This window comes from Vulpes vulpes, chromosome 7 (genome assembly GCF_048418805.1).
Source record: "Vulpes vulpes isolate BD-2025 chromosome 7, VulVul3, whole genome shotgun sequence".
In the NCBI taxonomy this organism is placed as follows: Eukaryota; Metazoa; Chordata; class Mammalia; order Carnivora; family Canidae; genus Vulpes; species Vulpes vulpes.
In genome coordinates this window covers 39,896,839-40,185,196 of record NC_132786.1, presented here as the reverse complement: position 1 = coordinate 40,185,196, position 288,358 = coordinate 39,896,839, and the positions used below count along the sequence as shown (strand labels likewise).

At 42.9% G+C, this 288,358-nt stretch overlaps 3 protein-coding genes, 1 long non-coding RNA gene and 1 pseudogene across 11 annotated transcripts; 2 read left to right on the top strand and 3 right to left on the bottom strand.

Annotated features, from left to right (window-relative positions):
* Window positions 1–23,718: 23,718 nt before the first annotated feature.
* On the bottom strand, window positions 23,719–24,201 carry LOC112916297 (acyl-CoA-binding protein pseudogene; annotated as a pseudogene).
* Window positions 24,202–34,999: 10,798 nt separating this feature from the next.
* CLDN23 (claudin 23) lies at window positions 35,000–36,340 on the top strand. The gene is made up of 2 exons (XM_072763579.1): window positions 35,000–35,073; window positions 35,104–36,340. Exon 2 carries the CDS (start codon window positions 35,121–35,123, stop codon window positions 35,898–35,900), a length of 780 nt encoding a protein of 259 aa, XP_072619680.1. The 5' UTR covers window positions 35,000–35,073; window positions 35,104–35,120; the 3' UTR covers window positions 35,901–36,340.
* An 8,567-nt stretch (window positions 36,341–44,907) lies between these two features.
* On the bottom strand, window positions 44,908–90,338 carry LOC112916091 (low-density lipoprotein receptor-related protein 2-like). 3 transcript variants are annotated; one of them, XM_025993530.2, is made up of 33 exons: window positions 88,700–88,834; window positions 85,702–85,815; window positions 84,089–84,208; window positions 83,233–83,472; window positions 82,354–82,467; window positions 81,166–81,285; window positions 79,946–80,071; window positions 78,840–79,043; window positions 77,724–77,892; window positions 77,238–77,406; window positions 75,838–76,063; window positions 75,186–75,311; window positions 72,519–72,743; window positions 66,573–66,884; window positions 65,715–65,927; window positions 63,364–63,558; window positions 62,693–62,908; window positions 60,886–61,124; window positions 59,675–59,804; window positions 59,264–59,454; window positions 58,311–58,497; window positions 57,525–57,743; window positions 56,489–56,672; window positions 55,363–55,564; window positions 55,112–55,276; window positions 54,734–54,934; window positions 53,176–53,725; window positions 52,634–52,762; window positions 51,413–51,523; window positions 49,548–49,784; window positions 47,177–47,654; window positions 45,697–45,805; window positions 44,908–44,990 (listed from the first exon to the last, which is right to left on the bottom strand). In XM_025993530.2, exons 1-33 carry the CDS (start codon window positions 88,779–88,781, stop codon window positions 44,961–44,963), a joined length of 6,333 nt encoding a protein of 2,110 aa, XP_025849315.2. In that variant the 5' UTR covers window positions 88,782–88,834; the 3' UTR covers window positions 44,908–44,960. The 3 variants fall into 3 exon arrangements, with proteins under 3 accessions (XP_025849315.2, XP_072619682.1, XP_072619681.1); XM_072763581.1 differs by lacking the exons at window positions 44,908–44,990; window positions 88,700–88,834 and adding an exon at window positions 90,232–90,338 and having other exon boundaries at window positions 45,518–45,805; XM_072763580.1 differs by lacking the exon at window positions 44,908–44,990 and having other exon boundaries at window positions 45,518–45,805; window positions 88,700–88,815.
* A 57,924-nt stretch (window positions 90,339–148,262) lies between these two features.
* On the bottom strand, window positions 148,263–244,748 carry MFHAS1 (multifunctional ROCO family signaling regulator 1). 4 transcript variants are annotated; one of them, XM_072763577.1, is made up of 5 exons: window positions 241,652–244,748; window positions 161,435–161,561; window positions 158,292–158,349; window positions 155,496–155,607; window positions 149,535–151,041 (listed from the first exon to the last, which is right to left on the bottom strand). In XM_072763577.1, the coding sequence occupies exons 1-3, from the start codon at window positions 244,647–244,649 to the stop codon at window positions 158,331–158,333; spliced, it is 3,144 nt and encodes a 1,047-aa protein (XP_072619678.1). In that variant the 5' UTR covers window positions 244,650–244,748; the 3' UTR covers window positions 149,535–151,041; window positions 155,496–155,607; window positions 158,292–158,330. The 4 variants fall into 4 exon arrangements, with proteins under 4 accessions (XP_072619677.1, XP_025849688.2, XP_072619678.1 ...); XM_072763576.1 differs by lacking the exon at window positions 158,292–158,349 and having other exon boundaries at window positions 148,263–151,041; XM_025993903.2 differs by lacking the exons at window positions 155,496–155,607; window positions 158,292–158,349 and having other exon boundaries at window positions 148,263–151,041.
* LOC140599665 (uncharacterized) lies at window positions 243,873–272,122 on the top strand. Of its 3 annotated transcripts, XR_012002572.1 has the most exons (6): window positions 243,873–244,068; window positions 250,527–251,528; window positions 251,610–251,793; window positions 263,628–263,784; window positions 266,508–266,665; window positions 269,567–272,122. It is a non-coding gene; the product is annotated as an uncharacterized lncRNA (long non-coding RNA). The 3 variants fall into 3 exon arrangements; XR_012002570.1 differs by lacking the exon at window positions 263,628–263,784; XR_012002571.1 differs by lacking the exon at window positions 263,628–263,784 and having other exon boundaries at window positions 266,238–266,665.
* Window positions 272,123–288,358: the final 16,236 nt, after the last annotated feature.

Sequence of the window (288,358 nt, the reverse complement as noted above, 5' to 3'; positions counted from 1 at the left end):
ACTACATGTGCTGGGTTTAATTGCCATGTAAAATGTCTTCAGAAAGATTACACCATGATTCAGTACTGAAAGGAAAACTTACGTGTATTCAAAAAGGCAAGAGGACAAAGCAGTGGGGCAGAAATTTGTTATTTGCAAAGTGAATATTCATAAGAGGAGAAATGCTTGCAATTCCATTATTTCTTGCAAAACAAACCAAGCGCTTACACATGCTACCCACCCACCCCCACCCCCACCCCCCTGTGGCCTGCGGACTGAGCAGCATCACCTGGGAGACTGTTGGAAATACCGAATCTCAGGCTCTACCTTAAACCTACTGAATCCGGACCTGCATTTTAGCAAAATCCCCAGGTGACTGCCCATGAAAGTTGGAGAGCATTGCATCCAAGGACATACTGTGAAGCTCAGTTTCACTGTACTACTGAGATACACGCAAAGGAATGCTCATCAGAAGCCAAGCAGCGCAGCTGAAGGTGGGGAGATTGTCAAGTCCTTGGGATCGATGAAAGAAATTTCAACACAAGGAGAGGCATGTGTGACCATTTCATTCACAGGCAGGGCTGTCATTAAGACACCATGTCACGGCCTCGTTGGCAGGTTTTTTTCTCTCTTTGTGGTACATAGGAGAGTGGTATGACTTCAAATGGGGGGCATTTTAAGTTCGATTAAATGTGGCAAGTAATGCTTCTTCAGGGGCATGTAAGAAATTACAATAAAGGCATTTCTTTCGGGGAGGGGGACCTGGCAGGCCCCAGAACAAGGATAATGGAAATAGAAACCCAAGAGAGAAATCTGAACCTGGCAGGGGAAGTGAGAGACTGAGGTCTGAGCCGTGTTGCTGGGTGTGAGCCATCCCACCTGCGCACTGCCGTGGCTGTGCCTTCCAGGCTGTGTACGATCCTCCAACTAATGACAAAATGACATTTGACTCCTTATCCTGTCAAGTAATATTTATATCCATTATTTTGTGCTTTTTCTTTTATGACTCTTATTATATGTTAGCCCCTTATCTCCTTGAGTCTGACAGCAATCCCTGGGGAGCGGCCGCATGAGCTGGAAGTGTGAAGTTTGGGTGACATTGTCTTTTCCGGGGTAGAGACAAGGAAAATGAGTCCAACATTGCCCCACTGGTATATAGCAGAATTGGGATTCGAACCTCAGGCTTCTGACTATACTTTGGAAGTTCTAACAGGAAAGCAGGTATTGGGGCACCTGGGTGGCTCAGTGGTTGAGCATCTGCCTTCCGCCCAGGGCATGATCCCCGGGGTCCTGGGATCAAGTCCCGCATCAGGCTCCCTGCGGGGAGCCTGCTTCTCCCTTTGCCTATGTCTCTGCCTCTCTTTCTGTGTCTCTCATGAATAAAATAAAATCTTTAAAAAAAAAAAAAAGAGGAAAGCAGATATTGCTGGCATTTTGTGCAAGAAAAAACAGGCTCTGGAAGTTCAAGTGATTCTCCCACACATGAAACTGTCACGCTTGGGAGCTATAACCCCGTTATCCTGGCGTCTAACTGAACTGCTATTTCTTCTAATCCTGACTCCTTGGCACGATCTCCTTAGTGATTAATGATTTGAAGAGCTTTTTGTTATGGCTATAAAGTAAATAGCTTAATAATTATGTTAACTTGGGCAGCCCTGGTGGCTCAGCGGTTTAGTGCCGCCTTTAGCCCAGGGTGTAATCCTGGAGACCCAGGATCGAGTCCCATGTCAGGCTCCTTGCGTGGAGCCTGCTTCTCCCTCTGCCTGTGTCTCTGCCTCTCTCTCTCTCTACGTCTCTCATGCATAAATAAATAAAATCTTTAAAAAAATTATTATTATGTTAACTTCACGAAAGGGCATAGGGATTATTTGAAAATACTGAAGGTAGTCACCAGGGAGGTGTATCATTCACGTGTATCTTTGAGAGCACATAATGCAAAGAGTGTGGCTGGGGCATAGCCCACACCTGCCACACCTTCTACGCCAAAGCCCCATTACCTCCCACCTGATCCCAGAAAGCGACCGAACAAGGCAGGGGTACTAGAGCCAGGCCGTTCCTGCCCAGTGTAGGAATCCTCTGATGGTCTGTCTTTGGGCTGGGACTGCCCAGCAGCCTGGCCAAGACCCGCAGAGAGGCGATGCACACTAAGGGTCCCACCCACTCCTCTCATAGTGTCAGACCTGCGTTAAGGTGTGGAGGTCGTCTCTGCTCCTGCCTCCTGCCTCACACATCCCTCCTCCACACATCTCCCTCCAATAATTCTCTTGCATGTGTACTTCCACTTTGGCACCTGGATGAGGACACTGCATCTTAAAAGGAAACTTCATAAACGAGTATGGTTGTGTGCTACCCACAGTAGTGAAGACCATTTTATCTGTATTCCTCAATTTACTTTTCAATTCTTCTGATTTTTTTTCTCTACTTTATTGAGAAATCTTTTTTTTCCTCCCCACATTTTTTTCTTTGAAACCATTGGTAGACAGCGATTGTAAAAGCCTATGGAAAATAAAGGTGAAGAGAGATAATAAAAGAAAAAAGGGAACAAAAATTCTGTGACTCCAGAACCCAGGGTTATTCTAGTATTTTTTAAATTGTTAATTTTGAAATCATTATAGATGTTCACGCTGTTGGAAGACATAATACAGAGAGATATTGTGCATCTTTTACCAAACTTCTGCTGGTGATAACGTCTTCCAAACCTATCATACAGTATCACAACCAGGATACTGACATTTATATAGTCAGGACATAGAACATTTCTACCTCAAGGACCTCTGTGGCCCTTTCACAGCCACACCTCCGACCCACCTGCTCCCACCTCAAAAATGTTAACGGACTCATGAAATTATGGAGTTTTCGAGGATTGTTTTTTTTTTTCTTTCCACTCAGCATTTCTCTAGAGATCCACCTACATTGTTATGTGTATCACTGTTTTGTTCCTTTTTACTGGTGAGTAGTATTCCGTGGCACACACACAGCATCATTTGCTTAACCATTCATGCATTGAAAGACATCTGGGTAGATCCAGTTTTCTGCAATCACAAACAAAGCTTACTATAAACATTTATCTACAATCTTTTATGAACATAAGTCTCTATTTATCTGAGATAAATGTCCTGAAGCGCAATTGCTCAGTCATATGGTAGCCGCATGGCAAGCTTTTTAAGGAACTGCCAAACTGTTATCCAAAATGGATGTACCATTTTACATTACATTATACATTACATTCCATTTACATTTTACAAAATGTAGATTTTGTCAGTGAACAAGTGACCCAGTTTCTCTGCATCTTTACAAGCGTTGGGCATTGTCAGGATTCCAGATTTGGCCATTCTAATAGAGTAATGGTATTTCACTGTTGTTCTCATCTGCATTTCCCTGATGATATAAGATATGGAGCATTTTTTTTTTCAGGTGCTTATTTGTCATCTATTGATCTCTCTTTTTTTAAGATTTATTTATTTGAGAGAGAGCACAGAGGGGAAGGGAGAGAGAGTCTGAAGCAGACTCCATGCTGAGAACAGAGCCAACATTGGGCTCCAGCAGGACCCCCAAATCATGACCTGAGCCAAAACGAGAATCAGATGCTAAATCGACTGTGCCACCCAGGCACCCTCCTATCTGTGCATCTTCTAAAGTCTCTGGACCATTTTTTAATCTGGTTGTTTGTTTGTTTTTCCTCTGTTGAGTTTTGGGAGTTTGAAAATATATTTTAGATGCCACTTTTTCGCCATAGGTATGATTTGCAAATATTTTCTCCTGGACGGCAGCTTGTCTTTTCACCTTCTTAACATTTTGCTGAAGTTCAGTTTGTCAGTATGTCCCTTTATGGGTCATACTTTCTTTGTCATGTCTAAGAATTAGACCGTACTTAGACCTAGGTCCTAAGCATTTTCTCATATTTTTCTCTAGAGCCTTCGCAATTTTACATTTTACATTAGGCCTATGATCCCTCATAAGTTAATGTGTTTGTATGGAGTGTGAGACTGAACATTGAGGTTATTTATTTTTCAGCCCATGGAGATCCAATTGCTCTGGCACCATCTTTTCAAAAAGCTGTTTACTCTCTGTTGAATATGCGCTTTTTGTCAGAAATCAGTGGGCATATTCATGTGTGTCTGTTTCTGCCTTCTCTCTCCTGCTGCCTGCTGATCTCTGTGTCTGTCTCTCTGCCATTACTACAGTTTTGATTATTGTTGCTATAAAGTGTGGCTCAAATTTGGGTAGGTGGTTTCCTTCCACTGTATCCTTTTTCGAAGTTGTTTTAGATAATTTTGTTCCTTTGCCTTTCCATGTAAATTTTAGAATAAAATTTAGTTGTCACCCACAAAAGTTTTATCTTGCTATGACTTTGTTTGCAACTGTGTTGAACCTGTAAACCAATTTGGAGGTATTCACATCTTTAAGGTATTTCGCCTTCCAATCTATGAACCTAGTATATCTCTCCATTTATTTATACCTTCTTTGCATTTTTTTAAGTAGGCTCCACACTGGGTGTGGAGCCCAACACAAGACTTGAACTCACTACCCTGAGATCAAGAGTTGCATGCTCAACCAACTGAGCCACCCAGGCACCCCTACCTTCTTTGCCTTTTTATTAGCACTTGTCTTTAGCATACAAGTCTTATACATGTTTTGCTAGATTTCTGCCTATTTTCCTGTCCTTTTTTTTTAAGCTAATGATAATAGTATTGTGTTTTTAATGTCAGTGTCCACCTGTTCATTGTTAGTATGCAGAAATACAATTGCTTTTTGTATTGTGAACTTATATTGGTAAACTTGCCACACTCACTCATTAGTTTTAGGAGTATTTTGTAGATTTGGGGGGGGGGGTAGTCTATGCTAGACTTTCTAGCATTATGTTGAGTAAGATACATGAAAACCAACATTCTTGCTTTATTGTTTCTTTCCTCCTGATTTTCCAAATTTTATCATTTCTTTCATGTTTGGAGAACTTCCTTTAGCCGTTCTTTGAAGGGTAAGTCTTCATTTCTCTTTCAAAAATCAGAGCAGAGCCATGGCCATTTCTTTACATATTGTTGTAGCTCCTTTCCTACTGGAATGGCACAGTTGAATAGTTGGAGGGACTGTTTGTCAAGTCCTTTTCCACCTTGTGGGTCTCCCCAAATTACAGGCATTGAGGGCCGCAGTGTAAGGCTTCTGTTTCTTCACAGAGATATTCCATACCCCTAATACTTCTTCCCTTCCCACATTTGCTAAGCTGGAAGGTTTCTTGCAACTCCCTGGACACCTATCTTGGAATTGAAGAGAGAGACTACTACAGAATCTCGGCTCAGGTCACCCCACTGCCCACAGGTCCTGGTTGCTGTGCCTGGCAGCAAACAGACTCTCATCCTGTCAGCAGTAGGCTGAAAAGTGGTTTGCTAAAGATGTCAGGTCCTAATCTCTGGAGCCCACAAAAGTTACTTATATGGCAAGTCTTTGCAGATGCAGTTAAGGATCTTGAAGTGGAGAGATTACCCTGGATTATGTGGGTGGATCCCAAATACAAATACACATTTCCCTATTAGAGAGAGGCCGGAGGAGATCTGCATGCGAGGAGAAAAAGGTGTGGTGACCATGAGGCAGAGACTGCGGAGACGTGGCCACAGGCCACCAAATGCCACAGAATGGAGGACAACCCTGCCAGACTTCAGACTTCCTGCTTTCAGACCGTAAGAGAATAAACCTCTGTGGGAATTTGTTGTGCCAGCTACAGGGAACTAATAAACTCTTCTTTGACTTGTCTGTGCAGAAGCTAGTTGTCAAGTTTGTAATATAAATTGAGCCATTGTCAGCTGACCAAGTAACAATGAGGGGAGGCAATGATGTCTCTCACCAAAAATGTTTTCCACACACTCTACTTCTAGAGTGCTCTGTAGAAGTAGAGAAGCATAGGAAGCTACACATTCTGTGGCACCTTATCCTGAAAGCTAAGTAGTGTTTTGTTCTCATCTTTACAGAGGGGTTAGTGGTGGCTGAGTTCAGTCCCTCGAGTACCAGAAGTGACAAAGCCCGTGATAGATTTGCCCTGATATTTAGACCCCAATCTCAAGCCATTTCACAAGGATGACACTTTGTCTCTTTTAAGGAAGCCACAGCAAACTCTGATGGGGCACTGCTGGTATATCACTCCTCACCTTCTTCATCCCTCACCCCTTACCCCCAGTTTGGTGACAAAAGACAGCATCGCTGGCCAATGTATTTTACTCCTTGAGATTTGCTGACACCTGCTGACAAAGGAAAGAATAGCACACAGTGGAGCAGTTTTGTAAAAAGGCCACTGAGGGGCCCTGCAAAGCCAGAGACCAGAGGCCAACGTCAAGCTGACCGCAGAAGACAATGAAGATAAAAGCAGAGAGCACTAGACAAAGGCCCCAGGAGCTCTGAGCCTGCCCACTGGTCTCGGGCCAAGCAGGTAGAGCCATAGGACTCCTGGCTGTGCCTTATAAACACTAAGGCCTGGGCGGTGGTCTGACTCCAAGTCCTGGGCAGCATGTAACAGGTGATTAATTTCTTGCAAGGCAAGGAGTAAACTCACTGAGTGACCCTGAGCAGATTACTGCAGTTCCTTGCCTCTGCTTTTCTGTAGCATTCATATGAGACACATTCTAGACCTATCCTAACTCTTACTGATACAGGTATGTTTAGACTAATAACCACCATAAGTGCAAACACACAAACACCATCCCACGTGCCATCAGGTCTAAAGGCAACCATCATGTCTGGGCATTTAAGACAACAAAATACCACTTTGTTCCGTTAGGTGGAGCCAGAGATTAGCTGAAGCATATCCTGGGCCTTGACAAGGATTTTCCACAGCTTGGCAGTTTTAAATTTGGTGGTATCAGTGAACAAGGCTTTAGGGAGCCCATATCCATGCTCATTTTTATGTCCCCCACATCAGTCATCCTTTTATGCATAACTTACTTTCCCACCAAAAGCACGCCACTGTGAATAGATCAGAGCTCTGACACCACCACTGCCCCCCACCCCACCCCACCATCACCACTGCACCTTGGCTCCCTCCTGGTTACCCTCATCTAGTCTTAGCCCTAAAATTGGCAAATCATGTATCAAAATACCAAAATGTTCTACCTCACAGATGCTGCTTCTTCCTCAACAGTACTGACCAAACAAACAAACAAAAAACAAGGAAAGAAACCAATGTTTATTGAGTACGTGCTTCTATTTCAGACATTTTCACATGCCATCACAGATGACTGGATAAACAAAATGATCCAGGTACCTAAAATGGAATATTATTCATAAAAAGGAATGAAATTTTGATATATGCTACAACATGAATGACCCTTGCAAAGATAATGTTTGGTGAAATAAGCTACATACAGAGGACAAATATAATATGATTAAGCTTACAGGATGATACCTAGAATTGGCAGCTTGATAGGGCTAGAAAGTAGAATAGAGGTGACCTGGGATCAGGGGTGAGGGGAATTATTGTTTAATGGGTACAATTGTGCTGAGATGACGAAAAGCTTTGAAGATACATAGTGATTGCACAATGTTGTGGATATACTTAATGCTACTGAATGGTACACTTATAAATAGTTGAAATGATAAATATCATATTATGTATAATATGTGTATTTACACAATTTTTAAAAACAGCTACTTTTGTGCCTGCCTTACCTAGTAGATTGCAACTCCCCAAAGGACCAGATTTTACTCCTTTTGATATCATCAACCCCAAGCCTGGAACATGGAGACCAAGCCTGATACATGGAGACCACAATGAAGAGCATCATAATAAAAACATACAAAGAGAAATCATAGATTTCTAATTCATTCTCCCAGAAAGGACAGGAGAAGTCAAAACTATTGAATGTTTACTGTTTATTAGCATTTAAAAGTTTCACTCACTCCACACAAATGACACGAGTATATCCTCTGTGCCAGGCAACCAGGAATGTATCATGAAAAGGATGGATTTCTCTGTCCTCACAGAGTGTGTATGGTATGGATAGGAGACATGCCACTGACATGTAAAGAGATAAGTAAGAAATACACTGTCAGGTGTGGCTGAGTTCTGAGAAGAGAGTAAAACGGGGTAATGGGGAAGCATTGGAATGGGGTGGAAGATGCCTTTTGCCTGTCACATCAGGGACAGCATCCAAGAAGGAAACCTCTAAGACCTAATCATAAGGAGGGAGCACATGACAATCCTGGGAAGACAGTTCCTGGCAGGGAAGAGAAGGTGCAGAGGTGCGAAGGGAGGAAGAACAGAACAGGCTAGAGAGACAGAAAGGTGGTCAGAGAAGCTGGATCAGGATGGATGAGGAGGAAATGCTAAAGAATCAGGTGAAGAACAAGTTAGGTCATATCAGAACTCCAGGGTGGGCCAAGGAGTTTGTATTCTCTTCTAGTGGCAATAAGAGGTTTCAAGCAGGAGGGTGATGTTATCTGATTCATACTTTCAGAAGATAACTCTCATTTCTGTTTAATGGACTATCAGGGGACAAGACGCCAGGTGAACCCAGGTGAGTAATCATGGTGGTTTGCGTTACAATTTTGGCCGTGGAGATGATAAGTGGATGGATTCAAGATACATTTTGTACTCTCAGTTCTTCCCATCACATTATAGTACAGATATTGGTGTCTTCATCTTATGCATGAGAAAACTGAAAACAGAAAAGTGCATTTCCCACCCGCCAAAAAACTTTAAATTAACAAACAGCAAATACGAATGTTATGTAAGACCCGAATTATTTCCGCTAGGCCTGGTCACCTCCCATCGAGATACAAAAAAAGCAAAGGTTAAGTACCTTCGTTTTCCTGCTCAACACAATGACTCAGTTACATGCCAGGAAGTATAAATGGCTACGTTTTTATCTTCCTGTTATTTGTTGACTTGGAATCATTCATTAAATGCAGAAAAGTTTTTGTCACATTTTATTTTATTTTTTTAAAGATTTTATTTATTTGTTCATGAGAGACAGAGAGAGAGAGAGAGGCAGAGACACAGGCAGAGGGATAATCAGGCTCCATGCAGGGAGCCGGACATGGGACTTGACCCCAGGTCTCCAGGATCACGCCCTGGGCCAAAGGTAGTGCTAAGCCGCTGAACCACATGGGCTGCCCCTGCTGAGCTACCTGGGCTGCCCTTCTGTCACATTTTAATCAGTATGCGATCTTTGCCTTGATCAAGCTTAAATTCAGTTTCCAAGCTGGCAGTCCTCCTAGCTTTACCTCTTAAATCTTTTGTAGGAAATGACATAGTCTTTAAGGCATCAGAAAGTTTCTTGTTGTATTCCTCTTTTAATTCTTTGTTTTTTTAAGATATTATTTATTTACTTACAAGAGACACAGAGAGAGGTAGAGACACAAGCTGAGAGAGAAGCAGGCTCCCACGGAGAGCCGATGTGGGACTCGATCCCAGGACCCAGGATCACACCCTGAGCCAAAGACAGACGCTCAACCACTGAGCCACCCAGGAGCCCCTCCTCTTTTAATTCTGCAAAGTAGTAACCTTAGTTATACTCAAGATTTCAAGGCTTACCACGGCTTGCAGAGTCAAATATCGTCTTTAGCCATGACAGATTTCCCTTAAAAAGACAGAAAAGCAATTGCTCCTTTTGCTGAGATGAAAATTTGTTTGTTTATATAGCATCCACTGTATATCAGATACGGTGTTAGATGTGGCTGGAGGAAGACACAAAGTTTACGGTGCTCCTGTGGTGGTGTGAAGGGGTGCCCCGGGAGACTCTTATAAGAATGAGGCCGAAGACTTTGCCTGAGTTGTAATGGCAGAAATACATAGTGATCTATCAGTATGAACTGAGCAGACTCCATTCTTGAATTGATATGCAGAAAAAAGATCCACTACACACCCTGAAGGCAGTAGCATTTTCACTTAATTGGAATTTTTCCCAGAATCAGTTTTTTTCCTAAGAGTTTTTATAATGCTCTTATATTAAATATCATAGAAGTATAATTATATATAGCACAGCATATAAACTACATGTATTATGTAACTATATTTCTATTAAATAGTTTTAATTTTAGATAACAAACTTAATCAGCCCTTCTTGGGAAGATGCCACAGTCTACTGGGGTTGGAATTCTACTTGGCCGGGACTGCCAAGTGAGATGCCTCTCGGCTGCTGGTCGGGGGTGGGTCGGGGCACTGCTCCAATTGCTCTGTACCAGTCACTAGCACGAGTGATACTAGCAGAGACAGGGTGTGATCGCCAGGAGTGGCTTTACACAACTTGTGCTTAAAGAGTGATTTCGAACAACCTCCATTTGGCCAGCTCTGTGCGAGGCTGTGCACGGAGAGCAGGGGTGCTTGGCACCATGTTTCTTATGTGTTCCCACCTCACTCTGGCATCCTGGGCCTCTTCCTTACTCCCCTGCTCCTTTGTCTCTGCTCTGTCCTGAACTCTTTTTTTTTTTCTTTCAGCTCAAGTCAAATGGTCAACATCTATAAAGTAAAGATTCTAGGAGGGATAACAACATAATTCAGGGCCAGCAATGGGATGAAATGCCTTGTTGTCTTGGTGGAGAATCTGAGAACACTGGGAAGCCCCGCAGTGGAAACAGGCTCCCAGTAGAAGGCAGCCTTCAGAGACAACCTTAGATTTCCTTTACTTTTTTCTTTTTTTTTTTTAATTTTTCCATTACTTTATATAAAAAGAAATTAAGAGTGAAGCATGAAATTGTACAAATGCCCATTTTCGGGCATCAGTTTTGGAATTATGCCTGTAAAGATCAAACTTTGTGTTGGACTTCAAGTTAATTTTTCTGTATGTAATTTTATATGAAAAAAGTTTCTTTTTCTTTCCTTTTTTTTTTTTTTAAATTACATAGTTGGAAAAAGACTGAATTTTAAAGTGAGCTCCAAAGAGAATGGTAAAACCCTCAAGATGAGGGATTTGGGATAAACATGTTCTTAGGATTAATGTTGGTTTTCTCACTCAATGGAAAACATATTTTGAAGTATTTGGTTTGGTGTGTTAGGTTTTTTATTTTTTTTAATTTTTTTAAATTTAAATTCAATTTGCCAACATACAGTATAACACCCAGTGCTCATCCCATCAGGTGCCCTCCTTATTGCCCATCACCCAGTTACCGCAGCCCCTGACACTGGCCTCCCCTTCCACAACTGTTTGTTTGTTTCCCAGAGTGGAGAGTCTCTCATGGTTTGTCTCCTCTAATTTTTCCCCAGTCAATTTCCCTCTTTTCCCTTATAATCCCTTTCACTATTTCTTATATTCCACATATGAGTGAAATCATATGATGATTGTCCTCCGATTGACTTATATATATATATATATATACAGTGGAATATTACTTAGCCATCAGAAAGAACAAATATCCACCATTTGCTTTGATGTGGATGGAACTGGAGGGTATTATACTGAGTGAAACAACCTTAGATTTCTTCACAAAAGTGCCCTATTTGGGGATTCCACTTCCATGTGGACTGGAAACATAACTGAGTGTTGCTATGGGTTGAACTGTGTCTCTCCCACCTCCCACCAAAGATATGCTGAAGTCTTAAACCCCAGTATCTCAAAATGTGACTTTATTTAGAAATAGGGTTCTTGCAGATGTAATGAAGTCATACTGGAGTGGGATAGACCCTGAGTGCAATATGACTGCTGTCCTTATAGAAGGAGGGATATTTGGACACAGACACGCAGGCAGAAAGCTACACGATGATGGAAGTCATGCTATCACAAGCCAAGGAACAGTGAGGCCACCAGAAGCTGGAAGACACACAGAAGGATCCTTCCCTTAGCCTCAGAGAAAGCAGAATCTTGCCAACACTTTGTTTTCAGACTTCTGGCCTCCAGAACCTTTAGCAAATACATTTCTGTTGTTTTAAGGCACTCAGTTTGTATTACGTTGTCTTAGTAGCCCTAGGAAACTAACTTAAGTGTTAACTGAAAAATAACTCCAAATTGTTCTGCACAAGAGCAGAACAAGAAGTAAAGGGAGGGTGGTGGGTTCATAAACTAGCTTCACAATAACCTTGTATTTCTTATTTTAGGGAGATATTCATAATCCGCTTCTTTTCCACTGGTCTATTTGCCAGGTCAGATGGGAAAATGGACTTTTGTGATTGTGGGGTATTCTGAGCCTTTGCTCCTAACTCTGAGAACTCTGAGAATTCATGTAGAGTCCAAGGTACTTTGGTTTTAATAAGAAAGAAAACTTGGGACTCCTGGGTGTCTCAGTGGTTGAGCATCTGCCTTTGGTTCAGGTCATGATCTCGGGGTCCTGGGATCGCATCCCACAATGGGGTCCCCGCAGGGAGCCTGCTTCTCCCTCTGCCTGTGTCTCTCTGCCTCTCTCTGTCTCAGTGTCTCTCATGAAGAAATAAATTTAAAAATTTTTTTAAAAGAAGAAAAGAAAGAAAAAAGAAAAAAAGAGAACTCGAGCTAACCTGAACCATACAACAGATCAAGTCTGACATGCTTCCAAAGCTCTTTTTGAACACGGCTTTCTATCATTGCATAAAAATGCTGAGTGACAAACTCAAGTCATGATTTTTCTCAGTGGACTTTTTTTTTTCACTTTGTCTTGTGTAGCCTGGAGGTGGGTGACGGATGATGGTGGCAGAACAGGTTCTACAGCAATCTCTTGTGCTCAAGCTTTGAAGCCTCTGCCAAATACAGAATGTGGAAACGTCACCTTTAACCCCCTGTTACAAAAGCCATAAAATGAGTTGGTGTGAGCTCAGGACTTTGCACCATGCAGGCACACAGTAGGCACCCAGAAAATGCAAACCATTATTGTTTCTTCATGAAAGATATATAATCTCAATTTTATACTCAGAATAGTTGCTGAAATTGGCCAAACTCTTGAACTCTACCTATAATCGGAAATTCTACTTCCAGAATAATAAAGTTTTCATGTATCCTGTTGTTTTGAGGATCAATGAATGGGAATGAAAATGTTCTCAATCTGAGCTTCCAGATGCTTCAAGGAGATGTTTGGAGAAGGGCAGAGTTAATTTCCTCCACCTCCCCACCTCCTGGGGGTGGTAGTGGACCAACCCTGCAGAGCACAGACGGGAGGGATGTCCCAGTGTCTATTACTTCACTGTATATGGGAAGATGGGAAAAGAATATTGAGAGAGGAAACAGAAGTGGATAAATACGAGCTATGGGTATAAAGGTGAAAGTAGAGTGTGGGAGATAGGAAAACTGACAGCTCCATACTCTTCAAAAAAAAAAAAAATTGTTATGTTAGTCACTTTTATTTTCAAGTGGGTTGGCCTGTATTCTACTCAATTTCACTCTAAATAATAGAATGGTATATTTCAGCCTCAAAATAAAATGTATACTTTTTATTGCTGTTTACAGAAAGCAACACTAAAAATCTAGAGGACTATACATTGACGGCAAGATCACCCAAACAGGTGAAAATCTACTAAGGAGGCACTGCGCTAGCTTAAAGAAAAGGCATCACATCTCACCCTGATCCCTATCAGACCTCTGGATCTTGGAATCCTTTTTTTTAAATTCATTTTTACTTTTTATATTTTAATTCCATTATAGTAACGTACAGTGCTGTTTAGTTTCACGTATACAATATCGTGATCCAGCAATTTTCTACATCACTCAGTGCTCATCCTGATGAGTGTCTCTTCATCCCCATCACCTATCTCACCCAACTCCCCACCCACCTCCCCTCTGGTAGCCATCACATCATTCTCTATGGCTAAGAGTGTGTTTTTTGGTTTGTCTCTTTTTTTTTTCTTCATTTTGTTTCTTAAATTCTACATATGAGTGAAATAATATGGTATTTGTCTTTCTCTGACTGATTGATTGCACTTAACATTACACTGTCTGCATCCATCCATGTCATTACAAATGGCAAGATTTTATTCTCTTTTATGGCTAAATAATATTCTGTTGTGTATGTATCCCACCTCTTCTTTAGGTGTTATATATTTACCTATCAATGAGCACTTGGGTTGCTTCCATAATTTTGCTTTTGTAAATAATGCTGTTATAAATCTAGGGGTATAAGTAACCCTCGAATTAGTGTTTTCGTATCCTTTGGGAAGGACCCAGCAGTGCAACTACTGGATCATAAGATAGTTCTATTTTTATCGTTTGAAGGAACCTATTTTCCACAATGGCCACACCAGTTTGCATTCCCACCAACAGTGCAAGTGGGTTCTCTTTTATCCACATCTTCACCAACACTTGTTTCTTGTGGGTTTTTTTGTTTTTTGTTTTTGTTTTTTTTTTAGCCATTCTGACACATGTGAGGTGATGACCTCACTGTGGTTTTGGTTTATGTTTCCCTGATGATGAGTGATGTTGAGCATATAGTATCTTTTTTTTTTTTAATTTCCAAAGTATCCAAAGGCAAATTCACCCACACTCACATCCACAAGCCTTAGCCCTCTTCCTTCACCAACACCCAAGAGTAACGGGTCCCCATCTTAACTCTTGGATGTGGTTTTCGCCATTCATCCAGACACCAGGCTAAACACCACCCCCGCCCTTCCCTCACCATGTTATTTTTGCTTTTCTCTTCTTCAGTCCACTATCACTTCTGTCCAAATCTAACATGTGTCACTTGAAGCATTATAATAAACAGCCTCCTAGCCAGTCCCCTGCCTCCTACTTCTCTCTGTTCTGCTCGAGAGATGGCTCAAAACCAAGTGAGAACATGGCATTGCCTTGCTTTACAACCACGGCACTTCTCTTGCCTGCAGAATGATGATGCTGCTCAGCAGGGCAAGTTCTTTCAGAGCATGCCTTAGCCATCTCCTGGTTGGGCCAATGCTGCTGGTGATCATGAGATCGCACACCCACACATTTATACAAACACACATTTGCTGATTCTCAAGAACCACTCGGTGGTTTTGCTCCTACCGGTCCTCTGTCTGGCCCCCCCTTTTAGCTGCCTGGTGAAGTCTCACCTCTGAAGGACCTAGTTCACCCCATGTCCTCTCACTGGCTTTCCTCAAGCCACCCCTTACCCCCTCCTATCCAGGAAGGGGGCTCACCACCCTATGTGATGGGCAGGCATTGTTCCTCCTGGGTAACCGTCCCCCCCCCCCCCCCGCCACTGCCACCAATACCCAGTAGAATCACTGTGTGTGCCTAGGATGGTAGGGGCTAGAGCTGGATGATGCTACTCAAGAAAAATCTAAGAAATAAGAGAACATCTTTTTAAAGTGACAAAAATGGAACCAAATTAAATGAATAAGGAGTCATTGAAATGAGAAGAATGGAGCACATGTGACAATGTGTACATATTTTTAACACAAAATGAAACGAGGTGATTTCAGGTCCTTCTTTATTTTCAGGTGGCTTGACGTGACATTTTGCCCAATCTTATTTTAAGCACTGGACTAGTACAATATAGCCTTAAAAAAAAAAAAAAGAACCATTTATTTCCATATTCACCAGGAACAAGTAATTTGTCAGATGCTCAGAAAACAACCTGATTTCCTTAATAGTGTTGACAGTGCAACTTTTGAATGAGGATGTGGATAAAGTAAAAAGAAAAACATTTGATACATTGTTTCCTTTTTATCTACTGGGATAAACAGATTAGCTAGACTACAGACAGGAATTTTAAAACTCCCAGGAAACACATTTCCTTAGTTACATAATTAAACAACGAGAAACACTTGAGTCTGGGCCACATTCCAAAGGCTGAGATTCAGATACACTGTCAAGAAGTTCAAGGGCATGGTTTGATGACAAACAGGAGTGTGCTGAAGCAGATCGGGGTGAATTCATAAGGCCTCTTCTTCTATCTTCTGCCCAGAAGAAAATCAATCCGTTCATTTCACAAATGCAGATTATCTCCAAAAGTCATGTTGGGAACTTTGTTCATCTATCCATTAGGAGAAAATTAACCAGCAGTAAAATCTATGTCCTATGGAAAAGAAAACAGCAGAAAAGAGACAAAGTGTAAATCCTGAACCGTCTAGCAAAATATTACAAGAGTTGTCCTTTTAACTCTACAGACCCTAGCTGGAACTTCTTGCCACAAGGATGGCGAAGAGTTAGATTGGGGGAGGTCAATCCAAAATGGACTGGAAGATGGGGGTCCCTGGGTGGCTCAGTCGGTTGAGTGTCTGACTCTTGATCTCAGTTCAGGTCTTGATCCCAGGGTTGTGAGTTCAGGTCCTGCATTGGGCTCCATGATGCCTACCTAAAAATCAGGGAAATACATACATACATACCTACAAAAGGGATTGGAAGAATGAGGTCCATAACAGGATAAAGGCAAACCAAATCAAGTTCTCCACAGGGCTGGAGAGTGCTCACTGTTTCCCAAACATAGTGGCACTTAGCCATTTCTGGGCCTTGGTTCTCTCTGTCTCTGCTTGGAATGTCGTTTCCCCACCTCCTCTGGCTCACACATCTTACTAGCCTTTTCTGACCCAGAGCAAATGCATGCCTGCGACCCTTCCATGTTCACTCCATGTCCCCAGATGTGGTGCTCTATGGACATCTTTCTTATAGTGTTTATCTCAGGGCAGCCCCGGCGGCTTACAGTGTTTATCTCTCTGAATCCACAACTGTTTACTTATAATACTATGTCTCCCTCTAAACTAAGCCAGTCTATCTTTCTGTCACCAGCACTAGGCTCAGGGACCACAGAAATGTGTGGTGAAAGAACAAAAAAATTAACATAGCAATGGGAACTAAATTTCTGGACACAAGCATGTTGATGTCACCTCTCATTAACCTCCCTAATGCTAGCTTCCAGGACCCCTTTGTCATAAGGAAATACAATGAAATTATTTCTAAAATAACTACAACTCTAGGATTCTTTGGCTATGTCCTTCAATATCAGGGAATTATCTCTGCATAATAAGCCACCCCAAGAATGAATGACTTATTATTTATTCTTTCTCTGCAGTTTGATTAGTGGTCTTGGCTGAGCTCACTTGTGCAACTGCATTCGGCTGGCCTGGATGCAGAGCTAAGAGGGACTCACATGTCAGGGGCCTTGGTACTGACTGGGTGCTTTGGTTCCCTCCCAAGCCTCTCACCCACCACCCACTAGACTAACACACTTACTTGGACAGGCTCTGCTGAACAAGTGAGGATCAAGCCTCCCTTATATCCTCCGTGCTGCTATCCATGCACCAGGGCAAGTCACATGACCAAGCCTAGTCAATGTGAAAGGGAGTTCCTTTGTAGTCATTTATTTTCTTTTCTATTTTTTTTAAGGTTTTATTATTTTTTATTCATGAGAAACACAGAGAGAGAAGCAGAGACACAGGCAGAGGGAGAAGCAGGCCCCATGCAGGGAGCCCAGTGCAGGACTTGATCCCCAGACCCCAGGATCTCGCCCTGAGTCCAAGGCAGATGCTCAACCATTGAACCAACCAGGTGCCCCTGATTTATATCTTCAAGACTGAAAGTACTGAATCAGTTGGCCTTTGCTGCATGAAAATTATATCAAAAGTCCATGGCTTGCAACAATAACAGTTCATTATTTCTTTTGATTCTGTGGTTTGGCTGGGTGGTACTTCTGGTCTTGCTGCTGACATCCGGGGCTGGGGGCTGAGCTTCCTGCAGGAAGCCTGCTTCTCCCTCTGCCTATGTTTCTGCCTCTCTCTGTGTCTCTCATGAATAAATAAATAAAATTTTGTAAAAAAAATTCTCTAAAATATTTTACAATGGATTTTAAAGTAGCCAAATCTGTCACCAGGATGTCATTTCTTACCAATGTCCTCCCTTACTTTTACCTGCCTTATCATGCAGTTCAAAATTCACATACTTTATAGAGCTCTCTCAAGAAACTTCCTCTTCTCCTAACCGTTTATAGATAAGCACTCCTGCCTCTAGGACATGAGTTTTATTGCTCCTGCAATAAGCAACTTTTTACAGGTGATGTGACTAACAAGTGGCCCCACCAGGAATTCTGAATCTTAGGTCATTACTTCTCCTGGGTGTCTTCCAGCTGACTAATCCTCCACAGACAGCCTCCTCCCAGGGGGATCAGCAGGTATTCCCCCAGCAAAAGAGGGAGCACATCTTTCAATTAATTAAATCTGTTATTTATAGCAGAGCCAGCGGCCAAGTAACATCATGACTAGAATTGTTTATGAATTGTAACTCTATGAATTACAATTGTAATCAATTGTCCAAGAAATTTAAGATATATTTAAATCAAAAACACAAATAACATGTGGCTGGGGTCTGATAATAGCATAGCATATCAACTGGCCATCCTATGAATCACACAGAAAGATTCCAATTCTGATGTGGTCACCTGCTTTTAATTCACTGTCTTGCTCATTGTACCAACTATATTTTGTACTTCCTCAACAAGTGTCATTCCAATTTAGAATTTACGTTTGTATTGCCCAATTATATATAAGCTTTCTACTTTCAGAAATGTTCTATTGTATTTCCAGGGATGCCTGGGTGGCTCAGCGGTTGAGCATCTGCTTTCAGCTCAGGGTGTGATCCCTGAGTCCCAGGATCGAGTCCCGCATCGGGCTCCCTGCATGGAGCCTGCTTCTCCCTCTGCCTGTGTCTCTGCCCCCCTCTCTGTGTGTGTGTGTGTGTGTGTCTCATGAATAAACAAAATCTTTTAAAAAAAAAGATAGATACACCTAAATACTGCCTTTTATTTCAAGTCACTACACACTATCAACATGAATACACTACTCTCTGCTATACTCTTGAGACTTACAGGTTCCCATCTTTATTATATTTTGGAAACATTATAAAGGTTAACTCACTCATCTTTTTTTTTTTTTTTAAGCAAGCTCCATCCCCAGCTTGGAGCCCAATGCAGGGCTCGAACTCACAACCATGAGATCAAGACCTGGGCTGAGATCAAGAGTCGGACACTCAATCAACTGAACCACCCAGACGCCCCACTCATTCATCTTTATAGCAATCTGGTTGAGTAGAAGCTAACTGCTCCATTTTATACTTAAAGAGAAAAGCTAAGATTCTGAGAGCCGAACTTGCCCAAAGGCAAAGTGTGGCAGAGCCAGGCTTCCACTCACATCTGTTCAGCTTCAAAGCAGACACTAACTACCTTCTCTCCACAGGTCTGAAAGTCACTTCTCGCTGCACCTCTGAATTCACATCAGGAAAATAAGGAGGTTGGAGCCCACCTTCCCACGGGCCTTCTAGCCCCAACATGTGTTTCTATGGACACACCATGGTGGGCTTCCCCGTTTCTCTGTTGCTGGGTTTTGTCTGGGTCTCTCTGATGTGGAATAGGGTCAGGAACTAAAGTGAGCCTGTTCAGTCATTAACATTATATGTTGTTATTGATTCAGGTGAACAGAAAAACTAATAAAATGCCTGACCGATGGCACCAAACTTCGTGCAAACAACTGACAAGTTTTACGAGTTTAACAGGTTCTGTTTTGAATTCCTTCCACAAACTGGAGGTGGAGAACAATGCTGGCCTGGTGAGAAAGTGGTCTTTCTCATTTGCTAGCTACCTGACTAACTAAATCCTACACCAACCGGATGGTGAGTAATGCACATTTCTGCAAGTTTCGCTATGATGTGCTTGTGAAATCACTATCCAGATGTTAGGGATGTAAAACCCCTCTGTTTTGCACACTCAGATCCTTTCAGTGAAATTCTCCACCACCACCCCCGACGCCCCCCCTCCCACCGCCCGGTCTCTATTGATGTGAAACATAACTGTGAACAGGAGCAAGACAGAACAAAGAACTTTCCAGCCATCTGCACTGTTTTCTCCTCTTAGCAATGACTGGCAGAGAATGAAAATGTGCAACTGTCCCGACACAGGGGATTATCTTCGCTCTGAGAAGAAGAAGGGAGATACTTTTTCTTATATTCCTTTTTCATTAACAAGTCCAAGGGATCCGTCAGGCAAAACAACATTTATTAACTTTTACTCTGTCCCAATAAATTAAATCTTATAGGATGGGGCAATAGTTTCCTTTAAAGGCACTATACTTTTGATATCTTTAGGCTAAAACTTCCCCCTTTAATCTAATTTAAACCTCCTGATTGAGTCTATGGACTAGCAGTATACAGTTTTTGCCCATTACTAGGTTAAAGGCATTTCTCACATGTATTCAGACATAGCATAATATGGTAAACACAACATTGGGTCATTCATAGAATTGTATTACCTGTTTAGTAACCACAAGAAAGTGTCTTGAGAGTTCTAGGAAGAAAAAGAGAGAATATTTTTCTTGATATTCTTAAGTGTACAGTGTTCACCATGATATTTAAAGTTACCTTCCCACAGAAGAAATAACGTAAAAATGAGAAAATGAGATGTATGGTCATTCTGTTAAAAGTAAGTTGGATAGTTAGATAGACAGGGCCAGGGCCCCAACCAGAAGATATGGAGTCAGCACAGCTAAAATCAAACAGCACTGACATCCTATTTTTAGCTCAGACAGGACCCTGCTAGCATTCTGCTTTGCAGCCTTTGCAGAAATGACTTCTGCAAAATGTTCTAAAATAAGGCAATCAACCACAAGGTGTTTGTCACTATCACGGGCAAGGGGCGGTGAAGACCTAAGCCCCCAGATGTCAGAAAAAAAAAAAAAGGACCGTCAGCACGTGTCTAACACGTAGACAGATACAGGACTAAAGCCCTGATCAGCAGGACTCAGCACACCTGATGGCTTGTGATAGCTCCTTAAAAAAACTCATAAAACCCCCTAAACTTAGAAACTCTGAGGGCAACCCACTCAGGTCCCCTTCCTCTCCAGGAGCTTTACACTTTTGTTCAATAAACTTTGCTTTGCTGCCCACCACTCTTCTTCTGGTCTCCCTCATTATTCTTGGAAGCGGCAGGACCAAGAAACACGGGCACTAAAGTGGACCAAAAATCCTGAAATGATTTTGTTTACCAATCTACAATACAGTTACTATCAATCTACAATATTCTTGAAGTTCAAAGTCAAAGTCAAGGTGAAATGCGAATTTTGAGGCTCATGACTGATTGAAGTGTTGAATTTTGCCCTTGCTATTTGTTGCTATACAGTGTTTCTATATCATGTATAAGCATGAAAAATATTTGGAAATATAGAAAAATAGCACCCAATTTTCTTCCTGGGATAAGTGCATATCATTTCTTGTGCGTGCATTTCTGTGAACAAGTCAATGTTACATCACAACAGAATTCAGCTGTTTCACTTTCACTTAAGACTGGGCCTAGTTGTGGCCATAGAAGATGGTGCATTCACAATTGTGAAAGAGATAGTTGTGTCATAAGAATATGGAACTTGGCTTTCAAAGTCAGAAAAATGGAGGAACTTAACTGACCGTGAACTTTCAAAAGTCGTGTTTTTCAAATTTAAAAAAGTCTACGGGAAAGAAATTTTGAAAATTTATGAAAGCTCAAAGAAAATGAAAGCAATCGTAAATCACGCATATCACATCAGGAGCAGCTAGCATTTTAGTATATCTCCTTCTAGTACTTTCCAATACACACATATATAATCTCTTTAACATAATTGGTTTCATACTGCAATACTATTTTAGAATCTGTTTATTGTTAAGGGTAGTACAGTGAATACCCTTGTAGTTAAGGTCCTTCCATATCCTCAGTTTATTTCCTTGGAGCACATACCTAGAACATTAGTTCATAAATCGAAGAGACAGCACGTGTCTAAGGCTTTAAAAAACAAACTGTAACATCACTACAATAAACAGACTACTTACTTTCCCTCCAGTAATGACTTTGTCCCCAACTCTAGCCAAAATTCAGTAGCATTTTTCCCCCTTCACTGGTTCCAGTTTAAGAAAACTGGTTCCCCTATGTTTGATTTTGGATTTATGTGAATAAAGGAGTCACTTAATTGATCACCTTTGAATATACTTATTAGATATTTATTTTCTTCTGTGACTGGGCATTTTCTCTCCCATTTTTCACTCTAGTATTGTGTTTTTATTGATTTGCCATATAGATATGACTGCTTTTCTGCCACAAAAACTAAAAAAGATTTGTCCAAATTTTGAGACATTATTAAATTAAAAATGTTAAGTTTCCATATAGTTAAGTTTATCAAGCTTTTTCTCTATAATTGTCATCTTTGATGTTTTGCTTAGAAAGCTTTTCCACAGACTAATATTTACTCCCCCTCTACCTCCTTTCACTTCTTTCAGGATTCATTTTTATATGAAACTAAGTAATCCAACCTAGACTTTTTTCCTTTGTTTTTTTACATATTTTGTGATGTAGAGACTTATATGTTTTTTCTTCCTTCAAAGCTCAGCAGTTGCCATAACACTATGCCTTTCTCTACAAGTTGAAATCCCACTTTATCATATTTATAAGTTTGTACATAACTAGGGTCTCTTTTTGGCCTTGACTGTATTTTACTAATCCACCTTCCTATTCTAGTGCTAATTCCACACTATTGAATTATTAATTACAGCTTCAAATCACATTTTTTTTAATTTTCGACATTCTAGGTTTATTGAAATAAATTCACACATAGTAAAAGGAAACATTTATAGCTATAAAGTAGACAAACACAATTATGTAAGCCACTACACAATTATGTTACAGAATTTTTTCATCACCTAAAAAACTACCTTGTACCATCTTGTCAATTCCTTCTACCAACCCCAACCTCTGAAAACTACTTACCTAATCTCTGTATTTGTTAACTATACTTAGGTTGAATTCGATTTAGAGTCACAGACATTGCATAACTAAGAGTGAGTTCCTACATAGTCTTTAACTAGCTTCATGCAGTGCTGACCCTTTACATAACCACAACGCGGTCACAAAACCAGTAAATTGACAGGGTATGCTAGCATTGACCAAACTAAAGACTATTCAAAGACTTCACCATTTTTAAAATGAATTCTACTTCTGCTTTTCCTCTTGGTGCCTCATTCTATGAAACTTTCCATTCAAGGGGAGCAGAGACATCGGGAAGACTGGAGCCTGCTTTTATATATATATATATATATAATTTTATTTATTATATTATTATTATACTATTTATAATATATATATTTATATATATTATATTATTATTATATTATTTATTTTATTTATTATATTTTATATATATATATTTTTTTATTGAAGTTTGATTAAAACACATTTAACAGCCCGAGTATGCATGCCCTTTTCATTTCTGCTCTTTCCAGAAATTTCTTAATGTATTTCATTCATTTATTTTTCCAAATAAACTGAAATTACCTATTCGATCCTTGCATGACTTTTTTTTTTTATTTTTTTTTAATTTTTATTTATTTATGATAGGCACACAGTGAGAGAGAGAGAGGCAGAGACACAGGCAGAGGGAGAAGCAGGCTCCATGCACTGGGAGCCCGACGTGGGATTCGATCCCAGGTCTCCAGGATCGCGCCCTGGGCCAAAGGCAGGCGCCAAACCGCTGCGCCACCCAGGGATCCCCCTTGCATGACTTTTTATTGGAATTGCATTGAATCTTTACATTAAGTTGGAAAGCATTACTATCATTATAGTACTTGGTTTTTCCATTTAGTGGTTTGCCATGGTTACCATGTGGTATAAGTTCTGGTACACACACAAAAAATTGTAAATAAAAAAAATGGTATCTCAAGGACCTACAGGAACCTAGTCCATGGCATGGCAAATATTTTTGCTTTGGAGTAGACAGGAATGGACAGAATTGAAGAGAAGCAGGCTATCTATGTGAAGCCACAGGAACCACTGGATCCCAGGAATGCCTCACCCACACCATGCAGACCCATTTTTGTACAGCAGCAACCTGATGCTAAGGCAAGAAGGGTTGAAGCCTTTAGAAGATAAAACTTAAGCAAGTTTTTTTTTTTTAAAGTAACAAATGCAACTTTAATTGATTTCTGGATAAAAACTACTCAGTGCAGGTCAGTAACTATGGCAGCCCCTACTCTGTTGGAGCCATGTCCTGCATGGTCTTCAGGACCTAGGTTAACGGGCTATTTGCATGATTTCATGTCATCCACAGTATTAGAAAAACAAGGCATTAGATCAGTTTAGACAAAATGCACTGCTGGCAGCCAAATCCAGTCGTTATATTCCATATTTTTTCTTTAGATCTTATACTTTGTTGACGTAAGCTTTCATGGCATCTTCCTTGGAAGTCCCTTTCAGCTGATTCCAGGCATCCCACTTGGCCTTGCCTCTGAGATCCAACAGCCCAGGCCGTTCTGTGTTTATGTCACCTACAGTTGCTTGTTTGTAGTGGCTGTAGATGAACAACATCTCATCATCTGCTGGCTTGGTCTTGAGGTGCTTAACATCCTCGGCAGCTTTGTCAAACTCAGCCTTTTTTTTAAGTGGCATGATACCTTCTGATATGTAAAGAGGGAATGGCAAATAAATTCTTGCTTTAGATAGGCAATCACCACACAGAATGAAATGTAGTAAATTAGAAACCATATACCATCATAGAAGCATTATTCACAAAAGCCAAAAAGTGGAAGCAACCCAAGTGCCCATGGACAAATGATTGGATAAACAAAATATGGTATACACATACAATGAAATAGTCTTCAGCTTTAAAAAGAAAGAAAATTAAAAAATAAAAATAAAAAATAAAGAAAAAAAGAAAAAAAGAAAGAAAATTCTGACAGATGCTACAACATGGATGGACCTTGAGGACATTATGCTAAGAGAAGTCAGCCATGAAAAGAGAGTGTGTAATTCCACTTATATAAATTGCACAAAATAGTCAAATTCATAATTTTTTTTAAATGATGTATGCTCTGAGTCGCCTGGATGGCTCAGTCAATTAGGTGTCTGACTCTAGATTTCAGCTCAGGTCATGATCTCAGGGTGGTAAGATGGAATCCAGCATTGGGCTCTGCGCTCAGTGGGGTGTCTGCTTGAGATTCTTTCTTTCTCTCTCCCTCTTCCCCTCCTCCCTCTAAAATGAATAAATAAATCCTTAAAAAAATAAAGTTATGTACACTGTAACTTCCTTATGTGTCATTTTGTGGAAATTTTACAAAACTTCTTTCATCAATTTAGGACATATTTATATATTCCAACAATTGAGTGCCTACTCTGAGCTGGGTGCTATTCTCAGTGCCAAGATACAACCACAAACAAGACCAGCAAAGTGGGTAGTGTTTGGAACTCAATGCAGTAGGAGAAACAGGCTATAAACGGATCAATAAATAATTAAAAATATATATTGGTAGTGATAAGTTCCATCAAGAAAATAACTTAGGCAGCTGACTGGGTGCTACTTTACATTAGATAAACAAAAGTGGCAGCAGCTCTTCTTGCCCACGGGTCCTGTCCCAGTACTTTAATAAAACCACCATTTTGCACCAAAGACAGCTCAAGAATTCTTTCTTGGTCGTTGGCACTGGACCTCACCTATATTCCAAAAACTTCATCATTTGTCACCCAAATGTGGGGCTTTGAGTCTTTACATCTGGACTCTTGAGTTTCAGTGCAAATTTGGTGAGTACTTTCCTCTTCTCTTCCTTTACTCTCATTCCAGGGGCCCTTCGAGAAGTTGGTCTTACTGGAACACCCCATGCCGATTGCTCAGGCTGTGGTCCTCTAGCCCGTGGCTGCTCTATAGGGAGGACACAGTCTGCCTTTTCCCTGGAAGCTAGTACCCTGACCTGGATGGTAAGAAACTTGATGCCCTCTCTTAATTCCTGTCCTCATACAAAGTTGTCTGTCTTTGGCAAGGGACAGCCACCTAAATCACCAGGACGGCTGTCAATCTGAAGATTCCCGTGTGAGGTTTCCTCCTCATTGGTCTAATGTGATCCCCTCCACACCCCTGGTCTAGCCACTTCTGGCCATGAGACCTCCACTGGGAGCCCCCCAAAACCAGTACCCGATTGAATTAAACCCACCTGGGGACCGTTTCTTAGGGAAGTTAGCTGTAGAGGCTACATGTGTTGGAATGTCGCTTAGACCATGACGGATTTCTATCTTTACTGTTTTCTGTCATTGTCCTCTACTAACTACCTAAGCTACAAAATCCAGTAATTTCCCCTTGTAAAACTTTTCCAGTGTTCTTTATGGGTTAAAAACAGTGGGTTTTACCTTCAAGGTAAGATGAAATAAGGTGTGACCTCCACAGCACGACCTTCACGGCACAATCTTCAAGGCACAGGATTTCGGTCCCTAGGCCAGCACCCATCAGTACCCTAGGCTATGATGGGGAAACGGGGGAGGGCAGGACTCCCTCCTCCAGGGGCCTTTAACAGCTGCGGTGATCGTTGCAATTTTGTTTAGGGGACACCTCAGGTGGCTTTGACACTAGGAACCTCTGACATATCTTGCGTGTAGCACACCACCCAGGAGTCAGGGGGCTCTTTCTTTGGTAATGGACCTTCTTTACTCTTCTCTTGGAGCATGGGAACTCCTGTCTTCAATCCCCAAGGACTCTCCCTTGGGGTGCCTTTTAACCCACTGGAGACAATTCAGATTGCAAAATTTAGGAAAGGACTGAACTCCTCTAACACTGCATGGCCTCAGTGGGACCTATCCATTAGATCTCTTCTGCAGGAAACAGGGCAAGTGGCCCCAACGTCTCAGCTAGTAAACTCCTTCCTGACTTGATAATAATGACCTAAATAAGCCTCCTCCGAATAAACTCAGGTTGCTAGAGGAAATACAGGCCCTCCCAGACGAAGTGGACTCTGACTCTTTCTCTCACTGTTCCTCCTCCTAATAGCTATGGGGGTTCCTCCCTCACTCATTTCCCTGATTAACGGCTATAATTAGACTAACGGAGGTTAGTCTACCTCGGGTTGGGTACTTTAAAGAATATTCCCAAGCAGTTGCCGACATTCTTTGTTTCAGGGAAATTCCCTGTCTTCTCAGGCCTGACGTGGACTGCCCATTCCCCTTGCTGGTGGGAAAACATGGTGTCTGCTCCTCTCTGGAGCTGATGAGCTCTAGAACCAGGAACCCTTTCTCTGCCTTCTGGCAGTACTTCCCCTCTTCTGCACCCCCTGCCCTCCCCATTTCTGCATCACCTTGGGTGCGGCCTACATAACTGGCTTCTAGACCATCTTTGGTGCCTCTGGCACCATTGGCTCCTCCTACCCTGGCTCTCAGGAGCAAAAAAGAGCACCCCCTGGACTTAAGAACGCCCACTCCAGATTTCCCCACCAGTGTCTCCGGTAAAAATGGACAATGGGGAGGATCCTGATGGAAGACAAATAGGTATGCAAAGTAACTTAAATGGTCTAAGGTAGACCTTTTTTTTTTTTTTTTTTTAAGATTTTTTATTTATTTACTCATGAGACACAGAGAGAAAGAGGCAGAGACACAGGCAGAGGGAGAAGCAGGCTCCATGCAGGGAGCCCAACGTGGGACTCGATCCCGGGTCTCTAGGATCAGGCCCGGGGCGGAAGGCAGCACAAAACTGCTGAGCCACCAGGGCTGCCCAGGTAGACCTGTCTTTAAAGTTACCAGCATTAAGTGAGAAACTTTTATTCTACCAAGGTTTGCTGAAGGTCAAAATAAGCTCGTTACCTCTGCAATTTGTTAGCAAAAGATAATTTGAAATGCTGGTTAACTGTCTGTCTCAAAGTTTTCATAAGTAATTGTTAAGACAGCTTTCAAAGTCTTTGGTAGCCTGAAACTTTATGAAGTTTTGCTTGGATGATTATCTAGGTCTTTTGCCAATAGGATAAAGTGCTAAAGTATTGATTACTGGATGTAGGTTTGTGCTTTGACTTCTTACTGCAAAGAAAATAAGGGAAGCAATGCTATATGTAAGATAGAGCTAAGGAATGGAAATATAACTTTCTAAGTTTTTTTTAATTTACTTATTTTTTTAATAATAAACTTATTTTTTATTGGTGTTCAATTTGCCAACATACAGAATAACACCCAGTGCTCATCCCGTCAAGTGCCCCCCTCAGTGCCCGTCACCCATTCTCCCCCACCCCCCGCCCTCCTCCTCTTCCACCACCCCTAGTTCATTTCCCAGAGTTAGGAGTCTTCATGTTCTGTCTCCCTTTCTGATATTTCCCACACATTTCTTTTCCCTTCCCTTATATTCCCTTTCACTATTATTTATATTCCCCAAATGAATGAGAACATATAATGTTTGTCCTTCTCCGATTGACTTATTTCACTCAGCATAATACCCTCCAGTTCCATCCAGTTGAAGCAAATGGTGGGTATTTGTCATTTCTAATGGCCGAGGAATATTCCATTGTATACATAAACGACTTATTCATGAGACAGTGAGAGGCCGAGGGAGAAGCAGGCTCCAGGCAGGAAGCAGGATCATGCCCTGGGCTGAAGGCGGTGCTAACCGCTGAGCCACCCAGGCTGCCCTAACTTTCTGAGGTTTTAACAAACTTCCCAAGATTTGAGTTGTAAATGAAGTCTCTTTAATTCACTAGGCCTTTTTATTTGGTTTGTTAAGTTACTCTGGAAACACTGTTAAATAAGTCTTAGGTTATGTTTGGGTAAATGCTATAACTATTCTAGAGGTTATATGCAATTCCTAAAGCTTTAATATGTTTTAATATAAGGTCATCACTTGATATTTTGATCATTGAAGTGTTACGTGTCACAGAAATAAGTAGATTTCCTTGCCAGCTATGTTGTAACATCTCAGATCTTTAACCATGTCCTTTTTTAAAAAAAAAAAAAAAAAAAAAAGATTTTTAAAATGTATTTATTCATGAGAGACACAGACTGAGAGAGAGAGAGGCAGAGACATAGGCAGAGGGAGAAGCAGGCTCATCACAGGGAGCCTGATGCGGGACTCAATCCTGGATCCTGGGATCACAACCTGAGTGGAAGCCAGATGTTCAACCACTGAGCCACCCAGGTGTCCTGAACAATGTCTATTTTTGAGTCTTGTCATTTATAATTGTTCTTACTCTCTTACAAAATGAGTTTCATCTTCAAGATTCATATAAAGTATCTTTAGGACAAATACAAGTTCTTGAGATCTTCTAGGTCAAAATTAAAATGGGTAAAAATATCCAGAACTAACTAAAGTTGCATTCAAACTAAACAAGAATAGTAACATGGGACTAAAACCAAGAGGATGATAGTTTTGTAACTCCTGGTTTGAACCACTGCTGGTTCTGTTTGCTCTCCCAGGTTAAAACTTTCTCTTAAGATAGCTGATTTATAGAAATATGATAAAGTATTCATTTGTAAGCAAATTAAAGCATTTAACTTTTCTCTCTACATGAACCCTCCAGAATTTAAAAGTTATCTCAAAGAGTATTCTTTCTTCCATGGCAATCATGGTCATTTGCATAAGTTCAATAAGAATCTGTTCTTGTAACACAACACCATTGGAAATATTGGTTATTTTACCAAAAGTTTGATTGGAATGTCATATTGAGAGACATGCATAGACTCGGATATGACCAAACAGCTTTAAGGAACTAAGGTTGACTTTATGAAACCTGGAGCCATAGGCCCCTTGGAAATGTTAGCCCGATGCCTTGCTGATGGAGTTACCAGCAGCCTCACCAAGTGAGTAAAGAATGTCACTTCCTGGCAGGTGCAGGAACCTCAGGATACCTTGGGGACCTCATGAAGAGGAATCTGCCCAAACCTACAGGTATTGTAGGCATATCTGATGGGCAAGTACTTGGCTTGATTTCTGACCTGAAGAGGCTACCAAAAGTTCAACCTAGAGATTCCTTATAAAAAAGTTTCAGCAAAGCAGATTCTAGAAGGATTTATATGATCAATCATTCTTGCTGAGCTTACGTCAATAATTAGGGCGAGTTTGTCAAAATTGGAATTGTTTCACAAACTGGTCTTAATTTGATTATCTCTGGAAATGAGGCTTATTTTAGAGAGAAAAATTGTTTTTCAGTAACACCTTTGTGAATGTAAAATTCTATTTCTGATTGTCTTCAAGTGTTTACCTAATCTAGGCAACTTGAAATAAACTTAAGAGAAATAGCTTTTCTATTTCTATACAATAGCTCATGTATAGATGATCTTTATGCTTTTTATTCTGTGGGGATAATAATAAGGCCCCATGGGCATACAATTTTAAAAAAAAGAAAAAAAAAGGACTGATTCCTCAACAATTGTATAACTCAGCTAGCACTCTAACCAATTCTCTGTGGCTGGGATGGCAATCAGTTCCCTGAAAGCCAGAACATACCCCACTCTAGGGTTAACTATGGACTTAACGGAGATAATGGATGACCCACTGGCTATATCACTCTAATTCGTGGCCATGGCTTTAATAGGTCATGGCTGGATAGGCCACTATACTCTGGGCTTTGCCTGGATGCACAGATGCATCATTACCATTACCAACCCAGGCAACTTTCCAAATTTAAAACAACTTTGAACATGTTTTTGTGTTTCATTGTTATGACCACCTAGCATCCATATTGGTTCCCTCTTTGAGACCAGAGGATGTTGTTTGGAACATAGAACCTCTTAAAAATACAGGGTCAAAGCCCTAAATGAGACTCAATGTAGAATTTCTCTACTGATTACTAAAGTAACACAAATGTGTAAAGCAGTATTACAAAATAGAATGGCATTAAAAGTTTTAACTGTTGCACAAGGTAGAACTTACACTATCATTAAAAAAAAAAAAAAAAAAAACAGAATGCTGTTATATACATTCCAGATTACCACAAAATATTTCTGGGTTTCTACCTGACATGAATACTCAAACTGGTGCTTTAAATAATCTCTCTTTAGTGATTGCTTTAAACTTCTGGACTGGAGGAAAATTATCAAAGGTCAACTGTCAAAGGTCTTCACTTTCTCATTATAATATTCACTTTCATTTTGTTATTTCTGGTGTCTCCCTGCCTACCTGCGGAGATTCCTTCACTGCCATAACTTCCAGCTCGTAGATGATCCTATCTTCTGAAGGAGGTTCATGTGTTGTCCTCGTTGGATTCAGCTGCCTTCTCCTTTTTATAACTCCCTGACATGTTTCCCAACTGACCAATATAGACCCATAGGTGGGGACATCTTTATGTCCCTACTCAGCAGGAGGAAGTTAGAGAAGATGAGACCTTCCACCTTCAATAACCTTGAGGATTTAAGGGTCAATACTGTTCAGGGGGGAATGATGAGGGAGCAGGGTTAGCTGAGGACAAAGCACAGCTGATATCCCACAAAGATACTCCCCACCCCCAGGGGGTGGGAAATGTGTGACATTCTTCAGGAAGCTTCCAATTGTCTTGATGCCTTGCTAGAGGGAAAAACAATCTTTAACTTGACAATGACAAGGCCTCCAGTATCTTGTAGGTCCTCTAGAACCTATGAAAATCCTTTTGGAATCTCCCTTTTCCTTACCCCCCTCAACTCCTGGGCATATAATCACCCAACCCTCACAGGCCCAGGGCAGCTTCTCCTGCTCATGGGTCCTGTCCCCAGGCTTTAATAAAACCACCATTTTGCACCAAGAAATTAAGAAAAAATTAGATATCAAAAGTTATATATATATTTTTATTTTATTTTATTTTATTTTATTTTATTTTATTTTATTTTATTTTATTTTATTTTATTTTTACAATATTAAGCACAAAGGCTAGAGAAAGCTGTTGGGCTACTTGCCAACAAGGAAAGTTAATGCTATATTGAAGGGACTTAGTTCAATTCAGGCTGTTTTCACACTATTTTAAAATAATGAAAAAAATAAAATAATGATTAGAGTGTAATTCCTTATCATTTATTTTTTATTTTATAACCTATTGAATTTGCCTTTGGAAGACTAGCATCAGTGTTTAGGGCCTTCATCTGTGGAGAGTAAAAGGAAAGGACCTTGCAGCACACTGATCTGGTGGGTCCCTCTCGGCCTCCCAAAGTTTGCAACATGACTTCCAAGATCAAGTCACTGCAGAAGATTGGAATTGTGTACCAGGTGTTCTCTGTGACCCAGCCTGGGAGGGCTAAAAGAGGACTTGGCTTCACTCCCTGTAGAATGAGTGGCTAGGAGCTCACTATTCATCTGGAAACCTAGGGCAACGTGAGTAGATTCTTGTCTTATCATAAGACCCGTCTTCAGAAAAGAAAGCTATTACAGGGCCTGGGGATCAGCTTCCACTGACGGGTGCTAATCTCAGCCATAATTCATTTCTGCCACACCAGGAGTCGTGCTTTCTTCTCACTCAGCCTTACAATGAACTTGGAAGCCCATAGCACAAAGAGCCCAAGTCTACACACTCAGATGCTACCCTTATTGCCATCATTTCTCTCCTTTTCTACCATAGAACGTTACCCCCACAGGCCTACACTTCTTTGTCATGAATATCTGGAGCTAGCCCATATTTCATTGTTTTCTATGCTAACGAAAAGCAAGTGTTCATACAACAAACAAGAAAATTTGTTTACTGAGACACATTAGCAACCTGTTTTCACCAGGTAGTCACCTGTAAGAGAAGCCTGTGGATCCTGTGTGCAAGAATGCAGGGCAGAAGGAAATACAATTGATTTGTTGAGTGGCTACTACAGCCAGGCCCTGAGATGGATTTCAGGGCTCAGCAGAACAAGGCAAAGGTTACCCCTGCCCTAGCTGGACAACCAGGTGGTTCAAGGAATGAGGAAATGTGGCAGGTCTCTAGCAGGAGAGAGTGTATGGCAGGACCCAACAGGAAAAGTCAACCCCATCCTGGAGATTGAGAAGCTCTCCCAGAGAAAAATAGTGTTTAAGCAAAGACCTGAAGGGTGCCTTGGGGTCAGGAAAGGGCAAGCATGACTCTAGGAAAAGCAACAGCTTATGCAAAGATCTAGGGACAAAAGGGAACACAACACTTTGAAAAAGATGAGAAAAAAAAATCCAAATTTGGGGGGAAGTGGTGTGAGGAAGGGGGGGAGGGGTGATAGGCCAGAGTGGGAGCTGGGGTTGGGCTGTAGATGGCTTAAAAGGGGTTCATGTAGGGGGCACCTGGGCGGCTCAGTCGGTTGGGCCTCCAACCCTTGATTTCAGCTCAGGTCATGATCTCAGGGAAGTGAGATCAAGCCCTAAGTCAGGCTCCACACAGGGTGTGAAGCCTGCTTAAAATTCTCTCTCTCCCCCTCTTCCTCTGCATGCCCCCCACCCCCACCAACACATGTTAACTCTCTCTCAAAAAAAATATTTTTTTTTTTTAAGGGGAGGGTTGGTGTAGGCACAAGATTCAGTTTCAACTTTACAATGTCAGTTCTGAGGGCCTGTGTGGCTAAGAGAAATGGAAAAAGAAAGCATGAGTGTAGGAAACCAGCTCAAAGTCAATTTAGGGGAAAGATGATAGCATGTCATGGGCTTAGGTAGAGACAAAAAAGGAGAAGTCCAAGGGCAAGAGGCAGATTTAGGACGCAGAGCAGATTCACGTCCACCCCCCAGGTCACACTGCCTGGGATTCATTCATTCCACATGGGATTCTAAATGATTCAGATCCCTAAAGTCTTTCTGAAGTCTCTCTGCTGTTCTAAACAACAGTAAAGTTAGAGATAAAGCGGTGAAATGGATTCAAAAGCAAAAATGTGCTCTCAGACCTGAAGGGGATTTCGATTGGTTTTGGCCACTCTGGTTTTGTGTTCTATACTTCCCTAAACCTAAGAATCCCCTGGGGGCTTGTAAACACACAAATCCCATCACAATGCCCTGGGGAATCCCATTCAATGGCAATCTGTGTTTTCCCTAAGTGCTGGCCCCAGGTGACCTTGAGTTCAGACCAATGAGGGAGCTGCTGGGCCGAGGGGGGGACAAGCTAATAGTCCTTTGTATGCAGTCTAAATTGCTAGACTCCACTTAACACAAAAGTCTAGAAAATGCAAAACCAATCTATGCTGACAGAAAGAAGATCAGTGGTTGCCTGGGGTTAGGGGAGTGGCAGGGGCAGATGACAGGGAGGATTTCCAAGGACAGAAAGAAACTGCTGTGGGGAATGGATGTGTTTACGACCATCTTGATTACGGTAATCCGCTTCACAGGTGTTATAAGTGTATCAAAACTTAGCAGATTTAATGTGTGCACTACATCGTATGTCATTTATACCTCATTTAAAAATATATAGGTCAGTAACTTCCAATACTCAGTCTCAGAGAGTGTCTTAGATCAAACTTCAGAACACAACCATTCATTTTTTAGCAAGCAGGCGCAAAAGCAGTCTTTTGATCTGTTCTGTAAATTTGACGAAGTCTCAGTTCTGTCCATGTAGCATCTGTCAGGAGAGTCACTGGAGGCAATATTCCGTAGCAGGATTAGCTAACCCTCTGGCTGAGGTCAAGAGAGATGGACTTCTCTGGCAGCCTCTAAACACGGTGATTTATAAATCAAAGGCTGGGGTGGTGTTCTTGCGTGCATCAGGTGTCTGGATTCTGATACTCTGTTCCTAGAGGGGCAAGAACATCTTGCTGGTATTTCTAGCCAAACCACAAATCTCAGACAGGAATGACGTCACCAGTGAAAGAGCATTAGCAACAGGTATTGTGGCTGAAGCCTGTAGACTCTGCTTCTAGAGCATGACTTTTTGATTCAAGGCCCTGAAATGTCATCTAATCACCCACAGAGCAACTCAGAAGGTGAGAGCAATCAAAGTGTGTATCAAAGGATGGATGGATAAACAAAATGTGGTGTATACATACAGTGGAATATCATTCAGCCATACAATGGAAGGAAATTGGGCAGCCCGGTGGCGTAGCAGTTTAGTGCTGCCTGCAGCCTGGGTGTGATTCTGGAGTCCCAGGATCGAGTCCCACATCAGGCTCCCTGCATGGAGGCTGCTCTTCCTCCGCCTGTGTCTCTCTCTCTCTCTCTCTCTCTCTGTCTCTCATAAATAAATAAAAAGTCTTTAAAGAAATAAATAAAAATAATATCCTCTGGCCGCACGCCAGAAACGCAGTCCCTCCGATTCTTCGAGTCGACGAAGCCCGCTGGCCCAGGCTCCTTGGGCACCGAGGTGCGCTCCCCGGGCCCGCGCCCCGACGGGGACCCGGGGGGCGCAGCAGCCGCCTCAGCCCACCGCGGGAGGCGCCGGGACGGGCAGAGCCGGCGCCCCCACCCCCCGGGGCCCGCCCGCCCGCCGCGGAGCCGCGCCACGAGCGGGGGCGGAGCGACCTCCGCAGGCCGGCGGCGCCCGGGCCCGCGCCCCTCCCACCGGGCGGCCGCGGTTTCGGTGTCACCCGCCCGCGCGCCGGTTTCGGTGGCGGCGGAGGGAGGCGGGGGCCGGGGCCGGCGGCAGGTGCGCGGGGCGGCAGGTGCGCGGGCGGCAGGTGCGCGGGCGGCAGGTGCGCGGGCGGCAGGTGCGCGGGGCGCCGGGATGCGGACGCCGGCGGTGATGACGCTGGGCCTGGTGCTCGCGCCCTGCGGGCTGCTGCTGAACCTGACGGCCACGCTGACGCCCGGCTGGCGGCTGGTGAAGGGCTTCCTCGACCAGCCGGTGGACGTGGAGCTGTACCAGGGCCTGTGGGACCTGTGCCGCGAGCAGAGCAGCCGCGAGCGCCAGTGCGGCCAGCCCGACCGCTGGGGCTACCTGGAGGCGGCGCCGGTGCGCGCCGCGCGGGCCCTCATGCCCTCGTCGCTGGCCGCCGCGGCCCTGGGGCTGCTGCTGGCGGCGCTCGGCGTGCGCTGCTGGCGGGAGGAGCCGCGCTTCGCGCTGGCCGGGCTCTCGGGCGTGGGGCTGGCGGCCGCCGGCCTGCTCGGGCTCGCGCCGGTGTCCTGGTACACGCACCGCCTGGCGGACCGCGCCGTCCTGCCCGCCGACGCCAGCCCGGCCACGGTGCACGCCGGCTACAGCCTGGTGCTGGGCTACCTGGGCAGCTGCCTGCTGCTGCTGGGCGGCTCCTCGCTGGCGCTCAGCCTCGCGCCCGCCTGCGCCGAGCTCCGCCGCCGCCGCCGCAAGCAGCCCCCCGGGGCGGCGCGGCGCGGCAGCCTCAGCACCGTGCACGTCGACTGGGCCGCGCCCGCCGTGGAGCCCCGCGGCCCCGGCCCGCACCCGCCCGGCCGGCCCGCCGCCGGCTTCCCCTTGCCGCGCCCGCCGCCCGCCGCCCCCGCCGCCGCCCCCGCCGCCGCCCCGCCGCCCTGCGACTCCGACCTGTAGGCGCGGCGCCCTCGGACACCCACCCCGGACGCGTGCCTGGGACCGCTCTGGAGGCTGATCTGCTCCTGGGGCCACGGAGGCTGCTCGGACGCTCGGTCAGGTTGGCTTTGGGGTTTCCCTCCTGTAGGGCTCAGTTCCCTTCCCCAGAGGGGACGAGGGTCCTCGGGGGACGAGCTTCTCATCCTTGACGCCGGAGGACCTCTGGAAAAAGGCTCCTTTGTGCACCGTGTGGACGCGGTAACCACAAGTCCGAGCCAGCAACACAGGTTCAGAGACCCTTGTAGCACCTGCACACACTATCCGGAAATGCCCCTGAACTTTACATCCCCCCCGCCACCCCCCGCCACCCCGCTGTATAACTTATTTGCCTGCAAACTCTCAAGAGACCAGTTACTGGCTGTTTGATTGAAGCTCGTAAAATAAACTTAGAGCCGCACGAATACCAGCAGCTTTTGTGGAGTAACTTGATTGACTCATATGCACATTTCTTCAAGTATACATAGGATTCGCCTCTATCTATTTTTTTGTGTGAAAGTTCGAGGTCATTGAAGTTTCTCTCCTAGGAGCCAGGTGGGTTTGAACGGACGAACCCTATGCTGCCCTGTGCCTTGGCTACCTCACCCTGGACGTAGAGGACCATAAATAGTTGGTACACAATGGAACCCGCCCACTACATTGAGTTAAAGAACATGGGCCTAGGGGATCCCTGGGTGGCTCAGTGGTTTAGCGCCTGCTTTTGGCCCAGTGCGCGATCCTGGGGTCCCGGGGTTGAGTCCCACATCGGGCTCCTGGTATGGAGCCTGCTTATCTCTCTGCCTGTGTCTCTGCCTCTCTCTCTCTATGTCTATCATAAACAACAACAACAAAGATATTTAAGGAACACGGGCATAGACCTCTTGTTTATAAATAAAAGCTGAACACAGAGTTTCAGTATACACACAAAAGCTTTTTTTTTTTTTTTTTTTTTGTCTCCAGTACAAACTTTGGGAGCTTAATCATTCGTTGCCAACAACACCCTGGCTGCTTCGGCACTGTTTCTGAAATCTAGCACTTATATCTTTGCCCCCTTTTAGCATAAGATTTGCTAAAAGGAGCCGACGGGCCCCACTTAAATCCCTGACTGCTTTATTTCCAAGTTCCGTGCCGTTTTTCAGCCAAGCCCAGTCTATTGTAGAGAAAGCTAGAAGCTCCAGTTTCCAGCATGAAGTGAGACTAGAAATCATTTCCTTTTGTAAACGGTGGTGCCGAAAATCACAGGTAGGCAGCTCTGGTCCATGGAGGAGACTAAGTCGCGGGCAGGACCAGCTCTCATTTCAAGCGGCTGATTTAAGGGCGCCTTTCCCTGAGCTGAATCTTCCCCTTAAAAGCCAACTCAGAGGTAGGAACATTCAGGTCCATAAGCACTGGCAACAGGGCTGCAGCAGAAGGAACTAAGCAGCACACCCTACTTACTACAGTGGAAGGGATAGGATACTTTCACTTCCCAAGCCCTTAATGCCCCAAATCACCTATTTCTACCTTTTTGCAACCAAACCTTTAAAGTGCAGGTGTATCACCTGGTGATCTCTTTCAAATGCAAATTGTCATGGAACTGGGCTGGAGTGAGGCCAGAAACTGACTTCCTCACTAGCTCCCAGGAGGAGCCCTAGCTCATGTCCCCCCCCACCCCCCACCCCACCCCGCTTAGGGCTGCAAGGCTTTCCTGGGGACCGTGCCTCACTCAAATTGCAATCCCAACAGGCTGCACAGAATCAGACCTTTGAGAGTTTGCTGCCAGGATGAGATAGGGCACTTGCTCCAGGGAACCGAGAGCCAGAAGGAGAAAAGGCAACACTGCTTTCCCTGCTAACACCTCCGAAAGGCAGGGATTGGTTAAGGGTCTGGGAAGTCAGGACCCAGCAGACAACAAAGATACTGAGCTCCTAGCAAGTTACTGAATTTACTGAATCTTGCCTGCATAACAGTTCCAAATATTACTCAGGGAAGCCTGGCTGAAAACAAAACTAGCGTTTTGTTGTTTTCACTTTTCTTCCCTGCCCAATTATTCTCCTGTGGCTTATACTCAAAACCCTTGTCCCCTCCCCCACGACTAAGAATTTGTTGTCAAGAATTAGAGCTCTGTTTTTGCCCTAGCATAACAGAAATGAAACCAAAACTCCCTTTTAAAAAATGCAAACTGGTTTTTGCAAAAAAAAAAGTATTCAAGACAGCATGGAAAGGCACTCCTGCATCAGACTGGGATCTGTTTGGGGCACACGGGTCATTCTGGGGCTACAAAAGCACAAAGCGACAATGGCTTTGACACACTCAAGACCCTAGACCAGGCTGGAGCGTCAGCAGCCACCGCTGTGGGTGTGAGCTTATCCTAAACCCAACACCGGCTAGCCCGGCCGCCTCCCCACGGGGAGCACACGCTGGGGAACGGCACTGCCACCAGCCCTCCCCCGCCGCCTTGCACCATCACAGCCTGTTCTTAAGGATCCCAATCACAAAGTAGGTGTCCCCAGTTGATGGGCGAAGTCTTCTCGGGATTGCTCAAACTGTTCCTGCAAGATGAGGAATGTGTGAAAGTGGAGCAGCACCGCATTCCCGCATTCGCAGGGTTCCTGCTCCACCCGTTGGCTGGCCCGGCTCTGATCTAGAAGCCTGTCCTCACTAAGGAGGGCTGAGGCTTTCAGCACCCAAGCTGTTGAGCCCTTGCAGAAGCTGTAGGAGGTGCTGCCAGAGGTGTTCTCCACCCCTCTCCTCTGGGTTGCATGGGTCATCCAACCAGTGGGTGGGAAGACACCTGTCGTTTTGTCAGCCCATTTGTGGATACCTTGGAAAACAACCATGGCAGGCTCCGCCTTTGTGGAACCTACGCACTCAAGCATGAGAGCTCCATACAGGGAAAATGATGACTAATAGACCAGGGACAAGGACTGGAGGGAACAAGGGAGGGCCTTTTAGGCAAGGTGGTCAGGAAGGAGGTGATGCTTGAGCAGAGAATGGAAAGAAGAGAGAGGGGAACATTCCAGGCCCCAGAGAACAGTGATAATGAGTTAGGGACAAATGGGGCTAGGTAGGGGGCCGTGAAATCAGTCTCACAAAAATCCAAAAAATGTGGAGATGAAAGAAAACCAGAGCTAAAGCCAGACCACCCTGTCCCAGGTGCCAGAGACGGTTACTTGTGGCCAAAAAGAATTACGGGACCCTGAAAAAGGAAATAAGCCATTAAAGATGTTACCACTAGTCCCCACTCACTATGGTGATATCAGTAGATATGGTAAAAGGATTTAGGTTCCCTGGTTGGTTCTCAATAAAAGACTCAACCCTACAAGCCTCAGTGACAACCCTGTTGGGACCCCCTCACTCCTGGACAGCTTCCTCTGTATCTTTGCTTAATAAACTTCTACCCCTTTACTCATTTTCCTTTGTCCGCGAGATTCATTCTTGGATTCCGTGAGACAAGAACCAAGCTTTCCTGTTTATCAGTAGCACAGCAGGCTTGGCATCAGCATGGTTTGCTTCTGCTTCGCTCTAGAACTGCCTGCCAAGGACAGGAGCAAGCTGGAGGTACCTTTGAGTGAGGCTGGGGAACTCTTGCCCTCTACCCTTTGTCAGGGGAAGAGCTTCTTGAGGTGACAATACAGCTTGGAACAAAGTCTTTTCTAGAATGTCTTCAGAATCAAAAATGAACAATTCAATGTGTGACTAACTCATGAGGAACATCCTATCCTACCGTGGTGCAGTAGGGAGAGGCAGAAATTTGAATCTCAGGATGCCTGGGGTGGCTCAGCAGTTGGGCATCTGCCTTGGGTCCAGGGCCTGATCCTGGGGGCCTGGGATCAAGTCCCACATCGGGTTCCCTGCATGGAGCCTGCTTCTCTCTCTGCATATGTCTCTGTGTCTCTCATGAATAAATAAATAAAATATTTTTTAAAAAATTAAAAAATTTAAAACAAAGAAAGAAATTCAAATCTCCGGGCCCTGTCACATCCCTGGAGCTGTGGATCTCGCCTCCATGCCCACCCCATATCTTTGATCTCACCTTCTTAAAATGAAGGCCTGTCAATCATGTCTTTTAAAATCTCAGGACCTTCTTTATGTGTCATCCATTCTCAGCTTAAATTCCATTCATGGCTTGGCCAAGGCCTATGTGTTCACCCCCCCCCACACCCCCTAAATGGTGCTTTCCCCCATCAGCTTCGAGGGGTCATATTTGAACATATCATTCACATGTTTAAATGTGTCATTTTCTCGACGTACTTACCTTATCTCTGAATTTAATATAAGGGCATGAGGTTTCTATGTATTTTTGTAGTCTCAGAGTGGGTATTAACACTTGTTCAGGTCCGGTGAGAAATTTAATAACTTAAAGTTAGCTCTAAAATCTATTTCCGTGCCCTAAGTATCTCCTTGCCCTAGACACAACTTGTCTTGTACACAGAGAGTCATCTGTGGCCTAAGGGCACCTGCCTACAGGGGTGGGGGAGGGACGGGTGGGAGAGGGCATAGGAGCAGCTTCATGAACTGGGTTATAATCTGCTTCTAAAGACCAGTCCAGCACAACCGGTGCCTGCTCTGGTCCCAATGCATCATGGATGAGATTTTCCCCATGTGAGGGGAACAAAGTAAGAGACATCATCATTACTTCAAATAAAAACTTGTGTGAGGCCAGGAAAGGAAAAAGAAAAGACTTGTGTGCAATTCTCAATCTTCTCAATGACCTCCACACGCATTCTTCTCTTTCCTTACTGCACGCAGTAAAATTGCAGTTTTTGAATATATAGGTGAGGTTTGGTGGGGTCCAGAGCCAACGGCCAAGAAAGAATTCTTGAGACTGTCTTTGGTGCAGCATGGTGGTTTTATTAAAGCACGGGACAAGCCCCATGGGCAGAAAGAGCTGTTGCTGCTGCTCCCACTGCCCCAGGATTATTAGGAACAGATGATTATATACTTTGGGGTTGGGGGAAGTAAAGATAAGGGAAGTTCCAAAAGGATCTTCATCTACTAAAGAAGACACAGGACACCAGAGGCCTTGCTATTGTCAAACCAAGGTTGGTTTTCCCCCAGCAAGGCATTTAGACAGTTGGGAGCTTCCTGGAGGAAGCAATACTCTGACTGCGTCCAGTATTTGTCAAAGGGCTGCAGGTTATAGGGACATTGAATTTTATCTACGTTTCCCTCTGCCTTTGTTTCACACATCAAAATGACCCCTTCCAGGACATCTCCATTACACAGGACTGGACACAGGGAAATAAGGACATTTGTCCAAACCAAGGAAAATGCGGACAAGGCTTTTGGGGTGGAGGGTGTGGGGCAGGCAATGCCGACCAGGTGGCCTGGTTCTCTAGTGTTGGTGAGTGGCGAGGCGGGCTTAAAACTGAGGTAAAGACAACTCTACTGCCCTCTGGTCCACCAGCCTGCCCAACACCTCTGACAGGCAGGTGGGCGCAGCCGTGCTCTTAAACCAGCATGAGGTCCAGGCGCCCGGGGATGGCAGGTGCACTCACAGATACCCAGCACCTTTGCCATTCACGTGGCAAAGGCCCCTGCCACCGCTCTCCCCAATCCCCACGGTCATGTCAGTGCCTCCCAAAGAGCTGCCCCTCATCCCAGCATTGAGGGGCATTGTGATTTTAGAATTTGGGGACATGTGCTTCCTGACAGAGTAAACGCCACCCTTGAGGGATTTCAGTTTTCTCATCTGTACAACTGGGAAGGCTGAGTTAGATGCCATGATAGAGCCTTTCTAAATTTGATATCTTGAGAGTGATACCTAAGTCTTGGGAATTAGATGAGGCTGAGAGGAGAGAAGCAAATATGAACAGTGAAGCCTGAGGAAGGGGACTGACCTATAGATTTAGTAACTAGTCTGATGGCAACAAACTCCATGTTCTAGTTCCTGATTTCTCTTTTAACAGATTTTTTAAAAAAATATTTTATTTATTTATTCAGGAGAGACACACAGAGAGAGCCAGAGACATAGGCAGAGAGAGAAGCCTGATGTGGGACTCGATCCCAGGACCTGGGGATCACAACCTGAGCTGAAGGCCAATGCTCAACCACTGAGCCACCCAGGCATTCCACTAACACACCTTTTTTTTTTTTTTTTTTTAATTTTTTTTTAATTTTTTTTTTTTTTTTATTTATGATAGTCACACAGAGAGAGAGAGAGAGAGAGAGGCAGAGATACAGGCAGAGGGAGAAGCAGGCTCCATGCACCGGGAGCCTGACGTGGGATTCGATCCCGGGTCTCCAGGATTGCGCCCTGGGCCAAAGGCAGGCGCCAAACCGCTGCGCCACCCAGGGATCCCTAACACACCTTTTTTAACAGACCTTTCAGCAGTTAAAATAGTAGGAACACGGTGCATCCCTCCCATCATCAAGGATCTCCCCCATTTATTTCCTAAAAAGAGTATCAAGTGTTTAACCTACTTGCTGTAGACTGAAAAGGTCAAGTTTTGCAGAGGGCGCTCTCAACCTAAAGCATGAACCAAAAAACTTTTTTTTTTTTTTTCCCAAAAAACTTTTCTAAAGCTCCTGTCCCTCCAGAGGAAAACCCAAATCTACTATCCGGTTACAGATGTCAAGTTTCTATAAGGAATTCAAATGTTTACATCTGCTATGGGGTTAGAGCTTCATCTATTTAGGTGGAAAGAAATAAAGAAATTAACACTTAATATAGAGATCATCACAAAGGCGGCTCTTACAGTTAACGTGCCATTGCTTCAAACAGGTAAGATTATGAAACTGACATAATAAAGCCAATTTTAGGAGTAGGGGTGGTTAGGCATTGTTAATCTTATGAATGAGTTCCTGACATTTAGATTTAAGTCTTTCCTGTGAAATAGACGTTCAGAGGCGTCTTGTAAATTCTTGAGTTGGGGAAGCAAAACAGGATGTGTCAAACTAGATTCAAGTGGAATGATACTTAGACACACATTCATAGGAGGCCAAAGATAAGAAAAGACGTAGCTAAGCCCGGGCAAGGAGGTGGAAGGAAGGGGTGCCCACATGATACACAGATTTGGCAGCAGTCAGCCACCCTTTGCCCCAGGAAAAAGAAACGGTTGATGTGTCGGCGGGGGGTCTAACCAAGAAGTGAGGCTTGCAGAGTAGCAGGGGGGGCCGGAGTAATGTTCTGGTGGACAGACTGCGGAAGTAGGAAGTAGACAGAGCTGGCCAGAACTTCAGCCTTGGAAGTCTCAGGTCTGAAGGAGGTGAAGGCAATAGCTCAAGATGTCCAAAGTGGTATTGCTGCTGCACATCATTTGTATAGGTTTTCAAGCCAGACTCTTGTGTCTTTTTTACTCACTTCTCCTCAGATAGGGGTAGAGCCTTGCCAAGAGCCAACATGGCAGGGAGATGGCTCTTGGGAGAGGTGGCAAGAGAAACCTAAGAGTCACTCTGTGGAGGCGAGGGGTCTCAGGCACTTGGGTGCTGAACTGGTTTCTCTCAAATATAGCTAAGCACTTGGGGAAACTTAATGCTGCTCTGTGTGTCTCCCAGCCTCAGGGAGGGCGGAGCTCCCAGCATTTGTTTTTCCGGTCAAGTTGATCTGTATTTGGAATGTTTATACTTGGCTGCACAGCAGAATTGATTTTGTGTACCATACCCACATTAATAAGCCTAGGACTTCTCATGACCCTTGGTAGCCTACCAAAATCATCCTGCAAGAAGCTAAATATGAATAGCTTAGAAAAAAAAAATCCAAGCAAGGAAAGACTTCCAAGTCAAGTCGCGATTATAATTTGGACTAGGGTTCTCAGCCTCTGGTACTAGGCACTAAGCAGTGCACAGGCATTTTTGTATTTTCATGCGATGCTCCATTGGCCTGATGTGTGTTCTGTTAATCCCCTTGTTATCATTGGGGAAATAGTTTTGTTATTAAGTGTTCTGCCGAAGGTTGCTGCTGAATTTTAGACAATACTCCTGTTACCTGTGTCCCATCACAGATTTAGTGCCCTTGGAACTTACGTAAGGGTGAAGGAAGATGTATTCTGCAGGGTCAAAGGGAGTCTGGGATCTAAGTAGTATCTGCATGTTTCCCCAGCAGGCAAGAGCTCTTTGGGATGAACCCCAGTCCACACTTGTAACTCTGTGTTGAGGCCCCCAGTGTCTACCCACTTTACTTCAAGTCTTAAACCATTTGTCTGCGTTTCTACATCTGTAAAGTAGATTGACCTATACAGTTGATCCTTGGGCAAACGGGAGTTGGGGCGCCCCCACTGCAGTAGAAAATCCACATATAACTTGACTCCCTCCGAACTTAACAGCCTACTATTGCCCAGAAGCCTTACCTGTAACAGTCTGTTAAAACATATTTTGTATGTTATACGTATTATGTGCTGTATTCTGACCATAAAGTAAGCTAGAGGCAAGAAAATATTATCAAGAAAATCATGAGAGAATACATTCACAGTATTGTGTGTACTGCTTGAAAAAAACCTGCATATAAGTGGATCCGTGCAGTTCAAACCTGTGTTGTTCGAGGGTCAACTGTACTTAGCTTTAGAATCAAATGAGAGCATAAGAAAAACACCATTTGTATAGATTTTCAACAAAAGTGACTACTAACTTTGCAGTAAAATGTATCTGAGAGGGAGTGATAAAGAATACTGGAATACTTGTTACATGGCAGAAACATGACCTTTACCTAAAAGGTAAAGATTTAAGAGCGATCTTTCCCTTTTGTAAGATGGAGAAGCCCATTCAGAGCAGAAGCCCGTTCAGAGCAATTAAATACACCTCAGAGTTAGTGACAAAGCCAAGATTCAAGTCCAGAACCTCAGACTAGCACTGGGCCAGGCACGCTGGGATCAGAAAGTTTCTGTAGCTAAACCAGAACCTGAATCACATGGAGCTTGTCCTGAAATCTGACCCCACCTGCAAATATTCAGTCTTCCAACACCTACTACCAAAACCAGATGACCTCCGCCAATTTCAAAAGCAGTTATTTTAATAAGTTACCATTTCAGCACACAGTTACAGTAAGTTACAGATGTTAAAACAGTACACAATGCAACGTATAAACAATTTTTATTGAGATGTTTCAGCTCTCTTTTTATCATAAGGTTAGTCGGTTTGTAAAGAAGTTAACAGTTCCTGTAGGAAAAGAGACTTGAAATCAGAGAATATACACTAGCATAGTTGTTGTTTTTTTTCTAAGATTTTATTTTTTAAATAACCTCTACACCCAACGTGGGGCACGAACTCACAACCCTGAGATCAAGAGTCACATGCTCCAGTGACTGAGCCAGCCAGGTGCCCCTTGATATAGATACAGATTTTAAAATATTTACTTGTTTATTTATTTATTTTTTATGTAAGCTCTATGTTCAGTGTGGGCCTTGACGTTAGTAGGCCCTGAGATCAGGAATCATTTGCTTTACTGACTGAGCCAGGTACCCCTGAATACACACTATGAAAACAAAACACAGGGGGGGTTGAGTGAAGGGGAGATTAGGAGAGATCACAGGGGGGCATAATTTTAGGGGTAACTCCAACTAACTCTAATAACATCCCACCTCACCATGGTACTGAGCCCCTTGTGGAAGTTCACCAAAATCTGAATGTCTTGATTACTACTTCATGCACATTTCACTTTGGTTGGAACTAGAGACCGAACGGAGACTAAAGATAAACAAGTCACTGAACATTAGTTTAAAACACATAATAGCATCATTCACCCAACACAAAAAGCTCTGTGAGTTAACACTGCCTACTGTCACCCAGCTCAGACTTTTCAGAAGGGGCATTCTTTGGCTGTATCTCACAATCTGTTCTCCTCAAAGACCCTTCCCAGGCATACCTGCTCATCATAGGCTTCGTTGACAAAAGTCTCACTATTCATTAGATTCTCCTCTTCTTGGCCATTTTCTTCACGGCGGGTCAAATTTCTCGATGCCGCTGCATGATTTCTAAGAATCAAAGAAACAAGAGTCAAAAGAGTTGTTCCTTGAGGCTGACGCTGGGATGGGTCTATACTTAGAAAGGGCCAACTCATCTCCTATCAAAGGCCATTGCTATGGGAATTGTGTTCTGTCTTTTGGATGAATCAAATGACCTAGAATGGGTGATACCGGAGTCAATTATGATTTGTTACTAGGCATTCACTTAACCTCTGAAGTAATACATCTTTTCAACTGGGGGACACTATTAATTGGTGTCAAGGAGAACGGAATCCAAGGACAAGTTAGTGGTGCTTGGATGCTGGTGAGCTAAGGAAGTCCATCTTAACCAGTGCTCGTTGGCTTGGGCCAAGCTACACCATTTCTCCTGGGCTTTTCTTCAGTCTGTGAGTGCTGGCTTGATAGAGATTAACTTTTAAAACTTTCCTTCTCTATTTCTGGGTACATAGGCTGCCTACTGGCCCTCCCCCAGCACAGAGTGGACGGACCCTCCCCAGCATGCGTAACCTAGTAGTCAGTGTCCTCAGTTACTGTCACTTCCTATACTAAAGCCGATTTTGTCATCATCCCTACTCTAAGCCAACATTTTGCTATTTTTGTGTATTTCTTTATATTCTCTTGCTCTTAGGCAAAACAATGTGCTTTCTTTAAATCTTCCCTGAGTGTATTTCACCTCCTGCTATGGGCTGACTTATATCCCCTCCAAGTCAGTATGTTGAAATCCTAATTCCCAGTATCTCAGAGTGTAACCATCTTTGAAGGCAGTCTTTAAAGAGGTATTTATGTTCAAATGAGCTCGTCAATCTGGGCCCCAATCCAATAGGACTGCTGTCCTTATAAGAAGAGATGAGGACATAGACATGGACAGAGGGAAGACCAGTGAAGACACAGGGAGGTAAGTCTGCATCTATAACTCAAGGAGACACCAATCCCACAGACACACTAATCTCAGTCTTGCAGCCTCCAGAACTAAGAAAACGAAATCTGTTGTTTAAGACACCCAAGTCTGTGGTATTCGTTGTAGCAGCCCTGGCAAACTAACATGCCTCTGAGTTTCTCCTGCAGTTCTTGGCATGAACTTGGCCTCAATGGTAAAGAATCTCATCACTTCACCCCTGAGATTGTGCCACTGGTTACTGCCAAGGCAGCTCTCACCTGCGCAAATGCCTCCTATCCCTTACAATATCGTGTGCCCCCAGGTCTCAAAGAGGTGACCTCTGTTGTCCCTCCAGGTCATCCAACAGGTAAGCAGGCTGCTTATTCACCTAGATCCTTCCCTGGAGGACAAGTTCCTAGGGTAGAGGGATAACTCCAACCCCACGAATCCTATAAGGCTTCTTTGGAATGAACTCTACCATGAGGACATTAAGAGCTGCTCACCTTTTTAATTTGTGTGCTCTTCTGAAATAGACAAATGCTCCCAGAGCTACTAGAACAACTGATAAGACAACGGTTAAGCTGAGGGCGATGTAGCCAGGTGCAGGTCCACGTGCTGGCTCTTCACAGAACTCTCCACTGTATTCCATCAGGCAGCGGCACTTTCTCAGCCCTCCTACCATGGTACAGATTCCCCTCCCATTACAGAAATCTGTGCTACAGAGCAGATGTTTTGCCTTCTGTGGGTCCTTGGGCTGAACAAGCTCGCCTTTTTCCTTGGTTTCAGAGATCTTGCTTTCTCTAGCAGAAACTGGAGGGATTAGTGTTTTCCCAATAGGATAATTCACCCCTTCTAGACTCGGATATCTGGCCTTGGTGGGCTTTGTAGCTCGGAGAGGTAGAGAGGCTTCTGGATTCAACCTTTTTCCAGCCTCTGCATTTTTAGATGCTGGTGTTGAATGGGTTTTATCTGGATAGATACCTACAAAAACAGATATGGGTATATCCCCATATTTGTCAGTTAAACGATTTCAGAAGAACAAGAATTCTAGAAGACTCATCTTCTAGATGAGTTTGAATTTATGAAATCATCAAATCATTACCATTACCTTTTGGCTGACTAAAAAACTATTAAAAACATATAAAAAGCTGCGTATTCTAAAGCACTTAAAATGTTTGGTTTCAGGACCAGTCTATCATATCTATAATCTATTTTTAAATGATGGTATGCCCAGGTTTAGCCATGGAACATTCCCTCAGTTACAAAAAAATTTTATTCTATAAACAACAGTATGGTAGATCTAAGTGGTAAATATCCAGAAAGATTTTAAGATGTAAGTTTATCTGTAAATACGAATTTGTGTGTGTGTGTGTGTGTGTGTGTGTGTGTGTGCAAGTAAAGTGAAGGTTTATCAAGATCTACAAGCTGTAAATCTTGGACCAGATTTGGTAGCAGTAGTGGGCAGGAGGGTGCTTCTAACCAACAACCTGTAAGTTCAGTTTGCCTGTAAGACATTTCATCCTATCCTCCATCATTGTTGGCACAAGCATCATTCAGTATATAAATACTAAAGACCAAACTAAGGGGAGGAAAGGTACCCATGTTAGCAATAAAACCACCTACTGCCTCTGCCTTAGGTTGGTGTTACAGGAGTGTTTCCACTCCTGGGCAGTTTAAGGTCCCTGACAAGTGGGTATTTCCAGAGGAAGCCAGACTAGCTTTTCATACCCAGTACCACCCCCTCCAAAAAAGTTTCACGTACAAGCCAGGGAGAAATACTTATTGAGAAGTAGAGCCAACTCTTGGTCATCAGGATGGGAGAACCAGTGACGGTCGGTTAGGCTTCTGGTTTAATTCTAACACGAGATGGTGAAGGTGACACATTTCTTGCTCACTGACCTGACTCCTACAGTCACCGTAACATGAGGTTTTTGAGAAAACATCCTCATCCATGAGAACATAGAATCAACCATGAGGAATCAAAATCTATTAACTTTCCTATTTAAGATGATGTCATTCGGGGTAACAAGTGGCATTCCACTCATCAGCTTTGAGGATGATAAGGATTTAAATTCAGAAATTGATAAGAACTCCTCACTGTTAAGATGCCTTTCCCACTTTGTTTTCTTAATAGTTACAAGCTTCAGTGCTGAGCTCACCATTTCTTCAGCTCTACAGCTTCCACGACTTGGATACCACTAGAGCCAAAGCTGTAGGATGTGAAGATGGTGATTGATATCCCCATTGCTCAGCTGACTCACCATGAAAACAGCTTTCCGTGAAGGCAGGATTTGGCAGCAGCATCTCTGTAACCACTAGCTCCCAGCTAGCATTTAAGAAGTAACCTGACAGTGGTATACACTAACATGGCAGCTTTATCCACATGCTCTTGGATTCCTCAACTCTTTGAGGGAGAAAGTACTATTTCCACATTTAAAGAGGGGAAGCAAACCAACACAGGTTAAATCATTTACCCAACCTCTTCCTCCTGGCTCTGCTCACTGTGTGGTCAGTTTAAAGGGACAGAATCAAATCTAGGTTAAATGAGTGCTCTTCCAGAAAACATACAAACTCTTGAGCTCTTTGGAGCTATCGTATGGCCTATTCTAAAACTGGATCAGAGGACACGTTAGCTTTCCAGAAGATGTGCACATAATCTATACCCAATTGCCCATAGTTAGAAGTTTTATACTGTTCAGTTTAAAAGTGCCAGCAATAACAAAGCAATGATTTGGAGGATAAAAGCATGAGGAATACTATAGAATTAGATATTAAGAATCAGATTGAGATATTAATTAAGAACTATTTTATTAAATATTCAAAGTATGTCATGTACAGTGATGAACAGTAGGGTCTTGGGTAGGAGTTACTCACAGCTCATCTCATCAGATCCATCCGGACAGTCAGCATGACCATCACAAACTTGCTCCATGGAAATGCACTTCTGACCATCCTTACAGGACTGGGACAGCCCAGAGCACAGGACAGCTTCAACACATTTGCTTATGTTAGCCAAGGAGTACCCACTGGGGCATTTACAAGTCAATCCTTCAGGGTTTGGTAAACATAGATGGCTGCAGCCACCATTGTCTTTAGAGCAACTGTTACTACCTGTGGATTCCCCGAACCAAAAACAAAAACAAAAACAAAAACCACACACATTGATTTATATGGTTTCAGAAGGATCTTCTGCAGACATTCTACAAACAGACTATCAGAGTTATGGGACCTAGATTTCTTTTTTTCCAGCGTGGATGGCTTTTCAGTTTAACTCCCTTTAGTCAACCAGGTACCAAGTGATTAGTGATTTTTCTTCATGGGTAAGGATGGCTTTGGAAGGCTAGGCATTCAGACAAGGGACCAGTTTCATAAAAAATTGAGCTGAACTCTGGCTCATCCAAGACTCCATTGGGAGTTCTCCTTTCCCCGTGGTGTAAGCCAAGCACCCAACATCAAAACTAGAAGGGCCTCAGAAATAAAGCTCTCTTTTGATGAAAATATGAAGGCTGTGGTATCTATTATCCCTATGAACTGAGTAGGAGGTCAGCCACTGATAGCTAACCATGGTTCTGTAAGGCTTCGATCTCAAGCTTTACCTTTTAGTAAGGTTTTATTTTGAGATATTCCAGGAATTGTGGAATAGCTATCTATATACCATAGATAAACCTTCCCAGGAGACCCTCCTTCTGCTTCTCAGAACCAAGCCACAGATTATCACTACATGGGTGATCACTAATCACACTGAAGAATTCTAAAAAGGTTCTCTCATGGGATGCCTGGGTGGCTCAGCGGTCAAGCATCTGCTTTTGGCTCAGGGCATAATCCCAGAATTCCAGGATCGAGTCCCACATCAGGCTTCCTGCTTGGAGCCTGCTTCTTCCTCTGCCTATATCTCTGCCTCTCTCTCTCTCTCTCTCTCTCTCTCTCTCTGTGTGTGTGTGTGTCTTTCATGAATAAATAAAATCTTAAAAATAAATAAATAAAATAAAATAAAATAAAATAAAATAAAATAAAATAAAATAAAATAAAATAAAAAGATTCTCTCCACAAAGCCAAGACTTCAGAAGTTTAAGCACAACTAACACTTGTTTATAAAGTTCAGCTTTCCAAAAAAAAAGCAATGGAGTAGCATTCACATAAGACCAATATATTCAACATAAATAGTGCTAAGACCAAGATGCTCAACATGCATGGTAGTGGTAGATATGCTTAATTATTTGAACTCACATTGTTGGTGTTCATGTCAACTAGGAAAAGACTTTCTTTCTACTTTAACCAAATCCATCATCACTCTACTCAAACACTGGAGCAAAACACATGGGCACTCCCAAGTTGGTATTTCAAGGATTAGTTAACAACACAAGTAGATGTAAGTGATGATAAGTAGAATAAAGGCTAGTTCCACCGCGGAGCTAAAAAATGATTTCAATTATACCACAGTTGCAATTGTGTCTACAAAAGAAATTAAAATAGGGTCCAAGTATACCAAAACCCCATTCAATATATTTACCACTCTTTTGTCTCCTAGAAAAGTAATAGGACTAGTTATATACCAGAACTATGATATATATAATTGCATAAAGACAAGAGAGTTATGCAGATCTATAAGAATTTGCCAGAGAAATATTTTATCAGGAAACACAAAGCAATTTCAAGAGGATATTGCAGGATAGGGAATCCCTTTCATGGGGAAATTCAGCAGGCTTCAGTGTTGTCATAATCATTGAAAAGTAGCTTACCCTGTTGACTAAGTCTACTATAAACTTTTAAATCCATAATCTTCTGGTCTATTTGGAACCACTGGTTTTCTGAAAGTTCTGCCCTGCTGTACCAAACCTTAATGGTTTGGGCTGAAACAAAAACCAGTAAATGATCATTAAGACAAGCATAATTTAAATTTTTAAGAAAAGCAAATTTTAAGATAACTTCCTGTGCAAAGAAAATCGCTCAGTATGAAAACTGTCACCCATCTGCATAAATTCCAGTTGAATATCAGGAGCTTTACAGAAGAGACATGTTTCTTTCTAAATCTTTTTTTTTTTTTTCTGAGAAGAAATTTCAAGACAAATAAAAGTAGTTCTATGCCTTCCTCCAAAATAAAGTCAGGTGTAAATTATGTTGAGCACATTCATATATGTCCAGATATACAAGGATAGATAATTAGGATATGAGGCACTTAGATATAGTCCATGCAAATGATGGGTAGTGATTTTAAACATTGTTCTATAATATATCTGAAAATGGCTTTTTGCAGTAAGTGTTACCAGGGGATCTTAAAACAGATAGCAAAGGTCTTACCACATACCAAATAATTAGCATCTGTTGGTAGGATCTGACAACCTGTTTTTGCAATTGTGATGTGGCCAGCCCAACTGGTCAATGGACCAACATTTGAAAATATTAAAGAGACAGATTTTAAATGGCATTTTCCAGTTTTACCAATTCTAGACTCTAGCCAGAAACAGCATACTGGAATACTGTAGCTTAGGAAAATCTCTTTAAAACCAGAAATACCTGTAAGAGTACAGAATATTCTGTAATTCACCTGGTACTTTCATGTGTATGGAGCCAAGTGAGACAGGTACTGCCCTCATTTTATAGGTAAGGTGTTATAGCTACTAACCGACAGAGCAATTATACTACTTGGTTCCAATTCCTGGCCCAATTCTCTCTGGACTATATCACACTGTCCTCTAAAGCAAAGAGCCTCAGATGAAAGCCAGAAATCTCAGGCAGAACAGGACTAAGCATATTTATATATAAAGAATAACCAAATAAGTAAAAGCTTCCCCAAGTCATAGATTTCCTGTTACACATACATGCTAGATTAGGGAAGTTGTTTAATTATTCTTCCAGAAGAAAGACTCTGCCAAAGATCAGTGATAGGCATTAGTAGGTTCACTTTAGAGACACACAAGTAAATTCAGATCACAAAGACAATCATGTTGAATAAGGCCTACCATCATCATCCATTGTCGTCCAGAACATCATGCCTTGGCCAAATGTAAAGAGGTTAAGGCCCTCAATTCCTCTGCGGTCTACTCTGTATCTAGAGCCATCTTGTTGAATGCTCTCTATGAGTCCTCTCCCTAGAAAGAGAGGCTCAGTTAATTTCACTTGGCCTACACAGCTCTACTCCATCCTGTAGCTCTTTGTGTCTTGTCTGCCAACCCCTTCCAGTAGGACATTGTGTAGCACACATTTTCTGAAGGACTGTTCTTTATTCACTCTAACAGTGATACACCAAGATTTGCTCATGCCCATTTGTTAAGTTCTCGATTTTATTCCTTCACAAAGGACAACAGATGACTCTGTGGGCTATTCCATTCTACTCAGAATGGTGAATCATTGTGTTTGTTTGGCAGGTGGTGCAGAATATGTAAACTCAGAACTAAAAGCTATTTGAAGTCACGGCTAAAGACCAGAAAGCAGAACATCAGTATTTCACTGGGGGCCAAAGTCCTTCAGACTCAAGTTTATGGTATAGGTTATAATTGCTTACCAGTATCAGCCCAGTAAACTCGCGTTCCCGAATCTGAAAAAGTCAGGCCCTCGGGGACCTGGGATCTCTGCCACAGCACCTTCCTTCTGCTGCCGTCCATGGAGGCACATTCAATGCTGGACCCACGCCTACTATGATCCTGGGAACCCAGGTCCACAAAGCACATGACTGCAGAGGGTGGATGGAGCACAACTGAGGTGGGGTGGTAGAGATTTTCACTGAACAGGACAGTGGGATATTGGCCTTTCGAGGAAGCAACATTGATGTGAGGATTCTCACTGTCAATCCAATATATGTTTCCACTCAACCAGTCCACAGCGAGGTCAATCACTGTTCCCTCCACAGATAAGATTTTCCTCCAAGAGAGACTTCCAGATTCTTTGAGCCTCAGGAGCCTGATATCACCATTACCCAACTCTGAAAGGTAGAGAGCCTTTTCCTGGACTATGTAGTCCAGGGATGCAAGCTGGTTCACATTGGTAAAAGGAAGTATCCTATGTTCTGGTAAAGTTGGTTGTCCTAGTAAAGCTTCTAGATTTTTCAGATAAATCTATGGGAAAAAAATTAGGTGGATGGCACCAGCTGAATCTAGTGTCATTCCACATCTTGATTTTGCATTAACGTTAAAATACTTAGAATATATGAAAATCTGAATTTATCATCTAAAAATAGCAGTTATTTCTCTCCCTTTCTGGAGCTTTAATTACTTAAAAGTCCTTGAAGCCACATGTCTTCAAGATGGACTCCTTTGTTATACGCCCCCCCCCCTTTATTTTGAAAATGTCTGAGCTATAATTGACATATAACATTTGTGTAAGTTTCAGGCATACACGTGTTGATTTGATACATTTATTCATGAAAGGCCCTCCCCTTTCAATGAGACTCTACTATGAACATCTTACTGAACCTGAAGCCAATCCTCCACCCCAACATTTGTCATTTTAAAGTGCCCAAGGAGACAAATCCCTTATATGTTAGAAGTTAGAAGTGACTTGTTTGTTAGTATCTCCTATGACTTAAGAAAAATTCCCTCATAAAATGTACACCCGCTGCCCAGGTTAGAACCCTGCTGAGTTCTTGCATTCAGAATTACTTGCATTCAGAATTACTCTATATCATCAGTGAGATGCTTGGACAACTACCCCAGGTGAGCCATACTCTCAGGCCCCTTAACCTGTGCTCTGACATACTAGTTCTCAAGGAGTGGTTTTCAATTCACAGTCTCTTTATTTTGGTCATGCTAGTTCCCAGCACACATGAATACTAAAATTTAAGTTGTATTTGAAGGCTATTCTAAAGTGGGAGGGGAAGGGAAAGGGGCAGGGGACATCTGGCTGGCTTGGTCAGTAGAGCATGCAACTCTTGATCTTGGGGTCATGAGTTTGAGCCCCATGTTGGGTGTAGAGATTACTTAAAACATAATTTTTTTAAAAAAAAAGATTATTCCAAAGGCCAGGGCCCCTACTATGTATAGCTGTGCCTGGAGGGTTGGATTTACTCAGTCTGAAATAGACCATAGCTCAGGCACAGACATGTGGGTAAGGCTGTGGAGCAGTACCTGCATGACACCTGTGGGCAACGCGAGGAACAGAAATGCAGACTCCTCGAGCGGAACACAGGTGATGCCATCATCTGCAAGCAGGAGTCCCACTGGGCAGTGACAGCTTCCCTTGGATCGTGGGCTCAGAAGGCACAAGTGAGAACAGCCAGTGTCCAGACAAGGATTAGGAGACTTGGGCTGGAGCACTTCGTGCATTATCTGGAAGAGAGGTGCTGGATGTTACTATGCACTATTGAATCCTTATGAATAGCAAATGAATACGTCTTGCTTTTTAATCACAATAGAAAGATGTCACTAGAGTTTGTACTTGGGAAGCTTCTACACGTAGCCTTTTCGGGAGAATTAGGGGGATATTTTGAAGAGTACACCATAGACCTTGAGTCCATAAGGCTGTTGGGAACGCTTGATGAGGACAGCCCTGTTCTTGCCTGTCGTCTTCTTCATGCGCTGTACCGCTCTCATCTTCATATCGGACCAGAAGACTTCATCTTCAAACACAGCGACCGTAAAGGGGTTCTTAATCTGTGTTAGCTGCAATATCTAAAATGGGGATGATGAGGTTTCTGGAATGAATTTTATACAAGGCAGAAGACATTGCATACAGCCTAAGACTAAAGAATACTTACATGGACACCAGTACCATCTAGATTAGCAGAGCCAATACAGTGAAATTTGTAATCAGACCAGAATATCTTCTGACTCAACTGGTCAAGAGTTACGCTGGTTGGCTGGCCAAGACTTTGACTGATGAGTATTTTTCTGCCGCTACCATCCATCCCAGCTTGTGCTATTTGAGGTTCTCCTCCGATTTCAGACCAGTACATTAGCCTGTGTGGATAAAACTCAGCTTTGAAGTTATTACTCTGCAGAAACTATCCATTCATTCCTTAAAACACTAATCTAGACCCATTATTTTTTCCCTCATGCTTGGTCTATTCCTTAAGTGAAATTGTGAAGTAAAGGAAAGTTACCCTTGAAATTTTATGATGCTTGTTTAGCCATCACTTGGGGATAAAATATCATGACAGTTATACAAGCAGCCAAGGAATACATTAGTTCCTGGACCTGGAAAATAACCAGAGAACCTGCCAGTCTCTCCTGGGCTAGAAAGCAGGCTAGTTCTATGGGAAGATGTGTGACTTGATCTTAATCTTGGTCACAATCAAAGCCATTAGATGCCTCAGAACTATTGCTAATTTCCTGAGGACCATGTCACAGATTCCTGGATAGAGATATTGAAAAGGTAAGAAAAGTAGAATAGAGGGTACCCAATCTGGGTGACCTCTGGGTCCTAAGTTTTACCCTATCTTGTTCTTACATTTGATACACAAATGGCCATCCCAATGAGGGCTTGCCTCTGACAGCTAGGCATCATTGTCTCTAAGTTCCTGGCCTTTTCAGAGAAATGACTTTGGATGGAAGAACCTAGATTCAACACCAACACAATTATTTCCTCCGCTACTACCAAGCACATTAGTGTAAATTAAGCACTATCGGGGTGCCTGGGTAGCTTAGTCAGTTAAGCATCTTGATTTCAGCTCAGGTCATGATCCCCAGGTCCTGAGATCGAGCCCTCCATTTGGCTTATCAGAAGCTTTTAAGATTACTATACATATGGCTGACCCACATCACCATAAGATCTAAAGTCAAATCAGGTTAAGTTTTTTACTCATTCTCTGTTGAGTGAACACAAAACTAAAGAGCAATAACAAACTTAAAGGGCTTGGCTGGCATTCTGACCACTGGACTCACCCATTTAGGGGATCTAAAGCCAAAGACTGTGGTTGAGTCAAGTCCTCATCCAGGACAATTGTATGTTCAGATTTCCCTCTCCAAACAGCAGTCAGCTGAATTGCCAAAATCTGGCCAGCCGTCCCATCCACCCAGTAGAGATTCCTCCCAATCCAGTCGACCACTATACAGTCTGACTTTATCCCTGAAGAGAGAGAGGAAACCATTCAACATGGGAGCCTAGGTTAAATGATGGCTTTTAATAGGTTTTAGCTCATAGGCATCAGACTGGAATTCCATGTTAGTTCATTTTACAACTGGCAGATGCAGGGATCCCTGGGTGGCGCAGCGGTTTGGCGCCTGCCTTTGGCCCAGGGCGCGATCCTGGAGACCCGGGATCGAATCCCACGTCGGGCTCCTGGTGCATGGAGCCTGCTTCTCCCTCTGCCTGTGTCTCTGCCTCTCTCTCTCTCTCTGTGACTATCATAAATAAATGAAAATTAAAAAAAAAAAAAAACAACTGGCAGATGCATCTCCATCAGAGCAGACTTTATATTTCTCCAAGGTTCTATTTGTAGAGGAAGATGGCCATTAGAAATAATGGCCAGTGGCTGACAGTTTGGCCAACTCACGTGGTCTACTGAGGTGTCAATGCAGCTTTCCATTTCTAGCCAACTAGCAGGCCTTTGTCCCTTTTAGTTAAGAAGATTTAATGAGGGATGCCTGGATGGCTCAGTGGTTGAGCATTTGCCTTTGGTTCAGGTCGTGATCCTGGGGTCCTGGGATTGAGTCCTGCATCAGGCTCCCTGCAAGGAGTCTGTTTCCCCCTCTGCCTATGTCTCTGCCTCTTTCTGTGTCTTTCATGAATAAATACATGTTAAAAAAAGAAAGAAAGAAAAGAAACTCACATTTCTCTATTAGTGGAAGGCCAGTTAAAACAAAAATTAATTTAAAAAAGGGAAGATTTAATTAAATCAATGTTTAGGATGTTAATGGCCATTTTTCATGCTATGTGTAATTCATAAGGGCGGGATGAAGCCTGCATAAGGGAACATACCTTTTACCACGGTCCCTGTCCTCCTTGTGTCCATACTTATCCATTTAATACTTTCTGCACTAAGATCCGTCCAGAAGACTTTCTGTCCCACTAAGTCGTAGTCAATAGAGAAAATCATCACATTCTTGTCTACAGTTGCCAGAACATCCTCCTTCAAGCTCCTCAAGCCATAGAGGAGTAGGTTGGACTGAACTGCCACGAGCAGGATTGGTTCAATACCTGGCAAATAATAACCTCTTTCAGCATGGCGTTACGAAATGTGAAGGCTGCTGAACTTCACTCCGGCTAAGGATTTAGAGAACAAAGGTGTCTCTGCATTCTCACTGCCAGGGCTGGGACACCAGCTGGCTGGTATCTGAGTAGTTCTCTCCTCGATGTGATGCTTGAGCTAATACCCATAGTTTAAAGATGTTTAGAATAAACACATGATTAGCATAAATTGAAAAAAAAATTCTAAGTATTTGGCATAAGTAGGCAGGAAAGAAGTGCTTGTCAAGACTATTGACACTTATCCTAATTTAGGTAAGGACCAGAGTTGTGCTTCTGTTGTAATGATGGCTTATCTGCATAATCCTTCAGATTTAAATTCAATCTGAACTGCTGCACATAAAAAGGGGATTTGGAGAATGTGCTAGGCTTGCTCTGCAGATGCAGACAGCAGACTGGAAGCAGGCAGGAGCATTTAAGACTTGAGAAAGAAGGTTTGCATTTGTATTCCTGGGAGATTTAGGACCTCAAAGTTCCTGACCCAGGGTTTAGGAGAAAGACATCCTGGAACCAGCCTACCTGTTGCTTTACAGGTGTGACCATCAGGCTCCAGCGAGTAGCCAGGTTGACAGGTGCAGCTGTAGGAGCCCTGGGTATTGACACAGGTCTGACTGCAAGGTTGTCCTCCCGACTTCTGGCACTCATCCACATCCTGGCACACTTGGCCACTGCTCTCCAGCTCAAAGCCTTGCTCACAAGCACAGACCTGCATGGGTTTCAAAAGCATTAAGACTTCCTGAAGACACTGATGCCTAACCTTGATGAAAAGGCCTCGCCTTGCTATTAAAAGCACACAGTGATGCACTCGATTTTAGCAGCTCAAAACAAAAAAAGATTCTTAGAACCAATTTCATTTTAAATACAGTCACTCTCTTGGTCTTTTTAACGCTGATGCACCTTACACCCTTGTCACCACCAACAAAGGGGTGCAACGGGTCCCCTGTGTTAACAGAGGGGTCCGTGTTAAGCCCAGGACACCTAGAATCCCCGCAGAATCAAGAAGAGGCATGGAGACTTAACTGAACCAACTATCCGCCCATAGAGAGGTTATTGTGATCGGACGTCAGAACACCATTTTCTTCTACTTGCCCACCAGAGTCAAGTTCATGATGTTGAGCCAACCAATAAAGCTAGGCCAGAACTCGGGCAGTCCTGAGTTTAAGGGCAGGTCACATTCCAGATATATACATGGAAGAGGTGTTCATCAAAATGTCTGGCTTAGTCCCAAGTGACCCCCCGAGCTCAGGGGTAGCAGAGTTTCTGGAGTCTCGGTGGTAAAGTTCCAGGAGACACGACACAAGGAATGAACCTGACAGGACTCAGGGGGAGCCAGGAAGGGCCCAGGGGACATCAGAGGGTGGGTCAGGACGGCTCAGCCAGGTAAGACTGTGGGGACAGCCTGCCTGGGGACAGAGACCCTCTCGCTATACCAAGTGCATAGCGGCTGGAGAAGAGTAGCTGAACGAACTCACGGGCCCACGTGGGGACAGGTAGCAGGTGTGGGAACACGGCGCTTGGCTGCATGTTGACGACAATGACGAGCACTTTCCACCTTCATCCGAGCCGTCGGCACAGTCCTCCTTCCCGTTGCACACCAGGCGGAGGTCAAGGCAGCCATGGGAGCGGCACTGGAACTCAGAACTCTGGCACTTCTTGGGGGGACCTAGAGAGGATGACTTTCTACTTTTATAGTCTGCTCCCCCACCCAGCCCTGGCATCCCTCCCCCGCAGCAAGGATGGACAATCAAGACACCTCCATCCTGCTAAGGGAGGTGTCAGGGCCTGCAGGCCTGCACCCAAGCCGACTCCTCATGCCCAGAGGAAGCAAGCAGCAGGGGCCCCCTGAAGCCCCCCGCCCCCCGCGGTGGAGGCCCCGCACTCACACCCAGCCTCGTCACTGCCGTCCCCACAGTCTCTCTGGCCATCACAGTGCCACACATCAGGCACGCACTGGTCTCCACTGGCACAGGGCCACTGCCTGGAGCCACAGCGAAGCTCCTCGGGGCCACAGTCCTGAGGAGACAGTGATGCGGTCAGTGACACCTGCACTCGGAGCCCAGGAAGGAGTTCTCGGAGGGAGAACGAGCCTGGCTTACACGACAATGCTTGAGTTCCTTCGGCAGCGAGGGCAGACAAAGCCCCAAAACTCAGAAAAATGTTTGCAGTAGCCAGAGTGTAGGTGAGGAGTTCTAGGTAAATCGAATCTGGAAGTGAAGTGGAAAGAAAAGATCTTATTTTGCCAATTGGGAAGTCTTCACTTAAGAAACATAGATGTAAGAATGTGCTCTAGAAACTTTTCTTAAGAATTCTTTTGCCATTTCAAAACTACCCCAGCATACTAAACGTGATAGCAAACTTTGCACCTCACCTGACTTGGACACTCGGGCTCTGGGGCAGGACCTACTAGAGGAGGGGAGGGGACATCTGTGCCCCTGCCATAGTCCTGAACCTTTAGATGCATTCCTGACCCCTCAGGCACCACGAGGCCCATCTTCTACCTATTTGACAGATGAGGAAGTAGAACATGAGGGAGCAAGTACTTCTGCAAAGTCAAATGCAAGAAGGATTCAAGCCAGGCTGCATCTCCTACAATGTGGCAGTGTCTGTGCGCTTCGTGGTGACAGGTGAGCAGAGCTTCGGAGCAGAGCTGTGGGTGGGACATTCAAGCCACAGACATGGGGTGGCTGGGTGGCTCAGTCAGTTAAACATCTGCCTTTGGCTCAGGTCATGGAGCCCCACGTCGGGATCCCTGCTCAGTGGGGAGTCTGCTTCTCCCTCTGCCTCTGCCCCTCCCCCTGCTTGTGTGCTTGCTCTCTCTCAAATAAATACATAAGAAAATTTAAAAATAAGCCACAGCCATTAAGACCTAATACGTGCAAACCTAATACGTGCAAACCTACAATAAAAACATCTTAAACATTTGTCTTTCAGCAAGAGATCATCTCACTTTGGACACTTTAATGTAGTTAAGGGTGGCTTTCTGGGCAGTAGTGATGAGAGCCTTCTCTGCTCTTGTGTTTTCTCACATTTTCTACCAGGAAGCACACATTCCAGTTGTGAGGAGAAATCTGTTTTCTGAAGAAGGGTGCACTACCTTCTCGTCAGTTCCATCTTTGCAGTCTAAGTCACGGTCACAGAGCCACGCCGCTGGCACACACTCTCCACTCCTCCGGCACTTCACCTCCCCCGACGGGCACCGCACAGGCCAGGCAACAGGACAGCCCTCTTCGTCCGAGTGGTCTAGGCAGTCTCGGTTCCCATCGCAGCGCAGAGAGTTAGATACACACTGGCCGCTCTTGCATCGGAATTCAGGTGCACTGCATTTTGCATGAACTGGAAAATAAAGCTTTAAGTAAGAACTCAGCCAGATGTGGAAGTGATCTGAAGGCACCTAAAGGGGTCTGAAGACTCCTTGGTCTTCTGCTGTCCCCTGGAAAACGAAACCCCAGCCCTCAAAGGTGGTTTCAGTAGTGTTAGGCCAGAAAAGGCCTACTAAGCTAGCCCAGAAAAATCCTGTCTTGGAGAATGAGGGCTGGGGGACAGGCATGGGAGACATATGGAAGGACACTGGATAGGCTAGGGAGCAGGACTCTTCTCCTGGACCTTAATGTCATCCATGAAAAGAGAAAGTCTCTCATGATATCCAACATGCCCTATGTGTTATGTTCTTGGGCTCAGTTCCTACAGATAGAAGTTGCTTGATTTGGCTCAAGAGAAAAGGCTCAGATCCTACCGTAAATACTCACTGAAAAGTAAATTATACCTTGGGTTCCTCCCTCCCTGCCTCTCCCTCCTGATATTCTCATAAGCCTGACTGCAATGATGTCATCTGGCTCCCTAGTCCCCTCTGCATTCAAATCTATCATGGGACCTCACCCAGACTCTTCTTTTTCCCACTGCAATTCTTTAAATGCTCTCCTCTACTCTGTTCCCACAGTGTGACAAAGGTCCTTGAAACAGGTCATTGGGAAGACCAAAGAAAGACTGAGTATCCCATAGGAAAGAGGGCAAAGCAATGACACTCACAGATGAGGATGGTCCCCCACATGAGAAGACCTAGGATCAAAATTAAAATCTTCAACGTGGTAGATTCGAGCTCAAGAAACATTTTGTGAATAGACTGGTTTTCCACTAATGGGAATCTTGTCACAGAGAGGGAAGCGCTACCCCATGATCTCCAGCATCCCTTCAACTCAGACCCTTCCCTCCTAGTCTGTTAACTTCATGCTAAGTACAGTCCATCTGCATTATTTGCAGATTCATTATTTGCACATTCACCTACTTGCCAAAATTCGTAACCCACACCTCCCCAACAATCCCAAGCTCCCACGCTTTCGTGGTCATTTGAAGACACACATACACAAAGCAGCAAAACATATGCGTTGCCTAGCACACGCTTCCAATTGAGATGGAACAAGGCAACACTGCCTTCTCATTTCAGTCCTCACACTGTAAACAAGTGTCCTTTCTGCAATCTATTTAGAGCTCTACTTCCCACATTTTTGTACTTTTGGGGGATTCTGATTCTGCTGTTCAAATGGGCCCCCAAGTGTAGTGGAGAAATGCTGTCTGGTGTTCCTAGTACAAGAAGTCTACGAGCTGCCTTATGGAGCAGATACAGGTGTTACACAAGCTTTGTTCGGGCGTGAGTTATGATGCCGTTGGCCGTGTCTTCAATGTTAATGAGCCAACTTACGTATATCAAGTGGCCTTTAAACAGCCATACACCTAAAACAAGGTTATGTGTTGATCAGCTGACAAATATATTACCATGAGAGATTCTCAGAAACTTCACCCTGTATCTTTTTTTTTCTATGAGCAATGATGTGGAAAATGTTAATTTAGCATTGGTGGCAACTTCGTAGAACACAACCTACCACAATAAGTTGCATGGCACTTACTGCATCCTTGTTCATCTTTCTTGTCCAAACAGTCTGCGTTGCCATCACATAGCCAGATCCTGGGGATACAGCGGGTCTTGTTGTCACAACGTAAAGAACAATCGTCACTGGGCTTCCAGCAGCCCAGCTCGTCAGACCCATCCGAGCACTGCTGAGCCCCATCGCAGTGGTATTTCTCCTCAATGCACTGGTTTCCGTTCAGACACTGGAAGACCCCTAAAACAGAAAGGGCCAAAGGCTCTCGCCATATTCTCCATCATCCTGAAGGTTTAAAATTTGATTCACTCACCCTCATCCTGGAGTTTAAGGGGTAAGTAGATTGCATCCTATTTGTTCAAGTTCTTTAGCTATCTAACCCATCAGCAAGCTTTAGTAAGGCGCTCAGGCCAACGAAGTTAGCAGGCTGAACGGGGTTGTTTAAGTGATAGGGGCTCATAACACTTAAGCAAATTTGAGGGCGCAAGGAAGCAATAGTTAACAATTGCACCTGGTAAAACATTTGACTTAAGTGTGATAAAATAGATCTGTATTCTGACAGAGTAGGAGCTTTACCTACGACCATGTATCTAGGGAAAGCAAGGGTCATAATAAACACGGGTACTTCACACCACGTGCCCAAAGCTGAATCCATATACCTGGCATAGAGAACTGAACAGGTGACGGTGACAGACCTGGCCTGGCGCAGAACTGGGAACAGTTCCCTTCATCCGAGCCGTCCCGACAGTCTCGCTTGCCATCACAGAGGTACTCCTGAGGCACGCATCGCTCCCCGCTCCGACAGGGGACAGAGGATGGGGTGCAGAGCAGACGGCGTGTTAGAGGAAGAGTGGGGGTGCCGTCTGCGGCTGCCTCTTCAGACTTGGGATCTACAATAAACAGTGGCTTCAGCAAGGCAGGCCCTCGGGTGCCAGAGGGGTGCTTCTACGGCCCCCCTTCTCCAGAAACCATGTCAGGGCTGGGCAGCTGCATTGGTCGACCTCGTGGGAAGGAAAAAGTGAAGTGGCCTCAAAGCCTAGATCCTGAGACGAGATGTGGCACCCATCACATGATGGGCCCATCATCTCTTGGCTTCAAACTGGGCAAATTGTTTTCTCCTCCCAGGCCTGATGACTTTTCTCACTGCCTGATGCTGTCTGCTAGGAACGAAAAGTAAAGTTTCTGCACATGACGCAGACACCCACCTGTTGTGAGGTCTCAGATACTAAAAGTTACCAGCTAGTACCCTGCAGCAACTGGCACGGTGACCTCACAGATCAGTTAGTGGAATTATCCAAGTTGGATTTTTTATTTATTTACTTATTTATTTATTTATTTATTCATTCATTTATTTTTATTAGAGTTCAATTTGCCATAATATAGCATAACACTCAATTCTCATCCCGCCAAGTGCCCCCTTCAGTGCCCGTCACCCAGTCACCCCAACCCCCCGCCCACTTCCCCTTCCACTGCCCCTTGTTTGTTTCCCAGAGTTAGGAGTCTCTCATGTTCTGTCTCCCTCACTGATATTTTCACTCATTTTCTCTCCTTTCCCCTTTATTCCCTTTCACTATTTTTTATATTCCCCAAATGAATGAGACCATATAATGTCTGTCCTTCTCCGACTGACTTACTTCACTCAGCATAATACCCTCCAGTTCCATCCACGTGGAAGCAAATGGTGGGTATTTGTCGTTTCTAATGGCTGAGGAATATTCCATTGTATGCATAGACCACAGCTTCTTTATCCATTCATCTGTCGATGCCAAGTTGGATTTTTTACTAAAAAGTTGACCTTTTCTTAGCACACCTTTACCCCCAAAGAAATAGATTCCCATGCTTAATGTTTCTTAGCCCTGATGATCAGGTGAAACCAGGCACCAATGAACCAAAAGGTAAGGTGGCTCAGAAAGAAGAGGGCGAGGGAGGATTCTAGAGTGGGCCCGTAGGAGAGAGGAGTCTGTTCCCTCTCTGCCTCTACTCTTCTTTTGGACTTCTGGATGCTTTTGCTGACAAAGCCCCCCCCCCCCCCGCCCCCCGCCCCCCCCCCTCCGGAATCCTGTGAGATTGGATTTCTTCTTTTTCCGCCACAAGAGCCAGGATCAGATTTTTTTTGGGGGGGGGCTCTCGTCCTGGCCAAAGGCTTATGTTAAAAGAAACAAAGCAGCCTTAAAAAACTACAGGTGCAACTGAGTGGAAAAAATTAGAGAGCAAGACAAACCATGAGACTCTCCTAACTCTGGGAAACAAACAAAGGGTTATAGGAGGGGAGCAGAGTGGGTGGGGGGACAGGGTAACTGGGGGGTGGGCAATGAGGAGGACACTGGATGGGATGAGCACCGGGTGTTATACTACATGTTGGCAAACTGAATTTAAATTCAAAAAATGTAAAAACAAAAACAACTACAGGTGTAACTTTAACAGCAGGAAGGAAGGGCTTTTCCTGGTATCCACGGCCCCAGAAGAGCAGCTTCGCAAAGGATCCTCCATGAGATGTTGCTGCTACAGGGAAGGGGGTCCTCAGTAAAATGTTTGGGAAAGTGGTTTAGGACAAATCAAATGGATCTCCTTATTGCCCAATTAAGATGTTTAATATGCTAATGTACAAGAGGATTTCCCAAAGGGGTTCTGGCATGCAAATTTCTTGGAGTTTTGGGATGCCTGGTGGTTCAGTGTCTGCCTTTGGCTCAGGTCATGATCCTGGGGTCCTGGAATGGAGTCTGCATCGGGCTCCCCATGGGGAGCCTGCTTCTCCCTCTGCCTGTGTCTCTGCCTTTCTGTGTCTCTCATGTATAAATACATTTTTAAAATCTTAAAAAAAAACTTGGAGTTTTGCTTGGGGTCTGTGTCATTTAGCAACTTTCAGAAAAGTGTCAGATGATTCTTACTCTTCCAGTGTTAAGGTCAGGTTAGGGAGAAGGCCGGCTGAACTGTGGGCCAGCACAACTGCCAATACAAAGATACCCAGGATTTTACCCACTGAAAACATACTGATGAGAGGCAGACAAAGTGGATTCAAAGAAGAACCCCACAGAGGAAGACTCACCTGAAACCTGCTGATTCTCTGCCAGGATGATCATTTTCCGTACGTATGGCTCTTTTGACAGTGAGAAGGGCTCCGGCATCCTCCTGTTCCATAGCAGGAGGGCTCCTCTCTGCAGGGTCACCAGGTAGGGCTCGTGAGCTGCTACAATGCCATCACTCCAGGTCTTGTTCAAAGTGTACGTTCTATTTTTTAGGAGACTCAGACTTTGCAACCCTAAGGAAGAGTCAAGTTCTTACAAGCTGACAGAGAACAAGTAACCTGTGACAGTGGGGTGGCGGTGGCTGGGACATGGGTATCATGCGATTGAAGTTCAATGACTCCAAATGAAAATAAGCACAGATTCTTCCTATCGAATTTCATAGGTAAAGATAGTCCCGGAGAGTATTAAAGCTCCGGGACAGCAAGATCTGCCAGGTGGAAGCACCGGGTGTGCCTTTACTGTCCTTCATGCAGGATGCTAACACAGTCTCCTGCCCAAGTGCCAGCCGTTGGGAGGGCTCCTGGCTGAGAAGACCATCAGGGTCAGCTATAAGGTAGAAAGTTGTATCTGGTATCAAGTGTAACCAAGGCACCTCTGCTTCATTGGCAATGCCAGGTTGGGTCCTGCTACTTCTGCTCGTGGAAATAGAAACACGTTCTGAACAATAGGCTACTGGGTACGTTAGCTCTGAAGTTTTCTACTTTTTCGGTCAGAATCCTAGACTTAGAAGTGAAACCGGGTTTGAGGCAAGGTGTGTGTGCTCAAGCTTTAACTGTGAGGGCCAGAATTCGGGCCTAGGTCTAGCTGGTTCTAGGAATGACCAGAATCCTCCTGCTGGAGCAACTCTCACCACCATTCCCCAGCTCCTTCTAACTTACCTGACCCTTTGGTCGTCCAGAGAATGCTAGACGAGCCAAGGTCTAAGGCCATGTGGGTGTCTGCCGTCCAGGTGCCCGTCCATACTTGCTGTCTATTTTTGCCATTGAGGGTCATACTTTGCAAGTGTTTCCCACTCTCTACCCAGTAGAGCACTCTCTTTGGCCAGTCGAGAAGAAGATGCAGTATAATGCCGCCTGTTCTGTAGAGGGTCTGTGTGTCTGCGCCAGTGACTCTGGTCTTCTGGATAGCACTTCGGTCACAGGGCAGCCAATATAAGTTCCCAGTGGCTATGTCCACGCTTGCCGAGCAGACTGTGAGGGGGAAAAGTGACTCCCATTGGAAAGGACGTTCAAATACATTCATGCGCAGTCTTAACATTTTGGGTCAAGGGTGGAAGGGAGACGCTAGGAGGGAGGCGAAGACTGGTCCCTAACAAGCCTCCATGTTTCATTCACCTGAGGAGTCCCATCCTGCCTACTCTGGTTCCAGCATCTTCTCTGTCACATGAGCTCATGCGATCCTTACGACCAGCTGGTAAGGGAGATATTCTCCGTCTTTTCTAAGTTAGGTATCTAAGTGGCAATGCTTACATTTGAATGCAGGCTGGCAACTTTGGATTCACATCCCTCTTCATCAGTTAAGTATGAAAATCAATCAATTATATGGCACGTTCCTAGGACTGAAATTGCTATGGGAAAGCAGAGACTGGGTGAAGTGTTAACACAGCAGGGGTATGAAAGGTCACGGGTAGAATGGATGGTAGTGAGGAGACCTATCGCTAGAAGACACACATGGGATAGGCACCAAGTATAGAAAAGCCACATAGTGGCAGCCTGTAAGTGCAACAGAGTTGGGTGCTAACCCAGCAAGCATCCCTACTCCCATCCCACCCACCAGAGCTGTACAACTGGGTCTCAGCTAGGTAGTACCTACTCCGGGGTGCAGTATAGCATGAAAGTTAAGAGCAGCATTAGGCTAGCAAGCCAGATTGACATTTTTGAAACACATTCCAAAATAAGGTGTCAGCTAATTACTGGGCCTCAGTTTCTGTAAATGCATGATAGGAACACAGTGCTTCCCTGTTTTGAGGATTGGAGTTTGTACCTATGAATAGTTTAGGATAGGATCCATTATTTTATAGTGGTATGTGGGAGCTAGTTTGCACAAGCTCGGAACGGCCAGCTGTCAAACGCAGGACTGCTGCAAGCTTGCTGTCCAAACCTAGTTACATTAACTTAATTGTGTTTGAAACGAAAATACTCAAGTCATCATTTCCTGCATTTACCGCACACCCTTTCCTAACTCCTATTAAGTGACATTACATTGGGAGCTTGAAATCTGGCGCTGTGGGAGTATTTTTGACCAGAGAAATGAGCAAATGCTCCTAATCAGGGCTTGATTTGTTTTTAGGTTTTGTTTTCTAGATGAGGGACTGACCAACAATGGCCCTTTCAGGCCAATTTCAGCCTGAAGTCTGTTTACGTAAATTCTGGTGGGACACTCCATGGTCATTCGTGCAAATATGGTCTATGGCTCCTTTGAGATACAATTGCAGCATGTCCCATCAGGCTAAAGTGTTTCATATCTGGCCTTTTATAGAAAGAGGTTGACAACTCCTGGTCTGGACTTAAGAGGTAAAGAAATATGTTGATATTACGAGTTAAAACTTACATGTGTCACATCTACAGCCATTACATTTTAAATATCACAAAAGTTGGGAAAATGTTTTCCTAGTATTTGAAAAACGATTATCCAAATCCACAAATAAGTCTTTTATGTCAATAAACTAATTCCAATTAGTCTTCACTGCTGCACTTTATACTTGTTTACAGAAACAAGTGTCAAACAACATACGGTAAGGACGGTATTTACTCGGTATTTACTCGGTGATGGCAGCGACTTGTCTAGCAAACCAGATAGCAATCAAGCATTTATTCAAGTTGGATTCTGTTAAATCCTGATTGAATTGCAACTATAAACAGCTTTTTAAATTCTGAATACTTTCAGATGGGTAGCCAATCTGAAAATCATGTGGCTATATGAAGTTTATAACAATGCTGTATTTGTAAATTGTGTTACCACCTTTCTAACAGTTAAGCTTTATTACAAACATATATACTGTATATACGCACACATCTCCCACCCACCCCCGCCCCCGCCCAGAGAGCTGGTTCTCAAGAGAATACTGAGTGGTGTGCTGGGATATGTTTAAGAACTCAAATGTTAACTACCAGGCAGGTTGACAAACAGAAAAGCCATGAAACTGGGGTGTGGATAGCAGAATGGAGAAGTCACTACACACAGGCTCACAGGCTTCATGTGTTCTAGTTCTTTCTACTTCCTGGGTGTTAGGGTGGGAGGTCTTACTATTCCTCATGCTTTCATGGGGAGGAAATTGCATAGAAGTGTCCTCCACATTCCTTAAGTCACTCCAGGAAAGAAGGGACATAAAGGGGGCCAGCTAGGAAGAAAAGACTGGCCACACCCAGCTGAGCTTCTCTCTTCTCCTTTGGGCCCTGCCATCTGCACGGAAGATGCACTTTCTCTCTGGCATTAGATTTAGCTGGTACTGTGCAGATTCAAGGTTGAATGCCCAGTTGCCAGGGCCACAGAATATTCTTTGAGCGATTCTTTTTTTTTTTTTTTAAGATTTCATTTATTCATGAGAGACACAGAGAGAGAGGCAGAGACATAGAGGGAGAAGCAGGCTCCTGCAGAGAGCCCAACATGGGACTCGATCCCAGGACCCTGGGATCATGACCAGAGCCAAAGGCAGAGATGCTCAACCACTGAGCTACCCAGTCCCCCTCTTTGAGTGATTCTATGCAGGTTATTCCTTTTTTTTTTTTTTTAAGTAAGTTAGTTAGTTATTTGACAGAGACAGAGAGAGCACACAAGCAGGGGGAGCGGCTGGCAGAGGGAGAAAGAGAAGGAGGTTCCTCACTGAGCAGAGAGCCCAATGTGGAGCCAGATCCCAGGACCCTGGGATCATGACCTGAGCTGAAGGCAGATGCCCAACCAACTGAGCCACCCAGGTGCCCCTCTATGCAGGTTCTTAAAGACATGCACTTTTTCCTAAAACAGAATTTTGAAGCCTTTTCATTTTTTTTTTATTAGCAATCTCCTCTGTATTTCCCAGCCTCAATTTTTAATGAGGACAAGATTACTTATTTAAGAGAAAACACTGGGGCACCCGGGTGGCAGAGGTGATTAAGCATCTAACTCTTGGTTTTGGCTCAGGTTGTGATCTCTGGGTCATGAGATCAAGCCCCACATTGAGCTCCACACTTAGCATGCGCTCTGCCTAAGTATCTCTCTCCCTCTGCTCCACCTGCCGTGTGCTCACGTGCACATACTCTCTAATAAGTAATACCCCTTTTTAATTTTTTTTAGAAAAAAAAAGAAAGTAGGGTGGTTCAGTCAGTTAAGCATCTGCCTTCAGCTCAGGTCATGGTCTCAGGGTCTTGGAATCAAGCCCCACATTGGGCTCTCTGCTCAGCAGGGAGTCTGCTTCTCCCTCTCCCTCTCTCTGCCTGCTGCTCCCCCTGCTTGTGTGCTTTTTCTCTCTCTAAAATAAATAAAATCTTTTTTTTAAAGAAGATAAAACACTGGTATTAGTACCCTCTGATGTAAGGGTAAGCTGAAAGCTGCATGCTCATGGGCATTAAGAAGGCCCTGAGATCTGCAAACAAGTCCAGATAGCTAGTAACCAGCCTGATACCTGCTGAGAAGGGCCTGCCTGGCTTTGTCAAGCTTTCAGCCACTGTACAGGGAAAAACACACCCGTATGGCTCCTTTACTCTTCCAACACTTCTGACACCAGATGTGGGGGTCCGAGGGGCTTCCCTACACCAAGCAATTCTGCGACAGTAGCCAAATGTCCTACAAGTCAGTTCTGACACTGTCCTCCTGGAGCTGGCATCAGACCTCACAGCTTAAGGGCTCCATCCCAAGACTGCCCCCACTTCTGATGCCAATCACAAGTCTGAGTTGTTACCTGTACTCTGATCCACTGGCTCTAAATCAGGTTTCCTACAACCCCCCTGAGTTTGATAATTTGCTAGAATGGCTCACAGAACTGAGGGAAACACATTCACTAGTTTATTCCATGAAAGATACAAATGAATAGCTGGACAAAGATCCATAGGGCAATATCCAAAGGGCTTACAAGTAGGAGCTTTTTTTCCCCAAGGAGATGGAGTATACCACCAATCCAGAAGCTTACCAAACCCCTTATTTTGGGGATTTCATGGAGGCTTCATAACATACACATGATTGATCACTGATTCCATTTCCAGCCCCTCTCCCCTCTCCAGAGAACAGAAAGTGGGGCTGAAAGTTCTAAGCTTTGTCATGGTTTGGTCCTTCTGGTAAACAACCTCCCAGGGTCAGTGGTAAGGTTTTTGTTGTTGTTGTTGTTTGTTTGTTTGTTTGTTTATTTATATTTATATTTTATTTTATTTTATTTTTAGTGGGAAGGTTTTTAAATTTTTTTCTAGCCTCAAGTCCGAGTACCTTAAATTCAATTTTGCATTGCATTGCAGACCCCACCAAATTTGCTTCATTCAAACCAAGCTCTTCCTATCACCTAGAAAATTCCAAAGAACTTAGGGGAGCTCTGTGTCAGATGCTATCATTCAGGAAGTTACAAAGGTCTTAGGGTCTCTGTGCCAGTAACCAGGGATATAGATATAGATATGGATATATAGATATAGTTTTTTTTCAGAGCCACCTACCACAGGGTCTCAACATTCCACACTAGAAAGTCAGCTCAAATGTAATTTCCAGTTCCTTCCAAATCTTTGATGTGATCATTCTAACACAGAAATCTAATAGCTAAGATTAAACAGTGGAGTGAAGGTGGCATTTTAACTGGTGGGGAGAAATGGGAAGAAATTCAAAATCATGAGTTTCCTCAGACAGCCATCAGATGTATTACAAGGATGTTGCTCATTTCACTTTTTCCTGAAAGTTCTCTGGGGTAGGTACTAGAAGTTCCTGTGCTTGCCCACAGGACTCAGTAAAGTCCACTACTTTGAAGGATGTCTCAGGATCATGCATTTCAACATGGTGCTTCTTGTAGTAAAGCGTATCATTGGTACTTAGAGTACACAGGACACAGACATTCAGAAATCAAATTACTCACCCTAAGCTCTAGCCCCAGTTCCCTTTTATAAAGTAGATGTTTGCCTTTATTTGGAGTACAGGGTGCTAAGGATGGGCTGTGCCATTCAGCAGTGTGGGAGGAGAGAAAATATATATTATCACATTAAGAAAATTTCTTGCTAGTTCTCTCAGAAATCTGCATTGCAAATGACTTCTAAATTAGTGCAAGAAAAATCTGCAATGCAAAATTGAAATATTTAAGGTCTATTTCTATCCCACCCAAACTTAAGGCCAGAAAAATAGAATTTCAAAAAACTTATCACTGACCCTAGCATTTCCCAAGTCATGGTAGCCTCTTAACGGGCCTGTGCACCTCTCCTCAGTATAAGGGTAAGTCAGACAGTTTTTTTTTGTTGTTGTTTTTAGTTTTTAGTTTTTGTTTTTGTTTTTTTACAGTTTGTATTTATTTATTTATTTATTTATTTATTTATTTATTTATTTATTTATTTTATGATAGTCACAGAGAGAGAGAGAGAGAGGCAGAGACACAGGCAGAGGGAGAAGCAGGCTCCATGCACCGGGAGCCCAATGTGGGATTCGATCCCGGGTCTCCAGGATCACGCCCTGGGCCAAAGGCAGGCGCCAAACCGCTGCGCCACCCAGGGATCCCCTACATTTTGTATTTAAATTAGGTTAAAATGGTTCTTTGGCATTAAGGTTGATTCAGATCAGGAACAGGTAGATTTTTGTTTGTTTGTTTGTTTGTTTGTTTGTTTTGGCTCTAGTTAATTTTAGAGCCAGAAAATAAAGGGGAAAATCCAAATACCCACCCAGCTTACCTGTATGCTCTGTCCAAATCTCTTGCTTTTCTCCTGAATAGCCAGTTGAGCAGAATAGCTGTCCCTGAGCATTTGTCCAGTAGATAAGATTTCTTTTCCAGTCAATATCCAGTAAATAGATGTTCCTAGGATGCTCTTGAACTAGGGTTCTCTCTATAGCAGTTCCCATAAAACCAACTTTCAACAAGTAGAGACGTTTGCCAGAAGAAAACACAAGCTTTAACTCTACCAAGAAAGAGGAGAGATTTGCTGTTTGGCCATTTGTCAGATAAACCCCATGCTCCCTTCTTGACCAATCTCTCCAGCTGAGGTACACCTAGAAAGGGGTCTTATCAAGCTCACTTCTGAAGCACATATACAACATGAATGCCCTAGCTTCCTTAGAGAAGGGAGTCATCTGGACAAATGAAGCATTGCTCTGCTTTCCCAAGGCACTGAGTCTTTCGAATTTTTGCTAAAAGTTTAACACAGGACCACAAGGATTAGGGCTGGGATGGTGCCCCATTGGATGCAGTAATGTCCTCAAATCCTTGCTCATGGCATACAAATCTCAGTAAAAAGAATTTTAAATTCAATTGCCTTCTTATTTTTATTTTTTTAAAAAGATTTTATTTGTTTATTTGGAAGAGAGCAAGAGAAAGCATGAGCAGGGGGAGGGAAAGAGAAAAGGAAGAAGCAGGCTCCCCATTGAGCAGGGAGCCTGACATAGGGCTCTGTTCCAGGATACCAGCATCATGACCTGAGCCAAAGACATTGTTTAACCAACTGAGCCACCTAGGTGCCCCTTGATTGCCTTTTTTTAAAAGTTACTAGGGACGCCTGGGTGGCTCAGTGGTTGAGCATCAGGCTCTCTGCATGGAGCCTGCTTCTCCTTCTGCCTGTGTCTCTGCCTTTCTCTCTCTCTCTGTGTCTCTTATGAATAAATAAAATCTTAAAAAAAAAGTTACTTAGGTGTTTAACTTAAGGTTATATATATATATAATGTTCAAGATACAACTTAAGCTGAAGTCCTGAATTTGGCACAACAGCATGTTATATACACCATGATCACATTCAGTGGCTACCCCTGAGAATTGTGTTCTTTAAAGGGGGGTTAGAACATGAACATATTTACATAATTTATCCTTCTTAAAACCTGAGTGTTCATTAGAAAAAAGTGATTTGGGGGGGCATCTGGATGGTTCAATCGGTTAAGTATCTAACTCCTAGTTTTGGCTCAGGTCATAACTTCAGGATTGTGAGATGAAGCTCGAGATTCTCTCTCTCCTTCTGCCCCTCCTCCCACTTGTATACACTTATTCTATTTAAGATTCTATGTGCTTATTTATGGGAGACACACAGAGAGAGGCAGAGACACAGGCAGAGGGAGAAGCAGGCTCCTTGCAGGGAGCCCGATGTAGGACTCAATCCCGGGACCCCAGATCTTGACCTGAGCCAAAGACTGAGCTACTCATGTGCCCCTCTCTCTGTCTTTCAAATAAATAAAATTTTTCCAAAAAAATGTAACTTGGATAAAGATGTTCAATGGAGATTATAAGCTTTAATATTTGAAAGACAAAACAACATGAAGAATTTATGCTAACAATATTGAAGTAGAATCTGCTTACAAACCTAAGTCAGAATACACAATAGTCATAAGACTATGGAGGATTTCTTTCTCATACCAACTTAATTGTTGGGTAAAACTGAGTGGTGTAAGCTATTTCTCCCTGCTTTAAAATCAGTCAAACCCAGGGACACCTGGGTGACTTAGTGGTTGAGCATCTGCCTTCAGGTCAAGTCATGATCCCAGGGTCCTGGAATCGAGTTCCACAACAGGATCCCCACAGGGAGCCTCTGTCTCCCTCTGCCTGTGTTTTTGTCTTACTCTGTCTCTCTCATGAATAAATAAATAAAATATTTAATAAATAAAATCAATCAAAACCAACTATTCATTGATGGATGGAGAAACCAAATATAGTATAAATGGTGATTCAGCCTTAAAAAGAAAGGAAATTCTGACACATATTACAACATGTATGAACCTTAAAGATAGTATGCTAGGTAAAATCAGCCAGTAACAAAAGGAAAAATACGGTAGGAATCCACTTATATGAGATTTCTAAAGTAGTCATACTCATACAGAAAGTAGAATGGTGGTCTAGGGTTGGAGGAGGGGAGAGGAATGGGAAGTTATTGCTTAACAGGTATAAAGCTTCAGTTTAGAAAGATGAAAAAGTTCTGGAGGGGGCGCCTGGGTGGCTCAGTCGGTTAGGTGTCCAACTCTTGATTTCAGCTCAGGTCATGACCTCAAGTCCATGAGGTTAATAAGCCTCACTTCAGGCTCTGCTCTCAGTGGGGAGTCTGCTTGGGATTCTCTCTCTCCCTCTTCCTCTGCCCGCATGATCCCTCTAAAATAAATAACTTTTTTTTTTTAAAGAAATGAAAGAGCTCTGGAGATGGATGGTAGAGATAGTTGCACAAACATATAAATGTACTCAATGCCACTGGATACTTGGAAGTGGTTAAAATAGTAAGTTTTATATGTTTTTTAACACACAAAAGAACTAATCAAAGTAAGGTTTTCAGTGTAAAAGTGATTGATCCCAAAATGGAAGCTACATTATTTCTAGGGCTACCATGGAATGTACCTCCTTGAGCCCAGCCCATTTCACCCAGCATACTTACCACTACATGTACCAGAAGGTAAAAGGAACATTCCTTCTGGGCAAACACACTTATAGCCCTTGGGATGGACAGGGGACAGGAGACATAGGTGGCTACATGAGCCTGGAGCACATACAGAGTATCTGCCTATTTTAAAATAGAAATAGATTAGAAACAATTTCAGAATGATCTATACTAATTCAAAACTTAACACTCAAGGAGAGTTAAGTTAGCTTTGCCTTAAGAGAAATCCCAGTGTACTCATTACCTTCTAGGTTAGGCATGCTGACCTTTAAACTCCCATGATCCCCTCTCGGTGAGTGGCAATTACTTATCCATATTAAGCTCAGGCCAAAAAGTCTTCAACCAACAGCATCTTCTCCCCTAGAGTTAAGGCAAAATGACTGCCTGGCTTGCAGATAGGAAGATTCTTTTAGAAAAAAATAGTGGTTTCAGCTCTCTGCTTCGATGAGTCTCTCAAACTCACTTAAGAAGCATTATCTGAGTTGAATCTGACATATAATTTCTGATTAACAAAAGCTTTTAACTACCAGTCAATGAATATTTGACTTCCCTCTATATAAACAGGATGCTGGGCTTTCTTCAATTTTCTGCCAAGAACAGAAAACTTCTAGGTCAACAACAATTAACAATGAGCATGTCAGTGACCTACCCTTGGGCTGTTGGGGTTTGTGGAGGACAGAGAAAGCAGATATGGAAGCATTGAGCAATACCACTCTCTCCTTGGGGACGTGGGGTGAAGTGTGAAACAGCTGTATTTTATTTGCCCAGAAGAAAGAGTTCTCAAATACAGCCAGTCCTATCGGATTGTCATCTTCCAAGAAGACCTCCGGAAAGGTGTGCCTTCCACTGCCATCCACGTTTACCGTCTCTATGGACTGAAGGGTTAGAGTCATAAGAGCAGGCCAGCATCAGCAAGAGATGCCAACGTCAGTGTGTCCCTTGTGTGGATGCCCATTCAACACCTTCACGTGCTATCAACTTGATAAAGATGAAAGCATTTTAGGATTCATGGAGGCTAATGCCAAAGCCAGTTGCTGGACCACTTCTTGCACGAACTGGGGTCACAGGCATGTTGTACAAGTAGCTACTATAGCTTACTGTCTGCATCCAGACATTGTACCAAGTCCTTTCCCCACACTCTCCAACTGCTTATTGAGGTAAGCATTCTAGCTCTCTACAGAGAGGGCAGTGGGAGCTCAGAGAGGTGCCATAAATTGCCAAAATCATAGCTGAAGTAACAGACGTAAAAATAGGATTCTTGGAGCACCTGCCTGACTCAGTTGGTAGAGAATGCAACTCTCATTCTCAGGGTTGTAAATTCGAGCCCCACACTGGTGTAGAGATTGCTTAAAAAACAAAACAAAAACAAAAAAACAAAAAAAACATGGTGCCTGGGTGGCTCAGTTGATTAAGTGTCAGGCCTTTGGCTCAGGTCATGATCCCAGGATCCTGGAATGGAGCCCCATTCATGCTTAGTGGGGAGTCTACTTCTCCTTCTCCCTCTGCCCCTCCCCACCATGCTCTCTCACTTTCTCTCTCTCAAATAAATAAAATCTTAAAAAAGATTAAAGTCTTAGAAAAAGACTATGACTCTCAAGCCTATGCTTTTAGTCACTACATCATACTGGTCTGCCAGTTTGATGCTTCCAAAAATAAGATAAAATCAAATGTAATATTAAGGCCTAGAAATAGGAGTGTAAGTAAGTACTAAAAAAGAAGTACTGAACTACATGCTTTCAAGGAGGCGGTCTGCCACTTGAAAAGGTTTTATACCCCAGGTACAACACAGAATATGAGCCAGGCCACTAGGAAATCCCAATGCTACGTTTGACTGCAGTGTTTAGGAAATTCACACTAAGTCTCCCAACCTATGTTGATCTAGTCGGGCTCTACCCGAGGAGACCGTGCTGTCATAGCTTGCTTTTGTCTGTCTTTGTGGCCAGGAGCCACCTCACAGTGTTGATGCAAGACTCAGGAGAACTCTGTAGTTACCCACAGTTGCACCAAGCCCCTCCTAAAACGTTTTTCTCCCTGACATCTCTCCAGTACCTCTTTATATTCACTGATCCAGTAGAGCCTGCCGGCCACGTGGTCAAGCGTCAGCCCTACCGGCTCCTCCACGGTGACAGCTGCAAGCACCTTCCGATCTGAGCCATCCATTCCTGCAGCTTCAATGGTTCTCATGCCTTTCTTACCACGATTTACCCAATACAGGGACCTGAGGACAGCGCAAGCACACACTGTTAACAGCAGCCCCCACCCTCCCCCTACACATCCAGTTCTGAACATTCAGGCCCCCTTAGCTCTCTTGCACAGGCCCCAGTTCATCGCACTAAGAATCCTCGAGTTTCTGCCCTCAGACTCAGTGGACTGAAAAGCTGGCCTCCGTAGGATTCAATTTAGACTTAAAATGAAGGTATCTTTGGAGCAAATGAGACCTACATTGAAAATGTTGAAGGGTTCTCTTATCAATGTCTAAGGAATGTCTAAGATAACCAATGATTTAGGATACAGTCTCAAAGAAACACTACTTACTTCTTTGTGGGAAACACGATCAGCTGCTCGGGCACCAGATCCTTTTCCAAGATTCTGACATAACCTCGACCATCACTCAAACCAGCACAGATAACCCGTGCGAAGCTGCTAGCCCAATACAACTGTCCCGTGAGCCAGTCCAAAGAGATACTGTCCACTGTTTTAAGTTCTGGGGACACACGAGACAGTATTATGTTCCTGTATTCTTCTACCTTCTTCTTGCCTTGAAAAAAATATTCGGCCTATACTTTTCTACAGCTTCTGATTTCGAGCTATATGAGGAGGCAAATGGGACACAGGGAAGGAGGGCCAGAGGTGTGCTATGTCCAGGATACAGTGGGTGGTAGGGACGGAGAAGGATCTTAGCAGAAGCAGAACCCAGAAACCCAAGAGAATGCAACATCTCATTTTGGGGTGACAGCTATTCCAGAAGTCTCAGGGGGAACTGCTAGGAATTGGACCTCTTAAGTCCTAGCAGAGGACTTCTATGCCCAAGACAATGCCAAGCACTTCCTCACATGTACCATTCTACTTGAATCCCCACACCTACCCAATGAGACAAAGGCTATCCCCTTCACCTTACTGAGGATGGTTTCAAAGAGTTAACAACTGGCTCAAAGTCGGATACCTGGTGATGGAGCGGAGACTAACCTTGGCCTGAAACCACATCCCCAAACCTTCTGTGCTTCTTTATAGTGATTTCCTATCTCTGGTTATGCTCGACCAAAGCCCCTGCTGAGCCAAATTGTGTGGTTTTATCTCAACTGGGATTGTATACATTCTCATGATTCACAAGTGAGTCACAGAAGATGTCCAGAGGAATGCGTAGGCTGCTTATACAGTGCTGAAGTAGCTTTAAGAAGTTAGGGCTCTTGGGGCGCCTGGGTGGCTCAGTCGATTAAGTGTCTGCCTTTAGCTCAGGTCACAATCTCAGGGTCGGTCCTGAAATCGAGCTTGCTATCAGGCTCCCTGCTTAGCAGAATCTGCTTCTCTCTCTCCTCTGACCTTCCTACCTGTTTGTGTGTACACGCAAGTGCTCTCTCTGTCTCAAATAAATAAAATCTTAAAAAAAAAAAAAAAAGCAGCAGCTAGGGCTCTTAACATCAAGAAATATACCTGGATAGAGAGGAACTGAGTTTGGCTTCCCAAGGACGAATACATTTATGACTTCATCCACCCAAAAGTACATGCTTCTCTCAAGATCATATGCAACAGAAGTAGGCCTCGATTTTATAGGTATCAGGGGCTCATAGATGCCTGTTCTTCGATCCAGGACCCCAAGCTCTCTACCTGCCGCTATAAGAATTTTAACAGCACCATCTGCAAAAGAGGGTGGAAAAGGACTAGTGACACAAACTGGGGTTTCTTTCATGCCATTCTCTTTAACTGAAGATGCTGTCCCAACTCCCATGCTAAAATCCACTTATGCCAGGGACACTCAGCAGTTGAGCGTCTGCCTTCAGCTCAGAGTGTGATCCCGGGGTCTGGGATCAAGTCCCACATCAGGCTCCTTGCAGGGAGCCTACTTCTCCCTCTGCCTATGTCGCTTCACTGCCTCTCTCTGTGTATCTCTCATAAATAAATAAATAAAATCTTTTTAAAAATCCACTTATCCCTGAAGTTTGGACTCAGGTGTGTCCAGAGGAGATGTTCAGAGGAGACTTAGAGATCACCCTAAGTCACAATTCTTCCTCTGAACTCCAACACGTTCACATTCATCTTTGGAACGTTTGGTCTATTTGATTTCAGATTCAGGCCTTACCCAATCTAGACAGAAGTCCTCTCCATGCTTTATACACAGCAACTAAATGGAATTAACTGTCCCATCATTAAAGCAGCACAGGCCACATTAAGATCGTATCAGTGGGGTCGCTGGAGCAACCTAGGCATATAGCCTATTGAATAAGTTCTTTTAAAGACATTTAATATGGGTGCCTAGCTGGCTCAGTTAGGAGAACATCCAACTCTTGATTCTTGGGGTCATGAGTTCTAGTCCCATGTTAGATATAGCAGTTACTTTAATAAATAAACTTTAAAAAAAATAAAGATACCTAATAGCAACTGACACTTGAATTGGCCAAGAAATGTTGTAATACCAGCTTCTTTATGGAAAAAATTAAGTTACCTCTAATACTAGACCATAAAGTGAACAGCACTTCTATCTATAATTACTGCTAAAAACACGATAAAGCTTAAGCTTTGCTTGGGGTATCAAAACTCACCTGTAACTCGACAACTGGTGCCATTATAGAGCTGGTAACCTTGAATACACGCACAGGAGTAAGAGCCTGGGACGTTATGGCATAGCTGGCCACAGGGACCGTAGGCCATGGAGCACTCATCTATATCTGGTGATAGAGAGTCATAGGTCAAACGACCAAGGAACAATCTCTTGAGTAGCTTTGCTCCTTTGGGCCCCCTTTCAGAGGCTCACTGGACATGTATTATGTGGAAATCACTGTGCTGGGTGTGGGGACAGACAGCCTCTGCCTCTATGGAGTTGCATCAGTAGAGCGACCCCAGATGTGTGGCTGGTACAGAAGCCAGATGGAGGTTACCCTGGCAACATTCTTAGTGGTATTGCTGATTCAGAATGAATGGCAGGATGTGAAGAAACAGAAACACTTGTGTACTGCTGGTGGGAATGTCAAATAGGGCAGCCACTGTGAAAAACAGTTTGAAGGTTTCTCAAGTTAAACATAGAATTTACTGCTATGCAACAATTCCACTGTTGGTGTATACTCTGGAGTATTGAAAGCGGGGATTTGGACACGTGTGTGTCAATATTCCTAGCACTGTTCACAATAGCCAAAAGGTGGAAACCACCCAAATGCCCATAAACAGATGGATAAACAAAATGGGGCATGTACAATGAGTTATTTGGCCCTAAAAAGGGAAGGAGAGCCTAACACGTGCTCTAACATGGATGAACGTTAGTGACATGCTAAGTGAAAGAAGCCAGACACAGGATAGATACCATAGGACTGCACTTATACACAGGACTAGAACAGGCAAATTCAGAGAGGTAGAAGGTCGATAGAAGGTTCCAGGGACTGGGGACAGAGTTATTGTTTAATGGGGACAGAGTTGGGGTGCCTGGGTGGCTCATTTGGTTAAGAGCTGCCTTTGGCTCAGGTCATGATCCCAGAGTCCTGGAATTGAGTCCCACATGGGGCTCCCTACTCTTCTCCTCCCTCTGCCTGTGCTCACTCTTTCTGTCAAATAAATGAATAAAATCTTTTAAAAAATAATTATGGGGACAGAGCTTCCATTGGGGAGGGTGAGAAAGTTCTGGAGATGGATAGTGGTGATGTTTACAGGTGTTGTGAATGTAGTGGAGGCCACTGAATTATACACCTCAAACAACTAAGATGGTAAATTGTATTTCATGTATCACTTACTGCAATAAACACTTCAGAAGATGGGCCAAATGAACTCTGACCTGCACAGCTCTGCCCGTCCGGCTGTAGCTGCCACCCAGCTCCACACGAACACTGGACTCCCCGGGTGGTGACACTGCACTGCCCCTCACAGCCCCCGTTGGCCAGGGAGCAGTTTTTCCCTGGTAGAGACAGGGCAGCAGTCAGGACAGTTGAGTACAGGACAGATCAAATGTCTTATAAACTGTGGTGCTAGAACCCCTTACACTGTGAGGGCTGTAGAACCTTAAAGAATAAACTTTGACCCTGCCCTCTGACCTAGGAATATGGGGGCTTTGGGGAAAGGCTGTAGAACGGGGAAAGTTGGCAATCACGGAGCAAGGGAAAGGACTTTTTGAGGCGGACAGTCTGACAATTTCAAATGTTGGCATATTGCTCACCCACAGAAGGGCCAACAACCTCTTCCCTATATTATCTAGAAAATACATGTGGCCAGGGCTTGCACCTCAGGATGTGATGTGGTAATTTATTAATCTCAGTGAATTATCTCCACGGGACCAGAAACCTGAGCTTTGTCCCATTGTTCATGCTTTCTGTGTCTTATTTGTTCCTTTAGCAGAAGGCTGCTTTCACAGCCCTTACCTTAGCAGCACTGAAGAGGTCTCATTATATACTTCTAAGCCCAAGTTTAAGGAGGAAATGAGACAGATGACAAAGTGACCTGGGGACAGGTGCCCCCTCCTCCACAGATTCAACCAACGTGATTTTTATATTTTGTATTGATTTTTATAGTGAGAATCTCAACTTTCTAAAGTTTGAGATGCTTGCTCAGGAGCCTTCCTCCTCACCAGGAAATAGTCTTCCTAAATCCTTCCTCTAGTTACATCCTTAGATGAACATCCTTCGAGAACTCATCATATGGTCTTGAATACATGATTTTCTTCTTAGTGGCAAAGTCTGTTTCTGTATTCCAGAATTTTCAGAGTTGAAAGTCTCTGAACCAGGGGTCTGAGGTGTTTAGTCTATTTCCCTGGAGCGATAATGCTTTATGGCTCAGGTAACCTTTGCTCACACTCAGGAGACCAAAGCCAAGGCTTGGAACTTATAAAATGTGGGGGACCCATCACTGAAGGATAATTATTTAGTCCAAGCATTCTCTGAGAGTGCAGGCCCCCGTGGTAATAAAGGCACAGGCTGACTTACTCTGATTCTCCCCACCCCCACGTGAAGCCCGGTAGTTGGGTCCTCACCACATGTGGCAGGTTCATCGGTACCATCTCTGCAGTCGGCTTCCCCATCACACACCAGGGATTCCAGGATGCATTTCCCTTCATCACATCTGACCATGTCGTCTGGACAGGAAGCTGTGTAGGAAGGAAAGCATCCTTTTCCAACAGCCCGTGGGGGAAAGGGTAGTAAAAACAGACATTTATTACAGTAAGGTGGGGCAGGATTTCTAGAGCCCAAGGTAAGTCTAAGTAGGAAGGAAAGTTTTGCCATTTCAAGCAGTTTTCAGCGAATTGGGCTTTAAGGCTGGATAACGATGATGTCAAGTCACTTGGGCACTGGACCGAAATAAAGCTGAATTAGAATTGAATTGGTATTGAGTAGTTCTAATTGAAATGGTGTTAAAGTCAGTCAACATGAGCCCTAAAGGAAGACCCTCTTGAGAAACCAGTTTATACATGTAAAAATGTTAGAATCTGAATATATTCAGTATTGCAGATTTAATTCTAGAAAGATCGAGCGGGATTGTGGTTTACTGAGAAGTTGGAGGTTCCACTACATTGTGTATGGTGCTCATCAAGTTCCTTTAATGAGAAATTTCCCCGTTCCGTACAAACTACACAAGGACGTGAGGCTCTGTTAGGAGGCTTCCTTCAGACACCAGTGCTCTGGTCTTCTGTGCAGCAGCCACGTTGCCTAGAGTGTCCAGTGCAGAGTCACTATTTGAGGACAGCTCAGTGTTTCCATGGATAACTAAATCTTGGTTATTGCTAGGAAACATCCTGTTTTTAGATATAGGATGGAAGCCCCAGTCAGAGGAATGAAAATGCAACTTGCAGAAGGCAGCCCACCTTCCTCTGTAAAGGACAGGCGGGAGGGGTGGGGTTGAGGGGGGCACTCACCACAGGCATCCTCATCCGAGGAGTCCCCACAGTCGTTCACCCCATTGCACTTCCAGCTAGCCTCGACACACACCTTGTTCCTGCATTGCCACTGCCCCGCCAGGCAACAGTTCGGGGAGCAGCGTGCTTCCTCGAGCCCATCTTCCCAGTCCTTTCGGCCCTCACAGAGTTCCCAAGCATCGCCACACTGAGGACGTCCCGGACACTGGGCTGTTTGGCGGGGGCATGGTGTCAAGAGCTCTGTAAAAGGCAGGAGTTGGCTCGGTGAGGGGGCACTGCTGACCTGCAGGCTGCTTTATTTAGGTATTTATGGTGTGTTCATGGGTTTGGCCTATAGAAAACCAAGAAAACCTGGGTGGCTCAGTGGTTGAGTGTCTGCCTTACAGCTCAGGGCGTGATCCTGGGGTCCTGGGATCAAGTCCTGCAGAGAGCCTGCTTCTCGCTCTGCCTGTGTCTCTGCCTCTCTCTGTGTCTCTCATGAATAAATAAGTAAAAAAAATCTTTAAAAAAGAAAAGAAAACCAAGAACTGAATGGGCATGCTAGCCACTGGAGATGTGGCCACAACTCTGTATACTGAAGTTTCACCCTAAAGGAGTTTAAAAAGCCAATAGAGGCAAGAATCTTTTAGGCAATTTTGCAAAATGCAGAAGGGGATGAAGTGTCCACCTGTAATATGGGGGACGACTGAACGATGACAGTGAGCGGTGAACATGTGCTGTGGCCTGTACGGCAGAAGGCTACCTAGTTAGTGACTTGCTGGATCCACTGAATACCGCGGAGGTTCATCAATGCTGCTAACATCAATGCTGCTAACACACAGAGAACATGTCCAAAGAGAAAATAAATTGTACATACCGCAGTTCGCCTCGTCGGAGCCGTCCAGGCAGTCCCCAGCACCATCACAAAGCCAGCTACTAGAAATACATTTCCCGTCATCACACTGCCAAGCCTGTGGATGGGCACGACACGCTTCCTCTGTGGGGCCGGTGGCAGTGTTCGAGAAGCAGAGAGGAAGAGGTGTTGGTCAGGGCGCTGACAGCTTTTCAGCTGGGGTTTCATAGGAATTATTTTCATTAGCAAAAGAACAATTAAGTCCCGATCCACCACTGACTCAATCCTAACTTTGCCTGTCCTTTCCTTGTCGCCCTTAATCACACACTGTACCCCTGCCTTCGTGACAATCACCGAGCAGCCCCACAAAGCTTATGCTCCCCATCATGCTTCTAGAACACTGCCATCCAATAAAAACTTCTGCGACGATGGAAGCGGTTGGTACCTCTGCTGTCCAAAATGGTCATCACTAGGCACATGGGGCTCTTGAGCATCTGAAGTGGGATCAGTATAAGAACTATATTTATTTATTTAAATAAATGCAAATCTTCACACGTGGTTAATGGCCACTGTATTAGACAGTACAACTTTATAGGTTTACTTCTTTGAACCCCTTTGGCCCCATTTGAGGCCATATAAAGATCTCAGACAACTGGAGTCTAATGAGACCTTCGAATATTTCCACCTAAGTATGTCCCCTGGCAGTTCCAAGTAAACCTGGACAGCTGGAGTGAAGTGTACGGGGGAGCAGAGCACAAGGCACTTCTGCAAGTGTGAAATTTAATTCTAATCTGTAATATTACATAATATTACATCTTTTAATATCAAAGGTTTCACAGTAAATTAGTTACAGTAGGTGGCCAGTGCACTGACATGCATGTGGGGTGGAGAAAGGAAATGTAGCACTTCCCAGGCTCTGGGGGGGTTGGGTTGAGGGCTTCCTCTTTTTTTTTTTTTTAATAATAAATTTACTTTTTATTGGCATTCAATTTGCCAACATACAGAATAACACCCAGTGCTTCCTCTTTTAATCAAGAATTTTCTCCTTCTGTATTCACCGCTCAAGGCTGTGAGACATCTGTTAAGAGGCTTTCCTCACATATACAGGTGCTTGGAGATCCCTCCTGGGGCTGGGAGCACTCATAGCACAGAGGTGTTTGAGCTTTATTTCAGGAAGACCTTTTCCAAATGGCTAACTTGGCGTCTATCAGTTTAATGATTTTCTTTGTCCTCAATTTGAAAAATTATCTTTTTGTTGTGCAAAAGCTCCAAGGAGAGTTGAACTAGTTTGTTTACAAGTAATCATATGCACTGGGGTCGGCGAGGGTTTCCTATAAAGCAATCTGGAATATTATGGCTTCAGTAGCTGCCACATGTTTAAGCTAGAAGATAAGGTGAGAAGCCAGGCTTTTGGTGGCTTTTCTATCCCAACCAGCCCTCCACACTTGTTTGAAAGCAATGCTACCAACACGTACATCTCTAGGCTTACCTACCGAAAGCCTGCAACAACTCAGAACACCCAATATTTTTGGATATCCCCTCCCGAAGGAAAACTACAAGACCCGAGGCTGTCAGCCAGGCACACAGCACGACGGGCCATTTACGGAGGAGGATGCGATGCAGCGAGGAGCACTTACCACACTGCTCATCGGACCCATCGGGGCACTCTTGCTGTCCATTGCAGAGCCAGGCCACAGGAATGCACCTTTCCCCACATGCAGCCTGCCTCGTCACGTTACACCTTACTTCCTCTGCAATGGGTAAACAAAAGCAAATCCATGAGAGGTCCTGGCTTCCTCAGCTTCAAGAGAACAGCTTGTTTCATGATAAGCTGCAGTTAAAAGGTCATTGAGAGGACCTTCCTTCAACTAATTCCCTGGAGAACCCTCGGGGGGTCCTGTGCCATACAGACCAATATGACTGCCCTAATACCGATCCTTGGAAACTCTTTTCTGGGCTGTGGAATTGGGGGGTTGCCATTCGCCTCCCAGTTTTTGCATTAGAATGGGGCCCAGGTGCACTGTGTTCAAAGAGACCCAGCTACTTCTTCAGCTCTGGTTTGATCTTAAAGACTCTGCACGAATAATTGCACATTTAGAAGCCTAAGTTCAAAGTCTGGGCTCTAGTTTATTTTTCATCCTGTGCGGACATATCTAAAAATTAGATTAGGATTTGGGGTCCCACATACTATCTTTTTTTTTTTAATGCAATTTGCCAACATACAGTCTAACACCAGTGCTCATCTCATCATGTGCCCTCCTTAATGCCCATCATCCAGTTACCCTATCCCCCACCCCTACATACTATCTTCATAAGAATGCTAATAGGTTGCTTATGAATACTTTAAGTTTGATTGATCTATACTATCTGTCTTATTCAACTCACAAGCTTGTGTTTATCAAACCTGAAAGATCAATGTCCAAACAATGCCTGTTATGGTCCTCAGAGGGAAGCACCAGGAAGGCCTGACTGTATCAAATTTACTATATTGTCCTAACTTCCAAAAAGAAAAAGCCAATCCAGGGGTGCCTAGGTGGCTCAGTTAAGCATCTACCTTTGACTCAGGTCCATGAACTCCAGCCCCACATTAGGGTCCCTGCTCCTCAAGGAGCCTGCTTCTCCCTCTCCCTCTGCCTGCTGCTCCCCCTGCTTGTGCTCACGGGCGCACTCTCTGTCAAATAAATCTAAAAAAATATTTAAAAAAGAAAAGAAAAAGCCAATCTTTAGTCCCTAGAAAAGATAAGCTACATGGCCTGTACTAGAAATCTCTGTAAGATGCAATGAAGACCACCCACTCCCCACCTCCCACCATGGTCCTACTTCCAGAAACAATTGTATATAGAATGGAAAGTGGTATGGAAAGTTGTGTAATGGAAGCTGACAATGGAAGGTCATTATGTAGACCACCCCTTCTTCAGTAAGGGACCATTTCTTAGTCTTGCTTAGATCCCTCTAACTACTTTTAGCTTCGCTACTTAGGGTTTGATTTTTTTCTTAAGGGTTGGTTTATAAAAAACATTTTAAATAAAATATTCAGAAAATATTGGTTACTAACGGGCAGCTAACGACTCTGCCCTGTACCATCCAGGCAATCTCACTTAGCTTGCCCCAAAGCACTGACGACAGGTGATGTTACCAGCCACTACTATGGGAGCCGAGACTCAGCTGTCAAGCTACAGAGGTTGCCTTTTTGGTGGGACTGCTTACTAACAACAATAGGACCCTGGGAGAGTTACTTCCTCTCTCTGGATCTCAGTTTTCTGTCCAAAAAATGAGACTGGTAAATAAGTGATCAGAAGAGAAAGATTCAAAGATTAAATGGCCACAAAGCCACTTGGCACAGTATACCCACCATATAAATCTTCATAAGGCATTAACTCTTTTGTTACCACTTCCAGCAGATCCTTCCAGAAGGATCCCACTTAGGGGTCCAGTCAGCCCTCAAAGACTCACACTCCCAGGTGAGTCACACCTGGAAAAATATTGTGCCTTGATGATTCTCCATCTGGAGACCAAGTGTGCATATAGATTCTACATATCTGCAGACAGGTCTCAAAACATTATTTTTCACTTATATAGATGCTTGCTGTGAATAAGTAAGATATTTATTAATATGTTTACTTATCTGTTGAGTATATGGTAGCTTTCTCATAGTCTGTTAGGGTGACCACATGCTATTCTAAAACAGACATCCTAAAGAGGTCTATAGGCCAGAAAGCTTTGGTAACCACTGCTCGGTTAAAAAATGCTAATAATTTTAAAGGTGCTTCAGGAGTGGTGCAAAAAGACCACACAAGGGCTTCTCATCACTGTACCGGTGCTCCACCAGGTTAGGCAAAAATCTGGTGGGTTAGAATCCCTCCTGGAAGACAACTCAGTGAAGTAGCACCTCCTTGGAACTAGTTAACACAACCTTGACCAACAGTCTGCATTCGTTAAAATGATTTAAAACCAGCCTTCAATCTATGAGGGCACCTGCCAGGTCAGATCCTCAGGCCAGGTGGTTGGACCACTGCTAGGCACCTCCTACACAGCGCTCACCCACCACCACTTGGGAACTGTGGGTGTCTGAGTCACCCTGGGGCATCACTCAGCTCTCCTCTGCCCTGGGGTCGGCCTCAACAAGCGCCACAGAAAGTTGCTTCCTAACTCTGCCTCGGACCCAAGCCCCCGTATTTCCCTGTGCTGTTTCTGGAATGAGGTTATGTCTTCCCGAGCCTCCCCCAGGCTAAATCTGCTGCCTGGTGACCCCTGAGCTGGGGTGCGGGCCCCACGACATTGGCTAGAAGACGAATCCCACTAGGCCACGACACCGGGGGAGGGAAGAGGGTGCGCCTGCTCTCCGGAGCGCTGAGAGCTCTCTCCCCCACGCTCGGGGTGCGGTGAGGGAGAGGGGAGTGTGCCCCGAGCCCGCCTACCCTTCCGCCTGCACCTGCCGCGCTGGACGGGTAGGAGTCACCTCTCACCCGGTCGCCCGGCGGCGCCGCAGAGGGCCCCGCGTCACCCTCCCGAGTGGAAGGTCGCTGCAGAACTGGGGGGGGGCATCGCGCGCTCAGCGACGGCGCCCCAAGCCCCCGCCCGCCCGCCCTCCCCGCACCATGCGAAGCGGGGCGCCCCGCCCGCGGCCCCACTCACCGGCTCCGGAGCCCGCGAGGCCGCCCAGCGCCGCCAGCACCCGCGGCACCAGCAGCAGCAGCAGCAGCGCGCGGCGCCCCATGGCGGGAGCCGACTGGGCGCTCGGGGCTCGGGTGCCGCTCGGCGGAGGCGCCCGGGGGGGGGGGGGGGGGGGGGAGGGGCGGGGGCGGCGCCGGGGCGGGCTTTCCTCGTTGCCGCTCATCGGGTCGGTGGGGGCTGGGGGGCCCCGGGGGGAAGGCGGGGGGCTGGGAGGGGGCTGGTGGGGCCCCCGGGTGGGGGGCTGGTGGGGAGCCTGCAGGAGGCCCCGGGCGGGGGGCTGGGAGGGGGCTGGTGGGGCTCCCGGGTGGGGGGCTGGTGGGGAGCCTGCGGGGGGCCCCGGGCGGGGTGGGGGGCTGGGAGGGGGCTGGTGGGGCCCCCGGGTGGGGCGCTGGTGGGGAGCCTGCGGGGGGCCCCGGGGGGCGGGGGGCTGGGAGGGGGCTGGTGGGGCTCCCGGGTGGGGCGCTGGTGGGGAGCCTGCGGGGGGCCCCGGGGGGGCGGGGGGCTGGGAGGGGGCTGGTGGGGCTCCCGGGTGGGGGGCTGGTGGGGAGCCTGCGGGGGGGCCCCACGCTGGGTGGGGGGCTGGGAGGGGGCTGGTGGGGCCCCCGGGTGGGGGGCTGGTGGGGAGCCTGCGGGGGGCCCCGGGCGGGGTGGGGGGCTGGGAGGGGGCTGGTGGGGCCTCCGGGTGGGGCGCTGGTGGGGAGCCTGCAGGGGGCCCCGGGGGGCGGGGGGCTGGGAGGGGGCTGGTGGGGCCCCCGGGTGGGGGGCTGGTGGGGAGCCTGCGGGGGGCCCGGGGGGGCGGGGGGCTGGGAGGGGGCTGGTGGGGCCCCCGGGTGGGGGGCTGGTGGGGAGCCTGCGGGGGCCCCCGGGCGGGGTGGGGGGCTGAGGGGCTCCGGGCGGAGCGGCGGGGCCCCGGGCGGGGCGGGGGCGGTGGGGAGCGGTGGGACCCCTGGCGCGGGGCGGGGCGGGGGCCGCTCGGGGGCCGCTCCGGGGCCGCCCCGCCCGGGACCCAGCGGGCTGCCGGGGGGGTGGGGGGTGGGGGGGGAGGAGCACGGCGCCCCCGCCTCCCCGCGGGTCTCCCCTCCAGCGGTGGGACCGCGGACGCCGACTAGCTCAGGGCCTGGCGGCTGACAGGTGGGGGGCGACGGGGCGCGCTCAGCCACGCTCAGCCGGAGGAGTCCCCGGCTCCGCGCCAGGGGTCCCCCGAAGTCCCCGGAGTAGACGGCCCGGGCCCTGCGGGCGGCGCGGCCGAGGGTCGGCTGGGGCCCCGGGGGCGGCCTCCGCGCTCACTTCCTAACGCTGGGGCCTCCGGTGCCGACCGAGCACCGAGCACCGAGCACCGAGCCTCGGGGCTCCTCCGCCAGGCCTCGCTCGCCGCCCCGACCCGGTGGGTCCCGACAGCTCGCGGCGGCGGCCCGCAAACAGGGTGGGTGCGAGCGCCCTGGAGACACCGCCCGTGGGTCTGGGTCCCTGCGGCGGAGGAAGCTTTCACTAACCGGATCCGGTGGGTCGCAACCAGAGCCGAACATCATCCCTGTCGAGGCACAGACTTCTAGGACTGCAAGAATCTGGACGTCATTTTACACAAACGCTCCCCTCGGGGATCAGATGATAGGAAAAAACTGGGACTTGGTGACACATGACCAAAGACATAGATCACCCTCCCATCCCCTTATTTAGCTAAGCGGTGACATTCCTTCTTTACACCAGGAGAAGTGAGTGTCAGATTCTTGGAGAGGACGCCTAGGAGTTGGAATTTGGAACGTAAAACTGGCAAGCAACCTCTGCAGTGTTTGGGAGTGCAAGGCAGCAATAAAACGCGGGGGGGGGGGGGGGGGATAGAAACAGAAAACTGAATTGCAAAGTGCCTTCTTAGATTTTATTTGCAATACAGTACTCCAACAGCTTTCTTTTAAATCATACCTCCTCTTCGTGTTCACGGCTGGTCCCATCAAACCACACTTTGAAGTTACCAGAACGCCATATGCTCTGAAGTTTTCTTTAAATGCGTTTATGCTCCGATTGCATAAGCCCCTTGCAAGGACCCTTCCACGTGTAACGAAAACCTCCTAGCATATCATACTGGTTTCTGCTGAAATGTTGTTGCTTTAGAACCAGATTATCTCAATAATCTGCTCAGATACTTTACTGGTGTTGAGTGATGCAATAGAGCCGCTCAGAGTTTTGGGGAAGGAGACTAGTTTTCCTCCCACTGAAGGAACTGAGAGCCACTGAAGCTAGTGATCAGTACTTGGAATTGCAGTGGGGGAGACCAGGGTTCAGGCTCAGCTAGATGAAGTTATATATGGATACAAATCGCAGCTGTGTTGTTCTAACAGTCATGTCGGCTCTTCATAACCCAAACCAGCTGAAAAAAGCCACAGACATAAGTGATATAAATAAGAATTTCAGCAACAATCATATTTGTCTTTAAATCGTTATGTTCTGACTCATTCTTAGTGACATGTGTCATCCTTTCCTAGGTCCCTCCCCTACATTTCACCTTTTCAATCTGCTCTGTCAGCCAATGGTGAGCAGAATATTGTCCCACCACCACCACCACCACCTGGAAAAGGTAACGTTCTAATCCCCAGAGCCTGTAAATTGTGATTTATTGTTGTTTTGATTGCAGGATATAAAGGAAATCTGGCCTCACGCAGGTAAGCGTTGGCTGAAGAAATAATAGCCTTTTTAGTAAAGTGTATTGGTTTAGTTTTCTGCCTCCCCCCAAAATATGTTGACACCCTAACTCCCAGTACCTCAGAATGTGACCCTTATTTGGAAAAAGGATCTCTGCAGAGTTACTCAAGTTCAGGTGAGGGCATTAGAGTGCGCCCCCATCCAATATGACTGGTGTCCTTATAAAAGAGAAATATGGGCACAGACATATATAGAAGGAAGACAGCGTGAAGAGACCCAGGGAGAAGGCTATGTGAAGGTGGAGGCAGAGATAGGACCTATGCTACTACAAGCTAAGGAGCATCTGAAGCTACTGGACGATGGAAGAGGCCAGCAGGATCTTTCTGCTAGAGCTTACAGAGAGAGCAGGGACACCTTGATTCCAGATTTCTAGCCTCCAGAACTGTGAGACAATAAATTCCTGCTCTTCTGAGCCACCCAGTTGGTGGTAGTTTGTTATGTCAGCCCTATGAAATTAGCATAGACGCTAAGACCAAAACTTAAGTGGTAATTTCTTAAAGGTTAATTGCAGTGTGAAATCCCAAACCACATCAATGAGTATTTCATGGTGTTCTTATTAAAATCCGCCAGTCTATTTTGTACTTTGAGTGGATCTTTCACCCATACATGACTTTGTAACATTATGCATTGATCATTTGGAAAATATGGGTTCATTAAGTTATGCTGATACTCCAAATGTTAACACCTTCTATCATGCAGTATTTTAAAAATCACATTTGTTAACATTGCTACTGATATCATCACAAAAGATTTTGACTGTTGGAAAGCTAGTAAGCTTTTAGATGGTGGACTCCAGTTTCCAAAAATTATAATTTTCCCTCGAAAGCTCAAATTATGTCATTGGCAACAAATACCGTCAGTTGTTTTCCTTGAAGTGACACATATGCACCATTCATTTTTGAGGATCATGTCTGCCAAGTCCCCAAGTCTGAATAACCAGATGTCTGTCAGTCCTTCTTTCATGTAAAAATGGTATGCTGTGAAAAGTGTGGCTCATTACGCTTGTGACTCAGATGGTTGCACAGGTGCTTTCCCTCCTCCAACTCTGGTACAAAGCAGACGGGCTTAATGCAAACTCCGTATTTAGTAACAGTGAATATTAAAAGCCTATATGCTACAGGGCTAACATTTAATAAAAATTAATCATTTTTACTGCATGAAGCACATTCTTGTCTTAAAAAAAAAAGACATAGGGATCCCTGGGTGGCGCAGCGGTTTGGCGCCTGCCTTTGGCCCAGGGCGCGATCCTGGAGACCTGGGATCGAATCCCACATCAGGCTCCCGGTGCATGGAGCCTGCTTCTCCCTCTGCCTGTGTCTCTGTGCCTCTCTCTCTCTCTCTCTGTGACTATCATAAATAAATAAAAAATAAAAAATAAAAATAAAAAAAAGACATATTTTAAAACTACAAGTATGGGGCACTTGGGTGGCTCCATCACTTAAGCATCTACCTTTGGTTCAGGTCTTGATCCTAGGGTCCTGGGATGGAGCTCTGCATTGGGCTTCCTGATGGGCAGGGAGTCTGCTTCTCCCTCTCCCTCTGCTGCTCCCCTTGTTTCTCCCCTTGTTCTCTCTCCCTTTCTATCAAATAAATAAATGGATAAAATCTTTAAATATGTATATATATCTTTAAATGTATACATGAATAGATAGATAGATAGATAGATAGATAGATAGATAGATAGATAGATAGATAAAACCATAAGTATGTAGCAATGAAGAATATACTGACCACTAGTATAGTTTGGTGTCACCACCTTGATTCATGGTAAGGAGACATCAATATTACCCATCATTAGTTTTTGTTTGTTTACCATCAGTGCAAATTTTATTTTGAAAGTACTTTCGACCTTGCAGACCCACTGGTATCCGTAGACCATCATCTCAGGGAAACAAAATAGGCTGTATAAGAAAATGTATCACAAAAGAAAGAAAAGATTTTATTTACCAATGCTGCTCTATCCAGAAAACTTAATAAACCCTAAGTTAAACTAAAGTTATTAAGAGAATTTGCTGACATGGGTGCAAACAATATAACAGTATCTTCTCTGAGAGCAAAAAGCAGTTGAAATGGAAATACAAAAAAAAAAATCTATAAAATACTTAGAATAAAAGATATAGAACATATATTGAAACTATAAAAATTTACCAGGTTTTATTAATATTAAATAAAATATATGGCAAATATAATATGTTACATAATATTTCTATTAATATTAAAATAGAATATTATATTTCCTATTAATATTAATGAAAAGATATAGATGTTTCTAGATATAAAGACCTTAATTTCAATGGACATTTTGAAAATTACCTGAATAGCACACTACTCAAAATCTTGAAAAACTAAAAAAAAAAAAAAAAAAAATGTTGAAAAACTTTCTTAAACAGGCAGGAAGTTTTTATGGGGTCATGTTAATCATTACTTTTCATATTACTACACATTTTTCTGTAATTATCTCTTTACATTTCTGTTCCCCAACACTCTGAGATTTTAAATTCAAGGTAAGAACCTTTTATTAATCATCTCTGAGCTCCACCATCTAGCACATTTTTGATTTAAGTGAAGAATCTATGATTGTTGCGTGGATGAATAACTTGTAAAGGAGAGGACCCAACTGTTCTGTCCTCTGCTGAGGACAGCTTCCTTCTATCACAGTGCAAATGCTCCAGAACCTGGTGGTCAAATGCCTGACTTTTGGTGTGGCCCAACAAGACAAACCTTGCAGTCATCTACTCGGGCTACCTGAACCAGTTGTGATAGTTAATTTTCTGTGTCGACTTGAGATGCTAAGTGATGCCCAGGTAGTTGGTAAAACATTATTTCTGGGCATGTCTGTGAGGATGTTTCTGGAAGAGACTAGCATTTGAATCAGTGATCTGAGTAAAGAAGACCTATACTCACCAATGTGGACTGGCATCATCCAATCCATTGAGGACCCCAATAAGAACAAAAATATAGAGGAAATTGTGAATTATCTCTTTCATCTTGAGCTGGAGACATCCATCTTCTCCTGCACTCCAACATCAGAACTCCTGGTTCTCCAGAATTTATCCCAGCAGCATCCCTGACTTCCTGGCTCTCCACCTTTCAGATGGCATATGGTGGTATATATATACCCCCATAATAATGTGAGCCAATTCCCATAATAAATCTCTTATCTATGGAGCACCTGGGTGGCTCAGTGGTTGAGCATCTGCCTTTGGCTCAAGTCATGAACCCAGCATCCTGGGATCGAGTTCCGCACTAGGTTCTCTACAGGGACCCTGCTTCTCTCTCTGCCTATGTCTCTGCCTTTCTCTCTGTGTCTCTCATGAATAAATAAATAAAATCTTTTTAAAAAAATCTTTTATCTATATATATACATCAATGTCTCTATTTACATATCCTATTGGTTCTATTTCTTTGGAGAACCCTGACTAATCCATCTGTGTCATGAAATGAATGGATGTCATCCTGAATTTGAACCATATGTAAAACCAAAATCTAGGGAGGCCTGGGTGGCTCAGCAGTTCTGCATCTGCCTTCAGTTCAGGGTGTGATCCTGGAGTCCCAGAATCGAGTCCCACATCAGGCTCCCTGTGAGGAGCCTGCTTCTCCCTCTGCCTGTGTTTCTGCCTCTCTCTGTGTATCTCTCATGAATAAATAAGTAAAATCTTTAAAAAAAAAAAAAATCTAGGCTTCAACTCCTGGGTCTCTAGAGTTCTATCAAGTATTTTTTTTTTTTTTTGGCATGTTCAAAATTCTGCCTAGAAAAATCTTATACTGGTTCTCCTATTTTTATACATATCTTAACAGGAGAGTTGCATTTATGGTTATACCCCAAAATTTCAACCCATATAAGGGAAACAGGACAGAAGAATTATATAATTTGCAAGGCTGAACTATAGTCTATTATAGTTGGGATCTATCATGTAGTTATTCTGAAACTTTATATTTTCACTTTTTTTTCCTGAAATTCAGTGTCTAGTGAAAATGAACTGGTATCTTAGTAACCAGTCTCCTGCCTATAGGATATACGCGATAAATGTTGAATCAAGTTGAACTGCTATTAATGATTGTTCTGCTGTTAAGTTTTTTTTCCTAAAGATTTCATTTATTTATTTGAGAGAGAGAGCACAAGCAGGAGGAGGGGGAGAGGGAGAGAGAGAAGCAGCCTCTCCACTGAGCAGGGATTCCATCCTGGGGCCCAATCCCAGGACCCAGTGACCACGACCCAAGGCAAAGTCAGGCGCCCAACCAACTGAGCCATCCAGGCACCCCTATTTGTAACTTTTTAATTTAATGCCTCAGCCTTCTAACCAGATCTAGAAAATACAGTTTGTTTTATGAAAACTAAAGTGTTTTATGAATGTAGTTGATTCATTTTTTTTTTTCAACCTGTCATCCCTTTCAGCTCTGGTTGATTTAAAGAAAAAAAAATGTTAGGAAGTGAGACTCCAAGCAGTAGGCACTTAAAGAATTTTATGGAGCACAAAGCACTAAAGATGCAAAATAATTTAAGATACATGTCCTACAATTTACAGCTATGATAACAGACCAGCAAAGGAATGACTGTGGCACAGTCAGAAAAATTTAACAGTGGAACACACGATATGTCATGGGTGCAAAGAGGAGATAGGGGTTGGCCTGGGATAGGCACAGTCAAGGCAGGCTTCAGAGAGGTCATGATGTTGAGCTAATTTTTTGAAAGACTTGTTATCTGTGTAAAGAACATTCCAGGCAGACAGAGGAGAATATATGAAGGTGCAGAGTCATGGTCTAAGAAATTCCCATTCATCCAGAATTGCTGTAGTGAAGGCTATCACAAAGTGGTAGCAGGCTAGGAAGCTGGATAGACAGGCGGATCCCAGCACATGAGGTGCCTGATGAGCTAAGCTTAAGGAAGTTTTGAACACCAAGTAGGAGTACAAAGATTCAAATGAGACCCAGGTTCAGCCATCAAGAGGTAAAGAGGAGATCCAGTGGGAACCGGGCAGAGTGGGCAGTAAAGGGGTTGCAGGTGTAGCCATTTTAGAAGTTCTAGCTAGATGGAGCAGTGGTCCAGCAACTGAAGTAAGAAACCAGACACATACTGCTGGCTTCCCTGCTGGTGGCCCCAAGAGAAGGGTAGAGTCACCAGACACAGAATCTGCCAGGAAAGGAATGGTCTGGAGGCAAGGATGGACAACCTTTATTTCAAAATCCATTGGCCATAGATTCTTCAATAATATCAATGTTCCTAATTAATCAGGATGTCAAAAAATCTTTTGAATTACCAATAATATGCCAAATATGGTGACATGGCAAAGACCTTGGAGTGAGTAGACCCGAATATTACCATACAGAGACACTTTGTTGATTTTTTTTTTGGCCACTTGGGATCTGAGCCTCTTTCTAAAGAGCACCTGAATTGCCTTGTGGAATTACCTCCTCCCTGCTGTGGGGGCATCCTGGTGGGAGGCCAGCCCCTGCCTCTCCCCAATGCCCAGGGTCAGATTATTTCTCTGTCCTCCCCAAGAGGGTAAGACAGCAGGCACATAACCCAAACTTGGCTGATTAACCTCCCCTGGAACTTTGAATTTTAAGCCACCAACATTCTCAATCTCGAGGAAAAGCATTCAGGGTTTCTCCATTATATAAGCTGTTCATTATGGGTTTTTTTTACAGATGCCCTTTAGCAGGTTGAGAAAGTTCCTTCTATTCCTGGTTTGTTCAGTATTTTTATCATGAAAGGAGTTAGATTTTGTCAAGTGCTTTTTTTGGAGTCTGTTGAGATGATCATGTGATTTTTATCATATTTTCTACTAATATGATATATTATATTGATCCACTTGCAGATGTTAAACCAATGTTTTGGGTTGGTCTCAGCCAATCAGGTAGGAATGCCTGGGACGCTCACCTGTGCCCGGACGACTCACCACCAGCCCCACAGACATTTCCCGACCAATTCTGTGGCCAGATTGGCCCTTGCGGTTCTTACTAGGATTGCAATAATAATAAAATGATGGGGTAAATTGCTACAAAGCTTTACACCAATGATTGATACTAAAATTATTAATTTGGTTGTTACATGTATTTTATCTTCCAACTGTGGTGGGATTTGTTAACTTATATATGTTTAAGCATCGTGAATCTGCCTCCGTGAGCTGATTCACCCATACGTTATAGTCTGCCAAGCTGGGTAGCAGAGAACTGTGTGGGTGTCCATGTAAGTCTCAAAACAGCCGAAAGGAATAAATGTTGAATGATGATGTGCCAAGAGATATTAGCCTAGAAAGATTTCATGAAAGAGGTGAAATTTCAGCAGCATTTGAAAGAAGAAAGAAACCTGCTACAGAGGATCATTTCTGTAGCAAGTCAGATCTGTGTTAATTTTCCTCGCTGTTGATTTGGCAGCAGTGGCAGGCTGAACCACTAGAAGCACCCATCTGCTGGAGCTTAAATACCAGAGAATCACCTTGTCCCAGCCTCCCTTGCTGGTGTCCATCTGGGCCATCTGATTAACAGATTGCTAAAATAATCTGGTGCGACACGACACATTTTGAAAACGGTTGTGCTTGTCCTATCCTAGGTGAGGACCTGCTTCTCCACCACTGACTTTAAAACCTTGTTTCTTGGTGGGGGGGGGGGGGGGGGGCTGGGGGAGTCTCCATTCCCTGGATCCATTTGATTTCGTATCTTGCCCTTATCTGTGTCACTGATCATTTCGATTCAAAGCATCACACTTTCCATTTCTGAAGAGCCATTTCAAATATTATTCTCATTGGTAAACATGAGTCATCTTAACTCCTTTTGCTGTATTTCTCCAAAGAGAATATGCCCTGGGCACTCAACCTGCAACACAGAGAGTATAAAAGATCTTGAAGTTAAAGAGCAGGGAAAAAATAGTAAGTACCTTACTGGTGTTTCATGTATAGCATTACAAGTCTTTATCTTAAAAATAGTGGCAAATGTCAGCATGGAATCGTTACAGGCAGGGACCACAAAACGGACAGATATAGCAACACTTCAGAGCCGCAGCCGAATGTTTGGGGACCGTGGCTGTGCCAGCATGTTCTGTTTGCATATTAAGTTCTAACCAGAAAAGCACTCGTTCGTGAATTTCTTCTGTACCCTACCAATGGGTGCCTTGTTGGTTCAATCAGGTTTTCATCATGTCTTATAATTCCATTTATTCTCCGAGCTTCTCCCTCTCCAGTCACCTGTCCTCCGGATGCCCCCTGGCCGCACCCCTGCCCTGGCCCCGGGGTGGGGGGGCCACACCTGCCCCTTCTCAGCGGTTGTGCTCACTGTGCTCTGCGCCAGCGCCACTCGCCAGCCCTTCATGTCCCTGCCCCAGGCTGCTCTCCCTCGGGGCCACAAGCCGTCCTGTATTTCCACACAATTAAATACAGATCTTGCTGCATCAGAAATTATCTTCCACTGTTTCTTTTGACTAAATACTGCAAGATCGTGACTAAGAGAAAGCAAGTGTGGCATGTTGTTTCATTTGCTGGATTTCTTTCCTTTGGCATTTCTTTTCTTTTTTTTCTTTTTTTTTTTTTAAGATTTTCCTTTGGATTTCTTTTTTTTTTTTTTTAAGATTTTATTTATTTATTCATGAGAGACACACAGAGAGAGGCAGAGACACAGGCAGAGGGAGAAGCAGGCTCCCTGTGGGGAGCTCAATGTGGGACTCGATCCCAGGACCCCAGGATCATGACCTGAGCCAATGTCAGGCGCTAAACCGCTGAGCCATCCAGGCATCCTTGTCCTTTTCTTTTTTATCTTTTTTGGTAGTGGTGGTGGTGATGGTTTTTGTTGTCTTGATTTGGTTCTGGTTTAGGTTTGCCTGCTAATATTTGAAGATCATACTCATTTGTTGATAGAACATCAATAAAAATTACCACCCAGGAAGATCTGGGCAGTGAAATGGGGGAAAGAAAGCAGTGGTCTAAAATGAAGAGACCTGAATTCTTCCCCTTACCCTGCTGCTTATTCACTCTATGACATTTATTAAACTTTGGAGCCTCTTTGGACATCATGTATAAAAATCGGATGATGGAAGACCAATTCTCTTCCAGATCTTTCTGAACTTCAGCATTCTATGAATTGAAAATCACATCATTACAAACATCTAAAAAGACTCCTGAAAACCTCTGAGGACAGAATGCTGAGAGAATGTCAGATTAAGTGTACATACATTTCTGGACCCTCCAACCTCCCACCTCCTTTCCAAGGCCACCCAACAACCCAGGTGAGTATGAGGTGCCAGCAGGTGTCCACGGCCGGGGGCAGTGGCCCAGGGCAGGATTCTTTTATGCTTTAAAATATAGACAAATTATCCAGGGATCTTGTTATTATGCACCTTCCTTTTCAGGTTGATCTGAGGTGAAGCGTGAGAGCCTGCATTTCTAACTCCCAAGTAAGGCTGCTGCTGCTGGACGTGCATAGGTCCCTCAAGGGATTCGTGAGCGCATCTGAGGATTAAATTCTCCAGGAGGAGGACAGGTGCAGAGACTGACTTTGGACACACTTGGTGGAAAGCAGAAAGCTTTGCGTCTCCGACACAGAGGCTTCAGGATATGGACTGCAGATGCTGAGGCTGTCTGGGGAAGCCCAACTGAGAGACCCCAGTGGATTTGCCACATGTGGCTCTGGGGGGAGACTGCAGATCTGAGCTGAGCCACACAGGGAATGAACTGTTCCTCCCTGCCAGTCTGCCTCCACAAGAGTCTTTCCCTCTCTCTGGAACCCTTCCACCCAACATACCTGTCTTCCTATTCCCAAAACAAGCTCCTCCATCCACTATCAAACTAATTTGCCATGTCATTCACAATGTCCTGCCTGTTTACCACTTGCCATAGTTTTCCACAGCCCTGACCTTGGTGGGGGCTGAGGAGCCTCCCCAGCCCATGAGCAGGTGGTAAGTGAGGAAGGGTGGGCAGGCTGGCTAAGAACAGGGGGTTTCTGTTGAGGTAGAATCAGCACACGAGACAGGGTGACATTTTAATAAATACATAAAAATAATGCTTTGGAGCTATCATTGGAGCAAATGGAAGATTTTTAGAAGTTCAAAATAGGATTTATGAATTTAGAAAATCAGCAGACATGAGAAGTACAGTGACCACTGCTGAGAGCATTCCTGGGATTTTGGGAGAAGAAATGGAAAAAAAGAGCTGAGCCCACTGAACAAAATACAAAGAAATAGAAAATATGAAGGAAGAGATAAGAATGGGCCTCAACTGGAGATTTATTATGTGAATAATAGAGTTTCTGAGGGAGAAAAAGCACTGGATGGAGAGAAATTAATGCTTGTACAAACACAGAAGAAACCTTCCCTAAGCTGAAGAGAAACTGCTGTCAGAAGGTACTTGCCAATTCCCAAGCAAACTTAATGAGAACAGACTTCTCTCTGGCCATATATCACCAAAATTCCTGAACCCTGAGAATGATGAAAATACAATGTTTCAGACAAAGAAAATAGTACTTGCATGAAAAGAGAATCTAGGCTAGCAGCAAAGAGAAGTCTCATGTCAAGACTCCTGGTAGACAGGGCTGTGATCTGGGAACTGTGTACAGAAACATACCATTCAGGTGCAACAGCAGAAGAAGGAGATTTGTAGATGTTCAAGAATTCAGAAATGTATCACCCTTGTTCCATTACCAAGGAAATCACACAATACTCCAAAAAGTAAAAAGAAAAAGAAAAAAGAAAGGAAGAAAGAAAAAAATTAATTCAATTTCAAGACCTAATGACAGAGAAAAACATGTAAGAATACAAAAAAAAATTGTGACAAGTGTATACATTCCTGTGAAACGTATACATTTACATTGATAAAGCCTAATGCAAAGGAGCACAGATGATATATAGTTGTGCCGTGTCTCCCTCTTCATTCTTTCCTTTTTTCTTCAAGCATGTATTTATATCAATATGAACTGATTGGTTCTTACTTTATGCTTTTCATGATAATCCAACAGTACTTTTTAAAGATCTCTTTGCTCTGGGACACCCCGGTGTCTCAGGGGTTGAGCATCTGCCTTCGGCTCAGGTCATGATCCCAGGGCCCTGGGATCTAGTTCTACATCAGGATCCCCATATGGAGCCTACTTATCCCTCTGCCTATGTCTCTGCCTCTTTCTGTGTGTCTCTCATGAATAAATAAATAAAATCTTAAAAAGAAGATCTCTCTGCTCAAATTGTTCTTGTATATGTGTGTACGGGAAGGAAAGAAGATGGAAGGAGTGACAAACCAAGAACCAAGAAGGAAAGAATCCAAGCAAACACAGTCTTTGCCTACATTGCCTCAATTTTAAGCCATTGAGGTGGGGGAAGAATGGAAAAATGAATCTCAAACTCTTTTTAATGGTTTGTTTTAACACAGCCTGTACAAAGTAATTCTGAGACTATTTTAGCTCTACTAAAGGACGGGGCAAATGACCAAGCATGCTGATTGGTGGGAGCCAAGTTCTCATTGCAAAAGTAGGGACATACAAATAGGACTCCCACTGCCAAATATGACACAATTTGAGCACCAAAATAGTTAAGTACAGTACTGAATTACAAACCATTGATAATATAGAAATCAATCAGCCCATTTCCAATAGATTAGATCAATAGCTAGGTAGATAAAGAGATAGAGCTAGATAGAGTAAGGCCTCTTGTTTACAGCAGAATGCCAAGAGCTGACTGGTAAATGTGCAGGGAGTGATAAAGCTGGAAAAATCACTATTTTGCAAACATTGTAAGTAATGACTGGATCGGCCAGGAGTCATCAGTGGATGATAAATCTAGGGGGCATTTTGGTAAGAAGAAGGATAGCTGCATGGTAATAAGGTATATCATTCCAAACTGCTTATTAGCGGCAAAAGAGAAAACAAAAACCATAATGACAGAGCAGAGAATAAGACAACACTCTGCAGAGGTGATCAAAATTCATATCAGCAGTGGAAAACAGGTAGGTATTCTGTGAAGACAGAAGACATAAACTAAGGGAAACACAAGCTCACTTGATGAGGACATGATGAGGATGCATAATCTGAATTAATCATGATGAAATAATCAGAAAAGCACAAAATAAACAACCTTCTATTTTTCCAATGTCAATAGAAACTCTGCTTTTATGAAATGTGAATGTTTCTCAAAGAAGACATTCAGATGGCCACAGAAACATGAAAAGATGCTCGACATCACTCATCATCAGGGAAATATAAATCAAAACCACAAGGAGAAATCACCTCACACCTGTCAGAATGGCTAAAATCAACAACATGAGAAACAACAAGTGTTGGCAAGGATGTGGAATGAAAGGAACACTTGTGTGGGAATGCAAACCGGTGCAGCCACTGTGGAAAACAGTATGGAGGTTCTTCAAAAAATGAAAAATAGAACTACCCTATGATCCAGTAATTCCACTACTGGGTATTCACTCAATTATAAAATGAAAACACTAATTCCAAAAGATACATGCAACCCTATGTTTATTGCAGAATTAATCATAATAGCCAAGAAATGAAAGCAATAAAAATGTCTATCTATAAATAAATGGATAAGAAGAAGTGGTAAATGTATACATATGTAGTGGAATACTAGTCAGCCATAAAAAGGAATGAAACCTTGCCATTTGCAGCAGTGTGGATGGACCTAAAGGATATAATGTTAACTGAAATAAGTCAGACAGAGAAAGACAAATATCATACAATTTTCTATGTATGTGGAACTTAAGACAGAAAAAAAACCAAATGAACAAAGGAAAAAGAGATAAAGAAACAAAAAGGTTTCAAATACAGAGAACAAACTGGTGGTTGCCAGAAGGGAGGAGGGCATGGGTGAAATAGGTGAAGGGGATTAAGAGTACTGAGTAATGTATGGGATTGTTGAATCACTTGATACTGTACACCTGAAACCTGATATAACCTTGTCTGTTAATTATCCTTCAGTTTAAAAAATGTGAATGTCATAAAATACCAAGAAAAGCTATTGAAATTTCCAGACTAAAGGAGACTAAAGAGGCACAACCAAATGTGCTACTTAACCCCAGACAAGGTCCTACAGTGATAGAGGGTGGGGAATGCCATAAAAGGCATCATTAGGTCAACTGACAAAACACGAATGTTAACTATACACTAAGTTAAAATATTAAAACAAAGTGTATGAAACCAATAATTATACAATGGAAATTTTAAGAGGATATCACTCTTCTTAGGAAGTACACATATAGGGCAGCCCAGGTGGCTCAGCGGTTTAGTGCTGCCTTGGGCCCAGGGTGTGATCCTGGAGACCCGGGATCGAGTCCCATGTCAGGCTCCCTGCATGGAGCCTGCTCCTCCCTCTGCCTGTGTCTCTGCCTCTCTCTCTCTCTGTGTATGTCTCATGAGTAAATAAATAAAATCTTAAAAAAAAAAAAAGGAAGTACACACATAATATTTAGGGATAAGAGTAGATATGAGGGTATATACGTAACTTACCCTCAAAAAAAAATTATATCTGAGATCCCCGGGTGGCTCAAGGGTTTAGCGCCTGCCTTTGACCCAGGGCATGATCCTGGAGTTCCTGGATCCAGTCCCATGTCGAGCTCCTGGCATGGGGTCTGCTTCTCCCTCTGCCTGTGTCTCTGTGCCTCTCTCTCTTTCTCTCTGTCTGAAATAAATAAATAAATAAATAAATAAATAAATAAATAAATAAAATCAATCTTAAAAAAATTATGTGTGTGTGTGTGTGTGTGTGTGTACAAGGAAGTAAATGATAGAGGATTATTGGGGTAAAACGTTAATAGGTAAATCTGACAAAGGGTATTGCAGATGTTCTTTGTGCTAGCTTTCTTTTTCTTAAGTTTTTTATTTATTTACTCAGAGACAGAGAGGCAGAGACACAGGCAGAGGGAGAAGCAGGCTCCACGTGGGGAGCGGGAGCCTGATGTGGGACTTGATCCAGGGTCTCCAGGATCACGCCCTGGGCTGCAGGTGGCGCTAAACCGCTGCGCCACCGGGGCTGCCCCTTAAGCTTTATTAGGGGCAGTGATCTCTATACTCAGTGTGAGACTCAGACTCATAACCCTGAGATCAAGAGTCACACATTCCGCTGACTCAGCCAACCAGGTGCCCCTAATTCTGGTTTTCTAATCATTAAATTGTTTTCAAAAAAAGAGGGAAAGGATCCACAAGTACAAATTTAATTTTATGAACAAAATATAGGGGTCAGGAATGATTGGCGGGGAGGACCAGGATGATGTCAAATCTTGATAGGTCAGGGCAACACGGTGGTTCCAGCCCACTGATTAGGACTTCCAACTTTGAGGACGAAGTAAAATGTAAGAGCTATGTAGTAAAACGTGTGCTGCTTGAGACAAAGGAGTGCAGGGAAAAGAATTTAAAAAATGAATGTCCGGATTATTCCGGAAGAAATGTGAAAAGAAAAGCATGAACAATAAATATAGTAAATGGTAAAGATGAAGTAAGAAGGAAGGCACTCAATCAAACTACCAGAAGAGATGGGAATGGGTTCAAGTCCAGTATCAGATGATAGGGACTCTCGGACTGGGTTAAGAAACAATAATGGAGTTCTGTGCTCTCTACAAGACACATACTATACAATTTTCACAGGAAATGTGAAAATTAAGAGATAGGTAAGTATAAATCAGACATATGCAAACCAGATAACATCAGATGAAAGGAAATTCCAAAGCAATCATTGAAGGAGAGCCAACTGGGTTTGCAAGTGCTGAGAAGTCATTTTAGACCTCCCTGTCTTCTGTCTACCCCTCGGAGGGTCTGCATTATTTCCACAAGGGAGAACTTGTAAGGCACCTGGGTGCTGCAGTTGGTTAAGTGGGGACTCTTGGTTTCAGCTCACGTCTGATCCCAGGATCGTGAGATCAAGCCCCATGTCAGGCTCCACATTCAGCATGGAGTCTGCTTTAGTCCCTCTCTCCCTCCTCCTGCCCCTCCCTCTCAAAAACAAACAAATAAACTATTTAAAAAGGGAGAACTGGTATCCCTGGGTGGCGCAGCGGTTTGGCACCTGCCTTTGGCCCAGGGCGCAATCCTGGAGACCCGGGATCGAATCCCACGTTGGGCTCCCGGTGCATGGAGCCTGCTTCTCCCTCTGCCTATGTCTCTGCCTCTCTGTGTGTGTGTGACTATCATAAATAAAAATAAAATAAAATAAAAAGAGAGAACTTGGGATGCCTCAGTGGCTCAGCTGTTGAACTTCTTGCCTTTGGCTCAGGGCGTGATTTTGGAGTCCTGGGATCGAGTCCCACATCAGGCTCCCTGTGTGGAGCCAGCTTCTCTCACTGCCTATGTCTCTGCCTCTCTCTCTCTCTCTCTCTCTGTGTGTGTCTCTCATGAATAAATAAAATCTTTTTTTTTTTTTAGGGGAGAAATTGTTCCACCAAGAATAAGATGCATGATGGCTGTCACAGGCCATAATTTGGAAGCCATATCTCATTAAATGTTGAATTCAACCTTATAATGCCCTAATGCTGAAGACATTCTGATTTTTTTTTTTTTTTGACATAAAAAAAAACACAAATGCAAGATTTGGGGGAGTTTGTACGAATGAACTCAGAGATCTTCATTCACTCTAAAGAACAGATAAGATAGCATCAAATGGTGTGTCAAATCTACTAAAGTTATGGATACTAAAAGCTTCCAGGTCTTTTTAATAAATTCCTAAAAGCAAGTAGTGGACTTGCTTTTAGGAAAAAGCAACTGCCCACTATAGGACAGTTTCCAGGAAGGCTTTACCAGCTGGCTCCTTTCTCCATGCCTGGGTTTCTGCTGCCACCTACAGTCTACTGTGGGCCCAGCACTTGGCCCTTAACGCTATTTTTCTTATTTGGCTAAAGGTCCCTTGTCATCCTGTGTGCTGTATCTTGCACAATGAATGTGGTGTGTATCTAGGACCCCCAGACATACATCTACATGTCAGGGAGAGAAGGACACAATTAATTAGCACCAGGAACATCTTCCCTTGCCAGCCTCTGAGATGATTGGAGTGTAGCATCCCAGGGCCACACATTCTCAGCCTGGAAATTCCACTTAGTCACCCCTGACCCCTGCTCCTCCCCTCTTGAGTTAGCCAGAGGTTGAGAGGAGGCCTCACCCTGCCCACTCGAGACTCCAGTAGAAATAAGAAGAATGATACTCACAAGAAATACCAGCATTTATTTCATGCTGCCTCTGTGCCAGGCACCTTGTCCATGCATCATCCCATTTATTCTTCACAATCCAGTAAGATAAGTTACTCTTATCCCCCTTTTTTATAGACAAGGAAGCAAATCAAGGCTCAGGAAAATCAAGGTCCTTGTCCAAAAAAATAATACAACTAGTAAATGATAAGCCCGAGGTTCAAACCCAAATCTTGCAGTTCAAAGTCAACAGCTCTTTACAGTGTGATATGCTTGATTTACGTAAGTACATGGGAACATCTATCACCCCCACAGCTAACAGCTGGGACAACCTTCCCCCAAGAAAGATAAAATATTATTTCACCATGAGGCTTTTCCATATTTTATTTTCCTGATGGTATCTATAGAGAAATGTCCCATTCAAAAAATCTAGAGTGGGGCGCCAGGTGGCTCAGTCAGTTAAGCATCTGACTCTTGGTTTCAGCTCAGGTCATGATCTCAGGGTTGTGAAGTCAATCCCCTCAAGGGGCTCCTCGCTCAGTAGGCATCTGCTTGAAGATTCTCTCCCTCTGCACACCCCCCCAATAAATAAATAAATCTTTAAAAGACAAACAAAATGAACCCTAGAGCAACTGGGTACATGAAATTGCTAAATTCTTGAGAAGTCAAATTAGTCAAGTGGCCGTATTAGGTGACCACACTAGCTTCAGTGAGCTGTTCATCTGGTGAAAGATGTCATTTCTTCCTTCCTTCCTTCCTTTCTTCCTTCCTTCCTTCCTTCCTTCCTTCCTTCCTTCCTTCCCTCCTCCCCCATTCATTCATGTCAACAGGTTCCTGGAGCTGTGTTAGCTGCATAAACCAAACCACAAACCACAGTACAATGCAGTAATTGCACCAACAGGGGTGTGTGGAGTCCACAGGACATCGTGTGATACACCACAATCTGTCACCATTCAGCTCAGGTCAATTACTGCTTTTCTTTCTTCATTTACCTTCTTCGTGAAAACTCTCTGATACCTTCCTCAAACTATAAAGATGATGCAGATCTTTCTTTTTATTGCTATTGGTTTCAAAGTTTACATCTTCTTAAATTTTTCCACTCAAGTTGGGTTTTCCCCCTTTTGGTTTGCTTGGCTTCTCCCTATCTTCTTCCCCCATGTTGCTCAGGAGAGCCCCCACTTAATCAGGATAACACGTTACAAATATTACATTTTTTCCTCCTTTTTTCCTCCATGCTTATATATTCATGTGCGAACATATAAATACCTACACATTTGGGGGGAGAAAAGTCAAGAAAAACTTCTTTCTGTGTGTACCTATAAAGTGTGTAAAGCTATCATCTGGTTGTTATCTTTCACTTGCTCAGTATCCAGGCACTCTTTCAGCTGGAAGTGTCCAGAACCCACCTGCTTCAACCCTGTCTGTGGTGAGTGATCCACAAAGCCTGTACCTCAGATTATTCTCCTCTTAAAGACTTCCTGATCGGGGCAGCCCAGGTGGCTCAGCGGTTTAGCGCTGCCTTTGGTCCAGGGTGTGATCCTGAGGACCTGGGATCGAGTCCCACATCAGGCTCCCTGCATGGAGCCTGCTTCTCTCTCTACCTGTGTCTCTGCCTCTGTGTGTGTGTGTGTGTCTCATGAATAAAAAAGAAATCTTAAAAAAAAAAAGACTTCCTGATTGAATGCTGAGTGACGACCTTAGGCCAGTTGAACAACAATTTCTATGTTTTGTCTTTTAGGGCAGATACAGTGTTTTCTTACAACTAAGTAACAACTCTTCAGCTTCATTTAAACCCATTTTACAGAGGAAGTATTTCATGGATCCTGTTTCTAAAATGCTTAAAGGTTATTTGAGAAAACAAAACCTGCCCTAAAAGACAAAGTACCAATGATTCCAGGGAGAATTCAAGGAATGATAAGAGCGTAGGCTCTGAAGTCTCATTAAGTACTTTCAAACCCAGCCTGGCACCTGCAGGCTGTGTGGCCTTAGCCCAGCTAGTTTACCTCTCTGAACCACTCTGTAAACATTATAAACATTTTGCTGTTGCAATTGAGATAATAGATGCAAAGCACTTAGCAAAAGCCAAGACTCAAGCATTGAAAATATTTTTAAATCTTTAAAAATGGTGATTTTAAGAGAATACTGCTGACCCAACTTTCTGCCTGAGAAGAGATGATACCCTGGGCTTGACAGAGAGAAGCAAAAGGAAAGCAAACCTGAATATGCAGCAGGGTGAGCCAGAGTTCTAAGGCCCATATCCCACATCCCCACATTGACTGTGGGTCATAGGATAACAAAACCTCCAGAGGAGCCTGAGAATCTGAAGATGGAAGTAGCCTGTATCTTACCTCCGGGTAGATCCTGGGAAACAGCAGGACTCAGGCATCCCTTCCCCTAAAGGGAGGAGACGCCGCAGTGGGTGTCACTATGAGGGCAGCTGAGATGGTGCCCCTGAGTTTCCTAGTGGCACTGGTGGGCATCACAGCGGCCCAGAGAGACCTTGAGGTGTCAAAAGGCAGAAGTAGGGTTAGCTGAAGATCTTCCCATGGGAAACCAGACAAATTTGAACATTGTCCAGGTGCAGAGAAGCACATCAGAGGCCAGTGGCAGTGGGATTCAGCAGAAGATGCCAGTGTGGACACACGCAGATGAGGGACTGGACACCCCCACAAGCGCCTTGACTCTAAACCCCCCTCTGAGGACCTTAGATGCAACACTGAGGAGGAAGGAGGGAGGTGAGAGCCCCAGAGATCACAGCAGAAAACGTGAATTGGCTAAAATGACATTCCTACTCTTAGTGGAATGTGGGTCCCAAATATAAATTCATATATGAAAGACAACTGATAAAGTTCATGTTAAGGGTGTGTGTTTGAGACCCGAGCAATTTGTTCCTCTTTTGCAAATACAGCGCTTAGCAGAGCAGCTGGCTGTCATAAATGCTCCATAAATGTTAACCATGATGTTTAATAACAATATAGGCTAAAATAACAATTCAGTGAGGCAGGATGAGAAAGCACCAAATGACAAAAGGTGCCGAAGGGTGGCTGCCCTGGAGATGCATGGCCCAGACCTCCTGCTGCAGGGAGCCAGCTGACCGGCCGCCCTGGCATCTCCTCTCTGGACTGCTCCAGGCCAAGGCCGAGGACTGGGCCTCCTCTGACTGTCCCTTAGCTCTGGAACTCAGCTCCAACTGGCCGTAGAGCCCTTAGAGGGGCACTGCTGTCTGCAACCCTTCCTCCCAGCCCTTCCTCCTGCCCCTGCTCCCCCTAGAGTCAGGGCTCTGGTCCACAGGCTCCTGGCCTGTCCTGGCTCATATGTCCCTTGCACATGGAATCCTATCTCTGTGTCTACTCAGAGTAGGGTCCTGATGCCATAGTCACTGAGGGCCAGGAAGGACCTAGGTGGCTTCATGAAGTCACACTGAGGGATCAAGAGGACATAGACATAGCCAGGCTTAAATTCAGAGAATGAGAATTCAGACCCATGTGACTTTTGAAGCAAGTATGGGCCTGGGCTCTGGACCATCCGCTCAAGGGGAAGGGGGTCCAATTGGAGACCTGGTTTAAGGGGCTGGGCTTGGGATGTCTGGGTGGCTCAGTGGTTTAGCATCTGCCTTTGGCTCAGGTCATGATCCCAGGATCCTGGGATCGAGTCCCACATCAGGCTCCCCACAGGGACCCTGCTTCTCCCTCTGCCTGTGTCTCTGCCTCTCTCTCTGGGTCTCTCATGAATAAATAAATAAAATCTTAAAAAAAGGGGGGGGGCTGGGCTTTAACCAGTTCTCTCAGTGGAGAGCTTGTTGAAGGGCTTTGGTCATGAGGACAGAAGGTAAAGGAGCTTCCAGCAGCTCAAGAATTCTGCTCTTCAAGTTTTATCTTTTATTGGGGAATGCAAAACCTTCTCTTTTGTCAAATGAATTCTATGCTTTAGCAAATATTTGAGGAAAGTCTCACTGCACCACACAAGCTAAAGCTGATCCTAGAAACATGGAAGACTTGCCATAATTGCTGCAGAAATACCCGACTTAAAAAAGAATATTATAAAAAGTATGTAGGTTTAACTGGGGAGAATAATCAAATTATTTTCCCTTTCTGAGCCTTAGTTTCAGAAAGCTAGACAAAATAAAATTAACCTGGTTTTAATACTTCTATAAAATCCATTGCAGCTCTGCTAACCTGTGCTTTTAAGAGTTATTCATCCACGGGCGGGGGCATCATTTCAAACTTTGGTTTCAATAGCCAGGAGATGCTAAGCTGTATCTGCCAATGCTTGACATTGTGTCACCTAAAAAGATTTCAGGGATGCCTGGGTGGATCAGTGGTTGAGCATCTGCCTTCAGCTCAGAGCATGATCCTGGGGTCTTGGGATCAAGTCCCACGTCGGGCTCCCTGCAGGGGTCTGCTTCTCCCTCTGCCTGTGTCTCTGACCGCCCCCCCTCCCCCGGCTCTCTCTGTGTGTCTCTCATGAATAAATAAATACAATCTTTAAAAAAGAAAAGATTTCTAACAAATGTGTCTTTCTTGTGATGTGAGATTTTTTATTTCATCCGTCCTATGAATAATCGCTGTTGACAGTTTACACTGACAAGTGTTTGAGCAGTTGCTGGTAATATGTTCATTTTATTGATTTTTTTTTCCTTACTTGTATATAATGACTAAAATATCTGTAACTCAGACTGTATATATTAATTGAGCAATAAAAGCTCCTTGATATGCAGCCACGGAATCAGCAACTTTCCCTCTGATGCTCATATATATTCGAAGTAACAAGATTGAGGGAATAAAGAACAGAATACAGATAGGTCTAGATTGGTATCTGAATAAGTTATCAAGAAACCCTAAGAACAGCCACAAGTTTCTTTAGTGATGATGATCAAGATCCCTCCGATGGATAGAGTAAGATGCCAGTTCAAAAAATAGAAGTGGAAGTCTCCCACTGAGCCAGGACATCCCCCACCAGCCTCTCCCTCTGCCCTGCTCCGTAACCCCTGCAGCCAGACTTACATGCTCATGGCAGGAAACGGGGCACATGTGTCCTCCTCGGGGAGCTATTAACACTGAGATGTTGCCCAGCAAAGCAGTAAAGCATCCAGGTCCCTTCTGAGCCACATTACAATAAAGCCCACCAGACACCAACCTCAGAAGACACACAACTTACAATCAGCTCAGAAATCTGCCTCTCCCCTAAATGGCCTGGTACAACTTGCCAAGTATTTAAGGAGAAGACCTAAAACAAAAGTAAAAATAAAGCAAAAGAGACAAAAATAAACAAACGGAAATCAGAAATTCAGAAGACATAGAGAGTGAAAGAAAATTCCATGGAAATTATGAATATGTCCAGAGAAATAAGCTAATGTGGCATTTATGAAACAAGGTGAGCAAAAATCTTTAAAAAGAACAAAGACCAAGAAAGGCCTTGGAAATAAAAAATCTGGCAGCCAGTGTTTTTAAAAAATCAGTATAAGTATTGAAAATAAATCTCTCACGTAGTTTTTTTAAAAAGACAAGAGGATGCAAAAGGTAATGAATCAGACGATCATCGCAGGAAGCACAACAACAAAATAATCCGAATTCCAAGAAGAGGGAACAGAGAAGATAGTGCAGAGAAAATTATCAAAGACAAATAGAAGAATACTTCCCCAAACTAAAAACATAGTTCTCCAGATTCTAGACCCTGTGATTGCCTATGACTATAAATACTCAGAACATGCCACGTTGCTTATAAACTTCAGAACTAGAAATGAGAAGAAATGTCTAAACATTTCTAGAAGAGCCAGGACACGGGAATAACAAAATTTTTATAATAATAAAAAATAGGAATCCAAACGGTATCAGACTTCTGAATGGCAATCTTTCAGTAAGAATATACTGGAAGAATGCCTTTAAGATTCTGAATGAGGGGCGCCTGGGTGGCTCAGTTGGTTAAGCATCTGCCTTCAGCTCAGGCCATGATCCCAGGGTCCTGGGATCAAGTCCTGCATTGGGCTCCCTGCTCAGTGGGGAGTCTGCTTCTCCTTCCCCCCCGCTACACTTGTGAGCTCTGTCTCTCTCAAATAAATAAATAAAATCTTTAAAAAATAAAAATAAAAAATAAAGTTCTGAATGAAAATGACTCTTCCAACCCAGAAATCCAGGCCCAGCCAAACAATCAAGTGTGAGGCTCGAGACACATTCTGTGTAACTGGAAGCAAGTGTCATAACCTCTCTGCTCTTCCATTGTTCCCACCTATCAAATAGAGAAGTAACACCTGCCTTGCCCATCTCACAGAGTCCATGCTAAGCCATGAAACCAAACATGGCTTCTATCCACGGAGTATTAATTCCCTTGTAAATCATAAATTCTGGAGCAGTGTCTAATCTTCATTGGAGCCTCCAAATTGCCCAGGCCCGTGACATACACCTAGTACGTATCAATGAAGAACAAATACATAAGAGTTGTAGAAAGACTTTCTAAATGTTGAAACATGTGGCACATTATATATAATAATAATTTGGAAACTTAATATATATAATACTGCATTAGAGGAAAAAAAAAGAATGACATAGCTGTGAAATAGAATATTGTGTATTTATTTGGCCTGGGCGAGTGTTCCTGCTATAATGCTGCAGCATTGAAGGAGAGTCACAGGTGTGTAGGAAGTGACATCCTACACACACCATACACCTGCTATATTTCCCAATTTAATTGACCAAAAAGAGAGAAATAAGCAGAAATGCAGTTGCTCCCCGAGCGAGCAGGTGGGTAACTAGAGAGTAGGTGGGTAACTAGGGCTTTGTCTGCGCCCTTGGCTTCCAGCTGAAGAAGCTGGTGTCAGTCTCTGTCCAGGTGACCCCATCAAGGTTGAGAAAACAACTAAATCTTTGCAGAGTTATTATGCTCTCATGCTGAGGTTAGCATCAGCAACCCACCATAATGTGTACCTATCATCTAAGCACTTCCTTTTGAAGAAAGACTATGGAATATTGGCCTTTCCTTGCCCTTGAACCTGACTCCACAGCCACACGGCTGAGTCCTCTTTCAGGCAGCAGGTAAAGGCTGTACCTAGAGGGTCCGGAGTCATGTCTCTACGTGCTACTCTCCCCTGTCTCAGGAAGCCTGTCCCCATCACCCACCCCTGGTCCAATTCCATCCCCTGCTCCCTGGCTGGTTCTCAAACTGCGTTGACTTGAAGCCGCTATCACACATCCATATAGTCGATGGTCTCAAATATTCGAAATATGGAAGACTGGGACTAGAAGAAAATAGGATCAAGTATTCATCGTAGCTGCCTTTCAGTGGTAAGGATTATAAGTAGGTTTATCTTGTTTCTTTGGTTCATGTTGTTTTGATTTGGCTCTATTGCTTTTTCAATACTTGCTAAAGGCCCTGCAATCAGCAGGCACTGGACAAAGCAGGGGAAGCACTGAGCACAGTGGACATGCTGCTGGCACAATCAGAAATCATTTGCCTGGGGCACCTGGGTGGCTCAGTAGGTTAAACGTCTGCTTTCAGCTCAGGTCAGGATCTTAGGGTCCTGGGATGGAGCCCGCCGCCCCAGTCGGGCTCACTCCTCAGCTAGCAGGGAGTCTGCTTCTCCCTCTTCCTCTGCTCCTCCCTCCTTGCTCCTGCTCTCTCTCTTAAATAAATAAATAATCTTAAAAAAAAAAAAAAAGAAATCATTTGTCCTGTTATCATTACTTTTACTGTCAAAAAAAGTAAGCTATTTTTTAAATGTGCTATGCAGAGATGTTGAAGATCTTGCCAAATATCATGGGCATAATTGTTTCTGTAAAGTTCTGGCCAGTTGGAACTAGAAGTCCCTGTGAGATAATAATAATAATAATAATAATTTTAGATAGATAGATAGATAGATAGATAGATAGATAGATAGATAGATAGATAGATCTGTGCCCCTGGTTTCTGGCACAAAGGTCCTGTAACCTTTGCGATTTCCTGGGTGACGAGAGTGTCTTTGTTCTAATGAGGGGACTCTAGATGGTTCCTGGATGGGGACCGGTCACCAGAAAGCTCCATGACTATTTGCTTGGAATTTTCGATTAGATTCTTGGAATTTTCGGCCTCCGGTCTCTTGAGAAAGGAGAGGGGCTGATAATGAAGTTAACGATTAATCATGTTTATGTGATAAAGCTTCCATAAAAGTCTCAAAAATATGAGTTGCAGGGAACTGCAGGGATGCAGACACATCCACATGTGGGGAAGGTAACCCCAACTCCTGCGCCCGGGGCCCACCCAGACACCGCTCTGTGCATCTCTTCAGCTGGGTGTCTCTCTGCATCCTGTATCATAATAAACTATAAGCAGAAGGAAGCTTTTCCCTGGGTTCTGTGAGCCGCTTTGGCTGATCACTCAAACCTTCTCAGGTTTGATTTGTGGCCAAATCACAGAGAAGCTGTGGGTGACCTGGGGACCTACTCTTTGTGACTGGCATCTGAGGGAGGGGGCGGTCAGCATGAGCCTGTGGGATCTGACACTCTCCAAGGTAGACAGTAGCAGAATTGGGTTAAATCAGAGGATGCCCAGCTGGTGTCACAGCAAATTGCTTGGTGTGGGAGAAGACCCTATACATATATTTGGTGACCAGAGGTGTCAGAAGCAAAGTGCTCCCTGCAAGTAGTAAATGAGGGGAGGGAAAGGGAGAGCTGCAGGTTTTCATAATACTCAGCTTCTTTTTTTTTAAAAGAATTTATGTATGTATGAATTTATTTATTTATTGTAGACACACACAGAGAGGCAGAGACACAGGCAGAGGGAGATGTGGGACTCGATCCCAGGAACCTGGGATCACAACCTGAGCCGAAGGCAGATGCTCAACCCGAGCCCCAGTACTCAGCTTCTATTATCGTACAGCTAATACCATCTTGCAGTAAACCCCAACATGCCTCTTTTCCGCTTTTGGTGCAGCATAATTCTGAGAAATGGGGCGGGAGGCAGGCAGGACATCCCCTGTGCTGGCAGGCACTGCCCTCTGGGGTATATGTTCAAAACCAAAAGGTATTCAGAAATTGAAAAAATAAAGACATGGTCTTCAAAAAGCAGAAGAAAGAGTGTGAGAAGACTAGAAATTCCAACAAATAATCTAAAATCAGACTTTTAAGTGAATTTCCACTTTCTATTTTGGGGGGAGTCTGGAGCCCTGAAGAATGACATGGAGACCATAAAACATCCCATGGTACCCACCAGCACCTTCCCATGGATGAGTTCGCAATCTCCGGCCACAACTTCCTTGAATTTCAACCACGCAGTTCCAACACACTGCAGAATTCTCAAAAACCAATCCGTGTCTGTCGAATAACCATATGGGACATTAGCTTGCTTGGTGAGGGAGGAGACCCCTTTGGAAGCTCCTTCCTCTTGCTCCAAATCAGCTGGTCTATGGGGGCCTCACTGAGGTCATGTCAGGACCTGAGCGACTGGTATGGACTCATGAGAAATGTTTCAACAATTCTTATAGTAGGGGATCCCTGGGTGGCTCAGCAGTTTGGTGCCTGCCTTTGGCCCAGGGCTTGATCTTGGAGTCCTGGGATCAAGTCCCGCGTCGGGCTCCCTGCGTGGAGCCTGCTTCTCCCTCCTCCTGTGTCTCTGCCTCTCTCTCTCTCTGTATCTCTCATGAAAAAAAAATTAATTAAAAAAATAAAAACAAAACAATTCTTATAGTGAGAAGGCTCGAGCTCCATCGAGTGATATGTTCATTTGTTGGAATAAATCAATAGAAGCCTCCTGAGAAAAATTTACATAGTGCCTCTCCTTAATCAGCTTCCAGCCCCCACAAATCTACGATAAAATTTTTAATTCCATTCTTAGGATATGGCCAATTGATGCTTTTTTTACCCATTTGGAAGATGCGAATAACAAGAATGAAAGCAGCTATTAGAAAGCTTTGCATGCAATACAAGAAACAGTGAAAGGGAACATAAGAGAAGGCGAGGGGGGACTGATTGGAGAAAAATTAGAGAAGAAGACAAACCATGAGAGACTCCTAACTCTGGGAAACGAACAAAGGGTTATAGAAGGGGTGGCGGGTGCAGAGATGGGGTAACCGGGTGATGGGTGTTAAGGAGGGCACATGATGTTATACTGTATGCTGGCAAATTGAATTTAAATAAAAATTTTTAAAAGAAATGAAAGAAAAAAAAGCTTTGCTCTTTTTCGGTGATCTGTACTATGCAATATAAAGATAAAATTCTCGGGGCACCTGGGTGGCTCAGTGGTTGTGTGTCTGCCTTTGGCTCAGGTCGTGATCCCGGGGTCCTGGGTTGAGGTCCTGCCTCTCCTATGTCCCTCTGCCTATGTCCCTGCCTCTCTCTGTGTGTCTCTCATGAATTAAAAAAAAAAAAGGCAAAATTCTTTTTTTTTTTAATTTATTTATGATAGAGAGGGAGAGGCAGAGACACAGGAGGAGGGAGAAGCAGGCTCCATGCGGGTAACCCGACTTGGGACTAGATCCCGAGACTCCAGGATCGCGCCCTGGGCCAAAGGCAGGCGCTAAACCGCTGAGCCACCCAGGGATCCCAAAAAGGCAAAATTCTTACACAAATAAATGCAGCTTTCCAGCACAGCCCCAGGCCAGGCCCAGGCTGCAGCCAAGCCCTCCCAGAGAGAGACTCTAGGGCTGCGCACATTCAAAGAATGATCTCAAACTTTTTCACTCCTAGAGCAGAATCTGGTAAAAGCTACATACACCTCCTTGCACATGGTTAAGCTGATAAAGATATTTCCTCATCCCATTTAAGTCACTACAAGATATGCCATTTCTGATATATTTGTAAAAGCTGACATTTAGAAATAAAACTTTCAGTCTTCTAATATATTTAATAGAATCCGATAACTCTAGAGATTTAATAACCACCACAATCCACTTTAAATATGCATGAGGTCTCTTCACAGTAAGATGTTTGACATTATTTCTTTTCCTCCTCGACTCCCATTTCATTTCTTCCAGAATTATATCCTTTGACAGCACTTTTTTAAGCTCGGGAGTCTTTTTTCAACCACGCTTCATATTTCTTGGCCATCAGAATGTATGTATCTAAATAGAAATTTGAAATTTTTTGTTTCCTATCATCATAGAACTCCAAGTGCTACAATTTTTCCCTTTTGGATTGATTATCTTTATGACTAGTAATACATAATTTTAATCAAAGCAACATCAGTTTCTTTCAAATTGTGATAAATATTCAACATAAAAAGTGAAGATGCATTGAAAGTACATCATTTAATTAAATGAATGTGTCTCTTTTATTGCTAACTTCAGGTATCCATAGATTAAAATTAGTTCAAGCAAAATAAGTTTCAGCATCCAATCTCCTACTATTTTTCCTCATTAAAGACTTAATCGAGGGGCGCTTGGCTGGCTCAGTCCGTGGAAGGGTAGACTCTTGATCTGGGGCTTGCAAGTCGGTGCCCCATTTTGGGTGTAAAGGTTACACAAACATAAAAATCTTAAAAAAAAAAACGCTTAAGCAAAGAGAGAGGTTATTCATATCAATAAATTAGTGGAAATGGCAGGTATGCTGTGACCACAGTGTTATCCATGTCTTTGAGTTCCTCTGCAGTGATACATGGAGAACTACACCATGATCTGTCATGATCTATCGTATCCTCATTGCCAATCATCATTGCTGACAAATCTCTCCTGCCAGTTTGTTCCTGACTTGCAAAAGTGTTTGTTACCCACACATTAGAGTCCATCAGACACCAATATATAAAGCTGTTCTTTTGCCACTTACCACAGGGCTTTTTCCACTCCAGGGCAGTGGACAGGCTTGGGGGTAGGCTGGGAGTAGAGATTGAGGTAGTGAGGATGAAAAGGGCTGTTTGGGAAGAGGAGTCCTCCCCACGCCCTGGTGGCAAGGCACCTTCAATGCAGAAGGACAAGAGTACAAGGGGAAGTGACTTACCTGTAAACAAATGCCCAACTATGACCTAATCGCAGGAAACCCGTGTAAAGTTTCTGTGCAAGCTCAGGGCTATCCATACCCTGTTGGAACACCACCGATTCAGAACTCCAGGACTACAGGATCTTGCTAAGAGTGCAGCTAAGAAACGCATTAGTTAGACTAAATGCAGAAGAACTTGGCAATCCACTTCCCTAGGGTCCCTGTTTCTCCAATGGGCTTCCTGGATCACCCGCATCCAACAGGACCTGGGCGTTTCTTTAATATGTTCCAGACTCCGCTCCAGGCCAACTGAATTGGAATCTTTAGGAAGAGAGAGCTGGGAAGCTGTTTTCTTTAATGAGCAAGGCTTGTGTTTCTTAGGCTCAATAAAGCTGGAGAATATTCTCTTGGCAATCTAGTTTCTTTTTTTTTTTTTTTTTTGGATCTATCTGAAGCACCAGAGGGTATATACTTAGCTGTATCTTTTGCCCACAGCTGCCTTTACTGAATTTCATCTTTTACCTGCAAAGAGTTTGTAAAAGTCACAAATACATATATGTACGGCTCTGTCACATCAGCTTATTACATTGTCATAGTGCACATCCATGTCTCTATCACTCATTAAAGAATTTAATTTAGAAAGCAGTGCTTAGAAATACAGTATTTCCCCCTTGCTGGTCTGGCATGAGATGCAACATTGTAATGAAAATGTGCTGACCCGGTTTTTTCTTTTTGCCCTAACTGCCTGAAGCTCATAAGTTAATTTAAAGTTTAATCACTCCAATTATGTTGAATATCATAATTTTAAAAAGGGATATTCTTTGTTATCGAATCTGAATTTTCACATCATTTAAAAAAAAGTCATCTGTGCTTTTGTTATAAATTATATTCAAATATAATTTTTTTAAGTTTTATTTATTTAAGCTACCTCTACACCCCACGTGTGGCTTGAACTCACAACCTCCGAGATCAAGAATCGCTAGCTCTTCTGATGAAGCCAGCCAGGCACCCCTCAGATCAAAATATTTGACAAGACTTTCTGCAAGTAACAGGCCAGAAGGTTTAGTTATTTTCTTTTTCTATTTGTTACAGTTGTTATTTTTTTGTTTATTAGAATAATACAGTTTTAGAAATACAATTTTAGAAAGCCTGCTAAAAGTGTAATTGATCCACAATCTTATCAGTCGGAAATAGTCACAGTTATCATTTTCTTGATTTTCTTTTCTTCCTTTTCTGTATATAGGCAGAGTTTTTAGGGTTTTTTGGTTTGTTTTTTGTTTTTACAAAACTGGAATCGCACCTTACACTGCGAACCCTGACTTTAAAAAAAATTTAACATGAATATATCTACAAAAGCATTTAACCATGTCATTAAATGTTCTTGAGAAACTTAACCTTGTACTTAATCCCTTTTTCTGGATATATCAAAATACATAGGTGCCCTCTGGTTGCTTCTATTATCTTCTGCTATACCACCAGTGATAAGCATATGATACCCGTGTTTTATGTTCACCTGTGATCATTTTGAGATTGGCTTCTAGAGGTAAAATGACTAGATCAATGGGTAGGAATATAGAAGTCTTTTGTGGTGTTCTGCAGATTCACTTTCTAGAAATGCTCTCTGAAATTTGTTTAATTCTCTAGCTCCCCAAACTCCATATCAGGTAAAATCCATTAATTCTCCTTCCACAAATTTCTTTAATCCATTCCTGGTGCCCTAGTTCTGGTCCCACCACCTCTCACCTGGGCTGTCAGGAATCCTCCCCACTCACAGGTCTATCTCTGATTCATATCCTGTTCCTCCTCCCTCCTCTCCTCCTAACTCTCTTCCTCTACTCTATCGCCTCCTCCTTACCCTTTTCAATTGAGATGCTTTTTCTTTTTAGTATTTTGTTTTCCCTTTGCTCAAATTAGTTTTTCTCCCTCTTTTATGAGTGAAGAGTTTTTCATTCCATAAAACAGAACTTTCCAGAAAGTGGCTAGAGTAGGGAGCAACATTCTTATCTCTTATTAAAAATGTCCAAGTCCTTATCTTTATTAGGGGAGGACCTTGAATGCCCTGTGTCCCTAGGACAAAAAAAGCCCATGTGTGGCATATGTGTCCAGGAAAGCTTGGACAGATAGCTTCTTTAATCATGGATCTGACTCTTTTACATCTTTGCTTAAACATGTTGAAAGGTTAATATATTATTACTACCTGGAGGAAGTCCACATTTCTTGCAGGGTGATCAAGACCAATGAGAGCTCTTCCCTCCCTACTTTCTGGCATTATGCCTCATTAATTGTGCCTCATGAACACACTGTTCTGGCTCCAGCCTAAATGCTTGACTGGTTCTGCTGAAAATTCTCCCAGTCTGTGATCTCATCCCTTGATTCGCCTGGCCCTATAGTTCCCTCTGTCTAAATTCTACACAGACTTCCACATCAGTTTTCCTGTTCCTCCAAAAAGCCTGCCCTTTTGCTTGAGAGTCAGTTGCTCTTGTCATTAGCACCCACAGAATCTTGCTTTCCCTAATGCCTGCAAATGCCTTCCTTTGCCTCTACTGCAACCCTGGGGAGCCCTCAGGGCAAGATCTGTCTTCTTCTTCTTTATGTCCACAACTCCTAGCCAAGGAGCCAGCACATATTTACGCTCAAGAGATATTTGTTGTATTAATGAATTAATAGTAAGTGGAGGGACACCTGGGTTACTCAGCAGTGAGCATCTGCCTTTGGCTCAGGTCGTGAGGTCCTGGGGTCCTCACCAGGGGTCCTGGGATCAAGTCCCACATTGGGTTTTCTTTGGAGAAGAGCCTACTTCTCCCTCTGCCTATGTCTCTGCCTCTCTCTGTGTCTCTCATGAATAAATAAATCAAATCTTAAAATAATAATAATAATAAGTGGAAAATACAAAAATGAAGATGGAAGGAATAGTTGAGGACCCCCCCCCACACACACACACACACACTGCCATATAAGATTAGTGCTTAACTGCATACACTAAAGAGATCCATGATGGGATTTTCACAACCAAAAAGTAGCCTCCAGATCATCTCTGTCTGATGACATATGTTTTTTATTATCTTAAAATAATGTCCTGAGATGAGGTCCATGGTGGAAAGGGCAGGATAATGGGATGGGGGATAGGGTCACACCTTTAGTTTTTGGAACGGTGTGCTATCTAAATGGAATGCATGAACATCTATTTGCTGAGGATCCTCTGATCCTTTTAGAAATTAGTGACGATAACTTTGGAAACTTGTCATTCTGATTAATATTTCGAAGCCAAGCCTGGAAATGCTCTCTACTACTCTGGAATTGGGGTGATAACCTCAGAGGAGGACAAAAACCTGCTAAGTTGTTAGTCAAGTGCCCTTTGGCCCAACATCTGAGAATTTATCTTTGAGACCTTCATATAGGAGATTGTAAACTAAAATGGTCAAGTAACCTCCCCCACCCACCCTCCACCACCAGAAGCCTAATTAATGGCTGAAAATGCTAGTGGGTAAGGAATGTCAGTGAGAAGAGCCCTGAAGCCTGAGCACAAGACCCTGAGCACCGGAGAATATAGCAATTGCTCACTTTAACCAGCGGGTGGCGCAGCAGAACTCCAAACTGAGCAGCTCCAGGCCAACCCATTTCTTTGGCTCTTCTCCCCAAAGAAAAGAAGGTTTGGAAACGGAAATTTGTCTGGAGGAGTGCTCAGAGTCAGACACCACTGAGACTGTAACCCAATACCTTCATTTCATCCTTCTCCCAATTTTACACTAAAAACAACTTCCAGAAAGTACATTATCTGATAGCACTGACTCTTGAGAGCCAATCGCTAAATCTTAATATTAGGATTAGATTCTGTAAATTTACAATGAACTGGATTATACTTCAAACAAAAGTAATAAACACTCAAAATTTATTGTTTCCTCATTCTTTTATTACATGTTACTGTTTTCTGTACTCTTGAGGTTATATACATCCATAATAGCTGTAGGATACAAACAGTATAAAAAGGGGCACACATGATATAAATACTATGTAAAGGGGAGTGCTACGTCCGTCTTCTCCCAATTCTATGTCCAGTGCCATCAAGTGGGTCATTTGGAATTGGCCACTTGGAAATTGGCCCTGGAAATTGGCAAATATTACAGATCAGCTCTTTCAAGAGGGCTGGTTGTTAAATATTTGCCAAACACCGGTGGGCAAGGAAGAGGGGAGGGTATACATAAACAGTGCCTGTAAAAAAATTAAAATAAACATAAAAAATAAACAGTGCCTGGAGACAGAAGGAAAGGGATTTCTCATTAGAACTGGCCTCCAATAATAACTCAGACACAGTACAATGTGTAGCTAAAGGTTTGCACTCTGGAATCAGGACAGTGCCCTGCCGCTGGTTAGCTGTACACCTTCAGCTACTGAGTCTCAGTGTCTATTTCTCTGTAAAAAGGACATAATAGTACCCACTTCATAAGGTCGTTGTAAGGATTCAATGAATTCATACATATATAAATCACCTGAAATAGCTACATGTGTTGGCTATTGCTATCGCTAGAAGATGATGAATTATTAACGCCTGCTACAAAAGTAATGATGATGCGAACAGCAGAAACACACTTGAATTCTAAAATCCGAAGACCATCTATCAATCTTATTTTATTTTAATGTTTAATGTCACATCATGATTTCAATTTATTTTCTGGAAGGAGACTAAACCCAAGGTCAAATTTCAGGACAGAATAATACGTGGTTACTATCGTACATTCCCATCTTAATATTTGGGAAGTAAATTTTAAATGTCCAGGGTTTTGTACTAAAAGCTTTAATCCTAATTTCTTAAATATCTCGTAAACATCAGAGAATCGGTTAGGTTTTCCCAAAGAGCATGCCATTTAACTGAAGCGTATTTTATATTGTTGGAGTCATACAGCTCAGAAAGTAGGGTTATAGAAACTCCATGTCAAATGCCTCTAAGCAGGGGTTAAGAATTCTTCTCCATATCTGAATGACAGCAGCCTTTGAGAATACATTTAGGGAATGAGCTCTCATAGTGACAGAGAGGAATGAGAAGAATTTAGAATTAGACATGTGACCCTCCTTCCAAAATCACAGATTAAAGACCCAGCTTAGTGGTGTGAGGAGCTTGATCAGTGAGGATCAAGCTGAATTTTGAATGATATAAAATTAGGATGTCTGCTTGCATGTAGTTGTGAAAGCCCTTTCTGGAAGTTTTGGAGAATGTCAGAGCACTGCCTATCCTCTGAGATCCCGAAGTCTTAACACTCTGTTTCTTGAAGCCAAAGGAAACTCAGTGACCACCCAAAGTCACCTCCAACTAGCAGACCCTGGAAAGCCTATTGAGTTAATGTTTAAGTTGTCAATAGATATGTGTCCCTATTTTTTTAATGGTGTAATATAAAATAACTGAATTTCATGAGAAAGTCTATTACGCCAGGGGCATTTCAGCTTTGAACCAAATCTGTATATCCAATATTAACCAGTCTGTTGGATGTGGGTTTTAAAAAATGTTTGCTAAACTACCCACATAGGATTTATTGTATTAAATGGCCTTTGGGTCTGAAAAGCTTTTTTTTTTTTTTTTTTTTTTTTAAAAAGAGAGGGTCAGAATTCATCAAATCCATTGCATTAATCCATACTTTAAAACTCACTGCAGACTGTTCTCCTCACGCCAGTCCTTCATACTTTTTTGATTTATTTTTTGGTTAGCTAATCAAACTAGTATTCATTGGCTTTCTATTATTTATGTCCCACAGTTGTGAGAAGTATAGTTTTAGAATTTATTTATTTTAAGGATTTTATTTATTTATTCATGAGAGACACAGAGGGAAAGGCAGAAACATAGGCAGAAGGAGAAGCAGGCTCCCTGTGGGGATCCTGACTCGGAACTCAATCCCAGGACCCCGGGATCACAACCTGAGCTGAAGGCAGACACTCAACCAATGAGCCACCCAGGCGTCCCTAGAATTTATTTTTAGAACTATATCTAAAGGAAAAAGATTATACTTTTCCCAGACATGCAAAGATTAAGAAGGCAGGCTCCATAAATCCTTAACAAATAACAATTTGCTCTAAAAATCAATGACACTTTAACAATGCTGACACGCTCCGAGGCCCTCCCTCTGGAACTCTTATGCCACCAGAAATGACAGGGTGTTTTTGCATCAGAGTGCGCACGTTGCCATTCTTAGGATTCCTTCTGTTATATGATATACTCATGGCCTCAGGGGACAAATATGTGCCAGTCTAAGTCACTTGAGACTACAGCTGTCTTACTGTCACGATCCCATTCAGAACTATTTTGGCACTCCCACAGCTGCTGGTAGGGCCCAGATGGGTGGGTGTAACCACGCGTAAGAGTAGTGATATGGAAAAGACAGCTGAACTGACAAAGTGCCATCATGACAGTAAGGGCCACAGCCCTTGCTAGTGCTTTTTAAAACCTTAAATATATGTATACGTTATAAAAATAGATACATACCCATGGTCGAATATGTATACAATATAAAAGCGTGAAGAAGATTACTTTTCTTTAATTTTCCCCCAGCTTTATTGAGATATAGTTGACACGCAATATAGTATGCATTTAAGGTGTGCAATGTGATGCTTTGATACAAGTAGAGCCTGTAAAATGCTTCCCACAGTTAGATTTGTTAGCACGTCCTTCATCTCACACAATTACCTTTGTTGTTGCTGCTGCTGTTGTTGTTATGGTGAGAACATATAAGATCTACTCTCTTAGCAACTTTCAAGTGTGCAGTAGAGTGTTGCTGATCACGGTTAGCGTGCCGTACGTTATTGCCAGAGCTCGCTCACCTTACAACCAGAGGTTGTCCTCTTTCACCAACATGTCCCCAATTTCCCCACCCACTGGCAACCACTCTTCTGCTCTCTGTTTCTATAAGTTCAGTTTTTTTTTCAGATTCCATATCTAAGTGAGAACATCCAGTATTTGTCTTTCTCTGCCTGACTTATTTCACTTATTTCAACATGGAGGTCATTCCGAGTTGTCAAGAATGGCAGGATTTCCTTCCCCTTTAAGGAGAAATAATATTTTACTGTGGATACATCACATTGTCTTTATCCATTCATCTATCAATGGATACTTAGATTGCTTCTATGTCTTGGCTAGTGTAAAAAATACTGCAATGAACATGGGCAGATATCATTTTGAGTAGGTGTTTTCATTCCTTTTGGATAAAGAACCAGAAGTGGAATTGCTAGATCGAATGGTGGTTCTATTTTTAAGTTTTTGAGGAACCTTCATTTTTTTTTTTTATAGTGACTACATCAATTCCCGTTCCCACCAACAGTGCACAAGGGTTGCCTTTGCTCCACATCCTCACCACCACTTGTTATTTCTTGTCTTTTTGGTATAAGTCATTCTAGCAGGTATGAGGTGATCTCTCATTGTGGTTTGGATTTGCATTTCCCTGATGATGAATGATGTTGGTTATCTTTTCATGTACCTGTTGGCCATGTATCTGTCTCTTTGGAAAAATGTCTACCCATTTTTAAATTAGATTGCTTTTTTGCTATTGAATTGTGTGAGTTCTTCATACATTTTGGATATGAACCCCTTATCAAATATATAATTTTCAAATATTTTCTCCCATTCCATAGGTTGCCTTTCATTTTGTTGATGGTTTCTTTTTCTATGCAGAAGCTTTTTAGATTGATGAGTCCCATTTGTTTATTTTCAATTTTGTTTCCTTTGCAAGAAGATTAATTTTGAATGTAATGTCCCGCCATCTAGATCTAAATACTATTCACACTTTTGCAAAAAAAAATTTTTTCAGACATGTTCCTGTGTGTTTGTGTGGAGAGAAAGGGAGAGAGGGAAGACGGGTGACAGGCCCTGAGGGAAGAAAGGAGAAAGATATTTTTTCTTTTCTCCCCTTACTAGCTCTGCCATTTATTTTGAAATAGTTTCAGGTTTACAGAAAATTTCCAAAAGTGGTATAAAGAATTCAAGTGTGGTTTTCACGCAGATTCTTTAAGATATTAATATTTCATTATATTTGCCTTCTGTCCCCCCCCATCATGTAGTATATTTTTCTGAACCAGCTGATGGAAAATTGTAAACTGTCCCCTGGCTTCTAAATACTTCTTCATATATTTCCTAAAAACAAGACCAGTCTTATACATACCCACACAGACATAACAAAAATTGGAAAATTAACAGCAAGACTACCGTACTATATGATCTACAGGATTTCATCACTGAATTTCACCAATTGTCTTACTTTTTCTTCTCTTTTAAAAGTTTTTATTTATTTTTTCATGAGAGACACACAGAGAGAGGCAGAGACATAGGCAGAGGGAGAAGCAGGCTCCATGGAGGGAGCCCGATGTGGGACTCAATCCCATGACTCTGGGACCACGCCCTGAGCCAAAGGAGGGAGCCCGATGTGGGACTCAATCCCATGACTCTGGGACCACGCCCTGAGCCAAAGGCAGACGCTCAACCACTGAGTCACCCAGGCGTCCCTCATTTTTTCTTCTTTAAGCAGAGAAAAAAAAAAAAAACTCTGGCACAGGATCCAGTCCAACATAACTTACAGAATTTAGTCTCTTTGGGGTCTCATATGGGCCATTGTTCAGCCTGTCTTGATTGGTTCTTTAAGATTTTCTTGCTGGACATTTTTGAAGAGTACAGCCAGTTACCTTGTAAGAGAGTTTGAAGTTTGTTGCTGTTTCCTCATAATTAGATCCACATACACATCTTCAGCAGGAATGCCACAGAAGCGAGGCGGTTTCATTCTCAGGGCATCAGATGGAGGGCACATACTGTGGTGTTGACCCATTACTGGTGACATCCAGTTTGACATCAGCTGGTCATTTAAGTTGGGGTCTGCCAACATGTTCTATTGTAAATGATACTATTTTACCCTTTGTAATTAAAAACTGTGGAGAGATAACTTTAATACTATGTAAATATCCTATGACCCTTGCATTACTTTTACTTACTATTTTTACCATCCTGGCTGATTTTTGCTTGAATTCATTATCATAATGACGGCTATAAATGTTGATAGTTCTTTAATGCCATCATTCCTCATTTATTAGCTTACATTCTTGCTTTCTCTCTACCTCATTTATTTATTAATTCACTTATTTATTCAATATCAGTACTCATGGCTTCTTATTTTATTTTTTTAAGATTTTATTTATTTATTTATTTATTTGACAGAGAAAATGAGAAAGAGCACAAGCAGGGAGAGGGGCAGAGAGAGAGGGAGAAGCAGACTCCTTGATGAGGAGGGAGCCCCATATGGGGCTTGATCCCAGGACCCTGGGATCATTACCTGAACCAAAAGCAGATGCTTGACTGACTGAGCCACCCAGGTGCCCCTCACAGATTCTCATTTTAGTCTCTATTTATTCTGATGCTTACATGTTTTCAGACTTGGTCAGTGGGAGTCCCTTGAATGTGGCTCCTATGCCTTTTTGACACGTGCTCAACATCCTTCGGGTACATCCTTACTTATCTGCACAGTGAGAAGTTCCAGCCCTGGAATCAGCCAGTTCTCCAAGGACTCTAGGTCCTTTTACTACAGAATGACATTTGAAAACCTGATATGGGCACTAAATGTTTTCATTGCTCTTGGGGTGCCATTGTTTATAGACGTTCTCAACAAACAGAACCAGGAATATGTTTGTGTCCTGAGATTCATGTTCATTTCTGAATCTATATATTTAATAACTGTATTTATACTAACACCTCCAATTCCAATACCCAATGTACTCCACAGAGTACATTCTAGACTTCTCCTTTCATGTTTTTGTAATTTTATTCTCTGATGATGAAAAATCTGGATCCCATTATATGCTCAATCTAAGAGTCTCCATAACATAGTTTCAGAATTGCTAACATATACCCCTGTGGGGGGAAAAAAAACCAAGCCCCCCACTAACTACAATAATTGTCAATAATTTTTGTCTTAAGACTGAGGGTATAAAATCAAATTACTATGTTCAAAAATTCCTTAATTGATTCCCTCTGCTCCCTTTCTGTATGGCTGTCATTTGTTTTAAATACTATTAGGATTATTTATTTCTGTTCATGTTTTATTTGCAGTTTTTATCTCATATCCAAATTGATTCAATTTACTAGTATGTTTGTTGATCTATTTATTCTTTGAGTATGTGAGAATAAACATGGTTCTAAAAGTCAAACTATACAAAAAACTTACTCAACAAATGGTTACTTCTCTCATCCATTCTACCCTGTTCCATCCACGTGATATAAGCATCAGAATAAATAGAGACTAAAATGAGAATCTGTGACAGGCATCTGGGTGGCTCGGGACTCTGGGATCAAGACCTGAGCTGAAGGCAGATGCTTAACCAACTGAGCTATCCGGGTGTCCCAGATATGGCTTATTATAAAAAGAAATCTTAAAAATCAATGAAAATTTAACAAAATGGTCAATCTATACAATTCACAAAAGAGGAAATATAAGTCCCATTGGACGGTATTATTAATGAAATGCACCTTAGATTGCTTTGATATTTGTTCGTAAAAAACAAAGATTTTTAAAGATGCATAATTGCTGCTACTGACTGTGGAGAAGTCGCTATACACATCTACTCTATAAAGCATAAGATGGTTGGGAACTGGCAGTAACTCTTAAGGGCCTTTGAAGTGCCTGTTATCTTTTTACTTCTGGTCCATTTGGCCCGGTATCCTTTTTGTTTACAATTATAATGAGCTATAATTGGCATACAATAAACTGCACTTATTTAAAGGACATAATTTGATAAGTTTGACATACATATGCACCCATGAAGCTATCATCAATTAAGAAAGTGTTCCCCAAATGTTTCTATATAATATCCATTCCGTTTATAATCCATTTTAATCTATTTCTTTATAATATAGTGCTCTTTTTACTCCTTCCACAAGTAACCAGCACTGTTCTTGCTGTTGCTGTAGATTAAGTCTTTAAGAGTTTTATACAAATACATAATATGTCACATTCTCCTTTTTATTTCCTTTAGTCTCGATTTATTCACTTAACATAAGGACTGTGAGACTTATCCATGTTGCTGTGTGCATCTGATTTTTCCTTTCCATTGCTGAGTAGTATTCCATGGTATGGGTGTACCATCATTTATTGATGGACTCACTTACCTAATGGCATAAAATTATCCATTTTACTTTTCTAGACATTTATTCTAAAGAAACAATCATAGACTTCTTCAAAGTCCTGGGACTGAGCCTCATGCCAGGCTCTCTGCTCAGCAGGGAACTTGCTTCTCCCTCTCCCTCTGCCTGCTGCTCCCTCTGCTTGTGCTCTTTTTCTGTCAAATAAATAGATAGTCTTTTAATATATATATATATATATATATATATATATATATATATATATAATACCATATCTTCACTAAATTTGTCTTTCTCTAAATATTTCTCTAAATTTGTCTTTTGCTTTCTTACGTTGTCTATGATATGTTTAGATGGACAGAGCTTTTAAAAGATGCGTACAGTCAAGTGTGGTGATTTCCTTCATGGCTCTTATTGGAAAATCCAACCACATTCTGAAATCAATTTACTCTATTTTCCTAATGTTTGTTTAATTTTACTTTTTTACACTTAATCTCCTTATTGCCCTCTGGAACTTACTCAAGTGTATCCTAAGGGAAAAAAAAAATCTAACTTTTTTTCCCCCATCGAGGAGTAAAATTATTACTAAGGATCATTTTGGTGATATTTCTAAAGAACAAATGACCATTTAAAAAATCCGTGGATTTCTATTTATATTTTCTTGGTTGTCCTATGTGTAAAGTAGTTCCCCATCATCGTATCGCACATCGGAAACATTAGCTTAAGCTGAACGGGGCTGGCTACTTCTTATATGTGTGGTAAGCATTTTGAGAGGAGGATATGACCCCCTGATGCCCTGAATTAATGCCCCAAAAGGGCTTAAATCAATGACATCTGTAATCCATCCAGAGCTAAAATGAAGCACTTTGGGGGAAATCTGTCCACTGATGGCCTTCTTAACGTTATCCATAAGCCTCTTGTTTTTCTCTTTTTCCAACCCCTCTATGGACCATTCATCAGACACAAAGGAAGGTAAATTCAAGACAAGGAGAAGGAAAGAGGAGTGGATAGTAAAATTCACTAGCTTAAAAGTGAATCTACAACTAATTTCACCTGCATGAATTTGACTCCAGATTTTCCCCTCTATATGCTATTCCTATATTTATTCCTTAAACATAAATGTTTAAGAAAAAAGATGTGATGGATTGACTCTCACCTTTACAGACTTTTTATATATTGCAGATATAACTCCTGGCACCTAATATGTGAAACTTCAAGTTTATAAAAAAAATATAAATTAGAGGGTAAGTTTGCTACTCCAGAATTATCAACTCTATGAATCCTTTTAAAGAGTTAGCTGTCCTGGTACACTTAAATTCTGACCCAGCTGACAAAATACAATGTTCGTGGGTGGAGAAAATTAAGCTCATGCCATTTCTGTTTGGCTTTTAGTCTACATGGTCTATAGCTAAACTTCTACCTGGGAAACACTATAATCATCTGTTTGACCTTCATCCAGAAAGTTTTTGGAAGTGACCTCACTATTTTAATTATATAGGAACCCTTTATAACATTTTATGATCATTGGCTTGGATAAACCATTGGTTGCATTATACACTTATAAAACAGTCACTAAATAGGAACACTGCATCCTTAGCAAAGATTCTACAAACATGGTCAGCTATATTAGCATTTCCAGCCTGTGGATATTGTTTTTTTTTTTCTTTTGTCCCAGGAAAACATACACAAACATTTGGAAGATTCTCTGAAGAGCCTAACTGTGCTAGTATTATTAGTGAAGCCTTCTTCTTGAAGAGCTTGTATTTTGGTGGTGTGTCTCCCCGGGGGTGGGGTCATGTTGTCTACTGGTATGTCTAACTCCATTGGATCTGCTATATCAAAATACCATAGACCGGAGGCTTAGAAGTCCAAGATCAAGGTGCTGGTAGATTCTTTGTCTGGTGAAGGCCTGCTTCCTGGTCCACAGATGGCCATCTTGCTGAGCCCTCTTAGGGTGGAGGGGCAGGGGAGCTCTCTGAGGTCTCTTTTATAAAGGCACTAATCCCAGACATGAGAGCTCTATCCTCATGATCTTATTGCCCTCCTAAGAACCACCTAATACCATCACAATGAGGGTTAGGTTTCAACATATGAATTTTGAGGGGACACAGACATTCAGTCTGTATGTAGCATGACCTCAGAACAGTTTTAATGCTGTGGACTCCTTTTTATTTTGAGGCCAATTCTTAGCCACCTATAGGGTGGGGGCCTTTCCTTTTTGGAGAGTGGAACTTCAGCTTTCTTTAGTGCATGGAGAAAGTTTTGGGAAGAAGTAGAGGAGAAGTGGAATTAGGAGAACTCTGTCCTAGAGAGCAACAGGGAAAGAGTTCATGGCTGTTGCCAGATCCTGAAAGAGGAGGTGTGGTGACCCAGAGATCTACCTAGTAAGGTTTCGGGGATTCTGTGGACTGATTCTAAAACCTGCCTTCTGGCCTATCTTCCTCTCCTCCCCTCCCCACTTTTCTACTCCTCAGCAAGAGTATGTCATCTGATAGAGAAGCTCAGGTCCCCGATGCATCTCTCTCGAGCATTTATGATACGATGGCTCTCAAAGGTGCCACCCAGGCCAGCAGCACCAGCAGCACCTGGGATACCCAGACTAAATCCAGAAAGTCTTGGGGTGGAGCCATGCAGCCTGTGGTATAAGAAGCCCTTGATTCTGAGCATGTTAAATTTCAAGAATCCTGCTGTCCTGTAATGGTATGTTAGCTTGTCTCTATTCTCAGGACAGAAAGTATCTTCAGGGCAGAGACAAATGTGTCAGTGCCTTTGAGGTACAGAATAGCAAAAATGGTGAATGAATGAACGAGGCAAATGAACTCTTGCACAGTTTTAACTATTTAATAAATGCTTGGTAAATACTTTTGACAGCATTAGACTCAAAGCAGATCTCTAAGGAACCGGAGACAATAAATGGCTGAGAAAAACCTCTCCCTTCCCCTGGCAATAAAAGACATCTAACTGTGGAAACAAACATTTCTCCAGAATCCATTTAGGACTCATTTAAGTAAATTTATTTTTCTTTTCTGATGGGAAACAGAATGCAGTTTCATTGCAAAACAATTAGAAAAATGCAAAGAAAGCATAAAAAATAAGAATATATCTCTTACTCCACCACCTTCTGGGTCTTGTCTATGTACTTTTATACATGTCCCTTAAATGTGATGTTAAAAATAAAAATGGATTTTTTTTTTGTATTGTAAATGCAACACATACTCAGAAAGTTTGAAAAATACAGAAGAGCATCACAGGAAAAACAACATCACCAATAATTTCATCATTCAGAGATGTCAATACCCTGGGGGATCTCCCTCCAGACTCTGTGTCTTTGTATGTTTTAAAAACTGTCTATGCTCTATAACCTCCTCCTCTGTGATTCCACCCCCAGCTCCAGCATTTTGTAAGCAATTTCTTTCTGTGCCACGTAACATACAAAGCACACTCAAAATGAACTTGCGGGAAAACCCCTGTGCTGGATGTGGCCCAAAGGCCCAAGACTTGAATCTACTCTCTGATTTTCCTTAGCACCACCTTGACTTTTTAAATGATGAGTTAATTTAATTGGCCAAATCCTGGAAACTTCTTACGTCTCAGGCTTTCACAGAATGAAAAGCCTATTATATTCCAAGAAAAAGCGAGAAGATCATCGGGCCTTCCAGGAGGATGAGTTGTGCTGGCATCGGTCCCCTCTCTTCTGGCCCTTGGCTGATGCTTAGGATTTCAGAAACAAGCAGACATCCATAGGTGCTCATCTTGCTGAGCTTCTTCTTATTGTCTTCAAGGTAATCATTTGAGAATAGTTAGGATATTGCCCCCCGCCCCACAACCCGTCCTAGCACTGACCACTAAACCTGTCTATACGGGCTATGAACATTTGCAATCCTCACCAGCAGAAGTGAATTTTGTGGCTTTGATTTTCTCATTTTCAGGGTATCGGGGGTGGAATAAAGGGATGGTGGTGATGAATGGGGAGACAAGGCAATCTCAGATGAGGGTGGGACACTCAACGGTTTTTTGTAATGATATTATAATTTCAAGCTTATGGTGGGTAATTTGGAAAACAGAGTAAAGTGGAAAGGTGGAGGGAAAATAATCACCTGTCCTCCCAAATCTAAAGTAATCCCCCTTAGTATTTTGTCTTTCTGCTTTTCATCTGTGCATTTATCTTCATGAGCATTGAAAAAATATTGTATATAAAACTTGGAACTTCATTTTTTCACTGAAAATTGTAGCAAAAATTTTGTATATTGTTATTAAACTTTCAGAGGTATAATTTTAATGCCATTTCCCATTATATACTTTCCTGAATCCTTTCCCTATTGTTACTTTAAAATTTTTTATAGGGACACCTGGGGTGGCTCAGTGGTTGGGCGTCTGCCTTTGGCTCAGGTTGTGATTCTGGGGTCCTGGGATTAAGTCCCACATCAGGCTCCCCCCATGGGAGGATAAATGAAATCTTTAAGAAAAATTAAAATACATTTTTATAAAGATTTTTATTTATTCACTTGAGTGAAGGAGAGCACGAGTGGGGGCGGGGGGAGCAGAGGGAGAAGCAGACTCCCCACCACGGAGCTCAGTCCCAGAACCTTGAGATCTTGACTTGAGTGGAAGCCAGATGCTCAACTGACTGAGCCACCCAAATGCCCTGCTTTAAATTTTTTTTTAATTTTCATTTTAATCATCTAGTGCTCATCACACAAGTGCACTCCTTAATCCCCATCACCTAGTTCATCCATCCCCCTACCCACCTCTGGTAACCATCAGTTTATTCTTTATAGTTAAAGTCTGTTTTTTTTTTATTTGTCCCTCTCTCTTTTTTTCTCCTTTGCTCATTTGTTTTGTTTTTTTTTTTAATTCAATATATGAGTTCAAAGAACATATATGTTCAAAGAACAATCACTTGACTTATTTCCCTCAGCATAACTCTCTATCTCCATCTATATCATTGCACAGGGTAAGATTTCGTTCTTTTTTATGGCTGAATAATATTCCACAATATACACATGATATATGTAGCATATCTTCTTTATTCATTTATCAATTGATGGACACGGGCTTCCATGTCTTGGCTATTGTAAATAATGCTGCTATAAAATGCAGTGGGAGAGCTAAGTTTTTGTCTCCCAGAGTCAAAGAATGAATCTTACGAATGAAAGAGTGAATAAAGTGATAGAAGTTTATTAAGCAAGGATACAGAGAAGGCTCTCAGGAGTGAGGGGGTCCCAACAGGGTTGCCACTGAGGGTTGTGGGAATGCTCTTTTATTGAAAACCCACCAGGAACCCTGAATTCCCTTTTAGCATCTCTATTAATATTCCCATCAAATAAGGACTAGTGAATAACACTTTTAATGGCTTACTTCCTTTTTACCATCCTGTAATTTTTTTTTACCATCCTGTAATTTTTTTTTTACCCTCCTGTAATTTTTTTTGGTCACAAGTAGCTGTTATAGCAAGAACCCACCTCTGCCAACTAGGATAGGATACTCTGGTTTGTTTATCTCTGGTTTCCTTTCACTTCCACACTTTTGGGATTTTTGTGAGCCCAATTCCATTGCCCCCTACCTATCTCTCCCTATGTAGCCCTGCTTGTCCCTACTTGTATGCATATGGAGGTATGTATCCGTTTGAATTAGTGTTTTTGTATTCCCTGGGTAAATACTCAGTAGTATGATTGCTGGATCACAGGGTAGTGATACTTACTTCTTTATTTAAGAGAAAGAGGGAGAGAGGGAGAGCACCTATGTGTGTGCATGGGGGGTGCAGAAGGGGAGGGAGAAGGAAAGGGAGAGAATCTCAAGTGGGCTCAATGCTGAACATAGAGCCCCATGTGGGGCTCAATCCCACAACCCTGAGATCATGACCAGAGCTGAAACCAAGAATTGGACACAACTGACTGAGCCACCCAGGCACCCCACAGGGTACTTTTAGCTTTTTGAGGAACCTCCATATTGTTTTCCACAGTGTCTACCCCACTTTGCCTTCCCACCAACAGTGCACAGGTATTCCTTTTTCTCCACGTTCTCCCCAACACCTGTTGTTTCTTGTGTTTTTTATTTTAGCCATTCTGACAGTTGTGAAGTGGTATCTCATTGTAGTTTTGATTTGTGTTTCCTTGATGATCAGTGATGTTGAGCATCTTTTCATGTGTCTTTCGGCCATTTGCATGTCTTCCTTGGGGAAATATCTGTTCATGTCTTCTGTCCATTTTTTAATTGAATTATTTGGGTTTTGGGTATTGAGTTTTATAAGTTCTTTATATATTTGGATACTAACCCTTTGTCGGATAGGTCATTTGCAAATATCTTCTCCCGTTCAGTAGATTGCCTATTAGTTTTGTTGACTGTTTCCTTTGCTGTGCAGAAGCTTTTTATTTTGATGTAGTCTCAATAGTTTGTTTTTGCTTCTGTTTCCCTTGCTTCAGGAGACCTATCTAGAAAGAAGTTACCATGGCCAATGTCAGAAAAGTTACTTCCTGTGTTCTCTTCTAGGATTTTGATAGTTTCAGGCCTTACATTTAGGTCATTATATCATTTGGGATTTATTTTTATGTATGGTGTAAGAAAGTGATCTAGTTTGATTCTTTTGCATGTTGCTGTCCAGTTTTTCCAACATCATTTGTTGAAGAGACTGTCCTTTTCCCCTTTGGATATTCTTTTCTCCTTTGTTAAAGATTAATTGACCATATAATTGTGGGCTCAGTTATGGATTTTCTATTCTGTTCTATTGATCTAAGTGTCTATTTTTGTGCCAGTCCCATACTGTGTTGATCACCACAGCTTTGTAATGTAACTTGAGGTCTGGAACTCTGATGTCTCCAGCTTTGCTTTCTTTTTCAAGATTGCTTTGGGTATTCAGGGTCTTTTATGGTTCCATACAAATTTTAGGATTATTTGTTTGAATTCTGTGAAAAATGCTGTTGGTATTTTGATAGGGACTGCATTAAATCTTTAGATTGCTTTGGTTAATGTAAACATTTTAACAACATTTGTTTTTCTAACTGATGAGCATGGAATGTCTTTCCATTTCTTTGTGTCATCTTCAATTTCCTCCATCAATGTTTTAGTTTTTGGAGTATAGGTCTTTCACTTCTTTGGTTAGATTTATTCCTAAGTATCATATTATTTTGGGTGCAATTGTAAATGGGATTGTTTTCTTAATTTCTCTTTCTCCTGCTTCATTATTGGTATATAGAAATATAACAGATTTCTGTAGATTGATTTTATATCTTGCAATTTTACTGAACTTGTTTATCAGTTCTAGAAGTTTTTTGGCGGAGTCTCTAGGGTTCCCTGGATATAGTATCATGTCATCTGCAAATAGTAAATGTTTTACTTCTTCCTTACTGATTCAGATGCCTTTTGCTTTACATTTTTGCTAAGTAGTCTTATATATGTAGCTTTGGCCATATTTCTGCAAAGCTGGGATAGATTCCTGAGAGTAGGGTATAATTTGGATACATTGATGGCTTTGATAGCTATTCCTAATTGCTTTCCAGAATGCCAACTTCTACTGCCATGGCCTCAGCATATGAGTACAAAAGAAGCAAACATGAAAGGTGCACTGTTTGGGAATGTTCACAACACTAGATAGCACTAGATGTCAAAACTAGGGTGGGTTTACTGACACTGTCCCTCTTAGCATCTACATTTTACAATCCCAACAATGCAACACAAGTCTGTTTAAATTCTATCTGGGAAGTTTGGCCTCAGATATGGCTCATATTATAGTCTGGTCAGCCCATGTTTCAAAAACACCGGTTTCAAGCACAGCATCCTAGAGGTGTCCCTGGGTGTAAATATTTCTGATGAAGCTAGATTTACTGCTTTCCTTTAACTGTGTTGAATTTTTACATCATCCTTGCACAGAAAATATATCACTCATCAAACCTCTCCACTTAAGAACTTGAACATTTAGTTCTTTTCACTTGAGTTTAAAAATAACACTATGATAAAATCCTTGAAGGCCAGTGACCACATGAATTGGTTCATTAACTGTTAGACTCTGCTGCCGAGGAGACGTGAGTCCAAGAGGCTGATTCCTTCATACCATGTATGGGTAAGAGGAAAAGTGTCACAGCCCAATCAAATTGCATTACCTTAGGCCACTGTGTGACAGATGCAGAGCTAGTCACAAGGAGAATCAGGTCAGAACGTGTGTGTGGTTCAGTGAAATTAGAAAAATGACCCTAATGTTGCTGAGTCAGCTCCGGTAATTTTGTAGATGTGAAACAACAGTCTAATGAACTAGCATAAATGTAACTCAAGCTGTGGAAGAGACCTTAAGCAATTATTGAGTATGTAGATGAGCAGTCTTAAGAAGTCAGAGGCATGCCCAAGATCCCATGGCTAAAATTGGTGGCTCTCAAAAAACAAAACAAAACAAAACAAAAATAAATAAATTGGTGGCTCTCTGGGTCTTTAACTAGGTCTTCTGATTGTAAGCTAAGTGCACTTTCTAGTACTGCATTGGCTGCAACTCTGGCGCATGTCCATCAGGTCTTGGCAATGTCAGTGGGGCTTGGCAGGATGGGTTGAGAGAGAAGCCTGGACCCGTGAGAAGACCTCCCTTATTATTTATGTTGCTGCCACCTGCAAATAGTTAGTGGAATTTTCTGGTGCAGCCCAGAAGCTGACAGTCATCCACTTATCCTTGTGTGTGTCTCTAAGGAAAAAATAAAATGGGCTTCAGAATTCATTTCTCTAGCCCCTTATTTATAGCAAACCCCCTCTCTATGAAGGGATAATCCGCTCCAAATCAAGATTCTTTTCTGATGAGATGCAAACCAATCTGCGGTGAAACATGTAGTCAGGGGACTATAATTTCCTGCCCTCGACATTATTAAACCTCAGCAAGGCCATCACATTAGCTTGTTTTCATGTAATTGTATAAACACAGATTTGCCAGTTCAAAGCACTTGGAAGTATTTCATTATCCCTTCTTCATAGCTAGGCAACACAGACCACATGCCAAGGCTAAAAAAAAGAAAATAATAACTAACTTGTCCGAGCTGCTGATGATTTGGACTTGTAGGAAGGCAGATGGACAAGTCTTCAGATACATGCCACCATTTTGTGGCCATCTGCTTGGCTGTAGAAGCTGGGAACAAAAGAAAAGGGTGAATGTCCTCCTTGCTGTCTCCCTCCCTCATCCTTCATAGGTTGAATTTAATTCAGTTGAACCAAAATGCAGTGAAGGGATCCTGGGTGGAAGGTTCAGTGATAGGTCCTAGGGAGAAAGCATCAGGCCCATTTCCTGTTCTCAAGGAGTTCAAGTTCCTGAGGATGAGATAGGCATATAAACAACTCTAACTCAAAGCAGAATGGCAGGAGTGTCACAATGGCTACAGAAGCGCTGCATACGTAGCACAAGAAAAAGGGAAATTAATCTTGCTTGAGGGATTCTGGAAGGCTGCATGGAAGGGGTAGCATTTAGCAGGCAAAGGAACTTCTATGAAGAGGAATCACCGTGAACAGGGTGAATCAAAGGCACACGGCCAGGGGAGTCAAGTGCAGGGCACAGGGCTGGGGCTAAGGAATTCAGTGCGAGTAGTGAACATTTTCATCTCTGTCCACAAGAAAATCCGGTCTCTGCGGAGGCCCAGTGGGCCTCATCTAGTGCTGAATCCCCAGCGTGCCAAACAACACAGCACATAATGAGTGCCTGGAAATGGAGCTAAGGGTTTCCTGGGAAAGAGGTCCTGCTCCAGCCAGGGATTTTTGGTGCATACGCAGAGACCCATTCAAGTTACCTCTAGCAATGGGTGATTCATTTTAATGATATATCTGGGTTGGAAGAATGGAGGCACCTCCAGGGACTCCAGTTTCCAGGCCCACTCACAGCAGTCTCTGGAATGCTTTGGTCTCTGCATTGGTCAGCTCTCCTCTCTCCCAGCCAGCTTCCTCTGCTTCAGCCAGTCCTCTGCTCCATCTTCACTTCGGTATGGAAGTTGTTCCAGTCACCACTCCGATCCGTCTCTCAGTGTCACAACATTCCCCCAGGTCCTATGCTGGTTGGCTCAGTCTCTTCCATGTCTAGGGCTAGAAGCAGGACACTTGCTGGCCTGGACAATTTTTGCATACCAGGCCACCAGATGCCCCTGCCTACTTCAACCAGTGATGCTGGACTGGCTGAGGGCCAGCAAGAGCTGGGGACAAAGGTATCTCCCTTAGAACTGGGGTGTGGTGCCTCTGATAGTCTCAGGTACACCTGCAGAGGAAATAGAATGGAGTTAGGTTTGTGCCAATTGACAAGGAATCTGAACTGTGTTCAGGAGGCACAATGTTGTAGAAGGATTCTGTCAGGCCAGGGCCTGCTGGCTCCATATCCCTTCATGTCCTTAGACTCTACTGTGCTGTGGGCCAGCAGTCTAACAACTCACTGCCATAAAATATTTTCTTTTATTTCAGTTTTGTGTCTTCACTTGCGATCCTTATCACTCCATTCTCAATTTGGCTCCATCACTCCCTTTGTTCTCTGAGTCTTTCTCATAGAAGCCGGTGCCCACAGCAAATGGCCCCCCATGAGTGGGCCTCATCTAATCAGTTAAAGACCTGAACAGAACAAAGGCTGACCCTCCCCTGAGTAAGAGAGAATTCTCCTGCCAGATGGCCTTCAAACTGAGACATCAACTCTACAGATTTTGGACGTGCCAGCCTCCATAATTGTGTGAGCCAATTACTATCATTAATCTCTTTCCAATACATGCCATTGATTCTGTTTCCCTGGAGCATCCTGACTACCACGCTGCCCTAAAAGAATCCCATTACCCCATTATTAGTCATTCCCTACCTCTCCTCCTTCTAGTCCCAACCAACTATTTATTACCTGGGCCTATACTGGATATTTCATATAAATGCAATTTGTACAATGTGTGGTCTTCTGGGATTGGCTTCTTTTGTTAGCATTATATTTTTAAGGTGCCTCCATGTGTTAGCATGTATCAGTACTTAGTTTCCTTTTATTGCCAGATAATGTTTCAACTATATGAATATACTGCATATTAGTTTTCTGCTCATCAGTAGATGTCATTTGGATTGTTTCTACTTTTTGGCTATAAAGAATTGTTCTGCCATAAGCATTTGTTGACAAGTTTTTGGATGAATGTGTGCTTTTATTTCTTTTGGGTATAAATTTGGAGTGAGAGAGTGGCATTGTCTAGTCGTAGGTAACTCTATGTTTGACATTTTGAAGACGTGCCAAACTGTTTACCAAAGTGTCTTTACCGTATCACCAATAATGCACTGAGTTCCAGTTTCTCCACATCTTGTCAACATTTGTTATTGTCTGTCTTTTATTGGTAGCCATCATAGTGGTCACAAAGTAGTATCTCACCAAGGTTTTGCTTTGCATTTCTCTCAGAGCTAAGTATCTTTTTATGTGTTTATTGACCACTTGTATATATTCTTCAGAGAAATATCTATTCAAATCCTCTGCCCATTTTAAAGTTGGGTTCTTTATCTTTTTCTTATTGAGTTTTAATAGCTCATAAATGTCCTGAAGAAGAGAGCCCTTCTATTTTTCAGGAAGAAGTTGAGAAAGACTACTATCAGTACTTTTAAGATTTGGTATACCTCACCATGGAAGCCATCTGGTCCTACTCTTTCTGGGAAGTTTTAAAGCTACCAATTCAATCTCTTTTCTTGGTATAGGTTGAGTCAGATTTTCTATTTCTTCTTGAGTCAGTTTGTCTCTGGGAATTTGTCCTCTTTGCCTACGCTATCAGAATTATTGATCTGAGGTTTTCTTTTTAATATAGGCATGTCTTTATGCAGACTGCCTTAGCTATATCCTACAAGTTTGCTATGTTATGTGTTCATTTTCATTCATTTCAAAGTATTTTCCTTTCTTTTCTTTTTTCTTACTTTTTTTTTTTTTTTTTTTTTTTTTTTTTTTTTGAGATAGAGAAATAGCATGAGTTGGGGGCAGGGGCAGAAAGAATCTCAAGCGGGTTCTAGGTTCAGCATGGAGCCTGACATGGAGTTTGATCTCATGACTCCGAGATCATGATGTGAGCCAAAGTCAAGAGTCAGAGGCTTAACCCATTGAGCCACCCAGGCAGCCCTCAAAGCATTTTCTAATTTCCCATTTTCTTCTTTGATCTATTGAATACTCAGCACTGGGTTGCTACATTTTTGTCTGTGTTCCAAATTTCCTTTCCTTCTGATAGATTGACTTTTTTCACAATGAAATATCCCTCTTTATCTCTGATAACATTTTTGTATATGTGTGTGCTTTATTTGTTTTAAAGTTTTTATTTATTATTTAGTCATGAGAGACACAGAGAGAGAGGCAAAGACACAGGCAGAGACACAGGCAGAGGGAGAAGCAGGCTCCATGCAGGGAGCCCGATGTGGGACTCGATCCTGGGTTCCCAGGATCAGGCTCTGGGCTGAAGGCGATGCTAAACCGCTGAGCCACCCAGGGCGCCCGAGTGTGTGCTTTAATGTCTATTTTACCTGATATTGGCATAGCCACTTCAGCTCTGACATGGCTGTTTTTTGCCTGGCATATCTTTTTCCATCTGATTACTTTCCACCTATTCGTTTCTTTATATTAAAATCTGCCTCCTGTGCAGAACATAATTTTTTAAAATCCAAATAGGCAATCTTTGTCTTTTAATTGACTTGTTTAATCTTTTCCCATTTCATGTTATTAATATGGTTAGATTCACATCTGCCATATTGATTTTCGTCCTATATACGTCTCATACCTATTTTGTTCTTCTATTCTTCCTTTACCATCCACTTCCGCATGAAGTGGGTATTTTCTAGTGTAACATTTTTAATTCCATTAATTTCTTAAATATATTTTTGAATTATTTTCTGAAGGGGTGTTCTACACCTTAACTTACCAGAATCTACATCAGATTTATACTAGCTTAGTTCCAAGGAAATATAGAAATATAGTTTCTATATTTTTTGTTCCTACGTAACTCCATTTCCCCCATGCTTTTTTGTGCTATTACCATCATATATGTTACATGTACATCTTATAAAAAACAATACATTGTTATAATTACTCCTTTATATAACATCTTTTAAAGATGCTGAGGGGAGAAGAAGAGGAAGTATATACTATCACATTTGTCATTATAATTTTTCTTTTTTTAAAGATTTTGTCTATTTATGAGAGATACACAGAGAGAGGCAGAGACACAGGCAGAGGGAGAAGCAGACTCTCTGCAGGGAGCCTGATGTGGGACTCGATCCCAAGACCCGGGAATCATGACCTGAGCCAAAGGCAGACACTCAACCACTGAGCCACTCAGGCGCCCCTCGTAATAGTTTTCTTATTTACCCATTGATTCACTCATTTCTTCCTTTGGGTTTCAATCACCATCTGACGTCATTTCCTTACTCCATCACTGCTTAGTTCTACTTGTTTCTGTTGTGCTCATGTTGTCAAATATATATTATGTTTGTGTATATTCCGTTTCATATGGATTGTTTTGTCCAATTGTTTTAAATCAGTTAAGAGAAGAAAGAAGACCTGTGCAATCATACAGTTTTCATCATCATCTCTGTAGTTTCCTTTATTGGGGCTCTCTGATGACCCTGCTGAGATATCCCCCCTTATTTTTATCTTTGAGCCCCACAACCTAGGAGTTGTCCCTGGTTCTACATAGGTCACTTACTGGTCAAAAGTTGTGCTTCAGCCAGCAGTTAGATTTTTTACCCTCTACTATTGGATGTGCATGTAGCTGGCAGGTTGCTATCACACTTCAGGGAATTTACATTTTTTTGGATCCACATTCAGCCCGAGATTAGTAGCATGGAGTTCTTCTCTGATCACTCCTGAGAGAGCTCAGTCTTGGATATGCACAATCTTCTGGGTTCCCAGGAATAAGTATGATTTTCATTGCCTGTCTACCTTCGTAGAAGTAGCCCCTTAGTGGGAGTAGCTTACTGTTCAGTTGGTGTTTGCTAGGAGGTTATGTGCGAGCCCCTTGTGCCAGGGAGGCTTCCGCCCTGTGATGATGGGGCTGGGTGTGCTTGGGGATGCTTTGAAGTCCACCCCATGACCTGCTCTGATTATTCCTGAGTGGGTGCAGCCTACAGCACCCACAGAATTGCCTGGGATCCCAGGAGTTCTCTTCCTGGCCCTTTCCCTGGTTCTATTAAACCAGGTTTCTGGCTCCTCTGCTATTTTATGTGTCTCGGGGCGCTCCCAGCCTCCTTTTAGTGTTCGCCCAAGATATCCATTGCTTTTGACAACACCCTTAGGCATGCCATTCTCTGGGCTCTGTTCCAAATAAAGTCAGCCTTATAGGGCAGAGCCATGGAGATCTTCATCCTCATGGCCAGCCTTTCCTCTGGATAAAGCCCTGTGCCTCTGTGCTGGAACTGAGGGTAAGGAGCTGCTTTTCCTGATATGGACACCCCTGTTCTACAAGTGGGCACCGAAGGAGGAGGAAGTATAGCCCCCAGTCTTCTTGGCTTGCCTCTCCTGGGGTGGGGAGGGCAGGGATGACTGGGCCCTCAGGATGCTTTCCCACACTGCCTGCCATAGAGCTTCGCCTACAAGCAGTTGGAGGCCCGGGTCCTCTCGGCTACTCTTGCCTGGAATAGAGCTTCTGCAACAAAGGGCTGGGGAGGTTGAGAAATGCAAGCAGCCTGTCTTTCCCAAAATGAAACCACAGCCCCTGGCAGGGAAGTGAGGGGAGAGAGAATCTCTATCTTCTTGGCCACGTCTGTCCAAAGTAGAGGGTCCAGGGAGCCACTTCTGGAACATGGAGCTGTGGGGGAGGAGGGGCTAGGAAGGTCATGGCTTAAAAGTCACAGACCCTGGCTGATTTTGTATTTGGGAGATTTTCTTGAATGAATATTTTTTCCATTTGTTGTATGTCCTAAGGACAATTTCTGGAGATTTGAAATGACCATGGCTTTGTGTGTGTGTTTTTAAATACAGATTTTGTTTATTTATTTGACAGAGAGAGAGAGAGAGAGAGAGAACAAGCAGGGGCAGTGGGAGAGGGAGAAACAGGCTTCCTGTTCAACAGAGAGCTTGACACAGGGCTCAATCCTAAGACCTTGGGATCATGACCTGAGCCAAAGGCAGATGCTTAACCTACTGAGGAACCACCCAGCTGCCCTGCTTTGTGGTTTTTTTGTTTTTGTTTTTTAATTTCCCCTATTTTATTTTGCTGGGGAGAATTTACACTGAGCTCCTTACTCTGTCGCTCTGGACGTCCTCCTCAGCTGCCACATTGGCATACTTTTTGGAGTAGGAAAAGAGGAATGTATCACTGGCTTGCTGGACATTTCATCTAGCCCTTGACACACCCTGGGCGTGTGGCCTGTACCCAACTTAATTTCATGCCATGATTTCTCAAGTACCAAGTGACTATAAAGTAAATCCAAGAGATTTGTTCTGTTCTATGTGCATCAAATTGGTTAGTGAGATTCTGCTTTTATTTCTGATGAGTGAAAACAGTCGTTAATTTTTCGCTGGCTTCAGTGCAATATTCAGAGAAAAAGTGTTCCATCTATAAAGGTCTTCTAAAACAGCACTAAAGTTTTCAGAAATCAAATCAACTTTCCCAAATTTCAGTTGCATTTATATGCAAAGCTTTTGGCTGCACTGAAACATTTAAGATGTTTCTTTTAAATTTCAGATGAAAAAATTGATTCTCTAACAATATAATTCTTCTGTAATCTTTCAGTAGATTTTTCTGGTGGAAAATTTAAAACTGTGGAAGTGTCTTTAAAAGCTTTAGGGTCTTCTGGGGCACCTGGTGGCTCAGTTGCTTAAGCATCTGCCTTCAGCTCAGATCGTGATCCCAGGGTCCTGGGATGGAGCCCCGCAAAGGGCTTCCGGAGCAGGGAACCTGCTTCTCCCTCTCCTTCTGCCCTACTCCCTGCCCCTTCCCACCATGTTCAAATAATAAATAAAATCTTTAAATTAAAAAATCAAAGCTCTGGGGTCTTCCTGGGCGCTTGGGTGGTTCAGTTGGTTAAGCATCGACTTTTGGTTTCAGCTCAGGTCATGATCTCAGGGTCCTGAGATAAAGCCCTGCAGTCAGCAAGGAGTCTGTTAGAGATTCTCTTTCTTCCTCTCCCTCTGCCCTTCCCCTGCTCATGTGCTCTCTCTCTCTCTCTAATAAAATAATAATAATAAATAAAATAAATAAAAAGGCTTTGGGGTCTTCCAGACTCACGGGGCAATTTCCTGGTCTTTCCATGGGTTGTGTTAGATTGTGTCTCTCCATGACATTACCTAGACATTCACATACCATTTTCTTAATTTTTCTGCCATATTTTCACCACTTTTTTGTCTGTATCCCCCTTGCATTTATGCACTTAATATTTTTCTAATATATATTAAAGTATTCCTTTCTAAATGCACTTCCTTTTAAAGCAGACATTTTTATCACTAGGGCCAATAACCAATTTGCCAATATGATAAAACCAAGAATTATGAAAAATTCTAGGTAGGTACTGTTTCTTTCTTTTTTCCACCCCCCCCCCCCGCCCCCAACCCCCACCTCCCCCCAGGTAGGTACTATTAAAGACTCAGTCTTTAGATTTCAGGTCTGCTTTCTTGGTAAAAAGGGGAACCATGGAAGGAAAGAGAATGAGCTTAGTTGTATTTGATTAGTGCTCACCAGCGCCCAGCACTGTCATAAGCCCTTTTACAGAATCTCATTTGACATTTATTTGCTTTTATTTTTAAAGATTTTATTTATTTCTTCATGAGAGACACACAGAGAGAGGCAGAGACACAGGCATCAGGAGAAGCAGGCTCCCTGCGAGAACCTGATGTGGCACTCGATACCAGGACCCTTGAATCATGCCCTGAGCTGAAGGCAGACACTCAACCATGGAGCCACCAAATGTCCCTCATTTGATGTTTATAACGACTGGACGACGTGGATGGCTTGCCCCATTCTGCACACGAGGAAATGGGCACCAGGAGCACAGGCCGCAGAGCCAGGAAGCCCATGGAGGCAGTCTGGGGTCAGCGCTCTTCATCACTCTGCATCCGGCCTCCTACTAACATCAAGGCCGCTGGAGAAGTGCTGTTCCTCTGATGCTAAGTCCACAGGGCCCACACCCCCGCCTCACCTAGCACTGTTGGGGCGCACCCCGAACCCTGGAGAACCTGGTCGCAGAGGGGATCTGCAGACGACTCAGGAAAGGCCCCCTTCCACACTCTTACATGGAGAAATGCTGCGTGGAGGTCTGCTCCCCCCTCAGCCGCTCTCGCTGTGTATCTGCCCCTGAGAGCTCCTCCTAGGCCTGCAGCAAAAGCTCAGTATTTGATGCCGCATTTCTCATATTTGACCTCAGAACTCCTTTATAGGGGAACATGCATGATAGCTCAGGAGATATGATGTTTCATGGAGTAGTTGGAGAAACACTGAATTAGTGTTTCATTTCTTGTATCTAAAGATGAAAAAGACACTTCTTGAGCTGAAACATTCAAACAGGGTTTCTGTTGCCCAGTGCACTTTCTCCTGCCTGCCATCCCTAATAACTTGCAAGAATCATCTGCTTGATAAAGCCTCTTGCAGCAACTCAGCGTCCCCGCTCTACTCCGTGTAGGAACGTCCTGCCCCAGCGGGTGAGGCCCTTCCTCCCTCCTGGTACCACTGGGCGCCGGGGCCAGGAGCAAGGGAACCCCTGGGTTTTTTAATTTAACTGCCAGAGCAGCCCCCTCCTCGGGAGCGCTGTGTATTCAAAGCAAATCTGGGAATCAACTTCCAAAAGCTCATAGCCGGGGTGGCTCAGTCCCACCTTCGGCCCAGGGCCTGATCCTGGGGGCCTGCTTCTCCCTCTGCCTGTGTCTCAGGAATAAATAAAATCTTAAAAAAAAAAAAAAAAAAAAAAACCCTCACAGTTAGGTAGGAAGGAGGAACTGCTTGCAAGGGAACGACAGACAGAGGTGATGAATCACACAGCGTAGTGGTTGCCATGGACACCTGCATACCTGTGCTGTGCTCAGCGAGGCTGAGAACTCTGAGTTTCTTGGTCAAAACAAAAAAACCCCAAAACAGAAAAGCAACCAAAAAACCCACTAGGCCCCAAAGGATGAGTTCTGCTCCCTGTACTACTCTCTAGCAGGAGGGAGGGCTGGAGGACAGGCTATGGGGCCCATGGCCAGCTCCACTGTCCTTTGGAAAATTCTGATGGCCACACCACAGTGTCAGCTTGTCTGCTGGGACAGGGAATGGAGCCTCTGACCCAGCACTCGCAGGTCTGCGAATATAGACACCTCCCCATGCCCAGGACAGTAGTCATGCAGCGGGGGTGGCCAGACCTTCTGCTGAGAATCCCCCCGCCCCCCAGGAAAGGGTAACCTGCAACGTGTGGTGGACTCCTAGGTTTAAGAGGATCGCAGATCCCTGATAAAGGATTTGGTTAAAGAGAGAGCCGCTAGTCGGGCACTGAATCTCTGGTCTGAGAAGAAGCAGGGTTTTCATCATTTTCAAAGTGAAGACTTTCCCCAAACAGTGCCGCCACCGTCCATCTCCTGCAGCTCAAAAGTGACTTAGGAATGTAAAAGTCAGGGACACCTGGGTGGCTCAGCAGTGGAGCAGCTGCCTTCAGCTCAGGTGGTGATCCCAAGGGGTCCCTGCATCGGGGTCCCCGCAGGGAGCCTGCTCCTCCTCTGTCTCTCTCTCTCTCTCTCTCTCTGTGCCTCTCATGAATAAATAAAATCTTTAAAAAATATATATAAAAGTAAGAATATATATGTATATATATTCTTACACCTGAAACTAAAGAAACCAAGAAACAAAAATAACTAAACTCTGCAAGTATAAATTGCTTAACCATTTCTTTGTATTTTTATTGAATTTTTTTTATTTTTTTTTAATTTCTGCCCAGTAAAGACAAAGGGGAGACCACAATCACAATTTACAAAGTGTGGCATGACAAAGAACACACACACACGCCCCAGCAGGAATTATACCAAACCCTTTCCTTTTTATTCATTCAAAAGAGTCCAATGCATAAATGTCAAATATGAGCACTGTCATTTTTTTTCTCGGAAGAGGGAAAAAAAACATTTATTCTGGCAGCACTTTTACAATTCCAGGAAGTGGTTTTGATACCACAAGTTGCAGGAATAGAAACCATAACAAACTCGAAGGGCGTTTGTTTGGGAGGCAAGGGACAACTTGGTCTGAAAAGACTCCCCTTGTGCTTTAGTGAACTGCCTGTCAGCCTCCGCCGGCTGAGTCTCCCTTCCCAGGTATGGAACTGTCTGCATAGACACTGAAATTTCCTGTAGAGCAGAGTATTTTCTGTATCTCCAACCCTCCCTCCACCCTGAAGCAAGGGCTTGAGCTTTTCTGGAGCTTCTTCTGGTCACATGACCCTCAATCATGATGACCTTTTTGCCAAAACACATGTGACACTGAAATTTCTTCTTAACTGCTTCTCTAGGGTTCAGATGACAGTACAAAACATCACTTGTCAAAAAAATAGCAGATATTAAGAATGTGGGCATTTGTGTTCATAGTAATAACAAACATTTTGCAGGGTATGTCACCCAAAGGAGCATTTTTTTTCTTTCTTTTTTTTTCCATTTAATATGGTCCCCTGGGGAGCTAGCCCAAAGTCACATCCTTAAGAGTCCTTGCAAAAGACTAGTCAAAGTCAGTTAATTTGACAGTTTGAGAACCGTCTCGTGCCAATTACAAAACTCCTATGCCCAACAATTCAATGGTCCATAAAGCAATGAAATGTTACCATTCGGCTTACACGCACACACGCACACGCGCACACACTCACACAAGAACTGTGACAAAAGGATTAAGCCGGTGATCTTGTGACTGTGTTCTAAAAGGAAATGAAATTTCAAAACTGAGGTGTCCATATTCAAGTATCCAAAAATGCAGAAATAGTCTGATCCCATTTGATTCTATGACCATGAGAAATCACATTTGTTTAACTGAGATTCTGGAGTTAGTGAAGCCGACTCCTGGGGCAGAAAAATCTACAAAAATCAGCTTAGGATTTTTCACAATGCAGCCGCTTGCTAGTTTGTCATTCCTTTTAAAAATACATTGAGACTTTGTATACTGGCATTGCAAGAGTCAATACTTTATAAAAGAAGTAAAAGAATACTACCGGCTGACTCACTTTTCATGCCTTACACTGGCGAGAAACAGTGTGTTTTACACATTTTCCCGTCAACACACAGGGAGGCAGCTGCAAACAGAGTCCTTTACATCCTCCAAAGAACGTGTTACTACTGCAGCAGCAGATACCGTTTGGCCCCAATTCCGAGTAGAGGAGAGAGCAATTTGCTTTGCTTTGCACGTTTTACTTTGTGGAGATTGAAAAACAATGGTGTTACTAGTTCTTGCCAGCAGACCATCCAGTCAGAGGCTCTATATTTATAAATAACCAATGTGGGATTGTGCTCTCCAGTTAGGCAACTCACTATCTTAAGGTCTGACAGCCAGATGTGGAGGGCTTGCAAAGGGCTCTGCTAAATTTCACAGACTGTTGTAGCAGGGAGAAAAAAGTACTCATTAGCAAAGCTCTTTGCACCATTCACAACCGACTCCTGATTATCTTAAGCTATGAAAGACTCAGGTTTTCCACGGACTCGTTTGACTCTTCTGTCCCCTTCCCCTGAAGCATCCTAACACCAGGCTTCCGTCACCACATTGCTCAGGGACAACTTGCTGTCAACACGAAGCCCAGGTGAAGCCCAGGCCGGAGAGGGAAGGTTCCACCTGGCATGAGCAGATGTGCGGGCAAAGCAAAACAGGAATCCCACCAGCCTGCCCAACAAACGGGCTCACAGGCTGGGACCATTATTTAAAAGATGGAGAGGACACACTGCCTGATATGCACGTTGAAGGTTCTTGCTGATTATCGGCAACCTCTATGACCGCAACACTTAATCCACGGGCAGAGAGATTTTTTTTAATCTCAGAAGGATTAACGAATAAAGAATGAACAAAAAAGGTCTTACGCTAAAATAAGAAATCAGCCCCATCTTGGCACAGTTCTCATGCAGAATATTGCACCCAGTGTTAACTAACGCTAGAAGCATCAAACTGTATAAATTTAAATGTATTTGCATATTATAAAAATAAAGATAAACATATACATATTTTACACTAGTTACGGAACAGCAATGAACGGTCAGTCGATCCCTCTTTCACATTTAACAGAACTGAAATCTGAGTGCTCAAAACACGGCCACCTGTACTGAACTATGGCTTTTATGTGCACAGAAAACAAAATCCCTGAGAAGCCATTCGACTTTTTTTTCTTTTCTTCAAGTAGCGCTCTCCTTGGAGGATCACAGTTCTGAGGTTCAGGTTGTAAAACATTTGCTCCATGTTCTCCCCCTTCGTCCCCCTGCCCCTCCCCACTTCATCTATGTGCCAGGTGTGCTCTCTCCTCTGCAAGCACCCTGAACATCTATTCACTCAAGTTCACGGAACACGCGTGGGAGTGTGGAGGGTTTCCCAGGTATGAAAGATGATCCAGGTGAGTTCTGATGCTCTCTTTTCTCCACGGAAATTCCATAGCCATAGAAGTCATTGGTTTCTGTGCTTTTCACCAACGTTCTTCCTATATGGGTGGACGAGAAGAAAGCAGAGAAATGACAAAAGGGGACAGAGAACGATATTCTCAACTATAAGACCTGGAAGTGATCATAGGAACCATTTTTTTTGCAGATTTTAAGTTCTACTTCTGGAACTTCTTATAAAAAAAAAAACAATGTAAATGTCGGGCAACTAATAAGCCTACAGAGGAAGTGTCTTTTCGCTGGAAAGCTGGTCAAATACTTCTGTTTGTGACGTGATGTGCAGACATAGAGAGGAACTACAGCAATCAGTAAAACTCACCTAATCCATTGTCATTTCATAGCTGAATTAGATTTGTAATAAGGAACCCCAAACTCTACCCATAGCCCTGGGTCCTTTCAAGAAACATCCATGGGGACACACACACACACACACACACACACACACACACACACGCTGAATAACCCTCCAGGAGCAGCACTCTATACTGAAAAGTGAGAACTTTGAGTTTAGGATGTTGATCGGGCCTAAAAGGCATGATTTCCCTTAAAGTGTTAGAGGCAAGACGGTCAAACTAAAAACTGTATTAGATCAATAGAAAATGAAGAAACTCTTGCATCGTCATGGAATTAAACAGGGTGGCATCTGATTCAGACAAAATGGTTACAGGGGGAAATGTCAAAGGTCCCCCTCCCTTATATGGGCTTTCCTATAATGACATGCATATCCTCCCCCCTCCATCTCTCTCGGTGCCTCTTGATTTTATGGAAAGTATTTTAGTAACATGACCAAAAACATGTACCTTCCAGGTACCGACTACTTACTACACCCCAGGAATCACACCACTCACTGCAGTGCATTATTTGATTAATCCTCAATGCGTCACGCACCCATGAGGTAAGCTCCATCCTACTCGGCATTCACCAAGAAGGAAATTAAGGTTCCAAGAGGTTAAGGAACTTCCCTGCGGGTACACATCAGTGGGCAGCAGGGCCAGCCTTTAACGAGGGTTATTTGACTCCAAAGCACGCTTGACAGCTAAGAGCAGGGTTGGGACGTTGGGGGCCCTAGGAGAGTTTCCTGTTTCTCTGGCACTAAGCCAGGAGGGCTTTTTGCAGGCCTATTACTCTAGTAAACTGCCCAGTAGAGAAAGTCTTGAAAAGTGCCTCAAATTCAAGTAATAATATAATAACTCTAACTGTAGAGAGGATGGCAGTGTGAAAACTCCTGCCTCCACCAAGCAGTTACCTCTGGCGGTTTGAGCTCTGGGCTTGTGAGGGGGAGGCACCGTGCAAATGTTTTTCTCAGTGAATCTAACAAGCTTTCGGAAATGCAGGCAGTTGTGTCTGGCTGGCTGTCCCCTGAGCCACACGTAAGACAGAAACGCGAGAATGTCTAAGCGAGGGCACCCAGAGGGAAAAGGGAAACCACTTTGAGTATATTTCCACATTGGTACCACTTTTTGTGTATAGGCTCTTAGGGAAAGGAAAGAGCCATCAGATCACCAACGTTCCTCACTTCACACTGCTTCTCCATCCCAGAAGGTCTATCTCAAATGCTACTTCCTAGCACTTTTCCAGATCCTTCTTGGTAGAGTTCTTTCTTCTCAGGGGACTTTGCTGATACACCCACTGTGGCAGGGATCATATTTTCATTGTAATTAGACACTCACAAGTTTGTCTGGTTATGTCTCTGATTCCCATTCTCCCCAAAGAGACTATTAGATTCGTGAGGGCAGGGTCTGTCTGGCTATTTCTGCAGCCTCAGCACCTGGTGCGATGCCCAGTGGAGGGCAAATCCTTAGCTAAGCCCTGCTGCAGGAATAGTGAATAAGATGTGATGAAAAAGTCATAGGTGAAATAGCCAGGACACTGCGAGACTGTTATTGTCACAGCGGACTATAAGGAGTGAAGCAATGAATGCTTACAGGTAGAAGGGTTGCAGATGGCATCTCAGAGGAGCTGACACATGACCTTGGCCGTAGGGACAATGGGTCTTCACCAGATGTGTGTGTGTGGGGGGGGGGGGGGCACAGGTAGCCATGGGCTGAGAGCCAGCCAGGCCTGCAGTATGGTTGACCTCTCCCAAAGTCAGGGTGGGTCACACATGTCAGCAGGGTGCCTGGGGTCTGTGAGTCATGCCCAGGGGTTTGAACTTGAGCCTATAATCACCAGGAAGCACCACGAGGCTTTTAGAGAGAGACATGGCAGGGTCCGTCATTAAAAGATAATATTGGTTTGAAGGGAAAAAAAGATTAGGGAGACGGAGGCCAACTGAGACTCAATCACAGGTATCTTGGTAGGGACAGGCACATCTAGATGACAGCACAGGCCGAGAAGAAAGATGTCTGAACAAATGTGCTCATGTCAAGGCACACTGCAAAAGTGGGAGAACAGGTGTCAGTGGAAGGCTGCAGGGGCAGAGGAAGGAGAGGGAAGCGTGACGGCTGGCCGACTCCTGGTCTGGCCAGTGGGTGCAAGGCACGGCCACTCCCTGAGGTGGGAAGCACAGACTGAGGCCGAGCACTGAGGGGAAAGACAGCAATTCACACCTTTGAAGCCTATGGACATCCCAGGGAGTTGCAGTGGGACGCCGGGTAGAGAATTCTGGAGCTGAAGGAGAGGTCAGAGTGAGGGCCCAGACCCAGAATCCTCTCGGGGTACTGAACCTGCTCTTCCTGGGACACAGCATGACTCTTCAAGGTATTCAGAGGCCTAGGCTGGTGCTTGACGTCTGGGCCCTTGCTGGCCTTAGAGGGCCTGCCCTCCCCACGCTGGCCAGTTCCCGGAGATAGTCAACAGCTCCAGTGTGAGTGCACTTTTCAATAAGACCAACGCCCCATACACCCCAGCCACTCCCTCTATCAGGCTCTGACAGAGAGCCACTGGCTCTCCGCCCTCCTCACTCCAGGGCCACCTGCCAGACACCCAGGGTCTGCCCTCCGTCCCACAGCCTGCTGAAACTACTCATGGTGGCTCAGCCCGGCCAGCACCTTCCCTTGGAGAACACAGTACAGGCTTCTGCCCAGTTCCTGCCCCTCTGCCTCATGCCCCACCCAGCAATTCCCCAGGAGCCCCCCACCCATGGCCTGACACCCACCCTCCTCTTGGGCACAGTCCGTCATAAATTATCTATTCAATGGCACTCGTTTCCTGGTCTGTTGGCCTTACCATAACTGCAACACTCTATTATTCCCCTGCATTTTAAAACAAGAATCTAAGTAAGAACTTGGTGTGAAAACAGCACAGGATCTGGGAGCCACGATGTGAGTTTTAGGCTGTGCTGTGCCGCTCGGTAACTGCGATTATCAGCACATAGCTTGGTCTGGAGCCCAGAGCTCCCTGCCCTGTGTGCCCCATGCAGCTGTTAGTAGCAAATGAGTGAGGGGGCTCTGCTCTGAGGGGCACCACAGGCATTTGTGATCATGATAGGAAAGAAACAATACCACTCATCTCCTCTTTCTCCCATGAAGATGCAGTTAGGACACTGCAGGTGGCCTTACACACAGATCCTCACTGGGTGAAGGAGAGGGTGGGCCAACATTCTTTCCTACCTATCCAGCACATTTTTTTTAAAAGATTTTATTTATTTATTCATGAGAGACACAGAGGCAGAGACACAGGCAGAGGAGAAGCAGGCTCCATACAGTGAGCCTGATGCGGGACTTGATCCCAGATATCCAGGATCACATCCTGGGCTGAAGGCAGACACTCAACCACTGAGCCACCCGGGCGTCCCTCCAGCACACATGTTGACCTTCCTTGGGCAGGCACCTCAGTTAATAAACTAAATGCTCCAAGGCAAGTCAGTGAGCCTGTTTCATTCTAGGATCCAGATGTGTATTGTAGAATTTTGTTTTTTAGGATTACCTTGATATGCCACCCACAGCGTACACCACTAACATTCTTGGTAGAGAAAAGAGCAACTGAGTTTATTGAGTGCTGTGTACTCCATGTAAAGAATCATGTCAACTGCTCCCCTTGCAATGATCTCTCTAAATGCTCACAACCACCCCACAGGACAACCGTTTTCTGGAATCTGCATCGGACAGAATTCTATAGTCACAGCACCAACAAATCACAAAGATTCGAACTCAGGTAGTTTAACTCCAGAGCCCGAACTGCCTTGAGAAAATAAATGTGAACACTACTTTTAAAAAGCAATTTGTTGTGTTGATCCATTCGAGATTTTCCTAATGGGATGTCCGTGCATAATATATTTTTTTAAATGACTTTTTTCCAGCAAGGAACAAAGATGACTAACACATGTGATAATATCACAGTAAGTTTAGGCAAAAGAATCAAGCAGTTTCCTTATTCTAATTTCCCAAAGGCTTCTGGATTCTGGATAAGCAAAGGATTGGCACACTTGAAATGCACTGCTGTGTAGGATCTCTTCATCCCAAACCCCACCCCACCCTTATTTTCCCCTAAACTTTTGAGTCTTCAGGAAGCCCTTATCTATTTAAGAAACCCTCTCTGCTTCCCAGAGACTTACCCTTAATAATTGGTGCTCCTAAAGTCACAGATTGGATACAGTAAAAAATGATGACATAAGGGGAAGAAGCACTATCTTTTCCACTTAATTTTCCAAGAAAGTATGGAGATACCTAAGCAGAGAGGGAACAAATTCTAGTATCAGTGTGGCTGGCGGGGCACTAAATAATCCAAGAGACACTATTTCTCCTGGCCTGTGAAGGTAGCGAGGCAATGAGCTGTCTCACTCCTTCCAAAAACAAAGCAAATCAATTTGATACCCTCCATAGGCCACCTCCACATTGAGCTCCTTTTCTCCTGAAATACCATCCCCACCCTTCATGTTCTACAGCTCCGTGGTTAGTGAAAAGATCCTTCATCGTTGTAAAGCCAGATTCGTGTTGCTCCATTGCTTTCATTAAAAAAAATTTTTAAAAATTAAAAAAAGAAAGAAAAAGAAAGAAAGAAAGAAAGAAAGAAAGAAAGAAAGAAAGAAAGAAAGAAAGAAAAAAAGAAAAAAAGAAAGAAAGAAAATTATCAAGTGCAGTTAAACATATTTTCCCTGTTTATCTGATGAGATAAAGGACAAAGATTCTTCATACTACTTTTTATAAAAGGCAATTTCAATTGGTCTTAAATATCCTTCTGTCATAACAATGTAACTGCCAAAATTCCGATGGAAGTAATCATTCTATCTTTGGGACTACTGATAAACAGTAAGGAACTGAATTTACTGGGGTCCTGCTTGACTGGGGACACTACGGTATGTATGCAATAACCCAAGTTTAAAAGGTAGTTCTGAAAGGCAGTGTCTCAGCCCTGCCTTTCATCCTTAGTCGTACTTTCTGGAATAGCAGAAAGCTTATTAGCTCAACAATTTTCAAACCAGCCCATGTTTTCCAAATCTGTAACACACGAACTGCCCCAATCTGGATTTACCTCCGTCGTCAGGTCGGCCACTCCACATGGAGCGTAGACACACATCATACCACCACCAGAGAAATGGCAGTTGTCAAGAAATAAAAATGATGGAGTCCCATTTCCTGTATGTTTAAGGGTCAGTCCATTAAGAAACCACATGGAAGGATGTGGCTTGCATTTCAGTATGCCTTTAGGTAAAACATTTTTATATGCTAACCTACTGGATTCTGTCTCTTAAATGAAAATAAGTAGATAAATTGGGTCATCTGGCAGTTTCTCTTTACTGAGTCTATACATTACTTGGTAGAAGTGGGGTTGATCTACTCCTCTTTGGAAATGAGAGAGAGGAACGTTCTACAGGATACCTAAGAATACAGAGCAAACAGTGAGCTGCCATTCGTCTAAAAAGGTTCAGGCTTCCCTACTGAACTGGAATTTTAAGTGTCTCAACATGCAGACCAGCAGGATAAAGAGGATTTCACAACTAAAATTGTAAAAAAAAAATAAGTTAAGATGAATCTACTTTCTTTACTTTCCCCATTGAAAGTATAGTTTTGCCTCTTAATGATGTAATGTCCAAGACTTAGTATCCCTTTGATGTTGAGACATCAGTTAGGCTGACCATTCAGAATTTCTGAAGGATGAGTATGTGAGATGTTGGATGTTGGATGAGTATGTTGATTAATTACTGGATGGCGGGAACCCTTTCACAATGTATCGTGTATCAAGTCACCACGATGAACATTGTAAATATCTTACAATTTTATTTGTCAATGATATGTCACTAAAGCTGGAAAAAAAAAGATCAGTGGTTGCCAGGGTTAAGGAGGAAGGGAGGAATGAACAGATGGAGCACAGAGGACTTTTAGGGCAATGGAAATATTGGTGTTTTTTTTTTTTTTTTTAAGATTTTATTCATTTATCTGAGAGGGAGCAGGAGCGAGACAGATCACAGAGGGAGAGGGAGAAGCAGACTCCCCGCTGAGTGAAGAGCCTGCTGCGGGTCTCCATCCCAGGACCCTGAGATGATGACCTAAGCCAAAGGCAGATGCTTAACTGAGCCACCTGGGTGCCCCAAATATTGGTTTTGATACTATAATGGAGGATACACAAGAGCATGGACTGTGAAGTAAACTGTGGCCTCTGAGTGACGACGATGTGTCAGTGTGTCCTTATCAAGTGTTTCATATGCACCACTCTGGTGACAGCTGTCAATGTGGGGGAGCTGTGGTGTGTGGGGGCTAGGGGGTCAGGGGGCATCTCTGTACCTCTGCTTAATTTTGTTGTGAATCTAAAATGGCTCTATAAAATAAAGTTTATGTTTTAAAAAATTGGTACCTATACTAAAAAAAAAAAAAAAAGACAAAAAGGTCTGAAGGAGGGTGATCTTCCTGCAAGCAGCTCCCCTTTACCTTCACTGTCCAATAAATGGTGGGCTGGCAGTGGGTGCAAGCAATTCACTGCCTTTAGACGGAATTAGGCCAAGAAGAACACTTTATAAGAATTTCTTTGAAACTCACAAATCTGCTTCATACCAGTGCAACCAGGCGGCAAAGCCATTCCTGAAATGGACACAAAAAAATTTCTTGACTGCATGGAACTAGGTGTTGTATTAGATGTTAAGTAGCTGCAAACGGGCACACGTTTCCTTTAGGAGAGGTGAAAATGTTCTAGAATTAGATAGTGGTGATGGCTATGGACCACATAATAATAAATATGTCATAAAGAAATCACTGAATTATTTTTAAAATGTACCAAACAGAATGTGTATCCTTAAGGAGGTCAGAATTTTTTGGAGCAATCTGGCAGATGTGCTACTAGGTGAATTTTCATCTCATCTCAAAAGCAAATATCCTTGAAAATCAGCCCAGGAGAACCCAGGTATGGAATGACTCACATTTCTATCTGGTAGTCAGCAAAGAGAACAAAAAGCCACTCAGCTCCTCAGTATCCTCCTAGAGGGTGAGACAGAGGCAAGGCATCTCATTCAGGTGACCTCTAACCACTTCCCAATGGAAAGCCCGTGGTGACCCTAATCGCCAATCACCAAAACAAATGATCAAAGTAAATCATCTTCTTTAAAAAAAAATCACTACTATTATTCTCTGTGTCTCCCCATAGGGAAATAAAACACAGAAAAATTTTAAATGAGAAATAGAAAAGCTTGAAATTTATAAGGAAGACCCAATCAAGTAACAGTTGTTGGTGGTTTTTCTTTATAAAGGATATGGCAGCACCATTATTTTATACACGGTCAGAGGCAGGCTTAAAGTTAAATGACAAGTCTCTGATTTGACCTGTAAATGAGAGGAGTTAAGGAATTTGGATTGTCTTTTTTCAAACAAAAACCATGAGATCTAGATCAATGACATAGGAATAGAGGGTGATTATTCTGTTAGGCCTGGAAGAGTTTTCAGGCTGATGTCTGTTGTCCTGACATAATTATTAAGAGCACTCCTGTGATCCTCAATCCTTTCTTGATTTGTGCAATAAAATACTGATCCATGTAGCATGGATTAGCTTTGCCTTGGTGCTGACAACTGGTTACTGACTGGAGTGAGGCTCTATAGCCAAAGATAAAGCCCACTGGCAAGGGAGTCCACTTTTAGAGCCCTGGAGGGGACCCCAGAGATCAGAAAGTCCAGGATACATACATTACAATCAGCAGGTGGACTACCATTTCCAGACCAGTGCCTGCCTGGTCCCCCTGGAAATGCTGATATATATATATATATATATATATATATATATATATATATATATATATATATCTGATTAAGAAAGACTCATCCCCACCATCTACCCCTGCCTTTTATGGGGTGATAGAGAAGTAAAAGATCACTTTACCAGGACTTGCTGAAGATAACTTGGTTGGAGTTGAGAAGCCAGTGCAATAATAGCCCAGCCTCCCAATTCCTCCTGCCTGCTGGCACCCGCTAGCCTGTCAGAGTCAGATCCAAGCTGTGACAACATGATAACCACCCACTGTGACAGTTTTCCTCATCAGTCCCCCAAATCTCCTTACTTTCAATACCCTGTCATCAGCATATAAATCAGACCTCCACCGGGCAGGGCTGGCCTGCACGTATGTTTGTTTTCATGGATATTCTCTCATTTAGAATTAAGACTTCACTCCAGACCTGCTGTCCATTGTATGAGACTTAAAAAAAAAATCCATTTTAAAAATAAAACTATTCACACAGCTAGGTCAAAAATAGTTCAATCCCTAAAGGTATTCTCTCCAGCATCTAGATGTTTGAGGCTACGTGGCTTTGATTACCCAAGACCTTCAAGCTGCTTATTCATTGAGGTATAATAAAGTGTGACAGAGGGGCTGATAGCATTTTTTTCCAGGCTGGTATAAATGTTTTTCTGTGGCAGTACAGAGAGAAGCCCATGGGAAAACACTGATAAAGCTGGCTCGGTGCCACGGTGGCTTCTTGTGCAAATGGATATTTTAACCTCTACCTCTATCTCACCTCTTAAATAGCATGGCAAAATAAGAGGTTAACATCTGTGCTGGCTCAGGAAAATCTACCCCAATGCAAAGCATATTGCAAATTGTTTCTCTCCACGTCACTGCCTGCCACTTCTGTAAATCCCCTTATCCTTTCCCTACGTGTACCTGAAAAAGAGACCAATGGACATCAAAGAACAGTAACATTTCTGTCCTTTGCTGTGTTTGGGACAGAGGATGCTCTGGTTAATATGAAGTTACTATCTAATCTCAAAGCACTTCTTTGAGATTTCACAATGTCTTATGGTCATATTAGTGATGAATTAGACCATGTGCAGGTTTGTTAAAACAGCATTCTGAATATGCAGCGGTGCATAAGACTCTCCCTTGGGCATTCAGAGATATGTTCCAGCAAAGATGAAGTAAGGATGTTTTAATGAGTCATCCGGTTTGAGGAATGGAGCAGCACACTTCTGCAGTGGCTAAGGAATGAGCACCCACTGAATCCCTCGCCCTGCAGACGACACACCAAAGTCAGGAAAATGGACACTTCAGGACAGAGGCAGGAGCTCCTCCTGCACAAGACTTTCTGCAATGCAGCCTCATGGCAAATGTCTCAAGATGAGGAGGACGAGTCACCCTTCTCAAATGCAAACTTCAGAAACTCCCTATAAAATGTTTATATATATATATACACATATATATAAAAGCATTTATATATTATATATATTTATATATAAAATATAAAAATATAGAAAATAAAAATTCTATATTTATATATAAAATATAAAATATAGAAAAAATTCTATGTGGTCAAGTAGGAAAAAAAATGGAAGTCTGCTCCCTGAATACTTTGCTGTCTGCGTCATGTCGCCCCTATCACCTAGATAACGGGATTTGCTCCAAGAAAACTGTGGCCTCTACTTTTCAAGATTTGTGGTGAAAAGGTATTTCATCTCAGTTCAGCAGTGGCCTATTTGGTTCTTAATACTACAAAAAGAAAAAAAACCCAACCCAGGATGAGTTAGGTGTATAATGCTAAGCTAACACTATATCCAAAAGTTAGTTCAGGCATGTACATTTTCTGTGTTTAAGTCCATTTAGGGGAAGCGATCTGCACAGCTACTGATTATTAAGGCCTGAGAATCAGAGATCTATGGAGAAAAATAATCCACTACAGATTTTCTTTAGGCTTTTCTTACTTAATGGGCCCTCATTGTTCTCATTATCCATTAAAAAATGCTCTTTTTGGAGGCAGATACCTACAAATATGCTAAAACCCAATTAATTACATACTTTAAATGCATGAACTGTATTGTATGAATGATCGATAGCTCAATAAGGCTGTTAAATGCTCCTTCACCAGCAAAGCAAAAAAAAAAAAAAAAAATCATAAACAAGAAAAAAATAATTCCTAGTTTGCTACATAAATCATGGTGTCCATGTCCCCTAGATATCTAGGTCTGCCCTGGGAGAGTGTTCAAGGTTTGCTGGAAGGTACTTAATTTAACTTCGCTTTTTGTTATCACCACTCCTGAGGCAGGATTGGGAGTGAGAGGCAGGGGCTACCGTGTGACACTCACTTAGAACAGGGGCTGATCACAGTTGGTGTTGGTGGGTAAACCAAGGCAACATTCACTCGCTCGCTGCCGTTCTTAGGGCAAATGATCTCTGCCACTCCTTCGGGTCTGGGCTGACTCAGCAACTCCCCTGCAGGAAGAGAGAGAAAATGCATTCGTGAGACCTACCTTACCTGTGGGACCCTGTCACAGAGTAATACAGGGCTCGCTCAGGGCTGGGGGTCAGCAGGGAGAGGGGCAGGTAGTGAGGAAGCAAAGGGTCTCCAGACATGGAGTCAGAGAACAAATACACACCCCAGAATCACAAAACTGGCCCTGCTGCTCCCACTCCACTGCCTAAATTCTCATCTGCGTCACCGTGGAGAACGTTCTCCTGGTTGTGGCGAAAAGGCCATCGTTCCAGACAAAGACAGCCTCTACCAGCATTTTCCTCACCTTCCTTTCACAGACTGACTCCAGAGATCTTTATCTAGATGTCCTGGCAAATTGAGCCAGGATCCCTAGAGGCCCGAGAAGCAAGGCCTGCCAAGGAGGTGTTCATAATTAGCATTCAGGGCAGACGGGATTCGGGCAGATGTAGCCGCCTTTCAACAAAGCCCTGCAAAAATGATCTCGAAATGCAGCTGACTAAAGCTGTCAGCAAGGTAAACAGCCCAGCTTCACACTGGCAAGAGGAGGATTTCCTACGTAGGTATGTGTGGGGATTTGAAAGCACCAGCCTAATACTATGTTATGAGTAATGGGGTCTAGTAAAAACAGACAATTAACCTAATGGATTACCACAATACCCAAAGGAAATCTGCGTGCTCTGCATGTCCCGGATACACTCTCTCTCCAAGTAGATCATTAAATCCCTAAGAGCAGGGATGACTTCCATTTTCCTTAGTGTCCCCTTCACCTCGGCTACTAACTGGCAGCTCCCTATTCTCGCTCAGAGAAAAGGCGATCGCTAGCTTCTAGCTGAGGATGGTACCTGTTATTGCCCATATCCCCCTACTTAAATCTAGAAATTAAATAAACCAAACCAAGGACGCAAAATGTATGCCAACTAGGGAAAGATGCTACTGAAAATAAAACGTCAACTCTTTGGCAGCCACCACTTGTATAACCGATTTGAAATTCCAGTGACTCCAAAGTTAAGCTGACAAAGAATAATAATAAAAAAAAAATCCTTTGCCTCAAAATACCATTTCTAAATGCCTCACTTTCAGCAGAACTCACAGTGATAAAGGAGGCCCATGTGCCAGCACTTGAACTGAGAGCTTTATTTTTTTTTAATAAATTAATTTTTATTGGTGTTCAATTTACCAACATACAGAATAACACCCAGTGCTCATCCCGTCAAGTGTCCCCCTCAGTGCCCGTCACCCATTCCCCCCCACCCCCCGCCCTCCTCCCCTTCCACCACCCCTAGTTCGTTTCCCGAACTGAGAGCTTTAAATGTACATCTTATTTCATCTGTGTAATGTCTCTCTAAGGGTTATCCTCATTTTTAAAATAGGATAATAATTGTCAGAGAAGTTATGTGGCGTACCCTGAGTCAAGGGCTAGCAAGTGGCAGACCTTGGATGTGACCTTGGGAAGTCATCTCTGGGGGGCTTACTCTTTGCCACCACTGTCTGAGACCTCCTAGAGTGGGAACTGCTTCTTTATGTCTCCTAGAGGAGCAATTTAAAAACAGTTTTTAAATAAGGAACCGGGCATTGACATATTTGTAGTTTTATGATAAGACATGCATTTCCTGCTTTGAGAATTTTCATATGGTTTTGGACAATATGGACTGAATATACTTTGAAGTTCTTAACCAAACAACTGTCAACACCCAATTACTGCAAAAGTTAATTTAGCATGATTAGCTTATATCATGGATACGTGGGTATCAGAGCTATACTCTGACACAGCTAGGAAAAGATTCCAAAATATAAAAATGCAAGTTAAAAATGTAAACACTAAATGCTATCCAAGCAATAAAACGAACCAAAGAAACAGCACATTAGAGCTGGATGAAAAGCTGGAAGTCGTCTGGTCCAAACACCACTTTATCAGTCAGAAACTCTTTGAGTTTAATGGATTTGCTTCAAGTCCCACAGATAACTGAGCATCTTTAAACCAACCCCACCTCCACACATCATGAGACTGGGACTGGAACAAGATGGTGCACTGAACACCCCAGGCCTATTAATGCCCTGGTCCTGGACTGCTCTCCCCTGGTTCCTTATGTGACAGTTTCCATTTGTACTTTCTGTCCCAAGATCACTGCCAAGGCCTGAACATACACTCGGCTTGTCTGGTTTCCCCTGAGTACGCTCTCCTGGTTGGAAATTCACACAGGCCTCTTTCAGCTGCCTGGGTGCCCAGGACAGAACTGCAGGTGTCAAGCCCTCACTCAGGCACCCATCCCTGGCACAGCTGGCTCCCTGGCCAGTTTTAGTGAGCAGACCAGTTTGGCAGAGTTGAAATAATTTGTAGTAGACTATTAAGCATCCATTACCAATCTTTACTAAACTAACAGCTTTAGTGCCCCCCACCCCCAACCAGCCCAGCTTCCTAGTATCACACCGAACCAGGTCGAACTGGTTTTGTTTGGGTCCAACTCCCAGTGGCACTGCCAACCACAAAGCAGCATGAAAGCTCTCGGCACTGAGCAGTCTCACACATATAGAAAATTCACTTGATGCTGCAGAAAACTGAACAGTAAGCCTCACGGTTCACAATCTTCAGCATGTCCACACACTCCAACAAGCTACTGCGTGGTGCCAGTATTCTTAGGGTTGAAGAAATGGCTAAGATTTCTGTTGTTAGACTAAGAAAATAAGAAAAATAGCTTTTTCTTCTCAAAAAATGTATCACATTACAACAAATGGTTTCATCACTAGTGTTATCTACTAGTATGGAAGATAGTTGTCTCAAATTTCTTTAACATAAACTTGATTTTCAAACCAAAGGGGCGCCTGGGTGGCTCAGACAGTTGAACATCTGCTTTGGGCTCAGGTCATGATCTGTGGGTCCTGAGATCGAATCCCACATCAGGCTCCCAGTTCACCGAGGAGTCTACTTCTCCCTCTCCTCTGCCTCTCCCCGTTGCTCATGCACACACTCTCTTTCTGTCTCAAATGAATAAATAAAATCTTCAAAAAAAAAAAAAAAACACCAAACAAAATACAGCCACTCACTGAGTATCTAAATAGGGAGATCTTACAGTGTGTGAGGAGATGCAGGGGATACAGGAATCTGAGGCAAGGCCTCTGATATGGAGGGTCCCAGCAACCGAGAGAGCAAAACATGCATAAAAAGAACTATAGTCCTGTGTGATCCTGAGCACTTATGAAATGTTAGAGGAACAATGAGAAGGACAGACTAATGCTGATTTGCAGGGCCAGAAAAGGCCTCAAAGAATGGAGAACACGATCTCAGAAGACCTGGTAATATTCACTACCATGTACCTTATCATTATGCTGTTATATACGTCAGGGTGAACAGCACACATCAACCCCAGAAGAAAAAATGATGATCCCAGTAGCAGCTTACATTTATTGGGTATTTATTATGTGCTGATGCTATAAATGTATAATGTCGCTTAGTCCTCATGACAACCCTACAAAGTAGGTACAATTTTTATCCTCAGGAGAGTGAGCCTCAGAGTGGTTAAATGTTCACAACATTCACAAAGAAGTAGCAGTGCCAAAATCTGGACCCCGAACGCTATGACTCCACTCTTCACCACCACACTGTACTGTCCTGGGCACGGGATAATTGTGATTATTTAAATTAGATAACACAAGAAGTACTAAATGTTGTGTCTGGCCTCTAGTAAGTTCTTGATACTATCACTATAGTGATAAGATTCTTTTTGAAAAGCTTTTCTAAATAGCTAAAGAATTCATAGGCAAATATTTTATGGGTAACCAGATTCTTTATAGTAAAGCAATAGACCGTAACTTACCTGCCTGCAAAACACCACATCACCAGAGATTTGAAAATGTCAAATGAAAAAAAAAATTAGATTCATTACACATCTATCATCACTAGCAAAAGCAAACAAGAAATAAATTCCAAAGTTGGTGGCAGTTGTAAAAAAAGAAAAAAAAAAGGAGCTACATTTACAGAAAATGTCAGCAGCAGAGAGAGGACACATATACCTGTGGCCTGGTATATTTCCATTTTCAGGAACTTGCTTCAAGGGAGTAGGCTTTCTAACAAAAACTATACAATGATTGCTCGTAGCAACACTATTTATAAAACAGTGAAGACTCGGTAACCCTCTCAAATGTCCAACAATGCGGAAATGATTAAAAACTATGACAAACTAAGAAGACAAGATCCTCTGTGGTCATTAAAAATCACGAGACTGGCATTTCTGTGTGGCAACGTAAACTTAAAACTACATTTTAATTAGAAACATCAACCGACAAAGAACAGAAATGAATTTAGAGTGAAATGGGTCATTCAAGACTGAATGGTCCCGAGGTTACTTATTTATTTTTATGTTTGAGTCCATGCTAAAACAAGACGAAAGCATGTTCCACAACTGAAGGGAAAAGCCAGCTTTAAATGCTAATGCTTGCTCTTCTGTTGGAGATTTTCTATTCGTGTGCAGGACACAGGCCATCAGTCTTCCTCTTGAAGAAGCAGAAATTTGGCCTGATGAACAGAGCACTGCATTCACTGAAGCTGTAGTAGGCCACTACACAGTCTCCTTGTGCCCATTCTGTTCTTAATTACTCTGGCTCAAGATTTCTGGCATTAAAAGGAAAAAGCTACCATATTAATTGTTCCCCCTGCCCCTCACCCCCGCTTCCGTGGAAAAACAGAACACAAAGTTTTATTATGATTTTTTAACAAAATCAACAGAAGTTAAGTGGGATGAACTCTTTTTCATCTTTTTCCTTCTTTCTTTCGTTTTAAAATGATTTTATTTATTCGACAGAGAGAGAGAGAGAGAGAGAGAGCACAAGCAGGGGGAGTGGCAGGCAGAGGAGGAGGGAGAAGTGGGCTCCCCCCTGAGCAGGGAGCCCCGATGTGAGGCAATCCCAGGGATGACCTGAGCCAAAGGCAGACACTTAACGGACTGAGCCACCCAGGCACCTCCTTTTCATCTTTTCCCACTAAGCATCAGAATTCTCAAATATTAGGCACATTACTCAAAATACTACGAATTGATCATACTAATGACTCAAATCACAATATGAAACACCACAACCATTTCTTTTCAGTGCAAATAAAACCCACTTCCTGATGAGTGATAAAGATCTAAGTTATGAACATCCCTCAAAACAGCCGAAGTGGTCTTAGATACTAAAACAAATAATCATATAGGGTCTATTAAGTAAGGAATTCTCTAGACGTCTGCAGAGTGTCTTCGGCTCTACTACCCTAAAATTCACACCCCTCGCCCCCCAAAGTCCACTGCTGTATTTTAATTAAGTGTGACTCTCGAGTAGCTGCTGTGAGATACACGAGTGCATGGTTTCCCACCTCCCCTCAGGGCAAAGGCAACATCATCTGAAACCTGTGAGCAGGAAAGTTCTCCACTCTGTAGGCCCATCAAGCTATCAGAGACAGCAAAGACTGGAGAACTCCAGGGTCACTTTATATGGAAGAGGAGAGCCAGAGAGAGATACCAAGACACCTTGTCTTAAGACCAAATAAAGCCCAGAAAGTATATACACAGGAGAAGTACACATTCAACATTAAAATGTCCAATTTAAAAACATGCCACCCTGCACGCTTAAGGGTGTGAGAAAAGGCAGAAGAGACCTCCTAATACCGGCTGGATCCAATATAACCATTTGTAGACCTGGCTGCCATTTCAGAGGAAAGTCCCCCATGCCTGCACTACCCCCCCCCCCCCCCCCCCCCCGCCCTGGGACATACCACAGAGCCTCCCTCAGGTCCACGGCTGTGTGCTTCTTGACTGGCCACCACTCAGAAGAAATAAAATAAATTGACCAAGTTGTATGTTTTGTTAGTCCTAACTTTCAAAGAAATTCCATTTTGTTAAGCAGCCTTGGTCTCAGCCCTTTGAACTTTTTTTGGGGGGGAGAGAAAGTAACGTGCAGGAAGGAGCATAGCCAAGTGTTTGTAAAAACCTGAAAGGAGAGAAAATGCGTGGGAAATATCACGGAGGGTGAGAGAACACGAGAGACTGCTCACTCTGGGAAACAAACAAGGGGTGGTGGAAGGGGAGGTGGGCAGGGGGATGGGGTGACTGGGTTGATGGGCACTGAGGGGGGCATTTGACGGGATGAGCACTGGGTGATATGCTATATGTTGGCAAATTGAACTCCAATAAAAAAAAAATAATTTTAAAAAAAGCTGAAACAGCTGAAGATGCCCTGTAAATAAGCAGATCTGGGTCTTCCGTTTCACAGCCCAGCACTGTGCCCATCTCTGGCAGTCACCTTTGTCACCTTTTCAAGACAGGGTATGATGCAGCAGCCCCCTGGAGGGTGGAGAAGCCTGCTGGGTTGCCCCAGGCCAGATGAGTCCCCTGTCAGCTGGCCAGAGCCAGCAGAGGATAAGCAGGGACCTATCCTCTGGGTGCTGACAAAATTCCCTGGGAAACTGGGGGTGGGCGTGGGGATGCTGTCAAACTCACTCAGGAGCTGGGGGGGGCACCAGCTGGAGTCCTTGGAAAGCTACTTCTGTGGGTGCTGCTGAATTCATGGGGAAGCCCCCTGGGACACCTTCAAAACCCCCTGGGAGGTACCCACCGGAACTGCTACTGAACTTGCTAGGAAACTGGCTGGAGTGCCCGGAGATTCAGCAGGGATCTTCCTGCTGGTAAGAGAGCTGGGACGCCTATAGACAATGTCCAGCTTTGGAGAGTTCTGGAACTCCAAGAAGAGTCCCCAAAACTGCAAGGATGCTGCCTTCTTCCTGTGAACAGAGTTTGCTTTTGGCTCAATTAGTTCCCCTTGGAAATGAGTCAATGATGGACCACTTAGTAACTGGATACATCCTAAGGTACGAATTCCAAAGGCAGCTGCAAAAACCCACACCATCAGAAATCATGAATTTCTTGTAAAATTGTATTTTCATTTCCACGATATAGCCCTGTAATTCTTCAAAAGGCAGAGTCTATTGAGTTCTGGGCAATTCAACAATGTAAAGACATTTCTGCCTCCAGCCATTTGTTGATCTCTTGAGACCAGTTTTGATTCTGAAAGCTGAGATTTCTTAAAAAAAAAAAAAAAAAATCAAATGCCTCGATGCTTTGGGGACAATATGTAAAGTCTTATCAGAAAGAGATTATAATCTACAAGCCAAACAGGAGCAGGTCAACCACCAGGGTTCTTGGACATGCCCTGGAACTAAAGGTTCAACTCGGTTCCTATCTTCAGTGAGTTTTCATGGCCTGCTTGTCAGACTGCACTAAACAAACTAAATTTCAACACTTGCTTCAACTTCTACCCAACATCCTCCAAGGTGGTGGCAGTGGGGACAGTTACAGACAGAAGGAAAAACAGAGATCACACTCTTGATTACTTCTCTGACTCACACAATGATTCTAACCTCTGAAGTCCTCAGACTCTCCTAATGAATAATAGAAGCCAAGTCAAGTAGGAACCCCAGCCTGGGGAGAAATGACTGATCCCTGTAATTTTTTCCTTTTATGGAAGGGGCTCCATCTGGAAGGAACAAGCTCATGAAAGGCCGAGCGTGTTCCCTCCAGATGGAGCCCCACCTGTTTCGCCCTAATAGATGCTAAGAGATGATGGTCCTAATAGTAATGTCTGCTTGCCAATTACACGAAGCTTTGCTTGTTTGTTTGTGTGAGGGAGAGAAGGAGGTGACTAGGTTTCTCAGACACGCTACGCCAAGCAGGGCTGCATTCAGCCCCTCCCTGATGGAGAAGTACTCTGGTCTCCTTTGGACCAAAAGAGTTGTGACCTAAGATCACAGCGCCCCTTCCAAAGCATTTGACCAATGTTCAACCAAGGGAAGAAAAAACACTGCTTAACAGGATTTCTTTTCAAACCCCCACCTGAGTTTTGTCACTTCCTTCACATCACAAGCTTACACTTCCCTGTCCTCAAGTCTGCTTTTCTTTTTTGTTTCTTTTTCCCCACACATCCAATCTTCTTACCCTTCTTTCCTACCACTTCCTCACACTTGGCTCACTGACATTGCCTTTCCTACAGCCCCCCATTTCCATTATTCACAGTGGAAGAAGAGCCCCATTGCCTTCTCCTCCAGGCTGCTCTTCTGCCTAGATTCCCCACCTGCTGAAAAGCAGGAGTCTCTGAATTTACAGTCTCCTCCTCAAGTGTTTATCATGGCACCAGGATGAGATACCATGTAGAAATTTCATGAAGATTCCACTTTTAACTGTGAGGTTGCAGCAGACACAAAAGAAATATCCCTAGGGGCCAGAATAAACATCCAGGACAGCAGCTGAACCTGGCTGTGGTGGCATTTATTACATGGAGGAGAAATGATTCCAGGGAAGTTGCAGGAAGTTCGGGAGCCTACTAGGAAGGGCTTTGTCTTTGGATCTAAAAGACTAAACATGAGCAAAAGAAAAGATTATCTCAAGGTTCTTTACACTTTCTGGTCTCAGAGTCTTCCTCAGTCCCAGATAAGCCCAGATAACATACAAATTTCAATAACACAAAAACAAGTTCTCTTGTCTTTAGATAATATATGAGATTTCTCTAGAATGTCTAAAAATAAACCACCATGCATCTTAGAAATGCAGAACCATGAGGTACCACTTGAGGGTCAGATGAGGTGGTTTTCTTTCTTTCTATTTTTTTTTTTTTTAAGATTTCATTTATTTATTCACAAGAGACACAGAGAGGCAGAGACAAGGCAGAGGGAGAAGCAGGCTCCCTGCGGGGAGCTTGATGTGGGAGTCAATCCCAGGACCCCACGATCATGCCCTGAGCCAAAGGCAGATGCTCAACCACTGAGCCACCCAGGCGCCCCTGATGAAGTGGCTTTCTGACAGGAAAGCATTCATACCATGATAAGCACATTTTAAAAACTCACTACCCACAGGAAGTGCCAAGGGCTGGTGCAAAAAATATTGACAAATTCATGCAAGAAAGTCAATAATGAATGGACACACTGTGAGAAGGTAAAGCTTCCAGAGTTGAAGTTCCAGAGGACAGCTAAGGCCCTTGACGACACTATTCTCTTAGCAGTGACCACAAACATGAAGTGAATGAATCCATTCCATACGTACACATACCCCACTGGGGTTAGGAGCTGAAATGAACCGGTCGGCTGCTAGCTCAGCCAAGCAGTTTGGTAATGGCCTCACAGATATACACGTCCCCCAGAGAATGTCCATGAGGTCTTACCCCAACCTGTCCTCACTGACCCTTAGAAGGTCTGCCAGGGTCTGACCCAAATCAAAGCTGGCCTGTCGAAGAGGGCCCGATGGCTCCTGCCTCTTCCACCATTGACTCAACTTGCCTTTCTGCAGACGCGTATGCTTGCCACTTGGCTCCATTTTCATTGCTAAGGGTTTATATAAATACAAATCCACCCAAGAAAGGAAAAATATTTCCTTTTTTCCTGCTCTGGATAAAGTTCCAACAGACTTGGCTAAGGATTAGACATGCTTCACAGATCAAAGGGTGTATGGGGGAAGGTGGCCGGGGGAAGCAGAGCCCAAACCCAACTCGGCCTTCCCTCTCTCAAAATGCAAGTGAGGATTATAAAAAGCCCACGCTGCTGGACTAAAGTGCTTTCAAAAGGTTACTCTTTATTTGGATAGCCTGTCACCTACTTCTTACTGGAAACGGTTCCAGGCTCAGAGAAGTTAACACAGACAGCATGAAAGCATTCCAACTAAAATGGTCTCTCTCCAACCCTAGCTCTCCTTTCAACTGAAAACGGGAGGAACTTTTATGACTTGAACTGAAATTTGAGACACTGACCCAACAGCCTTATCAAAATCGACCCGATTTGGAAGTACAAGGATGATCAGAGGCCATATATTTGCTTGTCTCCTAACAGGGAAGATGACAAGATCTCTACAAATTCATTGTTTCTCGTAGGCAAAAGGAGTGAGTGTCGGGCTGGGTCAGGGGAGCCAAGGAGCCCCTTCCTGGGGGACCAGAGAAACCTACACACTTAAGGCTGGAAAGATCCCTGAGATGGTCCAGCTTGCTTATTTTGCACAGGATTGATAACTCCCACGCACATAAACAAACACTACAGGAGAACCTACTGCATGTTCACTCCCTCCCTTCACTCCATAATGTGAGCTTCCCTTTACCTACTCCCCCTGCCGAGTTTCACTCCCAGAAGATCCAGACTGGACTTGGGGCCATTAGAAACAAACAACAAGTAATGGTGCAAAACCAGAACTCTGGGGCAGCCCCGGTGGCACAGTGGTTTAGAGCCGCCTGCAGCCCAGGGTGTGATTCTGGAGACCCGGGATCGAGTCTCACGTCGGGCTCCCTGCATGGAGCCTGCTTCTCCCTCTGCCTGTGTCTCTGCCCCGCCCGCCCCCTCTCTCTCTGAATAAATAAATAAATCTTTTTTTTTTTTTAATAAATCTTAAAAAGAAAAAACCAGAACTCTGTGGCCTAACTTCTTACAAGTTGGAATTACGAACAAGAAAGAATTCTCTATATTTCAATGGCACCTCATCTTGAAGCAGATATAGCCGGCTTCCAGAATGAAAGCTAAATACAGATAGAGAAGGAAAAGAACATAATCATGAAAGTATTAAAACCAATTAGAAAGTATGGGATGAGAAAGGAAGGGAGGGAGGGAGGGAGGGAGGGAGGTAGGGAGAGAGGGAGGGAGGAAAAAAGGGCTTACCAAATAGGCCTAGCTTCATCTAGGGCAAGGGTAGTGCTGAGAAGGAGCCAATTCTCTGAGTGGCTCATTCTATGTAGAACCCACCACTCAACTAGGCTTGCATTTACCTTGTCTTGAGCTCTTCACTGGATATTGGACCAAGATCCAACTACGTATTAAACATTGTCAATTGGATACTGACATATCCAAAATCAAACTCTTCTAAGTTACTCTTTTCCAAGGCTTCCCCATGTCCATTAATGTCCATTCCTCTCTTCCAGCTACTTTGGGCAAAAGATGTAGAACCACCCTTATCCTACTCTTTCCTCACACCCACAGCATCAACACAACCTGTTGCTCTGCTCCAATCCCACCCAACCTATCTGAGCACTTCGTCAGCTCCCTTGCCCACACCACCATCCATCTGGACTACTGTGGTGCTCTTCTAGCCCATCTCTGGCCTCGCAGTCCATTTCCCAACTGAAGCCAGATGGGTTCTTTTAGAATGCAGATCAGGTCATGTCACTTGGCTCAGAACCCTCCCTTGCTCCTCTGTCACTGAGAACAAAGCCCAAGCATCACAAAGGTCTACAAGGTCCCAGTGACCTGCTCCTGTCTACCTACTGCCCCTGTTCCTTCATCCTGCTCCCTGTCCTGACCACTTTGCTCCCCACCTTCTCCTTGTCCCCCATACTCACTTCATTCAGGTCTCTGCTCAAGTCTCCATCTCAAAAAAGAAAAAAATCTTCCCTGACCCCCTGGTATGAGATAGCATCCTCCCCTTCTAGTCACTCTCCATTCCATTACCTGATTCATTTTTCTTCACAGTACTTCTGTCTACCTGACATAGATTGGCTGATGATGTGTCTCTTGTCATAGAATGTAAGCTCCACAGGTGTGGAGATTTCCCTTGCTCACTGTTGGATGCCAAGCATCCAGAACAGTACCTGGTACACACAGCAGGCCCTCAGCACATGGTGAAAACCTGAATCAACCAATGGCTGAATCCATAGATGGAGGGCATATCCAAGGCAGCCTCTCAGGTTCCCTCAGGTCTGTGGTTCCAAATCTGACACTGGCCAGTGCATGGTCAAGCCCTTAGGTTCAAAGGCAACAGCCTTTACTTCCAGAGGGTAGACAAATGCCCAGCCAGGGCCGGTTTCCAAGCCTTCCCACAGCACTGCCTCCTCCACACACCACGGCAGGGTGCAATAACCAGAAGTGCTCCGGGACATCACCCTACATTTCAGTCTTACTTGATCCTGCCATCTTTTTCAAACTGAAGAGAAAGCCATGATAATGTTGAAATCCATTTGGGGAGATTCTAATGCCAACATCTTAACATATTTTCTAAATGTTAAGAATTACATTGTTCAGAGACTCTGAAACCATCTTCCCTAAACCATCTTTAGGGAAACCTGCACATGTAGCTAAAAACACCATCTTCTGAACTGTAGCTGAAAATGGGTTATTTCTGAGAAAAGTAGGGGTGAGGGGGGCAGGAAGGGGAGAGTCGAGGTACCACAAATTATTTAGTGCTCTGGGTGTGGAGTAGGGGAGACTACAGCTGAAAGGAGATCTTTTTTTTTTTTTTTAAAGATTTTATTTATTTATTCATGAGAGACAGAGAGAGAGAGAGAGGCAGGGGGAGAAGCAGGCTCCATGTAGGGAGCCCGACATGGGACTCGATCCCAGGACTCCAGAATCACATCCTGGGCCGAAGGCAGGTGCTAAACCACTGAGCCACCCAGGGATCCCCGCTGAAAGGAGATCTTAGTGCGCACCCCCCCCCCCCCCACTTCCTTTCCAGTCACATAGCTTCCTCTTACACAGGCGCTGACCAGCACTCTGCTGGGTTCTCCAGGGGACTCTCCGCAGATCTCTGGAGTTCTCTCTCTTTCCCAGTCCTCTGTCCCGCTAATGCTAAAGCTCCACTTACCTTGGTCTCCTTAACTCAGGGAGCCTGCCGGGATGCCTCAGTGCCCTCCCTGTACCCCAGCCAAGGGTGCTAAGCTGGGGCAGTCACTTCAGTCCCTCAGGACCATTGTCCTTTGTTGCCTGATGCGAGGGGTCTTGAAAAAAATCATCATTTTATATGTTTTGCTGGGTTTTTTATTTTCAAGTGCAAGGGTAAAGACAATCTTTGTTACTCTATCTTTGCTGAAAGTGGAAGTGTGGCTACTGGATTTGAAGTACTTTCTATATTATGAAGGAAACAGTTTCTTTCTAAATGGTTACCCCGCCATCAAGGTTAAAAACTTAAACACTTCTAACAACATTGAATCAAATGACTTGTCTCAGTCATTTCCCCCCCACCCCATATCATTACAGATGGGGAGAAAATATTTGCAAAGGAGATATCTATCTAATAGGGCTTGTATCTAGAATATATAAAGAGCTCTCAAAACTCAATATGAAATTATGTAATATATAATACATGTTAAAACTTCCCAAATTATACACTTACAAACTGTGTTTTACTCTATGAAAATTATATCCTAACTATATTTCAATTAAAAACAAACAAAAATAAAACATACCTTATAATTAACCAAAAACCTGAGGCATCACCAAGAAACACCAAGGCATGACTGCCTTCCCCAAGAAAATGAAGTGCTTGATTCCAGGGAGGACAAATTTCATTTATAATATCCCATGAGTTCCCTGCTAAAGAATCAAGGATGTCATAGATCAAAAGTATAGAAGGCAGAAGTGCCATATATGCATGTATCTTTGGGGCAAGATTCTTTTTTTGGCTTTTATTTACAATTATTTCATTTGTGCTTCACTGTGATTTTTGTAAAAGAAAAAAGTACATTTTGTTAGGTGAATTCAAGCTGAAGCTCTACTCAATCCTGTAACAGAGTTCTAATGTTAAAAATACGACATCAGCTCAGGTCATGATCTCAGGGTCCTGGGATTGAGCCCATGGCGTTCCCTGCTTCTCCCTCTCCTTCTGCCCCTCCCCCTGCTTGTATTCTCTCACTTTCTCACTCTCAAACAAATAAATAAAATCTTAAAAGAAAATACTACATACTAACTAATATCTAATAATAATTGGTAGGTGATGCTACCTACCAATGGCTATTAAATTAGTAGGTCAAAATAGTTCAAGATAATTGATGGTTGTAAACTTCTGAGGAGGAGCAGTAATATGGGAGCAACCAATGATAGCTTCTACAGGACAAACATGCTAGAGCTGACATATGAGATAAGTCCAGGGGTCAAATGCCCACATATCTCTAATCACCTAGAGACATGGAAGCTGGGTTTCTTTCTCCTCTTCTTCCCCTTCCACTTCAGGAAATTTCTCTCTACCTATTACAAGATTAAGAACATTATCACACAGAAGTGAGACAGATGCTTTAGTTCATCAAACACTATTTCACCAAGCTTCTAGGAGAAGGCAAGGCTAAGGGTCAGGACACTGGCTCCTTTCAATCTTGAAGCACAGAGTAATCCACTGGCTGACTCATAAAAGCAGCTCAAAAGAACACTACTGTCTCTCCACTTAGACTGGAAATTACACTAGAAAAAGCAACCATAATCATCTCATCATCCATGAGAAAATCTGTCCTGCTTTTCATGGAAGGGAAAAAAAATCTCCTTTATTTCTTGAGCTGAGAAAGTTTATATTATATAAACTTATATATCCAAAATTATATCCAAATTCTTTAATTGAAACTAAATTTGCATCAGAGGTTACTAGTCTAATAAAGCTTTTAACGATTCCAAAAAGCCTTCTATCACCCTGTATCCTTGGTTCCAGCCTCCAGCCTCACTGCAGCCAGGCATGGCCCTGAAGCCCAGCCCAGCCCTCAGATGTGGGAGCTCTTGCCTTCCGTATCTTCATCCTCACTGCGGGCTCTAGCCCTTATCTATCCATACATCCTCGCCCGCACACTCCACTATGGACTAAGTGCCAAGACATATGGCCACGGATAGTCTTTCATAACTTTGTAGGTTATATGGGCTTTGTGGTTCAGCCTGGAAGCCAAACCTGCATTTAGAGCATTGTCACTTCAGGGCTGTGTCTTCCCCCTTAGAGTCAGTAGACGGAAAAGAATTTTTGGAGCATAGTCCTCCGTAGGTTAAGGACAATCCACATAATCCAACAACAAACTTTGTCCTTCTACCCCCACAAACCTATTAAAAGGGATTTCTGAGACACAAGCAATATCAGGCAGCCATAGGTCAACCGTAGGTGACATCGGTCTTCTATATACCTTGTTCATTGCTCCAGTGTATCCCCTGATTTTCTGCTACAGCAGAACTACAGAGATTTCTGATTTTCCAGGAGACAGGGGAGCAGGCTCAAAATGAGCATGAATGCCCTGGCGAAGTCTGAAAAATGGCTCTACCACTTACCCACTGTGTGACCTTGGCAAAGTTATCTAGCCTCTCTGAGCCTCACTGTTCTCATCTGTGAAGTGTAGATAATAAGTGCCAAACATGACCTCATAGGAGCACTACAAGAATTCAACTGACCTAACCCTATGCCTGGCACATAGTAGCACTAACTGTTCACTTCTTCCTCATATCCTTGTTAATATGAACACAAGGTTTATGCAGAAATAACTTCTGGAAAGAGGCCTATCAGAGGAGCAAGTGAAAAGGCCTGACTCTCCTATCACTTTCCCCCAAATCCCTGTTGCTACCATTATATTATATCCCTCCTCCAAGGCAGCACATTTCCTCTAGAGAACATCTAGCACTTTTGTACATTTCTAGAGGAAGAGTAAATGTGTACCTCTTCTCTGGAGAGAAATTCGGCATTCTACTTCAAGGTACTACAGGGGTGTCTGGGTGGCTCGGTCCATTAAGCATCTGTCTTCAGCTCAGGTTATGATCTTAGGGTCCTGGGATCGAGCCCCACATTGGGCTCCCTGCTTGGTCAGTATTCTGCTTCTCCCTCTGCCCCTCCCTGCTTGTGCTCTCTCTCTCTTTCTCTCTCAAATAAATAAAAACCTTAAAAAAAAAAGTATTTACAAATATACCACAAATGTCAAAGGATATAGTCCTAAGTGTTTCCTCAATATGATTTCTAAAGTAAAAGACTAAAAATGACTCAAATGCTCATTGAGAGAAGCCTGGTTAAAAACAGCTTATACAATGGATTATCACACAACCAATAAAAAAAAGAAGAGAACCAGAGAGCCTATATGTATCAGTACATCCTGAGTATATATTTAACTTAAAAAAAAAAAAGAGCCAAAGTAGTGTTTCTATTCTGCTGCCATTTTGGGGGGTGGGAGAGGGAAACCTCTCTCTTCACCTATTTATACATGCAAATATATATTTGTAAAAACATAGAGCATCTCTGCAAGGATACCCAGCAATCCTGGCTCTCTCCAGTGGGGCAAATGGACGTCTATGGACAAAAGAGAAGACTTTCTTTTTCTGGTAGAGCCTTTTGCCTTTTAAAAGTTACCACCAAGTACACAGACTACCTATTAAACATCAAATTTAAGTGGCACCTGGCTGGCTCAGTCAGTAGAGCATGTGATTCTGGATCTCAGAGTTCTAAGTGTGGGCCCCATGTCAGGCATAGAGATTACTTAGAAAAAAACAAAAAAGAACATTTAAAATAAAAAAAATAAAGACAAACCTTTCTCTACCCCAGTGTATTTTTTTCCCTTTTGAATAGCTTTCTTTTTTTTCTTAAGATTTCTTTATATTTATTATTTTAATTATAAAAAGGTTAACGTGTGCTGGTATTAACAAGTAATTAACATAACGTGTAAAGGAAAGGATCACTTTCCTTCCTTCACCTCTTCCCAGGTATCCAGGTCTCCTTGCTCACCTCTCTCCTTGCTCAGCTCAGACATACTGAATGCTTATCTACACACCAGGGATTTTTCTGGTTAATTTCTTTTCTATCACATATACAATAAGTATAGCGCAATGTTCTTTTCTTTCATCTGACTATGGTAGCCTCAGAGTGACAACTATCTGTTCCTGACTTCTTCATTCATCTAATATCAATGTCTTTCTCATCCCTGGTCCTCCCCTACCCTTGGAGGGTGAATCTGCTTGCCCACATTCCCACCTGGTAGTCCTTCCCAGGGAGCCCTCCCCACACCCTCTGGGGCTGGATCCTGCCCTGGTGGCATCTCAGAGACAGGGGTACCCTGGGACAAACTGGGGCAAACTGCACCCCGCTGGACAGGCACTGAAGCAGGGACTCTGGCCCAGTGCGAAGTGTTATTCCAGACTCAGCTGAAGTGCCATTTGCATCATGGGATTAAACCATCTAAAAGGAGAAGCCACTGGAAGCTTTTCACAAACCCAAATCACACATTTAAGAAAAAATAGCACAAGTGATAGAGAAAAGCTCTCCAGCAAGCGGAGGCTTCTAGTTTCAGCATCCTTCACTACCCCTCTTCCTTTACAAGCCCACAGAGATGAGAGCATGTGAGTCCAAAGGGGCCGGTATCTGGGTCTGGGTTACACAGTTGGGCCCCCTGTTGGGGCCTGAGTGGCTCCCTGCCTCGCCTTGGGGTGACAGGGAGCAGCTGCCGGATGGAGCCAGAACGAAAGGCTGGGGGATTAGCAGCTTCTGTGCGAGGCAGAAGGGAGTGGAAACGGAAGGCCACTTACTACTAAGCCTATTTCCACCTTCCATTTCTCGGTTCTTAGATTTCATCAGAGCAAATTTCATGGAATGCCAGGAAGTACTTATAATCTTTGTTCAGCAAGGAAGGTGGTGATCACCTCCCTCCCAAATACGCTTACAGGTCTTCGATCCGTATAAGATCATTACTAATCCCAGGGGCTACGAAAGTATAAAGCGATCTCCACTGATTAATCGAAATTTGATTTATGACAGAGCTTTGCATTTTCTTTAAAAGAAGGCGGGCACTTTTAAAAATCCAGACAACCAGCACGTGATGTTGAAACCTCACTATGGCATTTCTACGAGGACTTGACCTAGATCAGAGAAATCCTCCTCAGACCTCAAGTTTGAAGATGTTAGTAGGTACCATGCAGGGTCTCAAGCAAGGTTTTTTCTTTCTTTCTTCTTTTCTTTTCTTTTCTTCCTTCCTTCCTTCTAAATTTTATTTATTCATGAGAGACACAGAGAGAGAAGCAGAGACATAGACAGAGGGAGGAGTAGACTCCCCACAGGGAGCCTGATGTGGGACTCGATCCCAGGACCCTAGGATCATGACCTGAGCCAAAGGCAGACGCTCAACTACTGAGCCACCCAGGTGCTCCTCAAGCAAGGTTTTCATAAGACTCTACAGATATCAAGTCTACTGACAACCCAGGGGACTTAACAGTAACTTCTAAACTCATGCAAAAGACAGGTGGGTCTACCTAGCATCAAAGCATCTGATTAGCTTCAGAAGGGCCTAGCCTGAGCCTGAGGAGGAGGAGGAGGGTGTAGCGCTGGCCTCAAAGGCTGGTTCCTACCTGGACCACCTCCCAGCAGTGGGTCCCTAAGCAAATGGCTTTAAGGGCAATCAGCCCAGGTTTCCACATCCCCCTGAGGGAATGACACCACATTCCACATAGGCCTATAGTGAGGACTGAATGAGATCGTACACATGATGTTTAGCTGGAGGCTAGCTGCCTCCCCCCACCCCCTGGGTCGCTGGCCTCCACCCAGGGCTGGCCACCTGGCCACAGGCAGCCAATTCTGAAGCGTGGCGGCAACTGGCAGCCTGGTGAGAAAAGCTGAAGTAGGCGGATCAGATGGCTCCATGGGGAACTGGAAATTGGGGTGAGAGACAGAATTAGTGCCTGAAACAGAGAGAGGCGGTCATCTGCATCCCATACAAGCTGCTGGTCTGAAGGAAGAAAAAAAAATGGGGCAAGTCCTTAGGGAGAGGCTGAGGGACAGAAGATGGGAGGGAGGCCAAGCTGGGAGACAGGGGACCTTGGTGGTGACAGGAGACCAAGTCAGGGGAATGGACATGGGAGTCAGGTGACTGACAAACAGAATGACAGGAGGGCTCATCAGACAGGTGATGTGGGACAGAGGACTCAGAGTGACTGGGACAGAGGGACAGAATGACACAGACCAGTCCCAACTTCCCAATCACATAAGGAAAGCCTGGACGTTGTTTCCTTTCCTTGGATTCTGGGATCGCTCTACTCTCGACATAATCCTGCTTTTCTTCTCTTAAATTAACTCACAAGTGCTGACTAGAACATAATAATTAATAAATGGCCTTTATTGAGCACAACCATTTCTTTCATTAACTGCAAGTTATTATTTGCGATTAATTACAAAGCCCTAATAAGTCATTATGAAAACAACTTTTGAGGCCTAGACTTTACAAGTAACAAAATATTTCTCTGTATCTAGAAAAATGCTTTGCAAGAGCCCAGTGAGCAACGCTGCTGGAAAGGAGAGATCAAGGACTAGGCATTGAGACCTGGCTTCTACTCCCAGGGATGCACCAACTACCCTGCAAAGTCCTGACAACCCTTGACTCTTCCAGGCCCCAGTCCTTCAGCTGCAAAAGGAAGAAGCTGAACTGGTTTATCTCCAGGGTCTGTTCAGCTTAAAATAGTCTGTTCCAGCTTAAAATACTGTGAAAATGTATTTTCTACTGAATTTTCTAGGTTTCTCAAGTGAAGATGCCTCAAAAATTTAGCATCAAGTAGAGCAAACTCTTAAACAGGCCAAACAAACGTGACCTGGGCTCTCCTCAGCCACCCTCTCATACTTCCCTACTTTACCCCTCTCCTGCTTCAATATAAGAGAGTGCATCCCTCTGGTACCCAGAAGGACGTGTTCGAGAGCTGTCTCTTGCACTCAGCACAGAGAACAGCCAGGGGCCTGAGAAAAGAAAAGGCCAGGAAAGCCCTCTACGCAGATTCGTCTGTCTCCCTAGGCTTCAAAGAACTTAGCCACCCAGTATATGTAGGAGTTTGAGAGCTCACATAAAAGGTCTGTTCCTCTTCCCTATGACAGCATATTTCCCTGGAGTGAAAAAACAATGATAAACTGTACAAAAAGAGCAAGGTTTAATTTTCTATAGAAATAAAAGTACTTTTCATTCCCCAGTTAGCAAAAAGCAGTGTCTTCAGGAGCTCACAATTACATGCATTTAGCCAGACGGAGATTTTTCCACCTGTGCAGCTCTGTGCTCTAACACCAGCCTGTCCACCAAGGTAGACCTGCTGTCCCGCCCATGCTATATACTTCCCGAGAAGACACTGGTAAGCAGACAGGCAAACCTCACAAATGAGGCCTCCCTCTCCAGGGGCTCAGCAGGGACCAGAATGACATGAGGCCAACCTCTGCTCACCCTCAGACAACTACCATCTAGAAATGCAGGTCTGGCCCCCTCCTAACCCAGAGCATGGGTGTCCCTGCAGTCATGATCCACTGGAACAGAGAAAACAGGCCCCCCTATTTGGCCCCAAAAGAATTCAAGTCCCCCTTAAATTGGACGCTTGCAGGCCATTTCAGAGTCCTCTGGCCTGGCTCAGGGGAGGCCAAGCTGAAGGTGTGCAGACCCTAAAAGCTGAGGCTTCAAGGGCAAAGGTTCTCTCTCTTTTCTCTTTCCCCCGCTTTCTCTCTCATACACATCCTTTCCTGCTCCATCAGAAGTGGAATTTAATGCTTGCCTCTATGTACTATAAGGCAACTCATAATACAGGATCCTACTCCCAAAGCTCACCGAATTGCACAGGTGCAGATCATCTCTAAGAGGTACAACTGTTTGTGATCAAGAAGGAGTTAGCCCTCAGAGGCTAGAGTGAGGGAGAGCATCCACTTGTCCTGAAGTTCAAGGAAAGAAAAACGGATCAGAGAGCAGGCAAGCAAGTTGAGGCAGGACACCAAGGAATCCGGGAATGAGATGTTCACAGCAAGGTCCTTTAGAAAGGCCTGTCAGGATCTGTTCCAGCCCACATTCAGTATTTCTAGGTTCCCAGGCTAGACTCTTTGGGGACCAGCTTTTACCGGGGAGAAGACGACAGGGAGTAGCCAAGCCTAGAGCAACTTCAACTATCCCGGAGAGTCCGCACAACACAGAACTCTCTTCACCAAAGTGTAAAGGGCAGGAAGAATGGATTAGTTTGCTAGGGCTGCCATAACAAAGTATCACAGACCAGGCGGCTGAAAGAACAGAAACTTGTTTTCTTACGATGCTGGAGGCTAGAAGTCTGAGATGGAAGCATCAATGGGGTTGGTTTCTTCTGAAGCTTCTCTCCTCGGTTTGCAGACGGCCGTCTTGTCCTTTCCCTGTGTCCTCATGTGGTCTTCCCTCTGTGTGTGTCTGGGTCCTAATCTCATCTTTTTAATGATTTTATTTATTTACTTGAGAGAGAGAAAGCGTGTGTGCATGAGAAGGTTGGGGGGAAGCAGAGGGAAAGGGAGCAGCAGATTCCTCGCTGAACAGGGAGCCGGACCTGGAGCTCGATCCCAAGACCCTGAGATCCTGACCTGAACCGAAGGCAGGCACTTAACTTACTGAGCCACCCAGGTGCCCCTAGTCTCATCTTCTTATGAGGAGACCAGTCATATGGGGTTAGGGTCCTCCCTCATGACCTCATTTAATTTTAATCTCCTTCTTAAAGAGCCTATCACCAGGAGGCCTGGGTGGCTAAGTAAATACAATAAAATCTTAAAAAAAAAAAAAAGACTCTACCTCCACATAGAGTCACACTCTAGGGTGTGGAAGCTAGGACTTCAACATATGAATTTGGGGTGTGTGTGGGGGTCCCATTCAGCTCATAACAAAGACTAAATAAGAACATCTTCAAAATGCTAGGTTTCTTTTGTGACCCCAGAGGTAGACTCTTAATCTTCAGTTCTTGGAGATTGTATAAATTATAACTTGGATAACTTGAGAAGGCTCAGACCTAGAAAGAGGCCAAGATACCAACTGGCTGGACAGCTGTACTCAAGGGGTTCTGATAATGCACTGATGTCAACTTCCTATCAACTTCCTTCCTTTACAGTTAACACATATTCATTGTCAAAAAAAAAAAAAAAAAAAAAAAGAAAAGAAAAGAAAAGAAAAAAAAAAGATCCCAGGCCTTGACCCTGGCCAGGCACCTGCTGGGGGCACCACCAGCAACTTGAGCATCCTCAACCCAGAAGGAAGCCAGGGGCAGCGGAAGCTTGCAGAGTGTGTGACGTTTGTGCCAGCCACCCCCCAGCCCAGCTGCCTGAGGAGCCCATGGGAGCCCAGCCGGTGCAGCCCGTGCTGGTGGCAGGCGAGGACAACATCCGCTGGGCATGTGAGGACACAGTAATGAAGGACCCCTTGGAGTGTCACAACCACATGGAGAGGATCCCCGCCAGCCTGGGCAGCCTTCTGCTCACCCTGTGGGGCCTGTGGATTCAAGGCCCCTGCCTGGTCTCTCAAAAGGATGCCCACCCAGGCCCTCTCTGCCCTGCCTCCCTCTCAGAGACCATGTTCACGAGGAAGGGCTTATGCCCCTTACTGATGGGAAGCATTTCATACTAATGTCAAGTATAGAATAAACACAAGGAACTCCCCCCAACCCCCCCAAAAAAAATATCAGTAGGAAATGATGATATAAAGTGAAAAATAAATGTCCCTCTTCCTCCTGACTACAAGTTGATTCCACAGAGGTAACTGCAGATGGTCCAGGACTTACAAGGACACGAAAGTGATATATATATATATATGCATCTGGTGGAAACCACACTTTGAATTTCAAATTTGGATCTTTCCCCAGGCTGGCGACCTGCAGTGTGATCCTCTCCGTGATACTAGGCATTGGCAGTGAGCTGTAGCTCCCAATCAGCCACACCATTTTGAGGGTAAGCCACCCATATACTTGAACAACCTTCTGTACCCATATATGCACTCTGCTTTTCCACTTTCAGTAGTCAACTAATTACAGGAGGTATCTAACACTTTAACATAAAATAGGCACTGTGTTAGATGATTTAGCCCAACTGCAGGCTAATGAAAGAGTTCTGAGAGTATTTAAGGTCAGCTAGGCTAAACTATGATGTTCGGGGGGTTAGGTGTACTGAATGCATTTCCAACTTATCGTATGGTTTATCAGGACAGATGATGGGTTTATCAGGACATAACCCCACTGTAAGTCGAGGAAGATTATACTGTGATCTGTTTCTTAAGTGTCTTCCAGAAATACTGTATGCAAATACAGACTGTGTATGTGTGTGAGAAAGAGCAAGCGAGAGAGAAAGAGAGAGCACTACACTTCTAGCTGCCTACCTAAATATTCCTTTTCCCTTCTTCCATCATCACAGAACCCTGGATTACACATGGGAAAAAAATATGTACCTAAATAAAATTCTTGCCTTTGTAGATTCTCTTAAAGGTCTAGAGAGCCATGGGACAGCACTAACCAAGGAAATGTAAGAAGTCTGCGGAGGATTTCTGGAAACATTTTGGCTTTTGTGATATAGATGTGTTCCCTTCCTCCTACTTTTCTCCTTATATCTAAGGCACAGATGGCATACTTGGGACCCTGTACCAACCCTGCACTGCCAGCATATGCAGATTTCTCGTTGCATAAGATAAATATACCCATTCAGGCTTTTTATTATTTGTAGCTAATGCCTTCCTGATTGATAAACTTTTTTTTATAAAACACTTTTGATATCAGACTACAGTGATTTGATTTTTCATGTAATATCTTGACTCTTTCACAATCAGGACATTGAGAATTGCAACTTTATTTAAAAAAATTTTTTTTAATTTTTAAGTAATCTCTTCAACCAACAAGGGGCTTGAACCTACAACCCTGGGATTAAGAGTTGCATGCTCCACTGACTGAGCCCCAGAGAACTGCAACATTTTTAATCATCACATAGCATTCCACTGTAAGCCTACTGATGGACGTATGGTTTGCTTTTTATTTTTTTTTCCTATTACAAACATTGTTACAACAAATGTCTATGTAGCTATTTTTGCATACTCACTGGAAAATATTTACAGGGTCAGAAGTAGAATTCTTGAGTCTGAGGATAATGACCTTTTAAATTCTGATAGAAGTTGTACAAATGACCTTCAAAAACCACTCATCAACTATTTTTTGTCTGTTTCTGTACCATCATCAATAATGGATATTACCAAACTTTGTTATGGTCATCTCACAGGTAGAAAAGTGAGATCTCATTGTTTTAAACTGAACTTCTAAACAGAGTAAAGATTAGGCATTTTAATATGCTTATTTCTATCAATATCAGTTCAGCCTTCCCAGTGTCTATCTTTTTCCTTACTGATTTTTAAGAATTCTTTCTGGGGTTCCTGGGTGGCTCAGTGGTTGAGCGTCTGCCTTTGGCTCAGGTCGTGATCCTGGTATCCTAGGATAAAGTTCCCTACCAGGCTCCCCATAGGGAGTCTGCTTCTCCCTCTGCGTATGTCTCTGCCTCTCTTTCTCTCTCATGAAATAATAAATAAAAAATCCTCAAAAAGGGCAGCTCCAGTGGCGCAGTGGTTTAGCGCCGCCTGCAGCCCAGGGTGTGATCCTGGAGACCCGGAATCGAGTCACGCGTCGGGCTCCCTGCATGGAGCCTGCTTCTCCCTCTGCCTGTGTCTCTGCCTCTCTCTCTCTTTACATCTCTATGAATAAATAAATAAAATCTTTTTTAAAAATCCTTAAAAAAAATAATTCTATCTGAAAAGAATTGGCCCTCTGACATACACGCCACAATTATTTTTCCAAGTACATTCTTTGTCATTTGACTTCATTTATGGAACTTCTGCCAAATAGAACCTTTTAATTTTCATGTGAAATGTTCCTTTTTGGAAAGTTAGTCTTTTCCTTTATAGCTTTCATGTTCTGTGACATGCTTAGGGAGAAAAAAAGTCTTCTGTCTCCAAGATATATTTAAAATTTACTCATGTTCCTAATAGTGTTTATGACTTCATTATAAAGTTTAAATCTTTGAGCCAACTGTAATTTATTTTTTAAATTGTATCTAAAAAATGAGGGACTCCAGCTTTCTCTTTTTCTAACAGGTATCCAGCTGTCCGAAACACCATGCAGTGATGAGTTTGCTTCCCCCACTGATTAGAAATGCCCCGTTGTTCATACCTAGAGGCACAGTGCAGAGCAGGCTATATCTGACAGGACTCAGATTCAGGTCCTATTCTCATGGGCATCTCAATGATGCTGATGAAAATATATAAGGGAGTTCATAAATCATTTATTTAGCTTATAACTAAGAGAACAAATTAACAGGATGAAACCGGGGATTTAAAAAACAAAACAAAACACAGAAATTCAAAAGCCTGGAGCAACAGGAAATGTATAATAAAAGAATATCTAATAGGGATATAGTTAGTGTCCACAGTTAGATGCAGTGAAATTAAAGGCATCAAATACAGAATGGGAAGTAACATGGAGGCAAAGACATGCCAAGGCTTCTTTAGAATTTTGTGAGTAGCTCTGATTTATAGTTGTTAAAAAACTGAAAGTGAGGATACAGGACTTTAAATGAAGCAGGTCCATATCTTAGGTCATTTTAATAGAAAGGAGGTAATAGCCCGGGCCTGATTCTACATTGCTCACGTATTCCACATTACCTGAAGCATTTCATTCTGTTCTGGACACTCTGCTCTAAGGAGAATATTGATTAGATCATTTCCATGAGGAAGAAAGCAAACAATAAAGAAAGGCATGTTTTAAAACAATGTCACATAAGAAGAAACAACTTGAGGAGTCTCCTGCCCCCACTAAACAGTGAAACTCTGGAGTAAGAGGCAAGGCCCATGCTGTCTTCATTTCTATATCCCTCAATCTGAGCAAAGTCTCTAGAAATAATTGGCCTATAATAACTAGTTATTGAAAAAATGTGAGGAATGGAGGGGAAATAACTTCTTCTTTGGTTTTCTGAGGCAGACCCATCATGGCCCTAGGGGCCAAGCCCTAGCTGCTGACCCCAGTCAGCCTTTCATCATCTTTCCTTTGAGGAGTTGAGAGTGCTCCCTACCTCCATCTACCCCCACCCACACCCCCGCAGGGTTCCTCTGCCTCTTTTGCAGCTAGCATTTAAAATACAAATCTATCTCCTCCAACCTCCTAGATTAAAGTTAATGGCTTGGGCACTGTGACGTGTCATTGTCCACATCTCTGGTCCCCTGACATCAGTAATATCAAACTTGTCAGTGGCCTCTGCAAATCTCTCTCCATCAGAAATACCCCACCTTTGTCTCTCTCTGGAACCCTTCCCCATGTCTAGCATATTCCAACTCAACCCTTCCCCTGGAAGCCTTGCCCCAGTCTGATCCTAACAGAATCAACCACTCCCTCCTTCATGCTACCTCAACACCTGATCTGTGATCTTCATGGAGATTATCACACTGCACTACAGGCCATCCATGAATGTTCCTGTTTCTATATTAGATGGAGTTCTTTGAGAAATGAGACTGTGTCTTATTTATTTCTATATTCTCAGTGCCTGGCATGTTGGCAGTACCAAAGGATGACTGCAAGTTATACCAGAGGGTACAGGAAAACAGATTTCAAATCAACAGAAAAAGAATAAACATGAACAGAACTATCTACAAATGGAACAGGTGGCCTCTATGGGGTTACCCTCAGAGATGTCTAGAGGCCAGATGGTCTGGTGGGAAGGCCAAGGAGAAGATTCTTACTGTCCAACTTGAACACTGCTTCTCAACCTTTAATACACATAGCTGTGCACGCCTGGTTTGGTAGGTTTGGGATATGGCCTGAGATTCTGCATTTCTAATGGGTTCCCAAGTGATACCAAAGTTGCTGGTCCAAGGAACACATTGAAGAACAGGGGGCTAGATGAACTCTGCTTTTCTCCAATTCTGAGATTTATCCATGGACTCTGATCTGAGAGGTGGCTGGCCCCACAGCCTCTGGCCCATGGAGCTATTAACTAAAGAGCTATTAGCTATTAGCTATTAACTAAAGAGTTAGGTGTTAGAAACACCAAGCTAAAATTTAGGCCAAAGGAAGGAAAACCTATAAAAGCTCCTAAAATAGAGAGTCCAGTTATATATATGTCAAGATTTCCTGAAGCATTTCCATTAAAAGGGTACAGAGTTATCATTAAATGTTGGCCACTGTTTTCATTAAATTCTTTGGTTTTCAGTATTGTTTTTGCTTGGCTATTTTAAAACTTGAATCACAGCATAGTATACAAGTTAAAGAGAAAATTGTTTATGATCCATATAAAATTATAGGTAACTAGACTCAAATGGGACATTGGTGAGGACTATTCTAGAGTCCTCTAGACCCATCTTCTCATTTCATGACCAAGAAAACTGAGGCCAAAGGTCATTGAAGCTGGCACTGAAGCAAGATCACTTGCCCTTTATGCTGACTACACTTTCCCTGCCTTTAAAGTCAGTTAAATGTCTGACTGAAAAGAAATATGTTTAGTTCAGTTTTCAGAGGTTATAGTTACTGAATAATACATTTGAAAAAAATAGTTGTATAAAAGAAATCAAAAGTAAAAAATACATCCTTCCCCATCATGCTGCCTGATTTCGAAATTGTTCATAAAGCTACAATGGTCAAGGTAATATGAACAGAAAGAGCAATAGGACAGAACAGAATTCAGAAATAAACACATCCGTGGTCCTTTTTGACAAAAGGTCTAGTTAAATCAAAAGGGAAAGCACAGTTTTTTCAGCAAACAGTACTGAAACAACTAGATATCTGGATGGGGAAAAAACCTCAACCCTGATCTCATGGCATACACAAAAATAACTTGAAATGGAATCTATACCTAAATGTAAAAGTTAACACTATAACATTAAAACATGATATTCTTTCTAGAGGAAAACTTAGGGGGAGATTTTCTTTATCTTGAGAGAGCAATAACAACAACAAAAAAAGTACTAACCAGAAAAAAACCTGATAAGGTGAAATTTTAAACTATTGCTCTTCAAAGGACACTAAGTTAAGGAAATGAAAAAGCAAGCCACCAGCTGGGGAAAAATCTTTTCATACGTATATCTGGCAAAAGGCTTGCATCCAGAGTATATAAAAACTCTTATAATTCAGTAAGAAGAAGATAAGCAACTCAATTAAAAAAAAAAAAAAAAAACAGGGATTCCCTGGGTGGCGCAGCAGTTTGGCGCCTGCCTTTGGCCCAGGGCGTGATCCTGGAGACCCAGGATCGAGTCCCACATCGGGCTCCCGGTGCATGGAGCCTGCTTCTCCCTCTGCCTGTGTCTCTGCCTCTCTCTCTCTCTCTCTCTCACCGTGTCCCTATCATAAATAAATAAATTAATTAATTAAAAAAAAACAGACAAAAGATTTGAACAGACACTTCTCACACACACATACACACCACAGACACACACAGAGAGACACACACAGAGAGACACACACAATGGCAAATAAGCATAGGCAAAGATGCTTAACATTATTCATCAAGGAATTGCAAATTGAAACCATATTAAGATACAGAATATATCCAGTAGTAGAATGACTAAAACTTTAAAAGCTGACAATACCAAGTATTGGCAAAAATTGAAGCAACTAGAATTTTCATACCCTGTTAGTAGGAGTATAACAGTATGATCACTTCAGAAAAGTTTGGCAGTTTCTTTTCAAGTCAGACATGAGTTATTATATGAGCTAATAATTCTAATCTTAGAGAAATGGGAATATATGGCCTACACAAGGTTACACATGACTGCTTATACAGCCTTTTCAGAACAGCCCAAAACTGGAAACAACCTAAATGCCCCCCATCAAGTGAATAGATATACTGTGATATTTCCAAAAATGGAAAAGTGCCCAGAAAGAAAAAAGGAACTACTAATGCTTCTAACAACTTGAATAAATCCCAGAAACATGATGCTGAGTAAAAGAAGCCAGATTTGTGTTCCTCACCTGTGCACTAGAGTCAACTCAGGCCACCAGAGTGAATGCAGTGGTAGGTGTACCGCTGAATATTTCAGTTATGACACAGCAACAACTGAATACGATGCAAAGTACTTCAACTGAGTTCTCTGGACCTAAAGCAACTATTAGATATTGCTTTGGCTTACCATGAAAAAAATCACTGATTCTCGAAGGGTATTATGAACCAAGAAAGTTTAGTAATCTCTGAGCCGATACCAGAGAGTATATACTATATGATTCCATGCATATGAATTCTAGAACAGGAAATCCTAATCTACAGTGATGGAAAGCAAATCAATGGTTGTCTGGGGTTTGGTGAGAGAGAGGGTTGAGACACCTTTTGGAAAGATGGAAATGTTCCTACCTTGATGGAGATGGTGGTTGCATGTCGAAGCTCATGGAATTTGTCATACACTTAAAATAGGTACATTTTTACTGTATGCAAATTATACCTCAAAAAAGTTCATTTTAAAATAAATTGCCCTCCGAAAGTAAAAAGATACATTTACAAAAATATCCTCTCTCATGGGCCTTGATTATCTTTTCCAAGGCATTGGTAAATGCCTCAGAGCAAGAACTGCGTGACAGCCATCCTGGTAGCCACCCTCAGAGCCTGGTAAAGCATCACCTCACACTTGGGAAAACATTTGCTCATTAATTTTAATTTTCCTCACAATGAAGATGTTTCCACAAGGAAATGAAACCGAAACTGAATTCTAAACTTGCTATACAATTATCTTTTTATAAGAACCAATTTTTATTTCAGCAATTTAATTTTTAGCATTTATAAATATTTATAAAGCTTTTCTCTCTAGCTCCCCCCAGATTCAAGACACTGAGTAAAGCTTCAGATTAAAATTTTTAAAAATCATTTAACTCTCTAAGAACTTCTGGGACCCCAGTATTACCATGTAGAAGAATCAATATTTAGAGATAGTGTTCATTAGCCATGTGTTGAGATTAAACTTTGCATGGCCCCCTGAGGGAACAAACAGGTATCAGCAAAGTAGGGCCTGCTGTCTGTTCTTATTTATAAAGTTTTATTGCCAGTCCATGGCTTCTTTGATGATGGTAAAACTCTGCTTTTCAACTCTGCTGCAACACCAAAGCTGCGTAGTTGCCAGGAACTCTATGGCCTACCAAGGTAAACATATTTTATTTATTCTTTATATAAAAGTTTGCTGAGCCCTGATCTAGGATGTATCTGACCTAAAACATTATAAACCATGCAAGTCAGGAGAAAACCAAACACTGAAATGAACGATGACAGGCAGGTTGTGATTGAGGAGATAAATATCTTAATTCAAATGCAAATTTCAGACAAAACTTTTCAGAAAAAGTACCCAGCTTTCCATTTTAAACACTTCCCAGGCAATGGATCCATATATCTATGAACTCAAGGTCTTAGGTGCAGTATTAATTCAGGACAGCACAATGAAGTGGAGATGGCTTTCTTTTGCCCCCTTCACATTACATGGGTCTGAAAAATCGGACTCTTTTTTTCCTCTTTGAATTTCATCATTTTTCTGTAAGTGAACCAACCTTTTTTCTTTCCTCTTTTCTATCCACAATAAAAGTTATCTTGTTGTTTACCTAAACTAGCTCTTTACATGTATGTGAATCTCATTTTATCTTTTAATGTAGGGACTAAAACAAAGTTCCCTGTGAAAACATTTTAGGAAAAAAAAAAAAAAAAGAACAAAACATAAAATCAACCAAAAAAAAATTCGGTATTTTTATAGAAGTTCAACTGTGTTAGGGAAAACAAAACATAACCACCTTCCATATCTACAGATATTCATTTAGCATTTGAAATATGAACTATTGGGACACCTGGGTGGTTCAGCAGTTGAGCATCTGCTTTTGGCTCAGGTCGTGATTCCGGAGTCCCGGGATTGAGTCCCACATTGGCCTTCCTGCATGGAGCCTCCTTCTCCCTCTGCCTATGTCTCCACCTCTCTCTCTGTGTGTCTCTCATGAATAAATAAATAAAATCTCTTAAAAACGAAATATGAACTATTATCATATGTAATCAGCAACTAGATGTTCCTATCACTGTATTTTTTAAATGATGATACAAATGTTCTGCTAAGGTGGACAAGCTCTTCCTGAAACAGATGGCCAAATAATTTATCCTGCTAGGCTTTTAGGACAAAAGATTTTTAAAAGCAATGAGGCAATACAAGATTTTCTCCAAAGAAGATATATAAATAGCCAATAAGCACATTCAAAGGTGCCCAACATCAGTAATCATTAGAGATACGCAAATCAAAACCACTTCATACCCGCTGGATTGGCTACTACCAATGAAACCAAACACAACAAAACAAAACCCAGAAAAGATTAAGTGTTAAGGAGGATGTACAGATACTGGACCCCTCGTGCACTGTTGGTGGGAACGTAAGAAAGTAGAGCTACTGTGGAAAATAGTATGGCTGATCTTAAAAAATTAAAAACAGAATTACTATGTGATCCAGCAATATAACCAAAATGCCCAAAAGAATTTAAAGCAGGGTCTCAAAATGATATTTCTATACCCACATTCATAGCAGCATTATTCACAACAGCTAAATCATGGAAGCAACCCAAGTGTCCGCTAATACTGAATGGATTGTAAAATGTGCTGTAGACACAGAAATGGAATAATATTCAGCCATACACAGAAAGGAAATTCTGATATGCTACAACATGTATGAACCTTGAGGACATTATACTAAGTGAAATAATCCAGATAAATACTATGATTCCCTTTCTAGGAGGGACCTAGAGAAGTCAAATACAGAGAGACAGAAAGTAGAATGGTGATTGCCAGGGGCTGGGGAGCAGGAAGGATGGGGAATTGTTATTTAATGGGTACAGAGTTTCAGTTTTGCACGATGAAGTTCTGGAGATGGATGGTGGTGATAGTTGTACAATAATATGAATGTACTTAATACCACTGAACTGTATACTTAAAAATGGCTAAATTTATAAATATTATGTGTATTTTGCCACAATAAAGAAATGGGGAAAAACTAATGCAAGAAAGGGTTTGCATCCATAATATATAAAGAGTCCTTAGAACTCAGTAAGAACACAAACTACCTAAGAGAAAATATGCGTAAGGTTTTAATGGACACTTCATAGAAGAGGACACGTGAATAGCCAATACACGTGAAAAGATACTCAACATCATTAGTCTAGAAAATGCAAATTAAAATCCTATACCGATTAGAATGGCTAAAAATAAAGATAATACCCCAATGTAGCAAGCACACTCATTTAGTACTAGTGGGGAAAAAAAGTTGTGCAACCAATTTGGAAAATGTTTGACAGTTTCTTATAGTAAGTTAAATATATACTTACTATGTGACTTAGCAATTCCACTCCTAGACGTTTACCCAAGAAAAGTGAAAACATATGTCGGACACACACAGACTTGTCCACGGATGCTCATAACTTTATTTATACTAACTCAAACCTGAGAACAAGCTAAATGTCTTCAGCAGATGAATGAATAAACAAACTGTAGTATAGTCCCAAAAGGAACACACTTAGCAATAAAAAAGGACCAACTACCAATATATTCAACAACATAGATGCATTTCAGAAACATTACACTATGTAAAAAGGCCAGACAAAAGATAATCCTTTATGATTCCATTTATATGAAACTCTAGAAAATGCAAACCTAACCTATAGTAACAAAAAGCACACTCGTGGTTGATAAGACTGGAACAACAAAAAACTGACTGGAAGGAGATAGAAAGGGATGTTTAAGAGTCTACATAATCTTGAGTGTAGCGATGATGATACGCGTGTATACATTTGCCACAACTCATTGAACAGCAAATTTAAAATGCTGCATTTTATTTTATGTAAGTTACATATCAATAATTTTTTTAAGTTATCCTGTTGGGCTTTTAAATCAAAAAAATTTAAAAAGCAAAGCAAAAAGCATGTCCTTCCCTCCACACCATAGTCTTTCTAATAAATCTCACACACAAAATCCATATAAAATTATTAACTTTCTCTTTTCCCCTCCTGAGTATCCATCATGTTGTTATCTTAGAGGACTTTTTCTTTCTTTGGTCTAACACAATGAAAATTAAGCAACGGAATACATTATGATACACACAGGACTTGTTTGATGCTTACCTCTATCCATGTTAAACAGAGACTTTAACTTCAGTTACAAGTTGCTACTTTAAAAGATAAATGCTATTAAGAAATGAGAATAATATTGATAAACTAGAGCACTAAATTTTATGAGATCAGTAAGCGCATTTCCTACAGGAACTCTTTGTTCTGCATAGTAATTATTGTTGTGACTTCTTTTTTCAAGAAAATCATGCCTGGGAAAAGAGAGAATAAAAAGAGTGAAAGATTTTAAGCTTAGAAGATTTTATGCAAAATTAACTGAGATTTTATAGAAAGTCTCAGTTTTTATGGAAAATCCAAAAAAGATTTTGTGCAAAAATTAACTAGAAAGAGAAAACAAAACTGTTTCTTCTCAAGCCTCAATGGGACATTAAGTAATTTAAAGATAATATTACCGTTCAACTTGTGAAGAAAAGGTGATATCTATGGAAAAACCTTGTCAAATTGTTCAAGTGATACACATTTGAAAGCATAAATGAACCTGTCCCTTTTAATATAGTGTAGTAGTCAGGGTTCTCCAAAGAAACAGAACCAATAATGGTTGGGGGGAGATTTTATATATATATATATATATATATATATATACACACACACACACACACACATATATAAATATATATGTATTACACACATATTTGTATACACACATATATATGTATTACACACACACACACATATATATGTAAAATGAGATTTAAATTATGGAGGCTGAGAATTCCCACGCTGTCTGCAAGATGGGGGTCCAGGAAAGTCAGTGCAGTTCAAAGACCTAAGAGCCAAGAGCCAATGGTGCACATTCTACCCCATGTCTCAAAGCCTGGGAATGAGGAACATCCAGAACAGGAGAAGGCTGATGTCCCAACTCAACACTGAGGCAGAGAGCAAACTGCCCCTTCCTCCACATTTTTGTTCTATCTGCCATATAAATGGAAGGGATTATGCCCATCCACATTAGGGAGGGCCACTTGCTTTATTCAGTTCACCAATTCAAATGCTAATCTCTTTTAGAAACACCCTTACAAATATACCCAGAAGTTATGTTGAATCTAGGTATCTGGGCATCCCTTGGCAAGGTCAAGTTGACACATAAAATTAACCATCAAACATGGTATCAGAGAGAACACCAAACTAAAAATTAGATAACTTTTTTCTGGTCCCAACTCTACAAATTATGAGTTAAGTGACCTTGGGCAAGTAACTACACTTGCCTTTGGCCTCTTAAACCAACCCAATCTATACCCTCGTCATCTTAACGAGATTGTTCTGCAAATCTGGTGACTGTGTATGAACAAACTCTTAAGACCATCAGGACTTTCTCAATCAAAGGCAGTATCATTTATTCTTATCAGTTTGGTTTGGACGCTTTAACCCATTATTGGCCACACGTATCAACGGAATATTCTCATGATATACTTGGAACATGAGCCCAAGGAGTAACAATCAGCTGGTTGAATCCAATTGTTTCTAAGAAATAAAAATCATCTAAATTCATTTAAAATGACAGGAGAGGTCCAGTACCTTCAATGTCTGAACCTGATCTGTCCCAGATGAGTCTTTCGAGACTTTTGATATCAACTCAAAATGAACACAATAATTGGAGGGGGAAATAAAGGTTTGATAGAACCCCATTAGTATCTGGATACCTTCTAGTATATAATTAGTTCTAGTACATGGAAAAAAGAACTTACATATCTGTACACCGTATTCAATGTTTTTAAGGGATTGCTACCCATCATAATATATATCTAAGCCCCAACTGTCCCAATTCCTCTGTTATCAGGGAGGCTCCGGGGATGTAACAAGACGTCTTATTACCATCTGCACTGCCCTGTCCAAATCTCAAAGGCTGGGCAGCCCTGAAATCACTGGTCTCAAGGCCACCACTGAACATACCATACTACACAAGAGCACAGTGATCCTCCAATTGTTTTGAGGCACAATCTTCTTGAACGAATGATCATTTCTTAAGCTTTCCTGTAGGGACTATTCCATTAGTTGGATGCTACTGATACTTAGAATCCCTGATCCCCAAATCCCACATCACTGCACATCTACTCTAATTCTATCTGCCTGGGAGTCTAATTTAGTGATATGCCTTGCTTTGTGTTATAAGTATGCTCCAGAAAAGATGGTCTGAAAGGGAACATCACACATATCGCATCTATTATAAATCCTTTTGTAAACTTAACCACTTCTTATAATACAAAAGTATATTCTCCCACCGGTTGGTTTTATGTAAGATAACACTGTGTGTAAACTGAGGCATTAAAAGCGTACTTACATTTAATATCTAAAATATCTTCAATTAACCCTAAATAACTAAAGAACATATAAAATGAAGGGTAATTACAAAGCTCCCTAATAAAAATCATCAAACCACATATGCGACATCTCCTTAGAGTACGGCTAAGGAGCACCTGGGTGGCTCAGTCAGTTAAGCAGCCAACTCTCGATTTCAGCTCAGGTCATGATCTCAGGGTAGTGAGATAGAGTTCCATGTGGGGCTCTGAGCTCAGCGTGAAGTCTGCTTGAGATTCTCTCTGCCTCTGCCCCTCCCCCTACTTTTGTATGCATGTGTGCACATACTCTCAAATAAAATCATTTTTTTAAAAGATATTTGCTAAAAATACTGAGCTCAGCGTGAAGTCTGCTTGAGATTCTCTCTGCCTCTGCCCCTCCCCCTACTTTTGTATGCATGTGTGCACATACTCTCAAATAAAATCATTTTTTTAAAAGATATTTGCTAAAAATACTGATGGCAGACTATATAAAGATACTTCTTTTTGTCTTATGGGAATCTAACCAGCACACACAAAACACTAACTCCCTGTAAGCAAGCACACTTAATGCGAGGCAGTATGAGTTCACCAAGAGCTTGTCAACAGTCAAGTACAGGATCCTTACTCTAGAAATGGCAACACGAATCTCCCATAGGGTTTTAAGGAGCTCACTCTAAGTTACAGACACTGAACAGGAAAAAGCAGCCCACTACTGTTTTTTTGTTTTTTAAAGATTTTATTTACTTATTCATGAGAGACACAGAGAGAGAGAAAGGCAAAGACACAGGCAGAGGGAGAAGCAGGCTGGCTCCCTTTGGGGAGCTTGATGTGGGACTCAATCCAGGACCCTGGAATCATGCCCTGAGCCAAAGGCAGATACTCTACCACTGAGCTATCCTGGTGTCCCTGGCTATTCCCTATTCTTCACTGCTCCACAAAGTCTCCTTGACCCCAATTACACCACACCACTCTGTATTTGTTATGTGTTGATCATACAAAAGCCTTGATCTTACTACTCCAACCCCAGAATATGTCACTCCTTATGTTGAAGCATAATTTTGGGAAATATGCCATCCTATTTTGGCAACTTTATGTAAGATTTTCTGAATTTAAAGAAAGAGGGGTATGTGTTCTGTCTCGGTACTAGAAATAAAAATGCCTCCTCAGTCTCAGCAAGGCAGGCAGTTAAAAATATCAGGGCCTAATTCTTCAGTGAAAGAAAGCAATGTGAGAGGTTGAGTGTAAACAGGCTTTTCCTTTTTAATAACCTGATCTAAGTAATCAACTTCCTGATGCAGATTTTAAAGGGAAGCCCTTGGAAGAAGCACGCCCACTCCTCCACACTTTTTTGAGAGACTGTAATTCCAGATAACTCATTTAGACACAAACACTACCTCAGTACACAGCATATCATTTAACTTTTTTTTTTTAAGATTTTATTTATTTATTCATGAAAATACACAGAGAGGAGAGAGAGAGAGAGGCAGAGACACAGGCAGAGGGAGAAGCAGGCTCCATGTAGGGAGCCGGACGTGGGACTCAATCCGGGGTCTCAGGATCACGCCCTGGACTAAAGGCGGCGCTAAACCGCTGAGCCACCCGGGCTGCCCACATATCATTCAACTTTAAGATGATTTGTAAGGAACATATAAACCCTGCTAAGTCCAGGGTTGACATATTCCTGCTAACCTGCTAACAAGTGTGGTCCAGACCAGCAGCACCAGGACCCCTTGGGGGTTAGTTAGAAAGTAGAACCTTGGGCCTTGCCCCAGACTGCTTGGATCAGCACCATCCATTGGAATGAGGTGCACAGGTGATTTGTGGGCATGTTTGGGGGTGAGAAGCACTGCCTTAATCCTGGTAACCACCAGCACTGTGTCAAAGAAATCCCAGGATATTACCTCAAATTTCTTCCCAACTGGCATGTTAAGGCATAAGGATGCTCCTGACATTCTGTATTATCTTTTAGTTTTCCCTCTTATGTTCTAGCAATTTTGACTTGCAAACTGATATGGCTTTAACCAATATGAAAACAAGAAAGCAGGCATCCGGTTGGCATGCAAGAAAATGAGAAAGAGGTCTGTGTGAGAGGGAGAAAGAAAAAGGTGGATAGCTTTGGGGTGGATTCCTAAGGCCAAAAACAAGAAGTGGAGAGAAAGAAGGCACAACTGTGATCATTTGTCCCCCGCATCTCACTCTGTGTCCCAACCCCACAAATGCTAGGAAATTCAGCAACATCTTATAGGCTAGAAACAAAAGACTGGCATTAATCTTAGATTTAGCTTTTACTCTAATGACAGTGATAATGAACCAAAAATGAAAGGGTAGAAACTGAAGAATTATCTCGTGTTATCATTATCTGGGACAGAATTTCTTGCCTAAAAGGACAAACCTCAGATAGTAGAAACCTGTTTTATAAATGATTGAAGGATCAATTTAATGTAATTAAAAATCTGCTCTTCTCTGGGACTCTGACTGAAAGGGCATTGTGCTAAGAGACATAGAGATGCAAATTCTAACCACTTAGAAGAGCCAGAGAGAGGGAGAGGAGGAGAAGAGACGTCACTGGAGTGTCAGCCCTTCTCCTGACGAGGGGGAGAGCCTCAGGCAGAGGGTGACTCTGTCACCAGTTTAGTCATTCCAAGAAATGGGAGAAATCAAACTAGATTCCTCCCCAAAGTCCCTCCATTTCAGCCCTAAAACTACTAAGATTCTAAGTCACAGAATCATGGTCCCAACATTACTACTTCTCCCAAAAATGGGAAAAAGAGCCCACAGATATTCTCACCAGATGCAGGCTTCAAATGTGTTATTTGTTCACTTTGGAAAACAGTACAGCCTTCTTCAAAATATGACTTGATTCGCACTTAACCAGGTTTCTTTACAAAAATACAAATAAAATATGCATGGGCACATACATCACTCCTGTCATTGTTTAAAATCAGCACGATTCTTATACTAGTTTCTTATCTGAGAAGAATCTAAAACTACACAATTAAGATACTTGGGTTTTGCAGAGGCAGGGCTGGCTTCCATCCACCGGCCAGTCAGAAGCTGAGAGGCTATGAAAGGTGAGATCCTGGTTTCAGATGCTCCCTTCTCAGATCATCCCATGCACTATCATTCTCTCCATCCTGGCTCTCTGTATATAAACTCCAAACAAAGTCACATATTTGCATATTGGACTACTGCGCCCCCCCAGCCCCCCAGCCCCAGCCAACTAGGTTTTCAACTCCTGGGCAGCAGTACTGGCTGTCACTGCTGCATCCCCAGGCCATCAAACAGTGCCTAACACAAAGGGGTGCTCCATAAACATTGCTAAATCAGCAAATGTAAGCTCTAATACTGGTCACTTAGGCTGTTGCTTTATTTTTAGAAGATGCCCCTATTGTCAGCATCACAAAGCAACTCTTGGATGAAGTTATGAACAACAGAAGATGAAAAAGGAAGAAAATGAAAACTCATTTCAGTTGCGGTAAGAGGAATAAGAAGATACTCAAAATGGACTAAGCTATAACCTCCTTCAGTATTTTGAATGCACATATGTTCTTTTTCCCTTAAACCTAGGGACAGAGACTTAAACTGGCCTGCTTTCATCCATGTGCAGACAATAAAGTGGATTTTTTAAAAATTTTTTTTCTTTTACAGTCTGCTTCAAAACTGTGATTCTTTGTTAGGTAAACAGCTAAACAAATGATGGATGTTTCCTAGGTTAGTTTGCATAAAGTCAGAAACAATTCTGGAAGGAAAGAAGGAAGGAAAGGAAAGGAAAGGAAAGGAAAGGAAAGGAAAGGAAAGGAAAGGAAAGGAAAGGAAAGGAAGGGAAGGAGAAGGGGAAGGGGAAGGAAGGGAAGAAGCAAGGGTGAGCAAAGCTATTTTCATAGCAAAAACCAATACTGGCAAGATTGCAATTGATCCATCTATGATGTATCAGAAGATCCATATTACTTTTTAGTAGCATTAGCCTCATCGCATAACACGTGGGGCAATTAAGTCCAAACCTGGTGCACACCCAGTTAGAGCCAGACACAAGAATCTTTTTCCTTCTGGTAAAACGTTCTCAATTGGAAGCCTACAGTTTAATTAAATTGCCTTTTATAAGACCCTCTTGCTGAGATGCTTCTGGGGATGCTTTCTCCTAACTGGCCTTTTCTGATCTTTATACTAAATTTTTCTTTCCTTGATTCAATGTTTCCATACCTTAAGCCAAGCATTACCCTGAGACTTATTAATAAGAGCATACTTATGCTTATAGAAAAGCATTGGGAAGATTAAATGAGCCAATAATAGCTTTTAATAACTATTATAATAAAGAACCAAATAGGTTCCACACTCAACTTTTTATTTTTTTCCCTCAGAATTTCCTCTTCTCCTGTCTTTCCCACCTTAATAAATGGCAACTCCATTATTCTGGTTGCTCAGGCCAAAAACCTTTGTCTCTCTTAACTGCTTTCTCTTATAACCCAAAGCCAACCCATCAACGTATCTTTTCACTCTATCTTCCAAACAGAGCTAGAATATGACATCTTGCCAGCAACTCTGCCAGTATATAGTCCAAGGTATCACTGTGTCTTGCTTGGATTACTGCAGAAGTCCTACCTCACTTCCCTGCATTTACCCTTGCCTACCCCCTTATACCCTCTGGGGTCTTTTAAAAATATTTAATTTAAAATTTTCTCAACTCAAAACCCACCATCGGCCTTCCAATTTTCTTTTTTTTTTTTTTAAGATTTTATTTATTTATTCATGAAAGACACACACATAGAGGCAGATACATAAGCAAAGGGAGAAACAGGCTCCAGCTCCCTACAGAGAGCCTGATGTGGGACTTGATCCCAGGACCCTAGGATCACAACCTGAGCTGAAGACAGATACTCAACCACTGAGCGATCCAGGTATCCCTGGGCTTCCAACTTTCATGGAGTTGGTGAGATTATAAGCACTTTTTATTTTCTCCTTGCTACTTCAATGTATGGACAATAAACATACTTTATTGTCTCTAAATGGGATAGCCACAGGGTTTTTGGGTTCTGTTTCCAATAAACTGGTTAGAAAAGTCTTAATACATCAAGATTCTCAGAAGTAGAAAGGATTTATTTAAAATGTAGAAATATGAAATAGAATATAAATTCATTGTTCATAAAAAAGCTAGTGGTTGTGTACTAAGAAATAAAAACAACCCACATTTAAAATTGTCATGTATTAACTACCTGAATGAAGACACCTCATTGCATGTGTATAAAACAACTTTGCAGTAAATTCCTACACACTGTAGACTTCCAGAAAACACGAATTGACTAAAATTCTGCCTTGTTATAAATGCTGGAAGGCGTATTTCCATTCTCAACCACTTCAAATAGCAGTGATCTAAAGTCAAAGTATCCTGCTTAGTATAACTGATACTTGGTACAGCCCATATAGCTGAATAACCTTAATTTCCCACTATATTCACGCTTTAAGAAAAAATATCTGCAGACACTGTGAGGGGGAGTGTAGTTGGTATGGCATAAGTAGGCACAAACAGGAACACAAATATCCCCTCCTGTTCTGGCATGTTTTTCTTCCTTCTGTGATAGAAGGGGAGAAAACAAAGCACCAGCTGGACACCACTATGACTGGACCGCTTGGAAAGTCACCTAGGCCTGCTGCTTCACATACGCAGCCCAGGGTGGCAATGGCTAATCCCTTTGCCTCTTAGTCTTTCAACAGGGCACAGAGGGTGTCCCACCTGGCAGCGAACAGCCTGGGATGGCCACTTGTGTCCTGCGGTACTTTAATGATTTCCAGCACATTTATCATAATAGCATTCCTCCTATTCTTCAAAGAAAGGATTATGACCCCAATTTACACACAGCTGAACATGTTGGCCATTTTGAGGGAGTGACTCTCCTCTCATTTTCTAAAAGAGCCAGTCAGGCTTAAAAATAAGAGTCATCCAATTTCATTTCTTTCTCTATCTCAAGCAAAGGATAAAAGGAGAAGCTGTTAATATCAAGAGACGCAAATATATCAGCAAACAGAATTCACGGGGAACTCAAAATCCCCTCATCATTAAACTTGAAACTGAAATATTAAAATACTTCATGAGATCAAGGCCAACCGTCTGACTAGTAACAGAGCTAGATAATCACTTTTAAACAATAAGTAAATCATTTGAGAAAAAAATGGAAAAGCTTTTTGCCCTTGTATTAGGACTTTAAAAATTATTTATTTATTTATTTATTTATTTATTTATTTATTTATTTATGACACAGAGAGAGAGAGGCAGAGACATAGGCAGAGGGAGAAGCAGGCTCCCTGTGGGGAGCCTGATGTGGGACTTGATCCCAGGACCCCAGGACCATGACCTGAGCCAAAGGCAGACGCTCAACCACTGAGCCACCCAGGCGCCCCTAACTATGTATATGTATAAATATCCATACTGTGTCAGTGAGAAGAATGTGAGGTTATTATAAAGGTATTTACTCAGTTGTACATTTGTACCTTCCCTTAGAACTCAGCCCAAGTCTGGCGCCAAAAACACCTCCCGTGCCCTGAAAACACAGTGTCTCCTGGACACAAAATGTGCCATCTAAGTAGCTGCTTTATTGTGGTCAAGGGATCTATGCTTTTGTATAAGGAAACTATTCCTTTCTTCAAATTGCAAACAGGTAGGGGTAGATAAGCTTTACTTTCTAGCAAGAGCAAAAGTTATCTCCTTTCCCTTTCTCTCAAAGGGAACCAAACCCTGGGAGATAATTTACAGCTCAAAGCCCTAGTTGCCTGGTATGACCCAGGGAACATTCCATTTTGAGAAAATGTACTTTCCTTAAATACTCTGAGACAGAAAGCAGTTAGGTCTCTGACGAAGCCACTAGACTTTCTCAGGATTAGGTAGAAACTTTTAGAAAATCAAAGGAAATTAAAATACTTAAACCCAATACTTTGAAATCTCTGCCCTGAGCAACACTGATGGCCCTACCATGCCTGTTCTAATGAAGATAATCTTCAATGAATCATCCACTTTTGACCAGCTTTGAGGCTACAAAAACAAAAAAATCAAATCATAAACTTTTTTTTTTCCCTTAAGATTTTATTTATTTATTCATGAGATACATAGAAAGACAGAGACACAGGCAGAGGGAGAAGCGGGCTCCATGCAGGGAGCCTGATGTGAGACTCGATCCCAGGATCCTGGGATCATGCCCTGGGCTGAAGGCAGAAGTTCAACCGCTGAGCCACCCGGGCTGCCCCCAGACTGTAAACTTTTCAATCCAATGGCAATTACTTGCCATAAGCTAGTTTGCCATTATAAACTATCAACTCCCAGCTACACCCCTTGGTAAACGTTAAAAGTCACTTAAAGTTCTCTTTCATTAACTGAAACACAGACAACTTTAATGCAGGTGTGACAGCACACACAAATGACCTCCCACTTTTTATAAAATGTTAACAACAAAAGTAACTCTCACTGATTCCGAACCTGAAAACAGTCCCCAGATTAGAGAGGGAGACCTTGGCACTGATATTTTCCTGACAGTGTATTTCCAAATGAATGCAGAATTTTAAGCTGGAAGAGACTTTAGAGGTCACTTAATTCAGCACCTCATTTTAAAGATTAGCAGGCAGGACCAGCGAGTTGAAATGTCCGAAATTACAGTTTCTATATAGAAATAACATCCAAGGACCCTGAATTCTTAGACCCCTACACTACACATCAACTCACCCAACCTTCACCACTAGCGTAATCTCAGCAGAACTTTTCTTTTTTATTATTATTTTTTTAAGATTTATTTATTTGAGAGAGAAGGGGGGGAGGGGGAGAAAGCATGAGTGGGAGGGGCAGAGGAAGAGAGAATCCCAAGCAGGGGATGCTGGAACTCATGACCCCAAGATCGTGACTTGAGTTGAAATCAAGAGTCAGATGGCTAACCGACTGTGCCACCCATGTAATCCTCATCAGACCCACCTAGTCACTCCCTCTTCTAGCAAGTCCCAGATACACTCCAACAGCTCCGTGGATGATATTAGTAGAACTCTGGGAACTCATCACCTACACACAGTCCATCAGCTGTTCCTTAGAGTAAACCCCCTCTGCTTTGCAATCCAGAATCTTACCTAGAGCTATGAATGGAGATATGCCTCAAGTGCTTTTAGGAGAAAATTTCAGAGTGAGATGAATTACAAAAATTACAAGTACAAGGTTTATTTTCCCTTTTTATTAAAGCTTTGCTTGTTTTCAGGATTCCCAATTCTCTCAAAAAGAAGTTGCTACTCTTTTTGTCTCTGCTATGATTTAGAACAGGTATCTGATTAACAGAAACTAGATTTAGTGTCTGAGCCCAAATACTGATGCTTAGTATCCTTAATATTTCTGGTCCTTAATATTTGCAAAGCATCTGTCATTTAAGTGAGAAGTACTCAGACAGACACGATGAACAGTCAGAAATACTGCTGCTCTGGAATGCACAGATCGGTGCAAATCGCTCTTAAAAGTAAGGTTTGGGGGCGCCTGGGGGCTCAGTCAGTTAAGCATCTGCCTTTAGCTCAGGCCACGATCTCAGGATCCTGGGATCAAGTCCTACATCGGGCTCCCTCCTCAGCACGGAACCTGCTTCTACCTTTCCCTCTGCCCCCACCCCTGCTTGTGTTCTCTCCCTCTCTCTCTCTTTCTCTCTCAAATAAATAAATAAATAAATAAATAAATAAAATCTTTAAAAAAAAGTGAGGTCTAGATACCACAAAATAGCCTCTCAAACTCTGCATATGGAGTCTAGACAAGATGATGGATTTGTTTGGCACTTGAATCAAACTCTATACACCCTGTAGTACTATAACCAGGGAGTAATAAGTTTCAAGTACTTATCTACTGTTTCAAAACAGGACTAGAAACAAAACTATTTTTCCATTTTTCCCTTCCCCTTGCTTTATTTTTCTCCTCCCATTCACTAAGTAACACTTTAACTAAAGAATGGACTTAAAAACAAACACAGGAAGTTAATCTGAGCAAAACACTGGCAATGTTAAACTAAGGTAAATGGAAAATAGGAAGTTTCGATACCTCCCGTAAACAAGGTTTTCTGGCACTGGAGACTAAGAACAATCACCGTGTCCTCCGTTCTCATAAGGCCTCGGAGATACAGAATATTTTGTCTGGGCACAGTTGAAGCTGAAATGTAAATTCCTGGTCACCAAATGCATCCCTACAAAGGACTGAATGCTGCTCAGAAACCCTCCCACAGAGCCCAGGTTCAGGGGCACAGAAAGTGGGGGTGGGATGCCAGCCTCCTCTCAAGGGAGCCAGCTCTAGCACCATGCAAGCCACCCCCATCTGATATTCTCTGAGGTTGCAGGAGTGCTTGGCACATTGCACATGTTATTAGCATGATACTTAAAACATGCTACACAAGATTTTATGTCTAGCATCTGCTGCTTTCTGTAGCTCCAGAACCAACAGGAGCCCTTTGCTTCTTTGCAAATTCTGTGTCCTCAGGACACCAGCACACCCACCCTTCATGAAGCCTGAGATTCCAACTTCCGTGGCCATTTGCCACTGATGCTCTTAATGACCATACATTGATTTGGTTCTCAAGTCTAGAGAAAAGGCTTTCTATTTTTGCTTTCCCTAATAGAGCACAGCCAACAGAGCACACCCCACCATGCAAAGCTCTAATTTGGCTGACATCCGAACAAAGTCTGCTAAATGGTTTCTTATATTAGGCTGTAATTGCTTTTAGCCCTGCGGAGTCAAATTTATATTCTGGGAGAAGGGCATGAGTCCTTGCTTCTAAATACTTAAGGTCAGGCCTGTTTACATTTCCATAAAAACATTTTTCAGAGTCTTACTTTGTGCATGGGAAGATGGACTAAAAAACCAGTGTTACCCAAAGGAGGCAAGAGCTCCTGATTCTAGTCTCAGCAGCAACCACTGCCTGAATCAGCCTGTGTCTCAGCTCTGAAGCCCCTGACCTCACCCCTACATGCTCCATTTTCTCCTACCATGAAAATGGGGAGATTACCATTCACTCATGCTTATGTAGTTATATTCTCTATATACACTGACTGACACATACCTACACACCCCACCAAAATCTGGTGGCTTAAAATACCCAACATTGTCGTACCCTGCTCTGATCTCTCCACAGTCCCAGACAACTATTTCATATGGCAATATGCACAATCTCCCAAGACGGTGGCCTAGGAACATAAACTTGGAATAGGAGTGCCTTGCTCACAGAAGGCAAGCAGCACTAACAAACCCATTAATCAGGTCCTTGCTACATATTTCTATAATCAAGGCTATCTAGTTGTTGTAGGTGAAATGGTCCATCTTCACTAATACTACTTGTGAAGGAGGGTAATTACTCCTTTTTGCAATTTCCATCCAACACTTCAGGGATGAGACCAAGTCCCAGGAACACCTTGATTTACCTTAGTCGTGGTCATTGTAGAATTATACTGCTTCAGTTAAAAAAAATAGTTTCTAAGTAATGGACATTACAGAGGGTTGCCAGATTCAGCAAATAAAAATACAGGATTACCAATTAAATCCGAATATGGCATGGGACATATACTTAAACATTATTTGTTATTTATGTAAAACTCAAATTTACCATCTATGTATATATGGGACACACTTAGAATAAAACTGTTGTTTCTCTGAAATTCTTTTTTTTTTAAGATTTTTATTTATTTATTCATGAGAGACACAGAGAGAGAGAGAGAGGCAGAGACATAGGCAGAGGGAGAAGCAGACTCCCTGTGGGGAGTCTGATGTAGGATTCCATACCAGGAGCCCAGGATCATGACCTGAGCCAAAGGCAGATGCTCAACCACTGAGCCACCCAGGTACCCTGTTTTTCTGAAATTCAAATTTAACTGAGTCCTGGATTCTATCTGGCAGCCCTAACACTGCACTAGGTCCTGTAGAACAAAGATGAGTAAAATATGGTGTCTGACCCCCAGGAGCTTACTGTCTGGTGATAATCAGACCTGAGCAAGAACAATACAGGTTAAAATGGAGGATTAGAGGCGTTTATGAGGTGCTTGGAGAAACACAGGCAAAGGAGTCATTAAATCCTAATTTAGCACACCAAAAAATTCTCTACCCTTGCATAATATGGAATTTTTTATTCTAGAATTTTCTATATTCTGCAGATTCTATAATCCTGATTCATGAACTTGCTAGGTGTTCCAAGTGGTCTTCCCTACCTGGATATCACCCACCATTTCTCCTTCAGGAGTATCATCTACAGCATAAGAAATAATCCCAAACTGGTTGAAGTTTCCAAAACTTCCAGGAATTGCTTAATTCTGAGAGTTATGTCGATAACTTCAAAGGAACCCACATGAAAGCCCAGAGCAATGTGGCTTGTATGCAGCAGGTGCTCAGTAAGGGTCATTTGGAAAAGGAAACTGAACTCTACCAATGCCACACCATCTTCATGTGTAAACCAAAAACCTCAACAATTGTGAAGAACATTCATTATGTTTTCTGTCATTATTTGCATCTGAAGCAAGTTAGTGTCGAGGTAATCTAAAAGGAGTTCAAGAATACTGGGCTTAAAACAGATTTGAAAAGACAGATGAGAAAATAACTGAGTTGTTTACAACGCCAAATAATCTTCATGACTTGTGTGCTTTGAGAGTTAGCATGGTTTGAGAGTTTGTCTGCTTCAGATACAATTTAGAGGATGGTCTTTACCATCTCTGTTGAAATGAGGGATTCCCCACATACTACTCATGTACACAGCGCTGAAAGTAAGATTTTGGGCCCATATTTGGAAAACTAACTCTCCTTTTATATCTTGAGGTCTTTTTTTGTGCCGGCAGCCAAGGGAGTTGGGCAAGGCACAGAGTGGACGGACGGGTCAGGTAGGGTTAAGCAAGGACAGTGCTGGAGTGACCTGCTCCCGTCCCATGTGATTCTCTCTTTATGGTACTCTGGCAGGAGTCATCTGCACAGCCTGGCACAGAAATGCCTCCAGCCTAAAAGTCACCTGAATGTTCTTATGAAGGGCTACTTCATTTCCCCCTTGATTTCCAAATTACCAGAGAAAAAGAAAAAGAAAGGTAAAAAGAAAAAGAAGCAAAAAAGCTAAAAAATAGTGGTATGTACCTATTTACTGCTAGAATTGCCTTAGACTATGGAAAAGAAGACATGATGACTGCCAGGTGCACTAGGTAAGGTTTTGGGGTCCACTGGTGGAAAACCCAGACCATATCTCATATCAAAGTCAATAGTTCAAAGACTTAAAATTGGGTAATTAGCTTAATATTATTTTACTCACAAGGCCTCCTGTCTTGGTGTTAAAAATACTAACATTTCAAAAAATAAAATTGGCCTTTTATCCCTAGCTCATTCATCTGTGCATCCCCAGCACTTAGCATTGTCACAGTGCGTAGCACATATACCATGATGTTTAATAAAGTCATGAATTAATGGATGGTGCCTGTGAAGTTTCAACCCTAGGAGCCAGGTTCCCAATCATGGGTACTCGTTGGTCTATTACTACACACAGAAAACTCTGCAGCTCATGCTTCTGTTTATATACTTTCCTAACAGTTGACACCATTCTCTTGGTGATGAAGAGAAATAAGTATATTCAAGTTCTTGTCTTTCAAGATCGGACGTTAGAACTTACTCAAAACCAGACAGTTTATAAGTCAGAAAAGTAAAAACACGATTTCATAATGCATTCCCCACCCCCCCACCCCCCAAAAAAGATCAACCTGTTTATAATTTTGTTCTGGAGGCACTGCAGAAGGAAACATTTTGGAAAGCACTGCCAAATTCTTAAAAAAAAAAAAATGTAAAAAGCCAAAAACAAATTCAGACCATAAAACAAAGTAGGGGAGGAACTGCATCAATTCAAGGCAATAAAGATTTAAACAGAAAGTTTGTGAAAGATTTAATTCCAGATATGATCCCACTAGTTAACTATTAAACAGTCAATCTGAATTTCATGGTTAGGATAGGTTTGCTTCTAATTTAATATCCCTTTCAGATCTCTGACTCTATAATGAGACTCCTTGCAAGTTAAGTCAAAATATGCCAACTTTTTCTGACTTGAAATAAACACGTGAACTTCCTGGACTTAGGTACTTTCTTGTTATTATTATTTAGCCACATATAATCTAGTCATCCCAACCACATTCAATAAGTCATGTATAAATAAAAACGTATACATGTTTGTATATAATATATACATAAGGAGTATATATACAACATATAATATGCATATAAATTAAAAACAAAATTAAGTATGAATAATTGTCAATTGAAATTAATTAAAATACTGAAATTAATTCTGTGAATAATTTTAATTAAAAATGAGTTCAGGGGCACCTGGCTAGGTCACTTGGTGGAGCATGTAACTCTGGATCTTGGGTTCGAGTCCCACATTGGGTATAGAGATTACTTAAAAATAAAATCTTTTTTTTTTTTTTAAATGAGTTCAAGGGGCACCTAGATGGCTCAATAGGTTAAGCATCTGCCTTTGGCTCAAGTAATTATCCCAGTGTCTTAGGATTGAGCCTACATCAGGCTCCCTGATCAGCCGGGAGTCTTCTCCCACTCTCTTTGCCCCTCCCCCCCCCCATCCATAGCTTATGCTCTCTCTCTCTCTCTCTCAAATAAATAATTTTGAAAAAATTTAAGCAAATTTAAAAAATGAGTTCAAAATGAATCAATACTCTGTTTTGTGAAGTCGACGAATATACGACTCTTAACTCTCTCTGTTAATCTAGCAAAAGGTGACATTTTCAAACTAATTTTAAAAGTTATCTAAAACCTAAAGTTTTCCTCTCTAGTTAGCCAGTTCCATCTGCTCATCTGCCCTGATTATGGATACGTACACATTGCTACCAGTAACCTTTCAACACCAACTTTTGGTAAAAAATTCTTTAAACAGATTGAAAATAAAAAACCAAGATGATTCAAATTCAAGTGAGCTGCACCAAACAAAATGCTCTAACACCATGACCCCTGTATACTACTCTGGGTCACTTCCCTACCTCCAAGCCTGACAATCTTTGATCCAACCCAGAGCAACAGCCATCTGTTGCTCACAAACTAGAAGGGGGTCAAGGGCTGACAAAGGAACCAGGAAGGGAGAGAAGGAAATGGTTTAGTAAGTGCCTACAATGTGCCAGGGATTGTTATGCGCTTTTACACACATTATCTTATTTACTCTTTACAACAGCTCTATGAAATAGATTTAACTTTTGTATGGCAAAGGAAACAGACTCAGATGTTTCCATGTCATTTAAACATAAGTAAATGCTCTTCTCCACATCTCTTTTTATTACTCTTGACATATAAGAAAATTCTAAATGGCCCATCCAGTTTGGGATGCTAAGAAAGCTTTCAGTATTGACCTGTTTATTGGGACCTAGAACTACAGACGAGGTCTCTGCTACATAAAATGATTATGTGATACCACCATTACTATATTAAAAATGATTAACCTTTTTGGGGTGATAAATATATTATCTTGATTGTAGTGATGGTCTCATGGGTATACACATACATCAAAACTTATCAAATTGGGGCACCTGGCTGGCTCAGTCGGTAACGTGTGTGACTCTTGATCTTGGGGTTTTAAGTTCAAGCTCTACATTGGGTATGGAGATTACTTTAAAGAAAAAGGGACTTCTCAAACTGTACACTTGAAATATGTGCAGTTTATCGTATATCGATTGCACTTCAATAAACTGTAAAAAAAAAAGTTTATGTCATCAATCAGAGCTAAATAGATATAAGGAAAGTGAAAATATCCATAACTCATAAAGTATCCTGAGTCAAAAAAGCTAGATGAATACAAGCAAGATTTCTCTATCAGTATGTCTCAGAATATATCATATAACACCAGCTCTAAGAGTTGTTAACAAGTGTTACACATGTACACACACACACAAGCAGGTTCTGGGGTCACCTAAGTTTGAGAAATGCTTGGCTAAACAAGACTCACCATGTTTCTTAACTGGAAATTCTGAGAGGCTTTCTCTTATGCTGAGATACTTGGTGCTTTTCAAAAACAGCTCTATAAAAATAGAGCTTTTCTGGGGATGCCTGGGTGGCTCAGCAGTTGAGCATCTGCCTTCAGCTCAGGGCGTGATCCCAGAGTCCCAGGATCAAGTCCCACATCCAGCTCCCCTCGAAGAGCCTGCTTCTCCCTCTGCCTGTGTCTCTGCCTCTCTCTCTCTCTCTGTCTCTCATGAATAAAAAACTTTTTTAAAAAACTTTTTTAAAAAATTTAAATCTTAATATATACATATAAATTTAAGTATAAATTTTAAAATATATATATATATAAAATACATACAGCTTTTCTGAAACTAATTTGATCAGAAGCCTAATTCACACAATGCACTTTGGGAAATGATGCTCTAACTCACAGGCTCATGGGGTCTGTACTGGCTGACCATTTAGAGACCAGTGAGGTTGGGGTTCTCTGAACTTGGCCCCCAGTGTCACGACAGCTCTCACCCACGAACCCCCTCTTCCTTTACAACTCAGAGGCATTAGAGGATACAGCGGGTGTGAGTAGAGATCCCTAACTCAGATCATGCACCAGAAGTCCTCCAGATTCCTTCTCCATTAGTGCACTACGGCTGCTGTATCAAAGTACCACAAATTTCAACAGGAATGCACCATCTCACAATTCTGGAAGACAGAAGATCCAAGTGTATGCAAGGCTGGTTCCCCTCGAGGGCTGTCAGGGCAAACCCGTCCCAAGCCCCCCAGGTGCTTGACTGCCTGCAAGTTTCCACTTTTTATGAGGATGCCAGCCATGTTGGATTGAGCCCATCTAATGAATTCACTTGAACTTGATTACCTCTTCAAAGACTGCCTCTAAATAAGGCCATATTCCGAGGTACCAGGACTTAGAACTTCAACACAGGAATTTGAGGGAGCCACAATGCAAACCATAACACCCCTTCAAGATAGTGCTCAACTGGCAAGAGATTCATGAGACTTCCAGTTTACAGATATACCCTACCCGTGGAAGTTGTAACCTGATGGATGTTGCTATCTACCTGAATATCCTTCTATGTTCTCTGACACTCTAATTTGGTGAGCTATCCTCATTCTGCCATACAAATAGACTATAACAAATCCTTCCTTCATCTGATATCTACATATATGTAGCTTTTACTATGGTTTCTGTTAATGATCTACTGAGCCCACCCTATTCGGACACATATTCCTCATCCTCACATCCCATTAAAGTCGGTGTTTTTCATATTTAAATGGAGGAGAGTGGGGTAGGTCAGGTAACCTTCCCAAGGCCACAGAGCTAGCAAGGAGCTGAGTGTTGGGATATGAATCCAAGTCTGGCTCCAGAGTCCCCACCCTACCTCTCCACCCCACTGTAGTTCTAAATCCGGGATGGCTGCATCATCCCTGCACTTGTACTGAGGTTTAATTCACTCAGCAGGGAAAGAAGTCGTCTTGAGATGGGGGGAAAAATCAAAAGCTCTATTTTAGACATAAGATCCCTATTAGATATTCAAGTGGAGGTACAAAATAGAAGCTAAATGTGTTAGCCTGAAATTCAAGGGGGGGGGGGGTAGGAGCTAGAGATCCAAGTTTCTTGTTCATCCGCATATGTACAGTATATTAAGACCAAGGAATGGATGACATTGCTTCACGATATAGGGCGCTTGTCAGCAAACTACAGCCAAACAGGCCACCTCTTCTTTTGTGTGATCTGTGAGCTAAGGATGGCTTTGACATTTTGAAACAGTAAGAAAAATTCAAAATATTTCAACACATAAAAACTACATGAAATTAAAATATTAGGATCCATAACAGAATTCCTGGAGCACGGCTACACTCACTCAACTTTATATAAGGCCAATGGCCGCTTTTGTGCTATAGGATCCAAGTTGAGAGGCTGTGACCGGACAGTATGGTCCCCAAAGCCCAAAAGATTTGTTATGTGGTCTTTTATAGAAAAGTTTGATTTCCCAGAAAGAGAGAGGAGAGGCCTAAGGAGAGACATCCCTAGTGGCCTGCAACACAGGGACACCAGGACGAGGAGGCACATCCAGCAAAGGTGACTGGGCAAAGCAGGCAGTGAGGCAAGAAGACAACCGGGTGTCTGATGTTCCCCAGAGCAGCAAAGAAACAGGAAGCCAAGAGCAAGGTAGTGTCTCCAGAAGGATGGAGGGAACAAGAGTATGGTCCAGTGGGAAGAGGATGAGGCCGCCAACCACAGAGATGACCCTGAAGACCAGGACAAGAGCAGCTCTGCAGATGTGGTGGGGACAAGGTGACTGGAAGAGCTTCAAAGAAAGAATGGGAAGCAAGGATGTAAATATAGAGGTTGAACAATGTTTCTGAGGAACTTCCCTTTAAACAGGGTGGACAGAGCCACAAGAGAGGACCCCCGGGTCAAAAACATGCTATGGTTGTTTAAGAAAGGAGATGCTATGGGCTGACTGGAATGATTGGGTGGAATAAAGATGAGGAGAGCGGGGAGCAATCTTTGTAAGAAGGAAGTGCTTCCGAAGAGACAAGAGTAGAAGGTGTCCCCGAATAAGTGGCAAGGACAGGGGTGGCTCGTCTGTCGGGCAGGCAGGGTGTGGGTATGGATGCACAAAGTGGGCAAAGACAGTGTCAGGAAGATGAGGACATTCTTGTCCTACTCCTTTTTTCTCGGTAAAATAAGAAACAAAGACATGAGTGACAGGGGGACACGCTGGACGCTAAGGGAGAAGAAAAATAAGAAACAATCACCCTAGAGAGGGAGAAGGTAAACCGACGGGGGTGCAGCAGCCGGACTGTCTCATGTCCTCAGGGGACTCTTGGGAGATGTGGTGTCACATGTCCTCGGGGAATCCAGTCAGTGTGGCTGTTTGCCTTCAGCTACCTTCAGACACCTAACACCAAAAGGATCAGAGGATCGAGTGACAAGGAGTGGGCAGGTGGGGTGAGGAAGCGGAGGACAGCGTAAGGGGGGTAAGTCCCAGGGGATCAAAGAATTTGTACGTAGATTCTGTAAAGAATTAACCAGATATGCCCTAAACAGGTAGATCTTCCATCACATTTTTTTAAAACCCCAAAGCTAGAATTCAAGCTGGGATCTGATGGGAGTTTTCTCGGACAAAAATATAATCTCTTTAAAAAGCGGTCACTTCTAGGTACTGGCCAATTGTTTTCTCCTGTCAGGGGAAGGGGGACTCGAGGAAGGTGTGTGATCCTTCAATTCACCTCTTCTCTGCGAAGCCAGGAGTGAGGAGACCTGTGCACACAGCAAAGTGGGAGGAAGGAGGCAGGCTCTGCGGAGGAAGCACACGAGTGGGGGGGAATCTGGAGGAGAAAGGGAAGGGGGTGAGGTGAGAAACAAGGAAGAGGGGAGATGGTGACAGTAATGATGAAAACCACTTCAGGGATGCCTGGGTGGCTCAGTGCTTGAGTATCTGCCTTTGGCTTATGTCGTGATACAGGCTATATATAATAAATATAAATAAAAACTTTAATAAAGAAATAAAACTACTTTAATAAAACAAATAAAAGAAGTGATGGGTTCTACACACAGTGCTATGAGCAGCGGGAAACATCCATAAGTCATCCACAGAGATGTCCTCAGCACCTGGGCATCAAATTCATCAAACATTAGCCACCCCTTCCTCTGATACACTCACAGTCATTTTTTTTAAAAAATCACTTTTATTAAGGACATGTTCATTTCTTTTTTTTTTTTAAGATGGTATTTATTTATTCATGAGAGATACAGAGAGAAGCAGAGACACAGACATAGATAGCCAGAGGGAGAAGCAGGCTCCCCACGGGGAGCCTGATGCAGGAAGCCCAATGCGGGAAGCCCAATGCGAGACTCAATCCCCAGACCCTGGGATCATGCCCTTAGCAGAAGGCAGACACTCAACTGCTGAGCCACCCAAGTGCCCCAGTTGTATGATAATTTTAAAAACAATATTTAATGGAGTGCTCGAGTGGCACAGTTGGTTGAGCATCCAACTCTTGGTTCTGGCTCAGGTCACGATCTCAAGGATTGTGAGACTGAGCCCAGCGTCAGGCTCTGTGCTCAGCAGGGTATCTGCTTAGGACTCTCTCTCCCTCTTTCTCTGCCTCTCCCCTTGCTCATACTCTCTCTCTCTCTCTCAAATAAATAAATCTTTAAAAAAATAAAAATATTTTTAAAGGATATTAGCATTTACTATTTTTCAACAACTTTACGTGACATCTTGATATTAATCCCATTTTTCAGATGAGGAAAATGGCAGCTTGAAATTAAATAACTTGCTTAGAATTATAACGCCTTCCACAGAGGATGTAGGATCTGAAACCATATTTGGCTGGCTCCAAACCCTGTACTCTCTTCTACTATTCCACAATACCACCAAAAAAAAACCTATTGAAGTACTTCATTTGGATGTGCCTGCCCCTTCTGGTAGCTGCAAATCCTTGATCAAAAGGCTATTGTCAGAGGGAACACACACACACACACACAGACCTGAGATTCTATAAAGAGAGCACAGAACAAAAGATGGAAACCCATCCCACTTCCATAACATCGTTTCTTGGGTACACTCTCCTCTGTGGCAGATGTCCAAAAATAACAGCCTATGTGCTATGTGTCAACAATCTCATCTCTTAATTGCTAGGATAACTCCATTCCACATAAAAAGAATAACCACCTGCCCTCCTAGTCCCCTGCATTCAATTATTAGAGAAAATACACCATAGTTAGGAAACAGAAAGCATACATAATGACCTTCTTTTCCATTTTGTTTGGATGGGTCTCCAAAGAAAACAGGGCATCAAGTTGACCAGACACTGGTCACTGTTGTATTAAGTTCTCTAGAATATGTCTTTAGGAGTTTCTCAGGGTTCTTCATGGATGCTGAGTGTAGCCCCTGTCTCCATCTTAACAATGAAGTTTAGTCATAGAATGACATGACAGCCACTTGACTATCGTCTATACTCCATATGGAAGACCACAAAGACACTCAGAAGCAAGTCTTCTTAAGCACTCATCATCTCACCTAAGACAATGGTTTAATCATTCAAATAACTAACGAGTTGGTATGAGGTCATTCACTCAGGGCAAACTATACTGACTCTTCTTGCAAAAGGTTAAAAAAGGCTTGCTCTCAGCAGTGCTCTAGTTTTCAAGCAAACTGAATTATTAGTCTTGTTTCCATTTTTTCTTCAGGTTCATATATTATACACACACAAATCCACAACCCCTTATTTCTTCAGTAAGAAAACTCAGATACCTACTTATAATTGCTACAATGGAAACAATGACAACAAAGAGATGTGTTTCAGTCTCTTGTCTGTGATGTGGCAAAGTCTATACATGACTTTTAATTTTATCACCTAAATTCCTCTGGGCAGGAACAACAAATTCATCTGTATAACCATCCACTGTGAGCCAAGTAAAAGGGCCTGAAAGTGGCAGAGATATATAAAGTATCTACTGAAATAATTAAAGCACAATGAGGTTAAATAAAATGCATAACATAGAATGAAAAATTGAGGCTTCTTGTCTTACCCTTGGAATTTAACCACTGTACATAGTCTTGAGCTGAAACCATTGCCAAAAGTCTTTCCAAATAATCAGAAAGCAAACAAAATGTCTTCTATTAGTTCAACTGTATGAAATTGCTGCTTTTTTGTAGGTCAAAAATTAATAGATATCAAGACTTCCTGAGGTTCAACCTAATAAAATATAATCAATCATACAAGTGAAGGTGAAAATCTGGGTGTATCTTCAGTAACATGTCTCACTTACCAAAACATTCACATACAAAGCTTATGATCACAAGGCACATAACTGCATTCACATGAAAAAAAAAAAAAAAGAGGATATGTTTCTGGAGATCTAAGGAAATCATTTTAATCAGAACTTAATTTTTTTATTCACTTTAATGAGGCCTAATTTCCATATAATAAAATTCATTGATTCTAAGTGTAGAATTTGATGTGTTTTGATCAATGAATCCACTTTTGTGATCTCCACCACAAATCATGGTGCGGAACACTTCTATCAACCAAAAAAGGTTCCCTTGTAGCACATTCCTCCCCCAAACCACTAGTCTCTGTCACTGTAGTATTCTTCCCTTTCTATGATTTCCTATAAATGGACTCATATAGTATGTGCTCTTTTCTTTAAAGATTTTATTTATTTATTTGAGTGAGAGACCAACAGAAAGCACGTGTGAGTGGGGAAGAGGGAGAGGCAGAAAGAATCTTGAGCAGACTCCCTGCTGAGCACAGATCCAGGTGCAGGGCTTGATCCTATGACCCAGAGATCATGACCTGAGCAGAAACCAAGAGTCAGATGCTCAACTGACTGAACCACTAAGGTGCTCCTAGTATGTGCTCTTTTGTGTTTGGTTCCCTCCAATTAGCACAAAGCTCTTGAGAGTCATCTCTATCATTTACTAATAGTTCATTTCTTTGTATTGCTAAGTAATACCCCACAATTTGTTTATTCATCCACCAAACAAGCTGTTTCCAGTATTTGGCCAGGAAGAAAAAAGCTGTTATGAACATTTGCATATAAATCATTTTTTAAACATAGATTTTCATTTCCCTTAGAGTGAATACAGGTTATCAAGTTGCCGTGTTGTATGGATAAAAGGACATTTAGCTGTTTAAGGAATAACCACAGTTTCACAAAGTGATGTTACCATTTTGCCTTCCCAACAGTAATACAGGTGAACCTGAGCTGTTGTACATCCTCACCAACATTTGGTATAGTCCATCATTTTAATCTTAGCCATTCTAGGGGGTATGTAGTGGTATCTCCTAGTGGTTTTAATTTGTATTTCCTTAATGACTAATGATATAGCTATCTTTTAGTCTGCTTATTTGCCATCCATATGGCACATCTAAATCACATTTTATTTCAAGTTTATTTGTGTGCCTGGTGTGAGGTATGGGTCTATGATTTTATTTCAAGTTTATTTGTGTGCCCGGTGTGAGGTATGGGTTAAGGCTCATTATTATGAATATAGATGTCTAATAATTTCAACACTATTTGTCAAAAATATTACCCTCCCTCTCTCTGTACTTTTGTCAATGAAAAATCAATTAACCATATACATATACATAGGTCTACTGCATTCCATAGATTTGTCTAACCTTATGCTAAGCCCATACTGTCTTAATTACTAGCTTCAAAGGAAGTCTTGAAATCAGGTAGTGTAAACCCTTCAACTTAGAATTCCTATTTTTAAATAATTTTATAATGTGTGACTGATTCCCCATGGGTTAGTTCACTCCCAATGGACATATCCTTAGACTTCTAACTCATGTTACTTGCTCTTCCCATCACCATCACCACCTCTGTTTCCTAAAAATTTTAAAAATCCTTCCATTCATATCAGTTTGGGCTCCAAAGCCCTTCATGTACTTCCTACTTAGATGGGTCATAAAGAATCCCTACCCATTTGACCTTACCAGGTATGGGCTCTCACCTATACTGTTACTGCTAATACTCTTTTCTTGTTCCACCAAACCATGACCTCCTGGACTCTTGGTTTCTACTCCTTAGATTTTACCAGACCACATTACCAAAAAGTTCCTAAACGCTGTTTTGATCATCTGATTCCTATACCTTTGGCCTGCCTCAGAGACTAATTTCCCCGGGTACAGGTCCTAAATCCAGACTGTGACCTGGTTTACTCTGAATTTGGGCTTCACCCCTAACCAGCCATAACTACAGATGAATAAACCAATGAACAAAGTACTTCCACTTGCATTCCCAACAGGCCGCTAATGGCCCTGAGGATTGTTCACTGCCCAAGGCCAGGTGCACAGTTACCACGGACACAAATGGAATTGTGCAACAAAATGGCCCTGACCCCACCCCTTCACTTCTGCTCCCCTCCACCACTCACACATTAGTAGATACAACGTCTTCATACTAAAAACTGCCAAGTAAAAATATATTTAATGTTCCTTGGGCCAAATTCATACCCCAAACACTGTAATGTTAACTTTGATGTTTCAGGCAGGTCAAAATGCAGAACTGTTCAAGTAACTGGTTTGGTACATCACTTTCAAATCTCTTTTTCCTAAAATAGTCAAATATATATTTATATTATCTCTTAAGAACCACAATAAGAATTAAATTACTTATTCCCTTCCTGTGATTTATACCAGCTCTCTGACAGAGGGTTTTGAAATTTATTTTCTTTATCACATAAAATGAATTTCCCCAGCTGCATCCCAGGATAAAAACTATAGGATCTGGAGTCATTTGGCAGTCATTTTACCTTTAAATTCACCTATGGGCTCTAGGTACTGCTTTAAAAAAAGAAAGATAGGCAGATGAACACACAGAATGAAGGAAAGAAGAAAAAGAAAGAGAAAAATAGGAAGTAAAATATCATAAAGTTATACAACATAGGACTGAAGTTTTCTCATCCCAAAGATTACTTGAGATTTCTTTTGATTTATGCATGAATCACAGATTAGCTACTAAAAAAGGATATCCAGTTTCCAAACTAATTAATGAGGGATCTACCCAAGGTTAAAAAACATATATATCACCCTCAAAATGAAAAGATTAGAGACGTTTTCTCATAAAAATCTAGCTCCATTTGTTTAAGAAACAAAAATCAAAAGGTAAACGCTGGAAAACTCTTGGATACGATGGTTTACAACTTGGATGGATGGTTTACAACAGATGGGGGAGACAGAGAGGAAGATTATAAGTTCTCCAAACTCAGGTGGCATTCTAACTCACCAGACCCAGTGCAGGAAAGCCCTGTCAAAGGGGAGTCACACTGAGAAGCAGCACATGACACATGACATGCATTCCTCTCCAGATGGCTTCTCTTCATTTCGGAAAGTGGCTGATGAGTACGATTTTCTATCATTCAACTGTCAAATTTTAGGCTACTCAGGGTGAGCAGCCTACAGCTTCTCTGGAATTGCTAGTAATTATTATAAAAATTGACTTACCAATATTAAACCATACAGCCCCCAAGCCTCCCTCCTTTTTGTTCCCAAATTTGACATTCAGTATCTCAGAAGAATTTAATTTTCATAGCCCAAAAAGGTCAGAAGTCTGGTTTGTATAAAACAGTTGGTGTCCTACTATTTCAGTTGGGAAGACAGAACAATTAGAACAGGAAGTATTCCTACTACACAACAGAGGTCTTCCATCCACACCACTCCTCACTCACTTTGCTCAGGCTGCTCTCCTGATAATGCAGGCACACAAGAGCACCACACTGTCCAATCTCAAAAGGAGGTTATGGGGTGGGTGTCTGGGTGGCTCAGTTGGCTGCCCAACTGGGAGCATCTGCCTCCCACTCAGATCACGTATCCCAGGGTTCTGGGATTGAGCCCCATGTTGGGGGCAGGGAGCCCATTTCTCCCTCTCCCTCTGTCCCTTCCCCCGGCTTGTGTACTCACTCTCTCTCAAATAAATGGATGGAAAGAATCTTAAAAAAAAAAAAGGAAGTGATGGCAAAGAGGCTCCAACGCTGGGTCTCTCAGGACTTGGCTGGGCAATTTTGGAAAAGCTTACCCACTGAGTACCAGCCTCTTTACCTGCCCTATCTTAGCAGGTACTACTTTAACCTGCCTCAAGTGCTCTCCCTAACTGACCACTGTTTTTGCAGAAGATAAAACTTGGGCATTTAATGGGGACTTGGAAGAGGAACCTATGTATAGTTACTGAGTAAATATCATTCTCAGAGCCAGTAGGAAGGATCAGTGATACAAAGGGGCCACTGAATCTCTTTTCCTTCTCCAGATTTCCGACATGGTCTCACACACAGTGACAGCTCCACTTGTTTTCTGCAGAACACAGAACTGCATGAATGTGATGGGAAATGTTCATGTTACTAATTGGAGCTCTCTGGTTTTATGAACTACCCTACTAAGCAATTACCTCAAGGAATCCTAAAATAAAATCATGATATGAAATTTGATATAAGTTTGCTTGCATAATGAGCCTTCCATAGAGAATGGGGAGGAACTTATCTGATATAAGAAAATTTCAAAAGTATAATTCCATCATTTGCAAATAACTGAAAATTTAGAGGATGACACTAAACCAAGAGAGAGGACTGTTTTTGGAATACCATTCAGCTGCACATAATATAGTCACACTATGTACTATATTGCCAAGATGCACTAGTATAATAGAGGAGTAACAAAACAGGACTTCAGATTGAAGGAAACAAAATAATAAAACAGATGGATGGAGCTCTTCAAGTCTGTACTAGCAAAGAATGCAATTAAATAGACTTTGGTTTTATTAAAATCACAATGGTTAACAGTGTACACGGACCCATGGAATTCTTCACCATATAAACTTTCTGTTATATTTTTATGGCACAAATTAAAAATTAATCTCACACTACTGAAGTACACCTTTAGCTGTTCCTAAGATAGGAAAATAACCCACAGAGTTTCCTAAAATGACATAAAGATAAAAGAAGATACACGTATGTACTTCATAGGCATCACGTAGAAAAAAGTTTTTTAAATAACCAACATTTCTCCTCTTTTATTATTAATTTGACCCCGGGATTTTAAAATCAATGCAAACTATGGTTACATGAGAATGAACTAATAGTCATTCAAAAATTATGAGTCATTTTACTCTTTTGATTAATAGGTTAAAAGCCCAGGGATCTGATGATCTCTCTAAAAGAAAAAAGACCATTTGTAACTTCTTTATTCACAACACACCTTTCCCATGACTAAGTCAAATTCCAGTTCCTCCATGACCCACTGGGTCTTGGAGAGAGACTCTTGGAAAGAGACTCTTTCTCCTCTTGAGTCCCAAGGCCCTTTGTCCAGATTCACACTATGATCTACTGTACCTGAGTAGATCTCCCTTTCCAGACCAAGGTCCTGAAGGACGTCTCTTAACGGGATTCCTACTAGATCCCCCCGGGACCCCTACATCATCACCTGGTCACAGTGAATTTCTGCGGATGAAAATCTTGACAAATGTCTACCTACATGTTTACTCTAGATATTATCTCATTTCTCTATATCACATGAGCACTGTGTTGTAGCTTTTGGTTAATAATGTTGATGACTGTTGATGAACAGAGTTAAACGATTTTTCTTGGGAAGATTTTTTTTAATTTAGTATGAGCTAAAACCATAATTAACCATAGAGATGACCAGCCCAACATTTTTCAACTGACAATAAATTGGAACTGACTAATACATTGGAACCAGCCCTCAGTAGACGGGAACTTCAAGGGGTGGCCACAGTCCTCGGGCTTGCCTCAATGTGGAGCCACTCCCAACTATTCAGATGTTTGCCTTGGATCACCTCCACGAGGGAATCATCTTAGGGAAAAGGAGACGGCTCACCAACCCACAAAGAAATAAATACACAGGCAGGCCCTTTCTAATTAATTCCAGGTGAGCCAGGTGTGACACCTGGGTCCTGGGAGGCTCCAGCCTCATAAAGCAGGGAGCAGCTTTCACTACAGAAAAAAGTTATGAATGACCAAACTATGCAACGTTAGAGCTGGCTTCCACTTTTGAGTCATCATTACTTCATGTGTGAAATTTAAAAGTACCACTGATGTCTTTCTCAGCTCTTAAAGAAATCTTTGCGAGGGGAGGGGTGGAAGGGGAGGAAAGATCTAATTCTCTGCTGTGTCTCATGGTTTTCCATCCTCTCTAATTGCATCTAGAGTCTAGAGAAAATTAGTGGGAGAACAGATCAGGGGCATGTTCTTAATAATGTATTCCATTATATTTGTTATTAGGTCCAAACGTCGTTAAGGCCCAACCGGCTCTCACACAGAGCACAAAGATCTCGGTGGGACCCACTGCCCTGACGAATTTACAGAGGGCACAGCGAGGAGCCAGAAGAGAACCGCTTTAGAAGCGCAGCGAGCCAAGAGGTGCGCCCATGCCAGGCGCCCGACCTGCAGCTGTCAACACCCAGGGCTTCTCCTCCCACTCTCCCCAAATCCCATCCCACTGCAGACCAAATGGATAAAGAAGGAACAAAGCACAAACAAAAGCAACTAAACAGAAGAGGATGGCAAAAGGCGATCATCCTGCACCAAACCGATCTTGGTAACGGGCATCTGCTTTGACCTCTTCTTTTGCAAGCACCACGGCTGAAAATAAGCTAGAACAAAAGATGATTCGTTATGCGCGGCCATAAAGAACTCCAGGGCACGCGGCATACATAATTCATGATGCAAAGCAAGCTGCCACCAGCGTCATTTATCCTTTCAATATTTTAAAGTCGTGAGAGATGACTAGGTATTGATAGAGTCTCTTATTTCTACAGGACCCTTCCAAATTCAAGAATAAATGGGGAACTTTCTTTTTTTTCTGCAAATGACATTACTTAGGAACCAAAGACTGTAAATCTTCTAGGACTCACCCGGTGTGTCCATCACAGGAGGGTGGCTAAACAACCCTAATAAACCAGTTAAGTCAGCAAGCAACGCTGACTCAGTCCTGCTGAAAATCATCTTATCGAATCACTTCTCTCTGTTTTGCAAACAAAAACGCCCTGGTGTGGTTCCATTGCATCCCATCCCATCCCATTCACCCAAATCAAAGAGATAATCCTGTACACCTCACAGACAGGAAACCTGTCCAGAAGCCCAGGACAGTGACTTGACAGGGCCAGGCCCGGAAGCCCAGGACCCCACCCATCATTCCGCAGGACGGGCACCACCTCCTGGGGGAGCTACCCTGGAGCACGCCCCGCCTCCACCCCACTCCCTTCTTGCTCCCATTCAAGCCCAACCTCCCTGCAGCCCAGCGTGACCATGACACTTTCCCACTTGGCCCTTCAATATTTCCCTCTCACTGGACTGGGGAGGGAACAATCAAATCAAATCAAAAGATTTTAGCTCTATATTGAGCTGCCAAGAATCTTAGCTAATCGGGTAGACAGGCTAAAAAAATATTTACAGGGCATGTGCACTATTAAGTCAAAGAGCTGACTCCCCATAATTTGTACAACCTTCTCCCCCACCGCCTACTCTAGGACACTTCAATGGCCCTGGTGGTTGGCAGAAAGTGCCCTAGCAACACTGCTGCTCAGCTGGGGACCTGTCCTCCTGCCTCCACCCATACCCACCTGGCTCCAGACAGCTCCCTTCCTCCACACATCCCCCCTTCTGCCCCCTGGCCCAGATCTGTTCATCTCGGCCCTTACTACACAGCACTGCAACTATACATTTCCTGCTTGCTTTGCTGACCCAGACTGCAGCTTCTTGGGATCAGGGCTGCCTTCTTCACCCCTCCCTAACTCCCCATAACCTGCCTGATGCCTCATTATTGCAGACAGCCAGGTAATGTTTCTGGTCCAGCACTGCAGAGTTGAACACTCATGCTTTTCCCACACGTTATTCCATTTTTCATTCACCCAACCAGCCATTTTTGACAGGTGGAAAGCTAGCATTTTCCTGAAAGGCAGCCCAGGATGGTGACAGAGGGCATATGTCCTAGAAGAAGAGAGCCTAGGACCTGGCATGTCCTGTGTGCACCTGGCTAAGTTACTCAGCCAACCCACACCTCAGTGTTCCTCGCCCATAAGCAGGGATCATGAGCCGACATTTATTAATTAAATTAATTTAATTAATTTATTAAGCACTTGCTATATGGTTAAACCATCTCTGGATGCTTGGCACCCGTTAATGCATTTAATCCTCACAACATCTAAGGAGGCTGAGAGAGCAAGAACAAGTGCTAAGGAAAGGTTAGAATTATTTCTCCTCATGTACCCACGAAGAAACTGAGGCTCAGGGCAGCTTCCCAGAGGTCCAGGCTTCTTTACTCCTTAATCCACTGGCCTGGAAAGATAAAAGATGTAAGGCCTCTCTCTCTGATGCTGCCTTAGCATCGTGTAAGAAAGCTCCCTGTCAGTATTCATCTCTAGCTATAGCTAATGGGACGCTTGTCCTAGATCACCCCCCACAGAACACCTTGCAGACTCCTTGGGGTGCAGACCTGTCCCATTACAGAAACAAGCTAAGTTGGAGGGGGAGGGAAAGAGGTGACAAGCTATTCATACTTGAAGCAGCACACACTGAGATTCCAAGCATTATAATATCCTCTGCACGATGCATGCGCCTGCATCCTTGGAAGGCGAGAGAGCGTGTGTTTATGCATGGATGTGAACAAAGCCACCGACCGACACACCACCAGATTCTTCAAAAGCAAATATTTGTCTACAACTGAAGAACCAGGATTCTTTTCTAACAAAGAACAATGTGCACTATTCTAATTCCGGATTCTTGCCCGGAGTTTACAGTGGGCTCTGATTTCAATGGAAATCCCCCCATGAATAATCGTGTCTCAAATCTCAAAGGGCACAATAAATCAGAAGATTTATGGACTGTAAACAGTCATGGCCTGATATTCCAATCTGCACGTGGAGTACCTGGGGCCAGGTACACAGCCTTTTGGCTGGACTGGAAACAGTCACCTGGTTGCTGTATTGTGTTTTATTTGTTTGTTTGCCTCAGTGAAAGAATTTTAGTAGCTCTGGTAATCAACAAGATGCAACCATCCCTGCTCTCCGGGTAAGCTTTTAATGCTGCACTGTGTCACAGGGACCAGGGTCAGGCATGAACAGTTTTCAAGAAGTAGCTGAGAGGCTAACAGATCTGATAAGCTCTGCCTGCTTGCAGTCAAGCCTGGCCCAACAGCCTCGGAGGCAAATTCCTGAAATGACCAAACAGAAAACAAGTGAATTTTCCTTTTCTTCCTTGCCAAGGGAAAAAAAAAAATAGATAGAAACAATGTAGTAATCAAGGAGAGTGCACATTATATTACAGAGTAACCAGAGGGCATGCATATGCTTTTCTTAAGGAGGGGAAAATGCAAACATAGTAGCAGAGACTTAATAAAAGAAATAAACTCAAAAGAACACCTGCCCCGATCTAGAGAGGGTCGGGCCACTCACCAGCCAGCTGGGGGAGGGCAGTATCCGCGACAGAGACAGATGCATCCTCCAAGGGCTTTGCATCTCGTTTTTTGTTACTGTGCCCTGCGCACAAAATGGCCCAGCTCTCAGCAGACCAGCGAGCTGTCTGGGCATTACGGTGGTCTTCTGGAAAATTCATCTTTCTCTTTTCAGTTCTTCCCTTATGGAATTCATAAGCAACAAGCCTCCCCAGTGAAAGGCAGCACAGCAATGCCAGGCCAATGTGCAGCCAAGGTAAGTCAAGAGCATCCCAGCAAATATATTTTTTTAATAACATGTGCCGAAAATGTGGCATACTCTTTTCCTCCACACTGCCTGCATTGATTTGGACACTTAATATGAGATGGAGAATTTTTAAGACCAAACCCTTCAAGGGGCCCTGTTAAAAAATCTTTCTCTAAGAAAATGGAGATTTTGTTAGCATTAAACAAAATATACAATTAAGTATCTTTTAAATAAATGGGGCACCTGGATGGCTTAGCCGGTTAAGCCTCTGACTTTTTTTTTTTCCGAAGATTTTATTTATTTATTCATGAGAGACACAGAAAGAGAGGCAGAGACATAGAGGGAGAAGCAGGTTCCCTGTGGGGAGCCCAATGTGGCACTTGATCCCATGACCCCGGGATCACGACCTGAGCCAAAGGCAGAAACTCCACCACTGAGCCACCGAGGCACCCAAGCCTCCAACTCTTGACTTCAACTCAGGTCATGATCTCATGGTCCTGAGATGGAGTCCACCTCTGGTTCTATGTGGGGAGCCTGCTGGAGATTCTCTCTCTCCCTCTTCCTCTGCTCCTCTCTCCACTGTCTCTTTCTAATAAAAAAAATAAATGTTTAAAAAATAATAATAAACACAAAAGCAACTCCAGCAGGATTGAATTCTTTACTGTTTTACAAACATTTCAGGGTGCTGGATTAGACCCATTCTTTATTCATTACACACACACAGAAGAGCAAACAGTTCAGATTATCTCTTCAATTCTGAACCCCTACTGATATCAAGATAAAACATCCAGGGCACATCTCCTGAGCATAACCAAGCTGAGGTCTAGAAAATACAATGTTGTGGAACTCTAGGACTAGGTTATAGATAGAAATGAAAACTGTAACACTGGCACAGACAGATTTTTCTTTAGGTGACAGTTGGGATAGAAAGGAGAAGCAGTATTTTGGGTCAGTGTGATATAGTTCATTAGCAATTATTTTTTATTAATTTCTCACATGGATACAGCATTATTCTTGCTGACACTATCTTATTTTGACCAGTGGCATATTTATTTGTAGATATGCAAGGTTTATCAGTATTGCTATGTCTAAACATGACATCACATTCAAATGAACAAATCAAGGGCACCTGTCTGGCTCCGTTGGCAGAGCATGCGACTCTTGATCTTAGGGTTGTGAGTCAAGCCCCATGATGCGTGGAAAGATTACCTTAAAAATCAAATCTTAAATAATAATAATAATAATAATAATAAAATGGATGAATTAGTCTGCAAAATGCATAATCGTGCTGAAAACGATGGTATTCCAATATGCATCACAAAAGTGAATTTCAAAAATCACCCTTATTTTTTTTAGATTTTACTTATTTATTCATGACAGACACAGAGACAGAGAGAGAGACAGAGAGAGAGAGAGAGGCAAAGACATAGGCAGAGGGAGAAGCAGGCTCCATACAGGGAGCCCAACATGGGACTCGATCCCAGGTCTCCAGGATCAGGCCCTGGTCTGAAGGCAGTGCTAAACCGCTGAGCCACCTGGGCTGCCCTAAAAAATCACCCTTATTTTAAATCACAAAGTTAAACTTTTAGAATTCCCAGGCCTGTTTTTAAGTCCCACCATTTTGACTCAGAGATTTGTCTTTTTCTAATTGCATCTCAACGGTGTTCTAAAGCACAAGGCTGGATTACCAACCTTGAAGAAAATAAAATTGGGTATTCCTCAGGGTGCCTGGGTGGTTCAGTCAGTTGAGCACTGGACTCATGGTTTAGGCTCAAGTCATCATCTCAGGGTCCTGGGATAGAGCCCTGCATCGGGATTCATGTTCAGTGGGGAGTCAGCTTGAGATTCTCTCACTCCCTCTCCCTCTGCCACACCGCCCCTCCCCCGCTCCATTTCTTCTCAAATAAATATTTTTTAAAAACTTGAGTATGTCTCAAAATTCTAGAAACCAGAGAGTTTATTTAGCATAAAATTTATAAAACAACCTTGAAAGAATCAAAGGTTTTTCAGTATACAGCCAACCAAAAGGACAGCCACTGGTAAAATATAATTGATAGACAGACATACAGTACATCTGTAACTACTCATGTGAAAGCATCTCCAAAATATATTTTTAAGTGGCCAAATGCAAGATGCAAAACAAGGAGTGTAGCATTATCTCTTACAGGTTAAAATATATACGAATATATGCTTTCTTTTCTTTGGAAGATATCACGAAAAACATTTTACAAAAAACAAAGAAAACTCGGGGTGAGGTTATGAGAGATATGATTTGCCTTTTGAACATACCATCCACATACAGATAATAGTTTTTTATTCTCAATAGCGGTTGTATGGATGGACAGATTATGGTTCCCTGTGAGTCCTTCTGTTACTTCTCTGTGTTTAGAAAGATAACAATGGTATTTCATTTGACCATGCAGAAATGATCAATATATTGTACTGAATAAAATTTAAAACATCAAGACATCAAAAGTTTTTTTACACTTGAAAGGGGAAGCACACTAGAAAATAAATGCCTTATGTGTGAGAGACAAAAGCTCATTATCTTGAATATTGGCAAAAAGTTAACACAAATTAAAGTCTGTGGTTGTAAGAAATAAGACATCACTGTGATTAAAAACAGAAAAAGCAAAGGACCATGAAGATGATGCCAAAAGATATTATTAAACAATTCATAAAAGAAGCAACGAAATTTTCATAGAGGAAAACACTCACACTCATTAATTAAAAGGTTTTACCATCAGTGAGATTTTTTTTCCCCCATCAAATGTTAGTGCATTTTGGAGATGATACCCAATACTGAGGAAGTACCATGAAATCAATCTGGCGTCCTCAGCAGGTATGAATATGAATTATGACCTGTCATGGGAAGCAGTGGAGACATATATCAGACCTTAGACATTCCTTGCCTTTTGGAGATTATTGCCCAAATAAGAAAGAACCTTTACAAAGAAATATAGCCATCAGAGAAGTACACATAATAGCAACAATTTGAAACAAGAGTCCAACGGTTAAATAAAGGTAAAAAATATCCTTCATGTAATTGTTACGTAAGCATTTATAATTATTGTGGAGACATTAGTAATATGAAACCATATCCATGATAACTTACTTAGGCTAAGAAAAAAAAACTATTTAAATTATTTATACAATGGAATTACAGTTCCCTATTTTAATGAGTTTAAGATTAAGGGGGGGAAAACTGAAAAAAATGGAGTAATTTGTATCAAGTAATTATATTAGATACCAGTCACATGTAATTTTTTTCCCCTTTACTCTTCAAATCTGTGTATGTTTTTATAAAGGGGGAAAAAAGCATTTTCAAAAGACCATAAGATGTTTATGACAAGAGATCACAGTGTACTTGATACTCATTCCACAAAAAAGGGGGGCATTTTATCCATAAGCTTATCAGGTTTTCAAAAATATGTTTGGACTTGTGCTTTCTGGAATAACTATAGCAAGAGCAGCAGCAGCTAATATCTACTGAGCTCCTGCCATACACCAAACACTGTTCTAAGCATTTCACACATATTCACCCAATCCTCAGGACCACCCTATGATGTGGAAATTTATGATGCCCCAAGTCACAGCGCTAACAAGCGTATGGGGGGCGGTGGAGACAGGGACTCCAACCCAGCACTCTACTCAAGAGCCCTTGCACCTAACCACCATATCATAATGCTTCTATTTTCAATGGCCACATGAAGTTCCAAGTATTTCAATCCAAATATCAAATAAATATGAGCAAAATATAAAGTAAATATTTAAAATATCTTGCACTTCCTAGGACTTCAGTTGAAATGTAACTGAGTGTATTCTGATCAATTAAGAGCCAAGGAAAGACAGAGTAGAATGATACAACGAAATGTGACAAAATGCTGTCAGAGTGTGGGATATGGTGTCCCAACAAATGATACACATGAAATACAGCATTCCATGACTGCAAAATTAATTTAAAAAAACAAAACAGTATTTTCAATCAGCAGTGTCACAAAAAAAAGCACAAAGATGCTGAAATTGAGTCCACAATCAAATGCTAATTATGTTACAGACAAATTCGCCTTTATTGCAAGATCTGTTATGGTAAGACTTAGAGGAAGGAAAATCGATGTTCTCGGATACATTCCCAGGGATTACGGAGGCATGCAGCCATCTGGCTGTTAGAATAACCAACTCGCCTTTTCTCCTGGTTCTCCGGCATGGACAAAGTGGCCAGTGGCAGGCTCAGACGTGGATCTATGGGACAGGTGTTCTGTGGGCCCAGCAACAACTTGATTATGAGTCTGAGCGAATCACTGGAAATGACTCTTCCATTCTGGCAGCCATAAATCTCTTCCATGGTCTCAACACAGCCCTGCCTGATTGAACAGGAATGGGCCAGGACAATGCTTCCAACTCTAGGGTCTGGGCCAGCAGCGGTCACTGGCAAAGTATTATCAGTTCATAAGCGTAACTTAAATAAAGAAGCCTCTTCCTTAGTAAGATTGGTAAATGTGGGGTACCTGGCTGGCTTAGCGGTTGAGCATCTGCCTTCGGCTCAAGGTGTGACCCCAGGGTCCTGGAATCAAGTCCTACATCCAGCTCCCCACAAGGAGCCTGCTTCTCCCTCTGTCTATGTTCTGCCTCTGTGTGTCTCATGAATAAATAAAATCTTCTTTAAAAAATTGCTAGATGTTTTTATGCACTTATGCCCACCCTTTGGCATGGCACACTGAACCTTCTATATCACTCTCTACCCCCAACTTTTTAAATCCCATTCTAATTTGAAATACCCTCTCCACCTCCTTCATGTGGGTTAGCTGGAAATCATTCTTTAACGCTCCGCTGTGCTGCGGTCCTAGTGCTCCCTTTGGCAGCACATATAATAAAATTGGAATGATGCACTGTGGTCCTTCCAGGAACCTCTCTCTGAGACCCCGTTTCTCCCCAGCACTTGATTGTGACCCCCGATGGTCTCCACATGGGCAGGTCCCATGCATTAGCAAACCTCTCAGCCTGCAGGCCCAGCACTCAGCGCTACAGAATGGACAGGGAGCAAAGAGGAGGGAAGGAAGCAGTGGACAGCCTACCCTTGAGGGACAGCAGCACCGTGGGTAGGACCAGAGGGTCAGGGCTGAAATCCCAGAGAGTTGTCACTCAGGGGCAGTCCCTTAACTTTCTAAACCTCAATTTCTCCACCTCCACAGGATGACAGTGATAACACCTACCTCCCAGCCACACTGAGAGATAGGTATTATAATGACATAAATGAGATCATCCATAGGGTAAGTATCATGATGATATAAATGAGATCATCCATAAGCAGCCCGGAGCATTGTCTTTGCAACATGGTGGGAAGTCCACAGCGTCCCTACCTCCCACAGTCTTCCCAAGCCTACACCCTTAGAAAGCCTGGAGTGATGATTAATACAATAATAACCTCTATGGCATGAAAAATAAAAATCTTACTGAAACAACAAAAAAAAGTTGCTAAGTCAAACACCAGTATCTGGGAGGAATATCATTTTTCTGATTTTTTTTATTTCCTCTCTCCATTACTTTTTTTAAAAAAAACTCTCTTTTCAAAAAAAAAAAAAAAAGTAAGTGAAGAAAGAGCTTGTTCTGCTACGCCCAAATTCACCACTACTGTAACGCAGTACTAATACAGGTGCTTCGTTTTTAGGGTGGGGAGGATCTAAGAAAATTAACTCTTTAATTCTCTCAACATTTAGCACGCTGAGAACAGAAAGCCACCTCCACAGAGCTTCCTTCAACAAAGAAACCTGTAAGCAGCAGCCATATATTTTTATTATAACAGTATCCAATTTAATTTGTACCTTCTTTGGAGGCTGTGTTCATAAATCTTTGGTGTCAGAAATGACTGATCACTTCAATCCCTCTCAAAAGGAAGCAAATCCATAAAGGACTCTGAGGAATGAGAAGGCTCCTGAACAGAAGGCATTTTCCCCCCTCAGAGAAGCAGATTCATTTTCAAAGTTTTTAGAAAACCTCACCTACAATGCTTTTTCTTTTCTTTTCTTTCTTTTATTTTTTTGGTACCCTCTCCAAGATCTGCCTGAGATTTCTTGCAAACAAATGACCCAAATTGAAAATCAACTGAAAAGAATGGCTTGAGCATCACTTTTTACCTACTCCTCTATGTCAAGCAAATTCAAAGTGGTAGCTGATTTTTCTCAGGACAATCACATTTTTCTCTCTGGAAAAATCTTTTCTTTTCCTGTTAATAAATTTCTTCATATGTAGTCAGATTCCAGATATACAAGAATCAAAAATTACATCAAACAAAATCCCAACTCAGCTCCCTATGGCCTCTGTTTATTTTCTTTTGTTCTCCTCCAATTCCTTGTTTGGTACAGACTCCTGAATGCAGCAGGTACTCAAGTGATTAATGACGGAATCCGGCTAATAAACTTATGGTACATTTGTTTGTCTAATCTGGTAATAACCTAATTTTGTTTCAATGGAGCTCTATCCCCTTCACTCTCCTGCCTCTGGTCTTGCCAATCATTCCAGAGCTTTATTGGAAATGTTTGTAGAAAAAAATGTTTGTAGAAAAACAGCACTGCACACAAGAAGACAAGTGATTACACAGTATTTATGTGTGCTTCTATGTGTTCTTTACTGTCAGCCCTTCATTAAATCATTAATGCCACAGAATAGACTGGAAGGCCCATTTCTATCCTCTCATTGACACCAAGGAAGAAGATCCCCACTGCAGCCATGTTAAAGGTTGTTCATCAGTGCGGCATCTCAAGGCCTGGCCACCAAAGCCCTACTATTCTCAAGTCGTCCCTAAGAAGGAAAGTTGCCACAAAGAGCCTGGAGGGAGACTTTTCTAGTCCATTTGCACCAGAAAGGAAGCCGCCAACCTCACCTGCTCCTTGTCTCAAGAAGTACTGAACTTAAGGAGTGGGAAAGACGACAATGTGATGCATTGAATGCATGGAATTGTTTACTTAAGAGTTGATTTCGGGTGCCTGGGTGGCTCAGTTCGTTAAGCATCTGCCTTCAGCTTAGGTTATGATCTCAGGGTCCTGGGATGGAGTCCTGCATCAGGCTCCCTGCTGGCTTCTCCTCCTGTCTCTCCCCTTGCTCCTGTTCTCTCTCTCATACTCACTCTCCCTCTCAAATAAATAAAGTTTTTTGTTTTTTGTTTTTTAAGAGTTAGTCTTGGGGCACCTGCGTGGCTCAGTGATTGAGTGTCTGTCTTTGACTCAGATCGTGACCCTGAGTCCTGGGATCCAGTCCTGCATCAGGCTCCCCACGGGAGCCTCCCCACGGGGAGCCTGCTTCTCTTTCTGCCTGTGTCTCTGCCTCTTTCTGTGTGTCTCTCATGAATAAATAAATACATAAAATCTTAAAAAAAAAAAAGAGTTAATCTCACATTATGTGGATTTTGATAAAACAGGAGGAGGAGGAGAGGGTGGGGGAGAAAGAAGGACCAGAAAACCACTCCACTCAAAAGGCAGAAAGAGCCACGTGAAACGGGAACCTCCAGGAGCAGTCTGACACAACTCCAGTTGGCTTCTCCTCCTTGCACTTCTCCCAAGTGCCCTTGTACACAGAGCTGCAAGAGCAAAGGAAAGAGCTGGAACAGCCTGGTGCCCGGGCTGCCTGTCTAGAGCAAGGAGTTCCTTCCCGGAGGGGGCGCAAGAGCCTCTGGCTCACAGGCCATGCAGGACCACCCCCCCCCCCATGCCCCAGTACCTCTCTCCCGCTCCTCCTCCCCCAGCTCCCACTTCCCTTCCCCTGTTGTATTATTCTTTGCCTTCTGTAGATTATAAGGCTAAAGAAAAAAAAGTTTGTTGATGGTTTTTCACTAATTTCCTCTTTAAGAAACCAAGTGCCAGAATTTTAAGCTAAGAGATGATGTGGAGAAAGGAAAAATGGGAAACGGTTTTCAAGCTCTCGGTGCCAAAAATAAAAATAACTGAAAATTCTTCCTCCTCCCTCTCCAGAAATAAGTGAGCCCTGCTGGTGGTGGCGTCTGGGAGCTGTTCTCTGTAGCACAAGGGATGCGCGGAAACACACCTGCACTCGTGACAGCCAGCAGCCCTCCCCCCTTCCGTGAACTCAAACCCGCAACCCTGACTCGGTGCAGAGCTTCTGGAAAGCAGCAGCGTGTGGAAGAAGGCAAAGGGCTGGTGCAAACCACAGGAAACACCTTCCCTGGACCAACCACCACCACACCTGCAGCCTCCTCCCCTACCTGCCTCCCTAGAGGACCGCTCAAGGGAGGGCTGGGGATCAGTAAACTGCTAGAAGGAGGAAGCTAGGGCAGCTCCGGTGGCTCAGCAGTTTAGCGGTTTAGCGCTGCCTTCGGCCCAGGGCGTGATCCTGGGGACCCGGGATCGAGTCCCACGACAGGCTCCCTGCATGGAGCCTGCTTCTCCATCTGCCTGTGTCTCTGCCTCTCTGTGTCTCTCATGAATAAATAAATAAAATCTTAAAAAAAAAAAAAAAAAAAAAAAAAGGAGGAGGAAGCTATGGAACAGGAGGTTGGGGGGCGGTGGCAGTGCTCACTGACCAGGAGAGCAGATGTGACATCAGGTGCAAGAGGCCTTTCCAGAGCCAGCTCCTGCCCTTCATTCACCTTGACCTCCCAGCGAGCTGCTCCGGTGCCCACCCCGCCGCCTGCACACAGAGAAGGCAGGCATATAGGTCCCAGGAAAATCACACGGGAACATTATAGACGATTACCTCACAAGACATGCTTTAAGGTAAAGACCATCATAAACAACCCCAAGAAGCACTTAGCAAAGGAAATCAATTAAGAAACACTAGGATTTCTTGGGTTCTGTAATAACCAATCTTGGGACGCCTGGGTAGCTTGGTGGTTCAGCATCTGCCTTCAGCCTGGGTAGCGATCCCAGGATCCATGGGCTGAGTCCCGCATGGGGCTCCCTGCAGGGAGCCTGCTTCTCCCTCTGCCTGTGTCTCTCCCTCTCTCTGTGTCTCTCATGAATAAAAAAATAAAAATCTTAAAAAAAAATAATAACCAATCTCAACTGAACCTCTTCAAGCTTCTCAGCCCCACGCCAGGCACTGTCCAGGGGTGTGGATATATCAGCGGAAAGGAGATAACCACAGAATCACACTGCCATACCTCCCAAGGGAGAGAATCTTTATGGAAAATGTCATCATACGTGTCCTGGGGTTGTCTGAGAGGCCTGTGAATCACTCTGGCTTCTACAGGTGGTACAAACAGGAGAACCCAAGCAGGGATCAGGGACAGCTTCTTTAGTGCTAGAGTAGAACTGGGGAAGGCAGGCCAAAATGGGGCCTCATCATCCCAACCCACTAAACTGAAGGTAGCTAGCTCCCAGAGGAATATAAGCCTGACAACCACCCAGCAACTGGTTTTGCGGTCAGAGCAGCTGAACCAGGGAGAGCAGAAATCTGGTTTGGCTTGCCCCATGCAGACCCTACCCAGTGTGCTTGCTTTCTTTCTTTTTTTTTTTTTTTTTTCTTTTTCTCTTTCTTTCTTTCCCTTTCTACCTTCCTTCCTTCCTTTCTTAGATTTTATTTATTTATTCATGAGAGACACAGAGAGAGACAAAGGCAAAGGGAGAAGCAGGTGCCATGGGGGAAGCCTGATGTGGGACTCGATCCCGGAACTCTGGGATCATGCCCTGGGCCAAAGGCAGAAGCTCAACCGCTGAGCCACCCAGGTGCCCCCTGGTGTGCTTTCCACAGAGCCTGGAGACACAAAGCAACTCTCCTCTCCATCCCAGGGCACAGGAGTGCAAAGAGAGAGCAGGAGAAAAAGCCAGCACCTGCCCTGGCTTTAAAAATAAAAAAAGCACCCTAATAGATGGATGACCAGGTCCTTAATCAAAACAGGCTCCCAGGGAGGGAAGAAAGTTAATGGGTGAATGGAGGAAGCAAGCAGAAATGTTCACCCCAATACCCACCTGCACCCCCTGCTGTGTTATAGAGCAGAAGCACCCCCCCCCCCATGTGTTCAGAGACACAGAGAAAAACTGTTTTCCTCAACACATTCTCTCACCTAATCCCTCAACAACATTTTAGGTGTTAAAAGTGAAGTAAATGACCAAGAACAAAACCAGGGAGGTTTACTGGGGAGGAAGCTAAGCAGGCAGCAGAGCATGACATAAAACATCTGCTAACGAATAAGAAATACTTTCTCTAAGGAAATTCTAAACTACTTGTGCGGAGCTGGGCTTATGATTCTATTCTAGAGTTTAAAGAAGACGCACCTAATACTTAAAATAATTTGAATACTCCAAAGGCCCTTCAAGCCTTTGAATTCTATTATGCATGGTATTTCTGTCTCCTACTGCATGATTAAGGTTTTGATTTTTATATGAAACAAAGCCCGGGAGAGTTCAAAGAGGACTGTTCACAAAATAAAAGCCAAGAGGCATCAATGTTAATAAAGCTAAAGTAAAAAAGATATTTAATAACCTTTGTGAAATTAAAAACAATGACTAATTCAATCCAAACAACTGGGTCATGCTCACATTCCAGTAACTCTAAAACTGAGCTATAATAAGGCAAGAATTCTCCTTTGCTTCAGTGGTCAAAATGAAGGGCCCATTCAAGGGAAAGACCCAGGAATACAAACACAATGGGAAAACCAGAGGGACATTTGGGGGCGGAAGAGGGAAGTTGGGACACAGGACAAAGAAAGATGATCATGATGGGGCCACCTGGGAATTTGACAGAGTACGTGAATAACAAAGGAAAAAAAAAAAAAAAGGTATTTCTCACAAAAGACCAAACAATCAGTCAGCAAACATCTGAGCTCTTACAAAAGCCACAAAGCCTCAGGCGGGCGGGTCTCCTGCTCAGAGGAAGCCAGTGAACAACCTAATCAAAGAGGTATTATGACATCCAGAAACACCAACAGAGCAAGACTGAATTTGCTGAATGCCTCAGAGGTATACATACCCTGTACAAGAAATGGATCAAGGGCAAAAGGTCTTCAGGAGACAGGGAAAGGCATGGAGACACTGAGTGAATGAAAGAGACCAAATATAAAGGCGACCATAGGCTAATTCTCTGTCTACTGCTTTGGGCTGCTTCCTAATTATTCCTAAAAATGACCTTTGATGATTTGGAGAGTGGGATATTTAGTGAAAAATCACACTCAAGCCAAGTTCAACTCCTAAGACCCACTCTTCTGATCTAAAAACATGATCTCATTCATTCAGCCCCTTGAATGGAGTATCGGAGGACCAGCAGCTTGCTCAGACCTGTATCTGAGCTTCCACATCTTACTCAATATGTCACACATCACCCAACCTCAGGAGCATTCAGCTCTTTTGGTTTAGATGCCACACTGGTAGAAAAGAAGAAAAAGCATAAATCAATATTCCACACGAAGAAAAACTTACTCTAGATGAGAACATCCCACAAATAACAAGGAGGAAGCCTGGCTCTCAGATGCTGGCAGGAGGTCAGGAGGAGAACGCAGGCAAACACACGCCTGACACTTAGGCTTTGTCTAACCTCTTCTGAGTTTCCAAAAGCACCTCTTTGTCGCACAATCCTTTCGTCTTAAATAAGATAAATACGTAATCTCTCTAACATAAGTAGATTTTTTTCACCAGAATTTTTTTTTTAAAGATTTTATTTATCCATGAGAGACACAGAGAGAGAGAAGCAAAGACACAGGCAGAGGGAGAAGCAGGCCCCATGCAGGAAGCCCGATGTGGGACTCGATCCCGGGACTCCAGGATCATGCCCTGGGCCAAAGGCAGGCACTAAACCACTGAGCCACTCAGGGATCCCAAGCCACTCAGGGATCACTCACTGGAATTTTTAAAACCAAGTGTCTGTTGGCTGAGGTGTTTCCAAAACATCACATTTCTTTTGTAAACCAAAATCGAAAAAAAGAGAAACCCAGCATCATATCCACCTAGACCAACTGCATTAGTGCAGCTCAGGCCAGAAAATGCAGTGTCCTGTTGACACTGAACAGGGCCAAAGCAGCCCCCCACCCCACCCCGGCCCTGGAAATCTTTAAAAGATAATAATGCAACTTTACAGTTCTTCTGTATAAAATCAAGGGAGATGGTAATTTGCTATTTATCCTTATTCTAATGTCCTATAGTGGAAAAAATTAAAAATCCACTCTTTCACCTTTGAAAAAGTAAATGAATGTCTCCCCCTCTTTATTTTAATGGGTCTCAAATTCCTCTGACAGTTTTTTGGTCAAGTCATTTCTATTCAAAAATATTGATTTTAAAAACAATAATTTAAAATTGCCACACACACATTAAAAAAAAAAAAAAAAAGCAAATGGTCCACAAAACATTCTCTTTCAATTGCACGCCATCCTATCTAAAACTGTTACAAGTTTACAGGGGAGGCGGTGCCTGGGTGGCTCACTCAGTCAAGCATCTGGCTTCAGCTCAGGTCATGATCTCAGGGCCCTGGGATGGAGACCACCATTGGGCTCTCCACTTGGCAGGGAGTCTGCTTCTCCCTCTCTCTCTGCCCTTCCCCCTGTGTGCAGGCTCATGCGCGCGCTCTCTCTCTAATAAATAAATTAAATCTTAAAAAAAAAAAAAGAATTTACAGGAGAACTTGACACATTAATTGGATGTAAAACTATGTAACAGATTGTTTCAAAGTCTTTAAAATACAAAATGACTTCTTAAAAAGACAAAAAGGCTACCCATAGGTTCAAGGGTTTCTGCTGACTTAAAATATATTTTAATAACCTAGGGACTCCAACATATCTTTCAATGTTATGCCCTAACTGAACACCTAACATTGCAATTCTGTTCCTACGTTGCCTTCCAGTTGTTTATTATTTTACCTCTTCCCAAATCTTTCAGAATTGTGATAAATACTATCAAATAATGGCTGTCACAGAAAAATCTGAAAAAGGAAAATGTGTTTTTTCTCAACTTCACCTACTGATTTTTTGAGGTGTATTTAACATATAATATTGGTTTCAGATAAATAACATAACGATTCACTATCTGTGTACGTTGCAAAATGACTACGACGGTAATTCTAGTTAACATCTGTCACCATATATTTACTTCTCCATCTTCTTAATGTCATGAAAGTACCATAATCATCTTTTTCCACTATTCTGTGCCCTTTGCTACTTTTCAAAGAAATACGATCCTAAATGGAGCAAAAAAGGTAATTTAGTTCTCTAACCATAAATAAGACAGAAATGTGTAATCTCTATCACAAAAACAACTAATGACTTATTCCTGCCCCATATATAAGATAACTCCACAATCCTCCATCATTTATTTGTTTTTTACATAGAGAAAGTCATCTTTCTCTTCCAGCCTAGATTGCAAAGCAGGTGTGCCTCCTCTGAAAGACAGACAAAACAATGGCAAGAGAATGGACTCTCGGTTTCTACAGGGTGGTACGTGCTTGTTTGTGGAATTCATGACTGTTAAAAAAAATAAAGAGCTGAGGTTAGAAAAAAAAATCTGGACTCATGGTTTACTTCTCAGAGTTCTTGGAATTCCCCTACACAGTGGATCCTCACTTGTCCAATAAACTGGGTCCTTCCCTTTGTTGATAATAACAGATTTATTAATGCTCCATCTTTGGATTATGAATCAGCTTTAGGAAGCTCCTTCAATGAGCTACTCTGTGACTATGTAACTCTTAACCACTTTATTCAACCTAGTAACACAATAAAGAAGTATTTGCTTTTGTGAGCAAGGTACAAAGGCAGATAAGAAACAAGCTGATGAGCCTACCAAGTCACAGACAATGACAAAACACCAGATATTCATGCAGAATTGACAGCTCAATTGACTGGTAACTGAATCTTCAAGCTGAAGAATTAAACTCAGTCTAGATCTAGGGCAACAGGAAGATGTTACCTTTGGAAATACTGGTGTCCAGTTGCTTACTGATACTATTACGAGTTGCATTCAGACTAGGACAAAGATCAGAGGGGCATGCAGTCTTCCATTTCAACATCGCTTGATGCACCCTGGGGGTGGGGATGGTGGGGAGAAACTGGCCATGATGTTATCACTGGGGCTTATCCTCAGGACACTTGGGAGTGTTGTTAACCCTGCCTGCCCACCCAACCCCCCCCCCCCCAACCAGAGTTGTTTTAAAGAATGCTCCAGTGTGAAAAAAGGCCACATTCCCAACTAAAGACTAGCGTTATCAATTAGCCAAGCTCAAAAAATCCCAGACCATTAGTCCTAGAATTCTCCCACTCACCTATAATGGTGTAAAAAAAGTAAAACGAAAAAAAGTCTGTTGCAAAACATTCCCCAGAAGAGGGAAAGGAAAACACATACATACACACACAGACACAGACACGCACACACACAACACTCTTGTCAGTCTTTTGTCCCTTCCATCTCTTATAAAGTATTACCAAAATGCTCCACTCTCTAACACTTAGCAAAAAAGCAAACCTTTAGCGGTCTATAAGACACAAAACTGGCAGGAAATACCCAGGAAACTCCCCTCAGAGATTCCAGTTATCCATCTTCCCTGCCTTCTGGCGCGCTGGCTAACAGTGATCCCAGGACCTAGTCCTGCATTACAGACTGAAATTTTTGTCTTCACTAATACATCATTCACCCTGATTACAAAACATTCTTCTCTAGAATTTCCTAAGAAAAATGAGCGATAATTTTTACTTTACGATGACAGTGAATTCAAACAAAAGATGATGACAGTGACATCTCAAGCTGTGAGCACCCCTTGCAGAGAGGGTCTACTGTGCACAATGACCTCAGTGCGAGGCTCAGTGCGAGGCTAATGCCAGACGCTACCCGTCTCCTGTCCGGCTCCCTGAATTTCCTCCCGTGGAAGGCAGGCTCACCTGGGAAAAGGGAAAAGGAGATGCGAAATCCGAAAGTGGGACCGGAACCCACTTTTGACATCTGCGTCTTTTTATTCAGGAAGAGTATGATACCAGGGACTATCATTTTGCTTGTGTCTTTAGTCTTTTTCTCATCCGCCAACCCCCCTTGTTATTTACCCTGAAAAACTTTTCTGGGGAATGTGTGAGATTAAGCAAATAATCAAGTGAATGAAAAACAAGTTAGCTACCCCCCCCCCCAAAAAAAATGCATCTCAACGCATTACCACCACAGAAGGGCCACATCCGTCTCTCCACTCACCTGGGAAAGCGTGTGGATTGGGCGACCCTCTCTTAAGGCACTTAGAACAGAGAATGTGCACGGTGTAGTGCAGTCCGGGCCATTCCTGAAGCAGGACATTCAGCTCCTCTACCAAGGGGGTTATGGCTTGCCATGCCGTCCATATATTTGGTAATGAAGCGTGACTGGCAATGGACAGAGTGTCTGGCTGCAGGACCCCCCTGGCAGGTCTGTAACTGACCACCACAGGAACCTTCCCTCTGTACGCAAAGATCTGAAGTTTACCATCCGATCTGTGCACCACGTGGCTGTTGATCTGGACGCTGTAGCGGGCAAACAAGCCGGGTGGAAAGGTAAAGGGAAAACTATATTCAATCTGCAGCTGCTCAGCCACAAAAGACTGCCCGGCCAGGTTGGTCCCATTAATCCAGGCCTCTGCATGGGGCACCTCGTTCTGCACATAGCACGGGAACTTGTACCACGCCGTGGACCCATTCAAAGGCTTGCCCTTGGGTTTATTGAGGCAGTAACAGAGTCCCATCTTCTCCAGCAGCTCCAGCAGCAGCTGCAAGTCCTGCTGGGCCTGGATGTGAGGCTTCAGCAGCAGCCGAATGACATGGGCTGGCAAGAGCCCATGGAGCAGAAAGCCCTCCACGTAATGATGGAGCTGGGTGGCCCGGAGTAGTTCCTGGCCGGGGGCGGGCCCCGCCACGAGCGGGGAGCCTTCGCCCTCGCCCTCGCCCTCACCGCTGGTCCCGAGGAGCAGCTTGTGCAGCAGCAAGGAAGGATCCCTCTGGAAAAAGACATTGAGGATGTCAATGAGGCGGGTGAGGTTGTGGAAGACGTGCTCCTTGAGGGCTGGGCTGTCCTCGAAGTAGAGCAGCTTGCCGCTCTCGTGCAGGTAAGAGAGGGCGCTCTGCAGCCGGTCCTCGGTCAGACCGGCCTGCAGGCCCAGGCGGGCCGAGTCCCACCAGCTCAGCCACAGTCGCTGTGCCTGAGGCGGCTGGAAGTGCAGCTCCTCCAGCACCTGCCAGGATCGAGGCAGTACTCTGTGTAAGTTGGGGAAGATCTCCCTGTGCTCGGCTACCGAGAGCAGTTTGTCCCGAAGGCGCTGTAACTGGCGAGGGTCCCTGCAGCTAACGGGCAACACCGGGGAGAGGATCTGCAGCCGGTGGTTGAGCAGGTACTGAAAATGGGCCTTGCGCCGCCGCAGGTTCTTGTCTGAAACCCCATAGTAGGCTGCGTGGGGGCTGGCGGAGCGCAGCTCAAAGTCCCGGGCCAGGGCCTCGTCCACCACCCGGGCCAGGCGGCTCAGCCCCTCTGCGTCGTGCTTCTCCTGCAGGGCGATCTGGCGGTGAATGTCCAAGCATTTCTCCTCCAGCTCCCGCTCCGCACACAAGTCTGCGTGCGTGCCCACGATGCACACCACGGCATGAGGCACCCGGGCCCCCACCCGATGCAGGAAGGAGCCCACGGTGCTGGGAAAGCGGTGCGGCTCGTAGGTGGCCAAGTTCACCACCAGCACATAAAGGGCTCCTGGGGAGAGGAAGAAGGGCTGGATCACCTCGTAACTTTCATCACCCGCCAAATCATACACGATGAACCGCAGCCCCCGGGAGGCATCGGCTGTCCAGCTGGTCACCTCGATGCCTTTGCTCACAGAAGGAGCTGAAGGTGGGGAGCTCTTCTCCTTGTCCCCTCCTCCTTGGTTCCCTTCGGCTCTCTCCTCGGTGAGGCAGTGACGGAGCAAGGTCTTTCCCGCCGCCTTGTGGCCCATCAGGAGCAGCTTGAGGCGGGGCTGCACCGCTGGCTGTGAGTGAGCCAGCTCCTTCTGGTAGGCTGCGATGTAGGGGATCCCCTTCATGCAGACCTCGTAGGGGGGCTGGATCAGTGGGTTGTCCTTGATCTTCCACAGGCCCACCCGGGACAGCTGGCCAAAGTTGTCCGGCAGCACCGCAATCTGGTTCCCCTGCAGCACCAGCTCCTCCAGGCCCGTCAGCTCCACGATGGAGTCGGGCAGGTAGCGGATGCGGTTGTTGTCCAGCCAGAGGGTGAGCAGGCGGCCCAGGCCCGAGATGAGGGAGGGCACGGAGGTGAGCTGGTTGCGGCTAAGGTAGAGCTCCTCCAGGCCAGCCAGGGGCAGCAGCGCCGCGGGGAACTCCTCGAAGAGGTTGGAGGAGAGGTTGAGCATTTTGAGTCGCTGCAGGCGGCTGAACTGGGCGGGCAGAGCCTGCAGCCCGTTGTTGTCCAGCATGAGGCTCTCGAGGCTGGCCAGCTCGCAGAAGCCGCTGGGCAGGGTGCCAAGCTCGGCCCCGCTCAGCCAGAGGATCTTGAGGGCGCGCAGGGCGCTGATGTCCTCAGGCAGGCCGCGCAGCCGGTTGCTGGACACGTCCAGCTCCTCCAGGGCCGCCAGCTGCAGCAGCTGCCGGGGGAAAGCGGTGAGCTGGTTGTGGTCCACGTCGAGGGTGCGCAGGCGGAGGAGGCAGGAGAGGGAGTCGGGCAGGTGCGCCAGCCGGTTGAAGCTGACGTCCAGCTCCTCCAGGTGGGCGAGCGCGCCCAGCTGGGCGGGCAGGGCGGGCAGCTGGTTGTGGCTGAGGTTGAGCTTGCGCAGCTCCCGCAGGGCGCTCACCGCCTCGGCGCCCAGGGCGCTCAGCCGGTTGTGGCTCACGTCCAGCTCGGTGAGGCGGTGGCCCAGCTCGGCCACGGCGGCGGGCAGCCGGGCCAGGCGGTTCCTGCGCAGCACCAGGACGCGCAGGCTGCCCAGCGCCGCGCCCAGCCCGTCGGGCACCTCGTCCAGGCCGCGGTTGCCCAGGTTGAGCACCTCGACGTCCGCGAGGCGGGCGGGCGGCGCGGGCTGGGGCGCGTCGGGGGAGCCGAGCGGCTCGGAGCCCGCCCCGGGGCAGCCGCCCGCCGCGCCGAGCGTGAGCTGCCGCAGGTTGCCCCGCAGCTTCCTGGCGCGCAGGGCGGCGTCGCGCCACAGCCTGGCGGTGCGCAGGTCCCCGCTGCCCTTCCCGGCCATGGCGGGGCGCCGGCGACAGCGACGCGGCCGCCCGCAGCTACATGCGGCGCCGGGCCCCGGGCCCTGCCGGGCCTCCCTCCGCGCCCGCGCCCGCGCCCGCGCCCGCGCTCGGCGGCCCGCGGCCGGGTCCTAGTGGGGGGCGGCGGCGGCGGCGACGCGGGCAGCTCCGGGGGGCGCGGGGCGCGCGGCGCGGGGGGGCGCGGCGGCGGGGAAGGCGGCGGCGGGGAAGGCGGCGGGGGCCGGGGAGGCGGCGGGGGCCGGGGAGGCGGCGGGGGCCGGCGGGCGGCGCAGCTCGCATTCTCCGTGCGCCCGGGCCATGGGCGCGCCGCCGGGCCGGCAGGGCCGCCGAGGATGCCTGCCGCGGCCGCCCCGCCCCGCCCCCGCCCCGCGCCCGCCGCCGCCCCGCGCCCGCCGCTCCCGCCGCTCCCGCCGCTCCCGCCCCGCTACCCTCGCAGCCGCGGCCCCGCGAGCTCCCGCGGGCGGAGCATGCTGCGGGCGCAGGGCCGGGGCAGCCGGCGGCGCCTCCTCGTCTCCGCTCCTGCCGGGCTCGGGCGGGAGCGCGAGGCGGCCGCGTCCCCGGCGCTGGGAGGGCGCGATCGGGGAGCGGCCCCACGTGACCGGCGGAGGCGCCGCGTGTCCCGGCACCGCCCCGGGGGCGGGCTGGGCGGGCTGCGGGCCGGGGCCGGTCCTGGGGCCGGTCCCGGGGCGGGTCCCGGGCGCCGCGCGGGCCTCGCCCGCCCCCGGGGGTCCCGTCTTCCCCTCCGCCCTCCGGGGCCGAGCCGCCGCGTCCCTGCAGGCCCCCGCAGCCCTTCGCCTGCCGCCCGCCCCGCATCCCCACCGTGACGGAAGCGGCGGGCTCGGGGCCTGCGGCGCGCGGCGGAGCTGAGCCCGGGAGCGCGGCCCGACACAAGGGCTGGGGAGCGGGCGACCCTCCGGGGAGGCTTCGAGCAGGCCCCCGGCCGGCCTAGGTGTGCGGGTGGGGGCGGGGACACGCGATCCAAGGGCTTTCCATGTATTTTATTTTATCTTTGTGAGATTTTATTTATTCATCCATGAGAGGCAGACGCAGGCAGAGGGGCGTGATGTGGATCCCAGGACCCCGGGATCACCCCCTGAGCCAAAGGCAGCCGCTCAACCACTGAGCCCCCCGCCCCGCGCCCCGCGCCCCTGCAAGGGCCTTTTATGTGCAAGGGTCTCCCAGTTATCCTCACAACAACCCCGAGAAACAAATCCCGTATTCCCATTGTACAGCTCTTTTACTCTTATTTCAAGAAAATAGTAGCTGTTTCAGGCAAAATTCACAGTCCAGGGCTCAATTTTAAGGTTTCTTTTTCCTCCGGGAGGACCTCCCCTTAAGATCACCTCTACACTAAATAATTTCTTCAGAATTTACCAAAACCTTGAAAGCTACTGGGTGTCTGGATGTCACCTCCCTCACTGCCTCTAAATTGGTTAACAATGAAGCAAATGGTGTTCGGAGACGCAAGACTAATTGTGATTGGTTAAATGCACCGCTTAGCACACTGGCTCTCCCTTCACAGAGGATGCTGTCATTTCTAGATTTATATTTGGTGCTGTCATTTCGGTAGTAATAGTTTGTCTTGGTCTGGAAATCTGCCCCTCGCCCCCGGGTTGGTTATCAAGCCTTGGTCCTACACCCTTGTAACTGGAGGATGCTCCTGGGGTCAGGCAGGTCCCACAAGCTCCCACACCACAGGTGAGATGTGGGTAATTATCAGGGAGAGCTGAGCTGTGTCCTGAAGGAACTTCTTGGAAGATCGGGTTGCTCAAGGAATCCCCCAGCCTCCCACCCCAAGAGAAGTTCTAGATTACCTGTGCTGACCTTTTATTTTCACAGAGTAAACAGGCCCCAAATAAGGGACTTCTCAATCAGCCTATCAGGTAAAGGGCAGACTCAGGCGTGCCAACTGCTCATGTGGGTTATTCCTCTGAGTGCATCACCTTCATGGTGTTCTTAAGTCAGGCCCCAAATTCTCCACCTTTAGCTCCTTTCAACCCAAATGTGAACCTCAGCCTCAGGAAAGAAATTGGAGAGACATCAGCTCCCTACCCCACTTTCAATGGCTACACTGAACTCCTAAAGATCTAAATGACCTATGGTAAATTGGTCCCCTTCGGAAGCTATCAGAAAACTATACTTCCAGGGGCGCCTGGGTGGCTCAGTCAGTTGAGCATCTGACAACCAAATCTTGATTTTGGCTCAGGTTTTGATCTCAGGATGGTCAGATAGAGCCCTGCATGGGGCTATGCACCCAGCAGGGAGTCTGCTTGAGATTCTCTCCCTCTCCCTCTTCTCCTCCTGTCCCATCCCTCCACCCTTCCCCATCTGCGAAAAGAAAGAGAAAGAAAGAAAGAAAGAAAGAAAGAAAGAAAGAAAGAAAGAAAAAGAAAGAGAAAGAGAAAGAAAATTATACTTCCATTTTAAATGTCCTTGAAAACTCTGCCCTTCCTATGTCAGGAGATAATCTCAGATTTTCTTTATCTGATAACAAAAGCTGGATAGGACTAGAGAACACCCCATTTAGGACCTCTCAGCCTTCACTGGAATGCTGAAGCCTGGTGTGAATGCTCAATAGGAACGCTTTTTTTTCTGAGCCCTCTGCCTGCTATGTGTTGTTGCAGTCAGTAATGTAGGAAGCCTTGTAAAAAGTCTGGTACAAGAGCTCTTTGAAAGTCACTATGTTAAAAACTAGAAAGTCAAATCAGGAGAATGCAATGATAAAATAAAACTGCAGGAAAATAAATTGTGTCCAGCTGGCTCTTAAATCCAAGCAAGAAAACTCCTGCCCCTGGCATCCAGCCTCACACTGCATTGGGTCCTCCTCTTGCCACACACCACCCCTTATGGAGAAATTCCTGATGGACCAACGAGAATGATAGACATGCCCCCTCAACCTTCTAGAACACATTTGGTATAAAGGACCCTAAATTCCTGGTGCAAACAGCCTCAAGGACCCATCCCTGTATGCCACAGTCTCCTCCCCGCACTGGATGGGGTCACGGTTAGGGTGAGAGGGGACATGAGTATGCCAAGCTTTTTAGCCTAATGTAGCATATTTAGATATTTAGGCATATGTTATATGGACCTCTGTTTATTCTCTTGCCCCATGCACTGCAAAAGTTAGGGGTGTCCCTGCACATTAGGGTTTTCCTAAAAGCAAAAAGCAATCATCTCAGTTTGGAGAAGAGAGATTCTGATTATTAAAAAATTTTTTGCCTTTCATTTATTTATCTAATGCTATGGACCTACTCTATAAACTTTGCAAATCTTTTAATTGACCCTATTTTTCTTAGTCTGAGATTGTTTTCATTTTCACTGCTACCATGATTGTAATAACATTCCATGCAGATGGGTTCCTCCCAGTGCTGACTGCTTAGGTACCAGTCATTTCAAGTAATGGGAGAGCATACTTGAGGAGGCTGGGTCTTAAGCAAGGCCTTAAAGATATGGCTGGCTAGAGGAGAGGATCCTGGGCACTCAAGCAACAAGAGCCTTCTACTTATTTTTTTAAAAGATTTTATTTATTTATTCATGAGAGACAGAGAGAGAGAGGCAGAGACTCAGGCAGAGGGAGAAGCAGGCTCCCTGCAGGAACCTGATGCCAGACTCGATCCCCAGAACTGGAATCACACCCTGTGCCAAAGGCAGATGCTCAATGGCTGAGCCACCCAGGCATCCCAAGAGTCTCCGACTTAAAAGTCTGTCTAGGTCTGTCTAAATGGCCCTGGTGACAGTGGTACTCTGCTCTTACTCCCTGCTAAGCCTAGCAGCGAGCTCCAAGGAAGCTCTGGTTTCTTTCACTCTGTCTTCAACATGTTCAACTTTCTTCCATACTGATAGATTTTTCTCTTGACCTTGATAACTAACCCCCTAGCTATTGTCTCATTGCTTTCCATCTTTTCCCTGCTACATGTCTTACGTAAGCAGTCTGGAGTCCGCGGTCAGGCTCCTCTCCACTGGTTCCCTCCTTGGGCTCAGTAATCTGGCTTCCATCCTGACTGTGCCATCAGCCCTGCTCCCTAAAGGTGAACTCACCCTTTTTCCTTCCATTGTGAAAAATGGTAAGCAACTCCCTTTGAAAACGTTCTCCCTCCTTGGCCCATAGGATATTTGGTGTCACAATAAGTTTTGAGTTTTCTTTTTTCCTTTTTTTAAAAAAAAGATTATTTATTTTTAAAGATGCTATTTATTTATTCGACACACACAGAGAGAGAAACAGCATAGGCAGGTGGAGCAGCAGGCAGAGGGCAGAAGGAGAGGGAGAAGCAGGCTCCCCACTGAGCAGGGAGCCCTACACTGGGCTCGATTCCAGGACCCTGGGATCGTGAGCCCAGCCAAAGGCAGATGCCCAACTGACTGAGCCACCCAGGTGCCCCAAGTTTTGGGTTTTCACAAAGAACCTTATAAAGTCTATTTCCTTGTAGAAATCTAATTTGCAACTAGAATGAGTGCTATGAAATGATCCACTAAGACAACTCCATGGACAAACCTGCCAGGACTTGCTGAGATACAGATAGCTTCTTATAAAAATATTTAGTTATTATGCTCTTCCTGTTTATATGTATATTATTCTGTTTATATTAAAAATGCTTAATTTGGAAAATCATGTCAGTTTCCTTTTCCAGTGACTTTTAATTTTATCAACCACAGCATAATCAAGTCTTTATTTTAGGGTAGCCAAATGTCCCAATGTGCCCAAGACTGAGGGGTTTCCCAGGATAGGAGACATTCTGCACCTAAAACCAGGGCAATCCTAGGAAACGAGCACAATTAGTTAACTTACTTGGTCTTTCAAAAGAACCCTTTTTTCTGGCTCTCTCTTTACCTTTCAGGAATTCAGAAAACGCTGCTTCCCAGAAATGCAGCATTTTACTTGCTTCAGCTGCTTTAGACTTTCAAAATTGTTCTGATTTCATTGACTTAGTAAATGCTTACTAACTCATCAAAGAGGATAGTCATGAGCTTGAGGTTCTAACTATCTAACTAACTTTGGAGTATGGAAACTACCTGTCTAGTCTTGAAAGGAAATGTTTCTCTCCCTTAAAAAAGCCTTCCGTGCAAATGAGACCAAGAGAGGTGGGCTACAGCATTTGCTTAGTTCTCGTCTTGAAGTCTGGAGAGGCCACTATATGCTGCCTTTATCATGAAAAGTGGGAAGGGTTTCCCACATTCTCCATTCTTATAATTTTAGATTCAGCTAATATTTTGCTTTAAAAAAACCAATAACAGGGGGATCCCTGGGTGGCTCAGCGGTTTAGCGCCTGCCTTCAGCCCAGGGTGTGATCCTGGAGTCCCAGGATTGAGTCCCACGTTGGGCTCCCTGCATGGAGCCTGCTTCTCCCTCTGCCTGTGTCTCTGCCTCTCTCTCTGTGTGTCACTCATGAATAAATAAATCTTTAAAAAAATAAAGTAAAAATAAAAAACCAATAACAGCAAAAATACTTCCCTGTACCTGTATAAAGGTAAGTAAAGGAAGATCTTGCCTCTGTGATTTTAATCAATGCATACCCTTCTTGGCTTGGTTTTGTTGGAGATAAAAGTGGAGGAAATAAAGGGAAAAACAGAAAGAGGTAAAGAAGATTTTAGGCTTGTCCCAAGGAAGTGGATTACAAATAAAGCCTTAAGAACTGACTAGGACAGTTTAGCCACAGAAGATCTTGAAAGTCATGTCATCTCTTTGGTACTGGGCATGACTAACCAAGATATCAAAGAATAATCACCCATAACAGTAGCTAAGGTGTGTTAAAGTTTGTCTGTGTGCTGAAGCACTGCGTTGTAAGCTTCGCATGCAGGCTTTCATTTGATCTTCACAGTAGCCTTGAATAACGGGTTCCATTTTTCTCTTCATTTTACAGATGGAGAAAAATGAAGATAGAACTATTGAGGGGTGTAATCCAGACTCCAAGGACAGCAGAGTCCAAAGCTCATGTTTTAATCACTGTGCTATTTCTTTGAGGAGAGGAATGGGTTTTATTCACTGTCGGCAGACTTTGTGTTTTAAGCTATAGAGAAGTTGTACCAGCTGGAAAAATTGAACTTTGCTCTTAGTTATTGAAGAATGTCATACTGGGCAGCCGAAAGCTCTAAACAAACAGAATCTCCAAACTACAAGGAATGGGTTTAACATCTGTTGTTAAATGTCACAGCAGGAAACGGAATTTCTCTGCCATTTGTAGATAAGTTGTGTTTGATTTGTTTGTCTATTTGGAGAGAAAGGATTTAATACAAGTGTCCATAAAACCTATACTTCAATTAGAAGGCATTTCAGATTCTATCTTTTGGGAAGAGCATTAAACAAAGAAAAAAAGGGGGGAAAGGGTAGAAAACCAAATTATTAAGCTAAGATTAAGATGTACAAAGAATCTGGCATCTTTTGTCTTTTGTTTAGGTAAAACAAACAACAACAACCACAAAAAGCCTTCAATTTCCCTTACCCATCTTTGGACTCACTGTCTGTATTTGAATGCAAGCCAGTTTATATCAGCATTGGCTAAGAAGTCTGAGTGGTCACTTAACTACCAACAGAGCATAAAAAATGTGTTCAAGACACTGACTCCCCCAGAGAGCAAAGGCAAAATTATACCAATATGTCTGTTGTTTTTTCTTTCCCCTGTGCTACAGAAAACAAATTTATCTTGGAATGGGCAGCATTCAATTTAACATTGGATCTCTTTGTGTTTCCAGGTCAGGCGGGAACACATATGCTCCTACTGAGGAAAATAAACTGCAATGTATTTTTAGCATCCGTTGGAAGTGCTTTCAGCTGAAGATATTCTGCAGGATGCAGACTATTTCACTGAAGGCCAAAGGATTGGCCACAATGTCACCTAGAATTCTGGAACTTGTCCTCTGGTTCTGTAAGTAGCAGAGCCCCTGAACCCCTCACCCCACCCTCCATCATTCTCAGTCCCAATCCTGTTGCAATCATCTTCTTTCAGAGAAAAAAGAAAGAAAATCATTCCAGAAAAAGACAAATGAAAAACACCTGTAGAATAGTCATGACAAATGGTGCTAACTGTAGCACACCTGGCACTTTGAGATGAAGCATGTCCGGGAGGAGGGAAGAGGGAGCATGGGGAGCAGAGAGGATGTCCCCCATTCCTTTTATGCCTAATGCTGAAGGTAAGCCATGAACAGGAAGCCACTATATGGTGCATCTTTGTGGAAAGTGCCTGTGGGAGCCCTTGTGGGATAGAGCAAGGCATCATTCCAGGAGACCTAGCAGCTCCATGGCATGGTGAGTGACAATCAAATGGTTTCAGCTTCTTGGCCTTCCCTCCGAGAGTGCTGCATGCAGCCCTGGCAGTAGACTTTTAGTTACTAGTCTGAAATGCGGTAAGTTTGTTCATGGGATTTGGCGACAGTGAGACAAATGGTTTAAGACTTGGCCTCTGCATAGTTTTGAAAAATATTTTTCATTTTTAAAATCAAATTTAGTTAACTGGTAGCTTTTAAATAAACGACACGGGAATATTGCATCCTCCTTGTGAAACGTTGTATTTCTAAAATAAATCGTCTCCAGTGACATCTACAATGACACAGAACCCATATCATAAAGCACAGCATACCATCAGAATTGCAAAGTCTTCCCAAAGAACTCTAGTTTAGGTTATTATAATAAAACAACGTATTTATTAAAAAAACAGGGAAGCCAAAGTTACCATTTATGTTCTTCCTGATATTTTATTACTCCTGTAGCAAAAGGACTTTCTGTTTCCTCTTCCGTAATACGGAACAGTAAAACCTGATTCCCTACCTACCCTACTGTATCCTATGAAACAGTGAAATGTCTTGGAATAATGCCATGTAAATATAAGGAACTCCGGCATGTTGAAATAGAAGCAAGTTGGTCATGGCTTCGTTATTCACCCAACAAATATTTCCATAAGGCTTTGTGCAGGGTTCCTGAATACAAGAGAACTCAAGAAGGCTTCTGTCCCTCTTTGTCTTCATCAAGGTGGAAAAATAAAGTGTCATCTACTGTAGATTAAAATAGTCTTCAAAAGTGTGGTCCTCTGATACGTTGAAAAGCTAGAGCCCTTTTCAAAATGTTCAGAGCAGATTTGAAGGAAGTCTAGTGGACTGCTAAGTTTCATTCCTTTGTTCCCAAACTGCCCTGGCTCTTCAGATGTTACAGAACAATTTGAGGAAGCTTTTCCCTTCCTCTGTAAGATAATACTGTTCCATGGTCTTTGTGGTTCTCGAGTACAATTATATTGACATGTAATTTACATTCTCAAAACCAAGAATATAAAGTTTATGTATTAGGAGTTTGGGTTTTGTTCTAGCACAGAAGATGAAATGTATTTTTTTTTACATTGGCTTTTTAAAATAAGCCTTTTAAAAACAATTTAACATGATGTACAACTCAAATAAAAATATGCCTCAAGATTAACTGGAAAAACTGTAAGAGTTTTATCCTGGGAGTTTAAGTTTGTAAGGGCAGAGAACTAATTTTCCCTGTAACCTTCTGAGTTCTTGGCTGAGGTCTCTGTAATAATATATTGACAAGAGAAAGACTAACGCAAATTTATTAACATGTATACCTCATGTAAAAATGGGAGATACCCAGGGGAAAAAATGAGTAATTCAGGGATGCCTGGGTGGCTCAGTGGTTGAGCATCTGCCTTTGGCTCAGGGGGTGATTCCAGGCTCCCGGGATGAGTCCCACATCGGGCTCCCCACAGGCAGCCCGCTTCTCCCTCTGCTTATGTCTCGCCTCTCTCTCTTTCTGTGTCTCTCATAAATAAATAAAAAATAAAATCATTTTTAAAAAAAGGAGTAATTCAAAAGGGTGACTTAGAACTATAGCTTATGTAGCATCCTCAGCTAAAAACAAGGGAAGATGTGGGGGAAGGCCGGTGAGGGGCAGCAGGATTGATAGGCACATTTAAATCAGCACCATCTCTATTGAGAGTCTGAAGTTGTCCCCAGGGACTAAGCTTTATCCTGCCTGGTAGAAAGGGATACTTTTGTAAATTTATGTATGTGCTGCTTTCAGGTAAATGGGAGAAGATACAGCTTTTCTCATATCTGCTTCTCAGTTGCCTTCAGCTCAAAATAATCCACTTGTACTCAAGTGGCATATTCTGGGGCAGCATATTCTGTTACCCTTTGGGACTGAAAGTAAGGATGAGAGTCTTTTTTATGGGCCCAACTGGGAAGCTGGAAACCATGAGCATGCTATGCCTAGACAATCAGAGGGACCCGGGAGGAGGACAAAGCCAGTCCACCAAGAAAGAAAAAGGCAGACATGGAATGATAGGAGATATAAAAGAGAACAAAATTTCTTGAATTTCCAGGAAAATTTTAGTTTCTTGTCTGATATTCATGAGTCTTAGCTACATTCCTTGCCCTAAAGACTTGGAATAAATCCTTTGCTTTTGCTAGAACACCTTGAATTGGTTTGTCTTTGAAACCAATGGAATCCTAGCATAGACGTTCGTATCTGAAAGTGAGTTTGCAAGTTACAAACCATTGAAGAAAACAGTCATGTCAAAGCAGATGGGGTGAGAAGTGAATAGTCCTGGAAACAAAGGAGAATATGTTAAAGTGTGTTCAGTTCTTGCAGCCTTTCAAGGAAGTGCAAGGAGAGCAAGAGGAGATAGGCTTTGGGCCAAGACTGCTTGGAGAAAAGCAGAGTAAGAATATAATCATGAACCAGCAGGCTTCTGACTGTAGCCAGCCATCTCAGACTGCTCAAAGTCAGCCTAAACAGCATTTACAAAGACGAAGTATGGATCAATACAACCAGATTCTGTGTTATGACTGCTTTGGAAAATGAAAGTGCTGGGTTCATCGAGAAAATGTATAATCTCAGCGATTAGAATGGAAATATCGATGAGAAAAAAGAGGTGCTGAGGACTTCTAAAACTTCAGCTTTAACTCCTCAAACCCTCCGTATGCGTCCCCTTCATTCATCCTCAGATCAACACAATGAGGGCTGCCCCCACTGTAAAATAGTCCAGCTCAAGTAAATCTGGAGATACGGGTACCATTTTGCAATACATTAGAGGGAAAAAGTGCCACCATAAGCTAAAGAAAATGAAAAACAGGAAATATTTCCAAAACATGTAACATAGGGTTTATATTCAAGATATATAAAGAATTTCTACAAATCATTTTGCAAATGATGACTATCATAATAAAAAGTGCAAAGAAAACAGCTTATAAGAATACAAACAAGTATATGGAAAAGTGGTTTAATTTTGATTGTAATCAAAGTAATGAAAATTAAAATAGAAGACCATATTTAGCCTATCAAATTGCCATAGATTTTTTATGTATGTATACTAAACTTTATTTTCTTCCAATTTTTTGAGGTGTAATTTACATACATCACTGTATAAGCATCATGGTTTGACTTATGTATATTATAAAATCATTACCACGGTAATCATTTATATCTGTCATCTCAATAAAAAGAAAAAGAAAATGAAGAAAAAGATTAGCAATATAAATAGAAGAATAAGGAAAAAGAGCACTCTGAGATTGAATTACAGCTAGGAGTATTGGTACAATTTTGTTTAGGGTATTTAATAACATGCAGCAAAATCCTAAAGAAATAATCTACTCATGAGAATTGTCCTAAAGAAATAGAGAGGCTCCCAAAGATCTTTGTATAACAATATTCAGTGAAGAAAATTGAAAACACCCTGGACTTCCAGTAATAGCAACCTGGACTTCCAATAATAAAATAAATGATTAAGTAAATGTTGGCATGCCCATATGATAGAATATATGTAGCCATTAGAAATTGTTTTCCAGGGGGTGCTTGGGTGGCTCAGTTGCTTAAGCATCTGATTCTTGATTTTGGCTCAGATCATGACCTCAGGGTCTTGAGATCAAGGTCTACAAAGAAGTAGACAAATGCATAAAGATGCAAAGGCAACAGCAGATAAGGAGGCCGAGAGTCTCAAAGCATGATTTCAGCATGAGAGAGACCCTGGTTTGCCTCCAGCCAGCATTTGAAGAGAGGACAGTGCTTAACGGCTTGTCCACAGTAATGCAAATATGCCACCTGAAGACATCACATGTGAGAATTTAAAGCACTATCAGGGGCTAGTTCAGGACGTTTAGGCCAATGGGGCCTCTCAAACCAATTGTTTAAGTTTAGATGGACTCTTGCTTAGACATTTTATAACCAAGTGATAGCAAAAATCACTTTGTAACTAGAGTGAACTCTCTACCCTACCTTACTCTGTAGTTGTGGGTGGACCACACAGCCACAATCACTGCCATTAACCATAAAAGGAGAAAGCTGAATTACTCAGATGCTTAAGTGGGGTGTCAGATGGTCTATGAACATATGAAATTATGAGCAGAATCATATGCATTTTTAAGGGAGAAGATTTTTCAGATTCTCAATCCATGAATCCAAAGTGATTATGGCCCCTTAAGTAGTGTAATCTTTAAATTCCATTCAACATTAATATTCTACGATTCTCCATTAATGCATATTTTGGTTAGCACTTTTATTTAATGGTATTGGAGAACTAATGATTGGAGAATTCTATTTTATACCACATTCTGTTTATTCACACTTCAAATTGGTGAATATTATTATGTCTTCCAACTGTAATATTGGATTGTGAAGTGAATACTATTATTTCCTCTCTCATTTACCTGGAGCTTTGCTACAGGAGAAGTTTGTTTATGTACTCAGAGCTACAACATGCTAAAAGCTTATTAAAATAGTTAACCAATTATATTTCACATCAATGATGGATAATTTGCAATTATGTGAAATTGGACACAATTTGCTAATTTAGCTAATCTATTTGAACTAAAATAATAAATATTAAAAGTAATATATGTTAAGAGCAATTTTATGTAGTATCATTTCTATATAATCCTGGTGTTAACTGTAATATAATATTTTTAAAGAATAGGTTAGAAAAAAGTTGGGAGAAGTCAAAAACTGTAATTGCAAGACCTTAAGCCCATCAATATATAGTTAACTTTAATGAATTCAGATTTTTTCATTTCCTGCTTGACATCAATAATGCAAAATACCTATTCACACTGGTCTACCTGACATTACCTACTCTTTCAAGAGACCACACTGGAAGTGACTTATGATGATGCAGGCGCATGGCATCTTGTTGCCCTACAAGCCAATTTGCAGGTGTATTGGGAAATTCTCTCCTAGAACAAACACAGGCAGTGTCTTTGCCAGGGGTGCTGAATCAACATGCCAGAGCACAGTTCTCTTTCCCGACCAGCCAAACTGGGCATACAGAGCCAGCCTTGCTCTCTGCAAAGCTGTCTCATCACATGACAGATACCATATCCACTAAACAAAACAGCCTGGCTGCACAAACTGTGGAGAGCAGTTTGTTTTTATTTTCAAAATAGTTAACTTTGTATTGTCAGACTATCTTTAAAGATACATAGTACAGGCTTCCTACATGGAGCCTGCTTCTCCCTCTGCCTGTGTCTCTGCCTCTCTCTCTCTCTCTCTCTCTCTGTGTGTCTCTCATGAATAAATAAATAAAATCTTTTTTCAAAAAAAATATGGATGCCTGGGTAGCTCAGTGGTTGAGCGTCTGCCCTCGGCTCAGGTCATGATCCCAGCGTCCCGGGATCCAGTCCCGCATCGGGCTCCCTGCATGGAGCCTGCTTCTCCCTCTGCCTGTGTCTCTGCCTCTCTCCCTGTGTGTTTCTCATGAATAAATAAATACAATCTTTAAAAAAGAGAGAGACATAATAAAATATTTACAGATAAAATGGTATGACACCTGTCATTCGGGCATTGATGAAACAATTTTGGCCATGTGTTAATTAAATTTAAAAAGAAAGGGAAAAAAAAAGAGCAGAGCTATAAGCATATATTGCTGTTACATGAAATAAAGATATAGATTACATTTTTTACCAAAATGCAGTATCCATTATATTATTATTATTATTTAAAGATTTTATTTATATATTCATGAGACACAGAAAGAGAGGCGGAGGCATAAGAAGAGGGAGAAGCAGGCTCCTTGTGGGAAGATCCAGGAAAGACTCCATTCCAGGACCCCGGGATCACAACCTGAGCCGAAGGCAGTTGCTCAACTGCTGAGCCACCCAGGTGTCTCCATTATATTTATATTATTTTCTATACTGTTTCGTTTGCCTGAAATATTTAATATTTTTAAAACTTTTCTTCCTATTTTGATTGTAAATATCTTAGTATGTTTTCCTTTTTCAGTACTGCAGTCAGTAAGATATAAGCATCTAGAAAGAATTCATTGTGTTTTTTTGTATTTTATATATTTTTTTTAATTTTTATTTATTTATGATAGTCACACAGGGAGAGAGAGAGAGAGGCAGAGACACAGGCAGAGGGAGAAGCAGGCTCCATGCACCGGAAGCCCGATGTGGGATTCGATCCCGGGTCTCCAGGATCGCGCCCTGGGCCAAAGGCAGGCGCCAAACCGCTGCGCCACCCAGGGATCCCCCATTGTGTTTTTTTGAATGAACCTTCAGCTTAATCAATAAATGTAGTGACTTGTTTGAGAGCATAGAGAAAATACAAATTATTCCTTTGGAGCCCTCATTCCAGTGTCATTACTTTTTAGGAGTCACATTTTTCTTTGCAACTTTGCTAGGTTAAAAAAAAAATGATGTAGCATCACCATAGAATCTGCCTAAACACTAACACAGGGGATCCCTGGGTGGCTCAGTGGTTTAGCACTGCCTTCAGCCCAGGGCGTGATCCTGGAGACCCGGGATCCAGTCTCACATCAAGCTCCCTGCATAGAGCCTGCTTCTCCCTCTGCCTGTGTTTCTGCCTCTCTCTCTCTTTTTGTGTCTCTCATGAATAAATAAATAAAATCTTAAAAAAAAAAAAACACTAACACAAACTTAATACTGATATAGTTGAGTTTGCTCATTCAAACTGAGGGTAGACTTAAACTAATTAAATATAAAGTAAACTAAACCATATATTTCCAGAGAACAACATTTGCAGATTTTTAAAATCTAGAATATAATGAATACTAATAAATATATGACTAAGAAAAGGATGTCCAATGCTCCCTTTCTGGCATTCCTGTGCTGGCCTATAAATCATCACCATCTATTTGGAACAGAAACCTAGGTATATTATTTTGACTCTTAGGATGCATGGGTTAGCATTAATTTAAAATAACTCTCCTCTAGGGGCACCTGGGTGGCTCAGTCATAAAGCTTAAGCTTCTGCCTCTGGCTCCTTGCTTGGTGAGAAGTCGGCTTCTCCCTCTCCCTTTGCCCCTCCCTCTGGTACTCTCCTGCATGCTCTCTCTCTCTCTCTCTCTCAAATAAATAAATAAAATATTTAATAAATTTTTTAAAAAAAATAACCCTCCTCTCACTCACTCTGACCTAGATACAATAGCCTTTGTATTATTCTTGAATATCCAAGTACATTTCATTTTATGGTTCCTTCTGTTTAGAAATCTCTCTCCTAAAAAAAAAAAGAGAGAGAGAAAGAAAGAAGAAAGAAGAAAGAAAGAAAGAAAGAAAGAAAGAAAGAAAGAAAGAAAGAAAGAAAGAAAAGAAATCTCCTAAGATGTTTGCATAAACAACTTCCCGCTCTTTCTTGTAATCTTTTCTAGACCTCTATAACCACCCTTATTAAATTGGATCCCCACTACCACTCTGCTTAACTCTCTACCTGTCTCCTATCTCCTCCTATCCCTTCCCTAAGCATTTATCACTACCTGGTATATGTTTGTTTGTTTCTGTGTTTGTTATCTCTTTCTCATGCAAGACTATAATTTCATGAGGACAGGGATTTATTTTTTTTACCACCTAGGCTGTGACACACGCTAGGTCACAATTCTTACTATTTGTTGAATCAATGAATGGACAAAACGTTGAGAATGAACATATGATTAAGGAGACTAACTTCTAGCTAGAACAATGAACTTCAGTCATATCTTCAGCAACCTCCTAGGAACTTTCATGGAATTGAGTTACACCTATTTTTCATTTTCCACGTGCATTATAGAGAGTTAATTCTTTCAATTCCTCTATGAAATATATGTGAATACTCCATTTTGCAGATGGGAAAACTAAAGCAGGAAAAAACTAAATCCCTAAAGATCAATGCATGAGTCAATATTAGAGCTAGATAGATTTAGAGAATTTTGGATAGTCTTTTTTTAAAAGATTTATTTATTTGAGAAAGAGAGAGATCACAAGGGAGAAGCAGACTCCCTGCTGAGCAGGGAGCCCCGTGCAGGACTGGATTCCAGGGTCCTGAGATTACAATCTGAGCTGAAGGCAGATGCCCAACCTACCGAGCCACCCAGGCGCCCCAGGTATTTAGTCTTGAACAACTGACTCCCAAAGTCATTTAACTACAGATTGTGTGTTATAATTCATTTAAAAGCATTTACTATTCCCGAATTTGAAAGTCTCTCAGGTAAGAAACTGATTTGTTGTGACAGTACATGACTCAGTTACTGTAAATGTTCTTTCAAGAACTTGTTCCTTAATCCATATCCAGTAATTCACAAAGAAAGTTGCTGCCTTAGCAGAAATACATGATTTGTAAGTATTTTACCAATTCATTTCATTATTCTTGTCTCCCATTTAATTTTAAATGAATTCTATGACTCCAAATCTATTGGAAACATGAGGGAAACCTTTTATGTAGTATCTGTAAAAAATTTTCTCAAGTCTAATTTTACTTTCGATTCTTCAAATGTTGCTACAGATGATTTGACCCCAAAATTCAGTATGTCAGAAGGATCACACAACTTTTTTACTGAGAAGTCCCTTTTTCTTTAAAGTTTTTATTTATTTATTTGAGAAAGAGAAAGAGCATGCATGAGCAGGGGGAGGGGCAGGGGGAGAGACAGAAGCAGGCTCCCCACTGATCAGGGACCCCACCATGGGCCTCCATCCCAGGACCCCAGGATCATGACCTGAGCTACAGGCAGATGCTTAACTGACTGAGCCATCCAGGCACCCCCAAGAAGTCCCTTTTTAAATAGGGACAGTGGTTCCCAAATTTGATTGCATTTTGAAATCACCTGAAATATTTATAAATACTGATACCTGGATTCTGAAGTATAGCCAAGATAGAGACTTTTGAGGGTTTCCTGACATGATCCAAGAATGAAATCCAGGAAAGAAGCAAAGCTAGAGGACTGTGGATATAAAGATTTCTAGATTTCTCTGTAATTCCAGATCTTTTAAAGTATTAGTATGTTTAGTATCTTATTATATTCTTCACCCTGAGGCTATTTCTTGGAAGAATCTGGTTTTACTACCTAACATTTTTTTTTTTTTAAAGAGTGAACATGACCGGGAGGGGCAGAGAGAGAGGAAGAGTATTTCAAGCAGACTCCATGCTGAGCATAGAGCCCCACTCAGGGCTCAATCACATGACCCCGAGATCATGACCTGAGCTGAAACCAAGAGTTGGTTCCTTAACTGACTCCGCAACCCAGGTGACCCAACTATCTATGATTTAAGTTAAATTGGGCTAAAATGAAAAGGATGTCAAGATGGATCCCAACAACTGGAATAAAGTGTATGAAACTCCTGAAAATGTAGCAAGGTATACAAATGTGAGATATAATTACTGTTCATCTAAATGCTGACACACTACATGAGCCATCCAGGACCAAAGGCCATTTGTATGTTATAAAGTGCCTTCAAAATAATTCTTAGCAATAAACAAATTCACTTAAAGTGTGTCCACATTTATTTGGGAGACATTATACCTTCATCATCAATTCCTCTCATTTGCAAGGATAGTAAATTTAGTTTTTCATGCCTGCCTGAAAATTCTACCAATTCTAATACCTACAGCTTAAAGGAAAATAGAACCCTTCTGTCACCCACTAGTTTACATTAGCCAATTCAGATCCCACACAACAGAACCATTAGGCAGAGTCAGATCCGTATATGGTTTTCATTTGTTTTCTACCAATTTTTCACACTTGGAACTTCTTTGGTTTGCTTGCTTAGCTGTGAATGATAACAACGGTGACATAGACAAATAGCAACAAATGAGGAAAGAATTACTGAAAAAGAAATGCCTTTTTAAAAATCAGCAAGAGAGGTGCCTGGGCAGGTCAGTGGGTTAAGCAATCAACTCTTGGTCTCAGCTCAGATCTTGATGTTAGGGCCATGAGCTCAAGCCCCATGTTGGGCTCCAGGCTGAGTGTGGAGTCTACCAAAAAAAAAAAAAGGCATAAAAATCAGTACAAAAAAAACTCATGAACTCAGCTATGTTAGAGCAAGAATTAGAAACCTTGCCTCCATCTGTGGCTCATCATTGGTATCCTGTTGGGTGCTCCCAGAACCCTGTCCCCCTGAGTCCCTCCCTCTCTTCATAGGCTGTGGGGCTTGGGTTTTCTGTCACTGGATTACTTAAGCAAGCTCTTTGAAAGAATTGTTTTTTCCTACTTTGCTCCAGGCTGTTGGGCTTGCATTTGGTGAAGTTTCTCTGAAGCAGTGAGGCTGGTGTTATCACTTCAGCACTCCTATTTAAACACTCTCTTAATTCCTCCTGTTTAGTCTGGCTCATTGGGTGTTGCCCATGAAAAGTTTGGCTTTTGTAATCACAATTAGAGCAGGCTGGTGTGACTAATCAGTCAGTTCACTGTGTCTCTATCTTCTGTGAAGTGAGTCAGTTTCAACATTAGCTCTGTGCTCACATGTCACTCCCTACTCTAACGTTCAAGCCTATATTTGTTCCAGACTCTGAATATTACAAAAAAAAAGGGCCGTTTGTTTTCATTCTTAAAGCATGTTCTATACTCCCTCTTGGGAGTAGAACTAACTCCACAGGAATTTGGAGAAATTCCCAGAGTGCTAGCTCACTATACAGAATTTCCAGGGCAGGGAAATTTTCCTCATTTTGGGAAATTGTACTGATAATGCAACATTCAGGTCAACACACACATAATGAATGTTTATAACATGCAAAGCACTTTTCATACATCGTTGTTTTAAAATACGGTTACTGTTAGAGCAGCTCTAGAAAAATTACATTTTGCAGAAAAAATTATAGACAGTAGAATTTCCATATATCCCACACCCAGTCTTCCCTTTTATTAGCATCTTACATTAGTATGATATATTTGTTACAATTAATGTAATAATGTATCAGTGATTCATCAACTGATACATTATTATTAACTAACAGTCATGCTTTATTCATATTATCTTAGTTTTTTCCTAATGCCCTTTTGCTGTTCCAAGATCCCATCCCAAATACAACTTTACATTTAATTATCATATCTTCTCAGGCTCTTCTTGACTGTGACAGATTCTCAGACTTTTTTTTGTTTAACGAACTGGACAGTTTTGAGGAGTACTGCTCAGGTGTTTTGCAGAACATCCCTTAATTGTGATTTGTCGAATATTTTTCTCATAAGACTGGGGTTAAATATTTTTAAGAGGAAGACCACAGAAGTAGAATGCCATTTTCATCACATAAGGTCAAGGGCATATATTATCAACATGACTTATCACTGTTGATGCTAACTTTGCTCACCTGGCTGAGGTAGTATTTGTCAGATTTCTCTGCCATACGTTTACAGTAACCTTGTCTTCATTTTCCCCCTTTTCATCCTGTGCCCTTTGGAAGGAAGTCACTATGCACAGCTTATACTTAAAGAGTAGAAAATTATGGTCCATCTCTGAGGGCAGAGTATCTGTATAAATTATTTGAACTTCCTATTAATTCAGTCATTTATTTATATCAGTATGGATTCAAGGATTTTTAAAATAATACTTTGAGTTATAATCCCCCAAATCCTTCTTTATTTATTTTCTTGTTCAAAATTTTCCAGCTTGGCTATGGGGAGAGAGCTCTTTTACTTGGTTCCTTGTCCCTTTAACATGCTCCTTCATTGTGTGTGTGTGTGTGTGTGTGTGTGTGTGTGTGTGTGTGTGTGTGTTTTAAGCACTTCCTTAATAACTGCGTTTACAAGATGTCTCAGGTTCATCTTGTATGTTTCATATCCCAGGCCTAGAACCAGCTATTTTTCTGAGGAACCCTAGTCCTTTTATTGGAGAATGGTATTAGAAATCAGGATCTGGATGATAGACATGCTCATTGTTATTGAAGTCTCTTTGCTTCTCAGCTGAAAGAGAAAAGGACTATCTGTGCATATATTAAATCAGGTATTTGCATATATGCATGAATATTTCTGTATGTAACTATTTGTATCTATATTCAGCTAAATGTGAGTTCATAGAGATGTCTCCAACTTCAATCCATTACCACTTGCATCATTCTAATCTCCTCCTTTTGTCCTAACAGTGAGATACTGGACTCCTACCATCCACCATCCATTTATTCTATTGTTCAGTTTCAGTGTTCCTGTATAGCAGTACCCAAATTGCTGTTAACATGTGCCCCTGTGGGAGGTAACTTTATCAACTAGTTTTCCAGGGAGTCTGGAAGACATTTTTCTGGATGGCCATGGGCCTGGTATCATACAACAATTCTGTTACTAAAGAAGAAGGGGAGAATCGATAAGGGAACACAATTGGGATGCCTGGGTGGCTCAGTGATGGAGCGTCTGCTTCGGCTCAGGTTGTGATCCCGGGGGGCTGGAATCAAGTCCTGCATCGGGCTCCCTGCTTCTCCTGCTTCTCCCTCTGCCTATGTCTCTGCCTCTCATTGTGTGTCTCTCATGAATAAATAAAATCTTTTTAAAAAATAAGGGAACACAGTTAATGGTCTCCACCATAGAATGCATTGAAGTGACAGGTCACAAAAGAGAAAAATACAGTGGCCTTGTTTTCAATTTTAGCTGAGTTTCTATGGGAAAGTCAGTTGTTTCCTTCCTCAGACTGCAACCTTTCTACATGATGCTCATGTCCTTCTGTTGCCACAGCACCAGCTCCATCTTCTTTGGGCTTCCACAGCCATCAGCCATCACTCACAGAAGTAAGGGGACCAATTCTATTGAGCACGTTGTAAACTGAGCTGTGAGAGAGCACAGCAGGGCAGTGAGGTGGTGAGGATGGATAAACGGAAGTATCCACTGGTTGTTGGGCAGTGAAGGTAGCAGAGATTGCAAGTGGGTGCTGACTGATCCAAGACATTAATATGATAAGGAGGAAGAAACGTGGATGATGGGACGGCTTTTCCAAATGACCATCAGTGAGGCCCCCCTGACAACTTTGACTAATCTGTGCCCCTTCATTGATCTGTTATCAAATCAGTTGCCAATGTGCTATTTTTATCCAGTGAGAGTCTACAATTCTAAAAACAAACTCTTCCATACCCACCTTCCAAACCTGACCTGCTAGCTGGGGACCATTATGCCAATATATGGGAAAGAATAAGCAACTCTACACAGGGAAATCTAAAGTTTTTCCTATCACATGAGAAGATTCTGGAAAAAAGAAAATGACACGGTAGGAAAGGGAGCTTTGAAGATTTGCTCATCTAGGTTCAAATCCTAGCTCTGCCACTGGAGAGCTGTGCAACCCAAATCATTTGCTGCCATTTATATTAAAGTGTTATTAAAATACTAAATTATTAAATATAAATTGGTAAGGTAATATCAAAATGGTATGTTTTGTTAGTATTTAAAATATGTGACAAAACCTGGAGAATTTATAGCACAAAGAGAGAACCTTAGTGTATGCGAATTTACAAATCCTTTAGGAAGCTGAGGGATCCAGGATGGAATGCAGAATGTGACAGAAATGTCTGTATCACACTTACATGAAACAACCTCACGCCCTGGGTGGGAGGTGAGGGGAAAAAGTGTTAACCTAAGTAACTTTGGAAATGTGTGGAGTGTGTCAGACTACAGGCAAAAGAAAGTCTACATTCACACTGTGCTCTGGTTGGAACTGGAATGTGAAACCTTCTATAAGCATCCTAAAAATGAGGGGAGGGCATGCTCTTCTCACTTTTGTTCTTTCCTACTGGGTAGGATAGGACTCCTTACCGGGTTAGGACACCCATCTTGGACATGAGATGAAAGACAAGGGTTGAGGATGATGATGACAAGAAGATAGAAGTAGCTTGTCTTTTTCTTATGATTATAGAGCTGAAATTAGAATGAAAAAGAAATTTCCACCTTGTTTAACTCACTCTTAATTTGAATTTCCTATCACAGATAGCTCTAATCCCAACTAATGAAGATTTTACTCCATACCTCTTCCTCCCTGCCTTTTAGCCCTTCACCACTTCCTGGATCCCTCAAAAAAAAAAAAAAAAAAAGGAGAATGCGTGGCTTTTCATGATATAAGCCCCTCGTAAGACGTTCTGTGGGATCCTTGAGCACCTAATTCCAGCCCATGAAAGGGACGCATAAAGTAGACTCTTGCTCACAAAAAGATTGGATCCTTGCATGCAATGATAATAACTGATTGGAGCATACTATGTATTAACTCAACATCCTCACAAAAGGGTTATTTCAATGGCCAAAGAGTAGACCTTTGGCTTTTGTTTCGTTTGTATCAAAAGTCCATACTTACTGAATTTGGGGAAGTGTCAAGAAGCGTAACCTTTCAAAATGTAAAGGTTGGGTGGTCGTAGTCTATGACCTCTCTCTCTCTCTCTCTCTCTCCTCCCTCCTGGACTTTGATGTTCTACTGGACTTGGGAATTAGAAGTCTGTTCAAAGAACGATGGAGCAGAAAAGGAAGATGCCAGTTCACAGTTGCTATGTGTCCATTTCAAAATGGTTACCTAGCAACAGCTGGAGCCAGGGGCTACAAGGAGTCATACCAGTGGCCTGGAGTGGAAAAGCTTACTGAGCTACAGACTTGCTCTACTAACCGTCTCGTCTGCGTGGTTTTTAAAATAAGAATCAGCTTTTGGGGTTATGTGGGCTGAGGCACAACTGATTGTTTTATTTGTCCTCTCTCATCTTCTGACAGGGTGAAGGGCTTGCTGTGTTTACAGAAAACCTCTCGTGGTGTGAAAAACATCTGACAGCTTTTGAAGCCAAAACAGAATCCCTTTTAAAGTTCCTAGATGCCAGTGATAGCACCTCTGTGAATATACAGCTTTGGGGGGAAAAAAAGTCCACTTTTAAGTAAGAAAATTAAATTTCCTTAAACACACAGGAAAAAGTTTGAAGAGTTTAAATCAGTATTAAATTGAAAACCTTTTACTAAAGTTATCATTCTAAGACCCCTCTAACCGAGCCTCCCAAGTTTGCATCTGTTTATGTTCAGTTCCAGGAAACCAAGACAAATACCTATAAAAAGAGAAATGCAGGATGTATTACAGGGGTTGTGGTATTTGGTATTTATATTCTATCATTAAGCTGTACCTTTATTTCCTTTGCGTACAGCCCCTTGCCTTGCTTATGCCTACTTTCTTTCTGTATTTCAAAATCGCAAAAAATTTCATCTATATGATTACTTTGTAAACTCTTTGGGGGCTCTAACCTCTCAAGAGGAAAACCTCTCAATAGAGTTTAAATATTCATCACACATTCTGTTTGGGTTAGAAATGAAATTTCTATTAAAAATGAAATTGGGGGGGATCCCTCAGTGGTTCAGCGGTTTAGTGCCTGCCTTTGGCCCAGGGTGCAATCCTGGGGTCCCGGGATCGAGTCCCACATCGGGCTCCTGGCATGGAGCCTGCTTCTCCCTCTGCCTGTGTCTCTGCCTCTCTCTCTCTCTCTCTCCCTCTATGTCTATCATAAATAAATAAATAAATAATAAATCTTATAAAAAAAATTAAAAAATAAAATAAATTTTAAAAATAAAAAAATAAAAATGAAATTGGGGGTGCCTGGGTGACTCAGCTGGTTAAGCGTCCGACTTTTGGTTTTGGCTCAGGTTGTGATCTCAGGGTGGCAGGATCAAGCCCCACATTGGGCTCCCAGCTCAGCGTGGAATTCTGTTTAAGATTCTTACCGCTCCTTCTCCCTCTGCTCCTCCTCCTTTCATATGCACTTGTACGCATGCTCTCTGTCTTTCTTAAATAAATAAATAAATAAATAAATAAATAAATAAATAAATAAAATCAAAAAATAAGTCACAGGGATTCAAATAGATATTTATATTCCAATGTTCATAGCAGCTTTATTCACAATAACCAAAAAGTGGAACAACTCAAGTGTCCATTAACAGACGATGGAGAAATAAAATATGGCAGATATAAAAAATAGAATAGTATCCAGCCTTAAAAAGGGATGAGATTCTGATGCATGCTCCCACGTGGAAAAACCTTGAAGGTGTTGTGCTAAGTGAAATAAGTCAAACACAAAATAACAAATATTATATGATTTACCTATATGAGATGCCTAGAATAGTCAAATTTGTAAAAACAGAAAGTAGAATGGAGGTTTCTAAGAGTCAGGGGAGTGCAGAATGAGGAATTATTATTCAGGGGGTACAGAGTTCCAGTTTTGAAAGATGAAAATGTTCTGGAGCAGGATAGTGGTAATGGTTGCACAACATTGTAAATGTGGTTAATGCTGATCAACAGTAAAGCTGAAAAGGGTTAAAGAGTAATTTCAGTTATTCAGTATTTCAGTAATTTCAGTACCACAATAAAAAAATTAAATGTATCGGGCTGAATATTAACAATGCTCTGATTTTTTTCCTTGTGCTTCAGTGTCCTAATGGGACATAATTACAGGAGGAGAAAAATCTGCTCTGGGTATTGTGTAATGTGCATCCATGTACAGAAGAATAAACCATATTATCAAAAAGAGCAAAATCTTGCCCTGATTTTTGCGAGAAATTCTAATATCAGTTGAATCGAATTCTTTTTGTTGTTGTTGTTGTTGAGTGAAAGAATGACTGTTTTGAGAGAAGAAGGGGCTGACAATATGTATTCTAACAAATATCCATTGTGTTTTTTTCTTGTTGGCCTTTTTCCTTCTATGGCCAGACATTTCTTAAATTTGTCTATCGTGAAGAACTAAATAAAATACATTTAAAAGCCAGCAAGTCTTGAAATTATATTTCATTATTGTTTCCAGGCATAACTTTTGTAAACCATATATGGCTTTTATGAGTAAGCCTATTCAGCAGTGTAAGTCCAATACTGGATTTTGCTTGTTTTCCCATCTGTGCCCTAAACTGAGACCAGCGGTAACTGCTATATAGAGATACTGCTATTTTAATTATAGTATCATGAGTTAATCATGATTGATCCCAAATGAAGACCAAATTAGACTTTGAGGCTCTTCTAAGTCACAAACTTACAATGTGTATTTTTAAAAACATTTTTTTATTTATTTGAGAGAGTGCATGAGCCGGGTGGGGGTAGTGCAGAGGGAGAGGGAGAAGCAGACTCCCTGCTGAGCAGAGAGCCCAATGTGAGGCTTGGCCTCAGGGCCCCAGAATCATGACCTGAGCCGAAGGCAGATGCTTACCTGACTGAGCCACCCAGGTGCCCCAAAATGTGTATTTTTTATAAATAAGTCTCATTTCATTTAAAAGCATGAGTTTTGTTTTTTGTTATACATTTTCTTAATTTTTCCTTGTTGCAGAAGCAAAGTGTATCTGTTATAGAAAATCAGGAAACACATGTAGGCCTAATAAATCCTAGGGGGCCGTATAGTCCAATGGCTACACGGGATTCTTCAAAGAAGCATGGCAGGCTAGCGTGTCACCTCTGACAGTGCTATGCTGACTCTGTTCTATTTGCTACATCCCATTTCTTTTTCTTTTTCTTTTTCTTTTTCTTTTTCTTTTTCTTTTTCTTTTTTAAGATTTTATTTATTTTACAGAGAGAGAGAGCACAAGCAGGGGGGGAGCCTCAGGCAGAGGCAAAGGGAGAAGCAGACTTCCTGCAAAGCAGGGAGCCCAATGCAAGGCTCGATCCCAGATCATGACCTGAGCCAAAAGCAGATGCTTAGCCAATTGAGCCACCCAGGCGCCCCTGCTACACCCCATTTCTGACAGATGCATCCCCCAACCTTCTCTGTGCTCCTTTAATCTCTTAGAGTCCATCCTTGTACTGTGTTATCTAGGTTTCCAGCCTACTGGGTGTGTTGAGCCAATGGAAGGACTAGCAGCCCCACCTCTCTAGAGTCCCAAAGAAGTAACTACTTCCCAGAAGAAATATGGTGTCTTTTGGGAGGTTCTTCCAAAAGCAGATTTCGAAACAAGGACTTGAATGCAAGTAGTCTATTTGGGAGGTGATCCCAAGAAACAGTGGCATGGAAGTGACAAGAAGAAACATGGAAGAGAAGAAAACAAACAAAAAGATGTATTATCAAACGAGTCACCCTCATGGACCGTTGAGCTTTAATCTGTTGGGAGAGATCTTAGCAACAGTATAGCATGTGCACCTGAGAGCTGTCTGCTTGAGGGGTGGGGAGTTAGAGTCTTTATCAACAATTCCCTTCGGGTCATTGACAGAAGACTGGTCCAGGGAGAATACACATGAAGATGCCAGGGCTGCTTCATGACCCTTCTACTGAGTCATGAAGACTAAAGAAAAGCAAAGAAAGGTAAAGAGTCCAAAAGCTGCACAGTGATGTTCCCAAGGAGTTGCTGGAAAAATGGTCTTAGTGGAGTGACAGGGTTTGAAGCCAGAATGCTTCAGAGAAAGAAGAGAAGATAATATGTATGAACAATTCTCTCAAAAAGCTTGATTCTGAAGAGGAGGAGAAAAAGAAGGCTTTCACCCAAAGGTTATGGGGTTAGAGCAATGCTTTTCAAACTGGGATGGTTGAAAGTGTTCTCTATCCCTAATACCTGAGAGTATTAACAAACACACATTGTGCTCACTGGATGCCCATGAAAATGGTTTCAGGATTTCAGTTCCTCTGGTTATATTTGTGTTTACAATCAACAATCAAGTTGCAGCCAGGCAGAAATCGTTTAAAGCTATGTTTTGAACTGGGATACCTTGGATGGCTTAGTGGTTGAGCATCTGCCTTTGGCTCACATCATGATCCCAGGGTCCCAGAATCGAGTCCCGCATCAGACTCCCCACAGGGATCCTGCTTCTCCCTCTTCCTGTGTCTCTGCCTCTCTGTATGTGTCTCTTGCGAATAAATAAATAAAAATCTTTAAAAAATAAAAAAGATACATTTTGAATAGAAATTGTTCACGCTCTGTGAGAGAAGGGATGATATCCTTGAGAATGAATATGGTTTCTGTGTTGACAAAGAGAATCAGCATCCTGGCTTATGCTCTGCTTGTTCCAGCTTTGGAGATATTTGAATCAGAATGAACATTTCCAATGGAGAATGCTCATGTTCCAGAAAAGACATTGAGACCCAAAGAGAACAAAGAGGAACATAGGGAACAAAATATTTGGGATGAGATATTTGTCCTATTAAAAAGAAGCATAAACTGAAAGCTTAGCACATATATCTAACAAATCACCCTGGCTGCTAAAGGACATCTCTTTTAAAGGCAGCTCTGAAGACTTCCAAACACGAAGGACTTGTGGCCTTAACTTTCAGAGAGAAATTCCTTTAGTGGGTAGATAAGTAAATGCCTCAAGCAAGACTGAGTCAGGATAGGCCCCCATCTGGCCATAACAGTGTTAAATAGAGGGGATATGGGGCACCTGGGTGGCTCTGTTGGTTAAGTGTCTCACTCTTGATCTCAGCTTAGGTCTTAATCTCACAGTTGTGAGTTCAAGCCCTGGCATGGGGCTCCATGCTGGGTGTGGAGGTTGTTTAAAAAAAAAGAAAGAAAGAAAAAGGAGGAATAGTAGGCAGGCAGGCTGTGAAAGCTACTTGTTTAGCCACCCCAGAGAACCCTCCTGTCTGTATGGGAATGCAGAACATAAATAGGATTTGTATATATCTGCAAAAAGCAAAGACACCCTATCTCATAGGTAATCTCAGATTTTGATGTTTAATAAGGAAGCTAAAGAACATAGCTTCAGGGGATCCCTGGGTGGCTCAGCAGTTTAGCACCTGCCTTCAGCCTAGGACGTGATCCTGGAGTCCCAGGATCGAGTCCCACATCCGGCTCCCTGCGTGGAGGCTGCATCTGCCTCTGTCTCTCTCTTTCTGTGTGTCTCTCATGAATGAATAAATAAAATCTTTTTAAAAAATAGTTTCAATAATTAGGGTAAATAATCCTAGAAGTATTCAGTGTTTAAAAGAGTTTTACAAACACACACACACACATCCGTAGAAAAAAATACTTTGAACAGAGCAACTATTTGCAACTTGTTATGGTCTTTCCAATCTTGATCTATGTATGTACAGTTTTCAAACAGCTGTGGTCAATGTGTTGAATATTTCATGAGTGACCTCAGACAAACCACATCAGTTTCATTTGTCTGTTTTCTTATCAGCAAATGGAGAGAATTTCCTCCATTTCACAGGGTTATTGTGAAGAATAAATGAGGTAACATAGCATAAACACAATTTACAAACTCTGAAGTGTAAAATTGTGAGGTATAATACATGTGATTGCTCCTTCTATTCCTTTCTATGTATCAGTTTGAATGGTCACATATTATTCTAACTGAATTACTGTCATAGTTTATTTAACCGTTGTCCAGTTGTTTCTCATTCTTGCTTCTTGGCCATCATAAATAAAGTTGATTATAAACATCTCTGCATGATTAGCATTTTTCCCTTCTGAAATATTTCCTTAGGATGAATTCCTGGAAGTGGAATAACTGGGTCCAAATAGTTGGAACATTCTTCTTTAGATGATGTACATCTTCTGAGTCCAGGAAAAAAACCTTCAAATCCAAAAATCAAGTTAATTATGATGCACCACAATTCAGATGCATTAAGAAAGTAAATCTAATCCTGGCGGTGATAACAACTCAGCACATATAGAACCACATCAGCATAATTTTCAAATAATTAAGTTTCCTCTGATTCTGGAATACATCTTCCAGTAGCTACCAATCCTTTTTGGAATGGGGCAGGATAGAGCATGAAATGCAAGGACCGTGACCCGGTAACCTTCTTGTCCAGTGTTAGCAGCCTCTGTTTACAAGTTACCTCATTTTTTAGAGGATATATTTCTTCCCATCTAGGCCTCAGCCACTGTTTTTTTTTTTTTTTCAGTTGATTTTGATTCAGAGCAAAGTAATTTTGGTAAAGGATGATTTGCTACACAGATTTTAGGTTAAAGTTGGGGAGATGAATTCTGTGCTGCACGTATATAAAATATGAAAATATATTCTTCATGATCTGTTCCAATTTTCTGGAAATATTATCTTAATATTTATAAAGTATATGCAGATTCCTAGACTCCTGAATATAAATGCTTTTTCTATCTATTATCTAATGCCATTTTTGGAAGCTTAAATGCTCAGATTGGCAAGAGTTCTCTCTGCCTAAAGATTTCTTTTTGAGTTGAAATTCTGCTTTCCTCTGGGCCATTTCTTAGGGATGGCTGCAAGAATCAAAGAAGAGTTGTCTGAGACACTAATATGGCTCAGTAAAAACTTTCCTTATGAGATGTTTCAGGGGAATACTTACATCATTACTTAAGGGCCCAATGTGATTGATCATTAAATGATTAGCTCTATAGCGCTCATTTTCTTTCTCCACATACGTCTTTTTTAAAGAGACTAGAGAGGGATTTAAGAAGAGGCATAGTAAAAAAAAAAAAAAAAAAAAAAAAGGGTCATAGTAGGAGGGTAGTGGCTAAGAGTTAGATATGATGGATGGTTTCGGCTTTGCCACTAACTAGCTATATGACCAGATCTAAGCTACTTAAGCTGTTTGAGCTTTAGTTTCTTCAACAACAAAGTTGAATCCAACAAACATTCTATGATTTCGTATGAAGCAAAGGCCTTTCCCCCTGACACAGTCAACTTTTGGGGGCCAAATAACTAAGAAAAGTCTTCGTGTCATGTTACTGCGAGTGCTGTGCATTTGTGCAGGTCTGGGTGTTGATGGAGGGGTGGGTGAGAAGAGAGATTTCCACTTCTCCATGTATCAGCAGTTGAAAAACAGGTTGCAAAAAACACTGTGCTCTCCTGTGTTTGGGCAAACAGGAATCAGGCCACCCTGACCTCATGGTCCCACAGAGACTGCCAGGAAGCCTGCAAAGTCTGTCCAGCGCTGCTGAGACAGCATGTTTGGCATAGCTGAGGGGAAGCTGGAAGGAGGAGAGCAGAGAAGTAATGGTGTAAAGAGGCGAGGGTGTGGCCTGTACCAGGGGCCAAGTCAACGCTGCTGCCTTATTGGCATGATTAGCGCTTTCAGAAATCCCCTGGTGAACCAGTAGAATTATCTAGGGAGGGGAAAAACCTCCTTTAACTTATGCAAACTTCACTTCAGGTTCATTAATACTTTATTTATTTTTTTTAAGATTTTATTTATCTACTCATGAGAGACACAGAGAGAGAGAGACAGAGACACAGGCAGAGGGAGAAGCAGGCTCCCTTCAGGGAGCTCAATGCGGAACTCCATCCCAGGACCCCAGGATCGCGACCTGAGCGAAAAGGCAGATGCTCATCCACTGAGCCATCCAGGCATCCCTGCCTAGAAGGTTCTTACCCTGTTTGTTGGTGTAGTAAATGCATACACCTGCCATCCTTCAAGACTCAGCAAAAATATCTCTTCCAGGCATTGTGCTGCTTCCTCCTCAGGGCTGCCTCAGTGCCCAAGAAAATAGTATACACACAGGACACTGTGAGTTTCTTGGGGCCATGCATTTTATTTGGGTTTTTATATGTTGAGCACAGGATCAGGCAAATGGGTGCTTAATAAATGCTGAATGCATATTTAGACCTGTGTTTCAAATAACCCTATCTTCAATTCCTGTTTAGAACAAGGTGGGAGGGAGGGTTTTAAATGCCCCAAAAAATTTTGTAAACTGACAGGGGGAATTGATATTAAACCATGTTTGGAAAATGGGACCAGATGACACAGAATCCTTTTGGGTTTCAAAAATCTTACCTAAGAGGAAATTCCCTCAACACCCCACCGAACACCCCGTCCCATGAATTGCTCTTGTCCTTTCTATCAACCATGAATCCATTTAGGTTAACAAGTTACTTTTTAAAATCTTTATTACTTGCTAGGAAGGTTAAGTGCAATTTACTCAAATAAAAATCCTCTTCCAGAAAGCTATGTATCGGGGACAGTGAGCAGTGAAGAAGCACACTTCGAATGGGAAAGCTCTTTCCTGGCACTGGAGTCACAGCTCCAATGCTAATTAGTGCTCCTGAGCTGCAAACCACTCTTGGCCCAAATTCCTGGCCCATGCAAAGCCAATCTCCATAGTGTAAAGAGCCTGGGCATCGTTGCCAGACAAGGCTAGTTTTAAACTCTGGCTGTGTCACATGCTGGCTCTATGATTTGGGGTAAATTGTCTAATTACCAGAGCTTCTATTTTCTCACCCGTAAAATGGTGATAACAGCAGTAGAGTCCTCATAAACTCGTAAGAGGATTCAATGAAATGTTGTGGCTAAAGTTGTCAGAGAGCAGGTGCACAGAAGTAGTAACTATTATATTTGTGCATGCCTCCAGGGATCCATGCACTTTCCGGAAGTGGGTGTGGATAGGTGGGTTATTGGGTCTTGTTGCCAACTGAGACGGTGTGGACTGGGAGGTGGTTTTGCTCATGGGGACAGGAGGCCTGGGGGATACTCAGTCAGGCATGGAACAAGATGGAATGCTGGGGTGTGATCTGCTAGGGCTGCCATGTTCCAAGAGCTCCAGGACAACCAGGACCCATAGCCTCCCCAAAGAGGTGCTGGCTGATAGATTCGGGGATCTACTCCCTCTTCTTGTTGATGAGGAAAATCTTTTCCATTCCTGGCTCTCCAACAAGGGAAAGCCATAGCATTTTATAGAGCTGTAAAACACACAGAAGCTTTTATTTCTGACACAAAATAAAATACCAGAATCGGTTTTGCATCCGTAAATAATCTTTCTCCCTTTTCAGAAGTGAAGCCCATGAAAGATTATCTCTCAAATTTTCTTAAAGTGGGAAATTCTGAGCAGCTACCCCTGAGCTCCACCTCAGACATGTTGAGTTAGGATCTCTGAAATGGGGGGAATCTCGGTGGCTCAGTGGTTGAGCATCTGCCTTTGGCTAAGGTCTTGATCCTGGGGTTCTGGGATCAAGTCCCACATCAATCTCCCTGTGGGGCCTGATAAGAAGCAGAGGCTTCTCTCTCTGCCTGTGTCTCTGCCTCTCTCTCTGTCTCTCATGAATAAGTAAATAAAATCTTAAAAAAACAAAAACAATCTCTGAAATGGACCTGGAGAATCGATGGTAAATCAAGGCCTCCAGGCAATTCTGATGCACCTGAACCCTTGTTTCTTCCAGAGCAGTCTCTGGGCAGCAGTATCAGCATCACTTGGGAGCTTATAAGAAATGCGGAACTTCAGGCCCTACCTACCCCAGACCTACTGAATCTGCATCTTTAAAAAATCGTGCTAAAATTCCCATAGCACAAAATTTACCATCTGAACCATTTTGTTTTTTGTTTTTTGGGTCGTTTTTGTTTTTTACTATTTTAATCTTTTTTAAGTGTGCCTTTCAGTTGGTTAAGTGCCTTCATGATGTTAATGCAACTCATCTCCAAAACTCTTTTCCTCTTGCAAAACTAAAACTCTATACCTATTAAAACAACATCCCTATTTCCCTCTGGCAACCACCCAGAATTTGCATTTTAACAGCATCCCCAGGTGACTCATATGCTTATTAAAGTCTGGGAAGCACTGCCCTAAATATGACAACCACAGGTAATAAAATCAGGAGCTACAAGTGAGTTTACTGAAGCAATCACGCCACCTACTTGGGTGAGGCGATGGAAACCGGCCAGCAGAGCAGTGACAAATCCCTCTAGACAATTCTGGTGCGTGCTCAGGTTTAAGGATCACCGCTCTAGAGCAGTGATAGGCACCCCTGTCTACGTACCAGAATTATCTGAGAACTTAAAACACACACACACACACATACACACAACTGAGACCCCTCCCAAATCGACTAACTCTAGTCCTTAGAGGCAGGGCCCAGGCATCTGTATTCTCAAAATCTCCCAGCGATTCTGATAACTTTGTTTCAGAATCACTGATCTGGAGAGATGAAAGAGGTTAATAGGATAAAGAGGAACACAGTGTGTGGCTATTAGAGGGGAATAATGGCTTCAGGGAAGGCATCATGACTGCTATTCCATTTTATATCATCCCAGTTATCCAGATATTAGTGATTACTCTGGGGATCTTAAAACAAAACAAAACAGCAAAGCTGTGTTTGTGAAAGAAATAGCTACCTTATTAGAAACTCTAACCTTTATTTTTTTTTTTTTGCTCTAACACTTTAGATGCAAAAATCCCCCCCCCCAAAAAAATCCCTACCACCTCCTCTCCCATTCCTTGTCACTACTTCCTATCATAGTGCCTGTTTATTTTCTTTTATTCATGAGAGACAGAGAGAGAAAGATTGAGGCAGAGACACAGGCAGAGGGAGAAGCAGGCTCCTTGGGGGCAGCCTGATGTGGGACTCAATCCCAGATCTCCAGGATCACACCCAGGGCCGAAGGCAGGCTCTAAACCACTGAGCCACCCAGGGATCCCCTGCCCTGTTTATTTTCTTAATAGCATTTGCCACAATTAGCAATTATCATGCTTATTGTCTGCCTCCTCTCACTAAAGCAACAGCTCCATCTGTGCAAGAGCCAGGTATATATAACTCTTGCTATCAGAGAGGCCCCTGAAAAAAACAAATAAATAAAAAATTAAAAATTAAAAAAATTTAAAAAAGAGAGGCCCCTGATAAATACTTGAGCTAATGAAACACATACCAATCAACCCTGTTATGCCATTGCATCATTTCCCAAATCTGTGGCCCCAGACCAACTGAACTTCCATGACATAGAAAGAAGGGAGCAGTCTTCTGACTGTGAAAGAGACCACTGAACTGTCAGGATTGAGAGGATCATGGTGGTGGGGGTAGGGGAAGGTCTGCATGGAGCAGTCAAGGTCAGCAGGGTGAGTTTTCCCAGGTGGTAGAGGCCAACACAGGTAGCAGTGCAGACTGATTCTAGGTGAGATTAGAATTCTTAGATGGGTAGTAGGGACTTAGAGCTAGTGAAATCTGAATATATAAATGTGACCTCCTCCAGAACCTCCCAGCTTGTGAGGCTTGAATAACAAGGCTTGAATGCAACCCTTCATGGAGAATTCTGTACTGAAATGAGCATAGATTTTGGAACAGACCTGCATTCAAATTCTGCTCCTTCTTCTTTGAAAGAGCAACAGAAAATTACTTATCTGTACTTCAATTTCTTCATCTGAAAATGGGATAGCAAGATCTATCCTACAGTATATGTAAAGCACCCAGTAAAGTGCCTGACCCAGAGCAGCAACTCAATAAATGTTAACTCCCCAATCTGCAATCTGCATTTCCTTACCCATTCTCTTTTATCCTTTAGTTACACCTTACTGCCCATCACTAGAACCACAGGCAGGGACTTCTAGTTCTCTATGCCAGAGATTGGGGCAAAAATCACATATTGACTTGTGGATTATCTTCTATCATTAGATCAAGAGTCTTTGTATAGCGAACACATGAAAAGTGAAGATCTGTTGAACTTATTTCCAAGTCCAGATGGAAATGACTTTTGAGACAAAACCCTTCTGTTCTTTCTGCCCTCCAGCACTGAACTCTGCAGTCAGACATTCAGAGCTGATTCGTACTTTTCAGATCTCAGTAAACACAATGGCTCAGACAGAGAGCAGTGGTTGCTCCTTGAATATTCTGCATCCTTCCACACAACCTCTCCACAAATACAGCCCATCTATGCACTGCTGATGCTGCAAATCTATTTTTTAAGATTTTTTTTTTAATTTGAGAGAGAGAGTGAGCACAGAGGGAGAGTATGAAGGGAAAATGGACTGTTCGCTGAGCGGGGAGCCCAGTGCAGGACTTGATCCCAGGACCACAGGATCATTACCCGAGCTGAAGGAAGACACTTAACCCACTAAGCCACCCAGGTGCCCCAGACACTGCGAATCTATTTAAGCTCTTATGATATGCTATACTGATTGAAACAGGTTTTATTGTTTTTTTCATCAGATTTTTATGTGCTTTAATGTTTAATAGAATTCAAAGTATTATGAAAAGAAATATAGCATCTTTACATCCTCATGATGTTATTTACATCATGCCATGTTATTTACATCTGCCATTTACAAATGGCAGAGAATATAAACTTCTTCCCCCAGTCAAATCTCCCCTTTTCCTTTAGTAACAGATCCCAAGTTTTTGGTTGGTGGATTGAAGTCCAGTTAAAAAAGGACATTTTCTAGGCTCATTTGCTGTTGACTGGGTCACATGACCAGGTAGGTGCCATAGAGATGCAAGTAAGAGTACTACTGTGTAGTAATTCTGAAGGAATCTCCTTAATAAAGTGCTAGGTGTTTATTCATTCTCACCTGTTGCTAGCCTGGAACATGGATGAGATGGCTAGAGCGGTGGCTACTTTCTTAGACCATTAGTACGGGGGCGACACCTTAGACATAGTAAAATGACAGCCAGAAGGAGACTGAGTCGTTCATGAATTTGGAGCACTTTGCCACACCAACCCCAAACTGCCTACTTTTTATTAATTTTTTTAAGATTTTATTTATTTATTCATGAAAGACAGAGAGAGAGAGGCAAAGACACAGGCAGAGGGAGAAGCAGGCTCCATGCAGGTAGCCTGACATGGGACTCGATCCCGGGACTCCAGGATCATGCCCTGGGCCAAAGGTGGCGCTAAGCCAATGAGCCACCCAGGGATTCCCTGTAAAATCTCTTTTAAAGAGAACATGGCCAACTGTTCTATGCTAAATATAAACTGTTGTATTAGCTAAACCTAATTTTTAAAAACATTTTTTAGGGAGAGGGACAGACACAAAGGGAAAGAAAAAGAGAGAATCTTAAGCAGGCTCCACACTAAACACATAAACTCAACGTGGGGCTCCGTTTCACAACCCTGAGATCATGACCTGAGCAGAAATCAAGAATCAGACACTTAATGGACTGAGCTACCCAGGCACCCCTGGCTGAACCTAATTTGAACTGATACAAGATACAGTTAAATTTTCTATCTTCTTCCTTTCTTTTTTTTAAAGATTTATTTATTTATTTGAGAGAGAAAGAGAGAGAGCATGAGTGAGAGGGGTCAGAGGGAGAGGAAGAGAGAATCTCAAGCAGACTCCACGCTGAGCTTAGAGCCTGACACGGGGCTCAACCTCAGGACCCTGAGATCATGACCCTAGCTGAAACCAAAAGTTGGATGCTTAACTGACTCTGCCACACAGGCGCCCCAAATTATACTTCTTTCATATTCAATTCACATGCATGAGATTTAATCACAGATAATTAATGCACTGATTTTGTAATAATCAAATAATTTATTGTCTAGTAATTGTACTGAACTGCTGACTGAACAGTATTTTGATTTATAGTGAAAAAATTTAAAAGGTTAGGATGCTTAAGAAAGACTGGCTGATTCAAAGTCAATTTTTGATAACAGTCAATAGCCCTAAGCTTCTCTGGGCACCAAAGATTCCTCCTTAGGGAAAACATAAACAAAAAAGCACCACAATCTATTTAAGGTAAAAGCATCACTATTGGCTTTGTAGATTTTATGAGCTATTTTTATTTGTCTTAAGTTTTGACAGATTTTAGACACATTCATTGTGCTAGACAATTTTAATCACTAGTAGGAAATAAAGTCTCATCCTAGAAACACACATTCTTTGTCTTTGTTTGTTGTTGGAAAGTGAACAAAGTAGGAGAGAAAGAGAGCCTGTAGACCAAGGGAACATAGTTTAAAGGGAAAGAAGTGGAAGATCATGACACCAGTCAGTAGGAAAAGTGGAAAAAATAGAACGTGGAGGAAGGTGATGATAGAGTGTATCCTATTGACTGACTGGCCTAAAATCTACTACTTGAATAATGGATTTCTATTCACAAAGTCCACAAATTATCTCAGTCAGAGAATAGGTGTAGAAACACAGGGAGGGTTGCCCTAGTTATGGGTGAGGGAAGGGGTGCCTACAAAGGAATAGTAGGAGCAAGTTCTTTTGAATAATAGAAAAGTATACAATTTCCACACTCCAACAGCCCCAGATGACCATAGTTGGTCATAATGTTTGTCATATATAAATATCAGAGAATGAATGATTCAGGTTTTATACCTCACACTTATGCTGTTTTGGAGATACTCTACAAAAAAAAATACAATATTAATTTCAGGGTCTTGAAAGAGATCCATGTAAGCAAGAGCTCCTGAGCCATAATCTTTGTTAGCTTCACTGTAAATCCTAACTTGGATCATTATTTTATATTTTAAAAACAATCAAAACAAGGACTGTAAATATACATACTGTTCTGTAAACTTGTTTCCACTCAACTAGGTATCTTGGGTACCCTTCCCTGCCAACACATAGGATTTTAGTTCATCTTGTAATTTTGTGGTTGTCCCAATATTCATCATATACTTACTGAATGATACTTAAATGACTTCCACACTTTGTTCCTCTCACTGGGGGATGCTTTGCATGACAGAGCCTAGAGTGTGATAAGCCCTAAATTGTTGTGAGTGGTGTTGTCTCAGAAGAGGTCTCAAAACCTGTCTCAAACCCAAGTTTGACAGGGTTAAAAAAAATGGTGAATTCTACTTTGAAGCTGGCCCCTGGTTGGCGTTGTGACAGAGAGAACAATGCCCCATTCTTCTGTTCCTCCGCTGTCCTCCTGTGTAGACTTCCTTTTTTTTTAAAAAAAAAAAAAGATTTTATTTATTTATTCATGAGAGACACACAGAGAGGGGGTGGGCAGAGACACAGGCAGAGGGAGAAGCAGGCTCCATTTAGGGAGCCCGATGCGAGACTCGATCCTGGGTCTCTAGGATCAGGGCCAGGGCCAAAGGCAGGTGCTAAACCACTGAGCCACCCAGGGATCCCCCCGTGTAGCCCTCCTGTTCCTACTTCCCCTGGCTGTCAACACCCAGCCCAGCAATTAGAGGAGGGCAGACCTCACTGAACAGGTTGGGCCAGGACGCAGGTTGTTGTTTCAGGAATATATATGCTCTGGGTTTCAAACCCCTTTTAACTTTAGAGGGAGGGAGGGAGAGGGGTTCCTGGACATTCATTCTCTGGATTAAAGACAGCAAAGTCCCAAACCTAAAACTTGACAATGGCAATCTGAGGGTCTTAAGCACATTAGGCTGTTATGGATTGGGAAAACAAAGAATTTTAAAAGTGAATTAAGAATTTAAAAAAAAAAGAATTTCACAAGGTTAAGGAGCATGGGGCTCTAGAAATAAGGTTCTGTTTGTAAACTTATGTGATAGAATATGTTGACTCTAGCTGGTTCAAAAGGCATCATCAGTTCATTTGTTTTTAGAGATAATCTCTGGAAATAATGAGACTGAAGCAATGGGTTTAAAATCTATCATTCCCAAATAATGCATAGAATTTTAGTCTTTTAAATGCTGAAAGTTTGTATGCCCATTTCCTTGAATAAATCCCTATGTGATTCATGAGGACAGCGGAATATTTTCCACTATCAATTTCTCTGATTTCCAGCCATATGATCTTCTATCATAAACTGGGACCGCTCTTCCCTATGGATTCAGTCATATCCCCAGGCTTGGAGACTCTAAGGGATCCAAAGACAAGCACTCAGCTAAAGGACAGTTCCTATTGCTCCTTTCTACTCTCTCGGCTTTACACAGGTTTGCTGGGAGAAGATTCTCGCTTCCATTATGGTGCCCACGTGGCTGTCAAGCACAGGTTTCATGACTGGGTCACACATCTCTCCCATAGCTTTCTCTAGATCCTTGAGCTACCTGGGCATCTCTTTTTGATATTCCCGGTTTCTCTGGAGCTAGGACCCTTCGTGGACGTAGGTAGAACCACCGATTTATTCTCTTTTCCTAATAGGACTTATACTCCCTTTCTGATATTTACCTCTTTCCTATGAAGTCCTAAAGTTTCAGGAAAGCAGACCCCACCTGCAGCTCAAGAGGTGGGCTCAGGTGGGCTGAAGACCACCAGTCCATGGCAAACCTTTGATCAGTTCATCTGTTCAGGGATGTACCTGAGACTCAGCAATTCCTTCAAGGTGAACCTCAGTCTCTTCCTGTAAGCTATGGGCTGAGGTTTTCTATCTTGTTGGATACAAGCTAGAGAACATTTAGCCCCCATTGCAGCTGGCAAAAACTAGTTAAACATTTACCATTTTTCAGGACCTACAGCTCAACTAACATTTCCTGGCTCCCTTACAGTCAGGTGTGGCCATATGACTGAGTTCTAGCCAATGGAAGGTAGCCAAATTGACCTCTCCCCTTTCAGGCCTGACCCCTCATGGGTGATCTTCCATTTGCTTTTTCAATGTTCTCACTGAATGGAGAACCACAATGGAAGGAGCCTAAGTAAGCACTTGCAGGATAGCTTCCCAGGATGGTTGCTTGCTGAGGAACATTGGACTGAGCAGCTGCATGGAGATACAAATTTATACTAAGTCACCAGAATTTTTAAGTTATCAATGGTAGCGTTGACCTTCCCTGATTGGTTCACTTCCTTACCTCTAAATCTTATCCCAGAAATTCTTTTTTTGGTCAAAACGTTTAGGTTGGGTTTTTCTATTACTACTTGGAACATGGTAGCTGATAGAGATGTTGCCTTGCTCCCCATCTCATGGTGGCACTGTGGCTTTCTGGTTGTGTTGTTGTTGCTTATTTGATTCAGTTTATTTCTGGTATTCTTTAAAAAAAAAACGATTTAATTTATTTATTCATGAGAGACATGGAGAGAGTGGTAGAGACATAAGGAGAATCAGGCTCCCTGTGGGGAACCTAATGCAGGACTCGATCCCAGGACCCCAGGATCATGACCTGAGCCAAAGGCAGACGCACAACCACTGAACCACCCAAGTGTTCCTATTTCTGGTATTCAGTGTTATCTAGACTAAGCAGAGTCTTGTTTGGTTAATAACTTAACTAGCAATTATGGTTAGGTGCTCTGCCTATTTTCTTCATTCATTCATGACTAAAATAAGTCTTTTACTTTTTTTTTTAACTGCAATTTTCTCTCCATTTAGGGATTAGGGATAATCATCACTGGCTCTCTGCCGCTCCTGGTTAATTACTTAATGCTTCCTAATTACTTCCTAAGAACCCAGCAGCCAGATAGTTTAAAGAATAGCACAAGGTAAGAAAAAAATGTAAATTTGGACGGGAGCATCTCATCCTTGCTTGCAGGGGGCTTATATTTCTCTATGACCAGATCAAAGCATCCATATTCCCTATTCCCACAGTTTTCACAGGGACCAGGAGACCTGGGAGTCAAATGACAAGGGTCAGTGGAACAATCAAGTGCTTAGATTTTGTCCTTTGCAGAGTGTTGTCTAAAATAGCTTCCTTGGTTAATATAAAAGGTCACGGCCTTGTCATATCCATATTCATAAGCAAACCAATGTTGCCCAAGTGCCAAACTTAACCACCAGTAAACTCTTTTTTTTCTCTCTTTTTTTTAGAGAGAGAGAGCATGAGTTGGGGGGAGGGGGCAGAGGGGCAAAGAGAGAGAGAATCATAAGCAGGCTCCACGCTGAGCACAGAACCCCACATGGGGCTCCATCTCACAACCTGAGATCATGACCTGAGCCAAAATCAAGAGTCGGATGGTTAACCAACTGAGTCACCCAGGTGTCCCACAAGCTCTTTTCTTCTTGCACCAGCCTTTCTTTCTCACATTTCTACTGTCCCACATTAAGGAAGGCTTCCTGTGCCACTTGTTCCATCACTCCAGATACCTTAAACCAAGATCACAGCCCCTTCTTTTTAACCCTGTATGCCATCCTTTTTGCTTCCATTTGCACTGAGCATTGGAAGTATGAACATGACTAAGACAAAATCTCCTTCCTCAAAGTACTTGTACCTCATGAAGGAGACACATATACATACAATTTTAATAAAATATAGAAAGTGCTGTAACAGAATTATATGGTGCCACGAGGCACAGAGAAGGCACTTAGCCCAAGATGCTGCTCATAAAGGCTTTCAGGGGGAAATAATGACTAAGTGGATCACAAAAAGCTGAATATTATTTGAACATAAAACATGAGGCAGGAAATGCCAGAATCTGATGGGTGGAGGGATGAACAGCTGATGAACATTGCAGGGCTTAGGAGTGCTGAGCCTCTCAATGCAGTCAAAATCCCCATAGAGGGGCACCTGGGTGCCTCAGTTGGTTGAGCATCTGCCTTGGGCTCAGGTCATGATCCTGGGGTCCTGGGATCAAGCCCAGCGTCAGGCTTCCTTCTGAGCAGAGAGCCTGCTTCTCCTTCTGCCCCTAACTCTGCTCATGCTTTCTCTCTCTCTCTCTCTCTCTCTCTCTCTCTGTCTGTCTCTCTCTCTTTCACTCAAATAAATAAAATCTTTAAAAAAATCCCCATGTAATTTTTGACTCTTCTAGAACTTTACTACAAATAACCTACTATTGGCCAAAAACTTACCAATAACATAGTCAATTAAAACATACTCCATCTGTTAGATGTATGATATACTGTATTCTTACAATAAAGTAAGCTACAGAAAAGGTAATACTATAAAGAAAATCATAAGGAAGAGAAAATACATTTACAGTATGTACTATATTTATCGAAAAAATCTATATGTAAGTGGACATACACAGTTCAAACCTGTGTTGTTTAAGGGTCATCCATATACAGGTAGGATGGTGGAATGTATAAGCAGGCAGGGCTTAGAAGTAGCATCTAAGCATGTCTTTGAACTACTTATTCCTATTAGGACATAAGTTCCCTGAATGTTGGAACCTAATCTGTTTTGTTCACTGATGTAACCTAATACAGGTTGGTTATAATTAGGTACTGATGTACCTAATACAGTGTCTGGTACCTAAGCGGGGCTAAACAAATATTTGTGGAGGGACGCCTGGGTGGCTCAGTGGTTGAGCATCTGCCTTTAGCTTGGGTCATGATCCTGGGGTCCTGGGGTCAGGCAGGTCTCGCATCAGGCTCCCTGCAGGAAGCCTATTTTTAGGCTTCCCTAAATAAAATCTTTAAAAAAATAAAATAAGATACAAAACTTTAGGACTGCAAAATGCATGTACAGACTGCATCTCGGAGGTCATGGATATAAGATCTTCAGCTGGCATTTGTTTCCTATTAGCATATTGAAAATATCATACCACTGGTTTCTGGCTACCACACTGGCTGCTCAGAACTCAACTCAAAGTCCAATTGCACTTCTTACAAAGGTAATCTGACTTTTCCTCTGGCTGTTCTTCTCTCCTCCAACCACCACTTTGTCTCTAGTTTTCTTCAGTTTCACTCTGCCGTGTGTATGGATTTTTAAATTATCCTTCTTGGTACTAATGGGACTAGTAAGTCTGGAAAGTGTCTTTCATTAGCTCTGGAAAAGTCTGAATCATTATTTCTTTAAATATCACATCTTCTGAATTCTCTCTGTCCTTAACTTCTAGGATTTTGATTGAATGTATGTTAGCTAGATGTTTGATAATATTAAGGGATTATTATACATTTGTAGGTGTAATAATGACATTGTGATTATTTTAAGAATATTTATTTTAAAAAATTTTTTTGTTTATTTATTCATGATAGAGAAAGGGGTGGGGGGCAGAGACACAGGCAGAGGGAGAAGCAGGCTCCATGCAGGGAGCCCGACGCGGGACTCGATCCTGGGACCTGGGGTCACACCCCGAGCCGAAGGCAGGCGTTAAACCTCTGAGCCACCCAGGGATCCCCAAGAATCTTTATTGTTAAAAGACATATAGGGGCGGGGCACCTGAGTGGCTCAGTGGTTGAGCGTGCCTTCGGCTCAGGGCACGATCCCAGGGTCCTGGGACGGAGTCTGGTATCAGGCTCCCCCCAGGGAGCCTGCTTCTCCCTCTGCCTGTGTCTCTGCCTCTCTCTGTGTGTCTCTCATGAATAAATAAATAAAATCTTAAAAAAAAAAAAATCTTAAAAAAAAAAAAAAGACATATAAGGGCACCTTGGGGGCTCAGTCGGTCAAGTGGCTGCCTTCAGCCAGGGTAATGATCTCAGGATCCTGGGATGGAGCTCTGAGTTGGGCTCTCCGCTCAGTGGGGAGTCTGCTTCTCCTTTTCCCTCTCCCTTTGTGCCCTCTCTCCCTCAAATAAATAAAAGTCTTTTTAAAAAAAGACAAATTTTTTTGGTGAAAAAATTTATATCTTGATATAGCCAGCTGGACTCAGTTTAGATGATCCCAATTTTGTTGGCAACATCCAAAGCATCATAGTCAGGAAACAATCCAACATATGACCTCTCTCCATGGGGCCTGATCTGGGTGTTGACTTTGGCCAAGTCCACGTCACTGAGCTCCCTCACAGCCTGTTTGATCTGGTGCTTGTTAAGCTTGAGATGCACAATGAACACAAGTGTGTTGTCTTCTATTTTCTTCATGGCTGACTCCATAGTCAGGGGGAACTTGATGGCATAACAGCCAAGCTTGTTTCTCCTGGGGGTGTTCTTTTGAGGATATTTGGGCTCCCTTCGCAGACAGAGTCTTGAGCTCTTAGAGGGTAGATGACATGTGGATCTTCTTGTGTGTGTGTGTAACTATGGATATCTTCCAGGACCACTTTCTTGGTCTTTGAGACTTTTGCTCTGGGTTCTTTGGCAGGGACTTCCTTTGCTTTCAGGGCCATCTTTAGGAAAGGGAAGACATACTTTTTTTTTTTCTTTTTTTTTTTTTTTTAAGTAGGCTCTACTATCAGGGCTTGAACTAATAACCCTGAGATGAAGACCTAAGGTGAGATCAAGAGTTGGAGGTTTAACCAATTGAGTGACACAGGTGTTGCAAGACATACAATTTTCAAATGTGATGTGTTACATCTTCTCTCTGTCTCTTCCAGGTCTCTTCCCTCTGCTGTGTGTTGTCCATATTTTTTATTCCCTATTCTAAATTGTTGATAATATATCCTGAGCTCCTTTAAGTTCACTAATCTTCTGTTGTATCCAATATACTGTCAAAGAGTCAAAGATGTTCATTCAGATATTTATGAATATGATAATAATAATAATATGATAATAATAAACATAGAGATTTTTACAATATATATATGTTCTTTGGTTCCTTAACCAATGCATGTTATTTTTATAGTCTCCTGCAAATATTTTCAATTTTGTTACTTATGTATTTAAACTGGATAAGTGAAGCAGTTTTATAACGAATCTGAGAATTCTGATGCCTGAAGTCTGTGCAGTCTTTTTCTACTGTTGTTTCTCATGTGGTCTTGCTCTCTTGTACACCTGGTTACCTGTAAATTTCACATTTGCCATTGGCCTTGACAACTCCTTGGGAGGTTTTGCTAAGGCCTAGGCTGACTGTATCTCTGCCTGTGAGGCTTTGCATCAGCTGCCATGAGAGTCTCAGAAACACTACCCATGTGATGTTGGGGTGATGTGAGGTCTGGGTACAAATGGTGAGAAAGAATTCTTGAGATGTCTTCGGTGCTAAAAGGATGATTTTATTAAAGCGCAGGGACAGGACCCCCTGGGAAGAAAGAGCTGCACTAGGATTGTGAGGAGTGGCTAATTGTATACCTTTTAGTTAGTAGGAGTAAGGGATAGCATAAATCTCTAAGGAATTTGGAAGCAAGCCTTCCAGAACCTTGAGGGGTTAGCTGTTGTTAAAATGAGGTTATTTACTACTGTCTAGTAAAACCTTAGTCATGAGACCTTTCAGATATATATATATCAGTGGAGCAAATGTTTGAAGGATGATTGCTAACATATATCTTGGGGGATTGAGATGAAGGAAGTTTCCAAAGGCATTTTCGTATGTTCAAGAAGATGTACAGATCCTAAAGGT

Excerpts from the sequence above, each read along its gene's own strand:
- CLDN23 (XM_072763579.1), top strand. The coding sequence starts at position 35,121 with ATGCGGACGCCGGCGGTGATGACGCTGGGCCTGGTGCTCGCGCCCTGC.
- LOC112916091 (XM_072763580.1), bottom strand. The coding sequence starts at position 88,781 with ATGGGGCGCCGCGCGCTGCTGCTGCTGCTGCTGGTGCCGCGGGTGCTG. Across the intron at positions 66,885-72,518 it reads GATTTGGACAGAGCATACAG|TCTGCTCGGCAAGCGTGGAC; the intron begins GTAAGCTGGGTG and ends TCCCCCTCACAG. Across the intron at positions 52,763-53,175 it reads AGTTTACTGGGCTGATACTG|GGAGAGGACTCATAGAGAGC; the intron begins GTAAGCAATTAT and ends CTCTCTTTCTAG.
- MFHAS1 (XM_025993903.2), bottom strand. The coding sequence starts at position 244,649 with ATGGCCGGGAAGGGCAGCGGGGACCTGCGCACCGCCAGGCTGTGGCGC. Across the intron at positions 161,562-241,651 it reads CAATCCACACGCTTTCCCAG|GGGAGTTGCTGAGTCAGCCC; the intron begins GTGAGTGGAGAG and ends CTCTTCCTGCAG. Across the intron at positions 151,042-161,434 it reads GTGATCAGCCCCTGTTCTAA|GAAGAACGTTGGTGAAAAGC; the intron begins GTGAGTGTCACA and ends CCACCCATATAG.